Source organism: Artemia franciscana, chromosome 17 (assembly GCF_032884065.1).
Source record: "Artemia franciscana chromosome 17, ASM3288406v1, whole genome shotgun sequence".
Taxonomy (NCBI): Eukaryota; Metazoa; Arthropoda; class Branchiopoda; order Anostraca; family Artemiidae; genus Artemia; species Artemia franciscana.
This window is the reverse complement of record NC_088879.1, coordinates 27,412,378-27,695,641: the sequence shown is the minus strand read 5'-3', so window position 1 is coordinate 27,695,641 and position 283,264 is coordinate 27,412,378. Positions and strand designations below refer to the sequence as shown.

The following is a 283,264-nucleotide window of genomic DNA, read 5'->3' as shown; positions in this document are numbered from 1 at the left end:
CAATTGCATCATTACGAGTCAGACAAAAATAACAATCAATGCTTAGATTAATTTTTTTTAACATAGGAAAAAAAAACACTGCTACGCCACCAAAAATCATGCGGCGAGCTTTAGTCTGAAGCAACCTAGTTTTGAGTCGCCTGAAGAGCAAAATAGTTTATTACTCGAAGATAAATTCAAATTTAGTCACATGTAGACAACTAAGAAAAACAACAACAAAAAACATTATTATTCTAGCTTTGAATACGGAATAATATAAAAAATGGCTGATTTAATTACTAAGTTTATGCATCAAAAGTTTTATAATTATTGATTGTTGGCTTAATTGCCGTGCCGACAAGAAATGTGGCGGCGTTGCAGTGTCAATTTGGTCAAGGAAAGAAGAAAGGTTACTACAGAATGCTTCTCAAAAGTTTTGACTTTACTGAATGTAACAAGGATCTGTTCTAAGCCCACTTCTCTTCTCGGTGTATTGCCATGATATAAGCCTGGAAAATGTCCTTGGAGCAGAGCTGTTTCTGTATGCTGATGATATTGCTGTTGCAGTTGTGGGGAGAGACCCTTTATGCTTACAGTCAGCCTCCCAAAAAGCAGTACATACACTATTAGGTTGGGCAAATAGTAATAATATGGTTTTCTCAACCCATAAGTCAGTTAGTGTGTTGTTCCACAAAATGCATAACCTGGCTGCTTTCAAACCTCAGGTGAAACTGAATGGACAAGAGATTGTAGTTGCAGAACATGCACGCTTTCTGGGAGTTATATTTGACCATAAAATGACATGGAAACCCCATTTGGATGAGCTGATTGGTAGTCTCAAACAAAAACAGAATTTCATTAATGCTCTCTGCCTTGGAAGAAGAGGTGCACCCACAGCCTTTGCCTCAACTATTGTCAAGTCAGTGGTGATATCCAAGATAGACTATGGATCATTTATATACGGATCAGCTAAGAAATGTCTCTTGAAGAAACTTGACACTACACTTCATGCAATCTTAAGAAGGGCCCTTGGTGGCCTAAATCTACTCCTATTGTAGCTATGTATTTTGAAGCAGGAATCCAGTCCCTTCACTCCAGAAGAAAATACCTCCTTGCAAGATATTTTGCTAAGAAAATAAGACTCAGGAACCATATTATCTACAAAGAAATTCTTAGCCACCACAACCCTGACATCCACTTTAAACCAACAGAGATGTCTTCTTTCCAGAGATTCCTTTGCCTTCCGGGCATGGAAGAGTTCATAGAAAATGGCAGGCTGACTGTCAATTTGGATGATGATTTGTCTAGTGCCTCCAAGGGAATTAAGGAATTGATTATTCCTAAGATTCCTGGGAAAGCTGGCAGAATATGAGGAGTACATTCAAGTTTATACAGATGGCTCAAAGACAGTAACAAAATGCAGTTGTGTAGTAGTTATACCCTCCCAGAGCCTGTCTCTTTCATACCGTTTACCCCCTAACCTGACAATTTTCTCTGCAGAGCTTATGGCAATTAAGTTTTCACTTCAAGCCATATCAAGCCAAACAGAGAGCAAACACCAGAAGTATATTGTCTGCTCTGATTCACTTTCAGCGCTGGATTACCTCTCACACCAGCAACACCAAGCAAGAAATGTTGCCATTGAGATTGAAAATTTGGTTACTCAACTTGCAAAAAAGGGTATATCTGTTCTATTCATATGGGTTCCAGCACACTGTGGTATAACAGGAAACGAACTAGCAGATCAGGCTGCAAAACAAGCTTCCCAACTAGGCCTGATCACCCAAACCCCTATCGCTGGTCCTGAACTTCTTTCTTCAATTAGCTCAAAAATTTTTGAAGAAGAAGAGGCCTGGCTCCATTCTTCTCATACTAAGCTCCTCGATCTTTATGATTATAAGCAGCCTTCAAAAGAAATGTACCTCACTTCTCGCATCCTTTCTACCTGCCTATTTCGTCTTAGATGTGGCCATGCAAAGGCAAAATCAACACTATTCCAGTGGAAAATGGCTCCATCCCCCAACTGTGACACTTGTGGAGTGTATGAAGATATACGCCACATCATCTTTAACTATAGAAAATACGAAAAAGAGAGAGAAGTACTAAGAAATTGCTGTGAGAAGGCATTTAGTGCATTCACAATGCGTTCTTTTCTGGGACATCACGCGTCTCCTCCTTGGGCTAAAAAACTAAGCACAAACCTATTAGGCAGATTTGTTAAGACTACTGGTTTGGTTCATTCCCTATAAAATTTATTTTATTTTATTTTATTTTTTTTTCTCTTTTTCTTCTTTTTTTAAATTATTATTACCTGTTCAATAGGATTTTTAGAATAGCCCCATTTATCATTTTAGGTATATTTTATCGACATTTGGTTGTATTGTTATTGGTTATAGTGTGTAAAACTTGTATTACTTTTTATTATTGTGTTGTACATGTATTTTAATTGATGTTTGACAATGTATAGTTGCAGTATTTTGATTCCCGTTTTTCAACGCAGGCAGTTGCTGCAGGCAAATAACCCCCCTCCATTAGCAAGTCAAGCGATACTGTTCTGGCTCAGTGAATAATGACTAAGTGACACCCAAGCAAGCTAGTGATCATAGAAGGCACAGAACAACTGAGTGATACGAACGTATATGACCTATTGGTCGAACGCGTCAAACCCCAAACAACAACAACAACAACAACTGAATGTAAAGTCAAAATTTTTGACTTTTGGAATGCGTTAACATATATTATTCTCATAATAACACAAACTGACTAAAAAAAAAAAAAAAAAAAAAAAAAAAAAAAAAAAGCATTTAGCAGTGACTAAGAAAAGTCACTTTGACAAGAATAGCGTCCTCATAACAGATTTCGAATGAAAAGACTTCAGTGTGGGGCAGCAGTGCTGACATATTAATGCCTACAATGTTAAAATTCAAATGTAAAACGAACATAAAAAGACTGTCTATCCTGTGTAAGCACTTTTAAAAATTACTACAAAACACAAGTAACATCATTAAAAGAAGTAATTAAACTTTAGTTTTCTTAGAATTTGCAACTCCAATATGACAGTTGTGCACTTTGGCAGCAAAATTCAGGGAATTCAGACTCTCGTTGCCGTTCTTCTCCAACGGTGAAATGTTGACAAACATAAGAGTTTTTGGGTTTCCGCTTCCAAGGGAATTCATGAGGGCATGGGTCAGCATGGAATCCCGGTAGGGAATATGCTTTTTCTATAATAAAAAGAGTAGTATTACCAAAACATGCTATCCACGAAGTTATACCCGTGTTATACACGAAGAATAATAATAATAAAAAAAAACGCTCAATAGCATGTTATTTCCCCACCTACGTTGTCGATAATCAAGCGATGATATTGTCACCGGAAGCGCGTTAAGTACAGGAAGAAGATGATCACGTCAAGATTAGTTTGTTATCTAAAGTGTGCTTTTGCACATTCGACAGTGCAGAGGTATAAACATTCTAGTTGTGGTTTCATGTTGAAAGAAAAAGTCAAATGCTTTGTTCACTCTCTTTGAATTAAACGATTTGCAGCACGCGTAGGGTCACTTTCAAAATTTTAAAAGCCGACGAACCGTTGCATTTAAAAAGACTATAGAAAAAGTACCGGTATGGGCAATAATATTTATTTGGAATGGTCTTACAAATCATATCACCCACATTCTGAATGACTATTACTTAAAGTATATATTCGACACTGACAAAACTGGGGTGTTTTTTTTTCTTATATATATATATACATATATATATATATATATATATATATATATATATATATATATATATATATATATATATATATATATATATATATGTATATATTTCTCATCGTAATTAGACGCCTTGGATGGAGGGGGGATGAGAAAGGATGGAATATCTGTTCTTCTAGTCTGTGAGACAGACACATTAAAAAAGTCGAAACCACTCACTGTACGAAAGCCTACACAACCACGCTATTACAACGGGAAAAATTTGCAGCTCACAACTTGTCGTTCAATGTCAGCTCATCTTGTCGGCAGCTTAAACTAAATGATGGATGGCGACAGAGTTTATGATCTCGGTTAACAGTGGCTTGAAAAATGAAAAGCAAAATCACTCGTTGTTGGATAACTGCATCGTATATAATAACCCATCACCATTAGAATGCGCAAGTTTATTGTTCCCCTCGACATTACAACCTTTAGACAAAAATATTGGTCAAAATTTAACAATTCGATGCCACAGAGAAACTGTTTCTTTTATGCTACGTAGCTTCGAAAGAGATAATGTAGCAGTTTCGACAGTTTTGATTACTATAATCATTATAGATAGTTCTAGCAAAAATGTCAATCTTGCCTTTTTTTTTACAACTTTTTTTTTTATAAAAAGGCTGAATTCAGGGAACTGAAGACTTAGAATAGCTATTAGAGCCACTTAAATATACAAATTCTGACAAATGGTGTGGATTTCTTCCTATTCATTTTAACAAAATCTGACATAGGTTGTGGACTTCTACCCAAGGACTTAAATCTATCCTCAAGCGCTGAATAGTTAGCACTTGGAGATGATATTTAAGTTTACGATGAAATTGATATCCATGATGCCCTACTGATGTTGAATTAATGGATATTGCATCTCTGAATGAGGAAGAAGGAAATCGGCCTATTTCATTGAAATCAAGTGACACAAAGATATCTTTAACTGCCATGCTCTCACAGGACCTCACAAGATTTAAACAATTTCAATTCGGCTCTCACAGCTATAAAAGATTCCGAAATCTTCAAATCATCTTTCCCTCAAAAGAAAGTTGCATTTTTTCTTTCAAAACTTACATTACAGATTCTTCATATGTAAACAGAGAACATGAACAACAACTTTACACATGCCCTAAAACTGAAATTATAAATATTTTTATTAATCAAAATTAATATTAAATGACTCAAAAATACTAAAAAAAATAATTAAAAATATCAATATTAATAACTCCAGCCTATTGAAATTTTTCCCTTCATCCCATTTGATTAATTAAACTTAGGTAATTTGAACTACATCTCTCGTCCCTCGAGTTTAACATTATCGAGAATCAAACTTTGAATTAATTTTGAAACTTTATATTTGCATATTACTAGTTATAAGGTAGTTATGTAATTACAACCATTATTTTGCCAACACTTGCAAAATAGTTCCGATACTAAATTGCTAGTTTATCGTTTGTGTGTTTTTTTTTATACTAAGACTGAAATAGACGGACTTGTATATTTTATTCACACTCTGTCAACAGACTTTGAGCAACAGACTTTCGGCATCAAGGTTTTTTTGGCTTTTTTTGTAAAAAATGCAGTTCTCCAGCCGAATTGGTTTACGAAAGAAACCTAGAAAGCAGGGTAAAAAACAAAAACAAAAAAACTTAGATACCGGAAAAAAAAACTATTTTCACTTTTTTTCAGGGAAAACAATTAATTGCATATACCGTTCCTTTGATGTTACAGTTGTCCTTGAATTTCCCAAATTCCAGAAAATATAATAAATAAATGTTAAATAAATAAAATAAATGAAAAAAAAACTTTCTTGAACTTTCCACTATAACATCAATAACGCTTCCGAGTTCAGACAAGGTGAAGAAAAGAAGATAAATAGAAAATAAACTAATTAAGATGTAATACCTTTCCTGCAACAGCAGCAATAACGTTTCCAAGTTGAGCCAAGGACTTATTGATAATCTGTGTTTCTACCAGTCTATCTCCAGAACTCAGGCTTTCTTTGAGCCTCTCAGACCCTGCTAAATCAACTACACTAAGAATACCTTGAGTTTTTTCGCTTGTAGCTGAGTTGTCACCAACAATCTTCAATTGAAATATTGAGTGCGAGTGTGAGCTCCTTTCATTGCATGCAGTAGACGCCACTGCTCGCTGCTTCTGAGCCATGCTCAATAATCTTTAAAGACACAAGAGATTTACTGTGCAAATTCAAAGGTGTTCATATGACTTTTTTAGATACCTAAAATTTAGATTCTAGATCGTCAAACAGAGGAAACCCCATCATTTTTTTTTTTTTTTTTTTTTATCAACTTTTAAACAGTTTGTGGTATTGAGCTGTAAGCAAGGAGCGACTCGGCCCAATAGTAACCAAAACTCTAAAAAACGGAATTTTGTTAGCAATTGATATAAAAAAGAATTGTCTTTTTATACTAATTCAAAATATATAAAGTTCATTAACTTTAATGTCACCCATCAAAAGCTACGAACATAAGAACATTTTTCTTACTTTTGATAAGGAGGGAAACGCCCTCAAAAGTCAAGTCATCTTAATGAAAATAAAACCATCAGATTCAACATATCAGAGAGTCCTACTCTAGAGGATACAAGCTCCTATCTACAAAAATTTAGAATTTTCTATTTTTTGGCCGAAGAAAGATCACAGATGCGTGTTTATTTATTTTTTTACCAGGTGTGATCATATCAAACCAATTGTACTAGAAGTTCGGGAAGGATCTCATTCAAACGGAAGTAAGAAGTTCTAGTACCCTTTGTATGTGACCAAAAAAAATTAGAGGGCACCTAGCCCCCCTCCCACACCCAGTTGTTCCCGAAAGACATCCGATCAAAATTTAAAGATTACCATTTAGTTCAGCATAACTGAAAGATTCAATGACTATGCTTATGATGATGACATGACCCTCCATAATCCCCGAGGAAAGGGCTGTACGTTACGCAATTTGCTCATGCTTTTCACTTATGTATGTGTTACTGGGAAATATACATAAATTTTTCAGGGTAAATCCAATATTCTAATCTTGGTTTACAGACTTATCTTCCTATTCTTCCAAACTTTTTGTAACCGTGAAAAAACACCCTGAGCCTTGGCTCTTTAACATCTTCACTGCTCCCACCATCTTTACTAATAATACTACCAAGATAAGAGAAGCTGGTCACCGTTTAATCTTTTCGTCACCCAACGTCACCTTTTCATCTTCATTTCCTCCTAGCCTTAGTGACGTAGTCTACTTAGCATTAATTTTCAAACCTATTCTAGCACCCTTAATTCGCAAAACATCTAAAAGTTCATTCATTTTGCTCACACTTTCATCTAGGATGCTTAAATCATAAGCATAATCAAGTCCAAGAGACTATTTCCTCCCCATTTGATTCCGTGGTCTGCCATTGCCTTTCCCGTGCTCCTAAAGACCTTAAGACAAAGTCTGTCAAAATCATCTATATAAAAGGCTGCAGAATATATTCAGCTGCGTCCCAGCAAAAAATGTGGGAAATCTTGCGTGATAAATTAAATAAAAATCAACCAAAAACAATACCGACTTTTCTTAATAATGGAAATGACACTAATGAATCAACTGAAAAAAAAAGGATATCGCAGAATTATTTGCTAAGCATTTCAGTAAAATTGGTGAAAAATTGGTTAGACATCTTTTGGATGAGTCATCAGATTATACACGAGTTTTGCCCCAAAACGAAGATAAATCATTGTATATGCTACTAGTATCATTTGATGAATACCAAAAACTATTAGTGATTTAAAGAGAGGAAATTCGGCTTCCGTAGATGATATATCGACAAATCTTTTAAAGAAAATATCAGGAGTAATATATGAACCTCTTGCACATGTTATAAATACGAGCATAAAAAACGGTGTCTTCCCTGATCTTCTGAAAAAGGCTAAACTAATCTCTATATTTAAAAAAGGTGAGGCTCAAGATCCCAATAATTACCGTCCTATTGCTCTCCTTTCCCCACTGGCTAAAGTTTTTGAAAAAATAATGAAGTATAGACTTACATAATTTCTGGAAAAGAAAAAAGTTTTTTTCGAAGTTCCAGTTTGGTTTTTTAAAAGATAGATCAACAGAAGATGCCGTCACCGCAACACATATTTTCATTAATGATGCTTTAGATGATGATTATTTAGCAGCTACATTGTTTTTTGATATTAAGAAAGCTTTCGACACTTTAAATCACGAAATTCTATTTAAAAAACTTGAAAATACGGGAATTAGAGGAGTACCTTTAAAATTAATCAAATCATATTTGCACAATCGAAGGTTTGTGGTAGATATTGATGGTGAATATTCGTCTGAGACATCGAATAATAATATCGGTGCACCATAAGGTTCAATTTTAGGACCTCTATTATTTTCAATATATATAAATGATCTCCCTAAATCTACTCCTGAAAATGCATTAACAATTATGTTTGCGGATGATACTGCAGCAAGTTTAAAAGCAACAACATTAGATGCACTGAAAGAAAAACTGATTAAAGTTGCAAAATCCATCACAAATTGGTTCCAAATTAACAAACTTGTCCCTAATTTTGTTAAAACAGAATTTATTATTTATGGAAGATCAAATCAAAAGTTGAAAAATATTTCTCTTAATAAAATTACCATTGATACTATTCATGAAATCAAAAGAGTATACTCAGCAAAACATTTAGGTATCGTTTTTGACCCTACCATGAATTTTAAATACATGCTTCGTTGTTGAGACTAAAATTATCAAGAAATATAGGTTTGCTCCACCGACCAAAATTTTTATTCTCATATAAGGTCCTATGAATCCTATATCTTTGCCTAATTGATGCACATCTCCAATATTGCTCAGCTATATTTTTAATGACTTTTAAATCACATATTAAACCACTACAAACCCTGCAAACTAAAGCTATTCGAATTCTAGATAAGTTTTTACAACACCTGAGGAGTACAGATATCCACTCTGGAACACGTACTTCTTATCTGTTTCTAGACATAATGACTCTTACACAGAAATCTCATCTCCTCTTATCTAGTTGTTTTTTTAAGATTCAACATGTGCATAATTTCTTTTTTGACCAGAATTTACTGTCCAAACATCAAAATTCACTGATAACTAGATGTGTTAACCCGTGTAAACTACCTCTGGTGAAAAATGAAAGATCCCGTTTCAACCTCCGGTATATGATCCCATCAATAGCCAACAAAAATCCATTAAATAAATTTGTTGAGTTACCAAAAGGATCTTTCAAGAGACGATTGCCCCCCCCCCGACTCAGATCGTGTCGTGTAATCATCTAGGAAATGGGCATTTGACAGAACTCAAGAATTTTATTATGTATCTTACCTACTTTCAAAGTTTATAATGATTAATAGCAAATAGCGTAATTACCCCAAGGGTCGTCAAGTACGCTCTTTGGTTAATAGGCGTGCAGTAATTTCAAATCAATTGAACAGAATGGATTATGTTGGACATAATGGATTATTATGGCGGGCAAAGGGCCCTTTGTAGTGGAAGCTTGGGCCCCCTGGAAAATCTGGGGTGGGCATTTGCCCACCCCTGACCCCCCCCCCCCCCCCAAATGGTGCCTCTGTTTCACACCTCATATGAATTTTTGTCTTCGCCGAAGATGCCATTAGTCCTGTCTGGTATATGTATATACCCGGGGAACACCCCGGGATTCTCCATTGATAGCTGCAAGATTGCTGTCCAATCAGATATACACCTTTGACAAAATAGCCCGCTTTTTTCCTTTTTTGAGCTAGATGAGTTAAAAAACATCTACATGAAAAAAACTTCATGAATATCTGTGTAGATATTTATAGGGAAGTATGTCCTCCCGCTTGCTAATGGTAAACTTCTTTTCTCAAAATAAAAAGGACGTTGATTCTAATTTTGTTAAAAATGAGTTAGATTCGGATTTTATATACTTTATAAATACAACTAAGTGGCTTATTACGCATGTGAAAAATCGTCCCAAGACGGAATATAAGGTCTTTTGGTGTCGGCCCTTAGTATTTTTCTAACACAATGACATAGTGGTTCATCTGATATCAGTAGCATCACTCTATAGCTTTCAAATACAACGTAGAAACAATAGGGAAAGTTTTTTCAAGACAATGGAAATTATTTATGTAGATATTTCGGCCCTATGTCCAAGGGCCGTCTTCAGCACAATACAATACTATATATATATATAAAAGAACTTACATCAAATTGTGAGAATTAAAACTGAATATAAAAACACTTATTAAAACAATTTTTTTTAAAAAAATATAGCCCTAGCATCCTTACTTCAGCGAAGTTCAACCAGGACTGGCGAAAAGAATGAAATGAAGAAATATAAACTCATTCAAACTAAAGAGAATAAAATGATTAGATGCAATTTCTTAAAGCTAATCTTGCCTGTTTAGCAGCCTGTCTCAAAGGCCTTTTCGTAGTTGGTTCAGTACTATTATAAATTGGTTTAGTAAAATATTTTGTTAGATCATTTTTAATTAAATTTGAGTATAAAGAATTTAGTGAGTATTCCCCCAAGTCCCTGTTCAAAGAAATATTTTTATTGATTTTGAGATTAATTTCAATTGATTCTCGAACCACCTGTTTTATTCCCAAATCATTACTAATGAGTGAAGAGTTTTCAAAAAGTATCATGTGGGACGGATTATTAAAAATATGCCAACCTAGAGCAGAATCAAAGGAATTGTTGGAACCATTTGAAATTAAGGCCTTGTCTATGTCATTTTTATGCTGATGTAACCTTTTGTCTAGATTCTGATGGGTCCTGCCGACATAGTATTTTCCGCAATCACAGGGTATTTGATAGACCCCTCTTTGGCGAGTAACTGGGGTCTTATCTTTACCCGAATTTAAGAAATTGATGATTTTAAAATTGTTAGTAAAAACTACGTACAGATTATTTTTTGTGCAAATATTTTTTAATTTTGTTGTAATCTTTGGGATATACGGAAGATAGACAATATTTGAGGGCTTATCAATAGCCTCACATTGTGAAGTATCTTCTTCGATTTTACAAGAATGTCTTTTTATTCTACGGCTAATTATTTTATTTACAAAAGGAATGGGGTATCCATTACCAAAAAGAATATCTCTGATAAAATTTATTTCTGCATTTATATATGAATGGGAGCAAATATTTAGGGCACGATCAATGAGGGAAATTACAACTGCTCTTTTAACTTGTGGGGGGTGATTTGAATTAAAGTGAAGATATCTATTGTTTTGTGTTGGCTTTCGATATATAGTAAAATCCAGTTCATCAGCTTTACGAATAATTAATACATCTAAAAACGGTAGTTTATTTTCAATTTCAACTTCAAGGGTGAACTGCAAATTTCGGTCATAAGTGTTAAGATGATCTAAGAAGCCCCGAAGTTCAGCTTCCCCATAATTCCAAAGTGAAATTACGTCATCCATATAACGACCCCAATAGACATGTTTTAGAAAATAAGAATTCAATGCCCAATTCTCAAGATTCTCGACGTAAATATTTGCTAGTAGCCCGGATAAAGGTGCCCCCATGGGTAATCCATTTTTTTGCTGATAAAAAGAATCGCGAAATTGAAAATACATAGAAAACTTATTACAAATTTTAACAAGAGTCATTAAAACTTCACAATCAATTCCTGTCGCTGAAGTCTCGATCAAGTGGTAATTTTCTTCTATTTTGTTTTTTAATAATTCCTCTGAAATAGTTACATCTATATTTGTGTACATGGAAACAATGTCGAAACTACTAACTATTGTGTTTTCTGAAATACTTGTGTTGCTAAGTTTTTTAATCAAATCTGCCGAGTTATGAATATAGGAATTTTGAGAATACAATAAAGGTTTGAAAGCTGCACAAAGCCATTTTCCAATATTGGCAGCGGGAGCTTTAGTACAAGCCACAATAGGTCTTAAGGGAATACCCTGTTTATGTATTTTTGGTAAACCGTAGAGTTTAGGACAGAAACTACCACGGGGAAAAAATTTATTGTATAGTTGTGGGGTGATTTTACCATTTTGTTTTAGCTGCTTTAATTCATTTATAATATTATTAGTGAACTGATCAGTAGGATCATGAGTTATTGTTTGATATGTAATTGTGTCATTTAAATGCGAAAAAATTTTGTTGTCATAGTCTGTTGTATTCATGACAACAAGTGAATTGCTTTTGTCTGCTTTAGTTATTATAATAGAAGGATCTTTTCGGAGATTAGATAGTATTTTTATGTCATGCAGATTTTCTGGTGTGGAATTAGTAGGAGGCTTAAACTTTTTTTGGCTATTATAGAGGATATTTATTAGACCAGATCTAACTTCATCCGGGTTAGAGACAGAAGGATAGTGTTTATGCAAAGCGGACTCTAGAGAGGAAACTATATCTGCCACAGGAACCTGTTTCGGTAGAAAAGAAAATTTTGGACCTTTTTCTAGTGTTTCGATTTCCTGGGGTTCCAATGTTTTAGAAGAGAGGTTAACGATAGCAGGCCCAGGAGTGAATCTTGGAGAATAAATACGGTTTCTCATCGAAGATTCATTTCGTAAGCCCTCTAATTTTTTATAGAGGCGTTCCTTGGACAAGCGAAAATCGTGGCTAAACAAATTCCTTTCTAATCTAACAACTTGAGCAAAATCAACGGTGGACAGGTTTTCCAGCAAAAAAGTTTCCAACGATTTTCTCTCTGAAGAAATAATATGTCGTTTCTGTTTTTTGTCCTTAATAATATGGACTAGGGTTTTTAACTGTAGTGTATGGGCAAATTGCGCTTCTTTTCGGGTATTTAAATGTAATTTATATCTTAAAGACTTGGGAATAAGGTTTTCCTTTCTACAGGATTCTAAAAATTTTTGTTGATTGATAATATTAGCATGTTTTTTACCTAGACTAATAAAATAAAAGATATCATAGGTCAACTGCTCCCCATAAGCTAGACGAAAATAGCGACGAAGACCACACTGCCTTTCCATAACAAACAAATACAACGTAGAAACAATAGGGAAAGTTTTTTCAAGACAATGGAAATTATTTATGTAGATATTTCGGCCCTATGTCCAAGGGCCGTCTTCAGCACAATACAATACTATATATATATATAAAAGAACTTACATCAAATTGTGAGAATTAAAACTGAATATAAAAACACTTATTAAAACAATTTTTTTTAAAAAAATATAGCCCTAGCATCCTTACTTCAGCGAAGTTCAACCAGGACTGGCGAAAAGAATGAAATGAAGAAATATAAACTCATTCAAACTAAAGAGAATAAAATGATTAGATGCAATTTCTTAAAGCTAATCTTGCCTGTTTAGCAGCCTGTCTCAAAGGCCTTTTCGTAGTTGGTTCAGTACTATTATAAATTGGTTTAGTAAAATATTTTGTTAGATCATTTTTAATTAAATTTGAGTATAAAGAATTTAGTGAGTATTCCCCCAAGTCCCTGTTCAAAGAAATATTTTTATTGATTTTGAGATTAATTTCAATTGATTCTCGAACCACCTGTTTTATTCCCAAATCATTACTAATGAGTGAAGAGTTTTCAAAAAGTATCATGTGGGACGGATTATTAAAAATATGCCAACCTAGAGCAGAATCAAAGGAATTGTTGGAACCATTTGAAATTAAGGCCTTGTCTATGTCATTTTTATGCTGATGTAACCTTTTGTCTAGATTCTGATGGGTCCTGCCGACATAGTATTTTCCGCAATCACAGGGTATTTGATAGACCCCTCTTTGGCGAGTAACTGGGGTCTTATCTTTACCCGAATTTAAGAAATTGATGATTTTAAAATTGTTAGTAAAAACTACGTACAGATTATTTTTTGTGCAAATATTTTTTAATTTTGTTGTAATCTTTGGGATATACGGAAGATAGACAATATTTGAGGGCTTATCAATAGCCTCACACAGAGCAATTCACTTGTTGTCATGAATACAACAGACTATGACAACAAAATTTTTTCGCATTTAAATGACACAATTACATATCAAACAATAACTCATGATCCTACTGATCAGTTCACTAATAATATTATAAATGAATTAAAGCAGCTAAAACAAAATGGTAAAATCACCCCACAACTATACAATAAATTTTTTCCCCGTGGTAGTTTCTGTCCTAAACTCTACGGTTTACCAAAAATACATAAACAGGGTATTCCCTTAAGACCTATTGTGGCTTGTACTAAAGCTCCCGCTGCCAATATTGGAAAATGGCTTTGTGCAGCTTTCAAACCTTTATTGTATTCTCAAAATTCCTATATTCATAACTCGGCAGATTTGATTAAAAAACTTAGCAACACAAGTATTTCAGAAAACACAATAGTTAGTAGTTTCGACATTGTTTCCATGTACACAAATATAGATGTAACTATTTCAGAGGAATTATTAAAAAACAAAATAGAAGAAAATTACCACTTGATCGAGACTTCAGCGACAGGAATTGCTTGTGAAGTTTTAATGACTCTTGTTAAAATTTGTAATAAGTTTTCTATGTATTTTCAATTTCGCGATTCTTTTTATCAGCAAAAAAATGGATTACCCATGGGGGCACCTTTATCCGGGCTACTAGCAAATATTTACGTCGAGAATCTTGAGAATTGGGCATTGAATTCTTATTTTCTAAAACATGTCTATTGGGGTCGTTATATGGATGACGTAATTTCACTTTGGAATTATGGGGAAGCTGAACTTCGGGGCTTCTTAGATCATCTTAACACTTATGACCGAAATTTGCAGTTCACCCTTGAAGTTGAAATTGAAAATAAACTACCGTTTTTAGATGTATTAATTATTCGTAAAGCTGATGAACTGGATTTTACTATATATCGAAAGCCAACACAAAACAATAGATATCTTCACTTTAATTCAAATCACCCCCCACAAGTTAAAAGAGCAGTTGTAATTTCCCTCATTGATCGTGCCCTAAATATTTGCTCCCATTCATATATAAATGCAGAAATAAATTTTATCAGAGATATTCTTTTTGGTAATGGATACCCCATTCCTTTTGTAAATAAAATAATTAGCCGTAGAATAAAAAGACATTCTTGTAAAATCGAAGAAGATACTTCACAATGTGAGGCTATTGATAAGCCCTCAAATATTGTCTATCTTCCGTATATCCCAAAGATTACAACAAAATTAAAAAATATTTGCACAAAAAATAATCTGTACGTAGTTTTTACTAACAATTTTAAAATCATCAATTTCTTAAATTCGGGTAAAGATAAGACCCCAGTTACTCGCCAAAGAGGGGTCTATCAAATACCCTGTGATTGCGGAAAATACTATGTCGGCAGGACCCATCAGAATCTAGACAAAAGGTTACATCAGCATAAAAATGACATAGACAAGGCCTTAATTTCAAATGGTTCCAACAATTCCTTTGATTCTGCTCTAGGTTGGCATATTTTTAATAATCCGTCCCACATGATACTTTTTGAAAACTCTTCACTCATTAGTAATGATTTGGGAATAAAACAGGTGGTTCGAGAATCAATTGAAATTAATCTCAAAATCAATAAAAATATTTCTTTGAACAGGGACTTGGGGGAATACTCACTAAATTCTTTATACTCAAATTTAATTAAAAATGATCTAACAAAATATTTTACTAAACCAATTTATAATAGTACTGAACCAACTACGAAAAGGCCTTTGAGACAGGCTGCTAAACAGGCAAGATTAGCTTTAAGAAATTGCATCTAATCATTTTATTCTCTTTAGTTTGAATGAGTTTATATTTCTTCATTTCATTCTTTTCGCCAGTCCTGGTTGAACTTCGCTGAAGTAAGGATGCTAGGGCTATATTTTTTTAAAAAAAATTGTTTTAATAAGTGTTTTTATATTCAGTTTTAATTCTCACAATTTGATGTAAGTTCTTTTATATATATATATAGTATTGTATTGTGCTGAAGACGGCCCTTGGACATAGGGCCGAAATATCTACATAAATAATTTCCATTGTCTTGAAAAAACTTTCCCTATTGTTTCTACGTTGTATTTGTTTGTTATGGAAAGGCAGTGTGGTCTTCGTCGCTATTTTCCTCTATAGCTTTACCTACGGTAAAGAGCCGTTTGCCTTCAATGTATTTTTCTTTAGTTTTTTTTTTTTACCCGGTCGTTTCTTTCAGAAGAGATGATTATAGGAACCTCGAAGGGGGTCTATTCAATTCGAATTTGTAAGTTCTAACGATTTTTTAAGAGTCAAATTTGGTTGGAGGGTAACCATCATACTCCTTCCTGTGCTTTTTCGCTTCTCGATCCCCCTGTAGCCTCACAAGACGGCCGATCGAAATTTCAAAATAGATATTATTGTCTCTCGCTCCCGCAGTCACCTATTGTCTCCCTCACTGTGCATCTCACTTCAGATGTGTATTTGCCTGTTAGTCAGCCAAAAAATCAGCAAAATTCTAAGAAGGGTAGGGTATTTTGGACGGGATATGATCGATTGGTTCTTCATACCTCCCAAAAAAATAAAAGTTACATTTAAAAAGCCACGAGAAACCTGAACCAGTCGTACCTAAGTAATATACTTAAAAATTTGACATGTACCAAATTATCTCTGAAAACTCGAGAATTTAACTACCTTCTCCATCATTCTCTATACCTTTTAAATCAATTACCTGTTTTTTTACTCTTTCAAACTAAGTCAAAACTCAGGAGAAATTCCTACAGTAAATCCCCCGCCAAAGAAATCTGAAATTTTATTTCAAAATGTCTTATACACTAAATTATGAGCTTTACTTTCGCTGTCAAATAGTTGGCTGGTTCATCCTATGGTGCTTACAGACTATATACCGTTTTGCAGACCAAGATATTCAAGTCTATGGATATATATATATATATATATATATATATATATATATATATTTATATATATATATATATATATATATATATATATATATATAAAGTCTTTATTTATATCAAACCATAACCAGAAGCACACATTTATCTTACTCAGAACATTAGTTAGACTCACTTTACTAAGGGCCAAACATACAAATATATACGATTCTTTTCTATGGGTTTGAATATATTCTCCATGACAATTTAAGGAAATGTACGCAGATGTAAAAAGCTACCGGTTTCAAATTAGTTCATGGAAATCACCTTAATTCCTTGATAAAATACATTAAATTTATGTATCAGAAACATTATGACAGCTAGGTCACCTGATACTACATTCAAATGCAGAAGAGAGTTTATAATACGCGGAAGAGTTTAGAATCCACCCTCTGCTGAGAACCAAAATCCTTCATCATTACTTCCCTTCAGAATTTTGAGTAATTTTTAAAAAAGTTTTTAGATTATCTTTTACATCACATAAATCTTGACTCTGGGACTCTTCAAATGAGATGAGTAGAAGGATATATAACAACTAGATCAAATTGAGTCACACAAAAATTAAAAGAACAAACTACATCTCTTTAGTATATGCAGCGAAAGCATTTTTGTGCATACTCGCTTAGTGGCAAGGATTACAATAACACGATTTTTTTTTTTTTTTTTGGAATCCGACAAAAACTAAATTAAAGTGTGCACTCATATAAACATACACTAAAAATAAAATTGTTCTGTTTTGACGGGGAATCACTTAGGCAGGACAGATCTTTAAATCATGCTTCCCGTTTCGGCCATAAAACCGGTAATTTTGATCCTGTTTCGAAGTGACAGCCTGTTTTTAATAGGTGCGCAGTCACATACAATTTTTCCTTTACGTAAACATATAAAATAAACTTAAAAATATATGTCTAATGCAGCGAAAACCTATCTTTGCAGAAAATGCATGAAAATGAGGATTGGAAATGATTCGAATTTTCTTTATAAATATGCAATAAAATTCAACTCACTTTTTATTACCACTGATTTATTTATTCCGAGAAAATCTTGGCAACAGCAGCAATGTCGTCCATATATATATATATATATATATATATATATATATATATATATATATATATATATATATATATATATATATATATATATATATATATATATATATATATATATATATATATATATATATATATATATATATATGTGTGTGTGTATAATTTCCTTTGGCTCAATTTTGAAATTAAAAAGCTATGTTTATGCACTATCTTGTAAGAGATTTTTCGTAGAAAGGACACTGAATAGTAAGTAAAATTAGTGTATGCATGTCTGCCAGTTAGAATGTTTTAAAATCTGAATACCCAGAGTAATTCGAATCACATACATAACCATGTTCAGTCCCATTTTTCTATATACCTGAACTATTTCCTGACGCTTCCTTGGCGCCTAATTCACTCCCATTATTTTCTATCAATTTTGTTGCTAGATTTAATTCTTCATCTTCTCTTTGTAATTTGGACATTTTCTTTCTCTATTCCTAAGAAAGCTAAAAACTCTTTACTTATAATTTGGTACCAATACATTTTAATTACCAGCGACAATTAAGACTAATAGTTTCCTACTTCTATACTATTTCTAGCCATCTATCCAGACTGGTCGTTTTGGTAAGGAAAATCGATTCCCTCTTCCCAGACCTCTTCGAAATGGCTGACCCCTCTCCGAATATTCACCTCCCACGCTCTTGCCCTGGAGGAGGCGGAACCCATTTTCAATTGACACGGCAGCTGAAAAAAAAAAAATCATTTGGCTGTTTTGTCGCTATTTCAATTTTTTCATGCTTGATTACAATTTTGAAAGCCTCTTCAGGCCATATATTCGATTTTCTTGTAAATCACTCTTTTAAATCTTGTGCGTGCACCTTTACTAAACGTATGTAGTGCTAAAAGTTAAACTGCTGGGTTTCTTAGTCCATCCCAGTAGCTCCTTGAATTCGTATAAGACTTAGCGACCCTTTCAACTCGTTTTAGAAATTGATACACTGTTTCATCCGAAAATTGTTTGCATTCCACAAGATATTCTAAGATTTGCCCGGGGCTACGTTGAGGAGCGAAGGCCTCTAGCAGATTTTTCCGCAATGTATTAAGCATTAAATTCACTTTATTTAATCATCAAAAAAAATTAGAAAATTTTCCTTTCATTAGCATCCCTGCTGTGGCAACATCTTGCTTTTCCAGCCAAGTTAAGGTAACCTGAATTCTTTTTCGTCGACTAATAAATTCATTTATTTGTGAGACTTCTATTAATGGGGTTATTTATGACAGGATTCTATTTTAAAATATGTCTGGCAGGTATTTTACTTTCTTCTGGCAATGGCGTCTGGTTGGATGAAATGGCGTTGGACTGGCTCTGCTGTGGATGAACTGGGCTTGAAATAAAATTGAAGCACTTCTGACACCAAAGTTGTAAGCTTTACTTTCGTTGTCTAATAGTTGGCTGGTTCATCCAACGGTACTTACAAACTATATACTCTTTTGCAGACTAAGATATTTAAGTATATATATATATATATATATATATATATATATATATATATATATATATATATATATATATATATATCAGAAGCAAACACTTATCTTATTCGAAACTTTAGTTATACTCACTTTACTAAGGGCTAAACATACAAACATATATGATTCTTTTCTACGGATTTGAATATATTTCTATAACATCTAAAGGAAGTACGCGAATGTAATAGCTACCAGTTTCAAATAAGTTCATTTAACTCCCCTTAATTCCTTGGTCACCTGACAGCTAGGTCGTTAGTTCGCTAGGTCACTAGGATTTCGTTATTTTTTGTTCATTTTGAGCCTTCTAAAATTCAAACTAACATTTATGATGATGTATTCATTGAAAATCTGAATACTTACGACCATCAGAAGAATTACCGGAATTGATTTTTTCTCTTCTTTTTAGAAGTTTTTCAATTTCATTTACAATTACTAACAAGCTATATTTAGTTTTCAATCATTCGAAATATAAACCATGCTATAAAGAGAGTGGGGGAGGATGAGGGGATGTCAGCCCTCTTATATCTAGGTTAATTTGTATGTGTATTTAGGTTTAATGTACCTCTTTACTTTCAAACAAGCGAAAACAATTGATTTACAAATTTTATTGTCGTCTGTTTTTAACTTGATTCCAAGAATAATAGAATTGTAGACCACATATCGACATCAGGGTTGGAGCGACTGCTGAAAGCTAGTGAAGAACGAACAATAGCCATAGTAGACTAAACTTAAAGACACGGTTGAATAAAAAACTGCCTAGTGAGGAGAAATTGATATTGAATCAAAAGGAAAAGTACACCATTACATTGGCCTAAACCCAGAAAAGGTAAATTACAGCCCCTCACCTCGAACAACATGGAAAATCACCTTTTTGCATGGGTAACACTGATGTTTCCTCTTGTGTTTCTTGCTTCTCTTAGAGTTCGAGGACGAAGCATGCTAACGCATGGGAACATGTCATGAAAACTGATAGATTGTGTGAGGGTTTGATGCTTTTAGACTAAATGGCTATCTCATAATCTTGGTTTTGTGACGTTTTATTTAAATATTCTCGCTACTGTTTGCTATTTATGAGGGGGAATTTGTAAGGAGAATCACCCAGAAGGGGTTTTTATGTAAAGGGAAGGGGGCTAAATGCCAAATAAGTGAAGTTATAGGTGATAACTATCCAGTTTTCAAGTGTTTTCTTTGAGTATGTCCTAACCTTTGGAGACACCCCTCACCACGCCACTCCCTTGTTTGTGAGTATGCATATGAATATACTCTTCCGTTTAAACTCACGACAACTCTGAAATATAAGGGGGGAGCTCTGGGTAAACATTCCTTCCACCTCCAGATTTCACCTGAAGAACCTTTCACAAAAATTGGAAAATTTTGGCCATAAAGTGATAAAGCACTAGTATAAAGGAAACGGGAGGAAATACAGCGTACAAGTAATCATATCTTCATTAAATTGTGCTTGATCACTCGAATTTAGTTTATTCTTTTATATTCTCGGCCTTCTTTCTTTTTCCAAGTTGTAATTGCCTAAGCCAATGGCCTGGAAAAGCAAAAGAGAGCTTATTCAAACCCGTCAAGAACAGTGTCAAGGCACAATAATAAATATAGCATTGGAATCGCCATGGTCAAAAGCCCTGTGCTGGAGAATCACTCACCTTGAACAACAGGGAAAAACAATTTTTTGGCCTGATTCCATCCCTTTTCCATCCAGGGGTGATAACCTAAACCAGTTGTCGTAGAATGTTGGAAAAGGGGGATTCGGTATTTGGGAGAAAATCCCTATTTCTAAGAAAAATTAAGGAAATTAAAAGAATTGTAGGTTTGTAAATAATATAATGTACTGAGACTTGTTTTATTGCATTTTTCATGCAACAATGCTGTAACGGCGTCAAGGCAAATTATAAATGTAGTATTGGAATCACCATGGTCAAAAACTCTATGCTGGAGAATCACTCCCCATGAACAACAGGGAAAAACAATTTGTGAAAAGACAAAATGTGCCTCCAATGTGCCTCCAAGTATTCAAAAGAGCGTATCCGCAAAATATCATGGGCGACTAAGGGCATTAAATGGAAGCTGCCAGGGAATTTTTAATCAAATAAAAAGGTATTATGTGTATCCAGGCTGTCAAAAGGGTCCACTTGTAATATCTAGGGAATAGCTAAGGGTATAGGGATGAAGCTTTAAGGGAATATTGAATGGGATTTTGGTATAAGTTTAAAAGACAGTATGCGCATCAAAGGTTTTTAAAAGACAGTATATCATTCAGTCTGTTAAAATGGCCTACCTACAATAGCTTAACAACGGCTAAGGGTAGCCTATTCATTTTGTTCTTACGTTATTTAAGAATTATATGGGTTGATGTAAATAAACAAGCGCTTAAATGTACTTATCATGGAGCATTAGTGCAACCAGCAGAATCATCGAGATGTCTTCGGGAGATTATCATATCTAGAAAACAGCTTATTTTAAAGAACAAGTCGTTCTTATTTGACGCTCTTCAAATTTGTCAAAGTTTATAGAACATTACTTATTCAATGAAAACATTCTAGCAAGCAAAAGGTTTGTTGGAATATTAGTCAACAACAGCTTTTACCGCATCAACCACGCTCAGGAAATTATGTCGTTGTTAGATCATTTTTATTAAGGATGAGGGTCATTTCCAGTTTTTTTTCAGGAGGAGGGGGTTCATAAAAGGACTTTTTCGGGGAGGGGGTACAAAAAACTTCAAAAAAGCATCAAAAATTTGTTTATATTCATTTTTGTTACGTTTTTATGAGTCAGACAAACATCTCAGAGGGGGGAGGGTGGGTGGTTTAACACCCCTGGATACAGCCAGTAAGAAAGACAGCAGTTTTAATTCCTCACAATTTTTGGAAATCACTATATTTGAAAGTGTATGCTGTCGATTTTTAAACTGAGTAACTTGAGTGGGGATAGACCATATCTCTATTAAAAATGCATTAATGATTTAATTTGAACAGAGAACAGCTATAGAGAGAAAAATTGCGGTTGTATAAAATAGATCCAAACCGAAACTAACACTGCGAAAATGTCGTTCTATAAGAAGTTTCCAAGCAAGGATTTGCCTTTTTTTTTCTCTCAGGGAAGAGGAAGATAGAAATTTTTGATTAGCGGGGTCAAAATATAACAAAATTGTATTTTTTGGTGATTGGGAAAGAGGACCAGACGGGCTTGTGGGAAACTCCATCTCTGCTTCTTCTCGTACGTTAAGCCAGCGTTAAATATCATACAGCTCAAATAACGTTGTAACTCTAGTGACTTCTGATTTTGTTTTTCAAGAGGAGGAGGCAGATAAGTTTCGCCAACTTCTGTGCCTCATTTTGCCTCTTTACCACTCATTTTTTATGCCTCTTTGCCAGAACAGATTTGCGTTAGTTTTACCCCACTCATTTTTTTTATACCTGTTCAGAAATCTCAAATTAAAACTGCAGAAACCCCCGGACGATCATGGTTTATTTAAAAAAATCAAGTTGTTTAGCGACACTAGTGTCTTAGAGCCATCACACTCAAGTTCTGTCGAGAAGTGAAGTTTGGTTAATGCTAGTTAAACAAAACATATGATGAAAATATAATAGGCCTACTTTAAATAAGAGTTCTGAATAATTTTTATAATACTGTAAATACAATACTCTATCAACAAAATTATGAAAACTACAACTTAGAAATATGCGTCCAGAACGCGAAAATGTCACTAAGAATTGCGTTGAATTGAGCTCTGCCTTCTGCTGTTACTGACAACACCCCCATATCCTGAAAAAGTTTAATTGCCTCTTCTTCAGCCCTTGGCAAGTCATTTTAGCATCCATGGTCAGGCAATATTTCCTATCAACTCAAATCGCCGATTGAATGAATTTAACCCCGCGGTCTGAAAAAACAGTCATTTCATCAGCATTAACCACATTCTTTCGACAGAACTTCAGTGTGCTGGCTATAAGACACAAGTACCTTTTATTTTTATATAACAGAATATTCGCAACTTTTGTAGCAAAAGAGGGTTGCTTTGTTCCGTTTTTTGTTTTCGTTTCATTTCTTATAGTTTACAGGAATTATTCAAAGCAGATTTAGGTATTTAGGTCTCAGCGAAAAAAAAAAAATCATTATCATATCCACAGCTGAAAGCTCCTTAGTTTGAGGGCAAAAGTGACAGATTTTGTCAAATATTCAAAATGGATTGCTGCTTTCAGACGTACAAGAAGTTAGATTACCTCATTTTAAGCAGTTATTTTGCCTATTATGCCTATAGCATCTGAACATTTAATTGACTGTTAATGAGACGGAATTCTGTTTAGTATTTATCAAAAATAAGCAGTAGCTTTTGTCCGAAGGTTCAAGATGATCGATGAGTTTCCATATATTAAAAATCAATTTTATGGAGTAAGTCTTGTTTTTTTTTTAATTTTTTTAATGATTTTTTTTAGTCTGTATAAAAGGAGTTTACATGCCCGTGATTATGCTAATCTTCAAAACTCTGACCCATATTTTATTCCATACAAGGCGTTATTTTCATGTTTTCACCGTCTTAGCGCAAAAGTGATTCTCAAGAAATTCCAACCTTTTACAATAAATGTTTTAGTACAGTCATACCACATGCAATATAATGTTTGTAATAGAAAAACATAATCTATGAATGCGCATGATTTAAATAGAAAATAATGTATTAGTAGAAAAGCTCAAACTAAAAAAAAAAGAAGAAAAAAATCGCTACATGAAAGTTATCCGGGACTATGGTGAAGATGATAATTTTTTGCTGATATAAAATGGCTGGTGGGACCGAATTGTAAGTAACGAGCCACTACAACTGCTAACAACAGCTACGCACGCATCTCCTCCATCCCAATCTATCCAAAGACTCCCTCTTTACACCCTCCCAGGAAGTTCCCATTTCCTTTAAATCTTTCTTTATGACATACTCCCACCCCAGACGAGGACGACATGCTTTCCGTTTCTTAACTAATTATGCTACCAAGGTAAGCGAAGCTGCCAACCTGATCAATCTTTTCTTTACCCAACGTCACATTTTCATCGTCACTTATTCCTAGCTTTAGTGACTTAGTCTTCTTAACATTATTGTCCAAACTTATTCTAGCACCCTGAACTCGCAAAACCTTAAAAAATTCATTCATTTTGCTCACACTTTCATCTAGGATGCTTAAATCGTGAGCATAATCTAAGTCTAGGAGAGTTTTCTCTCCCTATTTGAATTTGTGGTCTCCCATTGGCTTTCCTGAGCTACTTAAGAAAAAGTCCATCAAAATGACCCATATCAAAGGGGATAGAGCATAACCACTCTTAACTCCTGATTTAATACGAAACCAGCTGCTAACCTCATTTCCTACCTTAGGAGCAACTCAGCCCAATAGTAGCCGAAACTCTAAAAGGCAGAATTTTTGATAACAATGATACATCAAGATAAATAACTTTTTATGCTGATTCCAGATACATACAATTTTTTAAGTTTAATGTTACTCATCAAAAACTAAGAGCCCGAGAAAGTTTGCCTGATTTTTGGAAAGGAGTGCGGACGAGCCCAAGAAATCAAAGGATCTTAATAGAAATCATAACATCAGGTTTAGCAAATCAGAGAACCCCCAACATAGAGGTTTCAAGCGGCTGTCTACAAGAATGTGGAATTTTGGATTTTTGGCCAGAAAAATTCCGATGTGTAGATAACGTATAGATAATCTTGCGTATTATCTATACGCAAGATTTCTTTCGTTATCTTGCGTAGATAACGCAAGAAATCATTTCAATCATGACTTTCACCTTTCCAGAGAAAGATTACTTAAAAAATTTCAAAATTATCTGAAAATAAAGCCGTAATACCTTCGTCAACTCTTGGGCCAGGCATAATTAATTTTTCATAAAGGACCTTAACGTTACAAGAAAAGTCCGTATTAGAAAAAGGTCCAAAATTTTTCTTTAAAACTAATGAAGTCCCAATAGAAGAAATTATCTCTTCAATAGAAACATCTTTACATAGAAACTCCATCCTAATCAAAGATTTTAGCCTAGTTAGAGCTCCAGAGTTTGCTTTAAAACCAGAAATCTCTAACAATTCTATCAAATCCTTAAAGATTCTTAATAATTTAAGAAAGGTGAATCTATTATTATTACAAAAGCAGACAAGGGTAACACTTTAGTGGTAATGGACACCAACGACTACGATTCAAAATTAAACGCTTTACTGAAAGATAAAAAAACATACAAAAAACTTTCTTCTGACCGGACGGACTCATACACAAAGAAGTTTAAGAAAGAGTTAAAGAGTTTGAAGGAAGAAGGGAAGATTACACCTCAACTTTTCTACAAATTCTTACCAAGAAGTTCTTTTTGCCCTAAATTATATGGACTTCCAATGATACATAAGCCAAATATGCCATTACGACCAATTGTTGCGAGTACAAAGTCACCAACAAGTGCTCTGAGTAAGTGGTTAGTTTCATTATGTAAACCACTTATGTCTACACAAATTTCTTACATTAAGAATTTGTTAGAACTTGTAAAAAAACTAAAAGAAGTGGAGATTTCTTCAAATTCTATAATTTCAAGTTTCGACATATTGTCAATGTATACGAGTATTGATGTAAAAGCCGCAGAAATTCTTCTTGAAAGAAAGATACTAAGGCATTTGGACTTAATTAGTTGTGAAACAGTTTTGGAAGTCGGTGTAATTATGAATTTAGTTAGGTTGTGCAACACGTTCACTTATTTTTTTCAATTCAAAGGGTTTTTTCGAACAAGTAAATGGTTTACCCATGGGGGCCACTTTAATTTCTTTATTAGCAAATTCTTTTGTAGAAATATTGAAACAATAGTGTTAGATTCATACTTTTTAAAACATAAATTTTGGGAGAGATATATGAATTACATAATTTCAGTATGGAATTATGGGATGGAGGAATTAAAAAGTTATCTAGAACATCTTAATTTCTTTTGGGGGGGTGTGATTTAAAATTTACAATAGAATTAGAAGAGGATAATCAACTTCCTTTTCTGTATGTTCTTCTTTTAAAAAATGAAAATAGTCTGGATTTTAAGATTTACAGAAAACCTGCTAACAATAACAGATTTTTGTCTTTTTTCTCCGGTTATTCTCGCCAAGTAAAAATTGGTTTAATCATATCTTTAACTGACCGCATTTTTAGAATTTGCTTTCCAAAATTCGTTGAGGAGGGATTATTGTTGTTAAAAGAGGTTTTAATAAGTAACCATTATCCGCGTTGGTTAATTGGACAGACTTTTTCGAAAAGAAGGAAAACATTTCTAGAATTTTCTGACGATATTCTGGGAACAACAGAAAAGAAAGATATTTTTTTTTGTTCTCTACCATATGTTCCATGGTTGAGTGCAAAACTTAAAAGAATTTACACTTCCCAAAAACAAGGTTTAAAAATTATTCTGCAAAATTTCTGGATGATGAAAAAATTGCAGTTGTACTATGTAATTAAAGGCAAAAAGTTAAAGAAAACACAAACCAAAACTTTCTTGGGACGAAACTCAATTGGCTAGAAGCATTATTCGAATTATGTTGTGGTTGGTTAGTAGCATTATTCCAAGGGGCCATGCAGCTGAGCCCCTTCCTCGTGTGACGCTTCCTCGACTGGCAAAAATACTTTTTTCTTAAAACCTTAGACCGAGTTTAAAAAAAATTTAAGCCTCCTTCCACTCAGAAGTTTTTACAGGAACTCTTAAGCAAATAATAATACCAAGATTTTAGGGTTCAAATAACTAAAAATGTCAATACTGATACTTCGTCGCTGTGCAAAGCTGCCTAAGGCAAATACTGCTCCGTACGCCGCTTTGCACCTTATTTTATCCGAAAACCACTATTTATACCCTTCTTTGAATTTCACATTGCCTTCAAATCAAATATCACGACCTCTTCTCCACTTATTCAAGAAGACCCTGCTCTTCGTGTGGCACCAGTTGGAATACCATATAGTAAAATTTTGGCCAACCATCCAATTTATTCCTCTTGCTAATAGTATGATCTACGCCACTCAAATCATCTGCTAAACCTTAAGTCCAGGAGAATTTTTCCTTCTTTGTTGATCCCATTTTTCTTAGAGTCTCTGTCGGTTTCCATAGGACGAAGTCCATCAAAATAATTCCTATGAACGGAAATAAAAAAACAACCCTGCTTAACTCCTGATTCCACGCCTGCCTAACAACCAGGGGCGTAGCTCCAGAATTTTTATTTGGGGGGAGGGGGTCCTCGTTTAGAGAGTCTGATGACTTGGGGAATGTAAAAAAGTTTTTCAAATTATTTTGGGAGGGACAACTGTCCCCCCTTGCCTTCCCCATGGTACATGATGGCTAACAATTTTTCATGTACATGATGGCTAGATGGCTAGGCCACATTCTGCGGATGAAGGACGACAGACTGCCACAGATTTTTGGCCAACCGTTTGAGGCTACACAGAAAGCAGGTCGTCTTCGTCTGGGGAGGGAGGATGTTATAAATAAAGATTTAAAGGAAATGGGAATTTCCTGGGAGAATGTGAAGAGGGAAGCCTTGAATAAATTAGGCTGGAGGAGGAGCGTGTGTAGCTGCGTTGGCATCAGGCGGTTTGGTGCTGTGGTGAGTTATTAGTAGTAGTTGTTGTTGTGCTAGTAGTAGAATCATATAATTATCACAGGAAGATAATCCTAAAAATAATGGAATTTAGGGAAAATGTACTCTCCTGATCCTCATATGACCTAATTGAATATAAAACGGGCCTTAAATATAAGGGAAACATTATTTAAAGGGCGACACACCTTTCATCGGCATATGTAGATAAAATTATAAGTAGATGCAATTCTTGTTGTTCTAGTCAGCAGCAAAAACAAATCAATATTGATTTAAACGTTGTTGGATCTGCTAGTCTGCGTTTTAAACTATCCTTTTTTTATTTATTTATTTATTTTTTTTAACCCCACTGAGACTCAAATCCTCAAGGCTGAACTGTAAAACACACCTTATCACGTAAAGCCTATGGCATGAAAAAATCATTTCAGTTTGTAACAGATTAGAGTAATTGCAAAGAAATATTCAAAAGAATCATTAGGTATATTCAAAATATTCAAATAAAATCATTAGGTATTTCCCCTTTTTCAAAAACCATATTCATAATCTTCAGTAGCTTATTTCTAACCTGAGAGCCACCATCCAAAAATGATAAAATCATTTCAGCTTGTAACAGATTACTGTAATTGCAAAGAAATATTCAAAAGAAGTAAGATTGCGCCATCCAGTTGAAATGAATTAAAATGTTCAACCTAAGTTAAGGTTGATTCCTAGCTTTCTTTGTGACCAGGTGGAATGCGATAGGAAATTTAAAATAGCCTGAATAAAAAGGTAAGTTAATACCTTCCAGATGACATGTTATATTATAATCATTTAATTGAGGGATATAGAACTAAAATGTTTGTTACAGACCAACTGCCGCCAGGATTTTCAGCGCCTGTTGACGATTTAGGTCTTGTATCTTCCCCCAACCTTCAAAAACACAATAAAAGTAAGCAAAATACTCTGTTTATCAGCCCACCAAAGGCAGTGTCCAGGATCAGACGTCAACCCCTTGCCCCTCCCCATAGCATTGCCACTGACTGACGCTTCTTTGTCCGCAGACGGAATAATTTCAGTATTAGACAATTGCATCTAAGCTACCCAAAGGTATAGCTCAATATTAGCACAGCCAAAGAAGGAGGTTCACGGTCTTTACTTCTTTCTTCCCTGAAAATCTGCATATTGATGCATAGATACGTACTGCTTAAGAACATTTTTAGTTTAAAAATGACAAGAATAAATACATTGTCGAAGCAGCCAAGGTCAAGCTACCTCTAAATGGGTAAATGGAGAGATATGGGGGAGGTAAACAGAAAGGTTGTACGAAAGCATAGGATGGCTGGCCCCCAGCCTCTCCTCCCCCCGTTGCACTATCTGGCTGAAAGGTCAAGAAACAGAGATCAGCACTGCTGGTGGGGACTGTAGAAGTCCAGTGACGTATTCTTTACGCTTGTTTTTCACCTTGAATGAACTTCCTTCCCTAAGCGAGTCAAATTCCCTCAAAATATTATTCTGGCTGCTCATTTATAGTATAATAATATATTCGTGTTATATATTAAATTAAAGATTTAATAGTTTAATGATAGAATTAATCATAATTGTCTTTCTGTAAAGGTTAATACCAGGAGCACACTTAAAGGAAATCCAACGAAATTCTGAAAACCACTAACAAACATAAATACTTACTTATTTCATTCCTAAGGGCACATTGATTGACTTTGCCCCTACCCTCCTCTCTTCGTCCTGATTGATAAATTGACAGCCAAATTTATTTTTACGCATTATATTTCGCATTAGTGCTACTCTTTTCTTCGCCGATTTAGCGGCATTCCAGATCGCTCTACGCCATTCCAAAATATAATTAAATACAAAAATACAAGTTTTTTTAACGGAAAGTAAGGAGCGACATTAAAACTTAAAACGAACAGAAATTACTTTGTATATGAAAGGGGATGCTTCCTCATCAACACCCCGCTCTTTACGCTAAAGTTTGACTCTTTCTCTTAACTCTACTTTTTAAAACAGTTAAAAAAACTTTAGCTTGAAGAGCGGGGCGTTGATGAGGAAGCTACCCCTTTCATATACGAAGTAATTTCTGTTCGTTTTAAGTTTTAATGTCGCTCCTTACTTTCCATTAAAAAACTTGTTTTTTTTAATTTATTTTCTGAACGTTTTTGAATCAATGCATGTTTTGATTTTGGCTCTCCGCAGATAAATAATTAAAACGAAATTTGCATATTTTTTTTCTGCTAAATGGCTTACTCAGAGTTTTGATCGAATGATTTTGAGAAAGAAAGGAGAGGGGGAGGAGGCCTAGTTGCCCTACAATTTTTCGGTTACTTAAAAAGGCAACTAGAAATTTTAATTTTTTTACAAATGTTTTTATTAGTAAAAGATATACGTAACTTACAAATTAGCATACGTAACGAACTTCTGTATTCTCATATTTTATTACGTATACGAAGGGGCACACCCCATCGTCAGTGCCTCGCTCTTTACACTAAAGTTTAAATGTTGTCCCAATTTCTTAAGAATGACTCCTGAATCACAAAAGCCGTAGAATAAATAGTTGAAATTACTATAAAAATACTTTAGCGTAAATAGCGAAGTATTAGGAGTAGGTGAGCCCATCATATGCGTAATAATTTCCATTAGTTTTAAGTTTTAATGCTTCTCCTTACTTTCAGTTGAAAAAAACTTTTTCATATTTATTTTTTCATTGTATTTTTTTAAATAATGCTAGAAAATCCTGCACTCCCTTCATGAAAATTTTCTTCCCCCGTGACAAATTCCTCCGAGGAAAGTTCCCCCAACATATTCACCTCTTCTCAACCCTCCCCCCCCCCCAACCTAATATCTCCCTGAAAACAGCTGTACACTTCTAAATAACTATTACCATATGTAAGCACTGGCCAAAGTTTGTAACTTGTGGCCTCTCCCACGGGGACTGTGAGGGAGTAAGTCATCCCCAAAGACTTAGTTACAAAATTTTTTGACTACGGTTAATAAAATGGCTATCTCAGAATTTTGATCCGGTGACTTTGGGAAAATAATTAGCGTGGGAGGGGAAATAGGTGCCCTCAAATTTTTTGGGTCACTTAAAAAGGGCACTAGGAATTTTCATTTCCGTTAGAATGAGCCCTCTCGCCAGATTATAGGACCACTGGGTCGATACGATCACCCCTGGGAAAAAAAAACAAATAAACACGCATCCGTGATCTGCCTTCTGGCAAAAAATACAAAATTCCACATTTTTGTCGATGGGAGCTTGAAACTTCTACAATCCGGTTCTCTGATACGCTGAATCTCATGGTGTGATTTTCGTTAAGATCCTATGATTTTAGGGGTTTTCCCCCCTATTTTCTAAAATATGGGTAAAATAAAAATGATGCGTAAGACTAAACTTGATTAAACTTACACATTTACAATCAGCATTAAAATGCAATTCTTTTGATGTATCTATCGATATCAAAATTCCATTTTTTAGAGTATTGGTTACTATTGAGCCTTTTTTGGTTACTATTTTTGGTTATTATTGTTCGTTACCACGAACTGTTTGATGGGAACATATAAAGTGGACTGTATATTTATCCATCAGAAAGGGAGGCTGGTAAAGTGAGGCAATGTGCCTTAGAAATGAAATAGGAGCTATATTGGTAATCTAGTCATTAAAAGAGGAAGAAAAGGGGGAATTTATTTACGATTTTTTATAGCATTGATATATATTTTCAGTTTTGGGTGACCTTCAGTGCGAAACTTGCCAAAAAGCTGTTGGCAATCGTAGTGAAAGATTCATTTCCTAAATAGCTACACATAGAAATAAAACAGGAGAGATGCTATTCAACTGACCGTTCAACGCCCTTTCCAAACATATTATTAACTAACGTAGCAGTTGGTTTTCCCTCCACCCCCTCCCGCACCCGTTAGTGTTTAGATATTTTGATATTTCGAGGCTGGATTAAAATATTGCCGAGTTTGTTATTTTTGTTATTTTTTGTACTTGTCTTTCATAAACTTTCGGCTTATAACGCTGAATTAATTTGGGTAAAAGAAAATACTATGAATTCACAGGTTAATTCATATTAGTTTTTTTTAAACAAAATTTTTTTTTGGAATTTCACTTATTCTGCCAAAAAGGATAAAAATAGAAAAAAAATACTCTATTTCCAGTATAGAAATAATAATCGGTATCATAGTTATCCATAAGAAAACAAAAATTAAAAAAACATAAAACCGAAGCATTGCCAAAGACAACAGTAATGACAATCCAAATTATACCATTAATAAATAGTATTCATGAAATGAATTTAACTCAGGAATAGTAGCATGGACATTGTCGATGTCGGAAAATATTTAAGGAATTCATATTTTATGTCTTAAGTGTAATTTGTTTCTTTTTTCAAAAATGTTCAAAATCTGTAATCTAAATCAAACACACAATTAGAATCAAATTTTCACAAATTAAATGCATAAAAATCAAACTAATTGGAAAACTTCCTAAGCTGTGTAATAAGTTTCGTTACAGACGCATATACCTATGATGGGAGCTGTCGGTTATTGTTCCCGTTAAGAAAAACCGAAATTTTTGGGATTTCGCCACTAGTTTTCCATATTTTTCATTCGATTCGACAATTCTGTACAGTTTTTATCCCCCTTCCCTACACACCCAGGGGGAAAATGTGACCCCCCCCCTTCTGAAATAAATATATGTGAATGTAGTTGTTTATGGAGGTAATATAGGTTACTATCTTAATCTTACACTCTTAATCTCCTCAAATTTTCCAGGGCAACAATCCTGGCAATCTGGCCTGCAGATTTTCAGACTGATTTTTTTTTTCTTCTGAAATCAAGGTTTTAATTCCGAGTATTGTGGCAATGCATAAATACTTATCCCACAGCTAAGGCACCATAGTCCCAGTTAGCCACTTAGCCACTGGAACTCAACTGTTTATATAACTTGAACTCGGTCTTCAAAGAAAACTTTATTTTAATCCCTGAGAAACTAAATAATCGCTATTTTTAGTTCACTTAGAGCTTGCCTCAGGTGCGACACATCTTCCAAAAGTAGTACATATTCCGTTTTGAATCGAGTAGCATCCTATTATAGCGATGTGATTTCAGTGAGAGTGATTTTTAGTTGATGCTCGATATTAGCGAGTCGTTCATTCTTTTCAGTTTGCAATCTAGCAATTTCTTCTTTCAACTGTGACATGTCAGATAAGGCAGCTGCAAGCTGAGCTTTAACCGTACGAGACTCATTTAAAATCTGCTCTTGCTTTTCCTTCGGAATATTGTCATTCTCTGTCTTCAGCTGAGTAATTTCCTCTTTCAATACTGAAACTTCACTTCGAGCTTACCTCAGCTGCAACACATCTTCCAAAAGTCATGCATTTTCCGTTTTGAATCGAGTAGCATCCTCATTTAGCGATGTAATTTCAGTGAGAGTCGTGTCAGGATGATGCTCAATATTAGCGAGTCGTTCATTCTCCCTTGGTAATATATCCTTTTCCGCTTGCAATCTAGCAATTTCTTCTCTCAACTGTGCCATGTCAGATAAAGCAGCAACAAGCTGAGCTTTAACCATACGAGACTCATTTAAAATCTGCTCTTGCTTTTCCTTCAGAATATTGTCATTCTCTGTCTTCAGCTGAGTAATTTCCTCTTTCAATACTGAAACTTCACTTCGAGCTTGCCTCAGCTGCGACACATCTTCCAAAAGTAGTGTATTTTCTGTTTTGAATCGAGTCATTTCAGTGAAAGTGACTGTAACTTCACTTAGAGCTTGCCTCAGCTGCAACACATCTTCCAAAAGTAATGCATTTTCCGTTTTGAATCGAGTAGCATCCTCATTTGGCGATGTAATTTCAGTGGGAGTTGTGTCAGGATGATGCTCAATATTAGCGAGTCGTTCATTCTCCCTTGATAATATATCCTTTTCAGCTTGCAATCTAGCAATTTCTTCTCTCAACTGTGACATGTCAGATAAAGCAGCTGCAAGCTGAGCTTTAACCATACGAGACTCATTTAAAATCTGCTCTTGCTTTTCCTTCAGAATATTGTCATTCTCTGTCTTCAGCTGAGTAATTTCCTCTTTCAATACTGAAACTTCACTTCGAGCTTGCCTCAGCTGCAACACATCTTCCAAAATTAATGCATTTTCCGTTTTGAATCGAGTAGCATCCTCCTTTAGCGATGTAATTTCAGTGAGAGTTGTGTCAGGATGATGCTCAATATTAGCAAGTCGTTCATTCTCCCTCGATAATGTATTATTTTCAGTTTGCAATCTAGCAAAAGTTTCTTCTTTCAAAAGTGAAACGTCAGATAAGGCTGCTGCACGTTGAGCATCAACTATATCGTAATCAGTTTTTAAAGAGACAATACCGTCAGCAAGTTGCTTCTCCATTCCTGCTAACCTCCTGAGAAGAGGGAGTTTAAAGTTCTTCTTCAGATCTTCCCTGGCTTCTCTCAGCTCTTCTATTAGCTTGTCTTTGTCCTCAGGTGTTGCTTTATTGCAGAAATTTGTTCCTGAAATAGAAGGAGAAAATTAAAGACATCGAAAAGAGGAGCTTCATAGGAAGAAGAGGAACTTCAGAAGAAGAAGAAGAAGAAGAGGAGGAACACGTTGCCTATGGCTCTGATTACCTAACGGGTGACAATCCTCTAAATAATAATCTAGAAATTTAATAACAGAAAAGAATAAAATCTAGAACCATCTCCCTCAAAAAAAGGGTTTAAATTTCAATCAATCCATCAATTTATTTAAAGGAAACATACAAAAATTACAAACCTTTAGACCCCCAAAAAGGTTCATTGGCCTGTGAGAGTGGGAGACTAAGCATTAAACTAAAAAATATCACTAAAATCAAACAGAAGGACCAGAAGAAAAAAAAACAACAGCAAACAACACCATATATGATGTCAAAAACAATCAATCGTTAATAACCATTAGCAAAAACAATTAACAAAGGAGATGGAAAAGAGAATATAATGGACTGAAATAGAAAAAAAACAACAAAAAAATTATCAATACAGTAGGTACGGCAGATCTGCTCCAAAATTATATATATCCACATCCCGCTGCGCAAGGGACATCGAGATTCTCATAAAAAGGATGACTCGGTAAGTAGTTTTACATGATCTCTTTGCGGGGAGTATTGGAATGGACTGGAACATTTTCTGAGTAATTACCAAGGTTTGGTGAATTCAAGGTTTTGAGGGGGTATACCACTCAAACCTTACAGTCCCTGGGCTGTACCGCAACAAACCCTCAAAGCCTAAATGAGCAGTCTCCTGACCTGCTCAGAGAACCTGAGCAGTCAAGGTTCTCTTGAATGACAGGTTTCTTCGATATTTTCTCACAATCGTAATAATAAAGGAATAGAAAAGATATACATAAACTAGGAACTACAAAGAATGAATAGAGAAATGTATTCATCTAAAAAGAAAAATAACAAAGAAAAGAAATTGGGAACAATCTCTGCAAGGTTCTCTGTTTCAATATTTTTTTTTGTCAAACCAGAAGTGATAAAGGAATAAAAAGGACAGACAAGAACTAAAAAATTTAAAGGAACGAATAGAGAAGGGTTTTCATCATAAGAAAATTGACAGAAGCAGAAAAAAACGGGAAAAATCCCCGCAAGGTTCACAAGAATGAGAACTTCCTCCTAATATTTTGTCACAACTTTATTCACAAACGCATAAAATAGATAGACAAGACTGGGAATGAAAACGAGTGAATAGAGAAATGTATCTATGAAAGAAACTGACAGAAAATAAAGCGGGAACAGTTACCACGAGCTCTCCTCTGCTTCAATTTTTTTGTCACTAAAGAAGTATGGAAAGGAAGAATAGAGAAGAACAGAAAGGAAAGGGAAGACGAAAACTAAAAACTAAACGAAACGACTAGAGAAGGGAACGAAAAGAAAATTGATAGACAAAACAATGGGAACAGTCCCGCAAGATTTGCAAGAGTGAGACCTTCCTTCGAATATTTTGTATCACTTACAAAGGAATAGAATAGATAGACAAAAATGGAACGAAAAGGAATGAATACAGAAACATATTTGCGAAAGAAACTGACAGAAAAAAAAACGTTGGGAAAAATCACCGCAACCTTCTCTGCTTCAATTTTTTTTATTACCAAAAAAGTACGGAAAGAAAGAATAGAGAAGAACTAAAAAGAAAGGAAAGACGAAAACTAAAAGCTAAATGAAAGGAAAAGAGAAGGGAACGAAAACAGAACTGAGAGAAAAAAAAATCTAGACAGTCCCGCAAGATTTGATAGAGTGAGAGCTTCTTTAGAATATTTTGTCACAACTCTACTCACAAAATAATAAACTACATAGACAAAAGCTAGGAACGAGTGCAAATGAATAGAAAAAATCTATTTATGAAACAACTAAAATAAACGAACCGTTTCAAGTGACCAAAAATATTGGAGGGTAATTAGGCCCCTCCCAAGCCCCTTTTCCCCCAAAGATATTAGATCAAAATTTGAAATAACTATTTGATTCAATATACTTGAAAGGTACAATGACTATGCTGTTGTGAAAAGTATAACCCACAACAGCCTCTGGGGAAAGGGTTGTAAGTTACGCAGTTCGCCCATTGCTTAGGCATAGTATTGTTGCAGGGAAAAATACAGAGTATTGTTCTTGAGAGAGAGGGGATTTACTTTGGGATAATTTTCCGTGAGGAGAAACATTTCTCAGAAGAAATTTTTCGGAGGAAATCTTAAACGGGGGAGAGGGAAGGGCATTTCATAACATGATTTGAAAAACAATAAGAAATTAACCTTTTATCACAATTCTTTAAGAAAGACTGCTCAAACAACTGGGTCAACAAACAAGTCAAACACTGGGTCAAACAAGTTTAATACAGTAAATATATTAGCAAAATTTGCGTAGCAATAAAAATGTTCTATTCATAAAGTCAGGATGTTTACACTTCCCAAAAAACAAAATTTGAAAATTATTCAGCAAAATTTCTGGATGATGAAAAAAGTGCAGTTGTACTATGTAATTAAAGGCTAAAAGTTAAAGAAAACAAAAACCAAAACTTTCTTGAGACGAAACTCAATTGGCTAGAAGCATTATTCGAATTATGTTGTGGTTGGTTAGTAGCATTATTCCAAGGGGCCATGCAACTGAGCCCCTTCCTCGTCTGACGCTTCCTCGACTGACAAAAATACTTTTTTCTTAAAACCTTAGACCGAGTAAAAAAAAAATTTTAAGCCTCCTTCCACTGAGAAGTTTTTACAGGAACTCTTAAGCAAATAATAATACCAAGATTTTAGGGTTCAAATAACTAAAGATGTCAGTACTGATACTTCGTCGCTGTGCAAAGCTGCCTAAGGCAAATACCGCTCCGTAGGCCGCTTTTCACCTTATTTTATCCAAAAAACCACTATTTATTCCCTTCTTTGAATTTCACATTGCCCTCAAATCAAATACCACGACCTCCTCTCCACTCATTTAAGAAGACCTTGCTCTTCGTGTGGCACCAGTTGGAATACCATAAAGTAAAATTTTGGCCAACCAACCAATTTATTCCTCTTGCTAATAGTATTATCTACGCCACTCAAATCATCTGCTAAACCTTAAGTCCAGGAGAATTTTTCCTTCTTTGTTGATCCCATTTTTCTTAGAGTCTCTGTCGGTTTCCATAGGACGAAGTCCATCAAAATAATTCCTATGAACGGAAATAAAAAACAACCCTGCTTAACTCCTGATTCCACGCCTAATTAGCAACGAGGGGCGTAGCTCCAGAATTTTTATTTCGGGGAGGGAGGGAGGGGGGTCCTCGTCTAGAGAGTCAGAGGGCATGGGGCATGAAAAACATTTTTCAAATTATTTGGGGAGGGACAACCGTCCCCCCTTGCCTTCCACAAATGACGCCACTACTAATTACTAACCTCAATTCCTATTCCAACCATGCCAATATTATTCCCCTAAAGAGCACTTTGATGTGTGCTTGCAGTTAATGACGATTTGGTCTCCTTTTGTATTCATGCTTTCTAAAAATCGGAATAACTATGCTAGTATGCATGTATTACACAATAATCAACTATCATAGGGCCATCATATTTACAGTCATATGCTAGGCACGTCACTAAGCCTTGGCTAGGAATTCAAAGTACTGAAACCCATAAGAGATAGTACTATTTTTCTGGTGAGTCCTAGATTATGGGAGCACGTTAGACAACAAAGGTAATCCTCAATTATTAACCTAACGACACTCACTCTTTTCACCTTTCTTATACACTGGTTTAATTAAGGTTTTCCTAAAATCAATAGGTATTTCCCCTTTTTCAAAAATCATATTCATAATCTTCAGTAGCTTATTTCTAACCTGAGAGCCACCATCCAAAAATGATAAAATCATTTCAGCTTGTAACAGATTACTGTAATTGCAAAGAAATATTCAAAAGAAGTAAGATTGCGCCATCCAGTTGAAATGAATTAAAATGTTCAACCTAATTTCAAGTTGATTCCTAGCTTTCTTTGTGACCAGGTGGAATGCGATATGAAATTTAAAGTAGCCTGAATAAAAAGGTAAGTTAATACCTTCCAGATGACATGTTATATTATAATCATTTAATTGAGGGATATAGAACTAAAATGTTTGTTACAGACCAACTGCCGCCAGGATTTTCAGCGCCTGTTGACGATTTAGGTCTTGTATCTTCCCCCAACCTTCAAAAATACAATAAAAGTAAGCAAAATACTCTGTTTATCAGCCCCCCAAAGGCAGTGTCCAGGATCAGACGTCAACCCCTTGCCCCTCCCCATAGCATTGCCACTGACTGACGCTTCTTCGACCACAGACGGAACAATTTCAGTATTAGAGAATTGTATCTAAGCTATCCAAAGGTATAGCTCAATATTAGCACAGCCAAAGAAGGAGGTTCGGGGTCTTTACTCCTTTCTTCCCTGAAAACCTACATATGGTTGGTTTAGGGGAATAATATTGGCATGGTAGAAATAGGAATTGAGGCTAACAGTTAGTAGTGGCGTCATTTGGGGATGGCAAGGGGGGACAGTTACCCCTCCCCAAATAATTTGTTAATTTTTTTTACATGCCCCATGCCCTCTGACTCTCCAGACGAGGACCATCCTTTGCCCCCCGCCCAATAAAAATGCTGGAACTACGCCCCTGGTTGTTAATTAGGCGTAGAATCAGGAGTTAAGCAGGGTTGTTTTTTATTTCCGTTCATAGAAATTATTTTGATGGACTTCGTCCTATGGAAACCGACAGAAGCTATAAGAAACAAGAGCTAAGAGCTCATATGGCACTTGTGACGAGGCCAGAAGAGCTAAGAGCCAAGAGCTCATATGATATGAGCTCTAACAAAATTCTAAGAATCAATAGATTGATTTAAAAGAAAAATCAGAGGCTTAATGCCGGTTGGGGTTCAAAATAAGAGCTATGAGCCACGATGTCCTTCTAAATATCAAAATTCATTAAGATCCGATCACCCACTCGTAAGTTGTAAATACCTCACTTTTTCGAATTTTTCCTCTCCCTTTAGCCCCCCAAATGGTCAAATCTGGGAAAACGACTTTATCAAGTCAATTTGTGCAGCTCCCTGACACGCCTACCAATTTTCATCGTCCTAGCACGTCCAGAGGCACCAAACTCGTCAAAGCACTGAACCCCTCCCCCAAAGACAGCGAATCCAGTACGGTTACGTCAATCACGTATCTACGACATTTGCTTATTCTATCCACCAAGCTTTCTCCAGATTCCTTCACTCCAAGCGTTTTCCAAGATTTCCGATTTCCCCCTCCAACTCCCCCCCAAATGTTAACAGACCTGGTCGAGATTTGAAATAAGAGCTCTGAGACGTGAATTCCTTCTAAATATCAAATTTCATTAAGATCCGGTCACCCGTTCTTAAGTTAAAAACACCGCAATTTTTCTAATTTTTCCATATCCCCCCAGCTCCTCCAAAACGAACGAATCCGTTCCAACTATGTCAATTACGTATCTAGAACTTGTGCTTATTCTTCCCATCAAGTTTCATCCCGATCTCTCCACTATAAGCGTTTTGCAAAATTTATGTTTCAATCCTCCAACCCTCTATGTCCCCGGATCCAATTTGAGTAAAAAATGGAGCATCTGAGACTTAAGATCTGATCATCTATTCGTAATAAAAATACCCCAATTTTCAGGTTTTCCAAGAATTCCGGTTTCCCCCTCCAACTCCCCCCAATGTCACAGGATCTGTCGGATTTTAAAATAAGAGCTTTAAAGCACACGATCCTTCTAAATATCAGATTTCATTAAGATCTGATCACCTGTTCGTAAGTTACAAATATCTCATCTTTTCCGAATTACCACCCCCCTCCCCCCAGACTCTACCAAAGAGCGGATCCGGTCGGGTTATGTCATTCACATATCTTAGGCTTGTTTTATTCTTCCCATCCAGTTTCATCATGATCTCTCCGCTCTAAGTATTTTCTTAGATCCCCCCCCCCCCCAGTGGCGCTGGATCCAGTTGAGATTTAAAATAAGAGATCTGAGTTACGAGGTCCTTCTAAATATGAAGTTTCATGAAGATCCGATCACTCCTTCGTAAGTTCAAAATACGTCATTTTTCTTATTTTTCAGAATTAAAACTCCCCCCCCCCCCCAATAGAGCGGACCCGTTCCAATTATGTCAATCAAGTATCTAAGACTTCTCTTTATTTTTCCCAAAAAGTTTCATCCCGATTCCTCCAATCTAAGTGTTTTCCATGATTTTAGGTTTCCCCCAAACTCCCCCCAATGTCACCAGATCCGAATAAATTGGTTCGTTGGCCAAATTTTACTTTATGGTATTCCAACTGGTGTCACACAAAGAGCAAGGTGTTTTTAAACGAGTGGAGAAGAGATCGTGATATGGGATTTGAAGGCAATGTGAAATTCAAAGAAGGGGATAAATAGTGGTTTTTGGATAAAATAAGGTGCAAAGCGGCCTACGGAGCGGTATTTGCCTTAGGCAGCTTTGCACAGCGACGAAGTATCATTATTGACATCTTTAGTATTTTGAACCCTAAAATCTTGAAATTATTATTTGCTTAAGAGTTCCTGTACAAACTTCTCAATGGGAGGAGGCTTAAAAAATCTTTTTTAACTCGGTTTGAGGTTTTAAGAAAAAGTATTTTTGCCTGTAGAGGAAGCGTCAGACGAGGAAGGGGCTCAGTTGCATGGCCCCTTGGAATAATGCTACTAACCAAACATAACATAATTCGAATAATGCTACTAGCCAATTGAGTTTCGTCCCAAGAAAGTTTTGGTTATTGTTTTCTTTAACTTTTTGCCTTTAATTACATAGTACAATTGCAATTTTTTCATCATCCAGAAATTTTGCAGAATAATTTTTAAACCTGTTTTTTTTTTGGGAAGTATAAACGTCCTGACTTTTTGAATAGCAAAATTTTATTGGTACGTAAATTTTGCTGATATATTTACTGTATTAAGTTTAGAGATTTCATTTTAATAGCGTCTTTAGTTTCTGAATAACTGTCTTCTGTTTTTTTCTGTGCAATTCCAAAAATCCAACAGAAAATGTTTCAAAACTAATTGCAATTTCAATTTTGAGTATGAAGTTACATCAATAAGCAGTTTCTTATTTTAAATTTAAATGTTATTTTGACCTTTATCTGATTTAAATTTAACTTATTTTAAGTTAGAAATCCCACGGTATAATTGAATATAATTCTGAATAGTATAATTAATCCGAATAATATATAATTAATATAATTTTGAATATAATTAATATAATTTTGAATATAATTAATATAATTTTATAATTATATTAATATAATTGGATATAATTTCTGTGCCTGAGTTAGGTCTCGTGGAACAGATTCAGACAGTCCTTCATTAATTTATGCACCTAAGGAGTTTACAAGTTTCTAAAATCGGCTATGCGGATTGCTAATTTCGATGTTATAATCAGTGAGGTAAAGTAGATGGCGCACTCCAGTGTCGAATATAGGCATCAGCTGAATAAAAAACGTAAAACTAGAAATAGGAAACACATAAAGAAACATACAAAGTAAACAGGAATATAGAGTACATAGACAACACTTATAGATTAGCACATAAAAATGGAGAAAGAACAAACATAAGAGACAGAAAGAAAAACCCACAACTGAATGAACCTAATAAGAAGGTGATGCGGTGATTTTCAAACGCAAGCTGTGACTGAGAATTTCCTGTGCAGTAAATCCAGTTCACTTTTGAAATAAGGAACAAAAATTTTCCAATAATGGTCCTTTTTTCTAAGGCAGAAGAAGCAAAAAAAAAAAAAAAATTAGTTAATCTTTTTTCTTAATAAGGGGCCAGGAGTTCGGAGGCAAAAACAATTGAAAGATCACAGACAGTTGAGTGTAGCATTGCTGTTGTACCTCCCTTTATTAGCAATAAAATTAGCGTATCCCAATTGTATTTTCTTAATAATACTCGAACTGGGCGCTCGCGCAGACTTAAGAAACTGTTAGTAATAAAAATATATTACTATATAAACATATAAAGTTTATAAACATATAAAGTTTGTGTTTAACTCTTAAGAAAATGTATGTATTTAATCGCTGGCACACAGCATCCACTCCTCTGCTCAAGAACCAAAATACCCAGTCATATGAATAAAAAAAAATGGAAAAGGGGCGACTGAGGTATTTCATATGGACACAAATCATTAGCTCGTAAGAATATGTATGCCAGAAATATGTATATATTTATTCGTTGGGACACTGCATCCACTCCTCTGCCCAAGAGCCAAAACATGAAGTCTCATGAATTAAAAGAAATGGGATGTGGGGAGGGGAGGGGAGAAAAGAGCATTTTGAACAGACACAAATTATTAGCTCATCATTATCCACTAATTTTACTTAAAACATAAAGCTCCGTAACCAGCTCAGATAATATAAACAAAATTTCAATTAATAAAAAATGAATATTTAAACTTACAGGTCCCTTAGGACTTACACGCATGGAGGAACAGCAGATTATTATTTGATTTGATCTTAGCTCATAAGAATATACGATTAAAAACCCAACCATTGCCTATTCTGCTGGGAGATACAATCGTGATAATAATTAGGTTATAATCTAACCACTATAGATAGATAGATAAGTGTATTTTAAAGCCAAATATACAGACATGAATATATTACAATAACATAAAAGAAAGGCACAAATAACATTACTTTGATCAGCGATTATCATAAAACACTTAAATGAATGAAACACTACATCAACCTAATATTAATAATTAATACTTGAAAATAATTTAATAATTAATACTTCCTTTTCCCCTTAGAATTAGGACTCTTTAAGTTTTTGGATACAAGAGACGAGATTTCAGGAATAAATTTCTTCGGAAGACTATTCCAAATGAACATGTGGTGGCCTCCAAAACTTTTTTTAAGTGCCAAATGAGTGTAATTTACAAATTTGACTTGATGTAAAACAGCAATACTGATAAAAATAGGTTTAAGAAACCACCTTGTCTCTTTCACCAATAGAATTTGATAGATAGTATTTCAAATAGTTATATATAGTTATATTTCAAATAGAAATGTATAGTTTATGAGATTGTGCATTAATTGCCATATTCATATGATAAGGGGAACAAGTGAGCAAAATTGGTGTATCAACTTATTCACGCTTTTGGATCAAGCGTTTATGCTAAATCGATTGGTCAAGTTTGTTTGTTTCAAATAGTAAGTTAAAGACTGTACAACGGTGTTTTCTAAGCATAGGACAAATTCCTGTCGCATAGATTCTTTTCCAGTGTTTCATGTTTTCGTGTTGCTTGACCTTTGATCCATTGATCTCATAAAAAGTCAAAATTACTTTGAACATATTATTATAATATTATGAGATAGAGTATCAAGATTTCTTTTTAAAGTTTTATAAAAATCTAACCTCAGGTTAAAAGTGGACAAACTGAGGGCTATTTTCTTAGGTATTATTTGACATATTATAGACACGATGAGAAAAACTCGATGCAAAGAAAAATTAGGGATATTTGCAGCCATTGAGTAACTGGTTGTAAATATCCTCGTCTGTCCTCGAGGGAAGTGGACAGAGGGGACACTTTTCCCGGGTGCAAAAATTTTACTGTTACAAAATAAAAATAATCTATCCGTCATTACCATTTTGTATTTTTGAGTTTTATCATTACGTCTACTTAATAAAGTAGGTGTCTTTGTGATATATTGTATTAATTTTTTAGTAGATAATTTTTTAAAATGAAAAATTTTGAAAAACAGGGGGGGGGATTAGATTTAAAATCTTAATCAGGACTTTTTGGTGAGCGTGAGAACCATCACTGGTGTGGTCTCTGAAATTACTTATATTTTAGACGCCTAAATTATCTTCCTCCCTAAAAGTTCTTCTTCCCCCTCCACATAGGAAGATAAAACTAAATATACTATCACAAAGCTCAGTTTAGCCCGTATAAAATGAGCCTTAAAATAGTTTTAGGCCTAAATTCAGAAGCATAAAATTAAATAACATTCACTAAATTCACTAGTACTGAAATTCACTTTTTATAATTTTGATTACTATTGGGTCGGCTCGCTCTTTACTTAGAACTTGATGAGTTTTGCAAAATTGTAGTTTAAATTTAGTTGGTTGTAAGGACAATCTTTTTTCACCCTGTGATTTGAATTAACACAAATAGAAAACCACTCACATTGTACAATACATCAAACCGAGTACAATGTACTGAGTTTGTACATTAAAAGGCTACATAAAAAGGCAACTATAAATTTTAATTTTTAACGAATGTTTTTATTAGTAAAAAATATACGTAACTTAAGAATTAACTTATGTAACAAACTTTTATATTCTTAAATTTTTATTATGTATATGAGGGGGTCTGTACCCTCGTTAATACCTCGCTCTTTACACTAAATCGTAAGTTTTGTCCAAATTATTTATGAATGACCACTGAATCAGAAAGGCCGTAGAATTAATAGTTGAAATTACTAAAAATACTATAGCATAAAGAGCGAGGTATTTATCTCCTCCTAAATACCTCGCTCTTTATGCTAAAGTATTTTTAGAACCCCATATATGCGTAATAATCTCTGTTCGTTTTAAGTTTCAATGCTACTCCTTACTTTCAATTGAAAAAAACTGTTCCATGTTTATTTTTTCATTTTTTTTATAGTAATTTTAGAAAATCCTGCGCCCTTTTCATTGAATTTATGTTCCTCCATGACATATTTCTCCAAGGAAAGATCCTCCCACATAGCCCCCTCCCCTCAACCCCACCCCCAAAACCAAAAAAATCCCCTGAAAACATATGTACACTTCTCAATAACCATTATCATATGTAAACACTGGTCGAAGTTTGTAACCTGCAGCCCCTCCCCCAGGGACTGTGGGGGAGTAAGCCATTCCCAAATACATAGTTCTTATGGTTTTTGACTATGTGGAACAAAATGGCTATCTCAAAATTTTGATCCGTTGATTTTGGAGAAAAAATGAGCGTGGGAGGTGGCCTAGGTGCCCTCCAATTATTTTGATCACTTAAAAAGGGCACTAGAACTTTTCATTTCCGTTAGAATGAGCCCTCTTGCAACACTGTAAGACCACTTGGTCGATACAATGACCCCTGGGGAAAAGAAAAAACAAAAACAAAAAAAAACAAACAAACAAATAAACACGCACCCGTGATTTGTCTTCTGATTTGTCATTCCACATTTTTGTAGACAGGAGCTTGAAATTTTTGCTATAGGGTTCTCTGATACGCCGAATGCGATGGTGTGATTGTGATTTGTTAAGATTCTATGACTTTTAGGGGATGTTTCCCCCTATTTTCCAAAATAAGGCAAATTTTCTCAGGCTCGTAACTTTTGATGACAAAGACTAAATTTAATGAAACTTATATATTTAGAATCAGCATGAAAATTCAATTCTTTTGATGTACCTTTTAGCATCAAAATTTCGTTTTTTAGAGTTTTGTTTGCTATTGAGCCGGGTCGCTCCTTACTACAGTTTGTTACCACGAACTGTTTGACTATTGGATGAATGTCTGCTTCTACTAGAATGACTTACCGTAGACTTAGGTAATGAATGAGCCTAGGCAATAATATTATATATTTTTTGAAATCTCGAATCTTTTCTTTAAAATAAAAAAATAGCATTTTCAACTGAAATTATGGAGCAACATTACAACTTAAAACAAGCAGAAATTATTACGTATAGTAGGGATTTGCCCCCTCGTCAATATCTCGCTCTTTACGCTAATATTTGAATTTTGCTGAAGTTCTTTAAGAATAACCCCTGAATCACAAAGGCCGTTTATAGCTATAAATAACCATAAATAGCTCTTTTGAAAGCACAAAAAACTTAAGCGTTGAGGGTGAGGTATAAATGAGGCCCCCCTTCATATACTGCCAAACCGCTCGCATTGTACAATGAACCAAACTGAGTAAAATATACTCATACTTATGATATATGTTTTTTGACAGCTTAATTCTTTTCTTTAAATTGTTAGCTTGATTCTTTTTCAACCGTTAGGCCTTCTTTATAAACTAATAGTAAAAGTAAAAATTATTATGACCTTGTCATGAGGAAGAATATAATCTTAAAAAAAAGAGCGCTAACATATTCAAATCAATCCACTTGTCTGATTGTCCCAGTGGTAGTGTATAGGTAACAAAAGAACTCATGTTTATGCACACAGCATCAAAGGTGTGTTTCCCTGGTCTCGGTCCTGGTCTCGGGTGTGATTGCCCTTGGTTGTAACCTTATTATAAGGTTGGTTAGAATCTTGAAAAATTAAAGTTCTATCAATTTAAATGCTTAAATTGATTCTATTACCCAATAACCATAAGTGTAGGCCAATACAGTAAATAAAGAGCATAAGTTTACATACACAAAATAAAGAGTGTGTATTTTTCTTTTGCGAATAGTTAGCATTTGATTGTTTGCATTGAAGTTTACATTTTAAAGTATGAAAGCTAGTAAGCATATATCATTAACTATATTGATATTACAGGCTCACTCTTTACCTAAACCTACAGTAGGTGCAGGTCATTCTGGTAAAATAAGACATTCTTACAATAGCAACAGCACAAAGGCATTCAACGACTCAACCACATCAACTGAAGCTTCATCAGCCAAATCGAATCTTACAAAATATCCCAATCTTGGGAAGCTTTTGACCAGCAATGACCATCCGGTGGATTTAACTATGGCTAGAATGAAACTTGAACAGGTTAGTATTTGTTCTTTATGTCATTTGTATATAGTAACAATGAGTGAAGTAAAATGATTCTTTTTATTAGATGGTATGGATAGCTTCCGTGCATAGTATGACGGTTTTTGTCTGAATTAAAAGATTAAAAAAACATACCTATTAAAATTGTTTTTTTAATAGATTGTTTAGGCTATCCCTCATTGAATGCCACTTTGGCTTGATTCTAAAAAAAGGTTATAAGTATCAAAAGCATCAATTTTAAATGCACTCTTCTTACGTGGAAAATAATTAACTAAATAATAGGGAATCAATGAAAGAAATATTAGCTGTTAAGGAACAATATTGTTTGTACTGTATATTTGTGTATATATTTGTATACTCATACTGTCTTAAAAATGTATGTCATACTTGAAAGAGTAAAAGAAAAAAAAAGTGAATATATGTCCTGAATCTCCACTTCTCAAATGCTGCACATAGAAGGTTAATGACCAGAAAGGGTGGTCATTAAGGTTAACAGAAGACGACTTTTCACATAGATAACATTAATCTAGCACGAAGCGCAACAACTTTCAAAGAGTTTGCTGGACTATAAAATTCCATGAAGAATTCTCAGTGCTGAGAAAATACTTGTAGCTTCGAGTTTAATACTAAACAATATACGCCCCCGTTATGAAGTAAAAATAAAAGCGGAACTAGTTATTTTCTGCCCTACAAAATAATCTTCTATCTCTGAGTAAGACATTGACGAAAACTATAGTGTCCTAGTAGATAGTCAGTTGAAATTTAACGATTTTCACCAAAGTATAGAAATTTCTGGTGAGGAAGACGAAAAATGTTCTTGGCCTGATATCTTCTCAATTTAAAAAACGTCACTAACTTATTGAAATTATTCAAAGAATGGCCACCAAGCAAATAAGAATACTCTAAGAAAATTGATTTGAAATAACGGCTTCAGAGCTTGAAATTAACCTCATTGTCACCTAGAAGATGTGATATGACAGGATTATCTTGTAAATACATCTAAGTAATTTCATTTAATAATGCGCTCAGTGTTGAATCTGGTGTATGTACTAGAGGAAATCCCAAAAGACTTGAGCGACTTATTGAAAAGCGCTAGGACCAATTTTTCAATATGGAGCTGTATTGTATCAGCATTGAGTATTCTAAAAAGACGTGAGGAGGAAGAATTGAGGGCCTTTCAGTGCTTTTACAAACGTGACTCTATGAAACAATCGGTTAGAGCCTCACCCTCTTGTTGTCTGCCAGGGACTATAGCAATATATCTTTCCTTTTTAAGAATAAATCACAACCACACGGTGTTATTTTTTTAGTCAGGAATAACCACAACAGGTTCAGCTCTAACATTGTATTATTTTAGTTGGGGGAAATTAAAATGCAATGATCAACTGAAATTTCCAGTCAAGAGGCATCTGAAGCTTACTATTTCTCAGGGAAAAACAGGATTTCCTTTTCTGGACAACATAATCCCTTCAATTGACAGAGAGTCGTAAAGTGACATTATTTTTACCAGTCTAATGACCGGTAACATCGACAAATTTAATCTATTTCTTTTTTGTTGATATTAGTTAATCCTGTTTGGTTAGTTTCTTTCAGCTAATACGACTACAAACTAACTGTAAGTACAAAGCAGGTGAGGCCAACACAGCCACAGACACTTTTCCTCCTCTCCCATCAGATTTCTATCTAGTGAATTTTTTTATGCAAACGACTAGATTTAGAGGTTGAAGTCTATGCCCCTCCCACTAGTTATTGCCCTTGGATTGGTGTTCAGAGCTTGCTCCCCATCTAAGTGTCAAATTGCTGTCTTTTACGCTTTCTGCACAATTTGTCTATTTTGGCTATAAAAACCTTGAATATCCTATCAAACAAATAATTTCCTAGTTTTGACAAAATTCAAAATTCGTTTCTGATTAGCACGACCCTTTTGGCCCCTTCTATTTTTCTCAGGTAAATCAGCCATGTATATTTTCTAGCAAAAATAAATGTTTACTTTTCAGATGTTAAATCTTTGATTCTTGGTTAAGAGAGGGGGGGGGTGAAGGTAATGTATCAATTAAGATTTATACTTAGTTCTCTTCCCTCTCTAACTTTTATTTTCAGCAATGAATGATCCCTCTAGTGCCCTCTATTTTTTAAGGAGAGGGAGGGGGAGGGATATCCCTGTGTTTTATTAAAAAAATGTTTTTTTTAGCGCTATTAATAGCATGCCACCTATATTGCGTAATTAGTTTTCTACGTGTCAAAATTTCAAATGAGCGTCCCCAATTTTAAATGCCCATTGGTTTGTCCTGTGATGGTACAGTGGGTTTGATCTCAACATGGTAATACCACATGTGTGTAGCAACAACATGTGTGTGTGCGTTGCCACAAGTGTGTAGCAACGCACTGCAGGGCCAATGCAATGCCTTTAGTAGTCAAGAAGGTTGTTTAATCCGTACTGTCTTGTTTCGTGGATACACAAATTAGCAAGCTAATAACGGTGTTGCAGGATAAGTTTGGCAAAAATAATCAACTAATTTTGGATAAGACTTAAAGTTTTTATCGGAGGTATTTTAGAAATAAATTTTTAGCTTTTTTCTAGGGTGGTATTTTTTTCTGTTAAATTTTTTCTTGTAAATTTTTTTATTGTTTTAAAAGGCAGAGTTGTGACAAAGGGTCAAACTTTAGCGTAAAGAGGGAGACGTTGAGGAAGGGATACCCCTTTCATATACAGATTAATTTCTGTTCGTTTTAAGTTTTAATGTAACTCCTTACTTTCTGCAAAAAAATTGTTTCTTAATTTAATTTCTGAACGCTTTTCAACTAATGCAGATTCAAATTTGGCTCACCCTACACGAAAAATAAATACAAAATTTGTATATTAATTTGGCAGATTTATTCCGTATAGGAAGGGTTGTGCCTTCCTCAATACCTTGCTCTTTACGCTAAAGCTGTTATTACTCTTAGAAAAAGCTTCTCTGTTTCAGTAGCCTCTCTTAACAAATTGGGACAAACAGTTGAACTTTAGCGTAAAGAACAAGGTATTGAGGAGGGGAAACCCTTCATATATGGAATAATTTTTGTTTATTTTTGATTTTTAATGTTACCCCCTGTTTTCAGTTAAAAAAACGTGTTCTTTTTAAATTTAATCTTTATTCGTTTTTCAAATAATACTGGCAAATCTGGCTCACCCTCCATGAAATATGTCCCCTCCACTCACGGAAAATTCCTCCGGTGGAAATTTCACCCAGCGTAAAGTGCATCTTCCCACGTCAAATGCCCCCTAAAATTGCTTGTAGACGACTCAGCCTGGAAACTTGTCCTTAACATTTTTTCATTTCAATAAGACTTTAATGTTTAATTAGTTTCCCGATTACTCCAGAAATGCCTCCTTCTGTGGAGATTATTTCCCGAAAATCAAAATATGCGGAAAATAGCCCTCGGATAATACCCAACGAAGATATCCACACATAAAATTTGGCGAAGAGAATGTAAGACAATTTAAAAAGAATATCGTAAAGTAGTTCTGTCAAATCCCCGCCAGTATATCATATCCCCTGGAAAATTCAACCGCCGGAAATTTTCCTCTCCGAGGAAAATTCTTCCTTTTGAAGTCCACCCCAAGCACAACTCCTCCGATACATGTCTCTATACTTTCCAATAACAAATACTATAAGTGAACAACGGGCGAATTTCATAGCTTACTGGCCTCTCCCAACGGACTGTGGGGGTCATTTTACGCCTAAAGACATAATTATTTGATATTTTAACTATACCAGAAAAAGGCTATCACAAAATTTCGATCAAATAATTTTGAGGCAAAAACGGGCGTGGAAGGGGGCCCAGCTGCTCTCCAATATTTTTGGTCACTCAAAAAGAGCACCAGTACTTTTAATTTCCGGTCGAATACATGCTCTCTCCATCTTCTAGGACTATTATTTAGATACAGTCACCTCTGAAAAACAAAAAGCAAAAAACAAACAAACAAACAAACAAATAAACACATACCATTGGTCAGTCTTCTAGCAAAAATAGCAAAATTCCACATTTTTGTTGATAGAAGCTTGAAAATTCTGCATGCTGGTACGTTGGTTGTCTGGTACGCTGAATCTGATGGTGGGATTTTCATTAAGATTTATTTGATTTTAGGGGGGGTTTCACTCTTATTTCAAAAATAAGACAAATTTTCTCAGGCTCGTAACTTTCGATGGTTAACACTAAACTTGATGAATATATCCTATGTATTTGGAATCAGCATGATACGCTGGTCTAATTAGCTTTGAGAGTAAACTTTTCCACTCTTATACAAAATATGATGGTAAAAGCTAGTTTAGATTAGATTATGTTAGTTTAGGCTAGGTTAGGTTAAATTTGATTACAAATGTTGGAAATGGGTTAAAAACTGAACCTCACCTGACCAGACCTAATCTAACCTAACCCTTCATCATCAAACCTTGTATTAAAATGAAAAATTTGACTACTGACATTAAATTTCCGTTTCTTAGAGTTTCAGTTAGTATTAAGCCGATTCGCTCCTTACTTGCAGTTCGTTACCACGAACTGTTTGATAGATCTTTTTTTTCTTGGGTACACACTGAGTTTGTCTAGGCTGCTGCAGTCAGAAAACATCGATGTGGCTGTGTACAATCAGTATGTCAAAGTGTGACGTAAATTTTTGAAGATATACGAAATAAGATGGAGAGGTTTAGTCAGCTGTTTTTGGAAGTCACATGCATATGCCATGAACTGGAAATCACTGTTTCCATGCCATGAGAGAAGTTCTATAAATATCCCATATGATATCTTGGCAGAAAAGCACGCATAATTTTGCTATTGACTTACCCTTTTTATTCCGTTCCTGAACCAAGTCATAAAAATAGCTTGATTCTCAAAACACAAAGTTATTCTGAGAGGCCCCCGCGGAATCCTGCCCTTTTTGTCATAAAAGAGCCTATTGGCGTTATAGAAAACCTGATCAAGTTATATGCCTCAGATCTAACTAGCTTAGAGTTTGCTGTGGAAGCTGAGTTTGAACTATTGCGGGCTAAGGGGCTGAAAGTAGCAACCGTCTTTTTCCAAAAACGGTAGTTTGCTGTGGAAGCTGAGCATTGCGGGCTAAGGGGCTGAAAGTAGCAACCGTCTTTTTCCAAAAACAGCAGTTTGCTGTGGAAGTTGAGTTTGAACTATTGCGGGCTAAGGGGCTCAAAGTAGCAACCGTCTTTTTCCAAAAACGGTAGTTTGCTGTGGAAGCTGAGTTTGAACTATTGCGGGCTAAGGGGCTGAAAGTAGCAACCGTCTTTTTCCAAAAACGGCAGTTTGCTGTGGAAGCTGAGTTTGAACTATTGCGGGCTAAGGGGCTGAAAGTAGCAACCGTCTTTTTCCAAAAACGGCAGTTTGCTGTGGAAGCTGAGTTTGAACTATTGCGGGCTAAGGGGCTGAAAGTAGCAACTGTTTTTTCCAAAAACGGCAGTACAGAACCTGGCTGAGTGGGAGCGATACATATTCCTCAGCGTTCATATGTTACTTCGTATTTTCAGTGTCATTCCTACTTCTATAGTATGTGTTGTGAGGTCATTTTCTACAACGAAAGTCTAAAAGCTGGGTATATAAATGGAAATGTTGCCACATCAGCATCCATGCATATTCTCTGTGCTATTTTCATCCAGCCCTGTACATTCTTGGAAGTGAAAGTTAGCTATTAAATCTCTAATTATTTAATAATAAATCCCTAATCACTTTAATAAAAGTATGGCTAACACCCCTCCCCAAATCCCACTCTTTAAATTAAAATTTAATAATAACAATGTATCAGTAAAAAGAAGTTATTTACTGTATATGCTATTCGAAACTAATCGTAATTTTTCAAATTATCCATGGTCTTCGTAATAAGAAGGGAGATGTCGCCACCTCAACATTCATGCCGTATTCTCTGTGCTATTTTTTATCCAGCCCTATACATTCCTCAAAGTGAAAGTCAGCTATTAAATCCCTAATCATTTGAACATTCATTCAAATAATAAGAAGCATGAACAGGAAGTTTGAAGAGATGAAACTTAAGAAGCATTTGTTAGGCTCCTCCCACAAGAAAATATATTATCCAGCACGCTAATAAACGGAGTATTTAATATTTACCGATATTTTTTCGTATCAGTGAATGATATTCTGGAAAAGTCTCTTCTTACCTGGGCTCTTATGTTGTGATTCACAACATAAGGCGAGTCTCTATTTCTTGATATGCGTGCATTACTTTTAGTTTGTAGATGTTATATAATATAAGGCACTTTTTTCTTCTGTTTTGAATGATTCCCTCCCACTAGAAACAAAATTCCTGTGTAAGTGTCTATTCTAGGGTACATTGCCTGTTTTGTAATATTTTGGGGACCCTCTCCTTATATATTTCTTCCCCAGAAAAGTTCCTGCTTGTGTGGTTGACAAAGCCCCGTAGTCGTTTTGGTTTTCAAATGTGCTAATATACACCCTGTTTATATCTTTCATTTTATTTGGAAAAAGCAAATATCCTGCTAATAAAATCACTAAAAACCTAAAAATAAGGTTCAGCCATGACGTGACCGGTTAAAACTTTGGAGCAGTTCTGAGGAATAAAATTAAATCCCACTGTTACAGAAAGAAATTGTGATGCTATCAAAATCCGGCAGGTTTCGGGAGGGTCATTCATTTCTAAAATATGCTTATTTGTGTAAAACTAGTGTTTCTAAGTAAAATAATAGAACTTTTAAGCTTGGTCTAGGTAAATACAAAATATATAGAGCCCTTTTCGGCCAAACTCCCTTTCCAGGATGTTCTATTTTTTAGGAATTCCCTCATCATTGCATATATTTTCTAAATAATTTTCCTATTAATATTTTCAAATCCTCCTCTTTCACAGCTCAGACTAGATTCTAATTGGCATTCCAGGTAAAACAAGATTGGAAGAAAGGATCTTGGGTAGCCTCCCTGCCTTATATCAAAAAAGATAAATCATTTGGTATTTTCCCATAATTTCCTATAATGACTGAACAGGTTGCGTCTTTTCCCTTACTTAGACGCATATAGCTTTATTTCTATAGTGCTTAGCAGCATATAGCTATATTTATTTATTCAAGATATTTTTATTAGCTTAATCCATCCTCCTTCTAAAATAAAATCTGGGTAGGTACCTGTATGTTTAAAAGCGAGGAAGGACCACCTTTTAGTTTTAGCCAATTTTCTTTGTTTATTTATAGTTTTCTGAAAAAACCTCAATTCTAATCCTTGCTTCAAGGGAAGTTTCATTGCCATTATAGTTTTAAATTGAGTTTATACCAAAATTTAATTTTGCAGGCTCAGACTTCCTCATTAGAAGGTCAAAGTCTGCCATCAAGCAGATATATGAGAACAAGAATAGAAAATTCACAGAGCCATTTCAATGATTTAAAAACGGAACAGCTTCCAGAACCTGTTAACCAAACATCACTTCCACTGGTCACCAATAACATTTTGAGAGACCCTAAATATTCGGTTAGAGTAGACTCTTCGAACTCTTGTGGACAGACGGAACAAATCACCTGGGCCTCAATTCAAGAAATGACTAGAACGGAAATAAACTCCTTAGTTTCTCAGCCTCCTCCAAACTTCGATTGTTTATCCACTACTAATAACGGACAAGCTGTAGGTTCTTCTGACTTTTTTGGACAGACACACCAAGTCTCTAACGATTCAATCGGACAAAATATTGAACTGGATTTAGACACTTTAGTTTCTCAGCCACCGCCCCTTATGAATAATCATTCAAATTCAGCTAGTGATGGCCAAATTGCAGGCTGTTCAAACTCTTTTGAACCCAAACAGCAATTCTCCCAGAAGAACGTTGACCAAATTATGAATATGAACCCCTTTAGATCATTGAATCATTCTTCAAGCAATACTATCAATGAGAATCAAGCAATTGTTACAAAATTAGAAAGTCAAAATAAACGAATGTCACTTTACCATAGAGCTACACCTCTACCTGCGATCACAAAAATGCGTCCTAAAATCGCACCACGATATCATGGTTTAATTACTTACTACCTGCGAGCACATTCACCAAATTATACTCTATGGTTAAACCCAAATTATCCTTTAGCTAACAAAGGTGAAACATATCTGGCATATTCTGTCCTTTCTTTATTCATGGCAGCTGAACATAGACTATATGAAGCAGAAGATATTATAGTATGGACTGTCCTTGAGCTCCTGGCGGATCCGAATGACCTACCAACAAAGGATAGACTTGACTCAAACGTCAAAAAGACACTTCCGATGGTTTTAAGAAAAGTAATGTACAATGTGTTCCCCAATATGACCATGAAGTACATTAATGCTCTGCATTATGCATATAAAAGGGTTTTAGGTCGCAGCTTCGATTACACAGCAGATTCAGCTCCACCTAATTCACAACAGAAAAAGACTGGATGGGTCTATTCGACTAATAATCCCCTTACCTTTGAACAAGCAATAAAGATGCTTAACATGTTTATTTTGGGAAAAACTTTGCCTAAAATAGAATGCTGTGATGGTATATTGGCCTTTGTATTGAGAGGAATTGCGGAGTTCCTAGCAGGTATAACTTGCACCAATAAAAACTTTTTAAATATCATCGATATTATTCAGTCAGTAGAAAAAGACTTAAAATCACATTACGTCGAAAAATCACAATCAAGCACAGAAATACTTTGCAAGATATTCTGTCCTTTTATGACACCGTTAGCTGCTTCAAGATATTACACGATTATATACCAACTTGTTCCACTGGGAATGTCAAATTTTCGCTGCCAGATGGAAAAGATCAAGTATTATCGTTTCCCTTCAATGTACTGGATTACTGAAGCCTTTTCACTTAATCGTCAGTTTCCATGGAATTATATCTGGAATCAGTACCCTCATGAAGGCCAGGCAATCTTTAAGGCGTCACACCTAATGAGCAAAGACCCATATATATGTTTCTCAAAGCGTTGCACCAGAGCGCCTGAGTCGTATATAAAATATAGCGCATGGGTGGCGAAATACATGCTCCGAAAATTGAACCCTAATATTAAATTCGGCTCATGGGATGAAGAACCAGTTTGCCAGACAATAAATCATCAGCTTCTTGCAGTATTTATTGACGATTATTTTGCAAGAAAGGAATTGACCAGATTTGCTCCAATTCCAATTTTCTACAGAGACAATGGTGGTGAAGTCGAATGGATTAATATCGAAGGAGTTAATATGGGTGAAACAGCTGGTGGTAGAAAAGGGAGTAATCTAGAGAACGGAGGTATCATAAATAAAGGAGGTATTGATTTGGAGCGGTGTAATACAGAGAGCGTGATTGATGTGGATGAAGGGGTTGATACAGAAGATGTACTAATGGATATCTTTACAGAGGGCGGAGTTGATACGGACAAATGGGTTGATGCAGAAGAGGAACTATTGAATATCCTAGAAAATAGCGGAGTCGTTATGGATGAAAAGGTAGATGCAGAAGATAAACTATTGGGTAGCCTAGAAAATGGCAGAGTTGATATGAATGAAGAGGTTGATGTAGAAGATGTACAAATGGATATCTTTAAGAATTCCTAAGCAAACAATTATCTCTTTCAAACTTTTTTGTATTTGTTCCTTTTTTTATTTCTCTCCTATTTTTATTTTATTGATTTCCTTGCCTTTCTTACAACTACTTATTTTACTTTCACAGGTTAATAACCTTTGTTCTCCTTATCTTTATTTATTTCGAAGTGTAGCTCACGCAAGTGTCACTTTTGTTTGAAGCCACAAAGAAAATTTTAAGTTTCTCCTCGTTACTGCAAGATTTAACTTAGATGTTATCAAAAAGCTGAATATAGATACTGGATTAAAAAGAAAATCAACCTAATACCAGGGCAATAACTTTATTGAAAGCCTTAGTAGAAATAAAAACCGTGATAGGTGGAGGCGGGTTTGGTCTTTGTAAGAAGGGGCTCCAGAATTCCTTTGTATAGAATTTTTTTCCGGTTCCCCCTCTGTATTGTCAAAAATTAATTTTTGTGGGTATTCTCATTGAAACTTTTTGTCTTTAGTATTCCAATTTTAAAATAACGAGAAATATATCTCCCTTTATAGACACTGAAAAGCAAATTTTGTATCTCTTCTTAAGTTGTTGTGAATTAGGGCCACTTGTATCACTTGTGTAAAACTATTCAGTAAAATAATCTAAATAGTGTAGTATAATAATCTAAAGGCAAAAATTAAACAAGTAAAACTTTAATATATTAAAAACTTCTTGGTTTCAATTAAATTATGTTTTTTTTTCCTTAGAAGTTAAGTCAAAGCCCTGCTATATATGTGTATCAACTTACAGCCAGTCTGAAACATTTGAAGCGAGGAGAAGAAAGGTCTTAATTCAGACTTGTTCTGTGGTACATTTAATTAAAATTACATATGCTCCACAGCTTGATTGCCCCTGATTTTGATATTATTTTGTATAATATTATATTTTGCGTGTCTTTAAAAATGAAACCTACTGTGTGAAACATTATGGCTATATGCGTTAAGCAAAGGATAGGCCAAACAATGCGCTGAGGGGACAAAGATTATATTTTTGGTACTTTTTTCGGGTAGAGTTTTTACAAAAGTCGTGTGACGGAGTTTGCTTGGGTGTGTTTCTTCGATTGGCAATGCTGTAAAGAAAATAAAATCGAAAAACACTGTATTTTTCGACAGCCAACAATGTATTCTTAACATCCTTCTTCTTTTCCAAAATTTTTTCCGGTTTCTTTGATCTTTGTAATTACAATGAAAATAATCAGTATATAAAATCAGATAAAATTAACATAGCCAGAAGTATGTCAAAAATTCATAATAATTACGAGAATAATAGCGTCAAAACGATTTCCTCCCCTCTTATATATTTGTATTTATCCACCATCGCTCGGATGAGAAGCAATTGTTTTTAAAGTTGAAGGACTTAGCTTTTAAGCTGTGGAGCATATGTTTACTAACGACGAAAGTATCATAAATATGTTTTTACTGAAAAAAGAGAACTAAACAAGATTAAACCCTTATACAGGCAAGGGAAAGAGAACAAAATAGTTCCCACATTCAAGGCCATATCCAGGGAGAGTTTAGGGAGTTTTAACTCCCCCCTGAAATGTCTGCTCGACTCGTAAAATGAAAAAGAATATAAGTAAATTTTTGATGTGTTTTTAAGTTTTTTTATATCCCCCCTCCCGGCGAAAGAATTCTGGATACGGCCCTGACCATATTTCATCCTTATCGGCATATCTCTTAACATTCTGCTGGTCCGATCTTATTTATTTCTGCTTCTTCTTCGTCTATAAGTTAGTATATATTACTAAATGGTAATTCTGGTTATTTGCCACTTCTCAGACATATTTAGGTTAATAAAGTTATTCAACACTTGATGGAAACCAGCTGAAGAAGTTGGTAAACGTCAGGGCAAAAGACAGGCACCCATCAATTCTTACAATAGAAAATTGAATATATAAACAGAGCTAAAATTCGCTTTGCATAATCAGCAAGTTTGAGGCTTGATTTTATCTTTTTTGCCACCAGAGGGTTTCAGCAATTCAAAACATTTTCTTGTACAAGAGACACGGATTGTTAACCAGAATTACCTTTAAGTAAGTTACAACAGTATTGATAAGTAAGTAGTTCGTAATAATATCTCGTTTCTAAAGCTGTTTTCCATTTTTCATGTCGTTCCAGCCCAAAGGTGGTAGATTTGATATATATGCCTGGATCGTTTTTTTGTTTTTATTATTATTATTATTATCTTTTTTTTACTCGAGTGCTGGTTCAATAGGTTTTCCAGTAGTACAATAAACTAAAACCATAAACTAAGAAATCAAAATTATATTTCGAAATAAAACTGTATATCTCAAATTATATTTCCGTAAAAAACAAAAATAGATTTATTTGATCCTGTCTTTTTCTATCTGAGCTACCAAATATTGGCTCTAGTAATTAAAAAGTTGTTGCGTGAAATTGCTAGTAAAAATTGGATATATGTCCCATTCCGCCAGTCAGTTGATTCGATTGATTGTATCAGTTATTTCCTAACTTATTCGGTTCTACAGTACTAAAGTATATTTTCTGAAAATGTGTTGCGTCTTCTTTTCCTACTTCCCGTAATAATCCCGTAATACACAAATAAGAGCATTTGACATCAAAATTAATTTTCATCGTTTCTTGAATGTCATCAATCCATCCTTATACAAACTACAGGTGCAAAATTGGAACACATTCTTCATTTTTTGGTTTTCATATAAAACTAATGTTGTATAACATACCGCTTATTGAATTAGAACAGCCGAAACGCATTTTAAAATCCCACATGAACTTGCAAGAGCAGAGTTATCAATAATATTTGTTTTATGTCTTAGTTTGTTTATCTACATATACAGCGTAAAGCAAAACTGGGTATCACTCAATCAGCCAAATTACAAATTATAAGGGTCGTATATGCATTTTTAGAATAAGCATTTTAATTCCTCCCGTTAAATTTTCTCCATCCCACAACACACAAATTGAGATTTGATCTTCTTTCTCTAAATCTTAAATTAATATTGTCACACGAAAGCAATTTGTAATTTGGCTTTTGTCTAAATTTTTATTAGAAAATTACTAAATTACTAAAAGAATATTACTAAATTTTAACAGCTTGAACCAGCCTTTTTGGAATAAATTGTTTTAGTTTATTGTACTTCAGCACTTTAAGCAGAATTGTGGTAATTTTAGAATATTTTGATAATCAGTTTTGTCCACACTGAACGCTTCAATTTTCTTACAAATTTATTGATTATCGATGAATTGCTGAAATCAATTCACTGTATTTTCAGTTTTGAAGCAGAATTATTTAACTTGACAAGTATTGATTGTATAAACTATTAATAAGGATGTTTCAAAAATTGTATGTCGTTCAGTTTTTAATTGTATTATTATTTATTTTTAATTTATCGTTTATTGATTTTAATGGTACTGTTTTAATTTTAAATGGAACGCATATTTGCTAGCAATCCAACCCGGATGTGCTGCTGATGATTTTTATGCTTGTATTAAAAATGTTTGTGTTTTTTTACTCTCCAAAAGTGACGTTTTAATTTATAATGTGTAAATTTGTCGACGGAGACTAGTCGGACAAACACTACGCCTCGGGGACGTCCCCAACAAAATCTGCCTTAGTGTGTGTAAGCAAGTGAATATGATATTTTATGCTAAATTTGTAGTTATGTATTTATGCTGTGCTATGTTTGTGATTTGTAATTTTTGATATGCTATGCCTACAATTTATCATTCCATTTTCAGGTGCTATACTATACCCACTTATTTATTGGGCGTCCATTAACCTTTTTCACTTAGGGTAGGAATTAAGAATACTTTGTTTTTATGTTCAGAATAGATGTATTGCAGAATTTCATATTTTGTATTCAATTTTGTTCTTCCCAGAAAGAATGGCAATGGCTTCCTGGTACCCTCCCTCATTTTCCGTGGACGCCCATAAACTGTGCTTTTAAAAAGTAAAAATGTAAGTGCTTTGTTTTATGCGCCTAATTTGATGTAAGGCTTGGAGTTTGTTTTATAGCTAGGACGGTGTGATTATGGTGGTTGAAGGTTTTTTTGTAGCAAATACAGAGTGATTATTTTAAGAAGTGAACCCGGATTTCCAAGCAAGGGATCGAGCCAAGGGCGGATGGTTAATACTTGAAAAGAAGGAGGGGATGTGGTATAGATAGGAAGATAAAGTAATAAAGTGATTATATCAAAGCCATTGTCCATGTGACACCACTTGCTGCAGTAAAAGAGGTTTATTCTCCTCTAAGATTTTGAAAATAAAGTCTGAATAAGAGTTAGAATTTTTTTGTAAGCAATAAGGTCTTCTTAGCATTGATCCTGTGTCAATTTTTGTATGTTCAGTCATAATTAGAGAGAAATCAGAACCTATAGCTCCTTTGGCTATGGCCTCTTCAATGTGTGGGATGAGTATTCTTTGTTAAAACACGCTGAAACATCCTTTTTACAGATGGTTCTTTCGAGACTATCACTAGTCAAACTATGATCACTTCTACTTTGTTGTGTTTTGATTGGTTGTTTGCTACATTGAGCCAAATATAAGAGTGATTTTGTATGCATTGTCTTTGTTTAATATTCTCGCTAGACATCGAAAGAGAAACAAATAACTTATCTTTAATAACGGAAATTAGCTCCTAAAACCAAGTAAGTTATCTTTCCGAGAATTTTTCAGGAAGGAGAACGAAGAGGAGTTTACCCTGAACCTAAAAGGATAACGAAAAATATTGTTTCTTCAGATAAACTAGGGTAAACCGGGAAAATTGCATGCAATTATGGAAATATCATAATTTTTTCTATGATTCCTAGAGAAATTATTAATATTTATTTCTTAAAACAACAAACAATAGTAATTGTTTGCTCATGTTCTATTCTTAAAAATCAAAACTAAAAGAGAAGCTAATATTTTCATTTTTATAATTTTTCAACGACAAGACTACCTCTGTAAATTAGATATAAAAAAAGAAAAAGAAAAGAAGTACATTTTGCCCCTGCGCACACCAAGGTGTCTGTCCAGACCTAAGTTTCCAGACAGCTCCCCTTCGTGCGCAAGCTCTGATGCTTTGCTTCAGTAAATTTCTGCAAAGGAACCATCTCTAGAACTTTAAATTGTACCAATCAGGAAGTTTTAGCATAAGAGGAGTGTTCGAACAAATATACGGTTGGATCTCTACACCTAGGGAACTGCATGACCAGACATGCATGTTTAGGCCTGGATCTCTTACTGAAACTGCATTTGAGCGCCACTTTAGTCAAATTTTCAAAACAGAGTCAATTTAAAAGTTGTTTAATTGCAAGTAGCATCAGTCCTAGAAATGTGAATAGAGTGGGCTACTTGGCTAAATCGGCTTCTGAATGGATCATACCCAAGAAACGTTTTGATAATTATTTTATAATAATTTTTAAGAGGTAAGTTTCTTGTTAAGTATTATAAGCTGTTCCGTAAAACAATTCACAGTAATCCACTTATAAATCAATCTCGTTTGTATGGTAGTTCTGGATTTTTTTTGTAAATGATACACGGCTTTTTTATTCATGGATAACATTACTAACACAGATCCATTAAGCTTGCTTCGACTGCCCTCCAAAGCTTAAGAAATGTTTTCTCGAAAATCACACGTTGTTGTAACGAATATATCTTTGACTAATCTACCATCGCTACTTTAAATAGTTCAGACTTGGTCACTGATTTTTGATCACTTCATTGAGATGCAACACTTTTCGATTTAGGAATAGGTTGATCGAGCCTCTTCAATTTCAAACACATGTTAGCAAATAATTTCCTTTGCCAAATGTCATACTACATAATCTTTAAATGAGACTGGTTCTTTGTGAGTTTTTCCTTTCTAGCAAGTCATATTCTTAGCATGTTCAATATAAGATTTAGAATTACTGAAAAACTCAATTTTTTAAGACCTAAGTAGCATTTTTCTTATAACAAAACCCGTGGCCGGGGCCGCTGAGATATGCCATTGGTCAACCATTTACCGAGGTATTAGAACCAGTTAAAGGAAAGCTTTTCAGGGTGGGTCCAGCTATTGACGAGGTGCTCAAAAGTCCAAGAATATCGAAGCATCTCGAAGTCGAAGCATCTTATACCCCTACTCGTCAATGAAGGTGGCAATCACTTATGCTATGTTTGGAGTAGAGTTTTTTCACTACTCCTACCACCAACTAAATGGTAAGAATTCACTCTAAACCCTTATGGTTCATCGATAAACTTTACAAAATGTCAAAAGAAGCTCAAATTTCCTTTTCCTCAAAAAATTCGTCTGATTTCCTCAATTTATAACATGTAGAAACCATAAGAAAAATTAACATACATGTTTTAAACTAAGGATGGATGTGCACTAAAGATGTGAATAGGAACGGCCATACAAGAGAGCAAATACAGTAACCCCAACGATTCTTGTGTAACCTTCGCTCCTATTTATTTTCAGCATTCCGAATTAGTTAAGTTTCATCAGAGGATGAATTTAACAAAACACCAACTTTCTCCAGTAGCTAGCTCTGATAGTTTGAACTGACTAGATTGGAGGAGAGATGAATGCTTCTCTAAATTACCAAGGACAGTGAAAGTAAAATGTTATCATTTGAATTAGTAAGTTTACTTTATCCACACTCTTGAACATTTAGAAAAAATTAGACACTAAACCTTTGATGAAAGAGACCCCATGTACAGTTATAAGTTTTAGGTAGTAGCAGGCGTCAATTTGAAAAAAAAAGAAATATGGATAAATAATCAGTAAAAAAAAAACGCTATGAACAAGACACCGATCATTATGTTTCCTTTGAATGTCAAGTTATATTTTTGATCAACAGAATGTTAGTGTTTGAACTTTTATTATAAAGGCATTGTGAAAGTCAGCTAATTACTTTTACTTCTTCATTTTTCCAATTCAAAGTGACAAAACTGACGAGAATGTGGCATTCCCCAGTAGCCTCATAATTTTGAAAAAATCAAAATAAAATCACAAGAAAATGGCTATTTTTGGGTATGAATAACACTAAGAGGGGTTTAGAAGGCAGATACTGTAAGAAGCTAGATTAAAATGAAGCTAGACTTTTACCAAATCAATTTGTCATATTAAGAAACTAAATTAGAACGAAGCTAAGGATTTTTTTTATGGTAAAAGCAGAGATGTTACTCTTCAAAATTTTGAGATTATTACCAAATTATTTGTCATATTAAGAAAGTTAAACTAAAATGAAACTAAGGATTTTTTTATGGTAAAAGGAGAGAAGCGACTCGTCAAAATTTGGAGATTAATACCTAATCAATTTGTCATGTTCAAAAGCTATATTAGACTTAAGCTAATGATTTTCTTGTGGTAAAATGAGAGAAGCCACTCATCGAAATTTGGAGATTATTACCAAATCATTTCGTCATATTAAGAGGCTAGATTTGAATGAAGCTAAGGTTTTTCTAAGGTAAAAGGAGAGAAGCGACTCGTCAAAATTTGGATATTTTTACCAAATCAATTTGTCATATTGAGAAGCTAGATTAGAATGAAGCTAACGATTATTTCTTGGTAAAAAGAGAGAAGTGACTCGTCAAAATTTGGAGATTAATACCAAATAAATTTGTAATTTTAACAAGCTAGATTACAATGAAGCTAGGTATATTTTTTATGGTAATAGCAGAGAAGCTAGATTAGGATAAACTTAAGGATTTCTTATGGTAAAAGTAAAGAAGCAGCTCGTCAAAATTTTTTTATGTTAAAATTAGAGAAGCGGCTCGTCAAAATATGGAGAAGTTTACCAAATCAATTTTTCATATTAAGAAGCTAGATTAGAATGAAGATAGGGATTTTTTATGGTAAAAGGAGAGAATCGACTCGTCCAAATTCGGTGATTATTACCAAATGAATTTGTAATATTAACAAGCTAGCTTGAATGAAGCTAAGGATTTTGTTATGGCGAAAGGAGAGAAGTGAATCGTCAAAGTTTGGAGATTATTTTACCTAATCAATTTGTCATTTTAAGAATCTAGATTAGAATGAAGCTAAGGATTTTTTTATGATAAAAGGAGAGAAGTGACTCGTCAAAACTTGGCAATTATTACCAAATCAATTTGTTATATAAACAAGCTAGATTAGAATGAAGCTAGGAATTTTTTTTATGGTAAAAGGGGAGAAGTGACTCGGCAAAATATGGTGATTATTACCAAGTCAATTTGTCAGATTGAGAAACTGGATTAGAATCAAGCTAGGGAATTGTTTTATGGTAAAAAGAAAGAAGCGACTCGTAAAAACTTGTAACAACTCGTAAAATCTAAAAAGATTATTACCAAATCAATTTGTAATATTAAGAAGCTCGAAGTGACTCCTCAGAATTTGGAGATTATTACCAAATCAATTTGTCATAATAAGAAGCTAGACTAGAATGAAACTAAGGATTTTTTTATGGTAAAAGGAGAGAAGCGACTCGTCAAAATTTTGAGATTAATACCTAATCAATTTGTCATATTAAGAAGCTATATTAGACTGAAGCTAATGATTTTCTTGAGGTAAAATGAGAGAAGCGACTCGTCGAAATTTGGAGATTGTTAACAAATCAATTTTTCTTATTAAGAAGCTAGATTAGAATGAAGCTAAGAATTTTTTAAGGTAGAAGGAGAGAAGCGACTCGTAAAAATTTGGAGATTATTACCTAACCAATTTTCAATGGTAAGAATCTAGATTAGAATGAAGCTAAGGATTTTTTATCATAAAAGGAGAGAAGCGTCATGTAAAAATTTGGCAATTATTACCAAATAAATTTGTAATATTAACAAGTTAGATTAGAATGAAGATAGGGATTTTTTCTATGGTAAAAGAAGAGAAGTGACTCGTCAAAATTTGGATGTTACTACCAAATTAATTTGTCATAGTAAGAAGCTAGATTAGAATGAAGCTAAGGATTTTTTACGGCAAAGGAGAGAAGCGACTCGTCAAAATTTGCAAATCAGTTTATCATATTAAGAAGCTAGATTAGAATGAAGCTAAGGATTTTGTATGGTAAAACGAGAGAAGTGACTCGTCAAAATTTGACGAATATTACCAAATCAATTTGTCACAATAAGAAGTTAGACTAGAATGAAACAAAGTATTTTTTATGATAAAAGGAGAGAAGAAACTCGTCAAAATATGGAGATTAATGCCTAATCTACAAAATTTGTGGATTTTTATCACATGAATTTGTCATATTAAGAAGCTGAAGTAGAAAGAAGCTAGAGGTTTTTTTTTATGGTAAAAGCAGAGATATAACTCTAAGAAATTTTGAGATTATTACCAAATCAATTTTTCATATTAAGAAGCTAGATTAGAATAAAGCAAGGTATTTTTTATGTTAAAAGGAGAGAAGTGACTCGTCAAAATTTGGAGATTATTACCAAATCAATTTGTCATAATAAGAAGCTAGGCTAGAATGAAACTAAGGCTTTTTTTATGGTAAAAGGAGAGAAGCAACTCGTCAAAATATGGAGATTAATGCCTAATCTCCAAAATTTGGAGATTTTTATCAAATCAATTTGTCATATTAAGAAGCTAAATTATAAAGAAGCGAGGGATTTTTTTTATGGTAAAAGCAGAGATATAACTCTAAGAAATTTTGAGATTATTACCAAATCAATTTGTCATATTAAGAAGCTAGATTAGGATGAAGCTAGGGATTTTTTATGGTAAAAGGAGAGAAGTAACTCGTCAAAATTTGGAGATTATTACCAAATCAATTTGTCATAATAAGAAGATAAGCTAGAATGAAACTAAGGATTTTTTTATGGTAAAAGGAGAGAAGCCACTTGTCAAAATATGGAGATTAATGCCTAATGACATTGTCATAATAAGAAGCTATATTAGACTGAAGCTAATAATTTTCTTAATGTAAAAAGAGAGAAGCAACTCGTCGAAATTTGGAGATTTTTACGAAATCGATTTGTCATATTAAGAAATTAAATTAGGAAGAAGCTAGGGATTTTTTTTATGGTAAAAGAAGAGATATAACTCTTAGAAATTTTGAGATTATTGTCAAATCGATTAGTCATATTAAGAAGCTAGATTAGAATGAAGTTAGGGATTTTTTTTATAGTAAAAGGAGAGAGGAGGCTCGTAAGAACTTGGACATTGTTACCAACTCAATTTATCATATTAAGAAGCTAGATTAGAAAGAAGCTAGGAATTTTTCAATGGTAAAAGGAGAGAAGTGCCTCGTCAAAATTTGGAGATTGTTATCAAATCAATTTGTCATTATAAGAAGCAAGACTAGAATAAAACTAAGGATTTGTTTATGGCAAAAGGTGAGAAGCGACTCGTCAAAATTTGGAGATTTTTACCAAATCAATTTGTCATATTAAGAAGCTAAATTAGAAAGAAGCTAGGGACTTTTTTTATGGTATAAGCAGAGACATAACTTTTGGAAATTTTGATATTATTACCAAATTAATTTGTCATGTTAAGAAGCTAGATTAAAATGAAGATATTGATTATTCTTATGATAAAAGTAGAGAAGAGACTCGTAAAAATTTGAACATTATTACCAACTCAATTTATCATATTGAGAAGCTAGATTAGAAAGAAGGTAGGGATTTTTTTTATGATAAAAGGAGAGAAGTGACTCCTCAAAATTTGTGATTATTACTAAATCAATTTGTCATAATAAGAAGCTAGACTAGAATGAAACTAAGGATTTTTTTATGTTAAAAGGAGAGAAATGGCTCGTCAAATTTGGAAATTAATATCTAATCAATTTGTCATATTAAAAAGCTATATTAGACTGAAGCTAATGATTTTCTTATGATAAAAAGATAGAAGCGACTCGTCAGAATTTGGAGATTTTGACCATAATCATTTTTTCATATTAAGAAGCTAGATTAGAATAAAGCTAAGATTTTTTTATTGGCAAAAGGAGAGAAAACGACTCGTCAAAATTTGGAGATTTTTACCAAATCAATTTATCATATTAAGAAGCTAGATTAAAATGAATCTAGGGATTTTTGTATGGTAAAAGGAGAGAAGTGACTCGTCAAAATTTGACGATTGTTACCAAATCAGTTTGACATAATAAGAAGTTAGACTAACATGAAACTAAGGATTTTTATATGGTAAAATGAGAGAAGCGATTCGTCAAAAGTTGGAGATTAATGCCTAATGAATTTGTCATATTAGAAACTATATTAGACTGAAGATAAAAATTTTTATATGGTAAAAAGAGAGAAGCGACTTGTCAAAATTTGGATATTTTTATCAAATCAATTTGTTACATTATGAAGCTAAATTAGAAAGAAGCTTGGGATTTTTTTTATGGTAAAAGCAGAAATATAACTCTTAGAAATTTGGAGATTATTACCAAATCAATTTGTCATAATAAGAAGCTAGACTAGAATGAAACTAAGGATTTTTTTTATGGTAAAAGGAGAGAAGCGACTCGTCAAAATTTGGAGATTAATACCTAATCAATTTGTCATATTTAGAAGCTATATTAGACTGAAGCTAATGATTTTCTTGAGATAAAATGAGAGAAGCGACTCGTCGAAATTTGGAGATTATTACCAAATCAATTTGTCATATTAAGAGGCTAGATTTGAGTGAGGTTTTTCTAAGCTAAAAGGAGAGAAGCGACTCGTCAAAATTTGGGGATTATTACCAAATCAATTTGTCATATTAATAAGCTAAATTAGAATGAAACTAAGGATTTTTTTATGATAAAAGCAGAAATGTAACTTTTCAAAATTTGGAGATTATTACCAAATCAATTTGTCATATTAAGAAGCTAGATTAGAATGAAGCTAAGAATTTTTTTATGCTAAAAGGAGAGAAGCAGCTCGTCAAAATTTGGAGATTATTACCAAATCAATTTGTCTATTAAGAAGCTAGATTAGAATGAAGCTAAGATATTTTTATGATAGAGTTGGCTTAGCGTTCAAAAAACAAATAGTCTTACGTTAATTGGATAGCAGGTGGGAGGCATCCCTCTGTCTCGTAAGTTAAAACTTCTTTTAGTACTTAAACCGGGAAACCTGATTACAGACAAAGATACTTTGTTGATCAAATTAACGGGTTATATTTACACTAAATCTTTGATTTTTGAGCAGGGGGAACAAACAAGGAGGGAAAACAAAGTTATTAGTCGTTACTGAATCATGAAAAACGAATTTATTTTTCAAAAGAAAAAGCGTATTTATTTTCAATACAATTAAAAGACAAAGGATAAATTGAATTTTACCCTGAAATAGTTAGAATCATGTAACTTATTTATGCGTCAAATGAAGTTCCAGGTAATATTTTCCCTATAGCAAATAAAAAATGGTAAAAAAGGAATATTTCGACCATAATAATGAATTTTTTTGGAGAGTCTGGCTCTCCCTAATAGGAACAGATGTAACCCCAGGCTATAGACTGAAAGTTTACTGATTGTTCGGTTTTTCTTCGAAGATACCTTATTATCATATATAATTCTCAAAAAATGTAGCTATGTTACTTCTTACAAACAGAGTGCTCAAACTCTCCAAAAGAATTCTAATTGAGCTACTTTTTTGCTATATTGGAAAAGAGTTAGGTTTTGAAAATGAAACTGTCAGAAACTGGTCTACATACTTGTTCTTGGAGGCTATTTTGAAGCACTTATCGTGCCTATTTTATCATGCTTTAAGGAAATAAGTGTGAATCTACGTTCTTGGGATCCAAACACAATCCTGTATTATGAATTTATTATACGATTGCGGCCTGGATTTCTAATTATTGCCCTGGAGCGTTTACCCTCACCGAAAGTCTCAAGCAGCGGAATAATGGAAAATCCTTAATTCGTTATCTATGTTCTTCTTTGAAAAAAAAATATTTCATAATTTTGTTATTTAACCTTATAAAGAATATTTCTAAGCTTAAATACTTGCACATAAAGCTTAAAATGAAGCTGGAGCAGACATAGATTTGACCAAAGGTTTCTGAAGATGACAAGGAAAACGGAAAGTAAGCATCCCCAAGAGGTATGGGGCAAAGCGGATGACATATTAGAGGCAAAATTTAATGGGGAAACACAATACTTGTGGAAAACAAGATGTATTTTTTTTCAATAAAAACTAAATGTTTTTCCTATTTAGGGGATATTTTGACCAGTTCTTTCCATCCGCAAAGTAGGGTCAGGTTGAATGAAGATGTGACCTTACTACAGACCTGTCGAGACCAGCAGCCACCAAGTATGGCAAAATCGTCGTTCCCTCCACTGCCTCACAACAAAACAGGGAGATTAAACCCCTTTCAGCCCACCAGCCTAAGGAGAACACGCTCGCCATGCAAGATGGACTTGCCCATCCTAAGGTAAGTACAATTATTGATATTTCTTGTAAAGGTTATTTTTTCAGCATGGAAAAATTGAGTTAGATCCTGTTGGTTCTAAAAATAATCCATTCTTTCGGCTTAATAAAGGGATCTCACGATAGTTTTGAGAGTGTTTGAGGACCCTATCGAACCGCCAAAAGAAATAGCTTAAAGTAAGAATTATTTTCGCCTTAATCAAGGGGGAATAACTAGAATCCTACTTTTTGAAAAGTTCTTCCTGAGATCAGCAGTGCTTTGAAAATTTGCATTTTGAACATCCTGCGTTCTAGTGTTGAAGACGTAGCGTTTGACTGTTGTCTCTGAGAAAAAGGATTTGAGGGTGCTAATCTTCTGATTAATATTCTTCCTTTTCCGCTTAATATAAATTCTTTTTCAGCTTAAAATCGTAAGTTTTTCAAGGAAATAACAACTGTCACTCTTTGTCAACCCGCACCAAAAATGCCAGTATGGATCAACCACACACTTGCTGATTTTTATGGTGAAAAACGCCACAATAATGGACGCCAACAATCCCTTTGTAAGTGTTTATTTAAGACTTAATTTAAAGAGGAAACCTTGGGAAGAGATATTAAAAAAAAGAGTCTTGTTTTAAGTTTAATAACAGGAAGAAAAGGTCAGAAGGGTAACTTAGCCATATTAATGGGGTATTTTCTTACACTTAAATTCTTAGATCGCAGTGGGGGGTCTATAGATGTGTAGGGTCACTTTGGATCCACATATGGAATAATTTATGGTCATTACATCTTTAGCTGATAATGTAGTCTCAATACATTCGAAGGGTCACTCTGGGTGCATATATGGAATAATTTTATGGTAATTACAAATTTAGGTGATTATGTGGCTTCAACACATCCCAAGAGTCACATTGCCCCCTCAAACAGCTTCATAATAATAATACTTTCTTTTTTAAGCCCAATATAAATTCTTTTTCAGGGTGAATTCAAAAGTATTTCGATGAGCTAATAAGCTCTTATTATTTTGTACGTTCACATTCCGGCATTACCTTGCTATCAGCGCATGGACGGATGATAGATAGACGTGTCTATTAATAAATTAACTAAAATCATTTTTATATTATCCTAATAAGGTCTCTCACTCAAGAGGACTATCCGTCTTGGCTTTTTCTACAATTAGCCATGGATTGATCCCCACAACTACTTGATTTTATTTCAAAATCAACGGTTGTTATCCGTCAATAGCAAAATTCTATTCTGTGTTTACATGTCATTTTCGACCCTTTCAGCGAGATGCCTAATATAAAAAATATTCCTGTTTGTATTGATATTGATTGCAATCTTTTTGCTCTTGGACCACGGCAATTTCGTAATGGAATTGACTATTACAGGGTCATTCGTTAAATCTGGTTATGGTTTTAGCAATTGGTTTGCTAAGTGGTTTTGCTCTGCGCTATGCCTGAATAAGAAATATATTGCGCTGGTTGCCGTATTTTGCGTCCTGTAAAGTTCACAGTTATTATAAAGACAGCGGTTCAAAAAATCTCAGATCCAGCGCGTGGTCTCTTGGCAATTGATTGAAATCATGACAAAAGGGTAAAGGTTTAAAAGGGCAAGAAACAACTCATCATTCATCAGTCGCAACTCATGCTGAAAGTATAAAACATCGCTCTTGTCAAAGAAGAAATAGAAACCGAGGGTAAAGATTGTTATATCGAAAACGGACTTTTTTCCTTAGAAATTCCATATTTACCACATGAGGAATATCATCCATCAGCCAACTCATGTCTAAATCTTTTCAATACAGATAATGTTTATGTGAGTGTAAAACATGGTTACTACCAGCTTCCCCCTTGTGCGTGCTCTTGAACGAAAAGCCACTCATGAACACATTCACCACTACAGTTTAAAACACTTTCAATATATTCCAGTCAACACTTTGTATTTGGAACTCTATCAGTTAACATTAAAAAGTAATTTGGGTGATCTTCTAGCAACATCAAAAGGTTTGGCTGTGATTAAATGTCATTTTTAACCCACTCAGCGAGATGGACAATAATAAAAAATAATTTTTTTCATGAGGTTCATGGTATGTTGCTAATCTTAGACCATGACAAGTAGGTTGTGGGATGGACTGTTAAAAAAAGGCGTTCGTCAATATTCGGTTACGGTCTTGGCAATTGGTTTGCCAAGTTTTTTCACTCTGCACTACCCCTGACTAAAAAATATATTGCTCTGATCGGCATAAGCTTTGCTACCTCTGCACTGGATAATTTGGTCTTTGGGAAGAATTTTAAAGGAAGTGTTTCGCAAAATCTTAAGTCCAGGGTACAATCCCTCGGTGAGCGATTGAAGTTAGGACAAAGCGAAAAAGTTTAAGAAGAGGGAGAAATACCTCATCACTCTCAGGTAAGAACTCAGGTCAGAAGCATAAAACATCAATCTTGTCAAATAAGAAAAAGAAACCAAGAATAAAATTTGTTAGAACTAAAAAGGTATTTTTTCCTAGAAGTGACATATTCACAATATAAAAAATCTCATCATTCGATCACCTCATCTCTTAGACATTTTCAAAACAAAAAATGTTGATGTGAGTGTAAAATAATGGTTACTATGAACAATTTTATCTACAACAACCGTTCCTGGAAACAGTACATAATCAGGTTTATTCCTGTGAAGACTATTTCATAGATTTACTTCCACTTTTATAGATTTGCAGGTAAATGTCAAAAGGCCTAACAAAGAAGAACCAAGTAAAGCCTAGGGCTTACCTTATGAAAAGTATGTACTACACAGTTTGTTTAGAAAAATCACTGTCTATATAAATGGAACGTCGGTGGGTATACGCCATAATCTTTCAAATTATGCAAGTTATATACAGTTCATGTTGATGACTTCAAGCGTCCTATAAGCTATTGAGAGGTTTGGTTATTGGATATGAATATAAAATGTGCACTGACACTACCAATATACATAGAGCCGTGACAACTAAAGATCTAAATTTAGTTCTGAAATTAAATCATGAAAAATTTAATATACCCCAAGGGTTGCCTCCTAGTGTTATCACTGAAAAAAGGTGCAACTCTCTCCAACCAATTTTATTTTGCGAGACTTACTTGGTACAGTACTTAATGTAACAGTTTCTCTCACATCAGCAATACTTCATGTACACAAACAACAGGCTATGCGTTATGGTGCTTTGGTAATTGATAAATCAAGAGCCAGTGGAAATAATATCAAACTGCTCGTTCCGCATACAATCACGAATCAAATAAATACTGCTATTGGTACACGTACCTACACTGATTCATTATTTATCAATGACAAAATACCTTCAAAACTTGCTTTGGATTTTGTAAAAGTACTAGTACTATAGGGTGATGGATAAATTCTCCACATATATTTGAAATGTTTGAACTTTCATCTCTTCTAAGTAAAGTAAATGGAATTCCACTCTAAATTTTATTTTTTGACGAATCCTATAAGATCTAATTTGAAGTGACAATGTAATTCCTAGATCGAAATGTGTATCTATTTGAAACTAGCATACTTGAAACTAGTAATTTGCTGTCTAAAAAAGAACAACCCCATATTAAAGACTAGATTTGACGACTGGCTCGTAAGGTTCAAGCTTGATATTAAAGTGCTCACACTGATAAATATAAAAATAAATCGCCATAGCCGAATGGGTAGAGCGGCACCTTCAAATTACGGGAGCGGAGGTACCATTTCCTACTAGTCTGTGCGAGGCTGGTGAATCATAACTAATAAGACTATATCAATCAAAATAATAACAGATTAAAATTAACATAGTGTAAATCGTGAGAAATGAGATGTTATTCCATTTAGACTTATAAATACTAGTACTATTTTACAGTAAAACAACACAAATATAAATAGATTCGCTTAATTTTTTTTTCAAATCTTTTACAAACAAGAAAAGGTGAGTTGTATTTAACAATACAACTCATGAATCGCAATATTTGCAAAAACAAAATAGAAGAACCACGGATTACCTAGAAATGACTCGCAAGGCCTCTGAGCAGAAATTGTTCGCCCGGGTAAAGCGTTCCCTGAATATACGTTAGAATATACGATACAAAAAGTTTAGACCCTAAAAATGACTGTTGTTGTTGGTATTTGTTTCTTATTTAACAATACAACACATGAATCGCAATCATTTCAAAAACAAAAAAGAAGAGCCACAGATTACCTACAAATGACTCGCTAGACCTCTGAGCAGAATTTGTTCGCCCATGTAGAGCAGTTACCTAAATATACGTTAAAGAAGAACCACAGATTACCTAGAAATGACTCGCAAGGCCTCTGAGCAGAAATTGTTCGCCCGGGTAAAGCGGTTCCCTGAATATACGTTAGAATATATGATACAAAAAGTTTAGACTCTAAAAATGACTGTTGTTGTTGGTATTTGTTTTTTATTTAACAATACAACACATGAATCGTAATCTTTGCAAAACAAAAAACAAAAACCACAGATTACATAGAAATGACTCGCTAGGCCTCTGAGCAGAAATTGTTCGCCAAGGTTGAGGGGTTCCCTGAACATACGTTAGAATATACGATACAAAAAGTTTAGACTCTAAAAATGACTGTTGTTGTTGGTATTGTTTTTTTATTTAACAATACAGCACATGAATCGGAATCCTTATAAAAACAAAAAAGAAGAACCACAGATTACCTAGAAATGACTTGCTGGGCCTCTGAGCAGAAATTGTTCGCCCGGGTACAGCAGTTTCCTGAATATAAGTTAGAAGATAAAAGATAGAATACGTTAGAAGTCTTTGATTAAAGTCAGTTGTTTTCGCGGCGCTCTTGAAGGAGCAAGTACATTGGTGTTATTGATGCTACTGAAAGACAAAAGTAGTTGAAGTGTATAATGAAGTTTAGGCCGAAAACATTTGAAGGGACTTTGAACATAGACTAATCAAAGACTAACTTTAAAGTTAGTTTTTGATCTAAGACAATTGCTTAGGCGGCGCTATTGAAGGAGCAAGTAAACTTTTGCTATAGATGCGATTGAAAGGCCAAGACAATTTTAACTGTACAATTGAGTTGGGCCTGACATCATATGAAGAGGATTTGGACATGGACAAATCAAAGACTAATTTTAAAGTAAGTCTTTGATTTAAGTCAGCTATTTATGCGGTGCTATTGAAGGAACAAGCAGAATTGCGGTGTAGATGCTATTGAAAGACAAAGGTATTTGAACTGTCCAATGGAGTGGAGCCCGAAAATATATGAAGACGATTTGGACATCAGCTTTTATCATAAATTGCTGGTAAAGTGCCCCTAATAGAATATATTGAATGACACGCCATCTTTTTGGAAATCAGGAATGAGTGTGAGTCCACTGTTGATGAGTGAGTCCACTGTTGAATGATTTTGGCTTAGCTGATGAGCCAATAAATAAAGTCAAAAATATTGACTTGTGAGAAAAGTTATAAGTAATATTATAAGCCCTCAGTATATTTGACCAATCAAGGCGATGCCCCGTGGACTGAAGAATCAATTCCGGCATAGGAGAATTAATCATTTAAAACTGTATGTTTCTTGGTTGCTTACAACTTGATTTAATTGCCGGAATGGTCAACTAAAATATCTTGGGGGCTTATAATGTCACTTTGGTTACAATTTTTGATTTTATTTATTGGATAAGATAAATACGAGTCAAGTGGTGGTATTTATTTATTACCGATAGATGGAAATCAAGGATATGGCCAACTTAATCTTTTCTCTTTTTCTTTTTTTTTTATAAAAGATGCAATCAGCTTGGCGCTATTAGAAAAAGGAAACGAGTTTCTTACCAAGAATATTATTTTACTTTAAAAAAAAATTATTATAATATATATATATTTATTTATATATATATATATATATATATATAAATATATATATATATATATATATATATATATATATATATATATAGATATATATATATATACATATATATATATATATATATATATATATATATATATATATATATATATATATATATATATATATATATATATATATATATATATATATATATATATATATATATATATATATATATATATATATATATATATATATATATATATATATATATATATATAAAAGACGGCAGCAGCACCCGGTATTCCCAAGCGGTCACCCATCCAAGTACTGACCGGGCCCGACGTTGTGTGATTTCCAGGATCTGAAGAGACTGGGTACTTTCAACTTGGTATGGCCGTTGGCTGAAACATTTTGTAACAAAATGATTGTTGGTCTACAAACTGAAAAGGAATAAAATGCCTAGTTTTAGAGTCATGAACCAAGGTTTTTAGTAGACAAATATTTAAAAAGATTCAAAACTGCTTATTAATTCTTTTTCTTAAAACAAACTCTTATTCCTTCTGAAAAAATGACAAGCCCCCCAAAATATTTCTACCTTTGAGATGACTACCCTATGGCTTTCTAGGCTAGTTAGATCAGTCGAATTAGAGGGTCTTTGAAACTTTATTAATTGTAACAAAATAGCTTAGCCTCAAATATATATTTAGATTATGTTGGGGTATAATTTAAGTCTTTTTAAGGAAAATATCTCCCCAGGCTCCGGTAAATTCGTGTCCTTTGCTACTAGATAAATGTGAAAGTTTTCCTTTTCAAATTCAGCATCCTCAATTTTATAGCTTTTTCCATTCCGGGAGTGGTTAGATGCTACAGAGTGATTCAATGAATTTGTGGCCCTGAAAAGGGCTGTTGGTTAATTTAGGGTAGGTCTTGGAGCTAAAATTAGATTCATGTAGGCCTTTGCCGGTTTTTCAGTCTTCTTTGGTAGAAGGACTGCTTGAATATTGGGCAAAACGTCTCCTTGTGCGATGGTAACCCCCCACAGTAGCTTGTTCAGTTCTTCATCGTTTCTAATGGCTAGCTGAAGGTGACGAGGAATGATACGAGTTATTTTGTTATCTCGTGCAGCATTACCAGCAAGCTCATCAATACTTCAGAACCGCTGCAAGGTAAACGGGTGCCTCTGCACCAATTTGCTCTGCATATTTGCCCTTTCTCAGAAGACGGAGGATTTTTCCCACTGGGAATTGGAGACCTACCCTGTTTGAACGGGACTTTGCGTTTCCCTTCATATTTCCAGCTTTCCCTCTTCCTGACATGGTTTCTAGGTTACAGAATTCACTCGGACTCTTCTCGATCACGAACAAATTGAAAATGATGCCTATTCTTGAAAGCGCAAATAATTTATACTCCGGCCAGCGAACTGAGTTCCTCTGGCAAAAGAATTGTGCGCGAACTGTGGTTGGTATATAAACGGGTCAAATTTTGTAAACGCTATTCATTTGACAATTGGATTCACTGCTTCCAGATGTAGCATAAATAAGCGGAACGTAGCATAATTAGGAACCAAAAGGATCCAAGCATAATCCTCCTTAAGATAGCATAATCGGAGCATAATTTAAGACGATGTAGAACAACTCATAAATTCACATCAATAAAACGAACACAAAAGATGGTTATGGTTATCAATCAAGATGGTTCGCCTTTGTAAATGTGTCAAATACTTTTTTTTTTCCGATTAGACTAATTTGTGATTTCTATTGTTTGGTATTACACAAACTCAAAAATATACTCCAGTAAGGGACACTCCTCAGGTTACAAAATCGTTTAGTTTTAAGTGGTATGTATATTGAATTTTTATATAGGCTGTGATTAAAACAAATAAAAACAATTCGTTTCCGCTCCCTTCCCTCCCTCGGCATCTCGAAACCTTACAGCGTAATTCTTGTCTTTTTAAATTTTAGGTGTCGTTTCTTATTGCTTTATCTTCTGTGTTTTTAGTTGGAGTCTCGGAATTAATTTCAGTGCGATTTTGCAAACACACATGCCTGTATGTTACATTGTCTGAAAGCACTTCTACTGGATTTCACTAATAAAAAACAAAAGTAGACATCGTGGATCTAAATTCCTAGCAAAAAAGGTGTTTAAAGGTGTTTATTGACATTGAACACTAGTTTCGACGGATTTCCACTATTTCCTGCCCCTTTGCTGGCAAATTACTATGGATGAAGCAATGAAAAAATGTCTAACTATAGAAAAATGACCTGTCTATCCTTTAGTTTAGGTTTCGTTCCTCAAAAGCTTACCTCCTAATCAAAAATTCGAATAAAGCCTTTTCAAACAAACACAGGCACAGCCAAAATTCCTTAGTTTGCGCACACAGAGAAATGTTAACCCGGGTACGGCGGTTACCAACTTTGAAAATAAGCATGTATTCAGTATTTAGTCGCACTAGTGACAGAAAAAATTAAAGAAGAGTTGGAAATGTCTGAAGTTGAAGCTGAAGTGGCACCAGCATCTTTAGAATCCCAGACCATGGCTTCACCAGCCAAGAAGGAAAAGAAAGCACAGGCTCCAAAACCAGCTAAAAAGGTCACGGCAACAGGAAACCACCCAAAATACACGGAAATGATCACCAACTCCATTGCTGACCAGAAAGAACTTGGGGGAATTAGCCTACAGGCCATTCTCAAATACATAATGGGCAATTTCCAGGTTGGCAATGATGCCAAAGTTGTGAATATGCATCTTAAGCAAGCTTTGAAGCGTTGCCTTGCGAATAGAATTGTTATAAATCCCGAAGGTACTGGCGTAACTGGTTCTTTCAAGCTTGCAAAGCCTGTTAAGGCCGAAAATTCCAAGGCTGTAAAGCAGGCCAAGCCCACAGCTAAGAAAACCTAAGAAAAGCTAAGCTAAGAAGAAAAGAGAAGCTAAGAAAACCAGCCAAGAAAACAGCCTAACCTGCTGCAGTTAAAAAGTCAAGTTCACCCAAAAAGGCTAACAAGCCACTGGCTGGTAGCAAAAAAACCTGTAATGGTTTTCAAGAAACCCACTGTTGCCAAAAGAGCAGTAGCAGCAAAGAAATCGACACCCAAGAAGGGGCCGTCAGTCAAGAAAGCTCCCGCAAGGAAAGTGACATCTAAAAAGTCAGTAGCTAAGAAACCAGCTAAAAAGTAATGGTGCAATAATTTATCCTGCAATATCAAGGGCTATCAAAGCAAATGCTCGGGACATATTTGTAGCAAACTATATCTTTTGTTCGCTGTCGCGATTTTGTGACAAACACGGCTTCAATATTCTTTCTTTCTTTCTTATTTCTTTCAATCATTCTTTCTTCAATCTATTCCGCTTTTTTGTTGTCTTGACATCACTGACACAATAAAAAATTCTTTCTGAGCCTGCGTTCGAATGCGGTAGGGAGAGCACCCTCTCGGCAAGTTCTGCCAGATCTGGAAAACTCTTTCGTCGGTAAAGTTTCTCATTTTGAGTATTTTTCTCCACATCCAGTCTGTAGTAATTTTTCTCACATCTATCTTTTCAGAGTCACAAAAAGCATGTGGCAGATTGCGCCACTGGGAGTCAATATCTGTGAGTTTTTGAATGATACTTGGAAATCGGTTCACTACGACACCTAGTGACGGAATACTGGTTCTTTTAGTTCCCAGGGCCATCTTGGGATTAACAAACTGAAGGGACTCCAAAAAAGGATCACCCTGCGGGAAGCGCTTGAGCGTCTGTGTCGCTGCGGTAATGTAGAAACCTAAGCACCTAAACGCTGTGAAGAAAATTTGACTTTAGTTTGGTCGAAAATTATAACCATCTTGAATGATATAAATAACCATCTTAACTTGATGAACCATCTTTTTAGTTCGTTTTATTGATGTGGCTTTATGAGTTGTTGTACATCGTCTTAAATTGCGTTACGATTATGCTACCTTAAGGAGGATTATGCTTGGATGCTTTTGTTTCCTAATTATGCTACAGCAACACTGAAAAGAATGAACAACCGAATCAATACCCAGTGGCTATATCTATATGGAGCGCCAGCCGCGCGAAAGAGTCACATTTTGACGGGAAAGACTTTATTAATATAAATTGAGCGGGCTTTGAAGGAAATTTCTTAGTTTGACAAAAACTTTACAGCTGTTGACGACTCCACTGAATTTAATATGACAGGAAGAGGAAAAGGAGGAAAGGGGCTTGGAAAAGAAGGCGCAAAACGTCATCGCAAAGTTCTTCGTGACATTATCCAGGGTATCACAAAACCAGCTATCAGAAGACTGGCTTGCCGCGGTGGTGTAAAACGTATATCTGGCCTAATTTACGAGGAAACCAGAGGTGTTCTTAAAGTTTTTCTTGAAAATGTTATTCGTGATGCTGTCACCTACACAGAACATGCCAAGAGAAAGACAGTAACTGCAATGGATGTAGTCTACGCTCTGAAGCGTCAAGGTCGTACATTGTATGGCTTTGGTGGTTAATGGTCCCCCTGAACTGTCCCCCTACCCAACTGCGTTTTTAAAGGCCACCAAATCCTTTAGACACTTTCTAGCTCAGGTTTTTGAGCCTTTTCTTTGTTGTGCCTTTAAAATGTCGGTAAATACTTTTCTTTTTTCGTCTCAGGTATAATATCTGATTAGAAATATGCAAACAAATTTTCCATTGCTATTTTACTGTATTTAGCTTTTCCTTGCATATTTTTGAATAAAGTTGCGTATTCACACCATGGAATTAATCAAAGAAATAATTGTTACTATTTAACTGCACAAGCACATTCTTTCATGTTTGAATGAAGATAGTAGGAACGGAGGAAAATGGGTTCCTACTCTTTGCTAAATTGCCGCTAGACCTTACAATTTGGACAAAAGTATTGCATTAGCTATTTGCAGTTAATAAACAAGTATGAAAAGCTGGCAAAATTTTAGCTAGCAAATGAATTTCCTTGTAAACTGACTCTGAGAATGAAGCCCAAAATCATGAGTTTCAAACTACAACAAAAGGCATCCGACTGTCTTTAATTTAGAGGTCGGGAAATAACAGCAAATCAACTTTTAGCTGGTATTCATTTCAATGCTTTTCTTTTGTGCATTTCAATGCTAAGCATTGAGCATATTAGTTTGTTCCAACGCTGCTTTTGGTCTTTTAAAATACAAAACACCATAAGCCTATAAAATTGAGTTTATCTGTGATTATGTAGTGACAATTTGTTGCCGTTTTTTTAAAATTTATTTATTTATGATTTATAATGTTGCTTTTTTAAGCAAAACTTGAAAATATACTGTAGAAAGGGACATTTTTCCCGTTTAAAACAATTCCTTTATCAGTGGAACGTATATTAAACCTTTAAGATAGCCTGAGATCGAAAAAAAAGTGGGTTATGCCTTTTTCACTTTGGAAAAAAATTGTTGCGCTTTGTGTTTTTTTTAATTTTATTTATGATTTCTCATGTTTTTTTTTAAGCAAAACTTGAAAATATACTATGGAAAGGAACATTTTTCTAGTTTAAAACAATTCCTTTTTTGTGTAGAACGAATATTAAACTTTCAGATATCCTGGGATCGAAACAAATAAAATGCAGTTTGCTTCAACTTTGCGTCCCCCCCTGCATCTCAAAAATATTATAACACCATTTTTATCTTTTCAAATATAATGCTAAAATAAGGTAAAGTTTGTTTTTATTTGAATGCAAATTTGATATACAACCACAAAGTTTCAATATTTTGGGCCCTTGGAAATAAAAGACTATAAGTAATAAAAGCCTTTGTTGCGAAAAAAATGTATCCAAGTTTTTTGTTACTCATCTCTGGTTGAAAACTGTCATGCTAAAGGGGTTCTAATAAAAAGGAAAAAAAAAGAAAAGAAATTCAGAGATGCTTGCTTTTAAAATCCTCCTTATCCTCCTCATATCATCCCTGTACTACCACTAATAGAGTCTTCAATACCAAAATCTAAAAGGCAGACATTCCTTATTTACGTATTCATATAAATATAATGATTGTAAATGTGTCAAATATTTTTTTTTACGATTAGGCTAATTTGTGATTTCTTTTGTTTGATATTAAACAAACTCAAAAATATACTCCAGCAAGGGACACTCCTCAGGTTACAAATAATTTAGTTTTAAGTGGTATGTATATTGAACTTTTATATAGGCTGTGATTAAAACAAATAAAAACAATTCAATTCCACCTCCCCTCCCTCGGCATCTCGAAACCTTACAACGTAATTCTTGTCTTTTTAAATACAATACTAGAATAAAATGAAATTTATTTTCATTGGAATACGAGTTTGACACTTTTAACCTCAAATTTAGGTGTCGTTAATCTTCTGTGTTTTTAGTTGGAGTCTCGGAATTAATTTCAGTGCGATTTTGCAAACACACATGCATGTATGTTACATTGTCTGAAAGCACTTGTACTGGATTTCACTAATAAAAAATAAAAAGTGGACATCGTGGATCTAAATTCCTTGCAAAAAGGTGTTTATTTACATTGAACACTAGTTTTGACGGATTTCCACAATTCTATGCCCATCTGCTGGCAAATTACCATGAATGAAGCAATGAAAAAAATATCTAACTATAGAAAAATGACCTGTCTGTCCTTTAGTTTAGCTTTCAACCCTCTAAAGCTTACCTCCTAATCAAAAATTCGAATAAAGCCTTTTCAGACAAACACAAGCACGGCCGAAATTCCTTAGCTCACGCACACAGAAAAATGTTAACCCGGGTACGGCGGTTTCCAAATTTGAAAATAAGCATGTATTCAGTATTTAGTTGCACTAGTGACAGAGAAAAGTAGAGAAGAGTTGAAATTGTCGGGAATTGAAGATGAAGTGGCACCAGCATCTGTAGAATCCCAGTGCATGGCTTTACCAGCCAAGAAGGAAAAGAAAGCAAAGGCTCCAAAACCAGCTAAGGCTGCAAAACCTTTATTAAATGAAACTAGTAAATTTTATAAAAACTCATTGCATCATTGTATCGGATTTTTCTGGTACTCAAGATATGAGTATTGTACGAACAGGCAAAGTACGTTTACAGTGTACCGTTGCCGAACCATTGGAGGAAAGTATAGCATTAATCTCGCTAAATCAATTTTGAAAATTACTCCTGATGGCAGTGATCTCTTAGCCTTCGCAACATAAACACACATCAAATAATCAATGTATTCAATTTGGATCACTATATGTCCAAATAAGAATCCTGTTGCACAGCATCAGGTTTCCTCGACCGTATTCAAAGCTTTAACAATTCCCTTATCGTTGTTAATAATAGCTTATCAAGTGTAAAGACGGGGCATCGCCTATGCATCTTTCAAACAGAGAAGAATATTGAATTTTTCGATCCTGTTAGCCTACTGTATACCTTCTACACGCTTCACATCAAAAACTTTCTTGGGCAAAGGGAAGAATCTATAATGCAAAATCAAAAGCAAGTAAAAGATTTATCAACTAAAAGTTATGATTTTCATGCACTATAATATTTAAGTTTTCCATGTCATGGATATATTTATGGGGAATTTTTCAGCATTTATGCAGACAATCCTCGATTAAAAATTTCCTAGTTGAAAATGGTCGTTCTTACCTGTATAGTATAAATTTATGTGCTCTAAGAGTGAACTGTTTTAAAAATGTTTCGTAAACTTTTTAATTAATAAAATCTTGCATTTGTGAAAGCCTGTGTCCTTTTGATTTCATCTTCCACGTATAGGTAACCATCTAAGTGGTGGGAGCTCGTTTTGTAGTTATCTGTGCAAGCAAAGTCAGGGTCAAATTTTCTACAATATACCGTAACATTTTGATTATATCTCTTCGTAAAGTCAATAATACTATTTTGATTCATATTATAATATACACGTACTTCAATTTGCTTATTTGAAGCCATGTTATATACGAAATTCCTATCTAAAGAATTATATTCTATAGCAGCCAAATAAAAATCATTATGTTTGTAATCATAGTAGCCGGTATCTTCACAGTGATGTCGAAAAAAATCAGTTCATCTTATTATTCCAGCCACTGAAGTTTACACAGGGCTCTTTCTTCCAAAACAATTTAGGACCACGACAATACCAGTCTGCTTTAAGTAAACTTATATAAAGTTTAAGGTTTATTCTATTATGTCAGGGTAAGTATTTCCCAATTGATCACATTTATCCTAGTGACAATTGGAGCATAGAAAACATCTTGTCTTAGAGTCACTAATCTCTTCAAGACAGAAATTACAGTCTTTCAATTTTTATTGCATATCCACTATGCAATTTACACGGATTGCATAATCTACATTTTTCATTATAGTCAATCAGTGAAAGTATAATTTTGACAGGATAGCCAGCTGGCCAGTCTATACAAACATAGTGGACAAGTATGAAACATTTTTCAATGTTGACTATCTCACTGCTAAAAAAACTGACTTGCGAGCAAAAAATGAAAGTCCTCTAGGAGGAAGAGGAGTAATCAAGTCACGTCACAAAACTCGTTTAGACAAGATCTTTCGACTTGTTTCTTGTTGCTTTGCAAAATGGCAGTCTTAAACGAATTTCTAGGTAATGCTTAAAAGTAAATCAACGATATAATTTTGCTTTGTCTCAATTAATATATCGATAATTGAGTAAATACATTTGGGCCATGATATGAAAGTTTCATACAATAGCGCAAAGATGGAAAACCATTTTTATTATGTTGTTCAGCATCGTTAGAGAAAACATTTTCCTTTCCAGAGATAACTCTTGAAAATCATTATCTAGAATCAAACATTTTTCCAAAGTTACAAGATTCCAATTTTGTTTCTCAAATCAAGTACTTTTTTTAATTGTTGTTTTTCAATTTTTATCTTGACAGTATCACTACCAATCATAGAATAACAGTGAATGAAAATTCTTTCTCATTAGTAACAAATTACCTCCCTTTTTATAGATTGATTAGATCATTGCCTTCAATACAATTCGATGTTGCCTTTAATTTTTCTTGTAATCTTTGCATATGTATTATATTTACTTTTGCTGCAGAGCTTAACTTTTCTTCCGACTTGAATTTGCTTAATGATATTACATATCTTTCAAACATCTCGTCCCATTCTAGGGTTAACTGGCATCCCCTTGTAATTCCTACTGCTAGGTTAGGCACTCTAGGTTTCATTTCACCTTTGCTATTGCCTTTAATACCCAATAGAGTAAAAATATCCATTACTAAAGAATATTATCCTTGATGTTGACACACTGAACTCTTTTTCAATATTAAGTTGAGTGAATACCCTAAGATACAATATGTCAGGGTCTGTTGACCTTCAAACAAGTCAGGTAAGGTTTTATCATCTTCACCTATAAATATTAAACCCTGATGATGTTTTTACTAAAAACAGGATTTCCCACTTAACTAGCGAACTCTGATAAACCCTTGTATATAAAAACCAAAAGTAAGCAAACCCTATAACGTAACATACAGGGGTACTATGCCGTTACAAGTGCGCTATAGTATTGCATAAGACCCAGGTGCGCGTAATAACATTTTGAAGGACTAGTAGCTCCAATAGTATACCCCCTATGGCTTACTTTAAAACTATGGAGGGATACTAGTCAGTTGAATGTGCAAATGGAACATATTGAATGGATTCAACAAGAGTTTAAACTGGAGAGATAAATCTAATTGTTTCTACTAAAACAAGCCAAAATTGCAGAGAGGAAGTAAACTGTAGCCTCGAACACGTGGCCTAATGAAATGTTGCCATTGTAAGTCCTTATTTAACGTAAAAAGTCTTATTAAAAGTATATACTTGTTTTTGTAGTCAAGCTTGAAATTATTCTATCTTCCTTAACGTTTCAATATATGATTAACAGTGCAATTGTCTTGGGCTTGGAAAGATGTTATAATGCTATACAGAATCCTCAATATGTGCATGAATAATTATACGAGAGTTTTTTTTTTTATTTTCACACATATTCTTTTCCATTTAAATTTTAATACCTTTAAATTTCACTTGTTTTTCAAAAATATTTTTTTTAGTTTTCTTAAGGATATCTGAAGGTTTTTCTAGGCCACAGCCCGATTTCTCTGATGCTCGGACTGAACCAACCATATTTTAGTACAAGCTACATTCATTAGATCGGTCTGTTAACAGAAAACGAAAAGAACATGTTATTTTTCAATATTTTTCAATAATCCATCTATTCATCAAGTACGAAAAACCTTCCCTTGCTCATCTCCCACCTCCTTGGAAATTCATTATTAACGGCTTTGATAGACCGTATGTTAAATAATCCTCATGACAAATATCCAATCCAGTCAATCCAGCCTATCCAGACGCTGTAAACATTTAATCTGATTATAAGTTTTTTAATTTTAATTTATAAGAGCGTCAAAAGTTTTACTCCACAGCTGCAATTTCAGGGCACCACTAAACTGGATATCGTTATGTAAATATCGATGGATATCGATATCGATATACCGATATCGAACTGGATATCGATATCGATATACCGATATCGTTATATGAAGAGAACCGTCAATGTCAAACTCAGTTGTCTAGGCAGGAATGAGGAATTCTACAAAAATCTCCCAAAAATATTACGCATGCGCTTTAAAATCATAAGGATAATTTTGATGGTTCGGCCACACTCTTCTTGACCCATACTGCAGGCCCATACACATTGTACTTAGATACATACTTATTTCAGTATGTAGTAACTGACGAGAGGACAGAACAAAACTTGGTTTCCTTTGGTTTTTGCAGACTTACGATCACTCAATGGTTTCAACAAGTGTGATGAAACTGGGATGTCATTGTCATACCGTTAAATCACCAAACTGAGTCATAGCCAAGGCCAAATGAACCCATTGATTCTGTCCCTTAAAAAAACAAGAGCTAAGAGATCATATGACACTTGTGACGAGGCAAGAAGAGCTAAGAGCCAAGAGCTCATATGGTATGAGCTCTAACAAAATTCTAAGAATCAATAGATTAACTTAAAAGGAAAATCAGAGGTTTAATGCCGGTCAGGATTTAAAATAAGAGCTCTGAGTCACGATTTCCTTCTAAATATCAAAATTCATTAAGATCCGATCACCTACTCGTAAGTTATTAATACCTCATTTTTTTAAATTTCCCTCTCCCTTTAGCCTCTCAAATGGTCGAATCTGGGAAAACGACTTTATCAAGTCAATCTTTGCAGCTCCCTGAAACGCATGCCAATTTCATCGTCCTAGAACGTCCAGAAGCATCAATGTATAAAATTTTAGGATGGTTGGCCCCACCTCTCCCCGCTTCGTTGCACTTCCCGGCTGAAGGTTCATGAAACAAAGATCAGCACCGGTGGTGGAGACTACAAAACTCTAGTACCGTATTCTGTACCCTTTTTTTTTTACCTTAACTGAATTCCCTTTACGAAACGAGTAAATTTCTTCAAAATTCTATTTTGGTTAATTATCTACTAGATTTTTGGCAGCTAATTATTTATTAACTTAAGTAATTGAAGTAAATATCACAATTTGGTTTCTATAATGGTTAACATCTGAACCACAATTGAAGAAAATTCTAATACAATCTGAAAACCCTTAACAATCATGAACACTTGCTTATCTTATTCCTAAAGGAACATTAATTGACTTAGCCTCCCCCTCCTCATCCTGGTGGATAAAAAACAGCCCACTTTACTACGTCAGCTAATAGAACATTTGAAGAGGACGTTGAACGATGAGTGGGTTGGTATTTCACCTGCTTTGTTACTGTGAGTAGCTAGTTTAGGCAAGGAATCTTTCCTCACGATTACCCAAGATTGAAAGCAGCAAAACTGAAAACTGAAAACAATATTATAGTATTAAAAACATCAATGTTGTAAAAATCGTAAATGAATTTTGTTCTTGCTTTTTTCATTAGAGAATTACCAATGAAACGGAGATATCATCCAGTTCGACAAAAGAAAGGAAAAGCTTAAGATCAGGGGCACAATTGGAGGAATACCCAAAAGAATTAGGAAAACTGCCTTAAAATAATCATGCATGCTTTACTGTCTCATTTACCAAGATGCATTGCCTCACTTTGTCAACACTCTACTTCTTGATGGATTAATATACAGCCCACTTTGCATATATATATATATATATATATATATATATATATATATATATATATATATATATATATATATATATATATATACATATACATATATATATATAAAAATAAGTTGTCTGTCTGTGTGTCTGTCTGTGGATCAGGTGACGTCATGTTTCTGTGTTGACTGACGTCATGAAATTAGTTGTCGTCATTTTTGCTTTGACGGTGACGTCATTAAAGATATTTAAGACATATGTTCACGTAGAAATCTATTAATGTTTGAGTTTACAATGACTGATGAACTTACCATGGCAAAAGCCGATGAAGATGCTCAAAGAGTCTATGCCAAAAAACTTGCTGCTGATAGAGAAAGTCAGAAAAGAAAGCGTGCCGAGGAACTACCAGAGCAACGCGAAAGCAGACTTGCTGCTAAAAGAGAAAGTGAAAAAAGAAGGCGTGCCGAGGAATCAAAAGAACAGCAAGGAAACAAGCTTGAGGCTGATAGAGAAAGAAAGAACAGAAAGTGTGCCGAGGAATCAAAAGAACAGCAAGGAAACAGGCTTGAGGCTGATAGAGAAAGAAAGAACAGAAAGCGTGTCGAGGAACTACCAGAGCAACGCGGAAGCAGACCTGCTGCTAAAAGAGAAAGTGAAAAAAGAAGGCGTGCCGAGGAATTACAAGAACAGCAAGAAATCAGGCTTGCTGCTGATAGAGAAAGTAAGAAAAGAAAGCGTGCCGAGGCATCACAAGAACAGCAAGAAATCAGGCTTGCTGCTGATAGAGAAAGTAAGAAAAGAAAACGTGCCGAGGAATCAGAGCAACCTGAAAGTTATCGCCTGGCATTCAGGTACAACCCAGTCGATGATTATAGCTTGAGTAGATGTGTTCAAATCGGGACAATGTCTAAAATTTGTCCCTATTGCAAGGCCTTTAAATTCAATGGTGAAACAATGGGAATGTGTTGCGCCTCAGGAAAAGTTAAACTTCCTCTATTGGCTGCACCACCCGAGCCATTGAAGACTTTCCTTACTGGAACTACGTCAGAATCTAAGCGTTTTTTGTCAAAAATCAGAAAATACAACTCATGTTTCCAAATGACGTCGTTTGGAGCCCAAATCGAAAATCCAGATCAATTTATGTCTACTTTCAAAGTAAAAGGGCAAATTTATCATAGAGCAGGGTCCCTTCTACCATTCTCAGGCGAGAATCATAAATTTTTACAATTGTACTTCATCAGTGATAGAAATTCTGAATTGAATGCACGTTGCGAAATTTCTCCCAACGTTGAAAGGACAATCGTTTCCCAATTGCAACATCTTTTCCACGAAAATAATAATTTAGTGCGTCTGTTCAAAACAGCCATCGATTCGATGCCTACTGATACGCATAAAATTGTTAGTTCCGCTGACAAAACGCCTCCTGGCCAACATGTGCGTAGATACAATGCTCCAACTATCGACGAAGTGGCAATCGTTATGGTCGGTGATCAGTTTTTACCTCGAGATATTATTCTTCATAAGCGAAACGCTCAGTTGTTAAGAATTGCTGAAACTCATCGATGCTACGATGCCCTACAATATCCTATCATTTTTTGGGATGGAGCCGACGGCTATCACTTTAATATTAAATTGATGAATCCAGCCACTAACAAAGAAATGAATAAGAAATGCAGTGCAATGCATTATTATTCCTATAGACTAATGATTCGGCAGGATGAAGAAAATTATATTTTAAAATGCCGTGAATTGTTTCACCAATTCGTCGTTGATATGTATACTAAAATTGAATCAGAACGTTTGCTAGATATCCGCCTGAATCAGACCAAGCTCCGCTCTGAACAATACATTCATTTGCGAGATGTAGTTATAAATGACGATAATACCACAAACGTTGGAAGATTAACAATTTTACCTTCGTCATATGCTGGCAGTCCCCGTCATATGCATGAATATGCTCAAGATGCTATTGCGTATGTTCGTCTCTATGGTCGTCCAGATTTATTTATTACATTTACATGTAATCAATCTTGGGACGAAATACTGCAGCTTTTACTTCAAGGACAATCGGCGGTTCATAGGCATGACATTACGGCCCGTGTCTTCCGGCAAAAGTTGAAATCACTGATAAACTACATTGTAAAACTTGAAGTGTTTGGGTCAGTGCGATGCTGGATGTACTCAGTGGAATGGCAAAAACGAGGTTTGCCACTCGCACATATACTAATCTTGCTACATAAAAAAATTACTTCGAACGAAATTGATGATGTGATTTCCGCTGAAATACCTGATAAAAATGTCGATAAGGGGTTACATGATATTATTGTAAAAAATACGATACATGGACCTTGCGGTGCACTGAACGAAATTTCACCATGCATGGCCAAAGGAAGGTGCACAAAGCAATATCCTCGACTTTTAGTATCAAACACAATTACTGGCAATGATGGTTACCCACAATATAGAAGAAGATCTACTGAAGATGGCGGTAAAACAGCAATAATAAAGAAGCGTAACGGTACCACCATCGAAGTAGATAACCAGTGGGTTGTTCCATATTCCCCATTATTATCAAAAACATTTAATGCACACATAAACGCTGAATACTGTAACTCCGTAAAGGCAATCAAATACATATGTAAATACGTCAACAAAGGCAGTGACATGGCAGTTTTTGGCTTGCAGCCCAAAATCAAAGATTTCGACGAAATCGTACAATATCAGGCTGGAAGATACATAAGCAGTAATGAAGCTGTTTGGCGAATTCTTTCATTTCCGATACATGAACGTAGTCCAGCTGTTGTTCACTTAGCGGTACATTTACAGAATGGTCAACGTGTTTATTTCACGGAAACCAACGTGCAACAAAGAGCCCTGTATCCATCGGATACAAAATTAACAGCTTTTTTTTCGCTTTGCAAAAATGATTCTTTTACAAAAAAACTGCTGTATACTGAAGTGCCTTCGTATTACACGTGGAATACTAAAAATAAAGTATTTGAACGTCGAAAACAGGGTAAGTCAGTCGACGGCCAACCTACCATCTTCAAAGATACCACGATAGGAAGACTCTACACCGTTCACCCCAATCAACATGAATGCTTCTTTCTACGCCTGCTTTTGGTGAATGTACCCGGTCCGACATCCTTTGAGTATTTGAGGACTGTAAATGGTACTATACATGACACTTACCGTAGTGCATGCCAAGCTCTGAATTTATTGGAGAATGACCAACACTGGGATAACTGCATCAATGACGCGTGCGAAACGTCAACCCCAAGTCAAATTCGTGCATTGTTTGGCATCATTTTAACAACTTGCTCTCCATCAGCTCCTACAGAGTTATGGGAAAAATATAAGTCAAAAATGTCCGAAGATATACTCCATCGAAAACAGTTAGAGACGTCAGATATGAATTTGGATTTTACATCAGAAATTTATAACTACACTTTAGTTGTTATAGAAGATTTGTGCGTACGTATGGCAAACAAACCTCTTCAGGATTTGGGAATGCCTTCACCTAACCGTATCGCTGCTGTTTCGACATGTGTAGAATTGGATCGTGAACAAAGTTACAGTACGAGTAATCTATTGTCGTATGTACAAAATAACATTTCCAAGTTAACGTCGGAACAAAAAGACATTTATGATACGATAATGCATTGTGTCGATAACAACGTTGGAGAAATTTTCTTTTTGGATGCGCCAGGAGGTACTGGTAAAACGTTTGTGATAAAACTGATTCTGGCATCAATTCGATCAAAAAATGATATAGCGTTGGCAATTGCGTCGTCCGGAATAGCCGCAACATTGCTGCCTGGTGGAAGAACTGCTCATTCCGCTTTGAAATTGCCTCTGAACTTGCATTCTACAGAAACTCCCACGTGCAATATTTCCAAATCATCTGGGATGGGTAAAGTATTGCAGCAATGCAAACTTATTATTTGGGATGAGTGCACAATGGCACACAAAAAATCGCTCGAGGCTCTGGATCAATGCTTGAAAGATTTTCGAGGGAAGTCGAAACCCTTTGGCAGCACATTAATATTGCTTCCGGGAGATTTCAGGCAAACATTACCTATAATACCTAGATCAACTCCTGCAGACGAAATGAATGCTTGCCTGAAAAATTCTAATTTATGGGCACACGTAAAAACATTAAAATTAACTACAAATATGCGTGTCCGATTGCAAAACGATGACTGGTCAAACATTTTCAGATCAATTGCTGGCAATGGGAAACGGAAAGCTCCCAGTAGACTCAATTTCAGGACGTATACAACTACCTGCTGATTTCTGTAATTTAGTGACGTCCAAAAATGAATTGATTGAAAAAGTATTTCCGAATATTCTAAAAAATTATAAAAATAATAAATGGCTAAGTGAAAGAGCGATTCTCGCACCCAAAAATATAGACGTCCACGAAATCAACAATATTGTTTTGACCAAGATTCGAGACCAGGCAGTCCTTTACAAGTCAGTCGACACAGTTTTGGAACCAAATGAAGCGGTTAATTATCCATCTGAATTTTTAAATTCCATAGACCTTTCAGGGTTTCCACCACACGTGCTACAACTAAAAATAGGCGTACCAATAATACTTTTAAGAAATATAAACCCACCAAAGCTTTGCAATGGCACTCGACATGCCGTAAAAAAAAACAATGGAAAACCTAAAAGATTGCAATTCCCAATTCGATTAGCATTTGCAATCATCATTAACAAAGCTCAAGGTCAATCATTAGAAAAATGTGGTATAGATCTTAATACTGATTGTTTTTCCCATGGACAATTGTACGTTGCATGTTCGAGGGTCGGTAAACCTGACAATCTATTTATATGCAGCGACAATTTGACAGCCAAGAATGTTGTATATTCGCAAGTTTTACGCAGTTAATTTGTATTTTGGAACCAAATGAAGCGGTTAATTATCCATCTGAATTTTTAAATTCCATAGATCCTTCAGGGTTTCCACCACACGTGCTACAACTAAAAATATGCGTACCAATAATACTTTTAAGAAATATAAACCCACCAAAGCTTTGCAATGGCACGCGACTTGCCGTAAAAAAAACAATGGAAAACCTAATAGAGGCCACAATCTTGACAGGGCCTTATGAGGGTGAGGCTGTTCTTATTCCTCGTATTCCCATGATTCCAACGGATCTGCTTTTTCAATTTAAAAGATTGCAATTCCCAATTCGATTAGCATTTGCAACCACCATCAACAAAGCTCAAGGGCAATCACTAGAAAAATGCGGTATAGATCTTAATACAGATTGCTTTACCAATGTACAATTGTATGTTGCATCTTTGAGGGTCGGTAAACCTGACAATCTAAGAATTTAACCAGAGCAAACGTGGAGAAACAGGAAGTATTGTACATTTTCTTAATTTTACCATTAACTGGGATCACCTATTTACTTGACGATAAGGTTTTGAAGGCGGTATATCAAGGGTTCGTGGTAATGAACTGTAAGTAAAGAGTGACCCGACTCAATAGTAATAGAAAATTAAAAAAAAATGGAATTTTGACATTAACAGAGACATTAAAAGAATAAATATTTTATGCTGATTTCATATTTATAATTTTATGTGAATATACCCCTCAAAAGTTACGATCCTGAGAACATTTGCTGTATTTTTGAAAAAAAGGGAAAACACCCCTTAAGAGTCATAGAATCTTAATGAAAATCACGCAATCAGATTGAGCATATCAGAGAACTTTGCTCTAGAGGTTTCAAGGGTCTATCCACAAAAGTGTAGCATACTGTATTTTTTGCCAGAAGAAAGATCACGAATGGGTGTTTATTTGTTTGTTTTTTGTTTTTTTTTCCAGGGGTGATCATACAAACCCAGTAGTCCTTGAATATCGCGAGAGGGATCATTCGAATTGAAATTAAAGTTCTAATCCCCTTTTTAAGTGACCTAAAGAATTGGAGGGCAACTAAGCCCCCTCCAACGTTCGTTTTTCCCCAAAATCCTCCGAGCAAAATTTTGAGAGAGCCTTTATGTTCAGCATAGTCGAAAAAAACTAAAAGCTATTTCTTTGAGGATGATTTAATCCCCTAAAGTCCCGGGGGGAATGGCAACAAGTTATGAACTTTTTCTATTGTTTACGTATAGTATTAGTTATTGGAAAGTATAAAAACGTTTTCAGGGGGATCTTTTCCTTTGGGGAGAGGGTCGGGGGAGTTTCTTACGTGATATGATCTTTCCATGGAGGACTTATTCATGGGAGAAGGAATTTTCCATGACGGGGGCGCCAGATTTTTGAGATTTATTTAAAAAGATAAGAAATTAAATAAAAAAAGTTTTTTCAACTGAAAGTAAGGACCAATATTAAAACTTAAAAGGGACAGAAATTATTACGTATGTGAGGGGGTTCGCCCCTTAGTCAATACCTCGCTCTTTACGCTAAAGTTTTTCTAGTACTTTCAAAAGAGCTATTTATTCTAATTAAACGGTCTTTGAAATTTAAGAGTCATCCTTAAATTAGTGGAACAAAATTTGAACTGTACCATAAATAGCAAGGTATTGACGATGGGGCACACCCCCATTATCACATAATAATTTCTGTTGGTATAATTTTTAATGTTGCTCATTACTTTTCGTTGAAAAAACTTGTTTTTTCAATTTAATGATTTTTTTTATCAATATTAATGTGGAACATATTAGGAAGTGTAATGGATCCCTGTTTTTCGCGTTTTTTTGTACTAAAAATGACGTTGGATTAGTTAACAATAATTATCAGCTCAAAGTAAAGTACAAAGGTGGAATTTGAAACGAGCAACAATTTTAAAGCTACTTAGAAAAATTTCTCCCCCTCTCCTCCTCTTCCCCGCCTCAATGACGCCACTGTTTCCGCCTGTTGATTTCCTTGTAGTTTCTTTCGACTTAGCCATGTTTTATCGTTTGCCTCTCTGTTTGATTTGTATAGTATAGAAAAAGGTAAAAGATGCGGCACTAGACCCTCAGGGCTGAACAGGTGGTGCTGATATCCGTCTCAAGGCCCCTCAGCCAGGAAGCGCAATGGGGAAATGAGGGCTAGCCATCCTGTGCTTCTGCAGACCCTTCCTGTTTACCTTCCCCAGATTTCTCCAGGTACCCATTTAGAACTGGGCCGAATCTGGCTGAGCTTAAAGAGTCACACCACTGACCCCCGTTCCAAACCAAATAATTGGGTACACTTGGATTCGAACCCTCGCCCTCCGAACAAAAGATCCTAAATCGACCGCATCAATCTGTTTGCTGTGTATAATATGCATATGTATTACCTATTTACAGGGAACTACAAGGACCTAATACCATTTATTTGATGTTTTCTTAAAGTTATTTCCAGTTTGTCACTAAAGTTAGGATTATCGGGTAGAACAATTCAAATTTTCATATCGCCGACAAAAGGATGCTGTCTTGGGGAGCGTTGATGTTGATGCATCCTTTTTCTCCTTTTTTATCATTTTTTCTATAATGGATTCAAGTAAGCTTATAGAATATCCATCGCAAAACAAAATGCAGTGTTTAAAAATTCAAATAAATTACCGAGCTTTTTCAATTGTGGGATTTCAAGTTTTGACATTTTTAGGCACAATCGTTTTTTTCGCTCCATTTTTGCGAGATCACCGGAGACATACCCGAAAATTGGGGGCAGGGGAAGCACTGAACAGAACGCAGCCTATGAGCCAAAAACTAATGAAAGAGAGAGTTGTTACCCATTATTCAACTGCTATTCTTGGGAGACATCTGATAATTTTTAAGTAGCCATGGAATTCCTATGTTGTTTTAAAATCACTTTCCTGTGAATGGGCAGTGGGGTGGCGGGGTGCACCTGGCAGTTAAACGATTTATCACACCTTTCCAGATATTATTAAGAAAAAAAATCACTCAGTAATAGTTTATTGAGCTCCTAGGTTCGGGCCTCGTGGGCCTATTAGTGAATCCGGGCCTGGGAGAACCCACCAAGAATTATGAAAAAGGCTAGAAGACTATAGGTCCTCAATCGATATAGCCACGTGGCTACACCCAAGGACTGAGACTTTCAATTCAACCTTGGCTCAAAACGTCTGTGCTAGCCCTCACCGTTTCATTTCATCTCCATTATTGCCCCCGCTTAAGGTATCATGCAAGTTTTCAGGGAGGCAGCTGAAATCAGAAATTACATCAATCAAAAGGTCACCCGGTTAACGGAGATACTCGAATGAAACTCGTCTTATTTAAAATGAATTCCCACTGCGAATAAACTTATCAATTCCGATCGTTTTATATCTGTCCACCAGATTATATTTTGCAATCTAGCTCTGTTAATACCATGACTGGTAGGAGATTAGCCTTTAAAAAAGATTTGTATAAAATGGAAGTTTGAATCGCCATTCACTGTCGTATTTTTTTTATTCAGTTGCGCCCTTTCACCGTTACATAGAAAGGGTCTTCTGCTTTTAGTTTTATTGATTTCTTTAAAGGTTTGTTTTTTTGTTTTTTTATATTATCTTGAGGACTTCTGTGTGTATTTTTTTATTCTGCCCCGATGACGGGGGCAAACCTGGGTTTATCCCCCTCCCAACGAAAATACCACTTGCGGTTGGTTTGTCTCCAAAAACTTTCGAATTATAAAAATAGACCAGAACTGTCACTTTTTGATGTAACGAGTAAAATTTATCAATGTAAAATTATCAACCTAATTCATTCTGCAATATTTCGAAAAAAAAGAAAAGAACAATTCCCAACAACGTTAAATTAACTGAACGATTCCATACAGATTAACAAGAAAATTAACTTTTACTGCATTTGTAAATATTAGTACTTGGATCATTGAGAATTTCATAAAAGTCTAAAAGCGATAATCTAACCATTTCTCTTTTACGTTCCTTTTTTGATTTAATAGTCGCAATTTCTAACTCCCGCAATTTTACAGCTATCGATTCAAATTGTATACAGTATACTGGTATTATAGGTGATTAGTGGCATATAAATCAACATTTTACCGACTTAGTGGATAAAATAATGAAAGAGATTTCAAGCCATACTTGTAGTCTTTTTATTTTAATAGTTTCAATTTATCTTAATAATTAATTTTGATTCCATGACGTAAAAAGCTATTCATTCATTTATCACCCGTTTTAGAACTATTTGTTGCTTAAGCATATGAGCTTAAATACGCTACAAAACAAACCTACACACAAAAGAAAGGTAAAGACCTTTTTTTCCTCTTCAGGAAAATTCTATGACAAGTATATCGAAAAATCACAAAATCTAATTATATATTTATTTTAATTATACTAGATTTTAGCCCATATTAGAGATCTCTAATTTTTTATCTAATCGAACTTAACTACTCAAATATCTATTCGGAATATTTATTCGGATTATTAGACATAAAGATTTTAGCAAACAAAAACCCTTTTGTTTAGCTTAATGTTTCAATTTAACACAAATTTGAAGTACCCCCCTTCCCTAAAAAATGGGCAGTATCCGTCCTACATGTTCTGCTCAGAATAGATTAAATTCTGCTAATTTTTGGTTTTAATGTCACTCTACTTTGGTAATGACAGCGTATACCAGAAATATTCCCAGAAATGGTAAATGAAAAAATTTTACTCTCAGATATTTCCTGTGTTTTCTTTTAAAGATTTTTTGTTCCCCTCTAAATAATCCTTGGGCACTATTCATCAATTTTTACTTTCAATCGCCCTTTTCATCCTTTGATTTTTTCCCCTTTCAATTCCCTTCCTTCAATTTTCACCCTTTGAGGTATTTCCCCCCACCTCCTTCTTCACAATCACAGAAACACGTAGTAGATGCTTAAGCGCCTTTTCAAGTTTCATAATTTTTACATTACTTACAGATAGTAAAGATCAATCCATAAATAAAAGAAACCCAAAACGAACAGAAATTACAATAAATAACCGAGACAAAATCAAATGAGCAGAATTAATGTGAGTACGGCTGACAACCCCCATGCCCTCTCAAAACCAGAACATGATTTGCATTTTACTAACAACAAAATAAATTTAATTTTGTTTTTACTTTTTTACTTTAATAGATAAAGAATTATTAGGACCTTAGGGCATAAGTAAATATCAGTATGTGTATGTTAAACTGACAATCTACGGTGATATTTTTTTTTTAGTAATGTGCAAAAAATTTAGTTCGTTTTGAATTTAAATGGGTTATTTGCTGTAATTTCTGTTCGATTTAACTTCCATTTATTTATTAATGGTGATTTGCGGTAGTTTTACGCTTGGAAGATAAACAAAACTATTTTGTTGAGTTTGACAACGCTTTACCCCGTAAAAACTTAAACAATAAGAATTTGTTATTCCTAAAAGCAATTGTGTTTTCATGGGAAATTAAATCTTCTTAAAGTTTTTGCTGTCTTATTTTTTAGCTTAATTTTCGTGATTTTTCTCCTGCATTCCATTTTTTTTATTTTTTTATTTTTATTTTTATTTTTGATTTGGTGCCCGCTACTGCCAAAAATAGCAGATCCTTATATGGAAGTTGTTCTACAAAAATTTAATTACAAATTTTTTATAAATTCCTTAGATAATTATTGTGTGTAAATTCCTCTTTTCCACTTTCCTTTGCACATCTCAACTAAACTAAACTAAAAAAAAAACACAACTCGAATATAAATTCTTGAGTTTCCATAGTTTCAATGGGGGTATTTTTGGGGAGGGGGATTTATCAAAGTGGGGTACTTTTCATGGGGGATGGAGTGGGGCGTATTTACCAGGGGCAGTTTTCCAGGGGGTGGGGGTAAACGTCTAGACCCAGAGTGGAGGTCTCGAACTATTTATTCTATTTTTCACTGGCTGAATTGTTCTCATTTTCTCTTCTTTACGTTTTTTCTTTGTTTTGGATTAAATCTTCCTTTTAAATGCCCCCCTCCTCTAGGGCCCCTAGCTAGTGAAAATAAAAAAATTCAATAAAACTATCTTCTGAAACCATATTTTCATTCAGATTGAAACTTATAAATGAATAATAATATGTTGGTATGCCCTATTTATGTTTATTCTAGCAGTAAAGTTCTAAAAAATTTCTATGGCAGTTAAAAACAACCTAAATCCCTGGTCTTTTTTATGCAATACTAGTAGAACATTTGTACGAGGGCTAAAAATTGTACGAGGGTTAAAAATAGGGCTTTTGTACAAGGGTTAAAAATTGTGACAGTGTGAATTTTTTAAATAGATTTTTCCTCCCCACGCCCCATCAAAGTATGAATGAATTGTTCATTTATTCTAACCTCTTACACTTTGTCATTTTGGGACAAGGAATTCTCCCCTCCACTGAAGAACTAAGGTGATTCAACCTTGTGTTATTCATAACATGATATAAAGAATCAGTTTTGCTAAAATAAATAATAAAAGTATACTCTCTTATTTGGAGCTCAAATTTTCGAAGTATCGCTGCAGACACTTCGTCTCTTTATGCGATTAAACTGAAAGTAAGGAGCGACATTAAAACTTAAAACGGATAGAGATTACTCCGTATATGAAAGGGGCTGTTCCCTCCTCAACGCCCCGCTCTTTACGCTAAAGTTTGACTCTTTCTCTCAACTCTGCTTTTTAAAACAGTAAAACACAGCAAAACAAGATTTTATGACTTTTAGGGGGTGTTTCCCTCTAGTTTCTAAAATTATGCAAATTTTCTCAGGCTGGTAACTCTTGATACGAGCCGGGTCGCACCTTAATTTGAAAAGGAGCCAGGTCGCTCCTTACTATAGGTCGTTACCACGAACTGTTGGAAAAAATGTAGATCTTTTCAAGGGGAGGTTTAAGAGAGCCACATAACAAAACTTAATGCTAATGCCCAACTTGAAAAATCAAACTTACGTTTACTTTTTTAGTTTCATGGCCCGGGTTGGTCAGCCATGTTTTTACAAGCTCTATTGCGTATATTTTTAATGCATAAAGACAAAATGAAATTCGTTCTTTAAAGATAAATTTTTACTGATCAAATAGTTTGTGGTAACGAACTGTAAACAAGGAGCGAATCAACTTAGGAAGAATCAACTTATTATGCTGATTCGAAATATATAAAATCCATCAGGGTTAGGTTTTTTTTTATCATCCATTCTACGAGACTTTGAAAATTTGCATGATTTTTGAAAAGTGGTCAAAAATCCCCTAAAAATCAAGAAATATTAATGAAAATCACATCATTAGATTCAGCGTATCAGAGAACCTTGCAATAGTATTTTCAAATTCTTATATACGAAAATGCAGAATTTTGCCATTTTTTTTTTTGCCTGAAGAAAGATCACGGATGCGTATTTATTTTATTAATTTTTTTCCGGGCTGATCATACAAAATAATGGCCCTAGAAGAGTGGGAGAGCCTTTACTTGAGGGGAACTTTATAATTGCCTTTAAAAACTTTATAAGTGGCTTTTCAAGTGATCAAAAAGATTGGAGGGCAAGTAGCCCTCTTCCAAAACCTTTTATTCCCCCAAAATCGTCCGTTCAAAATTTGAGATATCAATTTGTTTAACATAGTAGTACAATCTAATAACTATGTCTTTAGAGGCAACATGACCCCCACTGTCCGTGAGGAGAGGGAAGTATATAGACATTTTTTGAAGGGGAGGAGATTTAATGCTTGGAGTTGGTTTCTATTGGCTGGATTTTTGTGGAGAGGGAAATTTTGGGGGGTAAGCTTTCCAGAGAAAATTTTACACTGGGGCGTTTTACAGAATTCCTGTACGTAATTCTTTTTGCATGTCTAACTTTCTCTTCATCGACTCAATTTTGCATGTAAAGTGTTTGGGGAAAATTGTCCTGGGTGGTTTTAAGCAGGTTTGGATTCCCGGATAAAATTGTCAAAGAAAAACCGATCTCCAGAGTGAGCAGGAAAGACTAAAGATTAAAGTCTTTTTTAAATGAATATTTACTAAGAAGAATTTTTCAGGCTGAATCATCCGAAAGAATTTTATGTGGGGGGCATTCTTAGAAGGGATGGAATTGTCAGGAGGGAATTTTATGGGGGGAGGGATGAATTATGCGTGATGAAAATTTTCACAGAAAAGTTTCCCGCGAGGGGAGGAACTTTTCAGAGAGAGTGACCCAGATTCACCGGCATTATTTTTAAAAGCGATCAGAAAAAAAGTAAATAAATTCAGCTGAAAGTACGTAGCAACGTTAAAGCACGAACCTTATACAAATTGTTCCGTACATGAGGGGGCCAACCCTCCCTCTTCTTGATACGCCGCTCTTTACTCTAAAGTTGGACTTTTTGTCTCAATTTTTAAGAACAAGTGCCGTTTGATCAGAACAGGAAGGTTTTTTAAAAGTATTAAAAACTGTAGCACAAAGAGCAAGATATTGAGGTGGGGTCCACTCCTTCATACAAGGAATAAATTATGTTCGTTTGGAATTATAATGATACTCCTTACTTTCTGTTGAAGTAGCTTGTTTTTCTCTATTTAATGATCATATCAAAATAACGGTCCTAGAAGATCGGAAGAGCCTGCATTCGAACGAAACTTAGTAGTTCTAGCGCTCTTTTTAAGTGATCAAATAAATTGGAGGGCAAATAGCCTCCCCCTCTGAATTTTTTTTTCCCAAAGTCGTCCGTTCAAAATTTAGAGATATCCATTTCGTTTAACTTAGTTGTAAAATCTAATTACTATGTCTTAAGGGGCAATAACCCCACCAGCCTTCTCCCCAGTTGCCCGGAGGCAGTTTTACTGGGAGGGGGGTCAATTATTCGTGGAAAAATATCATTGGAGGTCAAATAGCCTCCACCTCCAAATCTTCTTTTTTACCAAAGTCGTCCATTCAAAATTTTGAGATATCCATTTTGTTTAACTTAGTTGTAAATTCTAATTACTCTGTCTTAAGGGGCAATATAACCCCCACCACCCTTTTCCCCAATTATCTGGAGGCAGTTTTACAGGGGGGGGGTCAATTATGCGTGGAAAAAATATCACTGAGGAATTTCTGGTGAGAGGAAGGAATTTTCTTACATCACTTATCAATAAATAAATCAAAATCATTTTCTAAGCTACCAAGAATACTCGATGGTTTCAAATGATGATAAAGACGGAAATTAGCCCCTTTATTCATTGTTCTTCTAGTTTTACTGTTAATAAGGCCCCTGTCATAACATGCTGGTAAGTGGGATTTACAGATGGACCTTGTTGCTTACAATTACAAACAGGTTTCCAATTTATGTTACTGTCCAATCTTTCAAGTATTAAGTTGTAATTAAAAATCATTTGCCCAATAGTTTCTGAAAATTTATAAGTTAAAACTGGACTGTCATTATAATTCAAATTACTAGGAAGGGCCTGTTTCACCTCCCGCTGATTTAACATTTTTACGCAGCCATGAAATTCTTGTGTTGTTTTAAAATCCCTTTCCTGTGAATGGGCAGTGGGGTGGCGGGGTGCACCTGGCAGTTAAACGATTATCACACCTTTCCAAATATTATTAAGAAAAAAAAATCACTCAGTAATAGTTTATTGAGCTCCTAGTTCGGGCCTCTTGGGCCTGTTAGTGAATCCGGGCCTGGGAGAACCCACCAAGAATCATGAAAAAGGCTAGAACAATATAGGTCCTCAATCGATATAGCCACATGGCTACACCCAAGGTCTGAAACTTTCAATTCAACCTTGGCTCAAAACGTCTATGCTAGCCCTCACCGTTTCATTTCATCTCCATTATTGCCCCCGCTTAAGGTCTCATGCAAGTTTTCAGGGAGGCAGCTGAAATCAGAAATTACATCAATCAAAAGGTCACCCGGTTAACGGAGATACTTGAATGAAACTCGTCTTATTTAAAATGAATTCCCACTGAGAATAAACTTATCAATTCCGATCATTTTATATCTGTCCACCAAATTATATTTTGGAATCTAGCTCTGTTAATACCATGACTTGTAGGAGATTAGTCTTTAAAAAAGACTTGTATAAAATGGAAGTTTGAATCGCCATTCACTGTCGAATTTTTTTATTCAGTTGCCCTTTCACCGTTACATAAAAAGGGTTTTCTTCTTTTAGTTTTATTGATTTCTTTAAAGGTTTGTTTTTTGTTTTTTTATATTATCTTGAGGACTTCTATGTGTACTTTTTTTTATTCTGCCCTGATGACGGGGACAAACCTGGGTATATCCCCCTCCCAACGAAAATACCACTTGCGGTTGGTTGGTCTCTAATAACTTTCGAATTATAAAAATAGACCAGAACTGTCACTTTTTGATGTAACGAGTAACCTCCAAAGCATTTGCTACTGTGAGGTGGAGGTCTGGATGAAGATGGGCAGTATCCGTTATACATGTTCTGCTCAGAATAGATTAAATTCTTCTAATTTTTGGTTTTAATGTCACTCTACTTTGGTAATGACAGAGTATACCAGAAATATTCCCAGAAATGGTAAAGGAAAAAATTTTACTCTCAGATTTTTCCTGTGTTTTCTTTTAAAGATTTTTTGTACTCCTCTAAATAATCCTTGGGCATTATTCATCAATTTTTACTTTCAATCGCCCCTTGTCTCTTCCTTAGAACTAATTATGTATTTTTCTGAAGACCTAATGATAGCTGAGATATTTTGGTCTTAATATATACCCTTTGAGATATTTCCCCCCTCCCTCTTCACAATCACAGAAACACGTAGTAGATGCTTAAGGGCCTTTTCAAGTTTTATAATTTTTGCATTACTTACAGATAGTAAAGAACAATCCATAAATAAAAGAAACCCAAAACGAACAGAAATTACAGTAAATAACCGAGACAAAATCAAATGAGCAGAACTAATGTGAGTACGGCTGACAACCCCCATGCCCTCTGACAACCAGAACATGATTTGCATGTTACTAACAACAAAATAAATTTAATTTTGTTTTTACTTTTTTACTTTAATAGATAAAGAATTATTAAGACTTTAGGAAATAAATAAATATCAGTATGTGTATGTTAAACTGACAATCTACGGTGATATTTTTTTTTTTTTATTAATGGGCAAAAAATTTTGTTCGTTTTGAATTTGAATGGGTTATTTGCTGTAATTTCTGTTCGATTTAACTTCCATTTATTTATTAATGGTGATTTGCGGTAGTTTTACGCTTGGAAGATAAGCAAAACTATTTTGTTGAGTTTGACAACGCTTTCCCCCGTAAAAACTTAAACAATAAGAACTTGTTATTCCTAAAAGAAATTGTGTTTTTATGGGAAATTAAATCTTCTTAAAGTTTTTGCTGTCTTATTTTTTAGCTTAATTTTCGTGATTTTTCTCCTGCATTCCATTTTTTTTCTTCTTTTTTTATTTTTGATTTGGTGCCCGCTACTGCCAAAAATAGCAGAACCTTATATGGAAGTTTTTCTACAAAAATTTAATTACAAATTTCTTATAAATTCCTTAGATAATTATTGTGTGTAAATTCCTCTTCTCCACTTTCCTTTGCACATCTCAACTAAACTAAACTAAAAAGAAACACAACTCGAATATAAATTCTCGTGTTTCCATAGTTTCAATGGGGATATTTTTTGGGAGGGGGATTTATCAAAGTGGGGTACTTTTCATGGGGGATGGAGTGGGGCGTATTTACCAGGGGCAGTTTTCCAGGGGGTGGGGGTAAACGTCTAGACCCAGAGTGGAGGTCTCGAACTATTTATTCTATTTTTCACTGGCTGAATTGTTCTCATTTTCTCTTCTTTACGTTTTTTCTTCGTTTTGGATTAAATCTTCCTTTTTAATGCTCCCCTCCTCTAGGGGCCATAGCCAGTGAAAATAAAAAAAAATCAATAAAACTATCTTCTGAAAACAAGTTTTCATTCAGATTGAAACTTATAAATGAACAATAATATGTTGGTATGCCCTGTTTACGTTTATTCTAGCAGTAAAGTTCTAAAAAATTTCTATGACAGTTAAAAACAACCTAAATCCCTGGTCTTTTTTATGCAATACTAGTAGAACATTTGTACGAGGGCTAAAAATTGTAAGAGGGTTAAAAATAGGGCTTTTGTACAATGGTTAAAAATTGTGACAGTGTGAATTTTTTAAATAGATTTTTCCTCCCCACGCCCCATCAAAGTATGAATGAATTGTTCATTTATTCTAACCTCTTACACTTTGTCATTTTGGGACAAGGAATTCTCCCCCTGCATTTAAGAACTAAGGTGATTCAACCTTGTGTTATTCATAACGTGATATAAAGAATCAGTTATGCTAAAATAAATAATAAAAGTGTATTCTCTTATTTGAAGCTCAAATTTTCGAAGTATCGCTACAGACACTTCGTCTCTTTATGCGATTAAACTGAAAGTAAGGAGCGACATTAAAACTTAAAACGGATAGAAATTACTCCGTATATGAAAGGGGCTGTTCCCTCCTCAACGCCCCGCTCTTTACGCTAAAGTTTGACTCTTTCTCCCAACTCTACTTTTTAAAACAGTAAAACACAGCAAAATAAGATTTTATGACTTTTAGGGGGTGTTTCCCCCTAGTTTCCAAAACTATGCAAATTTTCTCAGGCTGGTAACTTTTGATACGAGCCGGGCCGCTCCTTAATTTGAAAAGGAGCCGGGTCGCTCCTTACCATAGGTCGTTACCACGAACTGTTTGACAAAATGTAGGTCTTTTCAAGGGGAGGTTTAAGAGAGCCACATAACAAAACTTAATGCTAATGCCCAACTTGAAAAATCAAACTTACGTTTACTTTTTTAGTTTCATGGCCCGGGTTGGTCAGCCATGTTTTTACAAGCTCTATTGCGTATATTTTTAATACATAAAGACAAAATGAAATTCGTTCTTTAAAGATAAATTTTTACTGATCAAATAGTTTGTGGTAAGGAACTGTAAACAAGGAGCGACGCAGCTCAATAGTAAACGAACTCGATTGAACAGAATTTTGGTATTAATAGATATATCAAAAGAATCAACTTATTATGCTGATTCGAAATATATAAAATTCACCAGGGTTAGGTTTTTATTATCATCCATTCTACGAGACTTTGAAAATTTGCATGATTTTTGAAAAGTGGTCAAAAATCCCCTAAAAATCAAGCAATATTAATGAAAATCACATCATTAGATTCAGCGTATCAGAGAACCTTGCAATAGTATTTTCAAATTCTTATATACGAAAATGCGGAATTTTGCCATTTTTTTTGCCTGAAGAAAGATCACGGATGCGTATTTATTTTATTAATTTTTTTTCCGGGCTGATCATACAAAATAATGGCCATAGAAGAGTGGGAGAGCCTGCATTTGAGGGACACTTTATTATTCCAGTGGCTTTTTCAAGTGATCAAAAAGATTGGAGGGCAAGTAGCCCTCTTCCAAAACCTTTTTTTCCCCCAAAATCATCCGTTCAAAATTTGAGATATCAATTTGTTTAACATAGTAGTACAATCTAATAACTATGCCTTTAGAGGCAACATGACCCCCACTGTCCGTGAGGAGAGGGAATTATATAGACATTTTTTTGAAGGGGAGGGGATTTAATGCTTGGAGTTGGTTTCTATTGGCTGGATTTTTTGTGGAGAGGGAAATTTTGGGGGGTAAGCTTTCCAGGGGAAATTTTACACTGGGGGGTTTGACAGAATTCCTGTACGTAATTCTTTTTACATGTCTAACTTTCTCTTCATCGACTCAATTTTGCATGTAAAATGTTTGGGGAAAATTGTCCTGGGTGGTTTTAAGCGGGTTTGGATTCCCGGATAAAATTTTCAAGGAAAAAGTGATCTCCAGAGTGAGCAGGAAAGACTAAAGATTAAAGTCTTTTTTAAATGAATATTTACTAAGAAGAATTTTTCAGGCTAAATCATCCGAAAGAATTTTATGGGGAGGGGGGTGATTCTTAGAAGGGATGGAATTGTCTGGAGGGAATTTTATGGGGGGAAGGATGAATTATACGTGATGAAAATTTTCACAGTAAAGTTTCCCGCGAAGGGAGGAACTTTTCAGAGAGAGTGACCCGGATTCACTGGCATTATTTTAAAAGCGATCAGAAGAAAAGTAAATAAATTCAGCTGAAAGTAAGTAGCAACGTTAAAGCACGAACCTTATACAAATTGTTCCATACATGAAGGGGTCAGCCCTCCTTGGTACCCCACTCTTTACTCTAAAGTTGGACTGTTTGTCTCAATTTTTAAGAACAAGTGCCGTTTGATCAGAACAGGAAGGTTTTTTAAAAGTGCTAAAAACTGTAGCACAAAGAGCAAGATATTGAGGTGGGGTCCACTCCTTCATACAAGGAATAAATTATGTTCGTTTGGAATTATAATGATACTCCTTACTTTCTGTTGAAGTAGCTTGTTTTTCTCTATTTAATGATCATATCAAAATAACGGTCCTAGAAGATCGGAAGAGCCTGCATTCGAACGAAACTTAGTAGTTCTAGCGCTCTTTTTAAGGATCAAATACATTGGAGGGCAAATAGCCTCCCCTCCATATCTTCTTTTTTCCCAAAGTCGTCCGTTCAAAATTTTGAGATATCCATTTTGTTTAACTTAGTTGTAAAATCTAACTACTATGTCTTAAGGGGCAATATAACCCCCACCACCCTTCTCCCCAATTGTCCAGAGGCATTTTTACAGGGGGGGGGGGGTCAATTATGCGTGGAAAAAATTTGACTAAGGAATTCCGGCGAGAGGAAGGAATTTTCTTACACTACTTATCAATAAATAAATGAAAATCATTTTCTAAGCTATGTTACTGTCCAATCTTTCAAGTATTAAGTTGTAATTAAAAATCATTTGCCCAATAGTTTTTGAAAATTTATAAGTTAAAACTGGACTGTCATTATAATTCAAATTACTAGGAAGGGCTTGTTTCACCTCCCGCAGATTTAAAATTTCTTATAAATTAAAATCTTCAGTCTGCTATAATCTGTTATCCTTATTACCAATCTTATCAGACCTATTCTTTTTGAAAATAAATTTCGTTTTAGTTAGAATGCAAATTGTATCGTATATTACTTTAAGATTATATTCAAGAGCCGAATTATTTTTAACTCTCCAGAAAAGTTTGGTTAAATTCCTCCTGGATAACTTATTTAGACGTTTTAATACAGAAATCATACCCTTAGATTCAAGTAGCTGGCATAGATCCGTAGAAAACTTATGTAAATCTTATTCATTTTTTCTCTTATTCTTCTTATGCCCTCTCGATCGCTTTTTACGCTTAGTAGGACAAGTAAAAGAAGGATGGTCCATAAAACCCATCAATACATTTAACAACATGAGACACGTCTCCATTTTTTTGCTACACGATCATTTAGCCCAAAAGGATAAGCTGTACCAAAAGTATGGATCCTGAAATCCTCCTGTTTGCGCAGTCTATTATTCTTTTCTTCTTTATTTAAATTTTCTAATTCCAAATTTTATAAAATTGTAAAAGTTGTATCTGATATGGAGCACATAGCATTATAAATATGTTGAACTAGTAAGTTATTAGTTTTTTACTAATATACATTTACTAATATACATTTTTTACTTTTTAAAAGCATAGTTTGTGGGTGTCTGCAGAAAAATGGGCGTCTGTTCTTTCTAGGAAGAACAAAATTAAATACAAAATATCGAAATCTGCAATACTTCTATTCTGATTATGAAAACAAATATTCTTAACTCTTACCCTAAAGTAAAAATATGGACGCCCATAAATTAGATGTACATAATACAACACCTGAAAATGAAATAACATATTGCAAGCATAGGATAGCAAAAATGACCTTTAATAAAAATTACAAGTTGTAAACTTAGCATAAAAATCATATTCATTTGCTTACTCACACATACGGAGATTTTGTAAGGGACGTTCCCAAGGAGTAATATTTGTCTGACAAAGCCCCGTCGACAAGTTTAGATGCTATAACCTGCAAACTCGGTTTTGGAGCAGTAAAAAAAACAATAAAATTTTAAAATGACATGAACAAATAAAATCATTAGCGACACATCTAGATGGGAATGCAAGCAAATATGCGTTCCATTTAAAATTAAAACAGTGCCACTAAAATCAATCAACGATAAACTAAAAATAAATAACAGTACAATTAAAAACAATTAAAAAACACCTTACAATTTTCGAAAGGTACTTATTAACAGTTTATAAAATCAATACTTTTCAAGTAAAATAATTCTTCTTCAGTGGTGAAAATACGGTGAATTGATTTCTGCAATTCATCAATAATTAATATATTTGTAAGAAAATTGAAGTATTCAGTGTAGATAATACTGTGTAGAAAACTCAGTGTAGAAAAACAAAAGATTCTATACTTACCATAATTCTGCTTAAAAAGCCGAAGCACAATTAACTAACATAATTTATTAAAAAAAAGTATGGATCCAATTTGGAGTTTGTAAAGACGTGGTAATATCCTCAGACAATAAGCCAAATTATAAGTTGCTTTTGTGTGACAAAATTAGTTTAAGATTCAAAGGAAAATGGAATGTGTATGTTTTGAGATGGAGAAAACTCAACGGGAGAAATTAAAAAAGTTCTTCTAACAATGTATATACGATCCTTAAAATTTGTAATTTGGCCGATGGAGTGATACCCAGTTTTGCTTCCCGCTGTATGCGTAGATGAAATGCATTTAAAGGCTTAAAACCAAATGGTATTGGTAATTCGGCTCTCGGAAAATTTTTGTGGGATTCTAAGACACGATTTGACTGTTCTAATTCAATAGGTTGTATGTTTCGCAACATCATTTTATATGAAAACTTAAATAATTTTTGCTCATTTTCATGAGCAAAAATATTATTTCAGTGCGTTATGTGTAGATTGTTTCATGACAGTTTACTTTAAAAATGCCTAAGTTTGGTTATTTTCCATTTGAAAAAAGAAAAAAAATATTGAACTTCAACCAAAAACGTAAATTGCTCGTATCTCTGTTTCTTTTTCCTTCTCTCTCTGCGTCTTAGATATACATTAATTCTACCCATGAGTAAGGCTACTTGCTTTCATTATAGTGTTCAGTTTTTATACACCTCTTTTATTAACACCTATGTCTGTGTATTATTGTCTATATAAGTTAAATTTTTTGTGTTTTACTAATCTTTTTTATTTTATAAAGATGTCTACAAGAACTTTGAGGACAAGATCTTCTGGAAGAAACTCTAACGAAACAAGACGTACCATTGCCAGATCCGAAGCTGCTAATTCACGGAGACAGCAGCGAGAACAACAACGAGACAAGCTCCGATCCATCAAAAATGAGAGTCAGGGGCAAACAAACTCAAACGTAAAAACTGCTGCTGAGAAACATAAAGAAAGACTTGAAAATATCTAGAAAAAAAGAAAATAAAAAAAGACATGGAAAGAAAAAACAAGAAACCAGCATTTATGGTTGGTGTTGTTCATCACAAGCCATTTGTCTTCTCAGATGACCATAGCCTTATGCATACGAGGTCTCAGGCTATAGGAGTCGCTCCCAAAGAAAACGCCAGAGGGCCGAAATCAACTAATAATAGGAAGAATTCCTCAAATATCGCACCAAGGGGCTTTGTCTTTACTGCAACAGATAAAACTCCTAATATAAGAAAGGAAAGATCTTCATCACCAGCAGAAGTAAGCTGTTCTGGTCTTCTTTCTATAACTGTAGTAGAAACTTCTAAGCCAAAGAGTATTCTGAAAACAACAGAAGAAAGAAACAAAAAAGCTATTTCAAAGGTGGCGAAAGAGACAGTTAAAAGAAATAGCAATTTAAAAGTAAGTTCTCTACACAGTATTATCTACACTGAAGACTTCAATTTTCTTACAAATATATTAATTATTGATGAATTGCAGAAATCAATTCACCGTATTTTCAGCATTGAAGCAGAATTATTTTACTTGAAAAGTATTGATTTTATAAACTGTTAATAAGTACCTTTCAAAAATTGTAAGGTGTTCAGTCCTTAATTGTACTGTTATTTATTTTTAGTTTATCGTTGATTGATTTTAGTGGCACTGTTTTAATTTTAAATGGAACGCATATTTGCTTGCATTCCCATCTAGATGTGTCGCTAATGATTTCATTTGTTCATGTCATTTTAATATTTTATTGTTTTTTTACTGCTCCAAAACTGAGTTTGCAGGTTATAGTATCTAAACTTTCGACGGGGCTTTGTTGTACATCTAATTTATGGGCGTCCATATTTTTACTTTAGGGTAAGAGTTAAGAATATTTGTTTTCATAATCAGAATAGAAGTATTGCAGATTTTCATATTTTGTATTTAATTTTGTTCTTCCCAGAAAGAACAGACTGTCTCATTCGCCACCTTTGAAATAGCTTTCTTGTTTCTTTTCTTCAGTTTCAGGGTTTTCGGTGTTTCCTTCCACTCATTTTCTTTTAATACTTCAAGTCTTTCCAGACGTTTATCCACTTCTTTAATCGTGATTCTGATCATTTCCCAGAAACCCTCTAAATCTTCAACAGTAGCAATCCTTTTACTAGAATCAGTCTCAGACATTTTTAGGATGGACTCAAATTGAATAAAATGATCTTGAAGGACCATTTTTGTTTTGCCTATTGCAACACTAATCTCTCCCTTATGATCTTCAGGAATAAAATCGAAATCCTTATCTTCATTTAGAACTTTGTTCCATTTCTGTTTAGCTTCTTCAAGCCGTTTTTATTCGTCTAAAAGCAATGTTCTGAAGTGTTCGATATCCTCCGGGCTGGCAGGTTTCAGAACCTTTACGATGGGAGAGACTATCAATCTTACTTGCACAAGTTGATGGACTTTCAGGGGCAGATAACCCTGTTGTTTTCAGAATACTCTTTGACTTAGAAGTTTCTACTACAGTTATAGAAAGAAAATCAGAACAGCTTACTTCTGCTGGTGATGAAAATCTTTCCTTTCTTATATTAGGAGTTTTATCTGTGGCAGTAAAAACAAAGCCCCTTGGTGCGATATTTGAGGAATTCTTCCTATTATTAGTTGATTTCGGCCCTCTGGTGTTTTCTTTGGGAGCGACTCCTATAGCCTGAGACCTCGTATGCATAAGGCTATGGTCATCTGAGAAGACAAATGGCTTGTGATGAACAACACCAACCATAAATGCTGGTTTCTTGTTTTTTCTTTCCATGTCTTTTTTTATTTTCTTTTGTTCTAGATATTTTTCAAGTCTTTCTTTATGTTTCTCAGCAGCAGTTTTTAAAACGTTTGAGTTTGTTTGCCCCTGACTCTCATTTTTGATGGATCGGAGCTTGTCTCGTTGTTGTTCTCGCTGCTGTCTCCGTGAATTAGCAGCTTCGGATCTGGCAATGGTACGTCTTGTTTCGTTAGAGTCTCTTCCAGAAGATCTTGTCCTCAAAGTTCTTGTAGACATCTTTATAAAATAAAAAAGGTTAGTAAAACACAAAAGTATATCTCTTCTACAGATGGCTCTTTCAGACTATCACTGGTCAAATTATGGTTACTTCTGTTTTATTGTGTTTTGATTGGTTGTTTGCTATATTGAACCAAATATATGAATGATTTTGTATGCATCGTTTTTTCTAGTATTATCGTTAGACCTCAAGAGAAAAGCAAATAATTTATTTTTAATAACAGAAATTAGCTTATTCAAGAACGAGAACGAAGAGGACTTTACCATTCCTTAACGTAAAAGGATATACAGGAAATCGCTGTCACTTCAGAAAAATCAGGAGAAGCTAAGGTAATAAATGGGTTAAAACTAGCGAGGAAATTGCACGCAATTGGGGAAATCTCGTAGTTAGTTTCTATTATTGCTTCAGCAATTATTGCCATTTATTTCTTAAAACAGACAAATACTAGTAACTGTCTGCTCATATTCTGTCCTTAAAATCAAAGCTAAAAGAGAATGATATTTTTTTATATGTATGATTTTTCAACAAAAAGACTTCCTGTGTAAATTGGTCTTCCTACAGAGAAAGAACATAAGACATAAGTAGATTTTACTCCTGTACACACCAAAGTGTCTGTCCAGACCTCAGTTTCCAGACAGTTCCCCTCCATAGGTAAGGTTTGATGCTTGTGTTCAGTAAATTACTGCAAAGCATCAATGTCCAGAACTATACCAATCAGGAAGCTTTAGTAAGAAGAGCGTTTGCATACATGTATGGCTGGATCTCTGCATCTTAGCAAGCGCATGACCAGTCATAAAATATATAGGCATGGATCTCTTACTGGAACTGCATGTGAACGCCACTTTTAGCTAAATTCACGAAGCCATGCAAATTTAAATGTTGTTTAATCACTGAAGATTATCGGACACCCATAAACCTCAGATTATTCATCTGATTTTCTTAATTTATAACATGTAGAAAGCTTAACAAAAATTAACTTAAAGTGCTTTAAACTAAGGATGGAAGTGCACCCAAGATGAGATTAAGACAGGGAACGCTCATAGAAGGAAGCGAAGACAAAGAAACAAAAGATTATTAAGAAAAAATCACTCCTGTTCATTTATCAACATCCTGGATTAATTAAGTTTCATCAACCAAACACAAATTTGCTCCAGTAGCTAGGCTTGAATCATTTCAAGCGAATCCTCACTAGATTGGAGGTATGATTCTACTAAAACACCAAGGTATTTACAATGAAAGTAAAAAGTGACTATTTGAGTTGATCAAGTGTGCTTTAACCACAGATGCCTTGAAAATTTAGCAAAAATCAGGAATTTAATCTTCAATGAAATAGGCCTCCATATACAGACAGTTATGTAGTTTTTGATAGTAGTGGGCGTCAAATTTAGAAAAAGAATTGTGGGCATATAATCAGCAAAAAACATATGACGTCAACCATCTTGTGAAGGTGCATCTTTCCTTTGAAGGTCCAGTTGTATTTGGGATTGGTAGTGTTTAAGTTTGAACTTTGACAGACTGAAAGCATTGTCAAAGTGAATTAATTAGTTTTCTTATTTATTTCTCAATTGAGAGGCAGTTTTTACGAAAATGTGTTACTGCCGTAATAACTACATATTTTTGAAAGAACCAAAAGAAAAATCAGAAAATGGCTGTTTTCGGGTATGGATAGTCCTAAGATAGGTCAAGGAGGCAGATAATGTTCTTAATATGGAATCTTTGGTACTTCAATGCAACGAATGGGCTTTTAATAAAATAGGCGACGCGAAAACTAGGTTCAAGTACATTGGAAGGCCTTACAAAAAAAAGCCTTAGGCTCCAAGAAACGCAACTCAAGCGAATTCTGTTTCAGAAATTATATTGCCTTGTAGCTTCTCAAAGGTAAACAATTTGTTAATTCTAATAGCCCCAACAGGTACTCAAGTTGCCTTTTATAATTTTAACATTCCGATATATGACGTATTCTTTCTATCAGTAAAGAAAATATTTGTACAAGGAGTTGAAATTGATATAACACCGGGTGGTATAAAGTTCGGGTGGCATAAAGTTTCCAAAATCATTGTCTAGTTTCAAACCCTCGTGGATTTCAAAGCTCATGGTAAGTCACGTTGGCTTTATACAAGTATAGAAATACAAGAAATAAGTTAAATTAAGAGCCTCATTCACGAGACTTGAACAAAGAAGAGAAAATTAATGCGTCTGATTTATATTCTCGTCGACCACTCAGCGTTGGAGTAATTCTCTGTCAACATAAATATCGTTTTTAGTCGACCTAACAATATGTTATGTCCATCTCTCTGTTACTTCTTTTCTCTACTGATTATCGACAAAGCAAGAACCGAACGAAGCCAAGGATTCTTTACACGGTAAAGGAGGAGAAGCGACTTGTCAAAATTTGGAAATTTTTACCAAATCAAATTATCCTATTAGAAGCTAGAATTGAACAAAGCTAAGAATTTTTTTGTGGCAAAAGGGGAGAAGTGACTCTTCAAAATTTGGAGATCGCTACCATATCAAGTTATTGTAATAGAAGCTAGAATCGAATGAAGCTGAAGGTTTTTTTTTTTTTTTTTTTTTTTTTTTTTTTACGTATGAGACAAAAAGAAGAAACGGTATAATAAATAAAAAAATCAAATAAGTGAGAAAAAGAGGACTTTATCAGCCAGTAGCAAACTATGAAAACAAAAACAAAGAAAATATATCGACAAGAACCTCCGCCAAGTCGTCCTCAGTGCTCAGAAAAAAACAAAAACAAAATAAAAAAAAATGCTTAAAAAAAACTCAATCTCTGTTTCTTTCATAACTGACAAAAAGTTGAACAGTTTTTCCAACTCGGAAAAGGATAAAACCGACCCTATACTGGTAATGGTATTTACAGAGTCCCGTGTTCACGTGGGAAATTTTACATTGGTAGGACCCATCAACAACTGGGGGAATGATTGCATAAACACAAAACTTCAATAGATAAGTCCCTGAGTATTGAAAATAAAAATAACAACTTTGATTCTGCTTTGTCCTCTATATTTTTGAAAACCCTGATTGTTAAGTTCTTTTTGAAGAGACAACTTTAATATCTACTGCAAATGACCTACCGCAATCTTTTAGAGAAGCAATTGAGATAAAAATACAGATTGATTGAGATAGAGGTACAGGATATATTTCTTTAAGCCCAATTTATGATAACTTAATGTTAAAAGATTCAATCAATATTTTTCCCCAGTCTAATTTAAGACAACCTGTCCACATATCTAACGAAAATCGAGGTTGCAGGCAGGCAAAATCTATTGCTAAGCAAAGAATATTTATCCAATCCAGTGGTAAATGGTCTTTCATTGATTCTGGCTAGTTTCTTGATTCACTGTCTTTTCTCTTCTTGTGGAATCCACTTTAAAAGGTTAGATCTTGTCTTTGTTTTTTCTGAGCACTGAGGATTACTCAGCGGAGCTCCTTGTCGAAATATTTGCTTTGTTTTCGTTTTCATAGTTTGCTACTGGCATATATGATTTTTGCCGTAGACAATCAACAGGAAATTAAGATGAAGAAAGTTTTAATTTGAATGGTGAAACTGTGAAGGTTGTGTCTCAGGCAATATATTTAGGATTCCATCTAACATCGAACGGAAGATGGAGCAATCATATTTCGAAGATGGCAAATCGAGGAAAAGCAGCAATGGCAACGCTGTTCAGGAACAGTAATTTGACGGGAATAGGTGACTTAAAGATGCACAAAAACGTGTTCAACTCAAAAATAAGGCCAATCCTCCACTATGGAGGGGAAGTATGGGGCCTAGCAGTGGCAAATTCATTAGAAACTCTACAGCTACAATATTATAAACGAATGCTAGGTCTGCACGCCACAACTCACACACTTTTCATCAAGGGAGATTTGGGACTTTTCTCCATGAGAAAACATACACAGATCCAATTAATTAAGTTTTGGCTGAAAATACTGCAATGTCCCTCCTCAAGACTCATCAGAGCAGCGTATGATGAATTACTTACCCTGGGACAAAAATCGTCATGGCCCTTCCATGTCAAAAAACTACTGGACAGCACAGGTCTATCGTATGCATGGAATGGAGGAGAGGTCCAATCTCAGATCAAAAAGCCTTTCTGTCAGAGATCCAAACAAGGCTGGAAATTTGGGAGATCCAACACGTCAAAATTTGGAGATAATTACCAAATCCAGTTATGATGTTAGAAGCTAGAATTAAACGAAGCTAAGGAATTTTTTTATGGTAAAGGGGGAGAAGCGACTCGTCAAAACTTGAAGATAATTACCAAATCATGTTATCACATTAGAAGCTAGAATGGAACGAAGCTAAGAATTTTTTGGGGGGCGGGGTGAGGGGGGTAAAGGAGGAGAAGCGACTCCTCAAAATTGAAGACAATTACCTAATCAAATTATCATATTAGAAGCTAGAATTGAATGAAGCTAAAGGATTTTTGTTGTGATAGAGGGGGAGAAGGCCCTCGTCAAAATCTCTAGGCAATTATCAAATCAAGTTATCATATTAAAAAGCTAGAATCGTACAAAGCTGAGAATCTACAAAGGGAGAAGACCCTCGTCATACTTTGGAGGTGATTTCTAAATCAAATTACATTAAGAAGCTAGAATCAAATGGAGCTAAGGATATTTTTATGGTAAAGGGATAACAGCAAGTCGTTAAAATTTCATTATAACCTGATCCTTAGCAAAAATTAAGAGTTAGTAAATAATGCGAACTTATATTTTTTTTTTCTATTCTTCCTTGAGACGAAGAACAACAATATTATTAAAGCTAAACACCACATTGAGACTATAGAAAAGGACGACCAATATCAACAGTTTTGCACTATCATCTCCGAGTATCTTCTTAATATCTGCAAAAAAAGAAGAAAATCAACAACGAATAAGAGAGAAAACAAGCTTCTTGATTGCCAACATATAAGCAAAGTCACCTGAGCAGTCTAAAAACTCTAGAGATCTGGAAACTTTAGAAAAATCTCAATAATTAGCCGTTTTTCCTGTATTTCCAATCCCTGAAATGTGATTAATGAAACAAAAAAACATTTTTCAACTAAAAGTAGTGAATCACTTAAATCAAAGCACTAAATCGGAAACACTAAAACCGAACTGAAATTTTTGTGTATTTAAGGTGAACTCCCCCTCGTAAACTTCTCTCTCATTAAGCCAGTTTTTTAGTGCTCTGAAAAACCTCAGCTTTCCAATTTAATTCCCCTCGTGTTTCAGTAAATGTTCTCAAAGAATTTGGACAAAGAATAATTTCTGATTGTTTTCCAAATTATACCCGGGCCTAACTAAGCAATAGTATGGGGTATTGGCCCCCTTAAACGCCTCTTTCATTTCTATTAAAATGTTTATAAATGTGAAACGGGAATCTGCAAACGCTTGAAAAAACTAAATAATTGGCCGTTTTTTCCTGTTTCCATTCTCAGCAAAGTTTTCTGCTTATACATAATTTTTCAACAAATGCAATCAGGGAATTGCCCAGAAAATTATTCTACTGCAGGGAACATAAAGATCCAGTTCCCTAAGACAAAGAAGGAACTTTTCTGAACAAGTGCCAACAAATATCGAGGAAAATTTACAAAAAATACACAACTGTACTTCCTCGTCCGTTTTATTAAATAGAAAGAGATTATAATTACAGCTATTTTTCATAATTGCTCAGAATATACACAACTGTACTTCCTCGTCCGTTTTATTAAATAGAAAGAGATTATAATTACAGCTATTTTTCATAATTGCTCAGAAGCACTGAATCATTCAGAAAGTTTGACAGACGACACATAACCTCACTTTCTCGTCACACACGAGGGGATGGCAAAAAAAAGTCAAACATGTGAAAACAGCCAAAAAATTATCAACCTAATTCATTTTGCAATACTTCGTAAAAAAAGAAAAGAACAATTGCCAACAACGTTAAATTAACTGAACGATTCCATACATATTAATAAGAAAATTAACTTGTACTGCATTTTTAAAAATATTAGTACTTGCATCATTGAGAATTTCATAAAAGTCTAAAAGCGATAATCTAACCATTTCTCTTTTACGTTTCTTTTTTGATTCAATAGTCGCAATTTCTAACTCCTGCAATTTTACAGCTATCGATTCAAATTATACACAGTATATTGGTATTATTGGTGATTAGTGGCATATAAATCAATATTTTACTGACTTAGTGGATAAAATAATGAAAGAGATTTCAAGCCATACTTGCAGTCTTTTTATTTTAATAGTTTCATTTTATCTTAATAATTAATTTTGATTCCATGACGTAAAAAGCTATTCATTCATTTATCACCTGTTTTAGAACTATTTGTTGCTTAAGCATATGAGCTCAAATATGCTACTAAACAAATCTACACACAAAAGAAAGGTAAAGGACTTTTTTTTTCCTCTTCAGGAAAATTCTATGAAAAGCATATCGAAAAATAACAAAATCTAATTGTATATTTATTTTAATTATACTAGATTTTAGCCAATATTAGAGATCTCTAATATTTTATCTAATCAAACTTAACTACTCAAATATTTATTCGGAGTAAGAATAAACTTTAAAAAAAATGTTCTTTAAAATTGTAACAACGGATTATTAGACATAAAGATTTTAGCAAACAAAAACCCTTTTGTTTAGCTTAATGTTTCAATTTAACACAAATTTGAAGTACCCCTCCCCCCTTCCCTAAAAAAAACATTTCACAAATATTCAAGATTTTCAAGGTCACGAGACAAAACAGGGTAAATTTACAAAGAATAGGACAAAAACTCATAAAAAATTAATGAAACCTACTGACAATATAATGAGAAATAGTCGATTAGCTTCAGCATTCAAGTACCCATGATATAACGTCGCAAATTTTTTTACCTAAATATTAGTGATTGGCTGTGAGTTACCAGGAAAGCCAATTATACAAATGGAATATTAGTACACCATCAACACTTTCTAATAGACTGGCTTCAAAAAGCAATCTTTCTGAGACTGGAGAATTTGCCCTTCGAGAGAAATTAGGTTTGCATCTTATCAACAAAATTAATCCTTATCTGAAATGGTAAAATCAAATCCAGTGGCGACGAACGGGGGGGGGGGCATATACCCCCCCACTCCTAGAATTAAAAATTCCCTTTTGGAGGGCATTTTCATTGACAAATGCCTTTTGGCCTTTTCACTTCATATATATATATATATATATATATATATATATATATATATATATATATATATATATATATATATATATATATATATATATATATATATATATATATATACATATATATATATATATATATAATATATATATATATATATATATATATATATATATATATATATATATATATATATATTAAAGAAAAGTTGTTCCTATAAGAAAAAAATTGCAACCATGGACAAAGAGAAGATAAAATACTTCTTATGTGGCAATGATGACGTAAAACAAGAAGTTATGAAGAAATGGTGGCTTTTACGCAGACAATTTATTATAATAAAGCTTAGGCAAGTTATGTGGTCAAATACCCAACTTCCGTCTGCAGTGAACATATACAGACCCAATGAAAAGTAAATAAACTTGAAATCATAAAGAGCCTTCGAGCCAAATCCAAATTAAAGTCTCAACACCATTATTCTACATAAGTTTGGCTATGCCATTTTTAAGATTTCATTTTAGCACATTTTCTTCAATAAGAAATCAGTACACACAAATGGAAAATCCATACAGAAAAACATTATCTTTCTAATACAAAAGAAACAAAAAAGCTGAACAGCAATTATCACATTTTCGAAAAAAAAAGTAGAATCAAATTACTATTCAAGTTATCTTAGCAAAAATACCCTTTCCTCAACATAAATAAGAAAGAACGAAGAAGAAAGAAACTCATTGTAGCTTAAGACCGTCTGAACAGTGTTGCCAACACTTTGAGATAAATTTTTACCAATTTTCGTCCAAACTGTAACACGGAGGATTCTTTGTGAACTACACTGAAAGACACAAAATTTTTTTTTTCCATCCTCTTTCAGAGAACAATTTTGAGTGATGTTTCACGTGTGATGATTAGTCTGAATTTCGCGGAGATTTCTTGTTGTGTCAGGTCGACGAAAATTCCTTTTCTTTTGCTTAAATCCCTAAGAGTGACTTGAGGAGCTTCGAAGATGAAAAAAAAAAAAAAAAAAAAAAACTTGACCCTGCAAATACAGCCTAAATGTACCAATATATTTGGATTCTAACATGAAATATCAAATGTACCGCATTGTACCTAGACCTCTAAATTTTTACCAGAAACAGTACAATTGTACTGCGATGGCAACGCAGCGCCCAACCTGACAATTGATAAAGCTGTGTTAGTTTTTGGTTATATTTACATTGAGGGTCATTAAAGGGAAGTTTTCACAAGAAGCCATGTTTTAATCACCAAAAATAGTCATTAATAAAAGACTCAATGAAAGTAAAACTGCTTATAATACAGGCTAGTGAAAATTACACAGGAAAGTCAGGAATAATATGTGAAAAAGCAAGTTATTTAAAAGTTGACCACGCTTCCATTATTATAATAAATTTGTATGTGTAAACCAGTGTTAATGATTGGTTTTCAGTCACAATCTTGCAAGATTTCAGGAATACTATTCATTTCTTGAAATCACTGATAGAAAAAAGTAAAAATCAGTGGACTCATGAGCGTAGTAATTTGAATTTAGCGCCAAAATACTTCCTACAAGCGGGCTGGATTCACTTTTTAAGCCTAGCCAATTCTTTTTCTTTCTCGCGAATAACGGTTAGGCAGCTTTCCGCTTGTAACTAATAATAGAAACAAATAATGGAAAGCTTACCAGCGTTTGAGCTCGAGAAAAACAACCGTAAGTGAGTTAAAATAAATGACGAATATAACAAAAAATAAGAGAAATGTACCTATAGTAATTGGGTTTGAAAGGACCGGCTTTATTCAGACCAAGGTATTTTGCTTGTTCTTCCGTCAACTCAGTTAAGTGAGCATCAAAAGAAGGCAAGTGTAGACTAGCCACATACTCGTCCATTTTCTTCGGTAATAGGTACACATCGGCTTTGTATCGACCCAAAGGAGCGTTGAAGAGCTCAATTAATGCCAATGCCTACGAGATATAGAACAAGAAGATTTACTAATGGCGCAACGTGAAATAAAAAGAGTTAAAATATAATATCTTTTTCGAAGAGAATCCCTGTCTTTTTCTGATTCCTCTTCTATTGTAAGTTTTATTATTATTATAGTTCTTTTTTCCTCACTATTTACTCGTTTCGCTTGCTACGATTGACACCTCGGGTCTAAGAAATCACTTTGATAGGACAGGGCTTTGACTTTCATCCTCACATTGGTCACCCCTTTAATCAAAAGCTAGGGCCTTTGCCTATTGTAGGCTTCTTATTATCAAGTCAAATTAGCAACTTTCTCTTTATTTTTAATAAATAATTTTGGGATTTATCAAATATATAGAAATTTCCAAGTTTGTAGCTTGATCTTTAGAGAGACCAAAACACAACATCAGTATTAACAGCCACCCCACCTCGAGAATTCGAAAAAGTTGTCCAAGGGGCGACAAAATACATTAAAAAATAATACAGGACTAAATAAATTATAAAACAATTAATACAAATCACACATCCTAATCAGCACCATAGACCTCGCAACAAAACAAATTCTGCTTTACTGCCAAGATCATACCCCAAAAGGTCATAATAAACTACTCAATTATTTATTTGCACCCCCCCCCCCCAAAAAAAGAGAAAAGAGCAAAAGAACTAAAATTCATACCTACTAATAACGACTTGTTTAATTGCACTCTTAAGACAGTTTAGCAGTTTTTCCAGTTTATACACAAACAAATACACACTTAAATTTATGTACATCGACATATACTAGCAAAAGAGAAACTTTTTTTTATAGAACGCCCACGTAAAGAAAAAATATGTTTTAGGCTTCATTTTAGTAAAGCTGTCTGATATCTACTTCACCCGAACTTGCGCTACTTAACCAAAACACAGAAGTAAAGAAAGAAAAAAAACAAAAAACAAATAAAAACCTGTATGCGTTATTCGGTAAAGCAATTCTTCAGCTATTTACAACTAAAATTAAAGAGGTAATATATCTACTCAACCTTTTATTTCTATTCTTTTTACTATTTTTTATTACATTAGTGGAAAATCAATCCATTTTAAATCAATATTTCAAACACGTAGAAGCATTTTCTCTTTCAAAGACTATATAAGGCAAACAAATCCCAAAGAAAACAATTCCTGTAAGAATATCCGACATACCAATTTTTTCTTTCGACTGCAAACGTTTTAGGAATAACCATTGGGCATGTGCCACCATGCAGCAGTATAGCCTCTAAAGCTAAAGAGTTATCAAATTAGCTTTTTTAGTTCTAAGTCGTTTTTTTTTCAGAATTTTCAAAATGATAAACAACAAGTAAAACACCCTTGAATTTGAACTTCCAGTCCTGGTTGACTTTTCCTGAAGTAATGATGCTAGGACTGTTTTGAGAAAATATTTTAGTTATAAAGATTGTATTTTAACGTGAGTTCTTTCATATTCTTCGTTCTTCTTTTTCATTTTTTGTTTTTTGCTGAGGACGGCCCATGGATATAGGGTCGAAATATTCATTTGAAGTTGCATTCATTGTCTTGCATAAAAAATTTCCCTATTGTTCTACTTGTTGTTTATGATGAAAAGGCAGTGAGGTCTTCGTCGCTACTTAACTTCAAAATGACACTATAAACTTTTCATTTCCTTTTGAATGAACGGTTTCCTGATATTAGCCGACCAACTACTCAAAATGATGACCCTTTGAGAATAAGATTAAGAAAAAAAAAGAAAAAAAGAACACGCATCCCAGGATCTTCTTCTCGAAAAACAAATAAAAAATTCCGTATTTTTGAAGATAAGACATTGAAACCTCATTTCTAGGAATTCTAGGAGGGTCTAAATTTGGTGTTGTAATTTTCACCATGCGCTTTTTTTTCGGGGGGGGGGGGGATCCTCTTTATAGATGATGCACAGTTTTTTCTGGTAATATATTTTGATGGATAAATTTAAAAATAAATAATTTTTCATGTTTGGAAGTCACAAAATAAAAGCTTTTCTGGTGCATATCACTTTTTCAGAATTTTGGATTCAATTGAAATGAGTCGCTATTTACTTGGTTTGCCACCATGATCTCTTTGACAACTTCTACAAACTCATCGGAGCATCAAGCCAACTCAGCGGAGAGCAGAGACGAATCCTCATAGAATACTCCCTCCAGCCTTATTTGGGCGTTTTGACTCCTCTCACCCCTTAAGTTTAGCAAAACTGTACTTTTTTAGAAGAAGGTATCACAGGTAAAGTCGAAACCGTATATATAAGGCAGGCACATAGGAAAGATCTTTTGCTTCCATGGGGAGTGTTCTGGGGGGACACGATTTTGAAAAAAAGTGAAGATAGGTCCCCTTCCCCCTTCAGGCGTGTCTGGTATGAAGCTACCAAAGCTATTCTCGTAACAAACATACACAGCGCACCATTGGCTGTCGCACTAAGTCCAACATACTTACCTGTGTTGCTGCAGTAACTGAAACAGCATAGGATGTGACAGAGGAACAGCTTAGATTCACGAGTCTACCCTCAGCAAGCAATATTAGTTTCTTTCCATCAGGCCAGATTATGTGATCAACTTGAGATCGGACTTTCTCCCATATGAGGTCCGGTGTCCGGAGATTATTCTAGAAACACAGCAAGATTTAGCAGACGACACTGAAAACACACAAATACAATACATTTATACACACTTATATATATTTATACACACAATACATTTATATATATAAATTGTTTTATTTTCTTTTTTTTCTTCGCTTAAGCGTTTGTTATATATGTGGTGTGGTCGCCCAGTATCAAGTGCTTTTGTGTATTTCTTTGGGCAGCCACTTGGATAAATGCTATGTGTTGTTTTCTAATTAAATGAACTGAACTGATAATGACAAAGACGCAACCGAAGCCTTTTTAAAAATTTCCTCGACAGGGCAAGGAGTGCTCATAATGCGCTATAAATCAACCAAATGCTTGTAAATACAAGCATTTGAGTTTATTCTATTTATTTATTTTCTAATAAGAATCCGTATACTCTTCTCTAAGTATACATTAAAAAAAAAGAAAAAAAAAACGCAGAAGAAAGCAGACATATTTGAATAATAGCCTATAGAAGAGAGAGAGAGAGAGAGAGAGAGAGAGAGAGAGAGAGAGAGAGAGAGAGAGAGAGAGAGAGAGAGAGAGAAGAGAGAGAGAGAGAGAAAGAGAGAGAGAGAGAAAGAGAGAAGAGAGAGAGAGAGAGAGAGAGAGAGAGAGAGAGGAGAGAGAGAGAGAGAGAGAGAGAGAGAGAGAGAGAGGAGAGAGAGAGAGAGAGAGAGAGAGAGAGAGAGAGAGAGGAGAGAGAGAGGAGAGAGAGAGAGAGAGAGAGAGAGAGAGAGAGAGAGAGAGAGAGAGAGAGAGAGAGAGAGATGGGGAACGGGGGAGAAAGAGCGAGTCAGACTTACAACATCAATTTCCGTATTAGAGTGTCCCATATTACAAACAGTAGCACCATTTTTCATTTTATCCATGTGATCCCTAGTAACAATGTTTTTGTTCCCAGTGGCAGTAATCAACAAATCAACTTGACGAATTACTTCTGAAAGTTTTACGACTCGGAAACCTTCCATACTAAAAAGAAAGAGAAGGAAGACAAAGATTTAGCGACACAGGGATAATTACATAGCCTGTGTAAACACATCATCATATGGCTGTTATTTGTCGCATTTACAAAAAAAAAAAAAAGAAAAACAAACAATTCAAACCTAAACATTGTCTATGTTAATACAAACAAGAAAAACTAATTGACTTTTCATATGTGTCTAGTTTCTACAAATGGGGATAAAGTGGCCATAAACCACAATAATAATAACGATACAATTTACTGGAAAAAAAAAAAAAAAAAAAAAGGAATACATGCTTAAAAAAATTAGTAGCCATTCCACTTAGAGGAGAAGCATCAGTAAATAATTCAAATACAAAATGAAATAAAGGTTCAAAAGAACCCGTATAAATGGTCTAAACTAAGATTTTAACCTTATTATTTATGTCTTATTGATGAGTGGTATCTAAGTTACTTAATTTAAAAAAACTACAATAAAAGAAGACATTTGTCTCTTCCAGAAAAAGTGTCTACGGATTTATCAGGGGACCCGACTGACTGACTGTATTTCAAACAGTAGGCTATACGAAAACTGCAGTTCATTCCCACTTTCAAGGGCTATAATGAAAGGAAGGTTGAGATGGCTAGGGCACGTTCTATGGATGAAAGATGACATATCCCCAAAGATTGTCCTTTTTGGCCAACCGTCTAGGGGTAAAAAGAAAGCAGGTGGTCCGGGGTTGGGTGGAAGGGTATCATAAAGAAAGATTAAAAGGATGGGAACTTCATGGGAGGGGTAATGAGGGAGGCTTTCAATGGATTGGGATGGAGGAGTAGCGTACATAGCTGTCTTGGCCTCCGTCTTTTGGCGATACAGTGAGTTGTTAGAAGCAGTAGTATTTGTCTCTCATCTGGGGGTGCTCTGTGCTTCCAGATTGTGCTTTCCAGTAATTTTGATTTTGTCGACAATTGTGACTATAATGTGGCCAGGGCATTAAAAAAAACAAAAACTGAGTAACTCGAGACATCAATATATGGGACAAAACACCAAAATCGGGGCGTTATTATCAACATAAAAAAAACTTTACCGTTACGTCCCAAATTTATTATGAAAGGACTTAAGACAGAAAATATCGTAATTTGAAAAATGACTCTAAGAATTTTATGAGTCCTATAGTGACGCAGTGGGTTCGACCTCAGCTTGGTAAAACGGGACCCAGAGATCAAACCTTGCTTAACAAGACACTGCAGGGCACAGAACTAGATTCCGATGATGATATTATGCGGAAGCGTCTCCATATTAATCCAAATAAGAAGAATAAGAAAGAAGGTGACAATAAGAATTTAATGAAAGCAGTTTACCACGCTTCACGGAGTGTGCAAAAGCTGATGTCAGGACTGAACTGGGCTTCCTAAGGTTAGTATAGAAAACAAGTACAAAATGCAATAGATCGTTCATTGCAATGAATAAGCAAATTTTTGTTCCCTTCACTAGATTCCTTCACTAGTTTTTTTTTCTCGATAACACTTCAGTTGTAATTGGGCTAAAATAAATGTTTTACAGCGCAAAATGGCAGAAACCTTCACTTTGTCCTGGTATAAGCTATAACAAAAATAGAAACTATATTTTCTTAGGGATGACTCCTCTTTCAACATTCTATAGCTACTTGTTCGAAACATTCCCTTCTGGGAGTGTTTAGAATTCCCAATTCTTGTAATTGGGCTAACATAAATGTTTTACAGCGCAAAATGGCAAAAACTCTCACTATTTCCTGGCACAAGCTCTTTGTTAATAATAAAAATAGAAACTAAATTTTCTTAGGGATGACTCTTCTTTCGACATTCTATAGCCAATTGTTCGAAACACTCCCTTCTCGGAAACAATACCAAACTTCATATTTTTGCAAATTGAGAATTGAAACCTCCCCTCTAGGGTCTCTCAATTACACTGAAAATGAGGGTGTAATCTTCAAGAGCGCACCACTTTTTGGACGTGGTCATTTTTTTTTCTAATTCTATGCAACCTCTCATATGATAATAGCTCTGGATGGGTAAATTCAAAATTAGTGTATTTGGGTCAACATTATAATTAGTTTATTACCTGAACCATTTGAATTTGGTTCCTTACCAAAAACTGATGAAAAATATCTTCCTCAAGATCAATTTTTCTCAAGATCGCGCCCTCTTTTTTCTTGGCGGGGGAGGGGGCACTGTTTATAAAACTGGTCATCTTTTCTTATAGAACAATTATTCACTCCGACAATTCTTGATGGTCTTATCTAAGACTTGACTTAAATAAACGCATTTTACATATTTGAGGTGAAAATTAATAGTCATTTCTTGAAGCATATATTACCCTCAACTCTTGTATTTTAGAGTTTTAGCTTCATTTAAAAAGCGTTACCTTTTATATACCGTTCGTCAATTACTATTTCGTAGAAAAAAGGGAAAATACGAAATCGTCTAAAATAAAATAAAATTTAGTAGACACTTGTTGTCTTCTTAAAAACAAATTCTCTTAGAAATATTTTGTGATACTCTTTTGACTGTTAACAGATCAATACTATTTGCATATTTTTTCCAGGTTTAAGAACATTATCACTCACTCCTATTTACGCACACCGGTTATTATCCTGTAGGCTTATAGTTTGGATTAATGTAGTTTTGAAATGATTAAAGTATATATTTTGCAATAGGTAAAAAAAATATTACATTTTTAAAGTTTAGATAGTGATTATACGAAGTGATTACTCGGGAAACTGGGATTTTCCAAAAAGCAGCCTGTTTTTTTTCTACAAATTCAACTTTACAATTTTATTTTAGAAATATTCATGAATATATCATTTACTTCCAGATTTACAAAAAAGGCTCTTAATTTAATAAAGTCAATGTAGGTACAGCTATAACAAACTATGCCATAGTCTACAAATTGTATACCAGAATATATGATAGATTGAAGGGTTAAAGACCCATTGAAAACAGTATTGATGATTTACGAAGTGTCGCTTACCTTTATTCCAATAAGATGAAATAAGAGAAAACTTGTTTTGTGCAAGAGAAAATTGAATAAAAAACCTATTTAACAGGAGAAAATACGTTTTTGTCGTTAAATAGATTGTGACCAGAGTAATTCTGAATAAGGATCTCAAATGCCACTAGGCATGTACGCTGTTTTTTAAGATTGTATATATATATGAAAATGTTCCAATGAAATGAAATGTTCTGTTGAAATCTTCTAATGAAATGTTTAAATGAAAATGTTCTAATCTAAAAACCTAATCAAATCAAAGGGAAACGTAATAAGTTAAAGAAGTGTTGCCACTTGCTGTACATCCTTGCTATTTTTAGTGCTTTATTGTCTAATGGTACTTTTTTGGTTAATAAGGTAGTGAGTTTCGTTTTAGTTGGGTGGCAGTCTAGCCAGAAGAAGTGTGGCCAAAGTGACAATCCTAGCAAAAAAGACAAAATAGACTATAGGATTAGAATCTACCGTCGGAAACAGCATTAAAGAGGTTTCGTGAACTGTCTTACCAGGCTTGAAGAGCACAAATTGGGTCAATTTCTGTTACATAGACTACGGCTCCCAACGCTTTCAAAGACTGACAGCAACCTTTTCCAACCTCACCATAGCCACAAACCACAACTTGCTTTCCAGCGAACATCATATCAGTAGCACGTTTTAAACTAAAAAAAAAAAGAAGCTTGAAAAATGTAGAGTTTGTTCAATATTTATCAATTTGATAAAAATGAAACTATTCATTTATTTATTTATAACGCAAGAGATGTAAAAACAATTTTTTAGTTTTTACATCTGTTTTTTTAGTTTTAAACTAAAAAAAAGAAGCTTGAAAAATGTAGAGTTTGTTCTATATTTATCAATTTGATAAAAATGAAACTATTCATTTATTTATTTATAACGCAAAAGATGTAAAAACAATTCAACACACTGCAGATTAAATTAAAATCAAAGGAAGGCACAATAAAGGAAAAAAAAGGATAACAACACAAAATCCCAACAACAACAATAAAACGAGAAAATTAGACATGATGAAAAAATGAAAAATCGAAACGCAAGTTGACCAAAAATAAATACAAGGATTGAAATTTTCCTCGTAGTGTTCGTAAAAAAAAAATGAAAGTGAGGCGTCAGATCCCTAATACCACTAAAGGCTTTAGTTTAATTATCACTTTACTAGAAACAATAAGTATTTTGAGCAGTGTCGTATCCAGGATTTTTTCGGAGGGGGGATACATTTTTTTTAGAAAGCGCACCAAATATTTGTTCACGTTTTTATGAGTCTGACAACAATTTCGGAGGAGTGGCAGTTCTATCTGAGGGACATCTCTGACACGGAACCGATGAATTATTTCAGCGCTATTTGCCATTACTATAACTGCCACACAGAATATTCCCATATCATACAACCATCAAAACAGATAATAAATGAGACCACCATGTGCAAAATTTATACTCAGAACAAAATTATACTGACGAGGAAATAAACTTTAAAAAGCTATTTTCTTACAAATGAGGGTTTTAGCCGCTTTAGTCAAAGAGGGACCCAACTAAAATTGAAATTTTTGAAAAACAACGAATCGCTTCAAAAAGTAATAGGGAACCTCCTGCAGATCTGTTTTAATATTGTTCTAATAAGAAAATTACTTCCATTAGAACTATGATAGTGAAAAATATTGAGCGTTACTTTTATATAGTTTGTTGCTATAGGTCATTTTTTTAATTCATAAATAAACACATTTGTTATAAATTAATGCAATAGGATACCAGATCCAATCGAACTCATTGACTGAATTAAATATCAAATTCGGAAATCTTATGAAGTTCAGTAGTAGCAGCGTCAAGGAAGTTTAGCGAAGGGTTAGTGGTGTGAAGTTTAGTGGGAATACCAAGATATAATAGAGAATAACCTTAAAGAACCAAAGACATTAAATTTATATAAATTTATTGAAACCTGGCTATTTGTTGTGATGTTTATTGAGACAGTCAAGCATTTGAAAAAATTTCTTCTGCATACTAGGAAAGAATAACTGGCTCTAGGTGAATCCAAAAAAAAAAAAAAATCAATTAAACGGCTTGAAAAATCAACAAAATTTAGTTGAAGTTTGGTGGTTTGAAGTTTAGTGAGAACACTCTAATGCATACCGAAGGAGATATCGACAAAAAATCATTAGTTTTTTTTGTAATTCATGAATTTATTGTAATCTAGACGCGTGTTAGCGAACAAACCATTAGAAAAATTCATTCGTATACTAGGGCCAGGAAAAAGCTCTAATAGAACCCCTTACAAGATAAAAAAAAAAACAAAAACAAAAACAATGTAAAGCTTATATCTCAATGTTTGGCCAGTAACAGACATTTCCTGAGCCATACTTATTGGGATACAATTAATAGAGAGAAAGATTCTATGGTTAAGTAACTAAGTAATTATGGGCGTGAAGGAAAATACAAGATGTGCCTTTTATTAAACAATAACAGAATTTAAAGTAATTTATTTGGCCTTTTCTATTCTAGAAACTATTCCAAAATCATTATATTTCTGGTTCTATTGTGGAACAAACTAAAACAAGAGCGATTTTCCTTTGCTATAATTTCTGATAATGTTACCATCAATGAATAATTTTATCGAACAAATGATAATGAAGCATGAACAGTCAAGGGAAATGGTAGATGAAGCAGTCAATCGCAACCAACACCTAACAACACTTGCTTTCTGAGTCAACAAACATTTTCGGGGTTAAAATCATATTTCTGCTTAAAGAATCTTCAAAATAGTGAGCATAGCTGAACAGTAAATATACTACTACAGTACTACTACTACTACCACTACTACTAACTCACTGCACTACCAAACCATCTGAGGCCAACACAACTATGCACACTTTTCCTCTACCTCAACTTATTCAAAGCTTAACTCTTTACCATTTCCTAAGAACTTGAAATCTCCATTAAATTCTTCCTCGTGGCCTCTCCCCACCCCATTATGGGACGATCTACTTTTTGTGTTGGCTCAGGTAGATGGCCAAAAGAGCAATCTTTGAGAATATTATATTTTTCATTATAGCCCTAGAAAGGACTATCTTTTCATTAACGGCTATCTTTCATTATAGCCCTAGAAAGTGGGATAGAATCGCATTTTCAGTACAGCTTGTTTTTTGACAGGCAGTCGGTCAAACAGTGATATTACATTAGGGTAACATGATTGCAACAAAACCTACTGAACTATAGTTACTACTCTAATTTCTTCTCTAGAATTGACGAGAAATCAGAAATATGAATAGTGTGGTGTCGCTAAATAACACATGCAACTATAACAGGGATGGTAAATAGCTTCATCTCGGACGTGACCACACTAAAATTTAAATGTAAATTTAAAGTAAATTTATTTTTAAAAAGTACATTCTTTACTTTATTTAACCGCTTAGTTGCCGAGTTTGTTGTAACACTTAATCATGCCTCTCAATTAATTTTAATGTAGCCTCGGTATAAAAACTTACCGCTTGTTCTGGTAGCAAGGAATTCACTTTTTTTTTTGGATCGTTTTGATTATCACTGTACCGGTTGCCACTGAGGTGTTGTTTGAAGTGGAGAAACAGATGGTGATTACTCGGCACAAGATCAGGACTGTATTGTGGGTGATCTACAACTTCCCAGTCAAAGCTGTCCACCAAATTGTGGGTCGGGCCAGCAGTTTTTTTGCTCTACGAAGCTTTCTGAGGGTTAGGCAGTATGCTTAGGCATTGATAGTGGTTCCTCGTTGCATGAAGTCGACCTTGTCTATTTCAAAACACCGACGCCATGGTATTGCGCTAGGAGAGTCTGTTCGAACTTCAATTTTTCAGGGGAGTGTGAGTGTTACATTCTATGTTCTGTTGTCTCGATTTGGGCGTGATATGCGAATACCATGTTTCGTCTCCATCTCAACTGGTTGCCACCCCAGCGACAACCGTTACAAAGATAACGACGATATAGACAAAAAAACAGTGAACTCTTGGTTATTGGAGTCGACTGTAAGTTTTTATGAAGACATTACTTTCCAATTAGTTGACAGGTATAATAAGTGTTTGAAAAAACTTAGTAACTATGTCAAAAAGTAGAGTAAAGTACACATTTTCTGAAAATAAATTTACTTTTTTGAAACAATCTTTCGATGTTCAAACGGACCTTACTTAAAAGAGACACCTTGTATCTAGTCTATTAAAACTTTTATTTAAAATAATAAAGGATATTATAAATAACAATATACTCAATATTCTATAGTTTACAGGAAGGGTCGTATCCAGGATTTTTTCGGGGGGGGGGGGGGGTTAAAATTTTTTTTTTTAGTGGTTTTTACAAAAAAAAAAACAACTAAAAGACGCATCAAAAATTGGTTTATATTCATTTTTTGTTACGTGTTTTAGGAGTCAGACAAACATTATGGGGTTAGGGGGTTCAGATCCCCTAACCCACTTCCCTAGATACGGCCTTGCTTATAGATGATAGAAAGATTTTTTTCAGTGGTTTTTACAAAAAACTAAAAGACGCATCAAAAATTGGTTTATATTCATTTTTTGTTACGTTTTTTAGGAGTCAGACAAACATTTCGGGGTTAGGGGGTTCAAATCCCCTAATCCACTTCCCTAGATACGGCCTTGCTTATAGATGAGAGAAAGATTTTTTTCAGTGGTTTTTACAAAAAACTAAAAGACGCATCAAAAATTGGTTTATATTCATTTTTTGTTACGTGTTTTAGGAGTCAGACAAACATTATGGGGTTAGGGGGTTCAGATCCCCTAACCCACTTCCCTAGATACGGCCTTGCTTATAGATGATAGAAAGATTTTTTTCAGTGGTTTTTACAAAAAACTAAAAGACGCCTCAAAAATTGGTTTATATTCATTTTTTGTTACGTTTTTTAGGAGTCAGACAAACATTTCGGGGTTAGGGGGTTCAAATCCCCTAAACCACTTCCCTAGATACGGCCTTGCTTATAGATGAGAGAAAGATTTTTTTCAGTGGTTTTTACAAAAAACTAAAAGACGCATCAAAAATTGGTTTATATTCATTTTTTGTTACGTTTTTTAGGAGTCAGACAAACATTTCGGGGTTAGGGGGTTCAAATCCCCTAACTCACTTCCCTAGATACGGCCTTGCTTATAGATGATGATGAAAGTGTTAACCATGAGCTTCGATACTCAATTAGCACATCCCTACTTGATTCTGATAACTATTGCCAGCTCATATGATATGAATGCCAGAAATTTATTCGTTTTCAACTCTTCAATTGTATGCAAGCTGCTACTGTACAATTTACTCTTAAGTTACTCCATAAACGGATATCAAAATAAAATTATTTGGGGATCTGGGACTCCACAAATATTCAGAATCTCTAGGTTCTTTCCCGGACATTTCACAATGGAAACGCAGAAGTATGCAGCGTAGCATCATTTAGTTGGGGAAATTCGCTACTTGTGTTCTTTGTGCTTGAGCTGCGCTACGAATGTTTGCAATAATTTTTTATGTATATACTTCACAGTTGACTGTGTTATTAAAAACAAGGAGAAGTAGATTTTGCACAGGTTTATAGTCTGCCAGATAACCCGATTTGACTTACCCGATTGCGATTTTTATTAGAGGAGGAGTAAGGTAAAGAGTGAAGTCAAGAGTAACACCTTGCTGATGAAGAAAATTAAAGGCGAAGATTCGCAATATGATTCTGGAAATTAAACCAAAGAAAAGTTTTCAGCCTTGACACAAGCTGATTCAGGGTAAAATAAATTTCCAGTATGCTGTTATTTATAATATCCATCATTTATTAACTGTGAACAACAATTATAAGATATTAGTAATTCACTTTTCTTCAAGTATTTGTAAGTTTATTTTGATCTTACTTATACATATTTTTATGTTAAAATATAAATAAAAATAATTTAATGTTAAATAATATGTTAATTTAATGCTAAATTAATTAAATCAATTTGATGAATTAAATGAAACAAATAAACGTTCAAACGGGGACAAGTCGATTTATTAGACAGTGAAAGCAGATACAAAAGTATGTATATTTCACCCACATATACAGCGATCGTCATCAGCTTAAATACTAAAGCACTAAATTAGAACAGACGTATTTATACAGATCACAATAATAACTTCCATTTTGTTCACTAGACCTAGTGTGAAAAATATCGAGAGTTGGTGTTACAATTTGTATAATTGTAACACCATAGCAACAATTTGTTGCTATGAAGCAATTTTTGGTACTTTTGTACCAAATTCAAGATCCTGTATCGCGAACATGAGACAATAACCGGTTTTCATGGTCTATACCAGAAAATATTAGTTTGGCTCGTTGGGAAACTATATTTTAGCTACATTTTAATTAAATATTTAGTTGGTATTTTTGGTTAGGTTACGTATTTAATATTATGTGGTCTGCCCCCCCTTCCATAATTCTTCGGTAGTTTTCATAATTTTGTTGATGAAGTATTATATTTTTATCATATTTAGTTTTATTTCATTAGCATTAACCAGAATTCACCTCTCGACAGAGCTTGACTATGTTGGCTATAAGACACAAGTAACAAATTTTTTCTGTTTATCAATTAGCGAGTTCTTTGTTAGAAGCATATCTTAGTTTTGTTTTATTTATTATTTTGGCTTCTTCACTTTAGAAAAGTCATTCATGCTTATTATAATAAAATTTATTTGTCTTGGAGCTATTATTGACATAAACAATAAAGTTATTCAAATACGAATTCAAACATTGGAAAAGGGACGGTTGGTAATTTTATAGAAAACTTCAAAAGGCTTTAGAATAAGATTTACTTGAGCTGCGTCTTTCATAAACAATAGAATTTCATACTTCTGCATGAACCCCTCTGTGACCAGCCAAATCTCAGAATGCTAATGGGTCGTTTTGAGCAAGTGGCTTCTAGTTCAAAACAAACCACAGCTTAGATACCAATATACAGTTATAAAAACTCCCATCTTGCCCATGAGAAGCTTTTGGTACAGATGCCAGTTTCTTATCTCCATCCGCTAGCATCGCTACCGCGCAGTGTGTCCCAAAAATAAATCGAGTTTTCATAACTGTACTGGTATCTAAGCTGTGTTAACAACTCAGAGATCTCATTTTTTCTAGTCGACGTTTGATATTTGATTTTGTCGTTTTTATCCATTACCGTCTTCTTTGTTGAGATAATAGACGTAGTAAGTGGATTACTCAATCACGAGTAAACATGGCAAATAAGTACTGGACACGTATTCTTTTGTTATAATTGTTTTTGTGCTATGACACTCTTCAAAGTGGAAAATTGTCTAAACATTGGAAATTATCTCTCGCATTACCGCTAGGCAAACAATGTTTACTTCAGCTGTAATTAGAATTGTGGATATATCACCCAGTTCTCGGTTCATCACCTCACTGCATCTATCGCTTTAAACACATCGATAGTAGTAGCTGTGCTAGCTGGCTCGATTCCAATAAAAACTTTTAGAATAAACGGTGGACTGAGAAACTATTATCATGCACCAAAATTGAGCATTTATTCAAGAGTTTATAAAACTCTTTTTCCAAGGAAGTACTCGGAAGGAGGAGTGAAAGATCCCCCGGTACCATCCGACTCCTTCTATATGTGCACATCTCTACTGAAGTCACGTCCAACAGTTCGTTTCAATAAAGAAAAGCAAAAGAAAGATAAATTGGGTTGAGTTTTTAAGCACCCAGAAAATTCAATTACTATAGAGGTTTTAGCACAATGATGGCATTCTTATTTGGTAAGTAATCATTTTCGTAAGTAATTGCCTATAAATTGATCAACTACACTTTTTATGTAGTTTCATTTTTAATTTTAGGGTTAAAGTACATGATAAATTCTTAGCTTATAACGTTCTTTAATAGTCTTCCCCATAAATAAGGATTAATCCGTAATATGACAGTGAACGTGCTGGCCAGATAATATTAACTAATATTTTAAGAAGCAGATTCGACAAATTTATAACTTCTTCTTATTTTCCACTCATGGACACATAAGTAAATACTAAAAACCCCAGGTATTATCTCCCAACGGTTTGAGGGGGCACCCACCCTCAACCACCTAATGTGCATCTCGGAACATCAATTGCACCGTAAAGCCGCATACTTCTGCCACGTCACACCAGTTCACATAGCACATGGAATATATATATACCATGCACCACGCACACTAGCCTAGCCTTATCCTAGCCTAGCCTTGCCTTGGTAAATTTGGCACAGGGAAAGAAAACAGTAACGGTTACAGACAGCTGTAACAAGGTATAACAATCTAGTTATAACCAAAACTGCATTTGATCATAAAATGGCCTAGAAGTTAACATGGTATTCACATGATGGTAAGACAGATAACATTATTGATTATGTAATTGTAAACCGAAGACTGACAGAATCGATACAAGATACTAGGGTATATATGAGTGCTGTTATTGATGTTAAAAGTGAAGATCACAATCTAGTAATGTCTAGGGCAGTGGTTTCCAAACTTTATTTTATCACGGCTCCCTAAAAATATTTGATCGTAAGGTGCCTCCCTTCCATTTCACAAAATAAAACGAAAATTTTTAGTTCTAAGACTTATTAAGACACTCATACAAAAAAAAATGAAAAACAAATTTAGACAATTGATAAATTGGATAAAAAAGGAAATTCAATCAAGTTTTCTTTCTCATTACTTGTTAATTCAAATTCGTCCTTTTCTTCGTCGATAAATGGTTTCTGTATCCACACAAATTTTGAAAAATAGAGATCGTCGAAATTATCCGAAAAATAAACTAGCTAACCATCCGAGTGTTCAACAAATGGATTTTTGTTTGCTTCTAAGTTATTTAGGCTGCATGAATTTAAAAGTGGAAACATGTCAAACTTTTTTTTTTTCAAACTCGTCTTCCATAGCTCCATTTTTTTATGAATGATTTCACGTTAGCTTTTTAATCAATAAATGCATTTGTGGCCTTTACATCTTTTAATTTATAACACTTAATTTTGCTTAAATTTCCATCAAACAGATCAGTTATAATCTATTATTTTGGATTATTATTAAATTAATTTTTATTATTATTGTTATTAAATTTAATTAAATTTGATTTCATTTTTAATATTATTTCAAAATTATTATTATCACTTATTATTACTAAACTATTATTTATTTAATTTATTATTTTATTGTTGTTAAAATTGTTTTTAGATTTTATTACTAAAGTTGCTTCTTAAAATTCTAATTTATCTACTTGTTAGGATTATTTTTTTTTTTCTTTTTTTTTTGCTTGTCAAATTCCTAAAGAAGTTAACGAAAACTACCCAAAAGTAAAATAAGTTTACAGAAGATACCCCAATATAAGCGGGAGACATATTATAGAAATGACATTAAAATATAAGAATTTCATGGAAGGTGGCCAGAGTGACCAAAATCTTCTGTTAAGAATTTTTTAAAATGTAAATTTGCCGTGTTTAAGAGAAAAAAAAGAAGGAAAAAATCGGACGCAATTCCCTTCTTGTTAGGAATCTTTCCTATGGTAAAATTTAATTATCAACATTTTCATTTCCCCCCAACCCCTCAGAAAAAATAACATTCTCCTTATCAATAAAAAACAAAATAATTAGGTTAAATGCACAGTAAGTCAACTAAAAGTGGAGCCCCTTTCTGAAAGAAGATATCTCCTTAGTTCACATAGAAACAGGGAAAGTTATTTCCCTGTTATTTCCCCCCAGAAACATATATGCTACAGGGAAAGTTATTTCTTAATTGATATTTTAAATAGAGGACAATAGCCTGTAAAGTATATCAGTGTTTAAAGGTAATTTATCAACTATTTTAATCAGGAAACAGTCACTTCTTATCTCTATATAAATGACATAGTCAGAAAGAAAAAAGTTATTGTCGCCTTGGCTCCAATACAAACTCCTATTTTTAAAGGGAAGGAAAGATTTGTTACGCATATCAACACAGTATCTAGAGGGATTGCAGGGGTATTTGGGGTATTTGCAGGGGTATTTGAATCGGAGTATGCTGTCTAAATCGGGTAGAAGCTGTCTTAAACAAAGCACCCTGTCTGTTATTTTAAATCCGAAGACTGAAGAGACCTGTAGAGTATATAAATAATGTTGAAACATTATTCATCGATTTAATGTGGTAACAAGCTGAGGAACAAATGTGTTGTATTGGTTTGTAGCGTCCTATTTTGTAGTTAACGAAATTATACTATTTTGGTTGCATTGAAACGTAACACGAAAAGACTTTTAATAAAACAGTGGACTAAATATTAGCCTAAAGGGTGTCTACAGTATAAATGAAAATTGATATGAATAACGGTTGGCTTCTAGGCGTTTACCCCCACTCCCCACGGAAAATGCTGCCTGGAAGCCCCCCCCCCCCCATCTCGCCGTAGAAAATAGGGTTTTCCAAACTTGAGAAATTTATCTGAGTTGTGTTTTTTTTTCGTTGAAATTACCTAAGGAAAGTGAAAAAATCGCAAATACATTTCTGCTGAAAGGACCTCCATATGAATTTCTACGATATTGGACAGTAGCCGGCGCCAAATAAAAAGAAGAACAAAAACGTAGGCAAAAAATCCTAAAAACATATGGCACAATAAAGTTTAAGATGATTTAGATTTCCTTTGAAAGTATTCGGGAGCCTTTTTCTTTGGGGACCAACACATTATTATTGTTTAAGTTTTTATGGACGAAAGCGTTGTCAGATTCTATGAGTTAGTCTTATCTTCCAAGCGTAGAACTACCAAAAATCACAATAACAAAATAAATAAAAGTAGAAACGAACAGAAGTTGCAATAGATAATCTAGTCAAATTTAAAACGTTCAAAAATAAAAAGGATTGGGCCCACAACCCCCAGGTCTTTTCAAGACCAGAAAATAATTTGCACTTTATTAAAAAAAAAAAATTGTGGATTGTCAGTTTAATATACATATTGTTCTATTCAGTCCTTAAAGTCTTAATACTTCTTTATTTATTATAAGTCAAAAAGTAAGAACATTTAAAATGCATTTTGTTTCCAGTAAAGTGCAGATTATGTTCTGGTCTTGAGGTGAGGGGGTTGTCAGCCCTATTCATGTTAATTTTTTATTTCTTTTGCACGGTTATTTATTGTAATTTCTGTTCGTTTGGGTTTAATTTATTTTTGATGGTGATTTGTGGTAGTTTTACGCTTAGAATATTATTTGAATTTATTTATACAAAATTTTTGGCTTAACGTAGCTGTTCAAATTTTTTTAACAAACTTGTTTAGTTGAAAAAGTTTTTTAAATTAAAAAGATTCCAATCCTCCCCCCCCCCAGACAATTCCATTCTAGCTGAAAATTCCACCAAGAAAATTTCTTGTGAACGTTCTCGGGTGAAAAAAATTTCTTAGCGCACTTTCATTTGAAACAGACTTTAATTCCTGATTGCTTCAAAAATAATGAAGTAAACCATTCCTCCGTGAAATTTTTCCAGCAAAAAACACCCACCACCACCCATCCCCAAGTTGAAAGTTGCTCCAGCAGAAAGTTTTCTCTGAAAAACATATCCCATGAAAAATCCCCCCCACGTACAGAAAGACACTATACAAGATCACGTAAGGGGGATTATGAAAAAACGATGGCAGGTGTTTACCCCCCCCCCCCCACCCCCCATGGAAAATACCCCGGCGTTTAACCTCCGGAAAATACCCTCCCCCTGTGGAAAATCTCCCTGTAGAAAATAAGACTTTTCAAATTTGAGAACTTTATTTGAGTTTTGTTTTATTATTTGCCATAGGTGGAAGAAATTTAGGTATTTTTGTATTATACACCACTCACACAAGTTTACTCTGTGTAAAACTCGAGAACAAACCGGTTTCTTCGTTAGCTTCTCTCAGCTTAGTGTGAGAGAAGACATGAGATAAGACACAGACAAGTGACAAAATAAATGGGAAATATATAATGTGGGCTATATATTTGCACATAGGGGGGGGGGGAGTATTTGGACAATTTGAACTCAGAAAACATTTCTTACTTCATAATATGCACCTAACATATTTTCATGCAGACCCACTGTACTTTAGCCCCCCTCCCCCCTAATGTGCAAATATATAGCCCAAATTTGTTCTAGTGCCCTGTTTTAGTGACAAAAAAACCTAGTTCCCTCCCAAATCCATTTTCTCCCTAAGGATATCTGATTAAAATTTTAAGATAGCCATCTAATGCAGCATAGTTGAAGGTCTACTCTATTTTTTGAACAAATGCCTATGTCAAAACTCAAAACAAAAACAACAAAAGAACATTAAAACTCAAAACGAACAGAAGCTATTCCGCATTATGAGGGGTTGCCCCCTCCTCAATATCTTGCTCTTTACGCTAAGATTGTTAGAACTTCTAAAAAAGCTTCCAATTTTAAATAAGCGGCCCCTGTGTTTCAGAGGCCGCTCTTACAAAATTGGGACAAACAATCAAACTTTAGCTTAAAGAGTAAGGTATTGAGGAGGGGGCAAGCTTTCATATACGGAATAATTTCTGTTCGTTTTGAGTTTTCATGTTGTTACTTTCAGTTAAAAAACTTATATATATATATATATATATATATATATATATATATATATATATATATATATATATATATATATATATATATATATATATATATATATATATATATATATATATATTTAATTTCTGTTCATTTCTCAAATAATGCAGATAAATCTCGGTCACACTCAATGACATATATCCCTCTCCATAAAGGAAAAATCTTCCGTAAAAATTTCCCAAACTTAAAGTACATCCCCCTGCCCTCGTCATGTTCCATCCTCGCTAAAATAGCAATAATCTTTCAAAATTGACTAAATACATTAAGATTAGGCTCTTTACCTATCGGGTTATTCATAATTTTATTAGAAATCTACTCTTTTAATTTCATGCTCATCTAAATCGTCATTTTATTATTAGCATTGACCCTCGATAGACACTTGGGTAGAGATCGGGCGATGTTCCAGCGAACAATGGTGAAGCTCATTAAAGCGCGATAAATAGACAATGGAACGAACTTGAAACCTGTATATTTCACCGAAACATTACCCTCGCCATTGTAGATATGGGCGTTTTCAATAGATACCACGCACGAAGTGCATGATAAAATAGCTTTTTCAGGGGCTTATAAACACCCAAGTGACATAGACTGAAAAAGAAAAAGAATGAGGGGCCTTTTTTTCTGTCGACATTCGTTTTTCAGCTGCAGTCTAGATTAATTTTTAAATTTGTCACTGATATATTTTGTCCATACCAGCCATATTGGCATTAGACGAGGTGGGGAGGGATAATCGGAGGAGCAGCTTGCCCCCTCCGGACCCCAGTAGCCCCTCTCCCTCAGCTGAAATTTAGTTCCTTCAAAAATCTTGTCAAAACCAAGATAAACTTACATAATTGAAACTCCCAGAGAAACGGGTTATTTTTTTTGTTTAGTATATATTGGCCTTTATGGTCCTATACGGCTCATTTTTCAGTGTTATTTTCACTCTACTTGGGAAAATTGACCCCAGCTTTGCCCTCCCCCGGATTATGACAAAATTACGCCACTGAAATGTAAGCTAAGTAGGTAAGTAATATTCTAAAGGTGAGTAGGTGAGCTAGGCGATTGAAACTCCAAGAAATTTTCATGATTTGGTATTTGCGGTGATTTCTAAGCCTCTTCCGTCTCGGATCTTTTTAAATATAGAAGCATTAGTGCTGAAAGCCATTTTTTCCCCTTATTTTATTTATCTTTACTTCAAATGCTTACCTATCGATGACAGATTCTCTACAGCTATATAAATTGTCAAATTTGGTTTTGGTTACTGAATCATTGACGTTCATAGCTGGAACAAAGAGTTTCCCAGCACGACTCAACTGATATAATCGATGTACACCAGTTACGCTCTCTTCGACGATACCTAAAAAACAAAACAAAAAAATCATTCAAATCCCATTTGAGAAAGGGTTGTTCTCCTAACACCATAGCTTCCCTTCTCACAGCCCTGCCAAAAACTAATAAAATAGGAATTACCCAAAGGGGGAAACTTTCGTTAAAACAGGATTTTCTTTTTGCAAAAAATTCCTATTTTGCAAACAGGTGTTTATCCACTAACCACCAGGTAATAGTTTTGACCTGTACACTTCTTTTTCGTATTTCAATTTCAATAAAATATCTTCTGCAATTGTCACTCTAGACTCGGAACATTTCGAGTAGATGTGAGGTTTCCGATATTTCCTCAAAAATGGACTAGTTTGTGGATAGGTTCCACAAGCGTCGAGAAAATATTGTCGACTTTCCACTTAATTGTAGTGCGAAAGCAGCTGAGAATGTTGTTTGTTTTTTCTTGGTTATTGTTTCCATTTTATTTTATTTTGCTGTATTTTTGTGCTCGTCTAAGTACATTTTATGGATATAGAGAGGGTTTAAGTACATTATTTTATAATTCAAGCATCTACAAAAACGGGTTCTTTACCTTTATGGTACTATACGGCTCGTTTTTCAGTGTTCACTGTCATTTTCACTTGATTAAGATAATTGGCTCCAACTTTTCCCCCAACCCGGGAATTTGACGAAGTTACGCTGAAAAAGCTGTGAACTTTTGTCTCGTAGTTTAGCCATTTTGTTCAATCAGTTAAAGTATTTTGTTCAGTCTGGCTATATCCAAACAGTGCTCAGGTTTGCCTCCAAAAAAATTTTGATACTGATATCTCCTCCAAGTGCACGATCTTATAACTCCCAAATTAAGACAGTTTCACCTAAAGTCTACGAAACGTTTGTATCACTACAAAAAACCATAGGTAAATTTAATAGAGGTAGATAGATAGATTTTGATAAAAAAAAAAAAAAAAAATACAACTTTTATTAGCCAGCAACAAATTGACAACTTTTATCAAAGATATTACCATCTAATGTACTAGTCTATATTCTCAGAATTGGACACGGCTTAGCAAGTAAAATACACTAATAGCTGTACACAACATCTAAGAATTCGGCGCCGGATATAAGACCAAAGTATACGCACAGTGAAAATATTTATTGACAATTTAGGCCCGAACCCTAAAAAAAGGCTTTGACCTTTTATCTTGTAGCTTAACTATTATTTTCCATAAGTTAAAGGGTCTTGTTCACTCTGGCTATATTCGAACCGCGCTTAAATTTTCCTCCAAAAGATTTTTTTGCAAAGTTTTTTTGTTCGTTTTTTGTTCGTTTTTTGTTTTATAATATTATCTTTAATATGTATGGGCTTAATAAAGCTTTAAGGTAAAAACCTCTGCTGACATCTAAAAATGTCGTTTTGACTTCAAATAAAAGTAGCTTGACCTAAAGTTAACTAAAAGTGCATACCCCATAAAAATAATGATGAAAACTAAGAATTACACTAAGAAACGATAAAAAAAACTTTTCTGATGGTAGGTGGCACCACAATAAGATAATGCCAATGAAAAGGCACCAAACTGAATTTTCTACTTTAACTACCATTTGCTATAAATAAAAAAAATTTACATCCACTAAATATTAGCAAAACAACATAAAAAAAATAACAAAAAAATATAAAATAAAAACAAAAGACAGTCAAGGATTACAGTATTTGAACGAATAAGATAAATTATAATAAAATGCAAACGAATTTATACATTAAAGCCAAAATTCCCTGCTAAACATACAAAAATCCTTAAGAAATGTTTTGAATAAATTGAATTTTCTTCTTCTATTACTAAAAGCTATTATTCAGAACAAGACTCCTCGGCAGAAATGATAATAACGAACGTCACAGATCAATTTTCAGTAAGAAACGCAAAAGATGAATAGGTTGAAGCGGCAGCCTATTTCCCATCAACAGTACCTTGGGAAATGGAGCTTTTTCATTATTTCTTACAGTAGAGCAAATGCACGAAAAATCCCTAAAGATTCTGGAAGTGAGAGAATATTCCACTCTCTACCAAAGGAGGAAGGATACTACGTGAAGAATTTGAAAGGCTTTTGAATTATGTCTTACGATCAACAGATAAAATAACAATATCATTTAATATATCAACAGCTATAAATGAGTGCCACACTAACAGGAGTTAGTTTAAAGAAAGGAGAAAACGAGAGGTGGAAAGGAGAAAGAAATAAAAAGAGAAATAGAGAGAGAAACCATCATTGCGAATTAATAGCAAGCTATAGCAGAAACAAAAATATGACTTTCTCATGTTGCGTTGGATGTACACAGGAGCGTAGCACTTGCATTTTTATTGGGAGCAGGAGGGGTCCACATCCAGATAGTCAATGGATATGGGTTATATAATATTTATTTTTGCAAATATTGGGGGGGAAGTACCTCCCTCCCCATAAACGACGTTTAAAATACATTTATCAAAATTAGAATTTTTTTTTGGGGGGGGGGGGGGGCGTGCGGCATACGACAGTAGATACCAGGCTTAGGATAGCCAGCAATTTCTTACGAACTAGTTCTTCTTTTTTTGGAACTGAATATTTTGTGAAATAAATTATGAGCAAGGCCTAGAAAATACATTTACGTACCATTTGAGGGAGCAGGGTTCACTTCCCGATCTTCAAGAAATATTATATTTTATTTTCGATTTTTCATGAAAACCATCTAAAAATATTCATCTTTCGATCTATTTTTAACTGATTTCGGAAGAAGTCATTCAATAATCAAATGCTGTCCTCAAACAAAGACGGTTATAGTATCTCTTGCGCCCAGGACAAAATGCTGATTAGCCCCCCTGTCTCCCAAAAAACGTTGAGGCCCAATTTTAACAAAATTTTCATTTGTTAAAAAAGTGTTATCAATTTAATAATGAAATGATGATTCTTTTTTGTTTTGTTTTTTAATTTACTATTTAATTAAGCCTACTTTATTATTTTAATTTAATTATTTAAGAATACTAATTAAATTTTTTTTTTCAATTTATTTCGTTAATTAATAATTTATTAATTATTTTTATTTATTAACTCCACTTTGATACAAATTAAATTTCAAAAATTACAAAATGACTACAGCCTTTAGTTTATCTATTTGAAATTTTACACCCCTAAAATTTCTGCACCAGGGACAAGTGCCCCCTCTCACCCCCCCCCCCCCAAAAAAAAAACAACAAAAAACAACTATATCTGCCTCAAACTAAGTTTTATTACAATTTTGAATCCCACCTTTAATAAGCTTGAACATTGCTGGGTATTTTCTGTTCATTAAGGCAGTGGCATCTCCACCGTCATCCAGGATCATATTTGGTTGCCAACCATCTGCTACAATACATTTGTCAATTGCCCACCAGAAATCATCCTCAGTCTCACCACGCCAAGCGAAAATCGGAAAACCTACAATTAAATGGTAAATATGCTATAGTAGGAAAGTAAATACGAAAAATGAAACGAAGGAAAATCTGCATAAATTGATGTCTGCTTTACGAAAGGAATTATGAAGAAAACAAGAATGGCACAAGAGCTTACAAGTAGAATGCACAACTGAAAACTTACAACTGGTAGTTTAGGTATTTACATTTGAATACATTTTAATTTTTTATTAAATACATTTGACATGTAAATGACGTCACATGACTAAGTGACTCCTCTTGAGACGTTCCTCATTTTCTAAGAAGATCCTCAGGGTTCTAAGGAGTTTTATCTAGAGAATAAAAATAAAATTCTAAACAGCGATTAAAAAAAAAATTCCTTAGAACCTTTGAAACATTTGCAGTTCATTAGTCTGGCGTGGTAACTTCAACAAATTAAACTAGACATACACACTTAACTAGACCAAGATAACGACCCGAAAACGCAAATTCACAGTGGCCGAAAATGAACAACCTCGACCATCAATTATGACAAGGAGATCAATCCAAGCAGCCAAAGCAAAGAGGATTAGAAAAAATTTATGAAGTAATGATAAACAAAAAATAGAAAACAGATAAATATGCGATTAAAAGACTTGCAACAACGAGGATCACAACGAGTCAAAAACAAAAAAGTCATAGAACACATAGACGCAAATCTCCAGTTATATAGCATGAACAGTCTGATATATATATATATATATATATATATATATATATATATATATATATATATATATATATATATATATATATATATATATATATATATATATATATATATATATATATATATATGCTACAGTTATGAAAATTTGGAAAAAATGAAAAATGTACTGTGCCAACAAGTACTGCTTCTGCGTGTTAAAATTCTACAGTATTAGAAGCTACATTTTAGAATAACTGATTCAAATTTTCTATTTCCAGTGCCAAAGGGCAATCAATACAAAACGTTAGTCTGTTTCCAAGTAGGAAACAAATTCCGTATAGTAAAATTAAATGCCTGAAGACTGAGAGTTATTTAATAGGCTGGCTCACCCAAATTGAAAAAAATAGCCGGATAGGCTTTCAAGATCAAAACAGGTTAAGCACCATTAGAAAAATCATTGTTCGAAAGTACTAGTTCAGTAGGAAAATGTCTATGCTCACTGCCTTGGAATCTGAACAAATCAGAAAAGACATCAAGTGAACTCTCAGACGTCACTGATAGACAACTTGAAAGAATTTTAACGCACAGAAAGTTCAAAAGACAGACATATTTCCTTACATGAAACCTGCGCTATGGATTCGACAAGTATGACTGAGGATAGTATATTATATACAAGGGACAACGACCTTCATTACAATAATAGACGTTTACTATGAAAAATATATCGTCAGTGGACTAGAGCCCATTACCAGAAGCATAGCTTCAGTTTTTTATTGGGCGGGGGGGCAAGAGGGGTCTGTACCCGGATAGTCAAGCTTCAGACAACCAGTGCAGCGTCAAACAATCTTAAGATTTTCTTTAAACACGAATGCCATATCCTCATCTTTTCAAGAAGGCAGGTTTGGTTACCATAAATGACAGGAAAGGGACCCTTTCTATCTGCGTTGGTGGAAAAGCTCTCATTAAATATTGGACACAAAGAATACTTCCACCCATCCCATCCTTACCAATGTTACCAATCACTCGAATTTACTAGAAAATTAAATAAAAAAAAACTAATTTTTTTAGCTGAAAGTAAGGAGCGACATTAAAACTTAAAACGAACAGAAATTACTCCGTATATAAAATGGGTTGTCCCCACCGCAATCCCTCGCTCTTTACGCTAAAGCTTTTAATTGTTTTAAAAAGTAGAATTGTGGCAAAGAGTCAAACTTTAGCGTAAAGAGCGAGGGATTGCGGAGGGGACAACCCATTTTATATACGGAGTAATTTCTGTTCGTTTTAAGTTTTAATGTCGCTCCTTACTTTCAGCTAAAAAAATTAGTTTTTTTATTTAATTTCTGAACGTTTTTGAATTAATGCATGTTTGGTTTTGACTCTCCGCACATAAATTTTCAAAATGAAATTTGTATATTAATTCTTTTTTTGGCTAAATGGCTTTCTCTTAGTTTTGATCAGACGATTTTGAGAAATAAGGGGTGGAGAAGGAGGCCTAGTTGCCCTCCAATTTTTCGGTTGCTTAAAAAGGCAACTAGAACTTTTAATTTTTAACGAACGTTTTTATTAGTACAAAATATACGTAACTTATAAATTAGCAACTTACGTAACAAACTTTCATGATCCTATATTTTTATTATGTATACAAGGGGGTTTGTATCCTCGTTAATACCTCGCTCTTTACACTAAATCTTAAGTTTTGTCCCAATTCTTTAAGAATGACCCCTGAATCAGAAAGGCCGTAGAATAAATAGTTGCAATTACTAAAAATACTTTAGCATAAAGAGCGAGGTATTTATCTCCTCCTAAATACCTCGCTCTTTATGCTAAAGTATTTTTAGAACCCCTCATATGCGTAATAATCTCTGTTCGTTTTAAGTTTCAATGCTACTTCTTCCTTTCATTTGAAAAAAAAGTTTTCATGTTCATTTTTCATTGTTTTCTTATAGTAATGCTAGAGAATCCTGCGCCCTTTTCATTGAATTTTTCTTCCCCCATGACAGATTCCTCCAAGGAAAGATCCTCCAATATAGCCCTCTCTCCTCAGCCTCACCCCCAAACAAAATAAAATCCCCCTGAAAACGTCTGTACACTTCCCAATAACCATTACTATATGTAAACACTGGTCAAAGTTTGTAACTTGCAGCCCCTCCCCCAGGAATTCTGGGGGAGTAAGTCATCCCCAAAGACATAGTAATTATGGTTTTCGACTATGCTGAACAAAATGGCTATCTCAAAATTTTGATTCGTTGACTTTGGGAAAAAAATGAGCGTGGGAGGGGGCCTAGATGCCCTCCAATTTTTTTGGTCACTTAAAAAGGGCACTAGAACTTTTCATTTCCGTTAGAATGAGCCCTCTTGCGACATTCTAGGACCATTTGGTCGATACGATAACCCCTGAAAAAAAAAAAAAAAAAAAACAAATAAACACGCACCCGTGATTTGTCTTCTGGCAAAAAATACAAAATTCCACATTTTTGTAGATAGGAGCTTGAAACTTCTACAGTAGGGTTCTCTGATAAGCTGAATTTGATGGTGTGATTTTTGTTAAGATTTTATGACTTTTAGGGGGTGTTTCCCCCTATTTTCTTAAATAAGGCAAATTTTCTCAGGCTCGTAACTTTTGATGGGTAAGACTAAACTTGATGAAACTTATATATTTAAAATCAGCATTAAAATGCGATTCTTTTGGTGTAGCTATTGATATCAAAATTCATTTTTTTAGAGTTTTGGTTACTATTGAGCCGGGTCGCTCCTTACTACAGTTCGTTACCACGAACTGTTTGACTAAAAAGCATAAGAACTTTATTCCGTGTTTTATTTCCAGAATTAATATATAACTCCCCATTAAATGGGTTTCAACACCCTTTAAATCTACGCTCTCTCCTATCTTTTGTTCATCTGTGATAACTATTTTTTATTTGACTCACTTTAGGTTTACTTTGTTTTTATACATTTCGTAGTTTTTAGCGTTGATTTTTAATCAACTCACATTTCTGAGTTTCTTGTTAGAGTTTGTTTATGTTTTTATACTTTTTGTACACAGGACAATAGACAAAGTTTCAGAATGCTTGATTGTACTGGCTCTATATAAGAAAAACAGAAACAGCAGCATCTTATTACAACCAATTTGCAAAAGCTACACAAAAGGTACATGTAGAGTCGATGCTAAACTGCTTAGCTGGATGTTATTACCTATATATGTTATCAGGGCCACCAAAAGCACCTGCTCAAAGTACCTGCCTCCTATTCAGGAGGCGGTATGCTAGATTCCCATTTAACCACGTTGGTATGCATACATCAGTAAGAGCGTCACAACTGAAAAGCAGAACAGTAACGTTGATGCACCATTTACACCAACAATATTAAAACAAATTCACCCTCTAGTTGTATGAGGTTTTTTCTTCATGTGTAAAAAATATGGGAACTAAATACAAGCATTTTATTTTATTTTTTAATGGAAAAAATATTTTTATAATTAAAATAATTTGTTATTAAAAAATTTTTATTAAAAATAAAAATTTTATTAAATAAAAAAATTTATTAAATAAAACCTTTATAAAATTTATTAATAAAATTTTATTAAATAAAAAATTAAAAATATAAATTTTATAAAATAAAAAATTTTATTAAAAAATAATTTTTTAATGGAAAAAAATATTTTATTTTTTAATGGAAGTGCTTGAAAAAAACTACTTTTGAAAAAAGGAGTGGCTATAAGTTATATCACTTTCAAAGAATCGACACTCTATACTTACTAAGCCTCGTGACTGTCATGTTGCTCTTTCCGTCAAATGTTTACAATGCAACAAGCAATAAAGATGCTCCCTTAGTTTCATCACAGAAACAGTTTCACAGATAACCAGATTCACATTTCCTATCAATCAAATGTGACATTTACACACTGACAAGCTCGTAGTAATATGGTTCGAGGGTGGAGGAGGGGGATGGAGTAAATTTATCAAATAGCAAAACAAGGAGGACTATAATAAAATTACCAAGAGATGTGAAAAAATCGTAAAGATTAAAATATCATCTAGGCAGGGGAAAAAGTAATTGTTTTAGGAGGAAGGGAACAAGCACTGATATCTCCAACTCTATATCAGGACTTACAGCATATACCAAATAAACTTTCTTTAATTCTTCTTCCTGGTTTAAAAAAAAGTTAGAATACTACTTCTTTAGCTTCAGAAAAGTTTTGATTTCAAATTAGTTTGCAAAGGCTGACTTCAAATTTTAAAGTGAGGAGAACGGGCATAATGAATTAGGATTCGGCCATAGGACTTTTCCCCAAGGACTTGGGGGCAATGCAATCTTACGGGGCCCATCTTGGCGAACTGCTGAAGCTAACTCGGCGAAATTCATCACACACATGCTTAACCTGTTTATTCAGAACCATCGTCAAAGGAGGATTCCCCTGGTACTTTGGCAATTTTCTAAGAGCAATCAGAGACAATGCAACATTTCGTCCCTTCCCGCATATTCACGAATTGACGTCACTGATCTATAAAAATTTTAAAAGCGGAAGGAAAAGGAGCCTCTTTTGGTTTGGGCGCTGAATGCAAGATATGAATGATTTAAATAAAATCGTACCCATCTTTGTACAAAATAACAGCAATTGGAGTACATAGACATTAAAATTGATTCTGATCAGAATCTGAGGTGTGAAGCATCGACTCTTTAATATGTTTTGAATGAAGTAACCAAACATAATGCCAGTAAATAGACTGTTACCTTTTTATGATCAACCAAAAGAAGCTAGAACCAAGTATTTTTTTCTAAATTGATACCATTCTCGCTTGTTTTCGTTGCCCCATGAACTCTTTCTGGATGAATGGATGAAATTCAGTATTCCACACTGTTTGTAAAAAAAAATAATAATAATAATAAAAACTTTTAATTTCAACCAATCTCCCTAAAAAAAAATCATGTTTATGCTTCTGGTTGAGGGGTTGCCGACATACAAAAATTGTGTACGCAAGGTGACACGTGCAAAGTGCTATGAAAATATTCCAAGCGTGGCGGAAATTTGCCAAGCGTTATGGGAGAACTGAGCCAAGCATGGCAGAACTGTGTGGCATACTGCGCGCCCAGTGACATACAACAGGTGACAAAACTTGGGTGACACCTCGCTTCAGCCTCTTGCATAGTTACCAAAGAGGATTTTGCAATTAGATTAAGAGAAACTGAGACTAAGCCTAATTGTTTTTATAAACATGCAGATATTTTTACTACCAGCTATTGAAGGTTTTCTCCAAGGGTAAGCAGAATCAGATACTCCCCCACCCCCTTTTGAGGCTCAAATTTTCTCAAGGTTGTGAATGATTACCCCAAATCCAAGTACTATTTACCGAATTATTTCTACACCAAACATCGTGAATTGTGAACCAATGAGATTAAATACCAGGGGTGTACTCAGAAGGGAGGCTTTGGTGATACCAAACGAACATAGAATGTCAGTTTCATCTTTTGGAATAAACTCAAAAATTTATTTCAGCTCCTTGATTCTATTCCAGCCACAGTGGCAAAATAAAAGCAAACAAAGAAAATGGAGATAAAATACTGAACCCAAAATCGCAACTCATACACCTCTTATGTGCTTGTGTCTCAGTGCGCTCGATTTTTTTTTTTGAATGGTTCAATACTTTTTTGGAAAATTGTAAAACTAATATATTCCGTCATAAAAGACGGACTAGATAGGATGCTTACTTTGGGAAAACTGGCTTAGTCTTAGTTTTTGAAAAAAAAGACAAGCAGATTTAATATGAACGACATCGCATTAATATGCATTTAAAGGGCAACTTACAACATTTTTTCCAGGGGTGACTGTATCGCTTTTGGTATCTATGACGCATACGAAATTATACAAGATCAGCAATGAAACTTAACAGCTAAAGCAACATTCATGAAAAAATGTCTGAGGTTGTGATACATAGAAATGATGCAGCGAAACAAACGACACTGATAATCAAATCGAATCGTAAACGAAAATGATGCAGAACAAAATATGAGGTTAGACGATAAATCAAGCAATGGAATGAAAGAACACGTTATTTTAGCGCTGCTCAAAAAAGAAATAAGTAAAATTAATGCTGAAACTGTCTATAACTTTCCAGGAGAATAAAAATCCTACAAGAGCTAAGATTCTGTGAAGGATAAACGGAAAGGAGGAATAGAAATTCGAACCAAAATTCCCTAACTCAATTGAAATTGCTGATTTGCCACGCCATGACTTAAAATTGAAGAATAACGCGACAATTATGCCAATGCGTGCTTCAAGAATCACATACAATCAAAATGGATTAAGTAGATTCATTTCATACTCTATATTTCACTTTCAAACTATCTTTCCCTGAAACAAGAACTGCAAAAATAGTGTCAACTCAAAAAAAATGATAGAAAAAGGAGGGAGAGACTTTATTTTTTTAAATATAAGGGGGGCAGTTTTGTCGTTTTTATCATTTTTTGTCTGTGAAGATACTAAAAAAAAGATGTATTTCTTCTAGAAGAAATACAAAACAAAGGCAATCTAGGACGGACAATACCTTGTAGGGCTTGGGCAAGAATCCTCCCCCCAAATTGACGCCCCTGAACATCCATGTTTTTTTTATCCAATTAAAGATAGAAAGGAGAATCTTTTAAATTAGCTTAAGTTTGTGAATCAGGTATAAAGCCAATTGGAATAGAATAAAAAGTATCTCTCACAATATTTCAAGAATAAAATTTGAATAAAATTAGCTTTAAACAGTATAAGTTTTATTAAAAATTTTTAAAAGACAATTATTGCACTCATATATCCTTTCAGCATAGCATACTAAAGCCTTAGCATAGACAGCAGGTTATGGATAATGAGGGGGAATCTCCTCAAATACAGAATAATTTCTGTTCATTTCTAGCTTTAAGGTTGCTCTTTACTTTCATCTGAAAAAAAAACTTGTTTCTTGAATTTAATATCAGTAAAACCCTAGTTGTACATAAATAAAGATCTTTAGAATCAAGACTTCAAGTAAGGAGTAACTGTTCCGATAGTAGCCGAAACTCTAAGAATTGGCAGTTTAGAAACAGCTTTCGCATCAAAATAGCAGAATTTGGCTATTTCAACTTTGAAAGTAAAGAGCGATATCATGGTTGCAGTGATAGTAACTTCTCTGGGTTATTATGTCATTTTCTTTCAGAGACGAGCTACTTATCTCACTTACACATTCCATTAATTTACCAAATATCAAAATTAAATACCTTGAAACAGCGTATTGGATAAAACCAAGCTTAGGAAATTTCAGGACTGAGGTTCAATCCCGCCTGTTGCAAATAACATCTTGCAAATACTACTTTCATAATTTTTTTATCTGTCATATTTTCATAGATAAGTTATTAAAAGATTCTCAGTTTAATCCTTTATTTAATTTTAGTCAATCTATTCTTTTACGTAATTCTAAAAGGAAATATTTAGCACTTTGGCCAGTTAGAAGACACGCGACAACGAGGCTGATCAATCGAACAGGAAGCATTCTCAAAGTAATAAAAATTACAATGGAATGAAGGAACGCGTTATTTTAGCGCCACTAAGTAAAATTCATGGTGATATTGCCGATTGCCTCTCAGGGGAATACAAATCCTGTAAAAGCCGTGATTCAGTGAAGGATAAACAAGAAGGAGGAAATGAATTCACTATGGAATCTCTTAATTCAACTGAAATTGGTAGATGGCCCCGCCATGACTTCAAACTGAAGAATAACATGATAATTATGCTAATGCATGAATCGAGAATCGCATATAAACAAGTCTGCCGGGTGCCAAGGACCGAGCGGAAGTGCGTCACCTGGTACTGTATCGTATCTAACATTTTTATCGTATCTAACGATACATAGTATAAAACGATATCTAACGAAGTTAGGTCATATTTACATACTAATTCTCCCTTTGAGGACAGCTCAGCAAACGATGTTTGGCGATTAATTCAAAAGCATTATAATTTTTGCTTTCCATTACCAATATAGCAAAAGCTGTACGAGTCTTAGGATTTCGGCTACACTATTTTTCCCCCATTTTGCTTATTTACTTTTTCTTGTATTTTTTCATTTTGGCTGAGATAAAATCAACGAACTGAAATTGATTTCTTCAGCATTCGAAGAAAATTAAACTAGCCTTCTATGTTTGTTTAGTATCACCATAACGTCCCTTCTGAGTACACCCCTGGTATTGAGTCTCATTCGTCCAAATTTTTAATTTAGTATTTTACGACACTTTTTTCGCCGGTTTTAACCTGAACTGTTCATCTTTCTAATCAAGAAAACAAACAAAAATCTTTGGTTGCTGCCAATCCACTTATGCTTGTTCTACTTTGTTTGGTGCAGAAATAAGTCAGTAGTTAGTACTTGGATTTGTGGTAATTATTCAATCACCCCGATAAATTTCGAGCATCAAAACAGAAGGGGATGGGAGAGAGGTACCCTAACTAACCGCAGAACGTGACCTAGCCATCTCATCTTTTCTACCTTTGAAGAAAACCATCTAGCCATCTCATAAGTAGCTGGTAGTAGAAATATCCGCATGTTCATAATACAAGTAGGCTTAATCTCAGTTTCCCTTAATCTAATTACTAATTCCTCTTCGACCACTATACAAGAGGCTGAGGCGATGGGTTGCCCACTTTACGTCCCTTGATGCACATCACTGAGCGCGCAGTATGCCACACATTTCTGCCATGCTTGCGCAGTTCTCACAACGCTTGGTATATTTTCGCCATAATTGGCACGCGCCACCAAGCACACGCTATTTATGAATGTCGGCAACCCCTAAACCCCTTAAATATTATCAATTTAGAAAACAAAACAACATAATCCTAGCTTTTTTTGGTTGATCATAAAAAGATGACAATCTATTTATTGGCATTTTCTTTGGTTGCTTCATGCAAAATATATTAAAGAGTAAATACTTTATAGCCCAAATTCTGATCGTAATTAACTTCAATGTCTATGTACTCCACTTGCTGTTGTTTTGTACAAAGATGGGTATAAAATTAATTAATCATTCATACCTTGCGTTCATCACACAAACTAAAAGAAAAATTGAATGGGATGGGCTCCTTTCCCTGCCGCTTTTAAAATCTTCATAGGTCAGGGACGTCAGTTCGTGAAAATTCGGCGAGGGGTGGGGGTGAATTTTGTTCCTACAACAAAATTTATGGAAAAATTTGTCATTCCTTTTGATTTTTCTATGAAAATACCAAAGGCAGTTTTCAATGACGATCCCACTTGAGAGAGGGCTCATTTGAACGGAATAAAAATTTATGACCCTTCTTAAGTGACCAAAATGATTGGTGGGCAACTAGCCCCATTCCCAAGCCTGCCTTCCACATTGATATCTGATCCTTGGGGAAAAGGTCTTGTCCTATGGCCGAATCATAATACATTATGCGCATTCCAGTAGAGTTTCTTGCCAAATTACATAAAATCTGAAATTATACATCAAGTCCTTATTTCAACGGTGGGAGGGGAGGTAAAAGTGCTTACAGTTATAGTAGAAATTAGTTCCCTGTACAAAAAATAATATTGAAGTTGACAATAACATATGTCACTACACCAACTTACAACCCCCAAATCAAAACATGCTGATGATGTCTTTCTGACGAGCCCCAACAACAACCTATCGCTATTTCACTTCTTTAAAATCTAAGTCTACTTCTTAGTATTCTACATTTTTTTTTTTTTTTTTTTTTTTTTTTTTTTTTTTTTTTTTTTTTTTTTTTTTTTTTTTTTTTTTTTTTTTTAGCAATTGTTAAGTTATTTATAACAGTCTACTAATTTTTTATTAGTTGCCACTACTTTTATTAAATGGAATATTACTTAGTACTTGGTACTATTTTTTTGTTTGATGTTTGTAATTATTAACTAATATCAGCCAAAGTAAAATCTGCCGTTTGAAATTCTCTGGAAACTGCATTGGTTCTTGGTTGTTTCTCGTGGAAGCTGCATAACCATCTAAGGGCAATTGAAGTGGATGTTTATTATACTATCAGTAAAGGAAGTCATTTTCATCTTTCGGATTCTATTTCTACCATTGTTTTTTTTTTTTTTTTTTTTTTTTTTTTTTTTTTTTTTTTTTTTTTTTTTTTTTTTTTTTGTCAAATCTTAAACCTAAGTTTCTCAAACTTATTAGTTAATATAAGTTAGCGTAAATACTATAAGCGTAATAAGTTACCGTATTTAATTAATATATTTAATATATTAAATAATATAGTATTATTAATTACTATATTAATTAATACAAATTAGCGTGTTGCTCGAGACAAGTACACAAAACTATTAGAAATTTTGAAAACGTAGTCTATTTTGAGTTGGTATGCGAGAAAAAAAAAAAGAAGCAGAAATCTAATGTACGTACAATTACGCATACCATTTTGTGCACACAAGAAATTATACATATATATGGCAGCTACCACAAGTTAAATATTTACATATAAAAAGACGTTTATAGAAGAAAAAGCAAAGTTTACCTGCTTCAGCCAAAGCAGCAGCAACTTCATTCTAAAAAAAAGAAGAAAAATCTTGTAACAAAAACAATTGGTATTAACACATTTATGTTAGGCCAAATTTTAAAAATTGATGCAGTTTATGACAAACAGATAAAAAAAAAATCTGCAGTGAAGGCTAGATATGCTTCTTCTAAAAATGGAGCCAGCAACCCCTAAACTTTATGATTTGGCACGCTGCATGGAAAACTCGTACCTGTGTGTTGAAGCACGTAAGGGACATTGTACCCTAAGATACATCGAGAGTAGTCTAGAAGTAGTGCCCCTGCATCACCCGATTTTTATACCCCTCCCCTTTCCAGCATTGAAAATCATCATTTTACACAACACAACTATGGCGGTGTAGACCTTTGGATAAATAAATCATAGTTTCAACTGAATATAGGCAACAAATTAAACAAACTGAATTTAAAATCAATGATTTCTTTTCCAATGAGCATTACAGAGCCTTCAGTTACATGCAAATACACTAATTCTATTACATTGATAGGCAACAAAATTACAAAGTTTCACAAATACAGTCTAGTTAACCTACTTAATTTATTTAGTCTATTCAATCTATTTAGTTTTGTTTTCCATAGTTTTTATTTTATTTATATTTTCTTTTCTTCTTATTTTTGCTCTTCTCTCTGTGAGTAAGTGATTATTTAAACTTTTGTTTTGTTCTTCTCCCCCTCCTTACAGGCCAATGAGCCTTTAGGGACACAGTTAAATGTAATATTATATGTGTAATTCATGATGAATAAATCTTACCTTAGTGCACAAAACAATCTTTTCTTCCTTACGATTTTATTTTACTTTTAAACAAACTTTTACTTTTACTTTTACTTTACACAAAACAATCTTTTCTTCCTTACAATTTTATTTTACTGTTATACAAACTTTTACTTTACACAAAACAATCTTTTCTTCCTTATAATTTTATTTTACTATTAAAAGTTTCCAATTCTACTTAAGATCAGTCTTTTTTAAAAAATACCTTTAAAACAAAATCATCACAACAAGCATCTTCTAATATACTCACGAGGTAGGTTTAACCTCTGTTTTTCTATTTAATGTACAGCAAATCTATTCTTAACATTACATTTTCAGTTCTATTACGCAAAATTTTCACATTTCATTCAGAACAGCTAGTTCCTGGAAAGCTCATTGTAGTAACTGAAACAAAATAAGAATTGACAAGCTCAAACAAGAATTAGTACAAAGTCTAATAATAGAAACGCTTTTCATGAGCTTCAAGGTAATATTAACAGATTCATGCATGTTGCCAAGCAATTGTTTAATGTTAAATGATAAGACAAGCATTGCAATGGACTATATACCTACTAGTAAAGCTTTAAAAAACTTCAGGAAACATGGAAAAAAATACTATGATAACTATAGCTTTTTGTTTACTTCATATTTTGCTTTAAGGTATTGAGAAAAGTACCGACTAATATAAAAGCAAATTTGGCAAGTTTCAAATTAATGGTTTTTATGGTTTTTCTGATAAGAAAAAGCCTGTAACACTTGCATTTTCCGACTGCAATGATAATACATCAAAACGGCTTTTCATACAGTTTTAATTAACAAATCTATTATTTTACAGAAAAAATTCTGTTATATTTCCATCCAGTTTTTTTTCACCTGGTCATTGAAAAGAAAAAGGAATATGGGGCTCCCAAATTCAAGATACTCTACATCAGGGCCTGCAACATTTTTTTTTTTTTTTTTATCATGGGCCAAAATCACCCAAAATACGAATACTATGAGGAATTTGGGTCAGTGGTCAGTCTTTTAGCGAATGTACTTTGATCAAAAGCAGCGCAAATCCATTACTAGATAATGAGTCATTTTTACTTGTTAATAGATATTGTTGGCAAATCAAATAACAACAAACGGTTGATTCTCAAAGACAACTATACCTTTGAGAAAAAGATATACCTTCTTAATCCGTTTAGTGCCAAAGGTTTTTGCTTTTTTTTTTTGCTGACTTTTCACCCATGTTTTTTTTTTTTTTTGCACCCAGTACTACAAAAACCTCCATGGTAGTCTTTTTCATTAAAAACTGAATTCCTGATTCTTCTATTTTTAAATAATACTTATGGTTGTTTGAGTTTTTGTGTAGCCAGTTCAATCAGATTTCATTTTCACTGTCCTTGGTACTTAACTTAAGCTAAAATTTAGGCTTTCAAAATGCTACAAGTCTGAAATTACGCATGCAGAAGACCCCATTACTTACATAGTTGAGGAGATAAGCTGAAAATTTGTGGGTTGAAGTTTATTTGAAATATAGAGTTTTTTTGGTTCTTTTCGGTGGGGCTAATATTCAGTGGCATCAATCCATGAAAATTTAACGGGAGGGGGGCACATTTTTCAAAATCTAGAGAGGGGCGGGATTTTTTTTGTTTTTCTTCATTTTTTTTCAATTAGGGTACCAGAAAAGTACCAGGTACCAGAATACCCCTAAAAAGGTATTATTATAAATCTAGGGATGCACATGTACCTCCACCCCTCAATTGGCACCGCTGTCAGTTTTACAAGTTCATATCTAAGAATCAAGTATTAGACAAAAAATATATGAATGCCCTCATAGGTTAAATAGGAAGATGAATTTAGGGAATGTGCACCCCCCCCCCTCGGGAGAAACTAACAAGAAATTTTAAATACCAACACCCCCGTCATAAAATGATACATAACGCCAATATCATTCATTTCGAAGGAAAACGGAAGAAAGCTTATCATGCACACAAGAGGAGATTGAAAACGTTCATACTATAAGCACTGAAACTTTAAATTAACCCAACATTGTCCTTTGACAAGCGAATTTTTGCAAGTTAAAAAGTTTATTAAAAGTATTGAATCAAACATTCTTTCCACATTACATCTAATCCTACGAAGTTTAGGGGCACGCATCTCCTTGTGATGGCATCTTCAAATATCTAGTAGTATCGTCAAATAAAACGTTACAAAATCGGAAGTTACAACTATATTAATTGGAAGTAAAATTTGCTTGAAAAACTTTGCAAGTAGCTCCTTGATTTTCGTACTACGGGTTAAATGCTTCATTTAAAACCATAAACGATGTCATTTAAAACTTTTGAATTGTCCCCTGTCATTCCTGAACGGGGTATATGTGCTCCTAATTGTTGACGAATATAACTCAGTTTTAAGTACACGCAATTTTCGAAGACTAGTCTTTTGGTTTCGATGAACATGTCATTCATTTCCAGGCTAATGAAGCCTGCTCTTGTTAAATTCCTATTTTTTATTTTGATTTACTTTAATTAAGATATTATTTAAATTAAAATCAGATACAATAGAAACTATATCTTGCTTTTAAATTTGATAAAGACGTTTCCATATCCCTACCCAATGTGGGTGAATGAATGAGAGCGTGTTAAATTTATTTATTTATATTGGTTCATTTAAAACCCACAAGCAGTACAAAGGAAGAATAGTACAGCATAATGTGGAGTAACAAAAAGGGAAACAAAGAAAATAACAACATAGAAAGAAGACAAAACATAAGAACAAACCAAAACCAACAAATAGCCACTACCAAAACTGTGAAAATTATACGCATGCTCACTAGAACTGTGTATAAGGGGTCAGCTTTGTTACAATAGCAATCACGGGGTCCCTAAGTTTCGAAGTGGCGTTCCTAACATGAAACCGATTCACTATTCCCGTATTACTGAATAGACATGATAAATACATAAGGATAAATACACAAGGAATTTATAGTATTTAAACTAACCTTGACGCAGACAATTTAGATTTATAACTGAAAACATCAAAGAAATCACTAAAATAATTTGACGATGGTAGATAAAACTAGTATAAAGCAGACCAAAACCCGATGGACTAAATAACCCTGCTCGATGTGTAAGTGGGAAGCACTGAAGGACTTAAGAGGCAAAATCCTTGGGTATGTGAATATGATGAGCAGTAGCTGACAAATGTGATTAGGAGTGAATATTATGATCCCTGGAGAATTTAATTAAGGTGAGAATAGAGCAAATTGAAAGTTTTTGATATTACAGACTGGGTTGTATACAAATTTGGACATGCTGATAAACTTTTTCTAGTTTAACTGTTGCTATTGTTTCAATTCCTTCCATGGCGCTGTGGCTTTTCTGCAATACATGTTACATCATATCGACTTGCGTCACCTTGTACATTAGGCATACTTACCTGTGTAGAGTAGATATTACAAGCAGACCAACGAACTTGTGCTCCCATTTCAGCTAATGTTTCTATTAAAACCTAAAAAAAAGTGAAATTAGCGACAATTTCAAAATGAATAATCATACAGTGTTCTAGTTTACCTATTTAGTTTTAAATGACCCTACTTTCTGCTAGTATTTTTAAGCGGCTTGCAAAATTGCTATTCAGGTAAAAAATAAAGGCCAATTACACTAGCTCGGAAGTATAAAGCCACTTTCACATTGAATCATTGATAATGCATACTGGTCTAAGTATGCTCTGTGCCACATTCGCAGCAGCACAATGCAGGGCTTGCATAGGAAAATATAACGATTCACAAGCATTTAATCCTTTAACGTCTAAGAGTGTTGAGCACAAAATCTGCAAATACAGGGAATAATAAGCAAGGAATAGGGAATCAAACAGAGATAATATTTATGAATTAACAACTATTCCTAACTACTGGAAATGGGATATCTGTAGCTTAAAAATATTAAGACGCTGTGGTACAGCGTATATATATATATATATATATATATATATATATATATATATATATATATATATATATATATATATATATATATATATATATATATATATGTATATATATATTCTTTTGTTGCAAAACTACTTGGAATCGATTGGATGGCATTGCCATTACTTGTAGAACTTGGATAAGATGCTAAAAGCCGCACCCAGTTTCCCAGTAATCTTAGAAAAACCGCTAAACTTCTCGCGTTTTGTGCCGGAGATAGAGATATTCAGATTTAATGAAACTTCCATCATTATAAAGTTTGAGTTTTGTTTTTCGATTAAAAAGTGCAAAATTTTCTTTTTATTGTTCAAGAAAGGGCAGCTCATAAAAATAAAAAGAACGAAACAATCTGTCTTAGAATATTTCTATAGGGGGAGGAGGGGGGTCATGTCTTATCTTCTTCAGCTATCCTAGCTGGATTACCGTCCTAGCCACGTGGATTGGTGCGCTTAATTTAGAACCCTTTGTCCGAGAGGGCGAGGGTTCGAATCCTAGTGTTCCCAATTGTATGGTTTAGGATGGGGGTCAGTAGTTTATTTTATGATACTTATTACTATCATTTTGATTTGATTTAATTATACAATCGATTTAATAGGTGAGTAGTAACATAGACTTTCGTAAGACCGCAAACCAGGCCTTTCTTCACTGCAAGAGTGTTGTTTGTTTTATTTAATTAATTGTTATCGTTAAAAAACAAAAGTTTAAGTTTTTACAACTAGTTTTATTAATAAAGATTGACTTTGTCTTACTAGCACATTTTCTTTCATTTCTTATTAGATGATTTTCAAGACCCAAAAAAGAAGAAAAACAAAAAACTGACCCAACAACAACCACATAATTAAATGAGAGTGTAACCTAACATGATACATCAAGCACCAAAAAAAAAAAAAAAAAAAAAAAAAAAAAAAAAAAAAAAAAAAAAAAAAAAAAAAAAAAAAAAAAAAAATCCATAGACTAGCCAAGGACAGGCGAGATCGTCATTAGTGAGCATAAATAAGGAACATATTCCCAAACAGAATTACATACCATGCTAAAAGCATTCGAATCAACGCAAATATAACTAAACCATATATGAATTAATAAGAAAAAAGATCAAAAACAAATAAATGACCACGTCTCACTAAACGTGGATCTTGCCCTGGAATGATATAGTAAGAGGTCCCAAGAAATAAGTCAAAAGAAATGAAATCTGTACAAAGTAAAAACTGAAGCTTTGAATAGATTGGTGTGGAAGAGGAGTGTGCGTAGCTATTCTGGGCTCAGGCGGTTTGGGGTTGCGATTAATTTTAAAAGTTTTCACACCTTCCTGTGCACTATTAGATATTTGATGATTCATCAAAGTGAAATAATATACGAATTGATAACAGTAACTAGAGATTAACCTATGCATTGAAATTCCATTTTTACGCATTTCTTGGGAATTTTCTTTTTGTGGGGCATTTTTGATTTCAGAATCCATTTAAGGGGACATGCCCCTCTAAATGTCCTCCATTTAAAAACTTCAATTAATCATCAAATTAAATTTACATTATCATGCATCTGGCTACTTTTGCAGTTCGATTAACATTGTTTTGCAACATTTCAAGAAGCGAGTCAAAGAAAAACTGGAAAAGAAAATATAAAAACAGGTAGAATTATCATGACAGCAAAGAATCGAATGCAAATATATACCAAATATTTTAGTTTCGTAATCTCAAATTCTTTTTATTCGGGGAAAGAAAGTGTAAAACAAAATTAAAAACTGTAAAAACTGTAAAAAATTAAAAGTAAAACAAAATTTTAAGAAAACTGAGCTTTGTACTCTTTCTTCAATTGTTTTGCTTAAAAATTTGGCACATTTAATTTTATTTTCGCTTGCTCTTCAGCGGATGGACAGTATATTCAATTGCTAGATGATAATTTACGTTTTCCAGTTCAGCAAAGCGGCTGTTGGAACTGTCGATTTACATTCCCAGCATTAAAGTATATGCAGATTAGAAAAACGACAAAAACATTTCCGTGTCGCTTGCTAATGCCCAATAATTTGAAAAAAAATCAATAAAAACCTTCATTAAAACGGAAGGAGTATACGTGCCTAATGCTTCAAGATATAGAAAACACAAACATTTTGAAGTGGAAGAAAACAAGAGCTAAGAGCTCATATGGCACTTGTGACTAGGTCGGAAGAGACAAGATATGACCACTAGCAAAATTCTAAGAATGAATTGATTGTTTTAAAAGGAAAATCAGAGGCTTAATGCCGGTCGGGATTTAAAATAAAAGCTCTGAGTCACGAGGTCCTTCTAAATATCAAAATTCATTAAGATCCGATCACCCACTCGCAAGTTAAAAATACCTCAAATTTTCTAATTTTTCCTCTCCCTTCAGCCCCCCAGATGTTCGAATCGGGGAGAACGCTTTATCAAGTCAATTTGTAGAGCTCCCTGGCACGCCTATCAATTTTCATCGTCCTAGCACGTCCAGAAGCACCTAACTCGCCAAAGCACTGAATCCCACCACCTAACTCCCCCAAAGAGAGCGGATCCAGTCCGGTTACGTCAGTCACGCATCTACAACATTTATAAGCATTTTCCAAGATTTTTGGTTTCCCCCACCAGCTCCCCCCCCCATGTCAACAGATCTGGTCGGGATTTGAAGGAAGAGCTCTGAGATATGTGTTCCTTCTAAATATCAAATTTCATTAAGATTTGGTCACCCGTTCTTAAGTTAAAAATACCTCAATTTTTCTAATTTTTCCCATTTAACAACCCCCAGATCCCCCAAAAAGAACGGATCCGTACCAATTATGTCAATCTCGTATCTATAACTTGTGCTTATTCTTCCCATCAAGTTTCATCCCGATATCTCCACTCTAAGCGTTTTCCAAGATTTCCGGTTTCCAAGATTTCTGTTTCCCCCCTCCAACCCTCTATGTCCCCGGATCCGATTCGAGTTGAAAATGGAGCATCTGAGACATAAGATTCTTCTATATATCATGTTTCATTGAGATACAATCGCCCATTCGTAAGATACCTCGATTTCAAGTTTTCCAAAAATTCCGGCTCCCCCCTCCAACTCCCTTCAATTTCACCGGATCTGGTCGGTATTTAAAATGAGAGTTTTAAAGCACAAGATCCTTCTAGATATCAAATTTCATTAAGATCTGATCACCCATTCGTAAGTTACAAATGCCTCATTTTTCTAATTTTTCCGAATTACTTCCCCCCCAAACTCCAAGAAAGAGAGTGGATCCGGTCCGGTTATGTCACTCATTTATCTTGGACTTGTGCTTATTCTTTCCACCAAGTTTCATCCTGATCTCTCCTCTTTAAGCGTTTTCAAAGATTCCCCCCCCCCCCAATGACACTGGACCCGGTCGGGATAAAAATAAAAAATCAGAGTTTCGAGGTCCTTCTAAATATGAAATTTCATTAAGATACGATCACTCTTTCGCAAGTTAAAAATACCTCATTTTTTCTAATTTTTTAGAATTAACCTTCTCCCCCCCCCAACTCCCCCAAGGAGAGAAGATCCGATCCGGTTATGTCAATCCCGTATCTAGGACTTGTGCTTATTTTCCCACCAAGTTTCATCCCGATCCCTCCACTCTAAGCATTTTCCAAGATTTTAGGTTCCGCCCCCCCCCCCCCAACTTCCCCTTCACCGGATAAGGTCGAGATTTAATATAAGAGCTCTGAGACATGATGTCCTTCCAAACATCAAATTTCATTAAGATCCGATCACTCCTTCTAGTGAAAAATACCTCATTTTTCTAACTATCTAGAATTAACCCTCCCCCCACTCCCCCAAAGAGAGTAGATCGTCCCGGTTATGTCAATCACGTATCTAGGACTTGTGCTAATTTTTCCCACCAAGTTTCATCCCGATCCCTCCACTCTAAGCGTTTTCCAAGATTTTAGGTCCCTCTCAATTCCCCCCAATGTCACCGGATCCAGTCAGGATTTAAAATAAGAGCTCTGAGACACGATATCCTTCTAAACTTCAAATTTCATTAAGATCCGATCACTCTTTCGTAAGTTAAAAATACATCATTTTTTCTTATTTTTCAGAATTAACCCCCCCCCCCCCACCCCAACTCCCCCAAACAGAGCAGATCCGTTCCGGTTATGTCAATAACGTAGCTAGGACTTCCGCTTATTTTTCACACCAAATTTCAGCCCGATCTCTCCACTCTAATCGTTTTCCAAGATTTTAGGTTCCCCCCTCCAACTCCCCCCAATGTCACCGGATCTGGTCGGGATTTAAAATAAGAGCTCTGAGACACGATATCCTTCCAAACATAAAATTTCATTAAGATCCCATCACTTGTTCGTAAGTTAAAAACACCTCATTTTTCTATTTTTTTTCCAATTAACCGGCCCCCCACTCTCCCCCCCCCCCCAGATGGTCAAATCGGGAAAACAACTATTTCTAATTTAATCTGGTCCGGTCCCTGATACGCCTGCCAAGTTTCATCGTCCTAACTTGCCTGGAAGTGCCTGAAGTAGCAAAACCGGGACAGACAGACAGACCGACAGACCGACAGAGTTTGCGATCGCTATATGTCACTTGGTTAATACCGAGTGCCATAAAAACCTTGAATTAAATACAATATATCTAAGAAACCTTGCTGATGATTATATCCTATTTGATCAGAATCTTAGCAGTTGATCCAAAATACTGGAAGCAAAATTCCAAAGAGACAACAGAAATAAGAAACATAATTTTGACCAAATAGAGTAGCAGGTCAAGTTCGAATTAGTGACATGTGAGATATCCTATATCGGACATATAAAAAAAAATCTTTATATAAACATCTTTCAGGTTTAACCACATATCTCCTCATACATAATTCATTATTCCAAGGGGGACTTTTGACCCTTACGCACTCCCAAAATCTCAGGATTTTTTCGTCCTTGAATTTTTTATTTAATTTACCTATTTTCTGCATTTCCCCAGCCTTTTCATTTGTTCCTTTTCATTTGGATTGTATCCTGTTTTAAAGAGAAAAGATTTAAAGGCTCTCAAGTCATCTTATTTTCGTTTCCTCCGATTTTTGTTGTATCTTCCTCCCTGATACAAGAACAGTGATATGGTAAGAAATTTCGGGGCTCCAGATTTATTAAATAAACTTGAAGTGCTACACCAGAAACTATGCGATTCGATACATTTTACTATTAACCCTTTTCATGGTCTTCTAAAATATTTTCTACAGTAATTTAATGCGTTATCGGAAGTTATTTTTTTTTTTTGTGTGTGTGTGTTTGTTTTCTCCGCTGTTTCACGTGGGTCACAAATAAATTATTATTATTATTATTATTGATATTAAGACATTTTTGTTTGTTATTTTTCATTTCGTTATTTCATTTGTGTTTTGTTTGTTATTGATGAGTATTTTTCTAGGACATTTTTAACAGCTCCACATATTCATCAAACAGTTCGTGGTAACGAACTGTAGTAAGGAGCGACCCGGCTCAATAGTAACCAAAACTCAAAAAAATTGAATTTTTATACCAATAGCTACATACAAGAATCGCATTTCAATGCTGATTTTAAATATATAAGTTTCATCAAGTTTAGTCTTACCCATCAAAAGTTACGAGCCTAAGAAAATTTACCTAATTTAAAAAATAGGGGGAAACAACCCCTAAAATTCATAGAATCTTAACGAAAATCACACCATCAGTTTCAGCGTATCAGAGAACCCTATTGTAAAAGTTTCAAGCTCCTATCTACAAGAATGTGGAATTTTTGTATTTTTTGCCAGAAGCCACATCACGGATGCATGTTTATTTGTTTCTTTGTTTTTTTTTCCAGGGGTGATCGTATCGACCCAGTGGTCCTACAATCTTGCGAGAGGGCCCATTCTAACGGTAATGAAAAGTTCTAGTGCCCTTTTTAAGTGACCAACAAAATTGGAGGGCACCTAAGCCCCCTCCCACGCTAATTATTTTCCCAAAGTCACCGGGTCGAAATTCTGGGATAGCCATTTTATTCAACGTAGTCGAAAAACCTTATAACTATATCTTTGGGGACGACTAACCCCCCCCCCCCCAGTCCCCGTGGGAGGGGCTGCAAGTTACAAAATTTGACCAGTGCTTACATGTAGTAATGGTTATTTGGAAGTGTACAGACGTTTTCAGGGGAATTTTAAGGTTAGGAGGGTTAAGGAGACGGGGATATGAGGGGGAACTTCCCTTGGAGGAATTTTTCATGAGGAAAGAAAATTTTCATGAAGGGAGCGCAAGATTTTCTAACATTATTTAAGAAGAAACAATGAAATAATAAATATGAATGTTTATTCAACTGAAAGTAAGGAGAAGCATTAAAACTTAAAACGAACAGAAATTATCACGCATATGATGGGCTCACTTTCTCCTAATACCCCGCTCTTTACGCTAAAGTATTTTTAGTAATTTCAACTATTTATTCTACGGCTTTAATGATTCAGGGGTCATTCTTAAGAAATTGGGACAAAATTTAAACTTTAGTGTAAAGTGCGTGGTACTGACGAGGGGGTGAACCCCCTCATAAACGTAATAAAAACATGAGAATACAGAAGTACGTTACGTAAGCTAATTTGTAAATTACGTATAGGCCTATCTTTTACTAATAAAAACATTCGTAAAAAATTAAAAGTTCTAGTTGCCTTTTTAAGTAACCAAAAAATCGGTGGGCAACTAGGCCTCCTCCCCCGCTCCTTATTTTCTCAAACTCATTCGATCAAAACAATGAGAAAGCCATTAAGCCAAAAAAAAATAAATATGCAAATTTCGTTTTAATTATTCATCTGCGGAGAGCCAAAACAAAACATGCATTGATTCAAATACGTTCAGAAATTAAATAAAAAAAACAAGTTTTTTTAACGGAAAGTATGGAGCGGCATTAAAACCTAAAACGAACAGAAATTACTTCGTATATGAAAGGGGCTGCTTCCTCATAAACGCCCCCTCTTTACGCTTAAGTTTTTTACTGTTTTAAAAAGTATAAAAAAAGAGCGTAATAAAAATTCTTCTGAAAACGTCTGTACACTTCCCAATAACCATTACTATGTGTAAACACTGGTCAAAGTTTGTAACTTGTAGCCCCTCTCCCGGGGACTGTGAGGGAGTAAGTCGTCCCCAAAGACATAGTTATTAGGTTTTTCGACTACCCTGAACAAAATGGTTATCTCAGAATTTTGACCCGTTGACTTTGGGAAAAAAAGGAAGGGGGTCTAGGTGCCCTTCAATATTTTTGGTCACTTAAAAAGGGCACTAGAACTTTTAATTTCCGTTATAATGAGCCCTCTTGCAACATTCTAGGGTTGATATGATCACCCCTGGGTTAAAGAAAAAAAAATGACTTTTAGGGGTTGTTTCTTCCTATTTTCTAAAATAAGGCAAATATTCTCAGGCTCGTAACTTTTGATTGGTCTTCAAGACTAAACTTGATGAAACTTATATATTTAAAATCAGCATTAAAATGCGATTCTTTTGATGTATCTATTAGTATCAAAATCCCATTTTTTAAAGATTTTTTTAAAGATTTGCTTCTTTTGTGTTCCTGTGGTGTCAGTTTGATATTTTTGGTAGTCTGTGCCCACAAGCTCACATCTGGGTCAGCAATTAATCAGGTAAAGCAACTCCAGTAAGTGAGGCACTGCACAAACCAGCTGCTCAAAATAATGTTTATTAAACATAGCTATTGTACGTAATAAACACGTCGTAGGAGATTGTACCCTGTTCCAGACTCCATAGTGTACAATGAATTGTTTTAAAGCTCAAACTCCGTACAAACCAGACAATCATATCGTTACTGTTACATCTAAATAATTACCAAAAGTTGTTTGGTAAGCTTGTTTGGTAATAAAGGCTTGTCTGAGTAATGTTTATTGAATTTCTTCTTATGATTTTAATCTAACTTTCCTACAGATATTCCCTTTGAGAACAGCTTAGCAAAGAATTTTGGTAGCTCTTTTAGAAGTTTGAAAATGTCAGGGCGACCTTCAGGCGTGACAGTGATGGTATTCGTGCATAAATATAAAGGCTGGTGACAACACTGGTATTTTGTCTGGATTCAAACAAGCACAAAAAGGAACAAAATCACTGGAACTGGAACCGCATCGCTCTTACTGAATTGTACCAAATACATGTTCATCCTGATCGGATTGCAGTCGCGATAAGAATGAATTGAAAAAGAAACTCACCGCAGTTTGGGCATTTATGTGTGTACACCCAACGACTTTTGCCCCCTTCAGTGGTTTATCCAACGTAGCTCTTTTCCTTAAAGCCATGATGCCAGGCATTTCTGAAAATACTCATATATCAAATAAAAATTGGCATTTTAACTATTAAAATGCTAAGACAGACAATATATCACTAGTGCGAAACGGCTTTACAACTTCTACTTTAATTGTGAAAGCATTCAAAGGGAATCATAAAGATATTTCTATGTTCAAAATCCTGCGCAATATTTTACACAATTAAAATACAAAGATAAAAAAAAAAATATATTACTATTACGAAATGGCTTTAAAACTTCTAATTTAGTTGCGAGAGTATTCAAAGGGAATCATCAAGACAAATCCATGCACAAAATTCTGCACAATATTATGCAAAAAGATCAAATCGTCAGCGTCTTTATAAGGTAGAACACTCCTTTCAAACGAGCTTAATCATTAGGAGCTACACCCTCCTACTAATACCGTAATATTGTACAAGCGGTTATCTCAGATTTACTACTCGCCTGACCTTAGGGTATAAGAATAACTAATACCCAAGTCCAAAACTCGAGGTACAAGTCATTACATTTCGGTGCAATTATCTTAACAGCAGGAGAGGATGTAGGACTCCAAGAAAATTCTCATATGTTGTATTTACTGTGGTTTTTTTGTGTTTATTTGTACTGTAGTTTTCTATAGTAATCTTATATATAGATTGGGGTTTTGACGCTTCTTTTGGGGTTTTGACGCAGTTTGCTTTTTTGCGGTCATTACATTTCGGTACCATTATCAATAATACCAAGAGGGGATCCTGATATGGGGATCCAAGAGGGGACTCCCAAGAGAATCCTGATATTTTATATTTATTGTAGTTTTCTGTAGTGACCTTATAAATCACGACTCCATTGCAGTTTTGACAAGACTTGGACCATATCTCCCCCTCCAAAATAATTTGATGTAAATAAAGGAATCGTACGAATCTCAAGGTTTTGAGGACGGGCTCATTGTAGCAAAATTTTGTTCCGTCATGCGTGCTTGACATAGGGTAAGTTCGAAAGTGTTGAAACCATAGTGGCTTTTGCCTTCCAAGTGCCTGCTTTTAAAACTTGCAGTGATATTCTACCAAGGAAAATAATAAAGGCCCGGTCTGATTACCGAATTCAAGAAAAACCTATCGAAAAGTCAATCATGTGTACAGCAAGCATACCTCAAATATTTAAATGATCCAAAGTGGACTTTTCTAAACCTTCGACGCAGCTTATTGTAAGTATTTTCTTGTTTAAAAAAAAAAAATACAGCATAAATGCTAACAGTTTTTATTTCATCTTGAACAATCCAAAGCGCCACCATATGAGGGGTGCACGCAGCAGCACGGAAATAGGGCTTTGAAAGCTCAAACGTAGGGGGGGGGTATGATGTTCAGAATAGACTCACTATGAAGAAATAAGACTGGAACAGTCCCATAAGATCGAATTTTGGTCACGAGAAAAACCAGAAAAAAAACTTGATTTAGATACACTCTTTTGTCTTTGTCTAAATATTTGTCGAATTTATATTGGACCATTTTACACCATATTTTTAGCAAAAATATCGCCGCAAACGCATCAAAATTGAATATCTTCCAGAAATCAGGCATTTCTTGATAAATAGCCTTAAAACAGAAAAAAAGCATATAAACTGAAAGAAAAAAGAGTATGTTACTGATTTTTGCCACATTTCTCATTTATTTATTTATGTAAGTTAAGGGCACTGCAAAAAAAAACAATTATTTCAATGTTCTGCACATTGCTAGTTTACTCTTTTTTCCTTTTATTTTTCGAAAAAAAATAAAAATTTTCAGTAAAGTAGCAAACCTTGTTTTCAGTAAAGTAGCAAACTTTGCCTGATTTCTTCCAGAAATCAGGCATTTCTTGATAAATAGCCTTAGAATAGAAAAAAAGAATATAAATTGAAAGAAAAAAGAGCATGTCACTGGTTTTTGTCATATTTCTCATTTCTTTTTATCTTTTATGTAAGTTAAGGGCACTACAAACGAATCGACTATTTCAATGTTCTTAACATTGCTAGTTCACTCTTTTTTCTTATTTTTCGAGAGAAAAAAAATGTTCAGTAAAGCAGCAAACCTTGTTCCGCAATTTCTATTTCTTTTCGTCCAACTGGTGCGAGTTGAATATTTTTGACACAAAAATCTGAGCTTCCCTTCGAGTTTTTCTGATCCTTTTCACGAGGTGGGACTTCATCTTCCTCATCAGAGCTACTGCCAGTGTACGAAGCTGAAATCAGACAGAAATATTGTGAGAAAAAGACTTGGTGCAATGTTTGAGTCAGCATACGGAACTTTCTACATTAACTCTACGTTTCTACGGAAATTTCTAAGTTTGAGTTGGCATATGGAGCTTTAATAATGATTTGCTGTTACCATATGTCTTAGAGAGTACGTCACCTTTTTATTTTAGCAGCGTATCAAGAGCATGCATTTATTCAGACATTCTTAGTTTGTCCGTTGAAGATGTCATTCTAATTTTGGTGGAGTGAAGTTCCCTGACCTGCAATCATTTTACCCGCGTTCAACAGAGCTTACAGCAATCAATTGCAAAATTTTTTTGAATAAGCGCAATTGTTCTGCTCTACTGAACATGATTTGAACATAAAATAATTTCTTTCAAAAAAAAAATCTTGCACTATAGAACCTTAGAAACCAACCAAAATGTCGTTACCTTATTTTGACAGGTACATACACAAATAATTTTCTATGTAAAAGGACGAATTACAGTTTATTGATTAAGCAAAATAAGCGAGTAATTAATTGAAATAGGTTTCAATAAGTGCTTTTAATAATTACAATTGCCTACTGATCGCCAAAAATTACGAAAATCTATTGCAAAAAGCTTATGGATCGTAGGATTCATTTCTGATGTTTGCATATTTTTCGGAATATACACGTTTCCCGGAAAAACATTCACATGTTTTTCAGCTCTAAATTCACGTTATAGCATTCTATGATTAAATCTGCTCTATAATGAAAACGCGAAAAGGACATTGCACTGAAAAAAAGAAACAAAGAATTTTGTGGACTCTGTGCTGTCAATTGATTTCATTTTCTTGTGTCAGAACTAGTGCTAGTGGACAATAGAGTTTTAAGTAGTTCTAACCGTGCAACTTGAGTTTTGATCGGGTATGGGTAGGAAGGGGGGACATTCCCTCCTATTTGACATTAATGGACAGTGGAATATTTTTTAGAAGACTGGAAAACTTCATAGCCTCCATTGCAGAAGCTTTGTCGATAGTCTTCAACCAGTCATGTCCTGTCGGTGAAACTTCCTTTTTTCATCTTTTTGAAGTGTGGCTGGGTTTTTTTACGTTTCTTTCTCGGTCATATTATCCTCATATGATCTTGTTTCAGGGATCAATAGTCTATTCTACAAAGTTAAATTGAAACTGCTGCTTCAGAGGATAAAAAGATAACATTAGTGGCAAAATCAAATATTCTAGCGAAAAATTCCAGCAATCAAACATTATATCCAAGTAAAGCAAATACGTTCAGTTTCCTTAGGCTTTGAAAGCTATTTTATGATATAAAGAAAATAATATACATTTTCCTAGAAATGTCTTAATATAATCATTCTAGTAATATGACTGCGACTGCATGAAAGTCTTTTTCCCATCTCCAGAGAAATTCTTATGACATGACATGAGTCTAAATCCATTTAAAATTGAAAAATATTTCTGATCCAGCTTTTTTGAACAATTTTGGTTTTTGTTTACTTCTTTTTTTTTCTTCTTTTTTTTGTTTGTCAAAAAGCATTAAGCCAGAAATATATTAGAGTGACGAAAAAAGAACGGTCTCCACTTGTGTTTTTAGGGCTACATCCTTATCAGTCACTTATCTCCCTTATACCGCGGGATATAGTAGAATTAATGTCAGTGAATCTAAATAGGGTTCAACTGGATATTTGGTCAAATACATGCTGTTTCAAACACAACTATGAGACATGCTCGTCCAAGTAGATCAAGCACGATAACACGGATCAGTTTGGCTGTGCGAAACCAGAGAGAAAAATTCAGAAACAGATTGAACATTTTGAAAAGCAAGAGGCCATAGGGAGTCTCATTCCATCCATAGAAAGTACTGTAAGCCCCAAAGGACGACCCAGTAAGCGTTTAGTTAATTTGGTCGAGGCACAAGGGGAGTCCGTCCTTAAGTATACCATTTAAGATTTGCGAGAGCGTAAAAGTGATGTTCAATTATAATAATGTTCCGCATCGAGCAAGGCAGAATAGGCTTTCGCAGCTGAAACCTTTTTCGACATTGGGTGATATGGATTATCAGTCTCGAGAGGGCTTCTGACACTGGTACCCCGATTCCCAGACTTTGGCTTGCCAGGTTTTTACCTTAGGAGCTATCTCAAGAAAAAAAAGTGCCCGCAGAGTCTGAGGATCAATGTTACTCGCAAGGACCAAATCAATGTTACATCAAAGGAAGGACCATAGCTATGTATCAGTCATTGGGTAAGAAAGTCATGAAAATGATGCACCACGCCTCAAAAAATACAAAAAGTTAAATTGGGGTCATTTCGAGCATAGGCTCAGGAATTTATAAGAGAGGCCTAAGATTCTCAAATTTCAAATACGATCACTCAAACACAATGAACCATTTATCACCAAATTTCATTCAATTCTGACGCATCAACACAGAAAAAACTCTTTAAATTTTGAGGCACATTTTATCTTTTCATCATCTACGTATGATATCTTTAATATGAGGTTATATAACATGAACTGAAATAATCACCACCAAAAAAAGAAGTGATATTTCAACCAGAGAGCATAGACAAAAAAAAACAAAAAAAAAACAATCATAATAGACCAGTTATAAGACAGAAAATATCTGAAAACTGAAATGCTAAATGATAGTTCAAAAATCATTTGACAAAAACAATTCGCGACCTTTTATTGAATAAAACACTTATTAAGTTTTTTTTTATTTTACGTGCACCAGCGATTCCACGAGGAAATACTTAAGCGTCAGATAGAAATTCCGCAGAAAACCTTTTTTGTGGATTCTAATTTACAGCTAAAATTGACAAGACGCTAAAAACTGGTTTATAACGGTTAGTATTTTTATGAGTAGACCCACAAAAATAAGTCAAAACCCACACCGCATAGACCTACTGCCTCCAGCTAATAGCGCTACAGGTATTTTAAAGTTAAAACCAAAATTTAAAGATGATGCATTACATTTGAAAATAATTTCTACAAAGAGAAGACCCCCACAGAGATTTAGGCTTAATAGAAATAAGTTTTGCTCATATTCAATAGAAAATTCATCTTGCGTAAAACTGCCACAGTGATTTTCTGACGCTTTGCCTGAAATGACAGTGATTTTCAATTTTATAATTAGAAAGGTATTTTATGACATTGTTGGTACTTGTCTATTATATAAAACACACTCGAGAAGTGAAGTTTGGTTAATACTAATAAAACAAAAAAATGATGAAAATAGAATACTTTATTAGCCAAATTGTGAAAATTACAACTGGGAAATATGCTCCCAAAAAGCTGTGTTACACTTCCAAAAGGTTGCTTCTCGAAAGAGTACAAAGTCGTGGTGTGTCCATTGACGCACTGTTTGGCTTGGGCAACAACCCCTTATCCTGGAAAAATATAATTGCCTGTTTTTCGGTCCTTGGCAAATCCCAAATCTTAAATTGAACATCCATGGCGAGGCACTATATTCTATTAACTGACAAAGCAAACTAAGCAGTGTCCTTAAGAATCACGTTAATAATGAACTAAAATGGACTAGGTCAAAAATCGCGTTAATAATGAACTTTTCTTTGTCTTTGAGACGGTCAGTCGACGCTGAAGCTCCCAATTTGGTAATTCACAAATAACCTTCACAATTTTTCTAATAGAGCATCTATTTTCATCACATTTTATTTTCACCAAACTTCACTTCTCGTGTATTTTATATAATAGAGAAGTACCGAAGTTTTTTGGAAAGATTGAGAACACACTCCCCCAACTGAAAAAGAAAATTATATCGATTGCTTCCAGTTCCTAAGATATTTAGAAGTTTAATATGGATAATTTCATGGGCCATCACGGACCCATGCGCAAAGACAGAGCCAAGGAGATGTGCTCTGCTTCAATAGGTCACAAAACTCTTCAGCGGAAAAGATATGAGCTTGCGTAACTGTATAAGTATACAATATATATATATACTAGCTGTTGGGGTGGCGCTTCGCGCCACCCCAACACCTAGTTGGTGGGGGCGCTTCGCGCCCCCCCCAAGCCCCCCCGCGCGCGTAAGTCGTTACGCGCCATAATAGTTACGCGCCATTGTAGTTGTGTCCCTATGTCCCACCTGTGAATATAGATAGATATATATATATATGGTTTTAACTACGTAAAACTTGCGAATATACAACATTCTTTGCTGTCCCATTGTCTTTGCATATAAATAGATTGTCAGGTTTACCGACTCTTGAACATGCAACATATAATGGTCCATGGGAAAACAATCTGTATTCAGATCTATACCTCATGATTCTAATGATTGCCCTTGAGCTTTGTTGATGGTGATTGCTAATCGACCATTCCCTGTCCCGGTGTCCCGGTCGTCATTTACATCCCCCTGTTTCCTCCGGTGTCCCCGTTGTAGTTGTGTCCCTGTGTCCCGGTCGTCATTTATATTCCCTGTGTCCCGGTCGTCATTTGTATCCCGGTGTCCCGGTCTGTATATACATTCGTTTTTTAGTTTTGTTTTTCTCCTTTATTTTTTTCCTTTTTTTTCTTTTTTAGTTTATTTAGATTTTTAGATTTTTTAGTTTTTTTATTAGTTTTTAGTTTTTTTTTCTTTTTAGTTTTTTTGTAGTTTTTACCTTCTTTTTAGTTTTGTTAATTTTTTTTTTACTTATGTCCTGGTCGTCATTTATACTCCCTATGTCCCGGTGCTTTGTTGATTGCTAATCGAACATTCCTTTTGTCCTGGTCGCTTTCTCTTTGAGTGTCGTCATTTATTTTTTTATTTTTTAGTTCTTTTAGTTTTTACCTTTTTTAGTTTTTTTTAGTTTTTTAGATGAAAATTTTTTTTAGTTTTTTCCTTTTTTTCTTTTTAGTTTTTATTGGTTTTTACCTTTATGTTAGCTTATTTTTCAGTTTTTTCCTTTTTTTTTAGTTTTTTTTTATTTTTTATTTTTTTTAGTTTTTTACCTTTTTTTAGTTTTTTTAGTTTTTTTAGTTTTTTTAGTTTTTTAGCTTTTTTACTTTTTTTATTAGTTTTTAGTTTTTTTGTAGTTTTTGCCTTTTTTTAGTTTTTTCAGTTTTTTTTTTAGTTTTTTATTGGTTTTTACCTTTATTTTAGCTTATTTTTCAGTTTTTTCCTTTTTTTTAGTTTTTTTTAGTTTTTAGTTTTTTTAGTTTTTTACCTTTTTTTAGTTTTTTTAGTTTTTTTAGTTTTTTAGCTTTTTTATTTTTTTTATTAGTTTTTAGTTTTTTTTGTAGTTTTTGCCTTTTTTTTAGTTTTTTTAGTTTTTTAGCTTTTTTATTAGTTTTTAGTTTTTTTTGTAGTTTTTGCCTTTTTTTAGTTTGACAACTTATTTTTATATATATAGATAGTTTTTTTTTTTACTTATGTCCTGGTCGTCATTTATACTCCCTGTGTCCCGGTGCTTTGTTGATTGCTAATCGAACATTCCTTTTGTCCTGGTCGCTTTCTCTTTGAGTGTCGTCATTTATTAGTTTTTTCCTTTTTTTCTTTTTAGTTTTTTATTGGTTTTTACCTTTATTTTAGCTTATTTTTCAGTTTTTTCCTTTTTTTAGTTTTTTTTTATTTTTTATTTTTTTTAGTTTTTTACCTTTTTTTAGTTTTTTTAGTTTTTTTAGTTTTTTAGCTTTTTTACTTTTTTTATTAGTTTTTAGTTTTTTTTTGTAGTTTTTGCCTTTTTTTAGCTTTTTCAGTTTTTTTTTTAGTTTTTTATTGGTTTTTACCTTTATAGTTTTTTTAGTTTTTTAGCTTTTTTATTTTTTTTATTAGTTTTTAGTTTTTTTTGTAGTTTTTGCCTTTTTTTAGTTTTTTCAGTTTTGACGTCACCTGATCCAGTTTTTTCAGGTGACGTCACCTGACACATCCATCCACACATCCACAGACAGACAGACAACTTATTTTTATATATATAGATATATATATATATATATATATATATATATATATATATATATATATATATATATATATATATATATTTATATATATATATATACTGTAACTGCTCTTTAAAGATAATCTTAAGTTTGTCCGCTCTCCTCCAAAATGTATACTACATAAAGTAACTTACGCCTTTTAAATTATAACCAGGTTTATCTAAGAAATAAAGGAAGAAGTGAAATTGTGAAAGTGACGACAGATTACGTTAAGTTTTACTTAAAAAGATTTCATGGAACTGATTTAAAAGTGGTCAGCCCAACACGAACTGACAACAATAATATTTCATCAAGAAGAAAAAGACAATGAAACATGGAAGAGCAAAATCACTTTCGCAATAGTGATTTTGTCCCTTCATTGTTTATAGTTGATCTATAGTAGAGGTGACAGTGAGACTATGAAAAGCTTACGAAAAATGTCGAAAGACCCTCTGACAAATTTAATAAATCATTACTGGAAAAATTCGACTAACGAGGCTAATTTATTTTACAAGAAAATTGTTTATACTAAATTTGAATATTCATAAATATTGAGTCATGCCAATGTAAAAAAAAAAATAAAATAAAATTAGTCCAAAAGTATTCTTTAAAATCATCAGGGGCCAAAAAAGAATTTTTAAACTTTGCGACAAACCGACGTGGTAGAACAGCAATAACAGAAAGAACCTAATTCATATGGCACATCCATATTAGGAATATCTGGAAAACGAAGACCTTATTCCCATCTCAAGCTTTACCTTTTCAACAACAACACCCTACATGTTCTCCCGTAAGCAGCTGATGCCTGGAATTTGAACTAAGAACAGAAGAAGGTTTTTCCATTCATAAGACCATGTTTTCTTGGCAGATGTTAGGTAACCCATGGACCCAGAAGGTCACAGACAAATGAATCAGGGAAATCACACCTCCATAATGCCTTATCGACTCTACCATATGTATTTCTGGGATAGAGGAACAAGTCTACAAATTTTTTTTACAACAACGATTCTAAAGGCTTGAGGAATGATAAATATCCACTTTCCTCCCCTTCAAAAGAAAAACATGTACATGCGTTATAAGAGAGGGCAGAAGGAATATCTTGGGCGTGTTGTACACACAGGTGACTCTAAAAACAAAAAGGCAACTTTCCAAAAGAGCCCAAAAGGCAAACCTCGGAAACGACTGACAACAAATGAAGCCAACGACATTCTTTACCTAAATACTCAATACTCATTTAAATATACACCAGGGCATTTTCTACTCATTTATTTACTTCAAAATGTGACAACTTGAAACTCAATTTTTCGTTCAATATGTTCTATTTTAATGATCAATCTTTCTATAGACACAACATTTGACTATACTAGTAGTTGACTTACTACAAACGGCAATAGCATTTTGCATCACATTCTAAGCGTTCTGTAATATTTTTCAGCAGTTACAAGTGTCTTCAACTGTTTCCATAAATTTCTGGGCTAGAAATCTTTAATTTTACATGGAAACTGAAATATACTGCATACAAAAAATATTCACAGTTTGGACTGACACATTTTGGGAACGAGAGGGTGAGTCGGTATATACAAACAAAGCTTGGAAATCAAACATATCATCTAAAAGTACGAAGTGTTAAAGTAAGAAAAGAAAAAAAAAATATAAACAGAAAGTTTATTCAGTTTCATTTGTAATAAATATGCAAGTCACGTTAAAATGGACACAATACCTTTTCATAAAAAACTCTCCATTAATTGTCTCGTCACTTTATACCCAAGGGTTAAGAACTATGTTGTTCTGTACAATATTGAGGCACGGAGATGGAGTGGGAATAGGCTAAGAAGCAAGGAAAAGAGAAGGGGTCAAATAGGAAGTTTGACCAAAAAAAAATCAATTTCAACTGCGTTTTACCAGATCATAGTCTATCTAGCCGCATAGGAAATACTGAAAATATCCGAATTTTATGCTTCATCATTTATAATGAAAAACTTTGACAGAATTTGACTTTCCTCGAAGAAAAGGCAACGCTTAACTACATCACATTAAGCAATAACAGCTTAGTAAACGTAGCATGCATAATATAAGAAATATCAGACGCTCACAAGAAGAAGAAGATGAAATCACAGACGATCGACGATCACTTTTTTTATTAGCTGTACTGCCAACACTAGTACGTCTTTTGTATCGTTCCCCACGATATAACCGATCACCTTTCTATAAAAACAAATTCCGTAAGGTTTAGGCATAAGAATAAAACGACATAACACAATAAAACTCCGTAAATAATTTGTATATTGATACACTAGAACTAGATATATACCGTATCTGAAGTCTTCTGATCATGAAATAGTAACTCGACGTTAAGGTTGCGCGAAGTCTGTGATTTAAGTTACAAACAAGAACCGAATTTCCTGCTTAATGACACAAAAATTATTTTAGTTGTTTAAATATTTAGTTCAGTCTGAAGTTTTTTAATTTTATACTGAGATTTCTCAGTGAAATAAAAAATGGCAACAAAACTGGATGATAACTGCTGTGCCATATCACCACATATCCAGGAGCATAAATTGGAAAGGGGGCAATTTCCCCACTAGATTTCGAAGAATACCTTGTTTTGATATTTTCATTAAAAAAAAAACAAACACACACGACAAAAACTCCCCCAAAGATTTTGGAAAACATTTTTTTTTGCATCTCCAAATTTGACATGTTTTAAACAAAAAATCCTTCCCCCCCTACAATTTGGTGAATTGGTTTGGTTAGAGCTTATAGCTCTGACCAAGATTATAAGTGGTTTGTAACTACGGTGATATACGTCGATCTTTGTAATTCAAAAAAAGAAAAATTGACCTCCATTCATGATATTATGCCACAAATATACATCCCTGAAACCCTATCGCTGTACAGTGAACTGATCACACGTAATTGGTCATACACGGCCCAGGGATCCATCCCTGCTACAGCAAGGTTGGGCGACAGGCTTGCTACTTGTCCCTGTAAAAAAGAGCCACGACCTGAAACATTGATTCAACACCCTATGCACCAGTAATGACTCTGGAGGATCCTTATCCTTTTTATATAGACTTGAAATGTTACATCTATAACAAAAGCATAGAAGTGATGATGATTTTGCAACTAAAGATAATGAATTTATATGATGGCTAGGGCAATACCTGCAATCTAGTCTAGTAAAGAGAAAACCACAGCTCATAGTAACCGACAATTAAACAGCGCGTTTCTAAGTAAATTTTCAGCTGTAAAAAAATCTGCGCCTGATTGATCCAGTGATGGTAACTATTACCATGTTAAACTTGGAAGTGAAAAGTAATGGAGAAAACATATTTATGAGGATTTCGAAGAGCTTGAAAACCTTCAAAACAGTGGCAGACAGAAATAAAAGGGCATACCATTGAAATTTTCACTCCAAGAACCTTTAAACGAAGATTTTATCCTAACACCCCACCCCCAACCCTTAGAAACGCGAGAAAATTATGCCTTAGCCTCTGTATCACTAACGTGTCCTTTTTAACTTTTTCTGACACAAATTGGGGGGGGGGACATTATAGAAATCGGTTAGGGGCTCATTTGAAAGCCAGTGATATTTCAATAAGACGTGCTTTCTTATTTTTTATAAATTCAGCTGGGCACCAGTAAAGTATTTTACGTTACGATAAAAGTTTTTTTTTACGATTAAAAACGCATTTCTTGGTTTCGTTTCCCATGTTTTTTTTTTATATAGAGTGATCCAGTAGGCAATTATAATTAGTTTGTAAGTCTTAGTAAAAGAACAAAAACTTCGAAAAAGTAGTTCGCTCTTCAATATGTTGAAGAAAAAAGTTTTCTCAGCTTAGAAAAACACAAAGGCTTCATCGTCTTAAAAATAACTTACTGTCATTTTCATTTTCCTTTCAAATCCATCTCTTTCAAATGTGTTCAAAAAGCAATGGACTAAAAAAACCTTTCCATAGAAGCGGTTTCATCATAGTTTTAAGTAAAGCACGAATGACATTATAGCTTCTGGGGGAGGGAGGGATGACAGCAACTTTATAATTGTGATTTTTTGCTCGTTTAAGATTTGAAATCTTATTTAAAGTAAATTCTGCTCGCTTTAAATTTCGAATCCACCATTTTCTTTTAACAGAAAAACTTGGTTTTTTGTGAGGGCTTATTGCAGCAATGCTAAACTATGTCATTATCCTGATAAATTACCCAATACTACAAAAATAACTTAGTTTTTTCTCAATGACTGGAAATAAAATATACCCCCCCCCCCCAAAAAAAAAGAAATCAAAACAACGTACGTTTAAATCTCACTTGATGTTTCATGGTACCATTTTCCACACTAAACCGCGAAGATGTTATTTAAGAAACATGATGTTACTTAATGAACTGAAGCACGTGATGCTTCTAGCAACCAGTTTCTCATCATAGCTAGCTTAATTTAACTAACAAATATCTTTGATTATAACGAATGATTTTGACTCCATGAATGCCTGACAGCATTGTCAATGTTCCAATGCACAGATAAACACAGAATGCACGAAAATTGGGCTAAAATACAGTTTTGAATGGCAGTCAAACTTATATTTTGCTTTCCCCTCAACGTTTGAATTGATAATTGTCTTGTTTACTAAAGTATAATTTTCAATCCATGAATGTCTGACTATAATACCATTCAGTTTCATCTAATTTCTGCATCATATATTCCCAAAATTGTTAGCTCATCTATCTTGTTATTAGGCAAAAACCGGCAATCACCCCGCTTAAGCCATATTTGTCCAAGATCCAAAGGAAAAAAAGCAAAATAACTGGATCCCCTCAGACGGCAGTAGAACGCACATTGGGAAGCGATGGTCTATATACTCCCATTAAACTTAGCTTACACTAGATATCTACTGCTTCTACTACTACTACTACTACTACTAACAACTCACTGCAGTGCCAAGCCGCCCGAGGCCAACACATCTACGCACGCTCCTCCTCCATTCCAATCTATTCATTCTCCCCCTTAGACTCTCCCGGAAGTTCCCATTTCCCTTAAATCTATCCTTACGATATCTTCCCACCCCAACCCGAGACGACCTGCTTTTCATTTGACCCTAGACGGTTGGCGTTGGCCAGAAAGGACAATCCTTAGAAATCTTTCATCCTTCATTTGTAGAACGTCTGTGATGTCTGTATACTTCTCAATATCAAATACTATATGTAAACAATGGGTAAGTTTCGAAACTTACAGCCTTTTCCCCAGGGCCTGCAGAGAGGGGGGGGGGGTGGAGTCATGTTATCCCCAAAGCCATATTTATTGAGCAATTCAGTTATGCTGAACAAAACAGCAATCTCAATTTTGATCGGACAACTTTGAGGAACAAAGGCGTGGGAGGAGGGGCTAGATGCTATCCAATCTTTTTGGTTACTTAAAAAGAGCACTAGAACTTTCAATTCCCGATAAAAATAAGCCTTCTCCTAGAATCTTCTAGGATAACTGGTTCGATACGATCACTCCGGAAAAAAATAAAATAAAATAAACTGGCATCCGCCATCTTTCTTCAGGCGAAAAATGCAAAATTCCTTATTTTTATATATAGGAGCTTGAAACCTCCACGGTAGAGTTCTCTGATGCGGTGAATCTGGTGGTGTGGTTTTCATTAAGATCACTAAGCGTTTTGCGGGTTTTCCCCTTTTTTCAAAAATTAGAACAAATTTTCTCAGGCCAGTAGGATTAGCCCTATTGTTATCAAAACTCTGTTTTTTAGATTTTCTATTACTATTGAGAAGTGTCACTCCTTACTTACACTTGCAGGCTGTTTCAACGAACTCTTTTATATCTAATTTTTGTATCTTGTTATTTCGCAGCGCTTATTTTATGATTTATTTGTTGGGTTACGATTTTGTAATTGACTTTTTACAAGCTTGCATGCAGGATTTTCTTTCAGGAGTGGGATTACGTTTGAAGAAATGACTACTAAAAATAGGCAAATTATATAGAAAATATAGTAGTTTATAGAAAGTCATAACATTATCAGACTTCGGGGAATAGCAAGCTCGAAGACACCCCCACGCCCTTGCCTACCCTATTTGCTTTTTAAATAGTTATCATCATTGCTAGTTAGTATAGTTTATCATTTATAATAGCAAGATAGACTTATCTTAAATATTTAAACAGGTGATAAAATGCTAACAACTAAAGGCAAAAACCTTTCCAAGTCCGTAATCTTTCGAACAAAAAAAAATTACATACTATAAACTAGATAGGATTAATTTATTACTACATTTGAATAAATAACTACATTTGACTAATTAATTGTAATAATGATTTGGAGCGCAAATCCTAGAAGGATAATTCTGTTCCTGGAAATTTCATCTCCTTTTTGCTTGATCTAGACTCGGAAAATACTGTATATTTAGACAGTATTTGTGCTCGTTTCAGGGGTTCTAAAATATTTCTACATTGCAGTTCTACAATTCAAGAATTTACTTTTCTATTGATTTTTTCTTTGCTTAGCTAACCATTCCCACTAAAATTTCTAAAATTTTCTTCTTTATAAGTTTTACCAGAAAATTGCTGAAACAGAAAATACACAATGAATTTTTAACAAATCCAATTTACTCCTCGAAATCAGCTTCTTTGGATAATTCCAGAGCACGTATATAGCCTACATAGATAATGAAATATCTACTAAACGTTAACGAGTGGCTATTCACTATAGAAAATGTTTTAAAGAGAATTTATAATGAATCATTGACCAAACTGACTTGATGTGAGCTATGTTTCCACACAATTACGTTTATTTTCTCCCTTTAGTCCCAAATAGAAATCTAACCGCAAAAGAGTTTCCTTCATTTCTTCAGTCTCAGAACTACAGTCTCTAACTTGATTTGGCAGCAAAACAAAAACTGTCCGAGAATTTCTTTCTCTCATTTCCCTTTTTCATTGATCTGCATAAGAATCCCACATGAGAAGCTAAAAAACGTCATAGCATCACAACATTTCCTAACTTCAACGTTCTAGTAAGCGAAAAAAGGGAATCATGGAAAGCTGAATCAATAGAAGTTTCGATTGTGAATTAGATAAACTATAAAAAAAATCTAGAACATAACGTAAATCGTGTCCCTGTGTCCCGGTCGTCATTTATATTCCCTGTGTCCCGGTAATTATTTGTGTCCTGGTGTCCCAGTCTGTAATTTCTCTTTGAGTGTCCCGTTCGTTATTTATATTCCCTGTGTCTCGGTGTCCCGGTCGTCATTTGTGTCCCGGTGTCCCGGTCTGTAATTTCGTCAGTCGACAAACATGACGTCCGTCGACAAACAACTTCATGACGGTAAAATGCTCAATCCTTATAACGACGTCAGTCGACAAACATGACGTCAGTCATGTTTGTGGCACTTTGCGCCACTCCAACACCTGGTTGGTGGGGCCGCTACGTGCCCCCAAGCACCCCCCGCGCATAAGTCGTTACGCGCCATATTAGTTACACGCAATTGTAGTTGTGTCCCATAGATATGTATATATGTATATATATATATATATATATGTGATATAGTGTGTATAGATATATAATAGATATAGTATATATATATATATATATATATATATATATATATATATATATATATATATATATATATATATATATATATATATATATATATATATATATATATATATATATATATATATATATATCTATATATATAAAAATAAGTTGTCTGTCTGTGGATGTGTGGATGAGTCAGGTGACGTCACCTGAAAAAACTGGATCAGGTGACGTCAAAACTGAAAAAACTAAAAAAAGGCAAAAACTACAAAAAAAACTAAAAACTAATAAAAAAAAATAAAAAAGCTAAAAAACTAAAAAAACTATAAAGGTAAAAACCAATAAAAAACTAAAAAAAAACTGAAAAAACTAAAATGTGTGGATGAGTCAGGTGACGTCACCTGAAAAAACTGGATCAGGTGACGTCAAACTGAAAAAACTAAAAAAAGGCAAAAACTACAAAAAAAAACTAAAAACTAATAAAAAAAAATAAAAAAGCTAAAAACTAAAAAAACTATAAAGGTAAAAACCAATAAAAAACTAAAAAAAAACTGAAAAAACTAAAAAAAGGCAAAAACTACAAAAAAAAACTAAAAACTAATAAAAAAAGTAAAAAAGCTAAAAACTAAAAAAACTAAAAAAACTAAAAAAAGGTAAAAAACTAAAAAAAATAAAAAATAAAAAAAACTAAAAAAAAGGAAAAAACTGAAAAATAAGCTAAAATAAAGGTAAAAACCAATAAAAACTAAAAAGAAAAAAAGGAAAAAACTAATAAATGACGACACTCAAAGAGAAAGCGACCAGGACAAAAGGAATGTTCGATTAGCAATCAACAAAGCACCGGGACACAGGGAGTAATAAATGACGACCAGGACATAAGTAAAAAAAAAAAAAACTATCTATATATATAAAAATAAGTTGTCAAACTAAAAAAAGGCAAAAACTACAAAAAAAAACTAAAAACTAATAAAAAAGCTAAAAAACTAAAAAAACTAAAAAAAGGCAAAAACTACAAAAAAAACTAAAAACTAATAAAAAAAATAAAAAAGCTAAAAAACTAAAAAAACTAAAAAAACTAAAAAAGGTAAAAAACTAAAAAAACTAAAAACTAAAAAAAACTAAAAAAAAGGAAAAAACTGAAAAATAAGCTAAAATAAAGGTAAAAACCAATAAAAAACTAAAAAAAAAACTGAAAAAACTAAAAAAAGGCAAAAACTACAAAAAACTAAAAACTAATAAAAAAAGTAAAAAAGCTAAAAAACTAAAAAAACTAAAAAAACTAAAAAAACTAAAAAAAGGTAAAAAACTAAAAAAAATAAAAAATAAAAAAAAACTAAAAAAAAAGGAAAAAACTGAAAAATAAGCTAACATAAAGGTAAAAACCAATAAAAACTAAAAAGAAAAAAAGGAAAAAACTAAAAAAAAATTTCATCTAAAAAACTAAAAAAAACTAAAAAGGTAAAAACTAAAAGAACTAAAAAAGAAAAAAATAAATGACGACACTCAAAGAGAAAGCGACCAGGACAAAAGGAATGTTCGATTAGCAATCAACAAAGCACCGGGACATAGGGAGTATAAATGACGACCAGGACATAAGTAAAAAAAAAATTACAAAACTAAAAAGAAGGTAAAAACTACAAAAAAACTAAAAAGAAAAAAAAACTAAAAACTAATAAAAAAACTAGAAAATCTAAAAATCTAAATAAACTAAAAAAGAAAAAAAAAGGAAAAAAATAAAGGAGAAAAACAAAACTAAAAAACGAATGTATATACAGACCGGTACACCGGGATACAAATGACGACCGGGACACAGGGAATATAAATGACGACCGGGACACAGGGACACAACTACAACGGGGACACCGGGGGAAACAGGGGGATGGATATAAATGACGACCGGGACAAAAAAACTAAAAAGAAAAAAAAACTAAAAACTAATAAAAAAACTAAAAAATCTAAAAATCTAAATAAGCTAAAAAAGAAAAAAAAAAGGAAAAAAATAAAGGAGAAAAACAAAACTAAAAAACGAATGTATATACAGACCGGGACACCGGGATACAAATGACGACCGGGACACAGGGAATATAAATGACGACCGGGACACAGGGACACAACTACAACGGGGACACCGGGAGGAAACAGGGGGATGTAAATGACGACCGGGACACCGGGACAGGGAATGGTCGATTAGCAATAACCATCAACAAAGCTCAAGGGCAATCATTAGAATCATGAGGTATAGATCTGAATACAGATTGTTTTCCCATGGACCATTATATGTTGCATGTTCAAGAGTCGGTAAACCTGACAATCTATTTATATGCAAAGACAATGGGACAGCAAAGAATGTTGTATATTCGCAAGTTTTACGTAGTTAAAACCATATATATATATATCTATCTATATTCACAGGTGGGACATAGGGACACAACTACAATGGCGCGTAACTATTATGGCGCGTAACGACTTACGCGCGCGGGGGGGCTTGGGGGGGGCGCGAAGCGCCCCCACCAACTAGGTGTTGGGGTGGCACTTCGCGCCATATATATATATATATATATATATATATATATATATATATATATATATATATATATATATATATATATATATATATATATATATATATATATATATATATATATATATATATATCTATATATATAAAAATAAGTTGTCTGTCTGTCTGTCTGTGGATGGATCAGGTGACGTCACCTGAAAAAACTGGATCAGGTGACGTCAAAACTGAAAAAACTAAAAAAAGGCAAAAACTACAAAAAAAACTAAAAACTAATAAAAAAAAAAGCTAAAAAACTAAAAAAACTAAAAAAAGGCAAAAACTACAAAAAAAACTAAAAACTAATAAAAAAGCTAAAAAACTAAAAAAACTAAAAAAAGGCAAAAACTACAAAAAACTAAAAACTAATAAAAAAAATAAAAAAGCTAAAAAACTAAAAAAACTAAAAAAAGGTAAAAAACTAAAAAAACTAAAAACTAAAAAAAAACTACAAAAAAGGAAAAAACTGAAAAATAAGCTAAAATAAAGGTAAAAACCAATAAAAAACTAAAAAAAAAACTGAAAAAACTAAAAAAAGGCAAAAACTACAAAAAAACTAAAAACTAATAAAAAAAGTAAAAAAGCTAAAAAACTAAAAAAACTTAAAAAAACTAAAAAAAGGTAAAAAACTAAATAAAATAAAAAATAAAAAAAAAATAAAAAAAGGAAAAAACTGAAAAATAAGCTAAAATAAAGGTAAAAACCAATAAAAAACTAAAAAGAAAAAAAGGAAAAAACTAAAAAAAAATTTTCATCTAAAAAACTAAAAAAAACTAAAAAAGGTAAAAACTAAAAGAACTAAAAAAGAAAAAAATAAATGACGACACTCAAAGAGAAAGCGACCAGGACAAAAGGAATGTTCGATTAGCAATCAACAAAGCACCGGGACACAGGGAGTATAAATGACGACCAGGACATAAGTAAAAAAAAAACTAACAAAACTAAAAAGAAAGTAAAAACTACAAAAAAACTAAAAAGAAAAAAACTAAAAAAAGGCAAAAACTACAAAAAAACTAAAAACTAATAAAAAAGCTAAAAAACTAAAAAAACTAAAAAAAGGCAAAAACTACAAAAAAAACTAAAAACTAATAAAAAAATAAAAAAGCTAAAAAACTAAAAAAACTAAAAAAAGGTAAAAAACTAAAAAAACTAAAAACTAAAAAAAACTAAAAAAAAGGAAAAAACTGAAAAATAAGCTAAATAAAGGTAAAAACCAATAAAAAACTAAAAAAAAAACTGAAAAAACTAAAAAAAGGCAAAAACTACAAAAAAAACTAAAAACTGATAAAAAAAAGTAAAAAAGCTAAAAAACTAAAAAAAAAATAAAAAAACTAAAAAAAGGTAAAAAACTAAAAAAAAATAAAAAATAAAAAAAAAACTAAAAAAAAGGAAAAAACTGAAAAATAAGCTAAAATAAAGGTAAAAACCAATAAAAAACTAAAAAGAAAAAAAGGAAAAAACTAAAAAAAATTTTCATCTAAAAAACTAAAAAAAACTAAAAAAGGTAAAAACTAAAAGAACTAAAAAAGAAAAAAATAAATGACGAGACAAAAGGAATGTTCGATTAGCAATCAACAAAGCACCGGGACACAGGGAGTATAAATGACGACCAGGACATAAGTAAAAAAAAAAACTAACAAAACTAAAAAGAAGGTAAAAACTACAAAAAAACTAAAAAGAAAAAAAAAACTAGAAACTAATAAAAAAACTAAAAAATCTAAAAATCTAAATAAACTAAAAAAGAAAAAAAAAGGAAAAAAATAAAGGAGAAAAACAAAACTAAAAAACGAATGTATATACAGACCGGGACACCGGGATACAAATGACGACCGGGACACAGGGAATATAAATGACGACCGGGACACAGGGACACAACTACAACGGGGACACCGGGGGAAACAGGGGGATATAAATGACGACCGGGACACCGGAACAGGGAATGGTCGATTAGCAATCACCATCAACAAAGCTCAAGGGCAATCATTAGAATCATGAGGTATAGATCTGAATACAGATTGTTTTCCCATGGACCATTATATGTTGCATGTTCAAGAGTCGGTAAACCTGACAATCTATTTATATGCAAAGACAATGGGACAGCAAAGAATGTTGTATATTCGCAAGTTTTACGTAGTTAAAACCATATATATATATATATATATATATATATATATATATATATATATATATATATATATATATATATATATATATATATATATATATATATATATATATATATATATATATATATATATATATATCTATCTATCTATATTCACAGGTGGGACATAGGGACACAACTACAATGGCGCGTAACTATTATGGCGCGTAACGACTTACGCGCGCGGGGGGGCTTGGGGGGGCGCGAAGCGCCCCCACCAACTAGGTGTTGGGGTGCTAGTACAGCTAGTATATATATATATATATATATATATACTAGCTGTTGGGGTAGTTGGTGGGGCGCTTCGCGCCCCCCCCCCCCCCCAAGCCCCCCCGCACGCGTAAGTCGTTACGCGCCATATTAGTTACGCGCCATTGTAGTTGTGTCCCTGTGTCCCACCTGTGAATATAGATAGATTTATATATGTGTTTCAAACTACGTAAAAATTGCGAATATACAACATTCTTGGCTTTCCCATTGTCTGTGCATATACAAAGCCGTATGTACTAATAATGACGTCATATGCAAAAGCTCTTTTTACAAACAAACAAACATGCATACACACAACTCGTTTTTATATAGATAGATAGATAGATAGATAGATACAATACAAATTTACTGCGTAAAACTTGCGAATATACAACATTCTTCGCTGTCCAATTGTCGCTGCATATAAATAGATTGTCAGGTTTACCGACCTCGAACATGCAACGTACAATTGTCCTTCATTCTCTGTTCTGACACCCTCTCTCACCGAGTGACTACTCCAGCATGTTCATTTTGGTGTTTTAAATGGTATATTATTAACCAAATTAATGTGTTTTACAATATACTAAGCAACGTCATAACAAAAATGACGACAACTAATTTCATGACGTCAGCCGACACAGAAACATGACGTCACCTGATCCACAGATCCACAGACAGACAACTTATTTTTATATATATAGAAGAAGATATATATATATATATATATATATATATATATATATATATATATATATATATATATATATATATATATATATATATCTATATATATAAAAATAAGTTGTCTGTGTGTGGATCTGTGGATCAGGTGACGTCATGTTTGTCCGCATATGACGTCTGAATTATTTCACACTAATACAAAAAAAGAAAAAAACTAAAAAAGGTAAAAACTACAAAAAAAACTAAAAAGAAAAAAAAACTAAAAAAGCTAAAAAACTAAAAAAACTAAAAAAAAGGTAAAAATCTAATAACTAAAAAAAAACTGAAAAAAATTAAAAAGGCAAAAACTACAAAAAAAATAAAAACTAATAAAAAAACTAAAAAAGCTAAAAAACTAAAAAAACTAAAAAAAACTAAAAAAAGGTAAAAAACTAAAAAAAAACTAAAAACTAAAAAAGAAAAAAACTAAAAAAAAGGAAAAAACTGAAAAATAAAAGAGAAAAAGAAAACTAAAAAAATATGAATAAATATATATAAAAATAAGTTGTTTGTGGGTTATGTCTGTCTGTCGAGTGACGTCGTGTTTGTCCGCATATGACGTCTGAATTATTTCACACTAATACAAAAGAAGAAAAAAAACTAAAAAAGGTAAAAACTACAAAAAAAACTAAAAAGAAAAAAAACTAAAAAAGCTATAAAACTAAAAAAAAACTAAAAAAAGGTAAAAAACTAAAAACTAAAAAAAACTGAAAAAACTAAAAAAAGGCAAAAACTAAAAAAAAAACTAAAAACTAATAAAAAAACTAAAAAAGCTAAAAAACTAAAAAAACTAAAAAAAAGGTAAAAAACAAAAAAAAACTAAAAACTAAAAAAGAAAAAACTAAAAAAAGGAAAAAACTGAAAAATAAGAGAAAAAGAAAACTAAAAAAATATTAATAAATATAAAAAATATAAATATAAATATAATATAAATTAGCAATCAACAAAGCACCGAGACACAAATGACGACCGGGACACATGGAGTATAAATGACGACCAGGACATAAGTAAAAAAAAAAAAAACTAAAAAAACTAAAAAAATGGTAAAAACTACAAAAAAACTAAAAACTAATAAAAAAACTAAAAAATCTAAAAATCTAAATAAACTAAAAAAGAAAAAAAAGAAAAAAGGAAAAAAATAAAGGAGAAAAACAAAACTAAAAAACGAATGTATATACAGACCGGGACAGCGGGATACAAATGACGACCGGGACACAGGGAATATAAATGACGACCGGGACACAGGGACACAACTACAATGGGGACGCCGGGGGGCACAGGGGGATATAAATGACGACCGGGACACCGGGACACAAGGAATATAAATGACGACCGGGACACTCAAAGAGAAATCACAGACTGGAACACCGGGACACAAATGACGACCGGGACACAGGGAATATAAATGACGACCGGGACACAGAGACATAACTACAAAGGGGACGCCGGGGTGCACAGGGGAATATATAAATGACGATGGCGACTCAGGGAATGGTCGATTAGCAATCACCATCAACAAAGCTCAAGGGCAATCATTAGAATCATGAGGTATAGATCTGAATATGGATTGTTTTCCCATGGACCATTATATGTTGCATGTTCAAGAGTCGGTAAACCTGAAAATCTATTTATATGCACAGACAATGGGACAGCAAAGAATGTTGTATATTCGCAAGTTTTACGTAGTTAAAAACATATATATATATATATATATATATATATATATATATATATATATATATATATATATATATATATTCACAGGTGGGACATAGGGACACAACTACAATGGCGCGTAACTAATATGGCGCGTAACGACTTACGCGCGCGGGGGGGCTTGGGGGGGGGGGGCGCGAAGCGCCCCCACCAACTAGGTGTTGGGGTGGCGCGAAGCGCCACCCCAACAGCTAGTATATATATATATATATATATATATATATATATATATATATATATATATATATATATATATATATATATATATATATATATATATATATATATATATATATATATATATATATATATATATATATATATATCTATATATATAAAAATAAGTTGTCTGTGTGTGGATCTGTGGATCAGGTGACGTCATGTTTGTCCGCATATGACGTCTGAATTATTTCACACTAATACAAAAGAAGAAAAAAACTAAAAAAGGTAAAAACTACAAAAAAAAACTAAAAAGAAAAAAAAAACTAAAAAAGCTAAAAAACTAAAAAAAACTAAAAAAAGGTAAAAATCTAATAACTGAAAAAAATAAAAAAAGGCAAAAACTACAAAAAAATAAAAACTAATAAAAAAACTAAAAAAACTAAAAAACTAAATAAACTAAAAAAAACTAAAAAAAAGGTAAAAAACTAAAAAAAACTAAAAACTAAAAAAGAAAAAAACTAAAAAAAAGGAAAAAACTGAAAAATAAAAGAGAAAAAGAAAACTAAAAAAATATGAATTTAATATATATAAAAATAAGTTGTTTGTGGGTTATGTCTGTCTGTCTGTCTGTCGAGTGACGTCGTGTTTGTCCGCATATGACGTCTGAATTATTTCACACTAATACAAAAGAAGAAAAAAAACTAAAAAAGGTAAAAACTACAAAAAAAAATAAAAAGAAAAAAAACTAAAAAAGCTAAAAAACTAAAAAAAACTAAAAAAAGGTAAAAAACTAAAAACTAAAAAAAACTGAAAAAACTTAAAAAAGGCAAAAACTAAAAAAAAACTAAAAACTAATAAAAAAACTAAAAAAGCTAAAAAACTAAAAAAAAAACTAAAAAAAGGTAAAAAACAAAAAAAAACTAAAAACTAAAAAAGAAAAAACTAAAAAAAGGAAAAAACTGAAAAATAAGAGAAAAAGAAAACTAAAAAAATATTAATAAATATAAAAAATATAAATATAAATATAATATAAATTAGCAATCAACAAAGCACCGAGACACAAATGACGACCGGGACACAGGGAGTATAAATGACGACCAGGACATAAGTAAAAAAAAAACTAAAAAAATGGTAAAAACTACAAAAAAACTAAAAACTAATAAAATAACTAAAAAATCTAAAAATCTAAATAAACTAAAAAGGAAAAAAAAGAAAAAAGGAAAAAAATAAAGGAGAAAAACAAAACTAAAAAACGGATGTATATACAGACCGGGACACCGGGATACAAATGACGACCGGGACACAGGGAATATAAATGACGACCGGGACACAGGGACACAACTACAATGGGGACGCCGGGGGGCACAGGGGGATAAAAAGGACGACCGGGACACCGGGACACAAGGAATATAAATGACGCCCGGGACACTCAAAGAGAAATCACAGACTGGAACACCGGGACACAAATGACGACCGGGACACAGGGAATATAAATGACGACCGGGACACAGGGACATAACTACAAAGGGGACGCCAGGGTGCACAGGGGGATATATAAATGACGATGGCGACTCAGGGAATGGTCGATTAGCAATCACCATCAACAAAGCTCAAGGGCTATCATTAGAATCATGAGGTATAGATCTGAATACGGATTGTTTTCCCATGGACCATTATATGTTGCATGTTCAAGAGTCGGTAAACCTGACAATCTATTTATATGCACAGACAATGGGACAGCAAAGAATGTTGTATATTCGCAAGTTTTACGTAGTTAAAAACATATATATATATATATATATATATATATATATATATATATATATATATATATATATATATATATATATATATATATATATATATATCTATCTATATTCACAGGTGGGACATAGGGACACAACTACAATGGCGCGTAACTAATATGGCGCGTAACGACTTACGCGCGCGGGGGGGCTTGGGGGGGCGCGAAGCGCCCCCACCAACTAGGTGTTGGGGTGGCGCGAAGCGCCACCCCAACAGCTAGTATATATATATATATATATATATAAATAAGTTGTATGTGTGTGTGTGTCGAGTGACGTCATTATAAGGATTGAGCTGTATAAGTCATGAAGTTGTTTGTCGACTGATGTCATGTTTGTCAACTGATGAAATTACATACCGGGACACCGGGACACAAATGACGACCGGGACACAGGGAATATAAATGACGACCGGGAACCTCAAATAGAAATTACAGACCGGGACACCGGGACACAGGGAATATAAATGACGACCGGGACACTCAAAGAGAAATTACAAACTGGGACACCGGGACACAAATGACGACCGGGACACAGGGAATATAAATGACGACCGGGACACAGGGAATATAAATGACGACCGGGACACAGGGACACATCATTAGAATAATGAGGTATAGATCTGAATACGGATTGTTTTTCCCATGGACAATTATATGTTGCATGTTCAAGAGTCAGTAAACCTGACAATCTATTTATATGCACATACAATGGGACAGCGAAGAATGTTGTATATTCGCATGTTTTACGTAGTTAAAAATTACGTAGCCATTTCGAGGGGTTTCAGGCTTTTTTTAAATCACCATAAATTTCTTTTCGCAATAAACTTTTACTTCTAAGATAAACCGAAACAATAGTTACCAGTCATGATACAGTGTCACATAGCAATTTTTTCACGAGGCAGTTTTTTTTTCTAAGCACATTTTTTAACTTTTGGTTACTATGGGCTGCTGTTCGCTCTTTACTAGGTTTCAGATACGGCTGCAACCATGAAAGATAAAACCTAGCGGGTTAAAATATTTACTAACTTTAGTAACCAAGTTTAAGCCAAGTTAACTAGCTCCATAAAATAAACAGAGAAGAAGATTAATCAAGAACAGCTGCTTTTCAGGGCTGCCACTGAGAATTTAACAGCCCAATAATTACTTAAGAAAAACTCAGTTTGTTGATTGGCCATGTTCTGAGGAGACTCAATGACTACATCGTCGAGCTAGTGAATCTAGCTGCTCCTTTACCAGAAGGGCATAGGCAACCAGACGATCACCTGAAGAGTTTGTGGGCAACTGTCAGAAACTACCTCGATTCCACTGCCGGATCATGAGAGCTTGGGCGAAGGTGGCATAGCTGCTGGCTCCAGTTTGCTGAAGACCTGGTACAAGATCGCAAAAGATAGAAGAGTCTTCTAAAGATTGGGTAAGGCGTTCGCGTCTGGTCCCGCAGCAAATACATGTAACTATATGCTTCCAAAGGTCCATAGCTCAGAATTGAAATTTCAATATCTTTACCAAGGAGTAAAAGCCCTTCACTACACTATTCACATTTCGGGATAAAATATTCACGATGTTTTTTGTTGAGTAGGTGATAAATGATACAAAACATGAGATTTAAACAAATCAGACCCTTGAGTAGTTGAATCCGTCTCCGAAAAAAAATTAAAAGCAAGAATGAAAAGCCGAAGAGAATAAGACTTGGAAAATAGTTTCACTCCACTTTTGCTCATATTCAAAACACATTACCTATAAAATTGGTCTGTTAAGCAATTTGGTTTCAAGTTACTCGACAACTCCAAGAGGATCGAACAAATCACTTCTAGATTCGTAGCGAATCAAAACACATTTTTCACCTTGTGAAAAACGAACAAAATGTGTTTTGATCTTGGAAGGTCGTGCATTTGAGAAACTTAAATCAAAATTTGACATTAAACTGTGTTATTTGAAATAGCAGACAAAATTAATTGTAAGGAGACAATTTGAGATAGAACATTTACTTTTACTTTTTGTACCTTCAAGGGCGGTTGTTGTGTTTAATGTTTAGTGTACGAGCTTCGGAATTAAAATAATTACTAGTACTAGTTACAAGAAAACATGTTTTCTTGTATCTTGTTTGTTCAAACATGGGAATTATATTAAATAGGTAAAGATCTAACGTATGCCTAATATAGAACACGAAAAAAACTGAAAATCCCAACATTAGCATAGCAACGAGTCTTCATTTTCCTTTTTCAGGCAAAGTTGGAGGCACTTAAATGGCACTAAATGACACTGAAATGAGCAGCTAGCTTAGGGGCACAAAAATAGGGCAGAGTGGTCTAACCATATTGACCCATCCAGGTACAAACTAGTTATCTTTGATTTTGCCGTCACGTGACCAACTTCACCCGAAGGAAGCAAATGAAGACGTGGCAGAATGAAGAACCTTAGGTTCAATAGCTGATCTTTTCGTCTTCGCCTCCATCTCCTTGTCATGATGATCAACTAGATGTCTATGTTTGTCAGACGGCACGGCATGATCAATGCCATTATTTCTACTATTATTTGGCATGATTGCGGCAACACTATAACTGGACAATTTAATTTATTTTTTTTTATTTATAAATAAACAAGGCATTTGACGAGCGAAAGCTTAATGTGCATGAAGTGCAAAGATGCAATACTGCCCTCCTAAGCGTCAAATACGAATCTCAAGAAAAACTAAACTTTTGGCAATGAGCATTTTATTAAATTGGCGAACCAAAACTACGCATTAATACGTGTATTGTCTATTATTGATCTGAAAGCCATATAACTCAAGTTAAGAAGAAATCATTTGTAACCAATATACAGGAGAACCACGTTAATATTTTAATGTGCTGAGATTTGTGTGAATCTTATAAAACACGTTTTTAAAGAAGTTAAAGAAATCAATAGGTATAACGTCCTCCTTGTATATAGAATAATTTTTGCTCTTTTTAAATTGAAATTTTGCTTTCTATTTTAATTTTTTTTTTTAATATAGACAAAAGTCAGTATATGATGTGAGAGAACAAACAAAAAATTAAATATCTAAAACGCTGATAAACCGCAACGTGAAAATATATAATGTCCCGTTTACCCTGAGACATAAGTATCTGAAAAGGATACATTCTATTTCTTTCACAAATCAATATTAGTGCTGTGGGGAAGTTCAGCAGAATGAAACAGGAGGAGGGGGGCATATTATTAAGTTTCTTAGTTTTAGAGATGCAACTAAAACCTCAGACAATAAGTCAAAACCTCAAATCAGTTTACGGACTCCTCAAAATCAATTTAAAACTTACGGAGCTTGCTGACATACTACCTCACGGTAGTTACAAGTTTTTGCCTGCCCAAAAATGCCCCTACTCGTTCGGTGGAATTTTCATCTCTTTTTTTGTGGTTGTATTTTCCTCGTTTGAAGTGTTTGTTGTTTTTCTTTTCTTTTTTTTGCAACTCTGCTTTCTTCTTTTTGTAGCAGGTTATAAATAAATAATTATTAGTTTGTATTGGAATGGGGTATCCTTTCCGTGCCTTTCATTGTCATGAACGGTTTGGGAGATGCACATAAACCTTCACAGTGAAGAGTGAGATGAGAGAATATTTATCTAAGGGAGGGGGGGGGGCTTCAAACATAAAGTGCTCCACGCCAATCCTTAGACGTTGAGGGGAATTCTAACCCAATCATTATGGGGGTAGTAATATGTACATTCAAGATATATAAAATCCATGAACCAAAAGTATTTTGCGTTTCTAAAAGTATATAATACTTTATTAAGCATTATAGACAAAGTACTGTATAAAATATTATACATAAGCGCTAAAAACCCATGCCTGAGAAGCTAATATGCTAAAGATTCTCAACTTATTTATTTTTAAAATACGCCTGATTTTCTAGCTAAACTAAGATCACTTCTAAATAAGATGGCACTTTTACGTATAAAACAAGGGATGGATACTTGACATTTCAATATAAATAGAAACTACAAAGAATTGTCTTTCCGGCTAGAGGGCAGTATAACATCTGATCCCTAAATAGGAATTCCAAAATTACGTAAAACTTCACAATTTAGATTAGATTTCTTCTCCCTCTTCTATACACAATAAGGAAATGACATTCCACAGTTTGAATACTAAATTATAAAAGACTTAGGCTATCCCCAGATAAAAGTTATCCCAATGGTTTTCCAATGGAGCTAAAAGTTTGACTGAGAATCACAAAGATCTGGAGAAAATACAGTTCGTGGAGACGCAGAGCTCTATGCCAAGTCAGTAGAAAAACCAATGACAGCACATGAAACTTTGACTCTCAAGAGCCAAAACAAAAACAAAAGCTACTTCAAGTTCAAGAAAGTCAAGTATTACTTATTATTAGAAGAAATAGACTTCTAGCCAAAACCTTCTGGATCCTTTTAATGCAAGAAAGGTGTAAACAAACACTTAAACTCTTGGACACTCCATACATCTATCATGAAACAAAACCAAAATTAACAGAATCAAAAATTTTAGAGCCAAAGAACTTGATTCCAAGAGCAAGTATGTCACCAATATCTACGATTAGCAAAATTCAAAGTTCTCGTTACTTTTGTTTCAATTCTGTTGATCTCGGATTTTATTTGGTTGTTACTTCTGTAGGTTTTTCGCGCTGTTACGGTTTTAGATTTTTATTTCTTCCAATTAGGTTGGTTATTTGTTTTTTCTGTTGGCTTTCCACGCTGTTTGGTTCTATCAGTTTGGTTTTATAATTATTATCTCATCCACGTTTTTTTTGGTATTTTCTTCTAATTTCTCTGATAGCGCAAAAGATGGTTGTCCTCACGAAATATTCACTTTGTTCGTCTAGTATTTTTGTTGGTCTTAAAGAACCGCATTCTTGATCTTCATTTCTCCAAATTTGTTTTTGTTATTCCAGGCCAATGCAGTTTACGAAATTATCTTAATCACTACATTCAAACAAACTTGACATATTCTTATGGCAACTAAAAAGAAATAGTGCCGTCAGGGTCTTGAAAAATACCAGTATGGACGGTGGTGGTTTGCCGTACCGCCAGTCCGGCTTAATAAAGACCTATTCGGTATTTAGTCCCTTCTAAGGGTAGCAGTTGATCGAGATGGTTGCCAGATGGTTGCAGTGATATCTTAAAAAGATATCACCTGGTGGAATTGCCAAGAGGTGAAAAAAGAAATCATAGATTTAAGTGATTTTTTGGTTTTGATTTCTTCAATAATCTAGTGATTTATGAGCTGATTCAGTGATTTTGGTTTTTTGGCAACATAAAATATAACTAGAAATAGTGATAAATCACTAGGGGTGGCAACCCTGCTCATGTGTCAAGGCAGTGGTTTATGACATTAAAAATCCATCGGGGGCACAGCTTAGCTGTGTTAGCCTCAGGCAGCTTCCTTCTACAACGAGTGTTGAGTAATTTCAGTAGTAAAAAGGCATTGAGGTCAAGAACCACAAAATGAATATATAGTAGTATTTTAGGTTACATATTAACACAAAGCTTAGCGAAGTTAAAGGGTCACTGGAGGCATTCTGGGTATCTATTCATAGGGAAACTATAAGCAACAAAAATTACTCTGACATGTAGCTGAGTTTTTGCTCTATGATTCTTTAAATTTCCTACTAGGACTGGGGTCAGTAGCGACTCATTTACGTGCACATAAGCCCTTTGGCCGTATGTATTGCATAGCTCTCGGATTACTACAGCTAGTTATTGGAGATCTAGGAAGTGAGATTAAAACTTCGAGCTTAGCGAAATTTAAAGCTTAGCGAAGTTAAAGGGTCATTGGAGTCATTTTGGGTATCTATTCAGAGGGAAACTATAAGCAACAAAAATTACTGTGACATGTAGCTGAATTTTTTGCTCTACAATTCTTTAAATTTCCCACTAGGACTGGAGTCGGTAACGACTGATTTACGTGCACCTAAGCCCGTATTTACGTGCACATGGCCGTATGTATTACCAAGCTCTCGGATTACTACAGTGAGTTATTGGAGATCTTGGAAGTGAGATTAAAACTTCGAAGTGCAATATTTTTAAGGCTTAGGAAAAAAAAATTCAGGAGTTAAGATTTCCTAATTGTTTGTAACTTTAGATATTTTATTAATCCTTCCAATGCTCAGATGACGAATATGGGAGTAATTCCTTGCTTAAATATACATTTTTAGCTTTGTGAAATAAACTTAAATCTGTACTGTGTTTCAGGTTTGTCTCTATTATTTCGTAATAGGGCCATTTATAAGGCCTGCTGTTGAAGTATTCACAATATTATTGTGAAACTTATCGGATATTATGAAATTATTGTATAAAAAATCACAATCGACTCCACTCACCCAAAAAGGGTACTTGGCGTTTTCTAACAGAAAATTCCGCCACGGAAAACCAACCAGAAAATTTCGCGGGGGTATCTATGATTATATATCATAGAAACGGATATATAATCTCTCATGATATCTGGGAATATTTATGATGTAAGCTGCAACATAAGTAAAGAGTAACAAAGTAAAGAGTAACACATAACCTCAAAATAAGCAGAATTTATTCCTTATAGAAAAGGCCCCCCCCTTCCTCATCTTCAACCTCCCCCTCGTGATCTAGAAACTTTGGAAAATGCTCATTCGATAGCAAACTGAAGGTTCTAGTTCTTTTTTTTTCAAGTCCAAAGTGATTGAAGACCAACTAGCCCTTGTCCTAGAACTTTTTTTTTTATACCTGGTCCTTTTGTTACCCTTTAGAGCATGTGATCGATATTTTGAGCTAGCAATCTTGTACCTTCTCTGTGGCTGCTCAATTTTCCATTATGGGAATTTTCCTCAGGGGGGAATTCACCACTTTTGGTAGAATAGCAACTTTTGAACTTTGTTTGTTTTGACCTGTTTATGGGCTGAAATCATGCATAATTTTGTTGTTTTGATACTATCATACTCTACCGTAATCTGGGGCACTTTTAACATCGCACGGCCCAGTCCAGAAGGCTTAACGATCTTTTTGTTTTAATTTGTTAAAAGCTCAGGAAATGAATATATAAATGCAGCAATTTATTCCTTATAGTTTTGTTGTTTTGATACTATCATACCCTACCGTAATCTGGGGCACTTTTAACATCGCAGGGCCCAGTACAGAAGGCTTAACGATCTTTTTGTTTTAATTTGTTAAAAGCTCAGGAAATGAATATATAAATGCAGCAATTTATTCCTTATAGTTTTGTTGTTTTGATACTATCATACCCTACCGTAATCTGGGGCACTTTTAACATCGCACGGCCCAGTCCAGAAGGCTTAACGATCTTTTTGTTTTAATTTGTTACTCAGGAAATGAATATATAAATGCAGCAATTTATTCCTTATAGTTTTGTTGTTTTGATACTATCATATCCTACCGTAATCTGGGGGCACATTTAACATCGCACCGCCCAGTCCAGAAGGCTTAACGATCTTTTTATTTTAATTTGTTAAAAGCTCAGGAAATGAATATATAAATGCAGCAGCGAGAAGCAAGAAGGACTAAATTACCTTCGGTGAGGCTTTAATAGGAATGGAAAGGCACTACCTACTACATCTGAACAGATTCGAGCTCAAAGAAATAGTTCTTATTGCTGTAGACTTACCTTCCGATAAACAGGCTGAAATATAAGAGTATAATAATAATGATCTATTCATCATCCGCTATATACAGGAGTAGCAATAACTAAAGAAAACAAAGCGATTAAATAAATATTAATAAACATTCCCTACAACAAAACCCCAAAATCAAACACCAGAATCATCGAACAATAGGATAACAAGGACCTAACCGTAAATAAGCTTCTTTGAATTTTAAATCATGTTTTTTCTTTCTAACACTTCGAATATCAGAAGCACGTATAAGATTATCAATACTTGCCTTACAATAGGAGTAAAGGCTAAACTTACCAGAACTGTAACTGTCTTGAGAAGAGGCTGAATGAGATCTACTCCTATATCGGCGGCCTGGCTTTTTTCCCTTTACATCCTGAAATAAAAAGACGACTATATACTTAGGATTCAATACTTTAAACGTAGCCATGTCTTCAAATGCTTTGAAATAATTCAATTTTTCTTGGGATGACAATCCCTATCAGATCCTCACATTGTTTCATTCAACACATTCAAACTGACTTGACAAACTTCTTTTCTTGCGAAAATCAGATATCTCCACCCAAAATTTCTAACAGAGGTGAAGTCTGGAGCAGTCAAAAATCCCATGTCATTCCACTACTGCTTGAACGTAAGAATTACCACATCTATGTCACCCCTGTTTAGTTTAGACTAGATTATGGACGGTGAAGTCCGTGCAATATCCGTACCTATGGTAAGCCCAGGTGAAGTCAAACCTTTTATTGATTACATAATCGAGGTGCTCATTCAGTATATTTTACGTCAGCAACTGTGACGTTGAAGATTGGATGTCAACTAGCACGTCTGCAAAGAAGGTAGCCTGACATATGGAACAGAATCAAAACAGATTCCCAGATACCCTAGGAGTCAAAACAGTAAGACTTCTTGCCGGTTAATCATAATAAGCAACAGTTGTTTGACTTCCTATTTGAAATTTCGATGTGAAAGATTTGTAAAATTGAAGACTGAGAGCTAGTAGCTAGCTACATATCGCAACAAAGATGTAGTTGAATGATGACATACCATTACATGATGACGTGATATCAGAAAAAGAGACACAAAAACCAACGAAATGTCTAAAGATCAATATATGACAAGCTAGTTCGTAATTATGAGAAAATACGTAGAAATAAAAAAGAAACGACTACAGAATCACATAGCACCGTATACATGAGAATATTCAATAAAAATAAATTTTCCTTAATATAAATTATGTTTGAACAAAATTAACAAGCAAAATAAAAATAAGTAAACATAAATAAGCAAACAAGTAAATAGTGACTCCTCTTGGCCGTGGACATCTAACTCCTTCGCAAAAGGTTGTGAAGAAAAACATTTACATACAATTAAATATGTTCTTTCAATGAAGCCAACCATGTCTACAATACTACGACAGTTTTACCTTTTGCAGCTAGGATTAGAAGACCAGACGTTTGTCAGATACTTATTGCGTTCTGTGAAGCATTTTTAGCTGATGAACAATAAATGTCTCAGCTCTTTTTTGAAATGTGGCAACTGGCGCGTAATTAAAAATAAACTAGAAAACGGGCTTTATCCAAATTTCTCCTGGATGTCTGCATTTACAAAACTCTTAGGATGTCTAAAATGTCTGCATTTCAAACTCTTTACATTAGGCTGTTCAGAATGAAAAGTTGCTCATTTCAATCGATGAGAGATTTCAACCTTGAGTCAGTGAAACTCAAATGTCCTCAAACGAAGCTACCGAACCATTTCAATTTAGCCAAATATTTGCAACGAAACGGAGCACATCCTTAAATTATATATTACTGCCCTCATATGCTTCCGTAAGAGAGAGGTAGACAGCTTTGCATTTTACTTCTAGGCATCGCAGACTTGCGATTTGTCAACTACTTGTTCAGTCAAACAGTTCGTAGCAACGAACTATAAGTAAGGATCGACTCGGCCCAATAGTTACCGAAACTCTAAAAAGCGAAATTTTGATAACAATACATAAAAAGAATTGGTTTCTCATGCTGATCCCAAATATATTAAGTTCATTAAGTTTAATGTTGCTCATCAAAGGCTATGAGCCTCAAAAAATTTGACTGATTTTCGAAAAAGGGAAAAAACACACCCAAAAAGTCAAGCGATCTTAACAAAGACCATACCATAAGATCCAACGTATCAGACGACCCTCCAGTAGGGGTTTCAAGCTCCTATCTACAAAAACGTAGAATTTTGTATTTTTTGGCAGACGAAAAATAATAGATGCGTGTTTATTCGTTTTTTTTCGAGGGGTGATCGTATCGAACCAACGATCCTAGACGATCGGGAGAGGGCTTATTTGATCGGAAATCGAAAGTTCTAGTGCCATTTTAAGTAACCAAATTATTTGAGGGCATCTAGCCAGACCCACACACGCACTTTTCCCCCAAAGATATCTGATCATATATTTAAGAAAGCCATTAAATTCAGCATAATCGAAAGGTTCTATTTTTTTGTGTCTATTGCTGTTAAGACTCTGTTTCTTAGAGTTTGGGTTACTATCGAGCCACATCAACGAACTATTTGATACGACTTAGTGCAGCGCTGGAAGGAGCATCCAACTCTGGATTGTTATCAGCAATTGCTCCATGATTATATCCAAGATTCCCTGATTTAATAGGGTGGTCAGTCAAGAGAACAGGGTCAAACAGAGAATAACAATGGTTTTTAGGTTAGCACCGAATTCAGCTAGATCTTCAAATTGTTGAATTTTCATAATTTTTTTTGGCAGCATTACTTGCACATTTAATTGATGTTACCATCTTCTCTGAATTTAGGACTGATACTACTCTGATGTGAATCTGAACCCGTCTTCATTTTCATAGCAAGATCAGTTCTTAATATTTATTATCGACAAAAGAACAGTTTAGAAAACCCTTATTTTTAAGAATGTATACGAGCCCTAAGAAGTTGAGCGGAAAGCTCAACTAGGACAAAGGCCTCTCTGGGGTAGCTATGGAGAGACTACGGGGCATATCGTCTTAATTTTCATAAGAATGTCAGTTTTAAAGCATTTGTTATTTACTAGCGGTTGGGGTGGCACTTCGCGCCCCATCAAGCCCCCCCGCGCGCTTAAGGCGTTACGCGCCATATTAGGTACGCGCCATTGTAGTTGTATCCCTGTGTCCCACCTGTGAATATAGATAGATATATATATATGTTTTTAACTACGCAAAACTTGCGAATATACAACAACGGGACAACTGTCCCGTTGTCTGTGCATATAAATAGATTGTCAGGTTTACCGACTCTTGAACATCCAACATATAATTGTCCATGGGGAAAACAATCCATATTCAGATCTATACTTCATTATTCTAATGATTGCCCTTGAGCTTTGTTGATGGTGATTGCTAATCGAACATTCCCTGTGTCCCCGTCGTCATTTATATATCCCCCTGTGCCCCTCGGGGTCCCCGTTGTATTTGTGTCCCGGTCATTTATATTCCCTGTGTCCCAGTCGTCATTTGTGTCCCGGTCTGTAATTTCATCAGTTAACAAACATGACGTCAGTCGACAAACAACTTCATGACGATATACAGCTCAATCCTTATAATGACGTCAGTCGACACACAAACATGACGTCAGTCAACAGACACACAAACAACTTATTTTTATATATATAGATAGATAGATAGATAACAGACAACTTAAGAAATTGTGAGTGGCTGGAGCCATAGACTTCGGGAAACTATGAAGAAACCATGGGGACACTGAAGGTCAACTTGCTTTTCTTTTCATCGGGAGCGTTTAGAAGGGGGCGACCGGGGAAAGTTCTCGTATGCGCCGTGGCTGAATGACCTCGTGGCCAAGTTTTTTTAAAGGGACTGCAATAGTCATTTGCTAGTTCATATAAACATTTTTTTGGAGGGATGGAGGTTATTTTTGCTCCAGGGGGTCATCAACTCAAGAAATGGGCCTGCTTGTCACTGGAAATCAGTTTTAAAGTTTTTATGATTGATGAAGACCCCATTTGAAGTAAAACCCGTAGTTTTAAGAAGGTAAAAGCAGTCTTCATAAGTTACGCGGCTAATGCAAAACGATTAAAAGACGAAAAACTACAATATGTTATGCCATAGGATCTGAAACATAATTTACAATGGGCAGTCACTTACCGCAAAAACCCAGATGTGTTCTCACGAAATTATCTAGAAGAGGAGGTATATCTGTCAAAAACTCAAAACCAGACAAACTGTCTGAAAATTTGCGAGGCAAATACAAAAATTATGAGACTTAGTGGGGCAAGCCGTGAGCCCACCACAAGTGAATTATACGTCAAGATAGATCAGTTATTTATTTCGAAAAATTCTCGAATTCGGGCGGAAGGGCCGAATTCGAATTTCGGAGTTGTCAAAACAGTGTAAGCAAAAAAATCATGAAAAAAAAACATGAAAACTGGCAAACAACGTCAAAACAACGATCACAGAATGAAAAACCATTCCTTAGTCGAGATAACTAAAATCCACTTTCAGATTAAGTTAAAAAGCTATAAAACTGAATAAAAGAATTAGACATATATACAATTAAAAAAGACATTTAAAAGGACATACAAAAAAAGTGGGGACAAAACAAACGAACAAAATACAAAACTTGGGCAACACCAATACCAAATAATAGCAGAGGAAAACTAGCGGGATATTTTCTTTATTTTTTCTGTCATAAATGGGACAAAGATTTTTTCATACCTAGACGTTAAACAACGAATAGGGGACAAAATAATGAACAAGTACTGAAAAAGTCCGCGGCGCGGCGGAATCTGGGTAGGGAGTGTCTTTTAGAGAATATATTTCCATGCGAGGGTTTGCTATTACATTTTTTTTTTTTTTTTTTTTTTTTTTTTTTGCAAAACCGAGACACAACGTAACTATTCTTCACTCAAGAGTCTCCAATCTGACTTTTTTTTAAGAAGGGAGTATGGAACCTTACTTTCTTTGAAAATCCATTGTAGGGCTCTTTTTTGGATAGATTCAATCTTTTTATTCTTCGCGGGAGACGCCAGGTTGCCAAACTGGACAAGCATATTCAAGATGCGGGCGGGAAAGAAAGTATAAATCCTTAAATAATCGGAAGGTTGGACACTAAATTTATTTAGGAGTTTTAGGAGGCAAATCGAAGCATTAGCTCTATGGACAATTTCTTTAACATAGAAATTCCACTTTAAATTAGAAGAAACTGTTACGCCAAGTAATCTAAAGGATGACACAGAAATTAAAGCAGATATACACATGATTACAAAGGACAGTATAGTACAGGCTCTACTTTTTTTTAAACAAATCGGCTACTACTAAAATCCCTCAAGAAGAGACTTTTTAAAGGCTTGAATAGAAAAGGATAATGTAATATTCTTTTTAACTTCAAATAATTGTTGGGAAATATATTAATTGGGTAGCTTTGTTTTTAAAGCAAGAAAACCAAAATATTACTAAATCTTTGCTTTTATCTATTCTAGTTCATTTACCTTATTTTTTGATATTAGAAATAACAATCACCTCTTCCAAAATAGGACTGAGAGAGCTTCTAAATCATTCAACGTCGAAGGAGAGACGTTATACAGGATGGGATAGAGAAGAATAAAGTAATATTGTAGTTGATCCAGAGTAAAACCAGAGTAAATAATACTCTGGTTTCACATTTAACTTTATTTTATTAGTGAGAAAAGCGATATACTATAAATATTCACTTTCATCTCTTTCAATTCCTAGATTTCTCTATCATCTTACGAATACCACCTCCCAAACCAAGGTATAAGAATTCTGCCCTCTCCCCCTCCCAACACGTCCCAGTCTTTCTAATTGTCCTTTAGCAAAATCGTGACCTCTCTGTTATTTTAAGGTGCAATTTTCAAGAAAGAATACACAAAGTCCCTTCAAATTCAGAATCAAACTCCAATGAACTATCCCTGAAACGAGTTTCAAAAGCAACAGCCCTTATCCTCTTAAGATATTACAAGGCCAATATATGTCCACAAATCCCAATAGAACAAAACCAGAGATTTTCAAAAGAATTTCTCCGATTTTTGGCATTAATTTATGCAAATAAATATCCTTCAACAAATTATATATGAATTTCAAACTCTCGTCCAAATACACATTTTCTGAAAACATTTCATAAAGCACAAGAATTATCTCCTCAAAAATACTTCCATAAAAGGTTAAATCCACAAATCCCGGGAACAGCACAACCCCAGCACACAAAGCAGTACATGTATCCTACCCTGGATCTTTTTGATGCTACAGCACTTTCAGACAATTCATCAATCACTTCCAGCGACTCTCCAGCATCAGAAGGAGCACGCAACTCACTTTTGCTAACTCTCCCCTGGTCAACAAACGCGTCTCCTTCTACACTAATTTGGGAGACCAAGGAATAAGGTGCACTATTATTTGCCATGATTTGTACTGATCTGCAAAAACCTTTATTTCAAGAACAGTCAATTTTTATAGTCATTATCTTGACGTCATCGAGAAAACAAAGTAGAAAGTCAATTTTATTTGGTTATGTTTCAAATGAGACAGTTTTATTATTCGTTCTCGGCCTAAATGTTGCGTCATCAGTGCCAAGGTTAGTCAGTTTTATTGATATTGGTAAATTGTTTGTTTAATTAAGAAAAGTTGTCTAATTAAGAAGGCAGTATAGAATTTATCCACACTAAGTAACTGTGAACTCTTGTTATACAGACTACTTTAGTCTTGAATATTTTTGTTTTTACAGGTATTTTGATGTAAAAATAAATGAAGAAATAAAACCTCGTATTTCATTAGCCATAGTAGTAATTATACTGGCATGAAGCAAGTGTATAGTAATTTTTTGTGGGGGGGGGGCGGATTAATAAGAACATTTTTTGAAAAATTTGAACAAAGAGTGAAATTAAGAAGTGAAAGAGTGAGCGAGTGAAATTTGAACAAAGAGAAAATTAAGAATTTCCGGGGAAGAGCTGGGTACAGAGGCCCCCCTCCTACTGTGTGTGCCTGACTGACATAAAGCTTATGTGTCGTAAGTGTTTATAAAACACTGAGCTCAGACAGTTCAAGAAAAAGAGATTACAGAGCACCCCCTCTCACAAGCCACTTCCCATCCCCCTCCCCAAAAAAACGGAGATTTCTTTACAGTTTTCCTACTTTCAATACAATTTGTCCCTTTCTTGGGAGGGAAGAGGTTCGAGCTATGCCCCCATCACAAAAAAAACGTATTGTTTGCTTTGCATATTGTTCATACTGTTTTTCCTTTTTAAGCTTTATTATTTACTATACTTGCTTAATTTTTGCTTAATGTTTCTGACATCCTATCGTCAAATAGCTACAACCATTTATATCCTATCATTATTCTTTTATTTATTTATTTTTTTAATTTATTATTCCTTTTTCCAGATGACAGAAAAAGAGGGAGGAAAAACCAGACTATTTACAATATTTACTAGACCGATTTTTTATTTATTTTTTTTTTTACATACGATTTTAAGAATAAATGGGTTCCTTTCACAATTAAAACCCGCATAGTCAGGGTAATGAACGTAGCCCACTCTCCTTGTGGTTACCTTGACAATGGAACGCATGATTCTCGCATTTTCGGAATATAATTCTTCAGAAGTGGCGACAGAACCAGCACTCTTAGAAACTTGAACAAGATCTGAAGCTCAAAACAGCATTCTCGTCAACTTGCTCATCTTTTTCGAATTTCTGAACACCCCCCCCCCCCCCAGCCCCCCATGTCCCCAAATCCGATTCAAATTGAAATTGGAGCATTTGAGACATAATATCTTTCTATATATCATGTTTCATTCAGATCCGATCACACATTGGAAAAAAAATACCTCAATTTCCACGTTTTCCAAGATTTCTGATTTCCCCTCCAACTCCCCCCAAGGTCAACGGATCTGGTTGGGATTTAACATAAGAGCTCTGAAGCACAAGGTCCTTCTAAATATCACATTTTATTAAGATCTTTTAACCCGTCAGTAAGTTACAAATACCTCATTTTTTTTAATTTTTCCGAATTACCAATCCCCCCCACTCCCCCAGAGAGAGCGGATTTGGTCCAATTATTCCATTCACGTATCTTAGACTTTAGTACTTATTTTTCCCACCAAGTTTCATCCTGAACTCTCCACTCTAAGCCATTTCCAAGATTCCCCCCCAAATCCCCCCAGAAACACTGGATCGGCCAGGATTTAAAATAAGAGACCTGAGTTATAAGATCTTTCTAAATATAAGATTTCATTAAATTCAAATCACTCCATCGTAACTTACAAAATACCTCATTTTTTCTAATTTTCAGAATCAAACCTCCCCCCAACTCCCCCAAAGACAGCGAATCTGTCCCACTTATGTCAATCACGTATCCAGGACCTGTGCTTATTTTTCCCAAGTTTCATCCCGATCCTTACACTCTAAGCATTTTCCAAGATTTTAGCTGTCCCCCTCCAACTTCCCCCAGTGTCACCGGATCCGGTTGGGATTAAAATAAGAGCTCTGAGACACGATATCCTTCCAAACTTCAAAATTCATTGAGATCCGATCACCCGTTCGTATGTTAAAGATACCTAATTTTTTCTAATTTTTCCTCTCCCTTCATCCCCCAGATGGTCCAATCGAGGAAAACGACTTTATTAAGCCAATTTATGCAGCTCCCTGACACGCCTACCAATTTTCATCGTACTAGCACGTCCAGAAGCACCAAACTCGCCAAAGCGCTGAACCCCCCTAACTCCCCCAAAGAGAGCGGATCCGGTCCGGTTACGTCAAAGACGCATCTACGACATTTGCTTATCCTACCCAGCAAGTTTCATCCCTATCTCCCCACTCTGAGCGTTTTCCAAGATTTCCGGTTTCACCCTCCATCCCTCCCCCATCTCAACAAATCTGGTTGGGATTTGAAATAAGAGCTCTGAGAAATGATTTCCTTCTAAACATCAAATTTCATTAAAATCCGGTCCCCAGTTCTTAAGTTAAAAATACCTCATTTTTTCTCATTTTTCCAAATTAACATCCTCCAGCTCCCCCAAAGAGAGCAGATACGTTCCAATTATTTAAATCACGTATCTATAACTAGTGCTTATTCTTTCCATCAAGTTTCATCCCGATCTCTCCACTCTAAGCGTTTTCCCAGATTTCCGGTTTCCAAGATTTATGTTTCCCCCTCCAACCCCCTATGTCCCCAGATCCGATTCAAATTGAGAATGGAGCATTTGAGACACAAGATCTTTCTATATATCAAGTTTCATTCAGATCTGATCACCCATTGGAAAGATATTGATACCTCAGTTTTCACATTTTCCAAGATTTCCGCTTTCCCCCTCCAACTCCCCCCAATGTCACCAAATCTGGTCGGGATTTAACATAAGAGCTCTGAAGCACAAAGTCCTTCTGAATATCACATTTTATTAAGATCTTTTCACCCGTCAGTAAGTTACAAATACCTCATTTTTTTTCCGAATTACCCCCCCCCCCAACTCCCCCGAAGAGAGCAGATCTGGTCCGGCTGTGCCAGTCACGTATGTTAGACTTGTACTTTTTCTTCCCACCAAGTTTCATCCTGATCTCTCCACTCTAAGCCATTTCCAAGATATCCGCCCCCCCCCCAACCCCCCTCCAGCGACACTGGATCCGGTCAGGATTTAAAATTAGAGATCTGAGTAACGAGGTCTTTCGAAATGTAAGATTAAGATACCTCATTTTTTCTAATTTTTCCGAATTAACCCTCATCCACTCCGCCCCCCAAATGGTCGAATCGGGGAAAAGACAATTTCTTATTTCATCTGGTCTGGTCCCTGATACGTCTGCCAAATTTCATCGTCCTAGCTTATGTGGAAGTGCCTAAACTAGCAAATCGGGACCGACAGACAGACATACCGACAGAATTTGCAAAAGAGACACATGTCAGTTTCGACAGAAGAGGATTATCTTATGAAGCTATAACATGGGGACTTGGCATTTGTCTCCATTTTAGTCAAAGAAAAAGAACGCCCAAGGAAAAAAAGGAATTAATTTTGAATTCGTTCAGAATACTTTTGACAGAAGAGGATTATCTTATCTATTTGAAGAACGAGACATACGCCATAAAATGGAATAATTTTGAATTTGCTCGGAAAACCATTAGCCTCATCCTTCAGAGCAACCATAGTCGACAAACGTTTTTTTTGTCTTTTTTGTGGCTCTCCTAATAAGTTGCAAAAATGGTGTATGTCACACTTTCAATTATCACAGCCGCAGGTTTCAGATAGAATGAAAGGGATTTATAGATATTATAGGTTTTATAGGCATTCGATTTAGAAAAAAAAATCGACTGAAAGTAAGGAGCAACATGTGAGGAGAAAGTGATTTATAGATATTATAGGTTTTATAGGTATTAGATTTAAAAAAAAATCGACTGAAAGTAAGGAGCAACATTAAAACTTAAAACAAACAGAAATTATTACGTGTACGAAGGGGATTCCCCCTCCTCAAGACACCTCGCTCTTTACGCTAAAGTTTTTTAGTACTATAAAAAAAGCTTCCTATTGTTCTAATTAAGCGACCTTTGTGTTTCAGGAGTCGTTCTCGGAGAACTGGGACAAAGTTCAAACTTTTTAAGTAATACCAGGAAACTCGGCCCAACCTCCACGGAGAAATCCTCCTCCCCCAGAAGCGGTTACCCTTAGCAACTCCACGCGTAAAATTGACACGGAAAAGAGAAAGCGAGACATTTAAAAAGAATTTTGTAAAGGAATTCAGGGAAATTCCCCCAGTGCATAATTTCACCTGACAAGTTCACTCCAGGAGACTTCCTTCCCCATGGGAAATTCAACCGTGGAAAAAACCCAGCAAAAAGGTCGCCCTCCTTCCATCCGAAAATATCTACATACTTCACAATAACAAATATGTGTAAAAAAAAGGGCAAATTTTTTTTTGCTTATAGATCTTTCCCCTGGGGCTGCGGGGGTCAGGTTATATCCAAAGGCGTAGCTATTGGTCTTTTCAACTATGATGAGCAAAATGGCTATCTCAATATTGATCAGGCGACTTTGAGGAAAAAGGGGCGGGGTGGGGGCCAAGTCGTTCTCCCATCTTTTTGGTCACTTAAAAAGGGCACTAAAACTTTTGATTTCCGTTCAAATGAGCCACTAGGACCACTGGGTCGATACGATTACACCTGGAAAAAAACAACAACAAAAAACAACAAACAAGGACGCATCCGCGATCTTTCTTCCGGCAAAAGATACAAAATTCCATATTTTTGCATATAGGAGTTTCAGAGTTTCAAACCACTAGAGTAGGGTTTTCTGATACGCTTAATCAGATGGTGTGGTTTTTATTAAGACACTAATACTTTTAGGCGGGTTCCCTCTTTTTTCGAAAATCAGACAAATTTTCTCAGGCTCGTAGCCCTTTATCAGTAAGGCTAAACCTAATGAAACTTGTATATTTAAAATCAGCATAATAGGTCGATTCTTCGATATATCGATTGGTATTAAATTCCGTTTTGTAGAGTTTCAGTTACTATTGAGCCGGGTCGCTCCTTACTTACAGTTCGTTACCACGAACTGTTTGATACTAAGTTTGTCAGTAAGTTTAGGCACTTGTGTCTTATTAACCTCGGGATAATCAGGCATATGCATATGCAAGCAAAAGATGAAAAATGTCTATTAGGAAATACTTTTTTGAATAGGTTGAATTGCTCCAGAGCTTTTATCTACGTCTCTAAGTTTATTGGAACCATGTGAGTGTAACTACATAATAGGGCAAACAACCATTTTTCTAACAAACCTTTGTGTAACATTTAAGAATCAAACAGTTCGTGGTAACGAACTGCAGTAAGGAGCGACCCGGCTCAATAGTAACCAAAATTCTAAAAAACGGAATTTTTATATCAATAGCTACATCAAAAGAATAGCGTTTTAATGCTGATTTTAAATATAAAAGTTTCATTCCTATCTACAAAAATGTGGAATTTTGCATTTTTAGCCACAAGACAGATCACGGGTGTGCATGTTTTTTTTGTTTTTTTTTCCAGGGGTAATCGTATCGACCCAGTTTTCCCAGAATGTCGTGAGAGTGCTCATTCTAACGGAAATTAGAAGTTCTAGTGCCCTTTTTAAGTGACCAAAAAATTGGAGGGCACCTAGGCCCCCTCCCACACTCATCTTTTTCCCAAAGTCACCGGATCCAAATTCCGAGATAGCCATTTTATTCAACATAGTCGAAAAACCCAATATCTATTTCTTTGGGGACGACTTACTCCCCCACAGTCCCCGTGGTAGGGGCTACAAGTTACAAACTTTGACCAGTGTATCCATATAGTAATGGTTATTGGGAAGTGTACAAACGCTTTTGGCGGGATTTTTTGGTTAAGGGGAGGGGTTGAGGGGACAATGTTATGCGGGGGGAACTTTCCATTGAGGAATTCGTCAAGGGGGAAAAAATTTCATGAAGGGGGCGCAGGATTTTTTTAGCATTTTGTTTTTAAGGACAATGAAAAATAGAATATGAAAAAGTTTTTTCCACTGAAAGTAAGGACCAGCATTAAAGCTTAAAATGAACAGAAATTATTATGCATATGAGGAGTTCACCTCCTCCTAATGCCTCGCTCTTTACGCTAAAGTAATTTTATTAATTTCAACTATTTATTCTACGGCCTTTGTGATTCAGCGGTCATTCTTAAGGAATTGGGAAAAAATTTAAGCTTTAGTGTAAAGAGCGAGGTATTGACGAAAGGATGAACCCCCTCATATACGCAATAAAAACATACGAATATAGAAGTTCGTTACGTAAGTTAATTCATAAGTTACGTATATTTTCACTAACAAAAACGTTCGTAAAAAATTAAAAGTTCTAGTTGCCTTTTTAAATAACCAAAAAATTGGAGGGTAACTAGGCCTACTCCTCGCTCCTTTTTCCCCAAAATCGTCCGATCAAAACTATAAGGAAGCCATTTAGCCAAAAAGATAAATTAATATGCAAACTACGTTTTAATTATTCATGTGCGGAGAGCCAAAATCAAAACATGCATTAATTCAAAAACGTTCAGAAATTAAAAAAAAAAAAAGTTTTTTTAACTGAAAATAAAGAGCGATATTTAAAACTTAAAACGAACAGAAATTACTACGTATATGAAAGGGACTGTTAGCTCCTCAACACCCCGCTCTTTACGCTAAAGTTTTTTACAGTTCTAAAAAATAGAGTTGAGAGAAAGAGTCAAACGTTTTTAAAAACGTTCAGATTTTAATACTTTCAGTTTAAAAAAAAAGTTTTTTTTTAATAAAGTACTAGATTTAGGTGAATCAAGGCTTAAGAGAGATTCAGAAGTTGATATTTGACCTTTTTTCTAAGAGTTTTGAGCCCTAGACTAAAAAACAATAAAACTATAAAACAAGGCGATTTTTAAAAAAGCCAAATTATTGCAGATACTCTAGGGCCATATTTGGCTCATAAGGGAAGGGAAGGGGCTACATCCCACCACCTGCTTACGTATACATCTGCCTGCTTATTCAGATGTCAAAAAGAAAAAACAATTGACTAAACTTATTGACAAAATTGGCCAATTTTTCAAAATTGAAAATAAATTAATATACAAATTTTGTTTTAATTATTCATGTGCGGAGAGCCAAAATCAAATTATGCCTTAATTTAAAAACGTTCAGAAATTAAATAAAAACAACAAGTTTTTTTTAACTGAAAGTAAGGATCGATATTAAAACTTAAAACGAACAGAAATTACTCCGTGTATGAAAGGGGCTGTTCCCTCCTCAACGCCCCGCTCTTTACGCTAAAGTTATTTACTGTTTTATAAAGTACAATTGAGAGAAAGACTCAAACTTTAGCGTAAAGAGCGGGGCGTTGAGGAGGAATATCACTCCTTACTTTCAGTTAAAAAAAACTTGTTTTTTTTTAATCATCAATGAATAAATGAAACTCGAAACAAACTGAAGTTAATATGATCACATATTATGACACTATATGATATTATGATCACATATATGATCACAGCCAGTTGAACCTTAAATGTATATATATGGTGTAATCTTAAATGTATCAGAAACAAAATATTGACTCTGTGGCAAGTTGAAGATACCTAGGATATCAGCTCGGACATCAGTTCCTTTTTACTGGAGGGGATACGGTAGTACACCCTCAAACTTCTCCCGCTGAGATCGAATCCGGCAAAGACAAAACTAACTTGTATAAGATTCTAACACCTCTTCCTTGAAGATGACCGTCCTCTTGCAACCTATTCTTACTTGTACCTTACTGTACTATTCTTACCTCTCCGTAGCCAGCATGCAGCCGAATTTTTGCATCCTAAAATGCACCCGAAGTCAGTTACAGGTATACCCACTAGAAAGGATGGAAACCCCTCATCGCGAAGATGACCATCTATTAACAAGATATTTAGAAAAATATATGTATTGACGTTTTAGCCAGCTGAACTTTATTCCTCTTTTACGTTGTCATCGTTACGGATTAAAACTTACAATATTATTCTATAGATCCTAATTAGTACTATCTATCTATCCCAAACTTTTCAGAATCATCCTTTTCAGCAAAAATAATTGAGGTAGTACATCATTGTGACGTATTTTTAAATTCATAATTCCTGCGTCGCTTAATGGCATTGAGACAAACTAAAAAGTGAAAGAAACAAAAGAAACGTAGACAAATTTGTCTTAGTCAGATATGCATATCAGGAACCTATAACGAATATCTAAACCAACTAATAAAAGCTGCATGCCAATCATTGACTTAAAATTTTAAACCAGATTTTTTTTTTTACGTGTACCCCAAGACTGAAGTTACAAACCCCTCGAATTTGTCAAATGATGTCTTGCATAAACAAACATTTTATACAAAACAAATTTATTTCACAAACGGGAAAAACCAATGTGTTGCTCGTGCAACAAAATTAAAATGAATAATCAAGACAAACCTAAAACGAACAGAAAGAGGTAATTTTTTGAGGTAATTTTTTGAGGTAATTTTTTACCTCAAAGAGGAGTAGTGCTACCATCCTAGACCTTCTAAAAGTAAGGGCGTCCTTGACATTTTACCGAAAACGACTCGAATTTCAAGCAGCGTGTCTTTTATTTATCATAATATCAGCACAAAAAGAGCAAAAGGTTGTCCCCTCCGCAATCCCTCGCTCTTTACGCTAAAGTTTGACTCTGCCACAATTCTACTTTTTAAAACAATTAAAAACTTTAACGTAAAGAGCGAGGGATTGCGGAGGGGACAACCCATTTCAGATACGGAGTAATTTCTGTTTGTTTTAAGTTTTAATGTCGCTCCTTACTTTCAGCTAAAAAAATTAGTTTTTTTTATTTAATTTATCAACACAAAAAGAGCAATATCAAAAGGCTAATCAAGGTTAACAAATGAGAATGGTGATACCCTGAATGGTTACACTGAAAATGACAAGCATTTTGAATAATGTGGTTTTTGTTCGTTATAATACCGAAAAAAAAAGAAAATCACCATAACCATTAAAATTACTTGAAAAAACTAATGAATGTGAACATACTGCATAAAATATAGTAATAATAATTCCTAAAAGTCTCAGTGATTCCAGATTTTTCAATATTATAATCACAAAAAAAGAAAATACCTAAAATATAATGCGTTTTCAGTATAGTGAAAATGAAACTTTGGCCTTCAGAGGGTTTACGGAGAGGTAGCTCTACTCCTGTTTGTGATAATTTCTATTCGTTTTAGGTTTCATTTATAGCAGCATTGATTACCTTCATGTTTGATATGATTATTCATTTTAATTTCTGCTCGTGATTTCATTATTCATTGATAGTAATTTATGTTTGTCTTAAATCTGAACTGTTGTACGTCGTTGATTTTGAAAGTCTTATGTTCTTTATTTTTCTTTGAAAACATTTTTTTTTTACACAGCAGTTTTCTAAATTAGTTTATGTTCGTCTTTTAATTGGTGCAGTTCCATTTTTTGTTGATACTAGAAACGCTGTTTTTGCAGTTTTTTGCTTAAGAATTAAAATATTAGATTGTAATTTAAATTTCGGGCAAAATCCGAATAACCGGGCAAAATTGTTCGATCAGCAGTAGTTCAGTACACTAAATTTTCAGTAATACACAATAGAATTTTGGTCGTGACTGCAGCTGCGACTACTTGCGATTGGATGATGGGGGGGGGGGATTATTCACATAGAAAATATTTAAGAATCTTTAAATTTCCGATTAATCCTGATCTTCTCCCCCTCCCTCATTGCGTGTCTAGCTCCGTTACTTGCCCAGTTAACTAAAGCACACTAAGGGTAAACCGTTCCCAACATGCGGGTGGCAATATCTAGCCAGAATACTAGGCTACACGCTGTTTCTTGCAATTTGTAGTCATGACAGCAAAAGTGTTCTTTTGCTGTCATTTCTATTATTAAATCTGTGAATACAATTCGTTCCCAGCAATCGAAAGCAAATTGATGTTTTTCAGTATATCATTAGTTTTTAAGATTCTCAAGTTTTCTTCAAATTTTTCGTTTTTTTTCAGGCTTCTTTTCCAGCCAACAGAAATACTTTGATATTTACAAACCAACAATACCAGCAGAAAAAAGGCAAATATAAATGTTTACTGTCTACACGAATAAACAAAACCTACCAAGTCCAGGAACTGTTCATTTTCAAACACAAGTCACTGTCAAGAGCCAAAGAGTCCCCAAAAATTTTTAGTTTCTCCTGTTAATATTTTGCAAAATAATGGCTTTGAGGATTTCGTTAAGAATTAACGTTAAGACGTTAAAGAGTATTTTGTTAAGACGTTAAGGATTTCAAAATGATCCTTGGCAGTCGAGGAAACAATTTAAGAGATGCAGTGGGCTGTGAACCTCGCCTGATATCCCAGACATGAGAGAAAAGTCTATGAAGCAGACTGTTTTACCTAATAACGACAAGATTTCAGGCCAAGGTCATATGCATGTCTAGAATGCGCATAAGGTCAAACATCTGATATAGGAAATTATTTCAATACAGCCTATCATTTGTTGGTGGTTAAAAATTATTGGATTCGTCAGTGTCTAGATCAGACACACCGATTTAAAATATATTATGTTGGATTTTCACGTAAACTGAAATCATGTAGATTTTTCACGAACAGTATACTTTAAATCAAAGCATCACTGAACCATCATGAATTATCCAAGAGAAATTAAACGGCAAATCTATTGAATCTAAATCTTTTGACATGCTAGATTTTCAAGAGTTACTTGTTAACAAAGTGGGAATAGGACGTTGACAATCTCGAAATAAATAGTCTAAGACACTGAATACATTGTCTTCGGCCAGCGCGCACGCCGAGGGAAAGAGGCCCCTCTTTCCCCCAAATTTATATCTTCTCGATCTTATCATCAATGTCCTATATTTTTCGCATAATGTGCCTGTTTTTGCAATTTTTTAAGACTAACCCCCCCCCCCATTTTCAACCTATATAACCTAAATACGTGCCTGGTCTTAAGTGATTGGGTGGGATTAGAGAATGAGCTTTTCTTTTCAAACTCGTTTTCACAAGGAGAAAACCATTAACATTAAAGCAGAAATATACATACATTTACAAATTTCCTGGTAAAGAAATAATAAGCACACTGAACAGGAAAAGAAATTCAGAGTTTCTTCTGATTAACTAAGCTAACTCAAGACAAGTACATCAAGGACCAAGATATTAAATTTTGAAATCGCATTGGCAAGTTCCGCAACCGTAAAATTAAATACTTAATTGAACTTTCTTGGACAAAAGATTATAATATATGGCTGCTATAAAATTTATGGCAATATTTGAGCATGGAAAACGGAGTATAGTTTATAAAAGATTACTATTAAATCTTACTTGACATCATAATCTTGTTTGAGCAATTACTTCACGGGAAATAGGCAATAATATAGAGGTATGCAATTATTTATAAAAAGAGAAATATATTTTCTACTCCAAAATTGTTTGAGACATCCACAAAAAAACATAAGAATTATGAACCTTTACAGAAGCTTGGCATGGGACACGGTTACCCTGTGCTATAATCAAAATAGATACCCAAGCGAAAATTCAAAATACATTCAACCAGTACAAACCAAATTATTATTTAATACTTAAATCGCGATTTTTTGTTTGCTAATAAGCAATGTATTGTAGCAACTGAAGAATTTTGAATCTTTATATTTTTTTTTCAAATGAAGGTACAGAGCGACATCGAAGCAGCGGCAGCACGCCGCCTCCAGGATGATGTTGGCGGTGCGCTGTCGGCACAATCATTATTGACCGCAAACCATTTTTGCCCGTCACCATCGAGAAGAACTGTCACCATTTACATCACAGCTGGGTTGGTAGGAAAATCTTTCCCCTTAGCTTTCATACGATCAAACATCCAGAAGGGATTGGGAAGGTATATCCCCTTCCAATCCAGATTGTTTTGATAACGAAGATCTGTGCTCTTAATTACAGGCCAACCAAATGTTTTTTTAGTCCAAGAAGCTGGTGGCAAATTGGCAAGCTCATCAGAGGTTCTGACTCCAGTCTCCAGCCCCGTCCCTACCTGCACTGCCATCCTTTCACCAAATGCTTTCAGTAAGCCCTGAGATTTTGCAGTCATTGGGAAATAGAATAAACACAACCTGAACGAGTAAAACCACATCCCAGCATCACTAAGAAAACCAAATGCTTCAAGAAAGGCCAAGATTGAAGCTACCTTTGCTGCAAGGAAGGCAAAGAAGAGGTGGAAAAGGAAATATTGAAGCAATAAGCAAGAAAAATAAAGAAGCAGGCTGTGAAGAGATTTGGTGAGAAGACAGCAATGTCGGTGAAAATAAAACTGAAAAGGTTCAGACAGTGACTGTTGATGGCAACTCAGACAGTTCTCTTGGATAAGAATGTAAAAAGGAATGTGAACATAGTTTAGATTTGGGTTGCAGTTGGCAACTTTATAAAAGCCATCTATGACGGGAAGAAGGTAGAACCTACTACAGAGAACAGTGTGACGACTATGAGTGGTGGGAGAGGCAATGTGTGAAAGAACAGTACTTGGACAGCGCGTGATCTTGGACAATTTTTTTTTTACTAAGATGTATCTTCCCTAAACAAGGACAGCAGGTTCCTAATTGGACCTGATGCAGATAGTTGGGAAGGGCTGACTAAAATCTTATAGCCAAGCCTATTTGAATATGATTACTTCTTTTCACAACACATGTCAGTTATTGAATCTGCCCATGATTCAGATACTAAAACTTTAAGATCCTTTGTCCAAGATTGGCCAGTAGCCTATTTTCAAAGATTAGAATGTATAAAACCAAGAAAGGAAAGGGTATAATAAATGAAAAATAAATCAAATAGACGAGAAAACGAAAACTTTGTCAGAATTACGATTAAGCCTTTACCATTAACTGTCTGTGCATTTAAAATAGTTACCATTGTATATGGGTGAAATATTCAAACTAATTAAAAACATATTACGAAAATTTAGACAGAGTAAGTAGAGAAAAATTAATTTTCCATGTGGCATATAACTATTGAGATGGTGATTAGGGAAACCGGCATTTGTAGTTTCCTTTCCATTCATTTCTGTCGATGTCTGAAATGGGTCGCGGTCCTGTAATTATAAACCTCCTAGTCTAATCCTAGTTATTACACCTCCAGTGGTTTTATGATAAATAAGAAAACAAATTAATTATCCTTGATGTTAAATTCAGAATTTAGCAGTTAGGAACTTGACAATTTTCAGAACCTCCCTTTTCATGTAACGCTGCTATGTCACGGAAACAAAACCTCAGTATTTATAAACACTAGCCTATGGCAAGAATTCAAAAAATATTGATTCTTTGCTATACCAAGCTGTCTTGAAATAGAGCATGGGCACCGGTAGAGGGGCAGGGGGCCAAAGCCCCTTGGAAATTTGGGACTCTAAAGTAATTACAAGGAAACCAAAGGAAAGAGAGCAAAATAAGGGAAAACCGTAGAAAAAATTTGTAATGCCTCATTGTTGACTGCCTGCCAATAAATTTTGACCCTTAATAAGGAAAATATAGGTTCTAACTTATGACTGAGTGACCCTTTTCCAGTTTTCCACGAACATTTTCTCCATTTGATTTAGTTGGAGGAACACAAAAAAAATTCTTCACAATAAGGAATGGTAAGTAAATAACTATCCTGTCTAGCCTAACTATTGGTAACGTTCTATCAAAGAATCTGTCTTTATGGTGATCCTGAATATTTATTTGTTTATTAGTAATTAGTGCAGTTATTAGTATACGAGAAAGTTCGTATAATTATAGAAATAAGGGGCAGTTTTGGTAAAAGTATGCCGTCAACTTTTGCTTGAATTGCAAGAGTACCCATGAGCTGAAATATGAAGCCACTATGACCAGAAATGTTTCTTCTGAGAGGTTCATTCGGCTCTTCTGAAAGTTCCAAGATATCCAGTTTCTAAGATTTTCGTTTTCCCCCTCTAACCCCCCAATGTCCCCGGATTCGATCCGAATTGACAATGGAGCCTCTGAGACATGACATCTTTCTATATATCAAGTTTCATTAAGATCCGATCACCCATTCGTGAGATAAACATACCTCATTTTTCACGACCCACCCCTCCAGCCCCCCAGATGGTCGAATCGGGGAAACGATTGTTATCAAATCAATTTGTGCAGGTCCCTGACACGCCTACCAATTTTCATCGTCCTAGCACGTTCAGAAGCACCGTACTGGCTAAAGCACTGGAAATCCCTCCAACTCCCCAAAAGAGAGCGGATCCAGTCCGGCTATGTCAATCACGATCTCTCCACTCTAAGCGTTTTCCAAGGTTTCCTGTTTCCCCCTTCAACTCCCCCACTGTCAACGGATCCGGTGGGGATTTAAAATGAGACCTCTGAGACACGAGGTCCTTCTAGATATCAAATTTCAATAAGATCCGATAACCCGTTCGTAAGTTAAAAATTCCACTCCCCCCTTCTAGATGGTCAAATCGGAAAGCGACTATTTCTAATTTAATCTGGTCCAATCCCTGATATGCCTGCCAACTGGCATCGTCCTAGCTTATCTGGAAGTGCCCAAACTAACAAAACCAGGACCGAGAGACAGACAGATAGAAATTGAGATCGCTATCTGTCACTTGGTAAATAACAAGTGTCATGAAAAAATAAGTTTTTTCAACTGAATGTAAGAAGCGACATTAAAACTTGAAACCAACCGAATTTTTTAAGTATATGAAAGCGGTTGCCCCCCTTCTCAACACCTCGCTCTACCGCTTTTCAGCACTTGAAAAAAGTTACTCATTATTCTAACTAAACGACCCTTGTGCTGTTGTGTTTCAAGAGTATTTTTTAAAAACTGGGACAAAATTTAAACTTGGGTGTTAAGAGCAAGGTGTTTACGAAGGGGCAACCCCCTTTATACGTAATAATTTCTGTTCGTTTTAAGTTTAAATGATGCTCCTTACTTTCAGTTGAACAAACTTTTTGTCATTTAATTTCTGATCTTTTTTAAATAACACCCGGACTCCTGGTTCCACCTTCACAGAAAACTCCCCCTTCCCAAAGAAATATCTTCAGGACAATTCAATCCTGGTAAAAATTTATCCCTGACAATTACCCTTAACATCTCAGCGCGTAAAATTAAATCGGTAAAGAGAAAGGAAGACATAAAAAGAAAATTCAAGCAATTCTGGCAAATTTACCCAGTGTAAAATTCTCCCTGAAAAATTCAACCCCTGGAAAAAACCCTTTCCAGGGAAAATTCCCCCGTAAAAAACCTTCCCAGCAAAGAATTCGTCCTCCAATCCAAACCCGAAAAATGTATACATACTTCCCAATAATAAATGAAGCAATGGGCAATATTTATAATTTAGAAACTTTTACCTAGGGGAGGTAGGGCGTCATTTTATCTCCAAAGACGCGGTTATTGGGCCTTTCAACTATGCTGAACAAAAAAAAAAAACAATCTCAAAACTTTGATCGGACGATTTTGGGAAAAAGTGGCGAAAGAGGGTGCCTAGTTTCCCTCCAATTTTTTGGTCACTTAAAAAAGGGCTCTAGAGCCTTTAATTTCCGTTTGAATGAGCCCTCTCCTGACGTTCTAGGCCCACTGGATCGATATTATCACGTCTGGGAAAAAAACGAAAAAAAAACGAGAGCTTAGAGCTCATATGGTACTTGTGACGAGGCCGAAAAAGCCAAGAGCTCATATGGCATGAGCTCTAGCAAAATTCTAAGAGTCAATGGATTGATTTAAAAGGAAGATCAGAGGTTTTGTTTAAAATAAGTAAAATAAATAAAATCTATTTAAAACAAGAGCTCTGAGACACGAGGTCTTTCTAAATATGAAAATTCATTAAAATTCGATGACCCACTCGTAAATTAAAAATACCTCATTTTCCAAATTTTTCCTCCCCCTTCAACCCCCCCCCCCATATGGTCGAATCGGGGAAAACGACTTTATCAAGTGCAGGTCCCTGACATGCCTACCAATTTTCATTTAATAAATTTAAAACATTAAAAAGCGAAGCTTTTCAAAGAAAAGTAAAGAGGAGAATTAACAAGAGCTAAGATCTCATATGGCATTTGTGACGAGGCAAGAAGAGCGAAGAGCTCCTATAGTATGAGCTCGAACAAAATTCTAAGAATCAATAGATTGATTTAAAAGGAAAGTCAGAGGCTTAATCCCGGTCAAGATTTAAAATAAGAGCTCTGAGTCACGATGTCCTTCTAAATATCAAAATTCATTAAGATTTCCGATCACCCACTGGTAAGTTATAAATAACTCATTTTTTCTAACTTTTCCTCTCCCTTGAGCTCCCCCCCAGATGGTCAAATCTGAGAAAACGACTTTATCAAGTCAATTTGTGCAGGTCTGTGACACGCCTACCAATTTTCATCGTCCTAGCACGTCCTGAAGCACCAAACTCGCCAAAGCACTGGACCCCTTAACTCCCCCAAAGAGAACGGATCCAGTCTGGTTATGTCAATCCCGTATCTACGACATTTGCGTATTCTACCCATCAAGTTCCATCCCGATCTCTCCACTCTAAGCGTTGTCCAAATCTTCCGGTTTCCCCCTCCATCTCCCTCCAATGTCACTGGATCTGGTCGGGATTTAGAATAAGAGCTTTGAAGCACAAGATCCTTCTGAATATCAAATTTCGTTAAGGTCGGATCACCTGTTCGCAAGTTACAAATACCTCATTTTTCTCTAATTTTTCCGAATTACCCCCACCCCAACTCCCCAGAGATCGGACCCAGTCCTGTTATGTCAGCCACGTATCTTGGACTTGTGCTTATTCTTCGCACCAAGTTTCATCCTGATCTCTCCACTCTAAGTCTTTTCCAAGTTTTCCGGTTCCCACGCCCCAAGTCCCCCCAATGACACTGGATCCAGTTGGGATTTAAGATAAGAGATCTGAGTTACAAAGTCCTTCGAAATAGGAAATTTCATTAAGATCCGTTCAGTTCTTCGTAAGTTAAAAATGCTTCATTTTTTTCTAATTTTTCAGACTTAGCCCTCCCCCCTCCCAACTCCCCCACAGATAGCGGATTCGTTCTGGTTATTCCAATCATGACAGGACTTGTGCTTATTTTTTCCACCAAGTTTCGTGCCGATCCCTCCACTCTAAGCGTTTTCCAAGATTTTAGGTTTCCCCCTCCAACTCCCCCCTATGTCACCAGATCCGGTCAGGATTAAAAAAAAACACTCTGAGACACGATATCCTTCGAAATACCGAATTTCATTAAGATCCGATCACCCATTCGTAAGTTAAAAATACCTCATTTTTTCTAATTTTTTCCAAATTAACCGTCCCCCCACTCTCTCCCCCCCAGATGTTCGAACCGAAAAAAAAACTATTTCTAATTTAATCTTGTCTGGTCCCTGATACGACTGCCAAATTTCATCTTCCTAGATTGTCTGGAAGTGCCTAAACTAGCAAAACCAGGACAGACAGACCGACCGACAGACCGACAGAATTTGCGATCGCTATATGTCACTTGATGAATACCAAGTGTCATAAAAAAACAAATTAACAAGCATCCATGATCTTTCTTCTTACAAAAATTATAAAACTCCACTTTTTTGCAGATATGAGCTCGAAACCTCTACGGTTGGATTCTCTGACACGCTGAATCCGACGGTGTGATTTTCATTAAAATTCCATAACTGCAAGAGGGCCCCCCCCTTCCAAAATCACACAAATTTTCTCAGGCTCGTAGCTTTTCATGGGTAAGATTAAACTTATAGAAACTTATATATTTGGAACCAGCATAACAAGCCAATTCTTATGATATATCTACTGATATCAAAAATCCGTTTGTTAGAGTTTCGATTATTATTGGGCTGGGTCACTCCTTACTTTCAGCTCGTTACTACAAACTGTTTGACCCATCAAAATCCAAACAGTGATCTTTAAATACTGATCTTTTTTCTGCGTTACCAAAAGTATTGTTTTCATAAAACCCAACAGTTTCATGAAACGTAATTAAACAAATAGATAAAAGGCTTTTTAACTAAAGTAAGCAGCAAGTTTAAAACTTAAAACAAACATATATTATTCTGTATTTAAGGGGGATTGCCCTCTTCTCAACATCTTGCTCATTGAATAATAGTTTTTTAATGCTTTGAAAAATCTTTTTTTCTTTTCAATTGCAATTTCTTTTTGCTTAATTTGGAAAAAGTCAAACTGCACAGAATAAGGAGCTAAGGAGGATACAGCCCCCTTCATATAAAGAATAATTTGTTCAACCAGGTTCCAAATCTGCTCCTTACTTTCAGTTGAAAAGCTCTTTTTTATTTAATTTCTGATTGCTTTCCAAATCATACCCAGGCCTAACCAAGATATAATTTGAGGTACCGGTCCCTCGAATCCCTGGTTAGTTGCTTTTAAAATATGTAAATCAATAATTATACATTGATTTGTACCGTCCTACGTTCAAATTTGTAAGTTCAATTTTGAATAAAATTTGAATATACTTAAAAAATTGGCGCTGAATAGTGATTTCAGTAAAAAGTCCTTGTTAATAGTACAATTGAACCCATCACAACCTCTAAAATAGGTTTTTTTTTTGTCGATAAATACATTACATACATTTGTTTAAATACGTTCAAGTACCTCATAGAAATAAAAAACAAAAATATTACCATTTAAAATTGCTGAAAACTAAGTTCCTAGCAGTATTTGCCATCCCAAAGAAATTTACTGGCGGGGTTGATGATGACCTGCCTTACCTTTTCCACCTATGTGCTGGTAGATTTGAGAATGTAACATATTAGCTGTATAGGGAAGTATTTTAATTAATTCTAACTCCCCCCGTACCTCTTTCAACATTTATCTGAAACCTCATGAAGAGTATGCAGCTGTCCATTAAAATGAAATTTTTTAGGAATCTACCCTACCTCCACCTAAACAATTACTCACCCCCTCTCATCAGTTGATACGCAATTACAGATCACCAAACGTAGCCTAATTTCATTACAAATAAAGCAAATCAACTTGGTTGAATCCAGTATTGCCACCCTGTGGCATTACTTCTTTTGGAACTGGGAAGCCTAAATTATAGTTATGTATACTTTTAAATCAATTGGCTTTTCAGAATTTTAAATTAATTGCAAATTTGCACTCTTCGGGGTAAAGTCATAGTTTGGAGCCCTAAAATGGCAGAAAACAAGACCCAATATATATGGTCAATAAAAAGAGCTTTAAATTTACGTTTAAATGAGCTCCCTCCCGATTATCTTGGACCACCGGTTTGATACAATCACCCCTGAAAAAAAAACAAATAAACATGCGTTGACGATGCTTCTTCTGAAAAAAAAAATAATTTCACATTTTTAAGATTGGAGCTTGAAACCTCTACGGTAGGGTTCTCTGCTAAGATTTGTCTAATAAAGGGATTTTCAATAAGATCGATTGCTTTTTTCGAGTTGTTTCCCCTTTTTTCAAAAATCAGGCAGAATTTTCTTATATTTAGAATCAGTATAAAAAGCCAATACTGCCGTGTAGCAATTGTCATGAGAATTCCATTTTTTGTTTTGGTGAATATTAGTCGAAGTCACTTTTACTTCCAGTTTTTTTTTTATCACAAATTATTTGATAAGATTCTCTTATGACGATTTTTTTAGAATCTGTTCATTTTATTTAGTTGAATAAAACAATAAAAATAAAGAGGGTCAATTTGACAGCTGGATAGTAAGTTTAGATTGCGTTTTTCTTTCACTATTTTTTTAAGGCGTAGAAAATTGCATAAAGACAAGTCTACATGTGTTATAATATACGGAAGCAATAAATCTTTCTGTAATTTTGGTTTAAGTCTGATTTTCCTTTAAGATTAAATGTATAATAATTAAATACATTACTGATTAAATAAATTGATGTCTTTGCCAGGAATCCTTGTCGGTTAAAATTTACTATATTTTGTTTCATTTCGAATGCAATTTAATTCCTCTTTTTATTTGAAAGGTTTTTTCCTAAAAGTAATAGAAAATAACCTTATTCCCACCGAAAAATATATCCTGAAATATATTTCCTATCACCCACTACCACTGCTATTTTGGTGTCTCCCTCCCCCCTGGAAAATTTCCTGCCGGTGCCCTTGAAATAGAGAGGTCCTAAAATCTAAAGTTCCTAACTAGAATTTATTCTAGTGTCTGTTCAAAAGACAATTGTCTATTCAGTGGATGCGCTACAAAAACTAATGCTGAATAAAAACTCAGCCTGGAAGTGCAAGGAATTCCTGCAAACCGTTTTTGTGTGCGTACTTGTTTAAGTTGTTTAATCTTTTGAGGATTTTGTCATTATTTTCAATTTCGATTTTTTTTTCAAGATCTCCACTAAGGTTGTTATGAGTAAATTAACCAAGTCTGCTACTTTGAGTTGCCCCATTAAAAACTTGAATGGTAACCTATTTACACAAATCAAAACACGTATTCACTTTGGAAGGAGCTGAACTAATACAATTTTCAAAACTCAATAACTGAAACTAAAATAGCTGAACAGCTGCAACTTGATGAAAAGCGAATGTCTAAGTCGCTCATAAGGACATGAAATGTAGAAAAACTTGTACATGCTTTGTACTGGTTATCGGAAGAGAAATAAAAAAGTTGTGAGGTTTTTTTTCTTGCTCTTCTGAAAATTTAAAATTATGGAGATATGTCCTTTTGATACCCGATTGACATTTTGCAGTTTATATGTTTTTTAATGAGCCAAAGGATCATTAAATAGACTGCTACTTCTACTTGACAAATATATCTGAAATAATTTCGAAGTCCGAACACTGTTACATATCCATCTTTAGGTTCAGCAATTCGACCAGTACTTCATGGGCAACGACTTCACATACCAACTTCACCTATTGCTTCAAAGTACTTATAAGTGTTAATGATGTTCAGAATGAAATAGAATGATTCAGATTCAAGGCAAAATGATATCCTAACTTCAATTTCTAACATAGGAAGATTTAAATGATTCGGTCATTAAAAAAAAGAAAAAGAAAGTTTATTGAATTCTAAGTTCAAAGAAAATTCTGAGAATATGAAGCTCTTACTATCCATTATCAATCATGACAAATTTTCTTAGCAGATATGTGAGGACTTGAATGTAATAGCTATCTTACTTGGGTTGCACCTTGGCTATATTAAATTTACTGCTTCTTGTGCAAGTGGAATAGCAAAGATAGAATCATTATATAAAAAAGAACTGGCCAAATCGGGAGTCACTCGACCCAGGACAAGAAAATGTTTTTCCCCAGCTACTTGTAAATTCTGAGAAAAATCTTACTCTCCATTGCATATAAAACTAGGTCAAATTAAAAATCTTGTGGAAGCAATGGATTGTGGAGGCAGGTGGCAGTGCATGACTGGATTATGAAAAATCAGTTCCAAAGAATCAGTGAAGCTGAATTAAAAGAGCTAATATTTGTTGACCCTCGAATAAGGGAACTAAGAAAGGATGCGCATTTTGAAACCAATTAAATATGCAAGGCTTGTTTATGGTTGTCCCTAAAAAAAATTGTCGCAAACTTTCTAGAAAACTTCAGGTCTATGGCTATAGAAAATTTGTTAGTAAGACTAATAAGGAACTATAAGATCATGGGGCTGAAAACCTAGGGAATGTGAGCAGCAAAAATTGGGAGCATTTCCATCAAGAAATCGCAGAAATGAAAAGGAATTACCTGTATAAATGGCGTCCAAATATGTTGGCAGACATTATGGGACACAAATCACTAATAATTAATCATTAGTGACATCCTGACATTTCGAGTGAATTTTGTCGAAAAAAAGGAATAAATTCTACAAACTCACCCTGGGCCTGGCTCCTCTGTCAAAAGCCTTCATTTCGTTTTGTTTTTCTAGGGGACTTCTGATACCATTTTGGCTGAAAAACTCTGCTTTATTCATCTGGTGTTTGATAATCAGTAAGCGCAGAGCCAGAAGATGTTTTCCTGAAACAATGCTGAATTATCCAATTGAAACAAAAATAACGACAGCATTAGCGGCCGCCGACTGAACTTATAGGAAACGTATCTAAACATAGAAAAAGTATTAGGAAAGCAATTTTGGATGTTTCCCAGTATGTGCTGTAGGAAGATAGCCATTTGAAGGAGCTTACTCATTTTTGGTGTAATATACTTGTTTAGAAGTCTTACAATGCAGATATTGCTGGTGAAAAGTATTAGCTTTAAACTTGCTACTACAATTTTTTGTTCCAGATCTATTTGCTAACCTTTCAAATAGAAACATGGAGAATATACAGGTTTGCAACAACCAAGCATACAGGAGAGGTTTAAGTTGCTTGGAACATATATTTTTAAAATAATTTTGGTGTAAGTTCTAACTTTGTGACAAAGTCAACTGCATTGATGTCATTTTGGCTGTTGGTTTTGTTCTTTTCTCCTTTTTTGCGTGTATGTATGTCAATAATATGCATCTTGTAACAAAACATTATTTCATCCTTCTCAGGTTGAACTTAAAAAAAACTTGGAAGTTGAATGATGGTTAGAGTAAGGAATTACATAAATTAAGACGTTGTAATCTTTGACATGTTATTTTGAATCTACAATCTTAAGAGCTTTCATTATTGTCATTATTACAAAATACAAAGTAAGCAAAATGTTTGTTACAAAATATTATCAAATAAATACAAAAATCAAAGCATTCCAACGGACAACATGACAGTCAGAAGCTGAAATAAGCTTTACACTGTATTCATCCTTATAAAATCTTAATTTTACAAATTAGTCTTGAATGTCTGGATATTACCAGCAGTTGCCCTTCCAGAGGCATTATTTTTACTAATTTATTTGTTAACTCTAGACTGATTTAATTCGTATCCATGCTGTTGTGATGATTCATGGAAAAAGAAATAGATGGAAGGGTACACACCAATGTTGTAAATTTTGTGTATACAACACAGTGATCAGTCACAAGACCACCACAATTGCAACAGAACTGCAAATAAGGCAAATTCAACCTTTTAAATCTCTCATAGCCCTGGTTCACACCAACATAGCATATCTGCATATACATTACAGTAGGCAGTTATACAAGATCACAACGGTTGCCACAATATTGTAAAGTAGGCAATATCAGCACTTTAAATCTGTCACAACATTCTAAGTAAATCTGTCATAACGTGTATCATAAATGGGGAAATTATCTTTGTTCCTCTATGCTGAACCCTGACAGCCAATACAGGTTGGCTTTGTCAAAAGGGATGCCAACAAGGGTAGCATTAATGATTTATAGACAATTAAGAAACAACAAGATTGAATCATTTAGAAGATCTTGTAATCACATAGAGGTGACTATTTTCACATCTAGATTAAGTCAAAACCTATTCATGAAATTTGAAAAGTTTGTCAAAATGAACTCCAAGATCTTTAACAGGGAAACCGAATTTTATCAGACAGGCTTTCATTTCAGTTCGGGTAACATGTTGTTAAGAGAATGCATTGCCAAGTTCATCTAGAAAATCTGCTTATATTGGGTTTGTCTAAGGGAAATGATCATGAGAACTTAAATCTATGAGTAGGAGATCCAGAATTAAAGAATAAATGACAGGAGTTCCCAGCCACATTTTTTTTTAAGGAGAGCACTGAAATGCAAAAGGGTGTAACAAATTCATTTGCCACCCATTTTATTGTCCATTAAATTAAATTTATGAAGAATCAAGCTTGCAACTAACTTGAGTAGCGTAATAAACGTAATAAATTCTACTAAATGTATTATTTTTATAAGCGTACATAATTTCAATAATTATTTAGGATTGTATATTAATTTCATATTTTATAATTATATTTTATAATAATATGTTAATTGTATAAATATTTCATTTTAATAATCATTTTATAATTATAATAATTACACAATCTTATTAATGTATTAAATTTTACGGAATAGAAGGAATTTCATTCTACATCCTATAACTATTTCTTCAAGGTACATTGATGATTAGTCACATAAAGTGAACTTATATTCAATTCCTTCAGTTTTTTTCTGATATTTTTACGTCCTATTTCGTAGATTAGATATTAAACCATGATGTACAAGTTTAGTCACTGAATAAAATGATTCATTCATTGATACAGAGGATTATGTAAAATCGAACTATATCTCAAATTTCTAACATCCTATTTTGTTATAAAATTTAGTTGTTTTTTTGTTCAAACTTCCCTAATATATGAAGCATAAACTCATCAGGAAATTCAGAATTACAGTGAAACTTAGTAACTTAAATAGGATTTTAGAATTATGATTCAAAAAAATAACGTCTTAGCAAAACTTCTATTGCATAATTTTACTTGCAACAAAAAGATTGGTCTTCACATTCCATCACAATCAGCTTGCAAAATAAGAAGTTCGTGTTCATTTAAAATTCATTTCATACCAACACCAAGAATGTATTACAGAATATTTTTTGAATTTGTATTGGATTTAGTGATGCCTGGTTCTCAAAAGAGATTACATTTGAAGTTACAATGTGATAATAAAAACAATTTGCTAATAAAGGACTTAAAGTGGCCCCCATGGGTAAACCATTTACTTGTTCGAAAAAAACCCCTCTGAATTGAAAAAATAAGAGAACATGTTGCACAACCTAACTAAATTCACAATTGCACCAACTTCCAAAACTGTTTCACCACTAATCAAGTCCAAATTTCTTAGTATCTTTCTCTCAAGAAGAATTTCTTCAAATTCTATAATTTCAAGTTTGGACATAGTGTCAATGTATACGAGTATTGATGTAAAAGCTGCTGAAATTCTTCTTGAGAGAAAGATACTAAGAAATTTGGACTTAATTAGTGGTGAAACATTTTTTGGAAGTCGGTGTAATTATGAATTTGGTTAGGTTGTGCAACATGTTCTCAAAAGAGATTACATTTGAAGTTACAATGTGATATATCCACTGAGTTGCATAAATACCTGAATAAACGCCATCTTTCCTGGATAATATTTTATACACTGCACATTTTTATAAGATTTGAAACACAAATTTCATTGCAGTTGGCAGGTGAAATACATAAAGTTCTGGTTTCTTTAAAACAAATTAAGCTAGCAAAAAAGAAATAAAATAAGATTGCATTTCTTATATACAAATTTTTGTCAGGTTTAACACAGGTCATGGTGAGAACTAATACAAAAAATTTGCAAAACTGGCAACTTTTAATAAACAAATGTCATCTAAAAACATGGATTTGACTTTAAGTAAAAATAGTTGGACTTAAAGCCTACGATATACCTTGCAAAGTGCAAACATTAGAAAAGCTGACAATTCACAGTTTTTACATAAACAATAGTGCCACCTAGTTTCTAATGCCTTTAAAGTAGATGCCCTCATTACATGATCTACCAGCCACCAATAAAGAATTTTCAGCAATTATTACATATAAACTAAAAATAACTAACAATAATTTTTTAATAACTGATGATAGAAATGCCAATAAAATAGAGCTGGAGAAGTAATAACCAGATAGCAACAGGCACATTGCCTTAATTTAAATGTTGGATTGTGACTTTTTTGTTAATATAATGTAGTCTACATAAAGGTAAATCAATAGCTCAAATATATTCTTTTGTCACATAGAGCAGTCATAATCATCGCTTTCAAAGAAAATATTTTCAAATTACTTTTAATCTTTCTTCTTTTTTTACCAAAATTGCATGACTTCTCATACATTATAAAATTATTTTGGATATTACCTGTGAATGGTTCAGATTTTTCAGTTTGAGGAAGGTTTTGGCCATGGTTTTCTAAATCTTGTGCGTCTAATTTGCAATGGTATGTTTATGTATGTATTGAAGTTAGGTAGGCTTTGCTGAAACAGTTCTAGGATTTGAGCCAGTTTCTAAGCCAAATTTTTGCTCAGGGTTATTATGACCAATTTTCCCAAAAAAAATTCAGAGTTTATCACTAAGGAGGGAGTTGAGGCATGGCATTTGGAATACATTTTCAGGTTGGAATTAGACAATTTATTCAGGCTATAGATGTATTCCTGAAAAGTGTTTCTGCACACACAAAAGCATCCAAGTTCACAGAAACTCAGTAGTCTAGAGGAAGAAGGGGTTGAGGTGGTTACTTGAACACCTTCCTAATCTTAATGACAATTTAGGTTACAGGTCCATCCCACAAAGTTATATTCACTCAGTTAATAAAAAAAACAAGCTAACAAAAATCCACTATAGCCATATTTTAGCTTAAATTTTGATCTCAGGGCTATAAGGTCAAATAATTACTTTCGGACAAATTTTCCTAGTATCGTTCAGATTCTAGATGATGGGCTCATCAGTGTCTTAGAAAGTAATCTAGTTGAAAAAAACTTATAGAGACAGATTCAAAGTCTTCTTCATAATCAGTTAAAATTTAGCAAAATATTACCTTGGACATTGTCTGTACTATGGATCTAGCCTATTTCTCAAGGTTTCACATTTAGGCCAGTATGACAATATTTCATGGTTAGGTGAATATGACTTTCTAGATGAACCCACTGCTTAAGTTATGCTCTGGTGAGGCATTTTCAACTTCCTGTTTTTATTCCAATCGTATTTCTAATGGTTAGGAAGTTCTATTGAAGACAGGAGTTTTTCTTTATTTTTGAAAAAATTATTTTTCCTTAATTTTGATTTAACTACTTTTCACTGACTCCAGATTTTGAAAAACATTATTCTGATGACTTGAGTAGGATTTCAAGCAATATTGAATTTTTTAAGATCTTGGTGCAAAATTATTTTTCTGAATTAGCTGAAGTAACAATAAAAGAGCAATACTATTTGATATATCTACTGCCATCACACTTTTTTCCAAGCACCCTCCTAATGCCTAGAGATAGAACCCTAAATCGAAATTAAGATTTGGCAAAGACAAGAGAATCAAAACACTTTCCTTTGCCTTGTTTCTGGTGCAGATCTACTTCTGAAACTATAGTAATCCTAATATACAGTTTTTATTCTACAATGTACAATAACAAAAAATAGTTAAAAACTATTTTAGATACATAAGCTAGCTTTTAAGTGAGCCCTCAAATAACTCTCTATGATGATTCAGTGCCCTGCTAGCAATAAAGACAAAAAAGCAGAACAAAATTTGCCTTAATTCCAAGTTTTTGAATTAGTGACAGCTTGAGAAGTTATTACAGAGAAGTTTTTTTTTTTTTTATTGGATCCTATAGATTTAGAAGAGATTTTGATTTGCCTAAGTAGTGGCCTATGGCCTAGCACCTACCCTGGACTTGTTTAGTTTCACTTACCTGAGTTAGTTGAATTTACTATGTCCAGTAAGGCAAAGGCAAACACATAAGCCCGTTAAAGGCCATGATAGTTGTGCTGCCTGTTCTACAGAATTGGATGAGGGGTCCTCAGCCATAGAAACATTTGTGAGAAGGGGATTTGTGGTGATCGTCTGGACCTGTCTCCTGGTTAACATAAATTATCAAGCAAGATGACGCTATCACTTACTTGTTCTTGTTGGTCCTGAAAAGTTAACCCTCCTTCTCCCCCCTTTAATGAGCAGGTTATAATAGCAAAGCTACCTTCTGTTATGGACAGTTCTTTGAAATATTTCAGGGAAGAACTCGAGAAGGAGTTTTCCACCACTAGTCACTAGAGCCAAACACTTTACCAACTGAGAACTGACATTAAAAGTGACATTTCTGCTTGGACTAGTGATATTGCCAATAGAGTATCACACATTGAAAATTCGCTGCAATCAGTGTGTTCTGTTCCAACTGTTCATGACCTAGTGGCTTCTACAGTGTCTTCTCAGTTGTCTCAACTTCCTGTAGCTCAATTCACTGAAACTGATGTTTGTCAGATTGCAAGTTCAGAGCGTCAACGTTTTGAAAGATGTTTGAATATCATTGCATACGGAATCCCCATTCAGAGTGATGGTGCGATTTTCCTGTATTATTATCTATTACACGCTTATGGAGTTGACATTGGTGCCCCCCAGTCAAAGCATAAAGACTTTCAAATAGCCATCAACCCTCTAGTAGCCGACCTTCCGGTCCTTTTCTCTGTGCCATCAACTGAATTTAGAAAACATATAATACAGAAATCCTTTGAAACAAAAGGATCAGTCAGTTTCTATGGTGACAATCCAAAGGAAGATCAAACAGAGTTCAGAGCTCTAGTTGAGGAGCTGAAACACAGAAAAGCAAACAGAGAGGAGGATTTGATAACTCCTAAGGGTGCCATCATTCAAAATACCTGTTAGTAATAGCAACCATTTTTTAATATTTTGGAGTTTTGTCTACCTATTAAACACATTGGTTTCTGATAAGTAATCTGGAGACAAAGAACATGATATCCAAAAGCAAATAGGATTTAAGATAGGAGGCTCTACAGATGATGTGGTTCACCAATTGGTGGGGCAGGGACAGCAAGCCCTAGAATGTAAAGAATAAACCTTAGGTATATTCCTCAACATTGAATGAGCATTTGATAATGCTACTTTTGAATCCATACAAACAGCCATGGAGAAAGCAAGATTATCGATCTATTCAGAAATGGAATTCCCATATGCTCAGGAATCAACACATAGTCATTGATTTAAAGGGAATAAAAAAAATTGAAGACTGTTCAGAGTGGATGCCTGCAGGGGGGGGGGGGTATCCTGGTCATGAACAGCCTGCTGAATTTATTGAAACTGTGGAATCTGGTCATGAACAGCCTGCTGAATTTATTGAAACAGAAATCTGGATATAGCCAGGCATATGTGGATGACCTACTATCCTTACTGAGAGCAAAATGTCTAAGGACACTGTTTAAATTTGGACAGCACATGCTGGACAAAATCCAAATATGATCACAGAATCATAAACTACGCTTACCACCTGAAAAGAGCAAAGTAGTAGTATTCACAAAAAAGAGGAAATGGCAAGCTCCCTTTGCTCTAAAAATACATGGTCACCTATTATCCCTGAAAAAGTAGGTGAAATACCAAGGGGTCATAATTAATCACCAACTGAGCTGAAAAGCTCACTGTCTTGAAAAGGTACTGAAAGCCACAGCTTCCCTAATTCAGTGTCAACATATGGTGGGAAAGAACTGGGACTTGACTCCAAGTAAGATCATGTATTTATATAAGACGGTAATTAGACCAGTTTTGTCATATGGAAAAGCGGGTTGGGTTAATTCAACTCGAATTGTGAGCCACATAACCCCCTTAATAAGGGTGCAAGGACTAACATGCCTAATGATTACATCAGCATATCATGGAACCAATATGACTTTCATAGAGCTTATCTTGGGACTTCTAACCATAAAAAATATTCTAGAGGAAGCAGCAGTAAAAAGTGCTGTTAGACAACAGATAAAAAGTCAATGAACCCAAAGACAGCAGATACGAAATGGGAAAAGTAAAGACCATGTTGGCATCTGTAGGTCTTTGCTTCAGTGCAAGCAGCAGCAGATGCCTAAAGATAATACTATCCCAAGAATAAAACAGGAGTGGTAATTCCAAATTGTCATAAAGGACAGAAAGGAAGTAAAGCAGGAGATAGAGCTGCTCCGCCAAAGCAACCCGATAATATATTACGCTGATGGTTTACGGTTTGATGGAAAATAGGGGACAGGAGTAGTAATATATCAGAATACTCCTGATGTGGACAAGGAGATAATCAGTTATCACCTGGGAAAATTCGTCACAGTTTTTCAGGCTGAAATGTTCAGATTAGAATGGGCGGTTGGAGGACTGTTGGAAATGGGAAGTACAGGGAAAGATATATGTATCTTAACTAAAATCAAGCATACCTAAAGGCTCTTCAGAATGTAAAGCATACCTAAAGGCTCTTCAGAATGTAAAGCATACCTAAAGTCTCTTCAGAATGTAAAAATCAAGCATACCTAAAGGTTCTTCAGAATGTACAGAGCAGGCAAAATAAAAAATTGGAATGGTAGAAAGCACTGAATAGCTTGGCATACAAAGGTGACCAGATTACCCTGATGGGGGTCCCAGGGCATTCTGGAATAGAAGGGAATGAGATGGCCAATGAAGCAGCTAAGGATGGAGCATCACTGAGATATTATGGTCCATAACGTTCCATCCCAATTTCTCAGAGTTCTGGAAGGGAGCAGTGAGGGATTGGAGCAATGAGAGAGCAGAACAAAATTGGCATACAATGGTGGGGTGTAAGAAAATGAAGGGGCAACTCCCAAAGTTCAACCCAACCCTGACAACATTTTCTATGACTGAAAAGGTCCAAGACGAGAATGGTTACAGAAACCATAGCAGGAACTGGAAATTTTGGGAAACATCTTTCCCAAATAGGGAGGGGTGTGTCCCCATTATGCCAAAAATGCAAGATGGCCAATGTGGACACAAGAAGGCATTTGATAGAAGAATGTTTAGCTAGGATTGGACACCGACTTAAGATATTTAAGTTTACTTAAATTTACTTATTACTTGAGGTAAGGGTCAAGAGGCTGAACCCATCATTGCCCCACCAGCCATAAATAGAGCTTAGTTTTTGGGGTGTAGAGGTAATGGGCCTTGAAGGCCTGAACCTCGACCCACTGTTAGTGCATCCACCCCTCCTAATAATAATAACACATACTAAACAACCGTCTTCTAAGCAACAAAAATGTGTCAACCACAAATCAGTCTCTGAAAGACTTGTCAATGTCAAATAGAAGCAACCTATTATTGGTGATACTAATGTAAAAATGGAAATTCTGCATGTTGAAAAGTCTTCCACCAGAATCTTTCAGGAAAAACAGGCAAAAAATTTACCTTTTTTAACTACCAAAATAAGTAAGCTAATCAATAGAAAAAACCCAGCATGGAATTACTGTAGAAAAAATAAGATCACAGAAAGTTATCAAATCTTCAAACAGTTGGATAATCAGACAACCAACCAAATAAAGGACTTGAAGATAAGTTTGAGGAAAAATTGGTTGAGGATGTTAAGGACAACCCTAAGTATTTCTGGCGTTATGCCACTCAAAAATGTAGCAGCAGATCCACAGTCCCAGATATAATGCACAATAGTGGACCAGTTGCTGATCCTGAGCTGAAGTTTTCAACCAATAATTTCCATCTGTTTTTTTTTTTTCTCTAATATCATTATTATTTATACCAATTTCCTTTACATGATGTATCACATAAGATTGAACCTGTTCTGATTACTGATATAATATTCTAAAAGAACTTACATCCCTCAAACTGAATAAATCTGCTGTTCTAGTCCGCATTCACACACATATCCTACATGAATGTTGTGCAGTTTTGTGTCAACCCCTTTCCCTGCTATTCAAGCCATCATTAAATCTTTCCAGACTATCTCTGGATTGGAAAACTGAACATATTATTCATGCATTTAAAAAGGATAGAAAGGAACTTGCTAAAAATTATTGACCCATTGGCATGACACCAGCAGTTGTTAAGAATCTTAAAAGAATAATCAATTCTGCAGCTGTTAAACATCTTGAAGCAAATAATGTTGATATGGGGGTGCCTGTAGACATGATTCTGCTTGACTTTTCTAAAGCTTTTGACAGAGTTCATCACAAGCAACTTGTAATTAAATTATGTGCAGCCAAGCTTGAAGAGAAATCCCTTCTCTGGATCCTTCATTTACAATCTCAATGTGTTCAGTTACTTGATTACTCTGGTAAACATATTATTTCTTCCTCAATGTTCGTTAAGAGTAGAGTTCCTCAAAGTCTTTTGGGTCATACACTATTTACTATCTTCATCAATAATTCTCCTCTTATTATCAGCAGTAAATCAACTCTCTATACAGACGACCAAAAGCTTCTTGGACCAGCCTTCTCCTGTGACAATCATGCCCACCTACAAAATAATATTCAACTGTGGCCCATTGGGCTGAGGCTTTGCTTCTTGAATTCAATGTTATCAAGTGCCATATCATTAACTTTGGCAAACTGAATCCCTGTTGCTCTTATTTTTCTTTGGCCACCCACTCTCCTCTGTACATAATGAGCAAGATTTTGGTGTCACTATTGACAATGAAACTAAAATAACTTGAGTCATTAGTTATTTAACGTAGTATTAATTTGTATTTATGTGTGTATTTATTTGGTTTTGACTTGGTGTCACTATTCACAAAGAAACTGAAACTAAAATTGAGAACCCATGCAAATACGTCTGCTGCTTGTGCTAGTTCAACTTTGGGTCTGATTAAGCATACTATTTCCACTTGTTTCCCTAAAGCCATCAGTCTTCAATAAAAGGGACTTGTGCAACTAAGCCTGAAGTTGGAATGTCTTGCCTCTACATATTTTAAAAGACATAAAAATTCTCAATTATGTGCAGATACAAGTCACCAAAGTGATAACTGGTATGCAGGAGCTTTCGTACCCTGTAAGACTGTCAAAGCTGAATCTCCCTAAACTTGTTCACAGAAGAAATAGAGGGGATGTCATTTTGGCCTATAAGTTAATGAGGGCTAACACTCCCCATGCATTATTCACTACTGTTGGTTCCAACTTAAGATTTAGAATTCATCACCTGAAACTTGTCAAGCAGTCTACTGTATCTAGAGTCTGTAATCAATTCTTTTCATCATGAATTGTCAACAGTTGGAACAAACTATCTAATGAAACAGTTACTTCTTCTTCTTGGAATGCCAAGCCTTCTGGAGTCCACTTTGGTCCCCACTTACTGCTGAATCCATTGACGTTTTCAAACAAAGGCTAGATGCTGATTAGTTCTCCAGAGAGTGCAAAGTAAATTGGGATGCTACTGTTCATGCAACAGCACCTAGTCACTAAAGAACTTTGAATATAACTCAAGTCATTATTCTGGAACTCTACGAGGACTCTTAGATTGCTCCTAGGTGTAATTTAAGGTAAGTTAAAGTAAAAAAAAGAGAAAAAGGGGATGATTTGGTGATATGTGATTGTCCTTGTTTTTCAAGGTGGTGGTGCATTTTTCCTATATATGGTTTGCAAAAATGATGATTCTAATTGCGTACTTCTTGTTTTTCTGTGATGATGTTCTGTAGGGGTTTCAGGTAAGGAGTATAGTTTCTTCAAAATCCAGGGCAACAGCTGTACTAGTGGGAATGGTGAAATTTGTTTCATGGATGCCAGAATAGTAGATATTTCTGGTTTTAGATTTGATGCACCTAACATCAACAGTGACCTGAGATTATCATCAGACAAGATAGTTCTCAAATTGTTCTTCATGTATTTCCTCCTCAAAATGTATGTTTGTATAAGTATTTGGTTCCAAAGAATGAGAGGAAACCATGATGCAAGAGCTTTGGCATTAGGAAAGTCATCCTTATGCATGAACTGGGAAAAACTGGGAAAAGTCCTTCTTTTAGTTTGTCCCTTAAAATGTCATTTGCTTGCAACTCAATGACTTCCAGCTGTATTTTATCTGAGCCACAAGCCATATCTGCTTCTAATGGATTTTGAAATAGCTTTACTTCTTTTGCTTTTGAATCCAAGTGAGAAAACTGCCCCTAAAACTGCTGCTGGGGGTCTTTGGTGACTTCAAAGTGCACATGATGTAAGAAATTCAGCTGTTGCATCAGCCATGAAGATCTTATACTCCTGAAAGGGCATAAGGTTGTTGGTATGTACTTTTGCCAATAAAGCTTTAAGTTCAGATATTTTAAATGACCAGTAATGTCTGCAGCAAAGGGCAATTTCCATATCCACTCTTCATCAGATAGCAGTAGCTGTAACTTGTCTTTACTTCCTAGGAAGTCATGTATTTCTTTTCTTAATTCAAATACCATTCTCGGAACTTTCTCACAGCCTAACTGTCTTACTGCTATGTAATATTGTAAATCCTGTGATTCTGTGTCTGTATCTTTGAACATGTCTGTGAACTGTCTATGGTTGAGCCCACACAATCTCATTAAATTCATCGTCTTCACCATAGGATTCAGTACACTCCTAATGTCTATATATTTAGAACACAAAACTTTTAGTTAATAATACAGTACAGAAACACAGCTTGTGGAATGTGTTTTTCATTACACATTTACTTCATTTGTTCAGCCACTATTTCTTTATGCCACTCATGTTCTTTCCTCTGTCAACAGTCAAGCAACTGAAGTCAGTCCACACCAAGTTATAATCAGCTAATGTTTTTTTCAAGTCATTGGATATATCCTCTCCATTAGCTGTGTCATACATGGTATGTGTGAAAGCCAACTGTTTCAGGTCTTAAGAGACTAGATGAGAGGGCCTTTAGGCCTACATCTGGCCCATGGGCCATAGTTTGGAGACCCCTGATGTAGATAATATCTATGTATTTTAAAAAACATAGGCTGACTTTTATATTGTTAGAGGGTGACAGTACTGAAAAATGGTGGTGTTCAACCAGACGTACTTCACTATTCCTATAAATTCTGAAGTGTGAAAGATCAAATCTTGTCTTCAATGATAGAAGATATACTACTTCAATACCATGGGGTAAGAGAGATTATCTTCATTTGCACTGTTGTCAATTGAAAGAAAAGTTCAAATTGATCTTTATAAAATGATAAAGGAATTTAATATAGAAAAACATATATGACTACAATTTTTGTAACAAGTATGTCTGTATTGTAGGTTTATTTTATATGTGTATTCATCCAACCTGAAATATCATAAGGTTTATGTTATAATCTAATATTAGACATGGAATTATATGTAATAAAACTTGCAATTATCCTGTATTTTTGCTTTTGCTTCATGTGGCCTGCTTGTTTCAATGCTATTTATTAATATAAAGCAGCAAATTCACTACCAAATAACTTCAATAAAAAGCCATAAGCAATATTTCAATGAATCATGCATAGCAAAAGTTTAACACAACAAATTTAATCTTATAGAGTCAAAATCTGTTCAAAATTGCATGCAAATGAATAGTAAAATATAGGGTGCTGTTAGAATGGTGCTTGGTTCAACTAAAAGACAGGGCATCCTCTTCTATGATGGGAGGTTGGGGAAGTGGGGGGGAACAGGTTCTGCAACATTAGTGATGAAGCCATCTTAAAAAAGGTGAATGTATGGATCATTTTGATGGACTTCATCTTAAGGAGCACAGGAAGGGCAATTGGAGACCATGGAATCAAATGGGGAGGAAAAACGCTCCTGGACTTAGATTATGCTGATGATTTAAGCATATTAGATGTAAGTGTGAGCAAAATGAATGAATCTTTAGAGGTTTTGCAAGTTCAGGGTGCTAAAATAGGCTTGAAAATTAATGTTAAGAAGACTAAGTCACTAAGGCTAGGAATAAGTGAAGATGAACAGGTCACATTAGGTAATGAAAAGATTGATCAGGTTGGGTGCCTCAGTTACCTTGGTAGTATTATTAGTAAAGATGGTGGGAGCAGTGAAGATGTTAAAAGTAGAATAGCTAAGGCTCAGGGCGTTTTTTCACAGTTAAAAAAAGTTTGGAAGAATAGAAAGATAAGTCTGCAAACCAAGATTAGAATATTGGAAGCTACAGTAATAACAGTGGTCAAATATGGCTCTGAAGCATGGGTGCTCCAAAAAGCATATGAAAATTTACTAGATGTTTTCCAGAGAAATTGCCTACAGATTGTTCTGGTACCCAGCTGACTGACCATATTTCAAACAGTAGGTTGTACAAAAAAATGTGGTTCAATCCCACTTTCTAGGGCTATAATGAAAGAATGGTTGAGATGGCTAGGCCACATTCTATGGATGAAGGATGACAGATTACCAAAGGTTGTCCTTTTTGGCCAACCATCTGGGGCTACACAGAAAGCAGGTTGTCCTTGTCTGGGTTGGGAGGATGTCATAAATAAAGATTTAAAGGAAATGGGAACTTCCTGGGAGGGTGTAAAAAGAGAGGCTTTAAATAGATTAGGTTAGAGGAGGAGTGTGCATAGCTGTGTTGGCCTCAGGCGGCTTGGTGCTGCAGTGAGTTGTTAGTAGTAGTAGTAGAAGTATATGAAATACACCTTAGCCCACAAAAAAGCTTTTTTAAACGACACTACTGTGACCTGCAGCAACTCATTGCTGACAATCTTTGTAAAAGCTAGATCACTATTACTTAATTTATGTTTATTTAATGTTTGTGTATTGTTTATTATGTATTGTGTAATATTTTGAATTTAATGAAGCAGCATCTTTGGTAAATGGTAACTTTTCTTCAGTAGCACTTGAATAAAATTCCCCCCCCCCTTAATGAAAATACTGGTGTCAAACCCCTGCTGAAAAATGTATCTACATCTCTGCTTTCACTTTATTTAACTAGATTTTGCAAGGTTTCACTTTTATAACACATATTTTTGAAGGTCAGGGCCCTCTAGATGGAGAAGGAGTAGAGGTAGGTACTTCAAAATACCTTCCCAGGAGATACTTTGGCCTGTAGACCCATCCCTCAAAGTTTCATTTTCCTAGCCTAACCCCTTTCTGAGATAGCAAGAAGTCAATCAACTAGAATTTTACCCTACTTTTTAAGATAGCTAAAAGCCCATTATCTAGAATTTTATAAATAATTCAGGTTTTGTACTGATCTTTTATGTTCTGCATTAATGTCTCAATTTCATTCATCTTACTCTACTCATTTATAAGATAGGCTAATAAACATATATCAATCAGGTATATTAAATAAGATTTTGGAAAAAACTTAGGTAGCCTATAAGCCAAGAATTGGGGCTAATGAGAAGGACCTTAGTCTATGTGCAACTATAGAGCCTAAGTTTTAAATTTCCTGTGCATTTTGTCATGCATTACTGTCATGCAAAAAAAAAAAAAAAATGGAAAACATGTTAGCATAAAGTAGGCTATAGTGGAATTGCTCTTAATTTTTTCAGCTAGCCAAGGTCTACAATTTTTGTGGATGTCATAAATAAGAATTGTTTTCATAACATATTTCCTTGTCAATACCCCCAATTCTAGACTTGTATACAACTTTTTCTTGGTATCTTCACTGACAAAAAAAAAATGGAACAGCCACTCATTCCCCCTTGATTTTGAAAAATACATAGCAGGCCTGGAACATCCATCTTGTCCCTATGTACAGTATTAGAACTTTGTATGTATTGACCATTCTGTTCTATATGTTCATTAAAAAAAATGAAACAGAAATATCTTGTCCTCTACCCCATAGTTTTGCAAATTTTGCCCTGCTATCAGCTTGAATTTTACCTTAACATTTAAAAGATAAAATCTAACCTTTAGCTAAATGAAACTTGAGACAATTTTATGATTTTATATTTGAGCTGATTGTAAAGGTTTCAATTGCCCACTTCAATTAGGCTATTTGATGTGGAAAGTAATTGTTTATCCTAGAATAAGTTCCTAGACCTTTGCAGTGGTAGGACTAATTAATAAATATAAAGTTGTCCATGCAATAAACAGCTTAAAAAAGTTGAAAAACAAAATACCAAGGGTAGCCTAGCAGGAAGGGATTACTTCTCCCTTTTATTTTCGGAAAGCTGTTATTTCTTCTTTACAATATTAGGCCGACTTCCCTTCTGTCTTTCCCGACGTCTTTCTACATTCAGCATTTTCTGGGAAACTCGGTAATCTGGATTGTACAGACCGTTACTGCCGTTACGGTTTCCCAGTACGACACAAATTGAGGATTATAATGGACCCGCATGCCAAACTATGAAGTAAAGGTTGGTTGTTCCGTTTTCTAGGAGCTTTACCAGCCAATAAATTTGGCTTTACCAGCCAATAAAAACGCCATGGTTTCATGGCGTTTACCAAGAACGACAAAAAAGCTTCTAAAACTTTTCAAATGAAGAGACTTTCACACTAAATGAAATTTGGAAGGACAAATTTGACGACCTGCTTAAAATATGACTAAGAGATCAAACTCATATGGCAATGGCAAAGGAGTTATCCATGCAAAATCTTTTGTTCCCTAAAGGGAATCCTATGAAGACTGAAATCAGGCTGCAGTATTTGAGTGACTATTATAATAGAAAAAAGGAGAATAGATGACTCAGGGAAACCGAGAAAATATGGGAAGGAGAACTGCAAGACAGTCAAGAAACTACATTAACTAAAACAGGTAATATAGAATGCTCCTTGTTTCTCAGTTTTCCGTCTTAGTTTCCCTGAAAATACCAATAACACATTCCGAAGTTTTCTTGAACGATAAGATGGTTTTACCGGATAAAATACTTGTGACTTAAGTGAAAATTCTCAAAGATAGTCTAATTTGAAATAAAAGGCTTCTTTTGCAAATAATTTGGATTTCTAAATTATTTTGTCGCATATAAGATTTTGTAGCGGTTGGATATAAGATGAATTCCCCGTCGGAATTGTACTTTATGTCATTTCATTAAAGCATTTGTCACCATTTTGGCAAATATTTAGATCACTTCTACTACGGAACGGATTTAAAGCGAAAAATTTTCTCAAGTCGGTAAAATCACCTTTAAGATGAGTAACAGCGTGGTATTCAAACAATGAATTTTAAAGTTTTGTTCTAGTTTTCTTTGTCCCTTACCCTTTGCAAACAAGTAAGTATTAATAATTAGAGATAATAAACATAACTTTCTGACTTAACGTTTCATCAAGCCATCCTAATTTATGAAAATTATCTTTAATGTTGGCAGTATTATCCTCAAATAAAATCAGAAGGCATCAATTAGTCCACACTCAACCCAGGCTTGCCACAAGGGAACTTTTAGAGATTTTTTACACCTTTACACCCGGGGTGCCACTGGAAACCCTTTTAAAAAGGATACCTTTTATTATAAAAAGGGTATGTTTTTTTTTTCTATATCAAACCTAATTAATTTTAGTTTCGTTTTTCATTTACAAAAACTGTGATAGATATAAATGTAAATAGATATTCAATGCAAAAAAGCCAGAGCCATGGCAACAAACATAATACTACTTTCAACCCATAGACGAACAATCCAGCAAAAATATTACAAGGACTCCCTCTTTCCCTAACTTACAAAACATTATCCCTAATGTATCTTGTAATATATTTAATTGGCCATTATCATCATAACTAAAAAAAAGCAGGCATTTTACTATGTCTTATTTTTTAAAATCCTACCTTAAACCCTAAGCTTTTGTAAAGAGCCAAGTCAAGGAGATTCTCGTTAGTTTCTCCACTCATTTCGCATGAGTTGAGACTATCCATCACCTTTGCCCTTCCTAAATATTTACTTCTTTTCCCAAGAACTAGAAAATTACCACTGCCTGCCATATACCACTTAATTTCATCACCATTTAAACCCGCTTTAAAATAACTAGTATAACCCAAAACCTCCTTCCATTGCTGGTAAACACAAAAGGTTGTTGAGACCACGAATTCACACTAGTACTTATGGATATTCTGATCTTACGACATACCCTTTACCAATTATTGCAAGATTTTAAATCTTCAGTCCTACCTCCATTCCTTTATTTCCAACACTAGACAATTCACAATCATTTAATGTTACCTCCATGCATAGCTCATTAACTTTTCCTTCTATCCTTCAACACCTCGAGATAAGCAGTATCTACTATCCTATTATTCGGCAAACTAATAAGCTTTCGTCAGTATCAAATCTACACAGCAATTCTTATAATTTGGCTATTTTTTCGGTTTTGAAGCATGCAACTTTCCCCTGCTTCCTGTAAAATTATTAATTTGGTTTTAATTTTAAGAAACACGTAACTACACTGCTAAAGAAAATACGTACACAAGTAGTTTGAATTATTTTACCAGAACAAGAAATACTACAACTGCAATATGGATGGATCTGAACACGGGTATCAACCAAAAATATTGTTGGGAGACATTACAGGAAGAGCTTTGACAAAGGATCAGAATTTCAAAAATTCCAAACACAGTTCACAAAAATTTTCTCCTAGAATACCAAATGGGATAAATGACCGCCCCCCCCCCCCCCGTGTAACGTCCTCAGCCGGTATAGCATCTTTAACATGTTACATTAGGCTGTGAGAAAAAAGAAAAAAAAAAATCTTTCTTCATTTTATTCTCCAAGAAATATTAATTAACACTTGTTTCAAAACTACTCTTAATCATTTTTAATAACCATCCTCAAAACTAAGGCTTCTTCATGCAAACTCTAATTTAAAGTATAGAAAATCTGAAGCAAAAAAAAAAGAACAAAGAAGAACAGAAAACAGGATCACTTCCTCTATATCAAGTCAGAATTTGAAAATAAAATGGAGAATGGAAATAAAGAAACGTAAAGTGGAGAATCTAACCCTAGCAATTGTCTAGACCAGTCTTTTTCAACCTTTTTTGTCTTGAAGAATTCTTAAAACTAATAAAATGTATCATAAAACCTCTCCAGGAACGATATTTTTCTTTGTTATGTTTTTCTTCGTGGTTTGTGTGATTGCATCTTATTTCAATCTGTCTCGTGGAGCATCTACGAAACTTCTGTGAAACCCTGGGAATCTATGGAGCACTGGTTGAAAAATCCAGGTCTAAAATATCAACTATAAAATGAACTTTGAAGTCAAAATCTAGACTTGTCAATCCAATTGTATAGACTCTTTTAAACAATTACGAACAATAAAAACACAAAATTCACAAAAAAAATCACTGCGCAAAAAAAGAGATCGTAAAGTCCTCCATTTGTACGTTCATGAAGGAAAAAGCGGAACAAAACTAGTTAAAACAAGAAATGGGTGGATAAATCATCATCTTAACTTGATCTTATCTATCATAATCCACATGCCAATAGCACACTGAAACAATTACAAAAGTTCTACACTTTTGAAAGACATCAAATTATAGAGAAGAATTGTGGTAATTCAAATATAATGCCCTCTACAGAATTTGCCAATTTTATTGATATCAGTTCTGTTTCAGGCGCTTCCTAGGTGGGCCGATTGGTGGTATTAGCTGAGTGGCTAGAGCCCGAAAGGCCTCTGCAATGAGATGTGGATGGGTCTGTATCATTGACTTCCAGTCGGATGTCTCCATTACATAAGTTGCATGACTAAAAAACGAAAATCAAATAAAAGAGAAATGAAACAAACACCAAAGAGAACATCCCTGCAGAGTGGAGGGACAATAAGATAAACCTAAAATACTTTCTTCGGCAGAATATCAATGATTGTTTTCCTGAAGTCACTCTAGGCATTTTATATACCACCTAGAAGCCTATACTGGACATATAAATAAAATATATATATATATATATATATATATATATATATATATATATATATATATATATATATATATATATATATATATATATATATATATATATATATATATGACATATATATGATATATATATGATGTATATATTATATATATATGTATATATATATGTTTATATATATATATATATATATATATATATATATATATGTATATATATATATATATATATATATATATATATATATATATATATATATATATATATATATATATATATATATATATATATATATATATATATATATATATATATACTAGCTGTTGGGGTGGCGCTTCACGCCCCCCAAGCCCCCCCGCGCGCGTAAGTCGTTACGCGCCATTGTAGTTGTGTCCCTGTGTCCCACCTGTGAATATAGATAGATTTATATATGTGTTTCAAACTACGTAAAAATTGCGAATATACAACATTCTTGGCTTTCCCATTGTCTGTCCATATACAAAGCCGTATGTACTAATAATGAAGTCATATGCAAACGCTCTTTTTACAAACAAACAAACATGCATACACACAACTTGTTTTTATATAGATAGATAGATACAATACAAATTAACTACGTAAAACTTGTGAATATACAACAGTCTTCGCTGTCCCATTGTCTGTGCGTATAGATAGATTGTCAGGTTTACCGACCCTCAAAGATGCAACATACAATTGTACATTGGTAAAGCAATCTGTATTAAGATCTATACCGCATTTTTCTAGTGATTGCCCTTGAGCTTTGTTGATGGTGGTTGCAAATGCTAATCGAATTGGGAATTGCAATCTTTTAAATTGAAAAAGCAGATCCGTTGGAATCATGGGAATGCGAGGAATAAGAACAGCCTCACCCTCATAAGGCCCTGTCAAGATTGTGGCCTCTATTAGGTTTTCCATTGTTTTTTTTACGGCAAGTCGCGTGCCATTGCAAAGCTTTGGTGGGTTGATATTTCTTAAAAGTATTATTGGTACGCCTATTTTTAGTTGTAGCACGTGTGGTGGAAACCCTGAAGGATCTATGGAATTTAAAAATTCAGATGGATAATTAACCGCTTCATTTGGTTCCAAAATACAAATTAACTGCGTAAAACTTGCGAATATACAACATTCTTCGCTGTCCAATTGTCGCTGCATATAAATAGATTGTCAGGTTTACCGACCCTCGAACATGCAACGTACAATTGTCCATGGGAAAAACAATCAGTATTAAGATCTATACCCCATTTTTCTAATGATTGACCTTGAGCTTTGTTAATGGTGATTGCAAATGCTAATCGAATTGGGAATTGCAATCTTTTAAATTGAAAAGGCAGATCCGTTGGAATCATGGGAATGCGAGGAATAAGAACAGCCTCACCCTCAAAAGGCCCTGTCAAGATTGTGGCCTCTATTAGGTTTTCCATTGTTTTTTTTTACGGCAAGTCGAGTGCCATTGCAAAGCTTTGGTGGGTTTATATTTCTTAAAAGTATTATTGGTACGCCTATTTTTAGTTGTAGCACGTGTGGTGGAAACCCTGAAAGATCTATGGAATTTAAAAATTCAGATGGATAATTAACCGCTTCATTTGGTTCCAAAACTGTGTCGACTGACTTGTAAAAGACTGCCTGGTCTCGAATCTTGGTCAAAACAATATTGTTGATTTCGTGGACGTCTATATTTTTGGGTGCGAGAATCGCTCTTTCACTTAGCCATTTATTATTTTTATAATTTTTTAGAATATTCGGAAATACTTTTTCAATCAATTCATTTTTGGACGTCACTAAATTACAGAAATCAGCAGGTAGTTGTATACGTCCTGAAATTGAGTCTACTGGGAGCTTTCCGTTTCCCATTGCCAGCAATTGATCTGAAAATGTTTGACCAGAGTCATCGTTTTGCAATCGGACATGCATATTTGTAGTTAATTTTAATGTTTTTACGTGTGCCCATAAATTAGAATTTTTCAGGCAAGCATTCATTTCGTCTGCAGGAGTTGATCTAGGTATTATAGGTAATGTTTGCCTGAAATCTCCCGCAAGCAATGTTAATGTGCTGCCAAAGGGTTTCGACTTCCCTCGCAAATCTTTCAAGCATTGATCCAGAGCCTCGAGCGATTTTTTGTGTGCCATTGTGCACTCATCCCAAATAATAAGTTTGCATTGCTGCAATACTTTACCCATCCCAGATGATTTGGAAATATTGCACGTGGGAGTTTCTGTAGAATGCAAGTTCAGAGGCAATTTCAAAGCGGAATGAGCAGTTCTTCCACCAGGCAGCAATGTTGTGGCTATTCCGGACGACGCAATTGCCAACGCTATATCATTTTTTGATCCAATTGATGCCAGAATCAGTTTTATCACAAACGTTTTACCAGTACCTCCTGGCGCATCCAAAAAGAAAATTTCTCCAACGTTGTTATCGACACAATGCATTATCGTATCATAAATGTCTTTTTGTTCCGACGTTAACTTGGAAATGTTATTTTGTACATACGACAATAGATCACTCGTACTGTAACTTTGTTCACGATCCAATTCTACACATGTCGAAACAGCAGCGATACGGTTAGGTGAAGGCATTCCCAAATCTTGAAGAGGTTTGTTTGCCATACGTACGCACAAATTTTCTATAACAACTAAAGTGTAGTTATAAATTTCTGATGTAAAATCAAAAGTCATATCTGACGTCTCTAACTGTTTTCGATGGAGTATATCTTCGGACATTTTTGACTTATATTTTTCCCATAACTCTGTAGGAGCTGATGGAGAGCAAGTTGTTAAAATGATGCCAAACAATGCACGAATTTGACTTGGGGTTGACGTTTCGCACGCGTCATTGATGCAGTTATCCCAGTGTTGGTCATTCTCCAATAAATTCAGAGCTCTGCATGCACTACGGTAAGTGTCATGTATAGTACCATTTACAGTCCTCAAATACTCAAAGGATGTCGGACCGGGTACATTCACCAAAAGCAGGCGTAGAAAGAAGCATTCATGTTGATTGGGGTGAACGGTGTAGAGTCTTCCTATCGTGGTATCTTTGAAGATGGTAGGTTGGCCGTCGACTGACTTACCCTGTTTTCGACGTTCAAATACTTTATTTTTAGTATTCCACGTGTAATACGAATGCACTTCAGTATACAGCAGTTTTTTTGCAAAAGAATCATTTTTGCAAAGCGAAAAAAAAGCTGTTAATGTTGTATCCGGTGGATTCAGGACTCTTTGTTGCACGTTGGTTTCCGTGAAATAAACACGTTGACCATTCTGTAAATGTCCGCTAAGTGAACAACAGCTGGACTACGTTCATGTATCGGAAATGAAAGAATTCGCCAAACAGCTTCATTACTGCTTATGTATTTTCCAGCCTGATATTGTACGATTTCATCGAAATCTTTGATTTCGGGCTGAAAGCCAAAAACTGCCATGTCACTGCCTTTGTTGACGTATTTACATATGTATTTGATTGCCTTTACGGAGTTACAGTATTAAACGTTTATGTGTGCATTAAATGTTTTTGATAATAATGGGGAATATGGAACAACCCACTGGTTATCTACTTCGATGGTGGTACCGTTACGCTTCTTTATTATTGCTGTTTTACCGCCATCTTCAGTAGATCTTCTTCTATATTGTGGGTAACCATCATTGCCAGTAATTGTGTTTGATACTAAAAGTCGAGGATATTGCTTTGTGCACCTTCCTTTGGCCATGCATGGTGAATTTTCGTTCAGTGCACCGCAAGGTCCATGTATCATATTTTTTACAATAATATCATGTAACCCCTTATCGACATTTTTATCAGGTATTTCAGCGGAAATCACATCATCAATTTCGTTCGAAGTAATTTTTGTATGTAGCCAGATTAGTATATGTGCGTGTGGCAAACCTCGTTTTTGCCATTCCACTGAGTACATCCAGCATCCCACTGACCCAAACACTTCAAGTTTTATAATGTAGTTTATCAGTGATTTCAACTTTTGCCGGAAGACACGGGCCGTAATGTCATGCCTATGAACCGCCGATTGTCCTTGAAGTAAAAGCTGCAGTATCTCGTCCCAAGATTGATTACATGTAAATGTAATAAATAAATCTGGACGACCATAGAGACGAACATACGCAATAGCATCTTGAGCATATTCATGCATATGACGGGGACTGCCAGCATATGACGAAGGTAAAATTGTTAATCTTCCAACGTTTGTGGTATTAACGTCATTTATAACTGCATCTCGCAAATGAATGTATTGTTCAGAGCGGAGCTTGGTCTGATTCAGGCGGATATATAGCAAACGTTCTGATTCAATTTTAGCATACATATCAACGACGAATTGGTGAAACAATTCACGGCATTTTAAAATATAATTTTCTTCATCCTGCCGAATCATTAGTCTATAGGAATAATAATGCATTGCACTGCATTTCTTATTCATTTCTTTGTTAGTGGCTGGATTCATCAATTTAATATTAAAGTGATAGCCGTCGGCTCCATCCCAAAAAATGATAGGATATTGTAGGGCATCGTAGCATCGATGAGTTTCAGCAATTCTTAACAACTGAGCGTTTCGCTTATGAAGAATAATATCTCGAGGTAAAAACTGATCACCGACCATAACGATTGCCACTTCGTCGATAGTTGGAGCATTGTATCTACGCACATGTTGGCCAGGAGGCGTTTTGTCAGCGGAAATAACAATTTTATGCGTATCAGTAGGCATCAAATCGATGGCTGTTTTGAACAGACGCACTAAATTATTATTTTCGTGGAAAAGATATTGCAATTGGGAAACGATTGTCCTTTCAACGTTGGGAGAAATTTCGCAACGTGCATTCAATTCAGAATTTCTATCACTGATGAAGTACAATTGTAAAAATTTATGATTCTCGCCTGAGAATGGTAGAAGGGACCCTGCTCTATGATAAATTTGCCCTTTTACTTTGAAAGTAGACATAAATTGATCTGGATTTTCGATTTGGGCTCCAAACGACGTCATTTGGAAACATGAGTTGTATTTTCTGATTTTTGACAAAAAACGCTTAGATTCTGACGTAGTTCCAGTAAGGAAAGTCTTCAATGGCTCTGGTGGTGCAGCCAATAGAGGAAGTTTAACTTTTCCTGAGGCGCAACACATTCCCATTGTTTCACCATTGAATTTCAAGGCCTTGCAATAGGGACAAATTTTAGACATTGTCCCGATTTGAACACATCTACTCAAGCTATAATCATCGACTGGGTTGTACCTGAATGCACGGCGATAACTTTCAGGTTGCTCTGATTCCTCGGCACGCTTTCTTTTCTTACTTTCTCTATCAGCAGCAAGCCTGATTTCTTGCTGTTCTTGAGATTCCTCGGCACGCTTTCTTTTCTTACTTTCTCTATCAGCAGCAAGCCTGATTTCTTGCTGTTCTTGTGATTCCTCGGCACGCCTTCTTTTTTCACTTTCTCTTTTAGCAGCAAGTCTGCTTCCGCGTTGCTCTGGTAGTTCCTCGGCACGCTTTCTTTTCTTTCTTTCTCTATCAGCCTCAAGCCTGTTTCCTTGCTGTTCTTTTGATTCCTCGGCACGCTTTCTGTTCTTTCTTTCTCTATCAGCCTCAAGCCTGTTTCCTTGCTGTTCTTTTGATTCCTCGGCACGCCTTCTTTTTTCACTTTCTCTTTTAGCAGCAAGTCTGCTTTCGCGTTGCTCTGGTAGTTCCTCGGCACGCTTTCTTTTCTGACTTTCTCTATCAGCAGCAAGTTTTTTGGCATAGACTCTTTGAGCATCTTCATCGGCTTTTGCCATGGTAAGTTCATCAGTCATTGTAAACTTAAACATTAATAGATTTCTACGTGAACATATGTCTTAAATATCTTGAATGACGTCACCGTCAAAGCAAAAATGACGACAACTAATTTCATGACGTCAGTCAACACAGAAACATGACGTCACCTGATCCACAGACAGACACACAGACAGACAACTTTTTATATATATATATATATATATATATATATATATATATATATATATATATATATATATATATATATATATATATATATATATATATATATATATTTATATATATATATATGTATATATATATATATATATATATATATATATATATATATATATATATATTTATTGGCGACTCATTGTCGCTTCTATATATGGATTCTCATTGTCGCTTGTCTTCTAACCGCAGCCATTTTGAGCCTTTTCTTGATGTCATGGCGTCATCACAGGTTCGATAGAGCCACCATGTGAAAAAGAAGATTTCTCTCTTAAAGTCCTGACCTATTTAGATCGTTTTTGTGGCCGGTCATCGCTGTTTCTTGCATTCCAACCGTAGATTCCATTGTCCATTTTTGTTCATCTTTACCTCAGAAAGTTTTTTCCACACCTTTCTTATGACGTGATAGATAACAAATACATCTTTTCCAGTTTCCAACCAGATCACTCTTAAAAATTTCGTTTACAATTCAATGTGATTCTCGATGCCATCTGTTCCATGCATTTTCTTTAGATGTTGCGATTCTCACTTTAACTAGTTTTCTAAGGACATTTATCTGTGCTTCATTTTCATCAATCAACCCCTGATACACTTTAAATGGCCTGAAATGAGAATTAGCACCTTTGTAAAATCAAATTTTTTTTATTAGGTCTTTAACTTTTGCTTTGGCTTGTCTTTTGTTATTAATCCATCTCAAAATTCAAAACCCAATCGTTATAGCTATCATTTTTAATTTTGGCACGTTTTGATTCTCGCTATCGCTTATCTTCTAACCCCGTTTTTCATGCTTCTTCATTTTGTATTTTCATAACTTTAGACAATCTACTAATGCCCTTTGCTTTAGCTGCCCTTATTGACCTAGATATACATGATGTTCTGGGTTTTAGATTTGTTAATTGTTCAGGTGATGGGACAAAAACTTTCTTTTCTTTCTAAGAATTATCATTTATAACACATGTAAGTTTTGTTTTTTGCGTCTTGTCTCATTTGACAGTCCAGGTTGTTCAGTTTCACTATTATTATTTAACTTTTTAATTCATTTTAATAATTAATTAATTAATTTCATTTATTAACTACGCCCTCTCTTTTATTTTAATTAAGACAAAGTTTTGAAAATGCCAGAATGATTACAACCGTTAAGTTATTTGCTTGAAATTTTGCGCCCCTAGAATTTCTGCCCCGGGGACAAGTGTCTCCTGGATACCCCATAAAACCGCCTCTGCGTGGCAATGGTGACACACTTTCTGATGCCAGTACCCAAACGATAAATTTTAGTTAGAAAATAATCTACAAGGCGTCACAGTTTCAGTTCAATAAGATACATCATCATTCAACCGAATTTTTACGTTTCAAAAGTTTGAAGACACGAGTGCTTGTAAAATCAACACATCTTTCTCTTTGTGCAACCCCTCCCCTATCTGCAGAACTACCCAACATGTCAAACACAAAATTGCAAAGAAAAGAAGAACGAGGACAATTAAAAGCCAGTGAAAGAATTGAAAATTATGCAAATATTTCGTTCAAGACCTCCGCTTGACCATCCTCAGTGACTGACTCAATGAACTGCCCGGAATGTCTGCACAATTTTTCAATTTTGTCACTCACTGTTTATTGTCCTCGTTCTTCTTTCCTTTGCGATTTTGTGTTTTGTCACACTTAGCCAGTGTGGTCTCAGAAATTATTTACCCAACATGTAACTTAAACATCAAGTTTTTCGTTGAAGTTTGCAAATAGTTTAAACGTAATCTATTACATTTATTTCGCCATAATTTTATATAAATGCGCTGAGTCAGAGTCTCAAAATTCAGAACATCAACAACACCACTTCAGGACTTGCATTACTTCACTTTACGTTTCGTTTTATATTTTAAATTATAGTTCACTAAATAAAAAACATTAGATAAATTTAAGAAAATTCATATACATATTCATTAAAACTTAGGCGAAAGCATACAAGGATCGCAAAGAAAATGCATATTGCGTCAGAGATAATTATTTATTTTGTCATAGGCAACTAGTTATCATGATATATTATTTGAGATATAATATTTGGGACACCCTCTAGCAAGTACTAAACAAGTTAGGTTCCCAATTATAAAGATCCATGTCATGCCATGCAAATTGCTTTATATGCCACATCTATTCCTGTTCCTTAAAATTTTGTGAAAGTGCGTAAAGCTCATGAGGACTTTTGAGGCTTACCCAGAGCCCAACAGAGTCTATTGCAATTAATTGTAATAATTTATGGAGCAAGCACAGCTATTGTGCTATTACAACAATATGTTATGCGTGTCGTATTATTACACCTATGGCGCAATTTTAAAACTGAAATGAATTTCTTAAAAAAAAAAAATTTCAAACCCCATAGACAATGAAAAGAAACAAAATTTTGGGAAAATGACCTGTATAAACAAGACGTACTCAGCATGGAAAAGAAACAATATAAAATAAAACTAGATAAATTAAGAGAGCATTTTTAAATCAAGGAAGAATAAAAGAAAATAATCAAACTGAACATACTACTCCATAACACAAACCACAAAAGTAGAATGCACAGTGAAATAGCCAATCCTCTCAGCAACAACACAGAAGCGAATTTCGCCATTATTTCACAAAAGAAAGAACGGAGTGTACAAACTCAACTTACGTGTTAATAAAGTCTATAGACTGTGCCTTTAACCGTTCGGCTGAATGTAAATATGCTAATATTAGGACCTCTGCTACATTTTCTACTGACAAATTCAAACTTATGGCTTCTTCACACATTACTTTTAATCGATCAAGAGCATACTAGAAAAAAAAGAGGAAATATTAATAAATTAAAGAACTTATGCAATTCAATTTGGGGGACAGGATATAATTCCACATGTTTGATGTCTTTAATTTATTAATTCACATTCATTAATATCATGATCAATATCATTAATACCATTATTGATAGCATTAATAATCATTAAAACAATAATCTTGCAATAGAAAAATTTTTTATTAAGACAAAAGTATTAATTACAGCTAGACACATGAATTCAGATTATCCATGAAATGAATAGATAGTTTTGAAGATTACTCGTAATTAAATTGTCTTTCCAGAAGAAGCCGAAAATAATGACATTTATCATAAATTACATTTATCATAAATTACATTTAACATGAAAATTTTCGAACTGTAAGAAAATCAAAAAACATTTTCAGGCCTCTATTATGGGGGATATGGATCTTGCAAAAACCGATTTTTTTTTTGTTTCTTTACTACTACTTCAAAGAAATGGAAGCAATTTTATAATCATATGTTATATATAATTGTAATCGATAATAATTATATACTAATATAACAAAGGGGTACCTTTATAATTATACTTTTTTCTAGACTTTTGCCACAGTTAAGGAACGTGAACGATATTTTTTGTTGAAATTTTAAAGCAGGAATTAGTGAATTTGATTTGAATTAAGATTCCTATTGAATCCTACAGGGAAACATAACTCAGAGAAGAGTTCAAAAACTATGAAATTCGGGTAAGACATAAATTAAAGGGAAACTAGAGAAAAGTTTTATACAAACAAACACTGAAAAAACAAAGATTATTACTGACAATAAAATAAAAATTATTTTCGTAAATTATCAAACAGAAATAATTATTTTTTTAAAATTATGATATTAATACAACAAAAAGGTTGAAGATGATCTTGAAAGAAATTTATCCATGGTAATTATTATTTTTTTTCCTATTTATTATTAATTTTTTAAAAATCCTAAATCATAGACAGATTTCTAGCTTAAAAAAGGGAGAAAAAACGTTAGGAGATGAGGGAGAGGTCTCTTCTTAATCTGATCTGTGTTTTAATAAGAGTGGAATTTGAAATTCAAGTTTGAACAAGGTAGATCATATTATTGATTGGTGTTAGTAATAGTTACATAAGTTTACTTATGACCAATTATGACAGCTTATTACAACTAATATTGCATGAAGCATGCAAAGCGAGAGGTGACAAAAAGTCCGCGAAGCACGCTTTAAGTTAGATAAAGAGCCAACAAAGAATTAATTTATTACTTTCGAATCCCCCAAGTAAAACTTGACAATTATTCACTTTTGTTGAGAGTAATTAAAAATGTTGCCTTTAGACATCGAAGATAAGGGGTAACCCAAATATTACCTCCACACAAAAAAAAAGCCTTTGTCCCCTACATTACAGAAACAAATAAACAAAACATCTGCTAGTTTCCGTCTTCTTATTACTTGCAACAGGAGCTGCGTTGTTTTGTATTTGTTCGCTTGTTTTTCCCCCTTCCTTTTATTAATGTCCTTTTCAAACGTTCTAATATCAATTTTTTTGTTGTGGTTTAGGCAACTTGTTTTTATCTTTTTGTTATGTTTTGACCAATCTCAGTTGGAATAATGGCAAACGAATGGATTTTCATTCTAACAATTCTAATGCTGACATTCCTTTGGTTCTTTCCACTCGCTACACTGGGATGAAACTATCCTAGCTCCAAACAGGCTCCGGTTGAAACCATCCCACCTCCAAGTGTTCTCCGATTGAAACTATCTATTTTATGCCAAATTTTGAGCTGAATCTAAATTTGCAGTCGGAATTGGTACCACACAGCTAGATTTCTTCCAAATCACCTTTTTATTTCTTATCCTATGTTGCAAAGTTGCTTTCCTGAAGTCTTTATTCAGATTTGAGATAGTTTCATAGTTACAAAGCCATTTATTACAAATGAAGCTGTAAAGTTCGGTTGCTCTCTTATAACCTCTTTTTGAAGTACTGGAAAAACAATCTTAAAAATTTCAAGAGCATTCCTGAAAAGTAACGATTTTGGATATATGATAGTTTCATTCGGAGCCCATTTGGAGGTAGAATATTTTCACTCCAGTGTATCGAGTTCAGTTGCTTTTTGGTTGGTCCTGTTTTTATTTACTGATCCCAAAATTCAAATTCAGCCCACCGGGGCTTGTGGTAGCATGATCTTATATGATTTCTAGATCAAAACCTGGTATTCAAACACACTGATTTTGTGCACAGAAAAGGGGCTTATATCCAGGGAGGGGTGGAGGGCCCGGGTTATCGGGTTAGAACCCCTCTCCATCAAAAATGTTTTCTAATTCATGGATTGGTCATAAAAATGCAGGAATAAAGAAAACGTCTCCAAAAAATTAACAAAACACTTCTCAGACTCGTAAATTGGTCTTAAAATGCAGGTGAAAAGACTCCAGTTCGTCCAAATTCAATAAACAACATCAAACCTTTCAAGTTGTTATTATACTTATTCACAATCTGTTTTTACCGATTTATTTAAATAGACTGCAGGCATTAGAACTGGAAATGAGAAACCCTCGAAGGTTTACCTTATCTGCAGCCGCTAGTAGATCGTCTGCCATTCGATCTAAACAGGTGGCTTTACCTGTATAGACAAAACTTAGCATTTCTCTAAAGACGACAGATTCAACGTTCGCCCGATTACAGCGTCGCTCTTCCATTTCATGCTCAAACATAGCAGCAAATACTGGACTCCGAGCTGAAATAGAACCAGCTTTATCATCATGAACAGAAGAAAACAAAAAGATATTTGACCGATATTTTGAAAATAAACGCACATCCCCCCCCCTCATATCTCTAGTAGTCTATAAAGCTAAAAAGGCTTGTATAGAACTTAAGTATGGGAACCACCGATACTTAAGGCTGTTTTAATAATTCATGGTTACATTCTAGTCAAGGGGATTCAAAACCTTAAAATCCGTTTGCGAGTCTCGGCGTAGGCAGACCGTCAAAGATCATTAGTAAATTTTGCAACACCACAGGTGACTCCCAAGGTGCTTTCGGTAAAAAAATATAGATCTTAAATGTTTGTAAATCGAAAAGCTAGTTTAAAACAAAGAAAATATATAATCTATTGCTAATTGTTAAGCAAAGCACTGCCTATTGAATGTACACATAACTTATTGTTAGTACATAGTACATAACTATGTACATAGTACACAAGTTAGTAGATAGTAAGTATAATTACATAGTCGTATAGTTACATAGTAAGTATAGTTACAAGTGTACAACATAAGTTAGTACATAACCATAAGTAAGTACATAGTACATAAGTTAGTACATAGTACATAAATAGTATACATCCTGTTCCAACAAGGTTTTCAATCTTAGCGGGTAGAATAACGGGGAACTCCCGAATCTGTCAAATTACTCGTTTATTATTTCCTGACCTTTAAATCCATACTTCCTAATGTTGTAAGTTTCATTAAATCTAAATATCTCTATTCATGACAAAAAACAGGAGAAGTTAAGTGGCGTTTCTAAGATTTCCGGAAAAGTAGGTGTCAGTTTTTAGTTTTATGTCGTTTATTTGGATCTCTTATTCAAGCTCTACAAGTTATTGCAAGACCACCCGATCAATTCTAAATAGTTTGGTCACACAAACTATTAAAGTTTCAAAATGACGAGACAGAGTGACCCTTTAAGGTAGAACCAAACCCTTTCAAATCCTGTTCACAAGTCCCAACCAATCATAATGACTGCCAGTCATCAGGTTTACAGAAGCTTTTGATTTTTTATTTTTGTTCATAAACAATCTGATTGCACAAAAATACATAAGAAAAAACATGGATAGTCGATTCTGCATAATTTGTTCCTTTAAAAGCTATAAATACTATACATAACTATACTGTAAATATTACAATTGTGCCCATAAATATTACAATTTAGGCTGGTTTTGGCACCCATGGCACATGCCTCCTCTAGCCTCCCTAGATCCAGCCCAGCCTTTAAGGTATCGAATCCCCCTAAATCCTGTTGACAAGTCCCAACCAATCAGAATAAAAGGGTTTGATCACTGATGATTAGGAAATTAAAGTACATATGCACTCCTAAGTAGGAATGACTACCAATAAGTAATTAGCTTTATTTTAATTAGCGTTCACATGGGCGCCTAGTTAGACTTGCATCTGTCCAGACACTTTCCTTTCACACAAAAAGTTTTGTAATTGAACAGCCAGTAATGAGTAACGACTAGGCATCCAGTTCCAGTCTCCGAATTTGTACATAAAATTTCAGGTTTTTGCAACCAGGAAGCTTCTTTCGTCACTATATTCGTCATTTGCACTTAGGGAGAGGGGGGGTGGTTCAAGTGTATTTACAAGTTTAGCTGAACCTTCATGTGAACACTGCTTTATTTGCGTCATTGCTCAGCTAAAAGGATAAATCGAGAAAACCTAATTTCTTTGCGATTTATTCATTTTAACGGGTTTTTTTTGCATAACTGCTTAGAAAAATTAAACTTATTCCTCACAAAAAGGATAGCTAAGGAGTTAACCAAGATAAGAAATTTACTACGATGGGGAATAAAGCCTTCTGACAGCATCAGTAGCAGGGTTTCCCAGTTCATTTTTATAAAGAAAGTTTAAAACATCAGTAAAATCAGTGTCCCTATTTTTTGTCAGTTTTTTTCGTTAGTACAAAATTATTCGAAAAATGTGCTTAGAATAAATTTGCTAGTTAATTGTTTGCTTTATTTTCTTTACTCTGTCAGCTGTGCAAGAATATTTCTATGTGCTAAATATACCAACGACAAAAAACTGGTTGCTTCTTACTGAAATTTCTCTGCGTCATAGAAGCTTGGAGTACGTGGTAAAGCACATACTAGCAAATAATGTCCAAGAACACAATGACTATGCATGACAAAATGGAAAAAAAAGTGAAGAAGAAAAGCGAGGATAATTTCTGGCGGTGAAAAGGGGAAGGATAAATATGTAGACATTTCGGTCAAGACCTCTGCTTGACCGACAGTGCACAAAAGTAAATAAAGAATAAAAAAGTAGGGATAAAAGTCCCAGGTGCAAAATAAAACAATAAGTTTATTTTATTTTCATTTTGTCCTTGGAACTTTTTGCCCTATTTTTTAATCTTTATTTTCATGTTTGCCCTTAATCTTTTCCGGGAGGGGGGACATTCGAGCGGAGTCTCAAACAAAATATCTGTATATTTACCCTTCTGTTTTTAATGGCTGAAATTATCCTCGTTTTTTTATGTAATATTTTTCTTCTTCATTTTAGAACATACCTAAAATAATATGTTTTTAAGATGTAAAATTTCAATGTATTTAAAACTCTGTATTAAAACAATCTATTAAAAATATCCAGACATAAAACCCTTGTAAAAAATGTCTGAAATCCAATGCTTCTTTCAGCATGCATTTGTAGACCAGAATTCAGTGAAAGGCGTATTTCATATAAAAATATATTTCAATATAATATATTTCAATATAAAAATATATTTCATATAAAATAGCGTCAAATTAAAACAGAAGCACTCATCAAATCTAGTTGGCGTCTGACAACAACTGAGAATGTTAATAAAAGCGTGTGAGTAACATTTAGTGCTACAATCCGTAATATTTCGAGGATGTTGGAGATGATTCTCTTTGTTTCAAAAATGTCAACATTGTCAAATTGTCGAATATGTCAATTTGGCAAATTTGTCAACGTACCATATCATATATCACATCATAAGCTCAACAGACCTAACAAGGCCTGTAAGCAGTATCATTGACACCTTTGATGCAAAGAATGTTACTACTCCTCACCTGCAAGAATGGCTTTATGTGCTTGAAATTCCTTCCCTCCAACGGAAAGTGTAACATCACTAAATCTTTGGTTTTCAAAAAGCATTCCTAAATCATCCGAGAGACGACATTCAGGAACTCGAAATTGAATGGCATTTGATTGACCAGATATGTGGACACTATCGGCAACAACGCTCACCTAAAAATGAAATAAATACAGCTGATTATGTTGTCATATCAATAGATTTTCGAAATGCATCAATTCTAAATCGAGTCTTATTCCCAAGCTACAGTGCAGTCACACCTGCCGATAAAACTACGAAATTTATAAATGATCCTTGTTCTTCGCTAAGAGGACATTCATATTCATGTAATTTTATGGGTTAGCAAGTAAAAAGGGCAAAAAAAAACCCAAACAAAGATTGGCTTCTGTCTGCCCAAAACCTAGCACCTACACACATTTTGGGTCGATTTTGAGTTAAGGATCGGGCTCCCCCAACTATGACACGGCAATTGCAATGGCGCAGTCAAAATTTTTCTATCTGCTTGACTTTTTTAGATAAGATTTAGTATTTGCAGGAGTAAAAAAGTGACTTTATCCGTTTTCCACAAGCAAAACATATTACAGGCATACTAATAATTACAAAACCTACGCCAAGCTGAAAACTGAGTAGAAAAGAAGGGAAGAAAACTGACTTGGGAATATCTACTGACTACATACTGTGGCCTATATCCATTTATTCCCCTGCTCCGAAAACGGAAAATCTGTATTTTTCAATATTCTCAAAATCTTGAAAATGTAAATACAAGGTTTGAGGACAGCAAATGTAGGAGCTTTTCAAACCTTGGAAAGGCTATTTGACAAGTGATTTTCTTTATGTGCATCCTAACGGGCACGCAGTTGTGAAGAACAACTCAAACCATTCTATATCATGGTAGCTTGAATAATTTTTATCCTACTCACGTGGTTTAAAAATGTTTCAGGGGTGAACATTCCTTTGGACTCTCAACAAACGGCAAGGAGCTCTTCAAAAAAAAAAGTTTTTTTTTGATAAGACACATTGGTAGATAAATTTTCAAATTAAGATCCTGTTCCCAGATTGGGACAAAGGAATGGAATAGGAACAAAAACTTAGACATCGTACCATCCCTAATTATGGTGATCATTCAAGAAAGTAACAAAAATCCAAAGGTACGAGGCAAGAAGTGGCAGTTCAGGCCTCTCATGCGCCTAAGCAAAAGCTTGGTTAGCCCCGTCTCTGAAAAATTTTCAGGCCAAATTTTAACAGAATTTCTATTTATTATCATAATTTTTAATTTACTTAAATCTGACTTTTCTTACTCTTTATAGGAAAAGATACGATAGAAAATTAAATTTAGAATTCAATTGGCTTATAGTTACTGCCAACTGCGCTTTCTAATTTATTTTAATAAACATGTTCAAGAATTAGAAAATGGTTATAACCGTTAAGATTATTTATTTAAAATTTTGCGCCCCTATAGTTCCTGCACCTGGGGCAAATGCCAGCCCCCCTAAAACCGCCTCTAGCGGCAAGTTGTGTATACTGGGGTATGCTTTACTCTCTTCGTAATTGAACCTAGGGGGAAATAAAAACAGAATAGCTTAATTCTCAAAAAAAAGTCTAGTTTTGGAGCTAGGTTTTAGCTTATTGCGTTTTCAGAAGTAACATTTTGAGTATTGACCTGAAAAAGTCGGGTTAATTGGCAGGCATGTTCAGAAATAACTTGCTAGATCACATTGCTTTTCCATTTACAGAATTTAAGTGAGAAAAAAAGGGTATAATTTAAATAAAACAGTGCTTTTATTTAAATATAATCCAATACCTGTCCGAGCTAGGACAGATATCGAAGATAAATTTTTTCACCCTCCCCCCCTTCACTTCAGGTCTAGGCTTTCCAAAAATACACAATTAAAAGGGGAAATAATTTCACAATGAGCCTTTATATATATATATATATATATATATATATATATATATATATATATATATATATATATATATATATATATATATATATATATGTATATATCAAACAATTGGTCCAGTCAAATGACATGAAAAATGTTTTTTATTTTCCGCTCTGCTGTAAAATTTAATTTGTGGAACGTAACGTCTTTTGAATTACCACATCAGAAAGGCTGGAACAAACCATTCGTACTGGAAGCTGGTCAAAGATTGAATAACGCCACTTCCAAGCAACCCCTAACTTCCGGCTGCAATTAAAAGTAATTTTTTTCTAAAGAACGTATTATAATTCTAGAATGTCTAGCTTCTAATTGCGTTTCGCAAAATTATTAAATTTTGAACGCTAGATGAAGATTTCATCAATCAGTCTCAGCTCCACCCACAAAAATTAAAAACGCCCATTGTTCTTCCATATATTTTTAAAGTATATTTTCCTTACACTATATGCATAGAAGAATGTTTTTGGTAGGTTTATATTGACCAAATTGAAAGATATTGAAGGCAAAATAAGACACACGAGCCAAAAGTTAGCGGCATATGGTGCAGTTTAGGACAACTCACATGGCAAATTTGAAAAGCAATACAAAAAGTATGTACAAACATCTGATAGAAAAATGACCCAATAGCCCCAAATGAACGACCCGAGCAAAGCCAAAACAACACCTATTTCCAGCAGCATGAAAACAAACTCCCTCATGAATCGAGGTCACATTCTCTTTGAGAGTAAACGAGAAAGCGGTTACAATATCATGGCCTTTTGATTCGTATTCTGATCAAACTGAAAACCAGTTTGGATGCTTCAATCAGCCGCAGAGAAATCGTAAGCCAGACACACATATATATATTTTTTTTCAATCTGTATGGTCGAAAATATACAATTTGATATTCGTTTTTTACCCGTTTTACAGCATCCTGAAAAAGATATACAATCACAACTAAACAGAGGAAAACGAATGTAGAATCTCGCTTGTTGTAAAAATCATCGTTATACATTCTGTAGTCTTAGACAGAGCCAGATTTAAAGCTTTGACGCTTCTAGCCCCAAGTATTTTTGCCGCTCCATTTTTGCGAGATTTTCGGGAAAACCCCTGAAAATTCAGGGATTGTGGAAGCACTGAACAGATCGCAACTGATGAGCCAAAAGTAGTGAGAGAGGTGATAGCTAATATTACCACTAGTGCTGCTAATACTACTACTAGTACCTCTGCTGCTACTTCTGTAACTACTATTTCCACTAAGGCTAAGGTGATGGTGAAAACTTCAGAGAAAATTGAGGTACAGGTTGAATTAAATGAAAGCATACACCACAAAGGTACATCAGCAATATCTTAGGAACGACTTTTAGTATGAAGTTGGAACTTACAGGGTTTGTTGTGGGGGATGTTAAACTAACCAAAAGGCAAAATTTGTATGCCTCTTCTACTACTATTACTGTTTCTACTACGATTACTGCTAGTAGTATTGCTATATCTAAGGGTATTATGGTGAAAATTTCAGGGAATGCTGAAAAGGATATTAAACTAAATTGAAACCCACTATGTCGATGCAGATTATTAAATCATAAGGCTAGGGATGTTAAGGAGAAATTTTAAGGAAATATTGAAGCGGATGTTGAATTAAGTTGAAATACTATGTGTATGCACGTTCTCAAGGACGGTTCAGAGTACTAGGTTGAAACTTTCTGGACATGTTGAATGGTATTTTCAACCAATAAAAATGCTACTACAAGTAGTAGTAGCGCTACTACTACTGCTACTACTTTTAGCGATACTGTTACTAAGGCTTTTGGTATTAATCTGGAACTTTCAGGAACTGTTAAAATGGGATATTAGGGTAAATCAAAGCACACTATGTTAATGCAGCTTACCAAAAGGATGTGTCAGTAATATCTCAGAAATGGATTAAATTATTAAGCCGAAAGTATCAGGGTATGCGGAGGTGAGATTGAACTAGACTAAAAGGACAACGTGAATACTATTACTGTTACAACTACTAATACTATTGCTAACGCTAAGGGTATTAACAAGACTTTCAAGGAACGGTCAGGGGGGTATTGAACTGAATCAAAACATACTGTGTACATTTAGGTTATTGAAGGTTGTATTAGCAACACTCCAGCGACACTAGAGAGTATTAAGCTGACACTTTTAGGGCCACCACTATTACTACCAATTTTGCTACTACTTCTACTAGTATTGCCGTTACTATTGAACTAAATCAAAATAATTTTAATGCGTCCAGGCTGTAGAAATGGACAAGATGTCAATGTATCAAGATACAATGTCCTAGGAACAGAATAGGGTATAAATTTTACTTTTCAGGGAAAACTAAGGTGTAAAGCACTACAACTACTACTAGCAACTCATTGCAGCACCAAGCCAACTGAGGACTACACAGCTATGCGTTCTCATCCTCCATCCAATCAAAGCCTCCCTCTTTACACCCTCCCAGGAAGTTCTGATTTCCTTTAAATTTTCTTTATGACATCCTCCTACTCCAACCGCGGACGATATGCTTTCTCTTTAGCCCTAGACGGATGACCGAAAAGGACAATCCTCGGCAATCTGTCATCCGCAGAACGTGCCCTAGCTATCTCAACCTTTCTCTCATTATAGCCCCAGAAAGCGGGATTGAACCACACTTTTTGCGCAGCCTACTGTTTGAAATAAAGTCAGTCAGCCGGGTACTCAAAATAATCCGCAGGCAATTTCTCCGCAAAACATCTAGCAAATCTTAATTTGCTTTTTGGAGCGCCCATGGTTCAGAATTATATATGACAACTGTTATCGCTGTAGCTTCCAATATTCTAATCTTTGTTTGCTGACATATACCTATTCTTCCAAAGTTTGCTTATCTGTGAAAAAACATCCTGAGCCTTGGCTATTCCACTTTTAACATCTTCACTGCCCCCGCCATCTTTACTAATAGTGCTACCAAGGTAGCTGAGGCTGCTCACCTGATCAATCATTTCCTTGCCCAGCGTCCCCTTTTCATCTTCACTTTTTCCTTGCCTTAGGGACTTATTCTTCTTAATATTTATTTTCAAATCTATTCTAGCACCATGAACTCGCAAAACCTCTTCAAGTTCATTCATTTTGCTCACACTTCCATCTAGTATGCTTAAATCGTCAGCATAATCTAAGTCTAGAAGAGTTTTCAAGGACATTTGATTCAGTGGTCTCTCATTGCCTTTCATGTGCTTCTTAAGACAAAATCCATCAAAATGATGCATATAAAAGGGGATAGAACACAAATCTGCTTAACTCCTGACTTGATACATAACCAGCTGCTAACCTCAATTCCTATCTTAACCGCAGCAGTGTTATTCTCGTGCGTAAACTAATCACTTTAATGTATTTGTCTGGTATACTATACAAGGATAAAACCTTTGCTAAATCTCCTCTATAAACAGAATTGAACCCTTGCCTATAATCTATAAAATTGAGGACGAAAGGTGTTTGACAACTCAGGCACTTCTCAATTATTAACCTAAGAGTGAAAATTTTGTTGACACATCCTCTACCTTTTCTAAAACTACACTGTTCATCTCTTAAGCTTTGTCTAGAGTATCTTTCAGTCTAAAAAGTATCATATTATTAAGTAATTTGCTACCTACAGAGACCAGACTGATGCCTCGATAATTACCATACTCACTCTTATCACTTTTCTTATAAAGTAGCTTAATTTAGGTTTTTCTAAAATCGCTAGGTACTTCCCCTTTCTTTAAAATCATATTCATAATCTTCAGTTATTTCTTTCTAACCTTAAAACTGTCATATTTAAAAAAAAAACCATTTATACATTATCAGTACCTGGTGTTGTATTATTTTTTAATCCTGCAGTACTAAAGCACTAATTCTTAGTGCTATAAATTAATTACTATTAATAGTACTTAATAGTATTTATTAATGTATTACTTACTATTATTTATTATTTATTACTTAGTATTACTATATATATATATATATATATATATATATATATATATATATATATATATATATATATATATATATATATATATATATATATATATATATATATATATATATATATATATATATGTATATATATATATATATATATATATATATATATATATATATATATATATATATTATACTATATAGTATTACTTAGTATTTATTATTAGTATTACTATAATAGTAATAGAAATGTAGTATAATTAAGAGTAAATTAATTTTGCTATTAATAGTAATTAATAGTACAGTACTGCCGCTAATTCTTCCTGACAGAATAAATCTTCCTTCTCATCCAAGGTATCAAAAACTTTTTCATTTTCCTCTATATCTTTTCCTGCACCTCTATCTCGGTTCAGCACCTTCTCAATATGTCCTGCCTATATCTGTTTAACCCTTTTCTTATCACTAATTTTGGCCCCGTTCTTGTCTTTAACTGGGCCAAGTCTGGATTGACTACTCTCTCTCAATTTGTGAAAATACCAGTACAATATTTTACTGTTATGCCGTCTAGCTGCATCTTCGAGATCCTCGGCAATTTTATCAATGGCCTCCACTTCACACCTCCTTAGCTCATATTTTAAAGCTTTCTCCACGTTCTTTACAATCCTTTAGTTTTCATATGATTGTACAAACCCCTTCACTTCTCCATTAAAGATAAAGCTTTTTCTTTAATATTCTTAGCTGCAGCCTGAACTTTGTTCCCTAAGAAATTATCAGCAACTTCACAAAATTGTTTTTCTAAAATTATTCCAACCATCTTTCACATTATCAAATTTTAAACTATCAAGTTTAGTATTCAACTATTCATGGAAAGTTCCTCTCAAATTCTCATCCGGGTGTCTACCAGCATCATAACTTTCCGGGAGGTAGTTACCCTTCTAAAATTTCAGCTTTAAATTAACCCTAGACACTACTAGATGGTGATCTTTACTTTTAACATCAATAACAGCACTCCTATATATCCTAGTATTTTGCATTTATTCTGCCAGTCTTTGGTTTACTATAACATAAACAATAAAGTTTGCTATCTTACTATCACGTGAATACCATATTAGCTTATGGACCATTTTAAGACCAAACACCGTATTGGTTAAAACTAGATTGTTATACCTACAAAATTATAGAAGTCTGTAGCCATTGCTGTTTTCTTTTCTTACACCAAATTTACCTAGGCTCGGATACCATATATCTCTATATCTACCGACCTGGGCTTTAAAATCTCTTAATAAAAACACCCTATTTCTACCTGGGGCGCTGTCTATTTGCTCTTGTAACTGTAAGCAAAATTCATTTGAGTTACTAGTATCTCTATGAATTGGTTTTATAGGGGCATATACTACTTTAACTGATACACTGAACTTTTTAGTCATACATTCCTGTCTTAAAAAAGTCCTAATAGCTTCCTTATTCATCATGAGCTCTACTCCCTGTCTACGTACCCCACCTAAAACTATCCACGAAAAGAATTATCCTCAAAGAAAAGTAAAAGAGGTACATTAAACCAAAGATGAGCAGATATAAACTCAAATAATTTTTCATCTTTAAAACTGCCATATTAACCGTCAAAAAATAAATGAAGCCGGAAACGAATAAAAATCACAATAAATAAACGAGTCAAACTCAAAACGACTAGAACCTAACAGGAGTAAGGTTAAAACTTAAAATGAACATAAATTATTATGTATATGAGGGGCTTCGCCCCCCGCGTCATTACCTCACTCTTTACGCTAAAGTTCGAATTTTGTACCAATTCCTTAAGAATGACCCCTGAATCACAAAGGTCGTTTAATTAAAATAAATAGATCTTTTGAAATTACTGATAACACCTTAGCGTAAAGAGTGAGTTATTGACGAGAGAGCGAAACCCCTCGTATACGTAATAATTTCTGTTCATTTTAAGTTTTAATGTTGCTCCATACTTTCAGTTGAAAAAACTTTTTTTTTGTTTAATTTCTGGTTGTTTTTTAAGTAATGCTGGGAAAATTCCATGAAAAATTCTCTTCCCCAGTAAAAATTCCTCCAGATCCAACCACATTGAGCCGGTCGCTCCTTACTTACGGTTCGTAACCACGAACTATTTGAATGTAGTCAAGTCATCTATAGCCCACTACCATTATTCAGGGTCTATACACACTCAAAGTCACACTTGTGGATAGAGGTAAATTAAGCTTTGCATTTAAGTCCGAATAAGGTTTTGCAAAAATTAATTTTGTATCTGCATAAAGCTTTATTAAGTTTATTCTAAAAATTTTCTATGACAATCTGCTATTTGCTTTACTGACTAAAAAACAGCCTTTACTTGCGTAGATTTCGTTCAAACCACGGTTGACTTAACTGTAGTCGGGTCAACTATAGTTCACTACCATTGTTCAAGATCCGTACACACTCAAAGTCACATTCCCAGAATCAAAATTAAGTTTTGCATTTACATAGGACTGCATTTGAGTTCCACTAAAATTTTTGCCTGGGAATCTAATAATTGCTGTACAGATCAAGAAGCAAAATTTTGATATGACCTTGTCACTGATCTTGTCAGTATCGTGCCTGACTTAACTGTAATCGAACCAATCATATTCTACTACTATCGTCCAGAGCTTGAACACACTTCTAGTCACACTTGTGGATAGAACTAGAATTATGCACGACTGCAGCACCAATAATGTGTATTGTTTGTATTTCTGCTGTTGGATGATCTTCAGCTTTAAAGGGTAATCTTTATGATTGACCAATCAGAGTGCAGATCTAAGCAATATTTTAGAAATTAGAAAGATGAAAAAGTTGTTTATCCCCGAATGGTGTGGAAAGAGGTCATAAGGAAGGAATTAAAGGAAATTGCCACTTCATGAGAGGGAGTAAAAATTAAATCTTTGAATAGATTCAGCGTTGAAATGGCCATATTTTCACCATTTTAAGTCTACCAACAGACTTGGGTCGTCCGCGGCTTCTTGTAAATAAAGTGTGTGAATAGATTGTAAATTTAGTCGAAATTTGGCCATAAACTTGTATATATTACACATTATTTACAGTAGGATATCATCAAAGGAGTTTGAAATACTCGCTATTGTTTAAGAGCCAGGTCCAAGGAGGGGGAGGGGATTCGGAACCTTCAAAGGTATTGGAACCCCAAACTGTTTTGCCACAGCCTGCACCCTGGAACCATTTATGAAGATTTTTAACAGGATATATAGTTATTGCTTAGTCCACGAACGTTTATGTTGTCTATTTCGGTGCTATATACTACATATATATTTGCTTTCTTTAGTGTCTGATTTTATCCGCATGTTTTTCAGTTTTAAATTTAGTGCTCTGCTTAAAATTTTAATCTGTGAAATTAATTAATTAATTATTAATTAATTAATTGAATTAATTGAAAAATTAATTAATTAATTCATTATTTGCAAGAGGATATTATCAAAGCTGTTCGAAATGTTTGCTATGTTTTGCCCAGAATAGTGGAGCTCCAGTGTATGTCTTTTTTCGATCTTTATGGTGAACAAGTTATCGATCTTCACATTAAGCAAATGGCACCCCAAGAAGTTTGCACAGCGTTGCATGTGTGCCTCCTTATTGGCGAAGATGATAACGCATATTTATATATATGTTTTTTCTTTATTCCTCCGCTGTCGCCATAAGAAAGGAAACCCTGTATCCAAAGACTAAAAATTTTCAGGATTCAAGGAAAATGATTTATCAAGCTTTTTCACTTTCAACGTATCTTCACATTTAGGAACGGTAATTTTAACTGTATAAGTTTATTTGTTTCTTTAAAAAAGTATAAGGTATCAATATCTATAGAACGAAAAATAAACAGATCAGTTAACAATTGAGTAACACAGAAAATACTAACAGGGGAGGAGCTTTTTTTTCTGTGACATAACAGTTACGTTACAGGAAAAAATATGTTTTACTCTAATTTTTACTCGTACTACGGCTCATGTGACTCTAGAAAGTTCATTCAGGATCGATAATGCTTGGAGTTGCATAAACAGACAGAGTTTCTCTTTCTCTTTTCCTTTATTAAAACCACATATTGCTTGAAACAAGTCCTTTGTCTTCACACTAGCTTCATATTCAGTAGAATAGAAAATAATGGTGTGTCCTTTTTTGCTGCTATTCTTAGTAATCCCTCAGATAAGGCATGCTTTTGTCACTACTTTTTAGTTGATTTTTTTAAGTATAATCCAGCCATTCAAAAATATCTTCGGTGGCGATGAGGTTTTTGCCCACTTTCCTAGAATTGGCTCCTTTTCTATATTTGATGAAATCTTAAAATCATAAACTTTTCCAAAATGTTTCATTGAGAATTCAACCTTTTTTATTGTTCAAAAAATTCAACTTTGTCCTAAAAAACTTCATCACAATAGTTTACCCAAGTAAACTAGAAAGGTGAAAAAGGTCAAATTTTCACTTTACCTAGAACAGTTATCTAGCCAAATAGATATGTTTGGTATCCTTAGAGTGACGAAGAAGCCCTACATACAATTTAAGATGTCTCCCTTTTATCTTCCACTAATAGCTTAATTCTCCAATGCAGCTAATATTTTGGGTTTGGCCGAGTGTCAAGTGCGACAAAGTTTTTGCCAATTTCCACCATTCCTCTAGTAACCATAACTTCCTTAAAAGAACCTATGGGTGGTGACATGATGACCTTTGATGATCAGCAAAAAATATAATGTGTCTGAATAGGCTGTTTTGCTTGTTTTTTATACAAATGACGTTTTTGCATCTGACATTTCAAATGAATGCAAGTTTTACAGTCGTTTTTGGATTTTCTTCATTGCAGTTATGATCATGCTCCTTAAATTTGAATTAATTATTCTCCTTAAAAAGTCCTTAAATTCTTTACGACCTAGCTTGGTTAATTGAGACCTGATGTCGCTGGATATTCGATTTTGGTACCTGGTTCGATAGCGTGACTCTGTAAGCTCATCCAGAGTCGACCCAGCTCTAAATGGGTGCCTGGAGAAATATGGGGGGAACCATAGGAATCTGAAGATGATTTGTCCCCAACAACGCTTTGTACTCCCGGCCGAAGGCTGCAAATCAGGAGATTGATACCTACACAACGCAAATTATTTTTGTTGCTCAGGCCAATGGTCTGGAATTTTTTTTTTTTTTTTTTTAGCTTTGCAAATGATATAAACATATTCATTTACAACTTTTCTATACAAATAATAAGAGTAATCATGACTTGTACCTTTCTATATGGTCTATAATTATAGTTCCATCTATGTTTTATTTCTATTTTTTTCAATTTTTTCTATCTATCCATTTTTCTTGGTTTCTGATATCTTCCTCTTTCATCAGACACATTAGAAGTCATTCCGTTTCCGTTAAGGTGTTGTAAATGACTGAATTTTTTCCTTCGAAAACCCTAAATTTGTGAGAAAAAACCATTTGCATGCTCTAATCCTGTTTCCTTCTCTGTGATTAATAGTAAACATAGACGAGTTGTTCCTTGTTTCTGAAACTCCTCATCGTCTCTTAACTGTTAGCTTTACAGCACATAACATAATCCCATCTTCTAGTTAAATTTTTTCCCAAAAAATCACTATTCATTTGCTGGCGCCAATCTTTTGAAAAGGTTAAACTGCATCTACCCCTTCATTTTTCATTGCAAAGCGCACATGGAACAGTGACGTAATTTCGTCAAAATACTGGGGGGGGGGGTAAATCTGGAGCCATTTTTCCCAAATCAAGTGAAAAAGACAGTTAAAACTAAAAAATCAGCCAAGTAGTAACAAATACGGGAACGATATAAAGAAGAAAACTGACCCGTTTCTGTCAATGCTTGAATCATGTAGGGTTATCTTAGTTTTTACAAGATTTTTAGAGAAACTAAAGTTCACCTGGGGTAGGTGGGGGGTCAAGCCGAGGTCTGAGAGACGCAGTTTCCTCTGACACATAGTAAGTTACGCATCTGACGTAAAGGGTGGTTTTCTCATAACTTCTTATCTCTGATAAGATGTTTTTTTCTAATTCTTTTGTCCTCTTCTTTGTCTGTTCTTTTGTCTTCCTTCAATATTAATATCGTTATTTTGTGTTAGTATATTTGAGTTTTTGGCTTATTAAGAGTTTTCAATCTGAGAAGGCCCTAAGTACGAAACACTATTGGATTTAAGGTGTTTTAACTAATTAATTGGTATCTAAGGCCTTCTTGAATCAAAAATTATCTCTAAACGGAGTTAGGGCCTCTTAAAATTATGCTATTGCTTGCTTATTTGTGGGAGTTGGGCTTTATATTATAAAAGATAGGTGTGCTTTGCAGCTTAGATACATAATCTATAATTAAATAAAAAAAAACTCAAATAAAAAAAAAAATTCTGATTTGCCATTTGCTCGTTTTATTTGTTTTGTTTCATTTGTTTACCTTTGGGAAGAAAAAGCAGTAGTATTTTTCCGTAGTAGGATAGAAGTAGAAAGCATTATAACGTACATAATTCAGTTGTGTCGTCTTGTTAATATACGTTAAATCGTACGTTACAAATTTTGCTCGTGTCTTAAATATTAATAACGGAAAGTTGCTTTTATTCTTAATACAGCTTCACTTACCTCTAGGGGAAGGGAGGGGTGTACTGCTCATATAAATCTTAAGCATAAATACGTTTCTTTTTTAGCCTTAAATCCAAATGACATACTTTCTTTCTAATTCAGCCGCATAATTTTAAAATGATCTTAAATGGCAAAAAAAGGATGATTTTGTATCATTTGTTAGATGAATTCATTATAATACTAATTTCTGGCGATTTCTTGAGATACTCTTTTAAGGCTTGGTAAGGTCTAAGTCTTCTTAAAGCATGCTACTGCCATAGGGATGAATAATCCAGTTAATTCTCTTTCTTTTTTAGTGCCAAGCTGTTATTGATACATATGGTCCGTATATTGCCAGTCTGATTCGCCAATTGGCTAGTGCGCATGAAGTTTGTGAAGCCATTGACCTGTGCCAGAAGCCAGGACTTGTTCACATGTACGGTGGTGAGCAGTACAAACTTGGAGCACCATACTGGTGTATCTCCGAGCAGCACGCAAAGGCTTGCGGGGTAGGTGTAATGTAGGTTAAAAAAAAGGATGATTTTGTATCATTTATTAGATGAATTCACTATAATACTAATTTTTGGCGATTTCTTGAGATGCTTTTTTAAGGCTTAGTAGGGTCTAAGTCTTCTTAAAGCATGCTACTGCCATAGGGATGAATAATCCAGTTAATTCTCTTTCTTTTTTAGTGCCAAGCTGTTATTGATACACATGGTCCGTATATTGCCAGTCTGATTGGTCGATTGGCTAGTGCGCATGAAGTTTGTGAAGCCATTGACCTATGCCAGAAGCCAGGACTTGTTCACATGTACGGTGGTGAGCAGTGCAGACTTGGAGCACCATACTGGTGTATTTCCGAGCAGCACGCAAAGCCTTGTGGGGTAGGTTTAATGTTCACTTTTTTATTTGTTAAATAATTTTGTTAGCTTTTCCGATAATTTTGTCCTCTCAGGATAAATTCTCCTCAGAAATTTTCAGGAAACAGGATGTGTGAGCTCGGCGTATATGTTGAGCTAGAAAATAACCAACTAAAATAGGACATATATTTCTGAGAATCACACCTTAAATATAAAAAGCCACTGATTTCACCAAAAAAGATGAACCTGTGTGCGTCTCCGGTGCCACTAAGACAATGAATGAATGATTGAATGATACTTTATTAAGAAACGAACTTTCACAACATTGAGGCATGTCATTTAAAGTCGCTAACAAACAAACTGACACACAATAGGATAAGAGTACCAGGTTCATTTATTTAGGATTTCAACAAATACCAGCACAAAGCTCTTTCTGTAACGCTCCGTTCTTGCATTAATATGATTTACAATCGAAATTTTTGTGTGCTTTTGATTGAGGTAAACAGGGCTTTGGTGGGCAATAGGGACTGGGAGCAGATATTGAAAACGTGGGTCAAACGCAGATTGTTCCTGAAATTAATGCAAAGAGTAATACGTCGGGCTGCCAATGTCTGGGGTGGAATTCCTTGAGGAGGAGAATGTAAGGTACTTTGCCCTAACCGTAAATGGTTCTCAGGGCTCTCGTCTGGATAATCTCTAGCCTATCAGACTGATCCGTTGTAATGCCAAAATGCCATACCAGGCAAGCATACTCAAGCAGTGGAAGTATAAAAGATATGTAAATTTGGAGGATTTGTGCTTTGGACATAAAAATTTAGCAAATAGCTTAAGAAGAGAGGAACAAACGTGGGCCTCCCTTTTTAAGTCGCTCGTTAGTGTGGCCCCTAAGAGTTTAGTTTTTGGTATTTGAGTCGTAAACAATGGCTTTGATTTCAGAAAACTTAGGGTCACAATATTAGATCTGTGAGAATTCACTTTCATTTTTGACTGAGCTGCTTCACTTGCAAAGTCTTCAAGAATTTGCATTGCACTGCTCTTAATACTTCTCCTGCACTAGCACTATAATATTTCTACCACAAATACTACCTTACAAAAAAGGCGGGGTGAAAGAATGCCACAAGCGTACCGAACCACCTCCTTCTCAGAAGCTTTCTATCCTTGTGCTACTGTTTGTCGAGGCGGTAATACCAAGTCGTAAGCACAAAGCTTGCTCTGTATGCCTCAGCTTGTTTAAGAATTAGTGCTATAAAAATAAGTTTGTTGGGCATGGTACGTCCGTTTCGATAAGTCTTCCAGAGGGATTATTTTTATCAGTATTAGATCAGAGAATTAGAGCCGTTTTCAAGTTTTTTCAGAAATTTTCAGGTAGAACAAGTTGTTTAAACTCGGCAGTGAAGCTGACATAAAAACAGTAAGCTAAAATGAAACATATATTTCTGAGAAATATACTGGACGTATAAAAAACCTTAAAGTAGTCCTATAAACAGAAAAAGAAAACAAGCAAATGACTATTTGCCATTTGTTATTCAAATATTGTTCTTTGGGTTTGATAAAAACAAAGTAATTCTCATTCTTCTGAGCCGAGAACAGGGGGTTATTTGGTCTAAAGCTTCAGCAAAACTTCTGAATAATTTGGTCAGAACACTAAAATGAAGCATAAATTTTCTATTTTAAAACATGACTCACGTTTTTAAATGCTGCATGTCCTAACTGTTTTACGATTTATTTTAAATTCTTGTTTAATTCTCTTTTAGGAATTATAATACTGCAAATTTTTTCAATCTATTTTTTTTTTATTATTTTTTTTTTCAACTCTGTTTTTTAAGTTTTCTAAAAAACAAAACCCATTCAAATTTTTATTTTCTTTTAGGGATTACGACTACTGCAACAGCTCTGTGTTGAAAGTGTTTTTTTCTTATTTTTGTACAGTTTTCTTGTTTACTTGCTTTGTTATTTTAGTTTTATTTTAACAAAGCAATTCATGCATTTATTTTAGGAATTAGACTACTCCAAGAATTTAGTGTAGAATTTTTTTTTTAATATTTGTTTTTACTTTTTTTTAAACAAAACCAATTTGCATTTTTTTTTTTCAAGAATTAAACCACTGGTAGAAATCTGTGTAGAACGATTTTTTTGTTTCTCTCTTTTACTTGCTCTATCATTTTATTTTAGGAATCAGGCTTCTGCAAGAATTTAGTGTAGAGAGATTTTTTTCTATTTTTACTTTCGTTTTAATGATGCAAAACCGATTTTGTATTTTTTATTCTCTTAGGAATTAGACCACTGCAAAAAATCTTGTGAACAGATTTTTTTTTCTGTACATTTTTTTTTTTAATTGCTTTGCTATTCTTAATAAATCGAAACAATGCAATTTATATATATTTTTTAAATCTAGGAATTACACTACTACAAGAATTTAGTGTTGATAGTTTTCTTTTAATCTTTGTTTTTACTTTTGTTTTAATAATACAAACCCCATTTATATTTTCTTTTCTTTTAGGAATTAGAGCACCGCAAGAAATCTGTGTACAGATTTTTTTCTGTACAATATTTTTTTTTACTTGCTTTGCTATTTTATCGAAACAATCAATTTATATATATACTTTTTTAATTTAGGAATTATACTACTACAAGAATTTAGTGTGGATAGGTTTTTTTTTATTTTTGTTTTTACTTTTGTTTTAATGATACAAAACCGATTTGTATTTTCTTTTCTTTTAGGATTTAGACCACTTCAAGAAATTCTGTGTACAGATTTTTTTTTTCTGTACAATATTTTTTTTCACTTGCTTTGCTATTCTTATTTTATCGAAACAAAGCAATTTATATACATTTTTTTTTATTTAGGAATTATACTACTACAAGAATTTAATGTGGATAGTTTTTTTTTAATCTTTGTTTTTAGTTTTGTTTTAATGATACAAAACTGATTTGCATTTTCTTTTAGGAATTAGACTACTGCAAGAAATCTGTGTGGAAGAATTGATTTGCCTTACAAATAGTATTAGCTCACGTGATAGCGCTTTACCTATCATTCAAATTTGCAGTGATTTACGTATTATATAGACACATTTTGAGCTTGTAGATTCTTAGTATTTTGTGTTGCCTTTTATTTTTGTTATATATACTCCGGATTTATAATAAATAAAATGTCTTAAAAAATTTTGCACTATTAAAATCTTAGAAAAAAAAAACGATTGAGCTCATAAGAAAAAAAAAAGTTTTTTCTTTCCTCTGCAGGTTTTTTTTCAGCGTGGCATTTTAGGATTCCACTCAATTTTTTCCTAAAATTTTCCTCTTTTTTGATTTGTTTAAAGTATAAGCCCATCAATCCTCTTGTTTCCCCAAGTACCAAAAATACTTTTAATAATTCATAAAATAATTAATCTAGTAAAAGCTGCTAAAAAAAAGTTGATGAGTACTTTCCAGCGTCGACAAAAAGTTAATAATATTTAACTTTCATTCCGGGTGAAATTTAATTAATTACTAAAAAAAAAGACCAAAAGTTGACTTGGCATTAAACTTTTTATGAAATTTGTGCGAAAACGGTTAGCGGGCATTTTAGTCTGTTAATTTTTTGCAGAATTATCCTGAAATGGTAAAAATGGAGGCAAATGACCAAATTTTTAGAAATAATTAGTATTAAGGTAATAACACTCATATTGTACTCATTATTCATTGAAATTGCTCATGTTTTAATCACCATTAAATGCTAAGGTAATAGTTAATAAACGCTGGAATGTTCGCAGTTAATTCGTATTATATTTGAAGTAAATACAAATTAAGTTAAAATTTCCATGGGAACATACTAAAAAATTTAGTTTAAAACGCCAATAAGACATACCTAGTTTCTGAATAAACTGGTTTAAATAACGATGATCGTTTAACAGATTTTTGTGAATTTTTTTCCCTTCCCAATTCAATTTTATTTTTTATTTTTGATACTTTCGGAAGATAGTATACAGTCCCATAAATGGGAGTTAGGACTGTAACTTGTTTCTCCTCATCTTTTTGAAGTAAGGACGTATCCAGGATTTTGGTGGGAGGGCTCACAATTTTTTCTTTTTTTTACGAAACGTGATCTTTTTCGCGACTATCTCCAAAATTTTAGGGGGAAAGGTCTAAAACCGGTACCCCCCCCCCCCCCTCTGGATGCGGCCTCGATTTGAAGCATATTTCAGTTTTTTTTCTTTTCTTTTTTTAAAGTATCATCTTGTTATCTGTTATGTGACTTCCTTGACAATGGGTTTGTTTCTTTGTTACAGTTCAATCTTTTCTTCGGGGTGTTTATTTAAACATCGACTTCATCCTTAAGAATTTTGTAATGTTGCTAAGTTTTATTCATTTTGTACAAAGTTTTGGCTTCTCTTTACACAAATTAAAAGCGTTTGGTTTTCCAAACAGGGATATTTGGCTGATGGAATTAGATCTATCAAGGCCCAGTATGGGCATTAGCCTAGAATTCGCCCAGGCCAAATATGGGAGAAACTGCACTCGATAAGAATTTCGTGCTTTTTAGGATCAATTTAAGATTTTGGTCCTTTTGTCGTAAAACTTCCCTTTTTTTTTGCCTCATTTCGAATGAGCTTAATAAGCCCCTCCCCACTTGTTCCTGAGATATCAATATGGGCTTGTTCTTTCTTTTTTCTTCGTGAAATTTTCACTTTTTTATCTTTTTTTTTACCAAAAATTCTTGCTTTTAAAAGCAAGTCCTCTGATTTCTGAAGCACCAGAAATTCAATTGATGATACACTTAGTGATTCATAGCTGCTAAATTCAATTTGATTAAATTTTATTTCACGTGTTTGATGGAATTGCCAACTTCAAAAGAATATGTAACTGGTTTTCTACTATCTATATCAAAACTTCATTTTTCCTTGCGAACTCGTTTTAGCAACTATACTTCCACAAATAGCCTTTAACAAATTACTGTGGTTTATTACTGTGAAGGTTTAGATTTAAAACCATAGAACGAACCCCATGATACAAATTTTGGACTTAAAGAATTTAGGCCTACCAATGCAAGTTTTTCCATCAAATTTCATGTTTTGGATTGAATACTTTCTATTTAACTATTCCCAATTATTGGTGTAACTTCAATTAGTAGGGGAGAATGATCGGGTATAGGCTTATTGAGGGACTTGTTTATTAGTTCTATCAAGGCTGTACAATCGGAAACTTCCTGTCCCATGTTCAGACATGGTATGAACACACGAGACTCTAAGCAGGCGAGCCTACTACAGAAGCATTTCAGTTGCCCAATTGTCTTCAAAGTCTTGTGTACATGGTCAGTCATAAATCTTTGTAAACCTTTTATTTTGGGCTTTTCAATTGCCTTCAAATGGCTTATAGAAAGTTTTAGAGTATTTGAATTATCCTTATTCCATAAATATCTATCAACAAGTGAAATGACATCATTTTTATACAATTCTGAAAAAGGCTTATGCCAACTTTGCCTCTCACTCAGACAATCTGTCTTGGTTTTGTCTCCAATTAGCCATGGTTTGAATGCAGCAAGATTCTAATTTAAAAATCAAAAGATAAATAGAGATAATTTACTTCAAGTGAAATAGACCCTACTATGTGTGTCAATTTCAACTCTTATCTTCTTTCATGTGTTCTACGTCAGCATTATGCTTAGTTCACTCTATAAAATTTTTATTTGCATTAGCCGTTTTTTTTCTTATAAATTCTAATTTTGTCGTGAGAGGGCTCATTTTAAAGGGAATGAAAAGTTCTAGTGTCCTTTTTAAGTGACCAAAGAATCCGAGGGCAACTAGGCCCCCTCCCACCCTCATTTTTTCCCAAAGTCACCAGATCAAAATTTTGAGATAGCTATTTTGTTCAACATAGTCATAAAATCTAATAACTATGTCATTGAGGACGAATTAATCCCCCACAGTCCCCGGAGGAAGGGCTGCAAGTTATGAACTTAGCCCATCGTTTACATATAGTATTGGTTATGGGGAAGTATATTGACATTTTCAGGAGGGATTTATTCTGGTGGTGGGGGGTCGGGGGGATTTGGTTACATGAGAGGATCTTTTCATGGAGGAACTTATCGTGGGGAAAGAAAATTTCCATGAAGGAAACACTGGATTTTCCAGTG

General features: G+C 34.3%; 8 protein-coding genes and 1 pseudogene across 17 annotated transcripts; 4 read left to right on the top strand and 5 right to left on the bottom strand.

The window, feature by feature from the left end:
* The first annotated feature begins 1,484 nt into the window (after positions 1-1,484).
* On the top strand, positions 1,485-2,228 carry LOC136037525 (uncharacterized). Its single transcript, XM_065720247.1, has one exon. The coding sequence runs from the start codon at positions 1,485-1,487 to the stop codon at positions 2,226-2,228; it is 744 nt and encodes a 247-aa protein (XP_065576319.1).
* A 698-nt stretch (positions 2,229-2,926) lies between these two features.
* Positions 2,927-10,051, bottom strand: LOC136038092 (carboxy-terminal kinesin 2-like). Of its 4 annotated transcripts, none has more exons than XM_065721100.1 (3): positions 9,942-10,051; positions 5,631-5,901; positions 2,927-3,200 (listed from the first exon to the last, which is right to left on the bottom strand). In XM_065721100.1, exons 2-3 carry the CDS (start codon positions 5,889-5,891, stop codon positions 2,997-2,999), a joined length of 465 nt encoding a protein of 154 aa, XP_065577172.1. In that variant the 5' UTR covers positions 5,892-5,901; positions 9,942-10,051; the 3' UTR covers positions 2,927-2,996. The 4 variants fall into 4 exon arrangements, with proteins under 4 accessions (XP_065577172.1, XP_065577171.1, XP_065577174.1 ...); XM_065721099.1 differs by lacking the exon at positions 9,942-10,051 and adding an exon at positions 8,672-8,751; XM_065721102.1 differs by lacking the exon at positions 9,942-10,051 and adding an exon at positions 8,626-8,645.
* An 18,426-nt stretch (positions 10,052-28,477) lies between these two features.
* Positions 28,478-61,055, top strand: LOC136038090 (uncharacterized). 2 transcript variants are annotated; one of them, XM_065721097.1, is made up of 3 exons: positions 28,478-28,512; positions 46,730-46,948; positions 54,251-61,055. In XM_065721097.1, the coding sequence occupies exons 2-3, from the start codon at positions 46,925-46,927 to the stop codon at positions 56,510-56,512; spliced, it is 2,286 nt and encodes a 761-aa protein (XP_065577169.1). In that variant the 5' UTR covers positions 28,478-28,512; positions 46,730-46,924; the 3' UTR covers positions 56,513-61,055. The 2 variants fall into 2 exon arrangements, with proteins under 2 accessions (XP_065577169.1, XP_065577168.1); XM_065721096.1 differs by lacking the exon at positions 28,478-28,512 and adding an exon at positions 38,163-38,276.
* On the bottom strand, positions 32,613-38,162 carry LOC136038091 (ecotropic viral integration site 5 ortholog-like). Its single transcript, XM_065721098.1, has 2 exons — positions 38,074-38,162; positions 32,613-34,248 (listed from the first exon to the last, which is right to left on the bottom strand). The coding sequence occupies exon 2, from the start codon at positions 34,124-34,126 to the stop codon at positions 33,107-33,109; it is 1,020 nt and encodes a 339-aa protein (XP_065577170.1). The 5' UTR covers positions 34,127-34,248; positions 38,074-38,162; the 3' UTR covers positions 32,613-33,106.
* A 14,839-nt stretch (positions 61,056-75,894) lies between the features above and the next one.
* On the bottom strand, positions 75,895-76,013 carry LOC136038294 (5S ribosomal RNA; annotated as a pseudogene).
* A 2,079-nt stretch (positions 76,014-78,092) lies between these two features.
* Positions 78,093-78,509, top strand: LOC136037524 (histone H1-delta-like). The gene has a single exon (XM_065720245.1). The coding sequence runs from the start codon at positions 78,093-78,095 to the stop codon at positions 78,507-78,509; it is 417 nt and encodes a 138-aa protein (XP_065576317.1).
* A 1,145-nt stretch (positions 78,510-79,654) lies between these two features.
* LOC136037620 (histone H4-like) lies at positions 79,655-80,729 on the top strand. Its single transcript, XM_065720335.1, has one exon. It carries the CDS (start codon positions 79,778-79,780, stop codon positions 80,087-80,089), a length of 312 nt encoding a protein of 103 aa, XP_065576407.1. The 5' UTR covers positions 79,655-79,777; the 3' UTR covers positions 80,090-80,729.
* Positions 80,730-116,613: 35,884 nt separating this feature from the next.
* LOC136038089 (adenosylhomocysteinase-like 1) lies at positions 116,614-245,653 on the bottom strand. 6 transcript variants are annotated; one of them, XM_065721089.1, is made up of 15 exons: positions 245,505-245,555; positions 229,987-230,126; positions 207,958-208,147; positions 202,015-202,093; positions 171,147-171,296; positions 169,009-169,109; positions 160,292-160,363; positions 156,080-156,110; positions 144,757-144,924; positions 141,367-141,517; positions 128,116-128,268; positions 124,448-124,613; positions 123,470-123,637; positions 120,815-121,014; positions 116,614-116,764 (listed from the first exon to the last, which is right to left on the bottom strand). In XM_065721089.1, the coding sequence occupies exons 3-15, from the start codon at positions 208,132-208,134 to the stop codon at positions 116,758-116,760; spliced, it is 1,623 nt and encodes a 540-aa protein (XP_065577161.1). In that variant the 5' UTR covers positions 208,135-208,147; positions 229,987-230,126; positions 245,505-245,555; the 3' UTR covers positions 116,614-116,757. The 6 variants fall into 6 exon arrangements, with proteins under 6 accessions (XP_065577161.1, XP_065577166.1, XP_065577162.1 ...); XM_065721094.1 differs by lacking the exon at positions 207,958-208,147 and having other exon boundaries at positions 245,505-245,653; XM_065721090.1 differs by lacking the exons at positions 202,015-202,093; positions 207,958-208,147; positions 229,987-230,126; positions 245,505-245,555 and adding exons at positions 179,301-179,412; positions 196,522-196,666; positions 198,151-198,301.
* A 2,363-nt stretch (positions 245,654-248,016) lies between these two features.
* LOC136037523 (protein roadkill-like) lies at positions 248,017-269,013 on the bottom strand. Its single transcript, XM_065720244.1, has 6 exons — positions 268,613-269,013; positions 265,942-266,029; positions 263,815-263,992; positions 260,579-260,748; positions 257,878-258,020; positions 248,017-249,050 (listed from the first exon to the last, which is right to left on the bottom strand). Exons 1-6 carry the CDS (start codon positions 269,011-269,013, stop codon positions 248,906-248,908), a joined length of 1,125 nt encoding a protein of 374 aa, XP_065576316.1. The 3' UTR covers positions 248,017-248,905.
* Between the last annotated feature and the right edge of the window lie 14,251 nt (positions 269,014-283,264).

Excerpts from the sequence above, each read along its gene's own strand:
- LOC136037525 (XM_065720247.1), top strand. The coding sequence starts at position 1,485 with ATGGCAATTAAGTTTTCACTTCAAGCCATATCAAGCCAAACAGAGAGC.
- LOC136038092 (XM_065721100.1), bottom strand. The coding sequence starts at position 5,891 with ATGGCTCAGAAGCAGCGAGCAGTGGCGTCTACTGCATGCAATGAAAGG. Across the intron at positions 3,201-5,630 it reads TTGCTGCTGTTGCAGGAAAG|AAAAAGCATATTCCCTACCG; the intron begins GTATTACATCTT and ends TTTTTATTATAG.
- LOC136038091 (XM_065721098.1), bottom strand. The coding sequence starts at position 34,126 with ATGGAGAAGCAACTTGCTGACGGTATTGTCTCTTTAAAAACTGATTAC.
- LOC136038090 (XM_065721097.1), top strand. The coding sequence starts at position 46,925 with ATGGCTAGAATGAAACTTGAACAG. Across the intron at positions 46,949-54,250 it reads CTAGAATGAAACTTGAACAG|GCTCAGACTTCCTCATTAGA; the intron begins GTTAGTATTTGT and ends TTAATTTTGCAG.
- LOC136037524 (XM_065720245.1), top strand. The coding sequence starts at position 78,093 with ATGTCTGAAGTTGAAGCTGAAGTGGCACCAGCATCTTTAGAATCCCAG.
- LOC136037620 (XM_065720335.1), top strand. The coding sequence starts at position 79,778 with ATGACAGGAAGAGGAAAAGGAGGAAAGGGGCTTGGAAAAGAAGGCGCA.
- LOC136038089 (XM_065721089.1), bottom strand. The coding sequence starts at position 208,134 with ATGGCAAATAATAGTGCACCTTATTCCTTGGTCTCCCAAATTAGTGTA. Across the intron at positions 169,110-171,146 it reads AATAGAAATTGCGGAACAAG|AAATGCCTGGCATCATGGCT; the intron begins GTTTGCTGCTTT and ends GAGTATTTTCAG. Across the intron at positions 123,638-124,447 it reads CTAATACGGAAATTGATGTT|AATAATCTCCGGACACCGGA; the intron begins GTAAGTCTGACT and ends CTGTGTTTCTAG.
- LOC136037523 (XM_065720244.1), bottom strand. The coding sequence starts at position 269,013 with ATGCATCATTTTGATGGATTTTGTCTTAAGAAGCACATGAAAGGCAAT. Across the intron at positions 260,749-263,814 it reads ACATAAAGCCATTCTTGCAG|CTCGGAGTCCAGTATTTGCT; the intron begins GTGAGGAGTAGT and ends GTTCTATTTCAG. Across the intron at positions 249,051-257,877 it reads TCTATAGACTTTATTAACAC|TCATGCAACTTATGTAATGG; the intron begins GTAAGTTGAGTT and ends TTCGTTTTTTAG.